Raw genomic sequence first — 288,358 nt, forward strand, 5'->3', positions numbered from 1 at the left:
ATTAGTATCAAAACAATAAAAAATCAAACAACTTGTTGCATTTATTTAAAAAAAATTGAAAACCGCGATAACTGAATGAAAGGTCAACACTTCTTTTCAAAATCGTGTACTATATATCTCTAAAGGATTATTTCGCTACAAAAACTCTAGATTTTGACATTTTGAAAACATCCGAATTTGAATGTTTTCTGAACAATTTTTTTGTTATTAAAAAGAAAACACATACATAAACAAATAAAAATGACATATTAAGCCAAGAAAATAAAAAAATTAAAACCATATGGTATCATAGCCCTACCTTGATATCATTGTACCATGCATAAAAGCTTTTTTGACTGACTTAAGTCATTGGCTGCTTGCTTCTTCGCAAAACAAGAATGGAGCTTAGGGCAAGCAAGCATAGTAGAAGAATACAGGTGGTCGCATCAATTTTGAAATTGGAAATTTTTAATGAAAATTTATTCAAAATTGTAAAAAAAAATTTTAAAATATTATTATACCTTCCGATAAGTGTCGTATAAGAAAACTTATACAAATCTACTTATTTTTGAAAAAAATACAAATTTTGACGCACGTTCCCAACGTTGATACATCTACATATATTCTTCTACCATGGTGCGAAAGTTAACTAAGTTAACCCAAAATGCCTTTGATTAACTACGAAGAAGGCGCTGATGACTTAAATCAGCAACAAAATTCTCTTAAGGTACCTGTACCATGGTAAAATTAAGAAGGTAAAGTCATTTCAAATAAGCATTTCCATCTTTGCATTTTCTGTATCTTTACATTGCTGGTTCCCATCTCTGATTTTTGTATGCACAATATATTTATAAATAAATATTTCGACAATGAGATGTTGTCAAATGAATAATTTTCAAAAAAAAAAAAATTGTAAACATATGATTGCATGACTTTACCTTCTTAATTCTACCATGACTTGTACCTTAAGTCAGTAGTTCTTCACCATTGACATTTCTTAGGAGGAATTGTAAAATGTGAAAAAAGTAAGTCATACGACGACGCCAACCGCTTTATGTATCTCAATTTATAAAGCTAAAAACTAAGCGGCTTGAGCTAAAACAACAGTCACAGGGAAACGAATAGTATCTTCTAATTCGTCTTATCGTATTTGTTGTTTTATCGATAATAAATAACGCGTAAAATTGTTGAACACGTTTAGACCTAGTAAGTATTTTTGGTTACCCATAGCTCAGTAAGAAAGGTTGTTCAACCTCAAAGAAACTAGAAAATGCAACTCTGTGCTGGAGTCTTATAGTGTCAAATAGACTTTTAAATATTTAACAGTTGGTTTTGTTTATTTTTAACAGAATTCTTATGTTGTGGAAAACCCGCGAAACAACAGCGGAATTTTGGGGTTATTCCATAAGATTTAATCTAAAATAGTAGAACAATACAGTTTTATCCTAAAACCCTAAAAAACGTCAAAAATATGCATTTAATTTGCAACCGAATTTGAAATAATTTCGAACTATTCTATTTTTTATTCAAAACAATACACACATACAATGTGTATATGTTTTGACAGAATAAGGGCACCAAAAGAAAAAAATGTATTTGTGGGTAGGTTTGTTCTACCGTCTTTAATTGTGCCATGGTTCTACAATGTCCAGTTCTTAAACAGAGCAAAATTTTTCCGCCTGTAAATTTGTGAGGTTCGGAACGTTTTTAAATGTGTTCGGTGTGCAAAAACAAGCCCAATTTGGCGAAAAACAGAACTACGTATCCCTACTTTCTTGTTGGACTCTTATTTTGTTGTTTTCCTTATTAAACAAAAAAAAATAATTAATAAAAATCAAGCAAAAATACATCAGTAGCAAACAAAGGTCCAAACGTGTATACACAACGACAAAGCAACGATGAACGATAACAACGATTCAACGCTTCCAACATCCTTGCGTGCTACAACAGACACTACAGATAATGTTGCAATGGGAGCCGCTACTACCAATCCTACCAATATGATGATCAACAGTTATGGCAAAGAACAAATGAAAATGACTGCCAGCAGCAATGCACTGAAACAATCATTAAAATTGGAAAATTTAGAAGAATTTGATAAACTACCCTATGAAATACATCGTTATTCGTCGTTTTCCACAAATTATGTGCCAGAGTAAGTAAAAATAGACGTTTTTTTTTTGGGAAACAAATTGGGGGGTCTGGACAAATGCCAGTTTATGTTTTGCCTAAATTTGCATAATATTTTTGAAAATTTCCTTCTGATGTCTTGCTGCTGCTCTCCATCGATCGATTATATTGAGTAAAGAATACTTTTTGTTATGCAGCAGCCTTGATTTGTTTGTTATTATTTCTTCCTATTGTTATTATTGTTCTCCGTTTTATGTATGTTGCTGTTCTTTTGCAAAGCTTCTTCATATCGCGCTGAATTTTTGCAGGTTGTTAACTTTTTTTTGAATTCTTGATAGGTATCTGCGATAATATAAAAGTAAGAATAGCTGCAAATGAAAACCAGAATCAAGATAATAACAACAAAAAAGAAACGGTATTTTTAACATTTTCTTTTATATTATTTACTTGTAGGCATTTTTGTTTCAATTATTTGTTTATGAAACAAACATACAAACAATTGTCGTAAACTGCGCAGTTGGCGGCATTTTTATTACGGTAATCAGTTGTCCGCCTCCATTGTCTGCCTGCGGTTACTACAATGATGACTGGCTGAGTGGTTGTGTGTGTGTAGATTTTATATATTTAAAGGTTGAAATACATTTTGTAGAGAATCTTTAGGTGGTTGGAAATCGGGATGGGAATCATCCATTAATTCAATTTGTATGCCAAATATAATCAATCCACAATTTTCAAAAAAAAAAAAAAAAAAAAATTAATAAAATTTCAAAAGCCTTTTTCGGCCTGATAACCATAGATTTTCCAAAATCAGGATGAGCAAGGAAGTCATGGATTTCGAAAGAATATTCCCAAGTTCATCAATTTAAATATTTCTGAGACCGTCCTAAAATCTACAAAAACTTTCAAGTCCTTTTACACCTATTTGAGATTTTTTTTCTAAAAATTATTGCTCTGTTTTTGATAACTGACAATAATTTTCTTTAATGCGCCTTTAACCATTTTTTTGTTTGCAGAAATATACTTGTTGATTGTCCCAGCGATCAGTCGTCACGTTGGTCGGCTCACAACAATAATCCACCACAATATTTGACTCTGAAACTGCGAAGACCTGCCATTGTTAAGAAGATCAAATTTGGTAAATTTGAAAAGTCGCATGTGTGTAATATTAAAAAATTTCGTATCTATGGTGGTCTGGATGAGGAGCACATGATACTCTTGCTGGAGGGGTAAGTAAATAACGAAGCCCATAAAGAGTTTCTAAAGTGAAAATATTAATTCCAAACTTGTATTTAAAGAGGGCTGCGCAATGACCATATACCCGAAACCTTTAATTTACGTTGTGTTGCCAAGGATGCTACTACAAGTCTGCCAATTTTATATATAAAAATTGTACCTCTCCTGTCGTGGGGACCCACCTTTAACTATAGCATTTGGTATATTGAATTAATGGGTCAAGATGATCCAATGTATACAAGTGGTTGTTTGAAGGACTACAATAAGGTAAGGAGATGAAAAGTACTACAACTATTGAAAATTGTATTGCTCTGTTGCTCTTTTAGTTGCGTGAAGTGGAAATCATACGCTTGTGTTTGAAACATTTCCGCCAGCAAGGTTATGATACAGCTTTTAAAGCATTGCAGGATCAAACTCATGTCCAATTGGAACATCCTTTAATAAGCGAATTACATCAATGTCTCGTTATAAATGGAGATTTTGAAAAGGCTGAAAAATTCATTAGCGATTGCATTGAAGAGGGACTTATGGATGATTATTTAAATCGTCAAGATTATAAGCATGCATGGCGTCTACAACATGTCCAGGGTTTCGCCCAGCCAGGTAAAGTGGGAAAACATTTTTTTTTATCTTTGAAATGTCCTTTTTTCCATGATAATACTCTAATGTAATTACTTTTTCTACTAGGATGTATTGATTATTTGATAAGTTCAACACACAATGATTGGTCTTAACAGCACATTTCAAGATGAGACTTTGGCGATATTGAAAAATTACAATCGTCATTTGAGCAGGCAAATGACGATTCTAGAAAGAATGTTAATTTCCAAAGACTGGGTCATCTAAGAATGAGATTTTTCTATCTATTTCTAACTATTTCTAATATGACATGTGGTCAGAGGGACAACTTTTGGTTGTTGTTTTTGTTCTTGTAGCAGTAGTACATGCAAGTGTTTGCGTTCTGCTACTCTGGTTCCATCTCCAGGTTTGGAAATTCTTCTACTTTGATAGGCTATAGCCAGAGATCTTCTGGAGTGAGTTGGGTAGGTTTGGCTGTGCAATTAAAGAGGTTCACCGTATTGGTCGGCCCTGTATCACACGCCGGGCAGGCGTCACGCACATCTTCATCAAATTTTGGTCATTTGGGGTGGTGAAGTCGGCTAAAAATACGATCTTGTTTACAGGTGACAAATATATATTCTTCTCCGAAGATAATATATTCAGTGCCTGAACGGAAATTTTAGTCGTTGGTAGAGAAAATGAATCACTACATTTCTATAAAAGTGACTCTCAGATATCGTGTGGAGGTTTATTTCTATTAGAAGAAACGCCCACATGTCTATGAAAAAGTCATTTGGCCCTTTTTGAGAAAACGAGGGATGCGAGGATTTCGGATATAAGTGCTCACTAAACCCTCTTATGGGATGATAATCTCTTGGTCTTTTATTGAACGACCTTCTAAACTTCCATCAAAAACTCGCTCAATGATCATACAATGGCGAAATTTTACGACTACGGAATTCATAGACTTTGTGAAGTAAAATCTATATAATTCTTCTGACATCTCCTGATTTTCAAATAGAAGCTTCGTTAAATTCTATTGACCTGTTTCAATATAACATTTTAAAAATGAATGCCAAAGTAAGATATACTATTCGTAGTGCCTTTTTTAATTTATTTTTAATAAAACGATACACAGCAAGGAATGTTTTTTGTTCTATGGTAATCCCTTTCAAATCGTCATATAAAAGCTGGTCCTATGTTTTCTTTTATATGTAGACGCTAATGTGCTCAATCATCTTCTATTGGTAGAACAAATTAGTTTCCCCTAAAAACCACTTGTGAAACATTCGTAGTACTTGACGAATAAACCCCCATTTTGTTTCTTATGAATTCTTATTTTATATTCTATTTTCGTTTCCAGGTAACCGCGGCGGCCATCAACTGGTCATGGATGTGAAAAAACGTTTAATATACCTCTTTGGCGGTTGGGATGGCTTTCAAGATCTTAGCGATTTATGGGTATTCGATATAAAGGATAATTACTGGACACAAATATTTGAGCATTCCGAGCAATTTAATGGTCCGACACCACGTTCATGCCATAAAATGGTATTCGATCCAGTCAGTGAGAACATTTTTATGTTGGGTCGTTATTTGGACAACTCCATACGGACAACCGAATATATTAAAAGCGATTTCTATCTGTATGATACACGTGCCAGAACATGGTTACAAATATGTGATGACACCTGTCAGGTTGGTGGTCCTCAACTGATGTACGACCATCAGATGTGTATCGATGTGGAAAAACGAACAATTTATGTATTCGGTGGTAAGGTGTTGACACCGCGTAGTGTCAATGCTTCGACCACAAGTGAACCCGAGTATTCCGGCCTATTTTCCTATCATATTGCCACGAATACATGGACACAAATTCTGGTCGATTGCCATCATCCGACGGCATCCCAGCCGGATGTATTGTCCATTAAATCCCGTATTACCCACTGTATGGTGTTTCATAATGTAGGTTGAAAAATATTGCAATTTGTTGAATTTTGCTTTAAAAGGGAAAGTATTAATTTATTATTGTTTAGAAAAAACGTAAATTATATATTTATGGTGGCCAGCGTGGCAAGGAGGATATTCATGATTTTATAACATATAAAGTTGATACCCAAACATTGGAGATTTTAAATAGGCATCCCAATTCAAATGACCAAACTGGTTCGACTGGTAATAATAATGGTAATGGCAGCAGTGTGAGCAGTAATAGTGGCTCGTCTGGTTCCAGTAATCCGCCACATTCTTCCGATGGTAAAAATGAACCCTCGCCTGGTTATACTCTGAGAGCCACCATCGACTGTGAACGCAATGAAATCTATGTCTTCTCGGTGAATATTACTTCGCTCTAGGAAGGTTATCATATTTTTTATATAAAATCTTTTTTTCTTACAGAGTCTTAGCAAAATCAAAGATCGTCGCGATATTCATCACGTTGATGCTTCCAATTCATTTTGGGTTTATTCATTAGATACTCATCAATGGTCGCGTATTTATACTAGCCGCTACAATCCATCTTCGCCTGATAGTACAAAATTTGATAATAGCCGTAATAATCTTATGGAACCCTGTCCTCGTTATGCCCATCAATTTGTCTACGATGACATGGCCAAATTACACTATATGTTTGGCGGTAATCCGGGACGTTCAACAACACCACAGCTGAGATTAGATGATTTTTGGATATTAGAATTGGAAAAGTAAGTTGAAAATGGAGGAGTTTCTCATAAAAGAACTTAGGCATTTTCATCATGAATAGGACGAAAGTCTCGACAGTCTTACTCAATTACGCGGACTTCGCAGTTGCTTCATTCGGGGACCTTCACCCCAGTTCATCCCAGGAGGAATAAGTAGTGATGATGGGAAAGATATTATAGCGAAAAAAAAAACAAAAAGGTTGTAGAAATGTATTGCTAGTAGAGTGTTTTTTCAGGAGATGCTTTGAGCCAACATATAAATGATGATGACATCTACATCTATGAAGAACGTTTTCGTTCTATCTCCAACATATGAAATAACCTATGCCTCCTGTTTGATAACATGGTACATGGACATGGTAGGCGTTCAATCGTCTCAATCTTATCTATATCTTCACATAGTCTACAGTAGTCAGGCCAACTGATATCCATTTTTGAGGTCTGATATCTGATACTGGAGTGGCCAGACCGTATGCCTACTACGATTCTTAGATCTGATCTACTAATTCATAAAAGAGAATAGGTCATATTCTGCTATCTTCTTCGATGTGAGACTTTTTGAAGCAGCTGATATAGTAGCTTATCTGTGGATTGACAAGCTCATACATCGGTAGATCAATCGATTGGGAACTACCTCGAGATAATTGCTTAGCCATCTCATTACCCACTTTGTTGTTGTGTCTTGAGACCCAACAAAGAATTCTTGATTTTGTTCTTTTTATGGTATTTTATTTAGGACTTGTTATCACAAATATTTTCGGATGGGATCCTTGGGACATTTCAGGTTTTTTTTTACCCTGAAGTTGAGATCATGAAATACCTGTGTCTAAGTTTCTAGGACAGGTCAACATTATTTTCAATTTCAATTTTTCTCTCTTTGCTCCAGACCTAAACGTGACGAAATTTTAAAACATTGTCGTTATTTGTTGCGTAAATTACACTACGAAGAAATGGCCAAGGCTGATCCATATAAAGCAATGCACTATCTAAGACATCAAATTGCTGAAGTGATTGATCACAGTAATCCGGAACAATTGAGAAACGTAAATATAACTAAATTCATTCACCACGACGCCAATGCTGATATACTTTTTTCTCCAAACAGTTCCATAGATTGGCTTCGTTGCTTTTTAAATGCGATGAAGATACTAAAACAGAAGAAAGGCCTTTAAACACACTGCCATTGGGAGGAGCCACAACATCCATGGCGGCATCGACATCGGCGAATGAAGACAAATCGTTGACAGAAGCCGAATGTAGCTCCGACATGGCCTCAACTACGGATGATGGTAAGAAGTTTGACAAAAAGAAGAGCAAAATATTTTAATTGTATTCTTTCATTTTCTAACCACTAGAAGTTTGTGTCAAATCCGAGGACAATACTCATGCGCCCGACGATCTTTCCATGGAGTCCTGTTCAAGTTCCACTACCTCAGGTATTTCTGATGCGGCTTCGTCATATTCAGCCTACCGTAAATCGGGTGGTAAACGTTCTCGCCACAGTTATATTCAGGAACTACGGGCACGCCGATCGTTCCTTTTCAATAAACTTGTTCAATTGATGCCTTCAAATATGGTACAACCAGAACGTAATCTTAGTGATTTTGTAATAATCTAGTGAAAATAATGTCCTCCAACAACTTTGTGGGGAAGAAAACTTGATGTTGAAATGTATTTTGTAATGCCTTTGCTAATCAACAATTGTAATTTCGTTCGTTTGTTTTGTTTGCTTTGTAGAACACGTAGAAAGAAAAAGACTTAAATTTTGTTAACTTTTAGTTGTAATTCATTCTTTGTTTTTTATGTTGTGTTAAATGTTTAATCTTTCTGTTTTTTTTATTCCTCATGAATTTATGTAAGGGATCCTAAAATGATTTAAAACTATAAGAATATATTGCCATTATTATACATTAGTTACATTTTGTTTATAAATATTACTCCATTATTAGTTTATTTTTATATACTTTTTTTTATTGTCTTCAAACCCAAATTGTTTGGTATTGTGATGATTATTCTAAAAGAAACAAAAACAAACCTGTGAGAAAAGTCATTTTGTTTTTTGTATTATTTACTGTTTTTTGTGTGCGCCCTTTTTTGAAATATTTTTAAGAATATTTTTATTTCTCCTATTTTTGTACTTCCGGCAGCTATAGTGAGTGAGAAAGAAAAATCAAAAACAAAAAGTTTCCAACGAATTTTTGTAAAACTCATAAAAATTATTAAAACTGATGAAAATGTAAAACAATTTAGTCTTAAGTAGAATTTTAAATGAATAAACTACAGTAATTTTTCATACTTTAATATTAAAATTGATGAAGAAACGTTTTCTACTACTTTTGTACTTTCCCAGAGAAAATGCAAATTTGGAGGGAATAATTTGTTGTGGACGACTGACTAAACTACAGGGACGGGCTTCACACTTCACTCGTTTTTAATCAAAAGATTCATGTAGATTCTGCTTTCCACGCCTGATCGGGGCGAGATCTATCCACCTGTAATGATTTGGATAAAAAGGGGAAACCCCTGTAGTTGTGGTAGCAGCTATACCAACTTCAGACTGCTGTCATTCCTTAGCCATTAGTCCGACAGCTGTTAAAATTATAATAGTGACAGCTCATTATATTGTTTACAAGCGTACAAACGCATTTTGGTGAAAATTTTACAGAAAAAATGTTATTCGTGATGGAATTCATGCGTGATAGTGTGATTTACTTATATTTTACTGGAAAACCACAAGTGGCTTTCGTTAGAGCACTCCAGAATAAATATTTTGTGTCTCGTACCATCGCTCGTTATCGTGATACTGGTAGCGTATCCCTACGTCAAGAAAGTGGACGGCAGAAAACAGCAACATCAGCAGAAATGGTTCGAAATGTAAAGAAGCGACTTGATCGAAACCCGCAATATTCCATCCGGCAAATATTAAAAAATGAGCTCGGGGTAAAGCCATTGAAATTACAAAAAGTGCAAAAACTTACACCGCGACAGAAAGAAAATATACTCAAAAGAGCTAAAGAGTTGCTTCGCTTGGCCGAAAGTGGTGAACTGCCGAATTTGGTTTTCTCAGATGAGAAAACATTCCAGTTCCAACAGGACTCAGCACCATCATACCCAGCACGCGCTTCCCAAGAATGGTTACAAAATGAGGTTCCTCCATTCATTTCCAGCGCACAATGGCCACCAAAATCTATGGATATCAATCCGTTATACTATTGTGTCTGGAGTATTTTGGAAAGCAAGTTTGGCACTAAAAAATACCAAAGGTTCCTTAAAGGATTTCACTGTAATGTGTGTTGTGAGGTTCCCCACATAAAGTTGTTGTTGGAAAGGCTTTGTTAAATATCCATTTTCCAGCGACGACCAATACGCAATAATTACGCCTCCATTGTATAGCACCCAAACTAAGGTCAATGACGTTTAAATAACCTGAATATGCTGCTCATAAAGCAGCAAACAATTACCATATTGAGAATTTACTAAGTGTATTATAAATAATTTTTAACGGAATTAATTAAACATCCTAGTCGACTTTAGTCACGATTTCTAGATCCCTATAGAGAAAACAATATGCTATCAATTCGTAGTGAGTGAGAATGCCATATGTGTTGTATTTTACGTTAATTTTTGTTCTTTAAATAAAATCAGTACGGAAATCACATGTCAAAATATTTTATGTAAGAAATGTTGGCGTCATTGAACAATCTTCGCCCTTTCCCTAAAAATTTTAACTCTTAAAATTTTTTTGAATTGTAGATTTATCAACCTCAGAAGTGATATCATTTCGTAGTGATTCCCATTTCACACACTTTTGTTGGATACTTTTAGGAGGAAATAGTAAATTTTCCAAACAGGGCTTTGTTTTATAGATCCCTACGGCAATGTATCCTTGTGTCAGTGTCAAATGGCCCCGGTTCTTACAAGTTGTTGGTTATTAGTGCTTTGCGTGTCCTTTAAAAAGTGAATTAAGTATTTTATGAAATGTTAATCAATACAAACGCAGACTGAATAATATTTAATAAAAAAAAGAACAACAAATTGCTAGTAGAGACGAATTTGTTTATTTTTTGCCACAACAACAAAACGAACGGCACAAAAAATGCTGAAGCGTTGATTTCTGCCACATAAAACCAAGCAGCAAAACAACAAAACAAAGAAAAATTCAGGTAAAAAACTGTGATAAGGGTAAATTTGATATGACAACTACAATCTTGATTGTTGTTTCTATCATTCCAATAGAAAAAGTATTTTAAAGAAGTGAGTCCGTTGGCAAAAAGGACATTAAACCAATGGGCCTGCGCACAAATGCAAAGGAATGCCAAACGCAGTCGGCGGCGTCTGCTTCGGCGTCAGTCAACATGAATGTGCAACACCAGCAAGAAGATTTTGCAAAGAAAAAACAAGAAAGGGAACAAGAAATACAAGCCATACAAGAAATGTTAAATAATATAACAAAATCAAAGTCCGAAGAAAAAACGGATGCAAACGTCCAGAAATTCAAGGAAATGGAAATTAAGACTGAAATGCCATCGAAAGACAACAATATTGTGATCATGCGCAGAAGCAATACCGATCTTCAAATACAAAGGGCAACAACAACAAACAAACCTAATAGCCAAAAGCCAGTAAGTGGCGGCAGACAGTCACGCATAGATTCGGTTAGATCCCAAAGTGGGGGTAGTGCCAATAAAACACGTTCAAAATCATTGCAATTGCCGGCGACTAACAATAAAAATGTCAACTCCCACGTTTCCTCCACCAACAAGAAAACCTATGACCCTGAAGAGGCCAGGCGCTTCATGGAATTGCAAAAGAAAAAACGTAGATCGGAAGCTGCATTGCAACCAGATGCCAAGGCCAATCGGGAAAAAGAGGAAATTAAAAAACGTTTAGAGGAGTTAAAGAAAAACACCCGAAAGTTGGTTAGCAAAAATTTGGATAAAAAGAAACAAAAGAACTGCACTAATCGGTTAGATGGGGAGAAAATCAGCATTGAAAATAAGACCATCAAAAGTGATCGAGTTTCAAAGGAGAGTGTCAGTCTTAAAGGTTTATCCTTGGAACAAAAAACTAAAGGTCAGCAGAGTGCACGACCTGCAGGAGAAAAGCAAGTTACTGCTCAATCGGTTTCCCACAGCTTACCTCTTGCTAGTGCCTTCAAGTCCCATTTGCCGTTGGCTGAAAATCATAAACGTATTGGCCTTTTACGTAAAACTGAAGATGAGAAAGATTATTCATTCAGTGCCCTGAAAAGCATTCGGAATGACAAAGAAAATCGAGGCCTGGAGGAATTAACATCGAAATTAAATACCCAGTTTGAAAGTAAATTACAAAGGGATAAAGAAAATGGAAATGGAAATGAATTGAAACAAACTTCTCTGGAACTGAATATGCTGGATAATGTGTCCGATTTAGAAATACCCAAGAAAACTTTAGAAACAAGTCCAAAGAAGCATGACCTTGGGGCAGGGGAAATTAGCAATAAAGAAGACTGCAGGGGAAATCCTTCAAAATCCCAAGACCTACCCTTCTTGTTGCGGCCCACAGCTGCTCAAGTTTATCCTTACAATTTCATAATGGCTGTACGCCGAAAACTTGAGGCCATTTCCCAACCCACTCCCGTGGTCCCGATAAAACGGGAAAAGATGCTGAAAAATAGTCAGGCTACTTCAACAAATGATTTATTATTGGGAGAACACAAGGAACCGGAAAAGAAAAGAAAACTATTAGATAATTTGATTGAAAATGAAAACAAAAAACGAAAAAGCTTGGAGGGCTCGGATATTGCAGAAAAGAAGACTTTGGAGGGTGCTCCCAAAACCACACTTACCATGTCTCTGGAAAGTTTAAAATCTCCTCAACAAACTTATACCAAGGATTTCCATAAAGATACGGAGAAAATCGCATCGTCCCTAAATAAATCTTTTCATAGTTCTCAGGAAAAGACTTTCGACTCGGAACTAGAGTTGCTGGGGAAAATCAAATCTAAATATAAATCCGTGGAAAGTATTGTTTCCAATTATTCCTCCTCGTCGTTGCCTCTGCCCATATCCAATACTTTAACCGAGGTTTCGTCCCTTCGTACCGAATCCAGACGCACTTTTGCCATGTCTCAGGGAAATTCCAAACAAAGTCAATTGAATACCGAGGATGAGGTAACCTCTATTTCATCACAAATTTTTAGCAGTCCTGAAAAGAAATATTCAAAACAATATCAAAATGACTTTGAATTCGTAAAGCCGAGGCCAGTGAGTCCTTTGTCGCTAGAGAAGGTGGAAAATTTAAAGATTAAAAGTAAATCCAAAAACCAGGAAACACCAGGGGTTGGTGGTTCGAGGGACGAGGATAGGGAATTGCATTTCTCCCAATTGCTGGATGATTTTAATCGCAGCCTGTCCCAGGTGATACAAGTCAATGAACAATTGAAATCGACCTTAGACAAATCTTCACGGATTCTAAGTCCTCGTAGTAATGTTAGCAAAAACTCCCAGAAGGAATCCTCGGATAAGCAACAACAATACTCCTCCGATTTCGAAAATTCCTTATCCACAACTCCAGGAAAAGATAAACTTAAATTATCCCTTGAAAATACAAATGAAAAATTGAAGACACGTAAAAGGCAACTATTTCAAATGGCCAATCAAGTCAAGCCTTTGTTGACATCACCCCCAAGGGAATCTCCTCTGCCCCAATTAGATTTGCAATTGCAAGATAATTCCAACAATAGAAAAACTTCATCATATAGTCAAGATCAAGAAAATGAGGAGGGAGAAGATGAAAACACTTTGGAGGTGGATGAATTTGAACACCATAAAGTGGAAGAAATCGCCACAGAAAGTAAAGAGTACGAAAAACGTCTTGGTATGATTGAAAAACTCAAGGAGAATCTAAAACAAAACATTAAAGAATCGCAAAACAATCGGGCACATAAATCCAATGCCGATAGTTTCACAACATCGGTTCATAACAAAAAATCAAATATGTCTGTCTATACTTCAGAAGATGGCAGAGAAAATCTGCAAGAATTGAAAGCGAAATCATTTCCAAAAGAACCGGTGGAACAACACAGCTCAAGGGACAAACATTCTCAAATTGATTATGAAGATTGTAGAGATAAGGAGGACTTAATATTAAAATACACAAAATCTCTGCAAGAAAAAAATAGCAATGAAGAAACCATTATTCTATACAAACGTAATAAAATTGTTAATCCCAAAAGGAGTTCCAGTTCCAATGAAACCAAAAAAAGGGCCGCGGCCAGTGAAAGTTATGATTCGGTATCAAGTCAATCGAATGTGGAAGAGATAACTTCTTCTAAATACAGTCAACGATCCAACAGTAATTACACAAAAACCGAAACATATTCCATGAACTCCAAGAGTGAGATTATGACAGGAAGAGGTTCCAACAAAAATGAAGCGAAGCGTAACAGTTCAACAAATGAGCATTCCATTAACACCAATTCCTCTATTTTAGAAGATTTACAAAAAATTCAAGAATTTTCCAACAAAGAAAATGAAAATCCTCCACCTGCACCTTCGCTGAGTTGCAAAAATAAAACCAAATCACATTCGAAAACGGCCGCAAACTTTATTAATTGCCACATCAATCGGTCTCGAGGGGATTTTCAGGAACTCAATACCAAAGAGGCAACTTTAAATGAAACACAATTTCATTTGGCCATACGTTCATCACAAACAAGCTGCACTGAATTATCACAAAGTGCTGATGATGAAGTCACCACCACCACAACCACTGCCAGTAGCATTAAATCCATAATGAAGAAGCAATCAAATGACATTTCTTCAAATCCCCCAAGTTACAATGCAGTTTCCAAAAACAATCCAAAGTCACAGTCAAAGGAACACAATCCGAGTATAAGTCTGCTCTCACCTTCCAAGGCATCAAGGCGCATATCAATTGGTACGGAAATTGTAAATTTCTTTCATAAATATGATCATGAACGGTCCTCGGCAGCACTGCACCAAGGTAACGATACCATATCTGAGTCTTCGTTAAATTACTCAAATGTGGGTTTGGTAAGTTGTGAGCATTCTGCAATGTTTTGTTTTAGATTTTAATTGAAATCGTATTTTTAGTACGACAAACTTATTCAAAATGAAATGAACAAAACCCAACACTTAACTGCCCTTTTGAAAATGCGTGAAAAGGCCTTAATGGATCGTACCAAGGGTCAGATTGCTTGGCTAGAGGTTCAAAAGGCCCGTTACAAGGCCAAGGGTTTATTGGGAAACATAGCTGCCATTAAAAAGAAACAACGTGGCATACTATTGAAAATGGAAAAGGAACGGGAAGAGATCAAAAGGTAGGTGAATTGTTTTCAATTTTCTATTTTTTTTAATTTGCGTAAATTTGAACACTCGCTGTGCTGATATAAGAGCAGAAAGTGGTTCTAACCATTCGGACAGTGTAAAGTCAGTCGTTTTTATCGAGCTGAGTCTTTAGCGTAGAGCTAAGTGGAGTTATTGTTGACGAAATAGTCTTTATAGACGAGTTTGGGGGAGTCTTTATACACCAGCTGAACAGGTCTTTATGGACGAGAAGATGCCATCCGAAACCTTATGTCATCCAAAGTGTTGTTTAACTGCTACACTGTCCACTACATGTTCAGATAAATACTTACAACGATGGGCACATAGTTCCGAATAATAACTATCTCAATATTCTAGAGCTCACATTCGACGCCATGTTCAAGACGCCGATGTAAACCATAGCTATCTGCGATAAATTGAAAACTAGAAGCAATGTCCTCAAGGCGCTAGCCGGCAGTACCTGGAATGCGGATAAGTAGGCCTTTTTGATGTCTATGAAGCCTTAGGTCGTCAAGCTTTAAGTCATCCAAAGTGTTGTTTAACGGATACACTGTCCACTACATGTTCAGATAAATACTTACAACGATGGGCACATAGTTCCGATTAATAACTATCTTAAGATTCTAGAGCTCACATTCGACGGCATTTTCAAGTCGCCTGTGTAAATCATAGCTATCTGCGATAAATTGAAAACTATAAACAATGTCCTCAAGGCGCTAGCCGACAGCATCTGGGATGCGGATAAGGATGCCTTTTTGATGTCTTTAGGTCGGTCTGTGGTTGGCTTTGCGACTCAAGTCTGTGAATACCAGATATGGAGGACCATCGTTATAAGTGAGAGGCAGCTCTGAGTGGCATTTATACAGATGCAGTCTCAGATACTATTAACAATTACAGTGAATCTCGTCCTCGAAGTCGATTTTATCCATATGAAGTACTCTCTAAAGGCTATTCTTAAACAATAGTAATAAAAAATCCGAGTTTCTTTCAACTTTTACACAATTGCTTGCATTCTCCGCCCAACATAAAGTCCCTTAAGTCATTAGGGTTAGAACGGTTCGCCACACTCTTTTTGTTTTCATTCAATTCTGATACATTTTAGTGATTGAAAACATTTGCTTGTTTTTCAAATTGGAAATAATCTGCCATACCTTCAGACATCCTGTCATTTCGTCATCATCAACAACATCATCATCATCGCGATGGTCGTCATGCGGTGCATCATGTCGAAAGATGTGTCATTTTGTTTTCACTTGAATTCTTTTGGTTCCTGGCTGCTACTGTCGCTGTTGTTGTTGGTTTTCTGTTTGTTTTTCACCAATGTCTAGGAGTAATCATTAAGGCGCCAATTTGCAATTTGACGCAAATTTCTTTGAGTAAATTGTTTATATACACTACTGCTGCTGTTGTTGTTATTTCGAACTCACGATAAAATTAATGTACAAGACATTATCTTATGGCCAGACATTACCATTATCAAAAAGAAAATCACACAATCTTCCATTGCCATCGTTTCAATGGATTGGAATGAGCCCTACAAAGAGAACACACGACGAAATGTTTTTCAGTTGATTATATATGCTTGGATAGAATGCATTCGCCACCATCCAACCATAAGGATATACAAATTGCATTGGACCCTTCAGCCGCCACTAAGAACTGCTGCTAGAAAGTCACAAGCAAGTAAGCAAGCCATTCAAACAGCATCACCTTTATAATATATCATCAAGCACATTTTATAAGTGTGTGTGTGTGCGTGTCTCTGGGCCGAACTAGCGATACGTCGGGGGCTATACGCTTTACTATATATGATAGCCACAGAAAAAAGTGTCAGTGTAGAAGAAGATTTTCAAAATAATAGCCAAATCAACAGCATTAGTCGCATGGCCTTTTTGTCGTGGATTGTTTTTTTTTTCAGTCGTTTTGTGGGCGCCAACCATTTTTTGTTTTGTTTTGATTTTTTGTTTAGTTTGGGGGTTTTTCTTTTGAAATAAGTTTGATGTATGAACACAGGGGCCAGCACACACATCCGATCCGAAACGATCCGATCCGATCCGTGTGCCTACATATATACATGTGTTTTTTCTTCATTAATTGGCACGGAATCCAACTCATAAATAATGGGAAATAATAAAAAATAACACACACAACAACAACAACAGCAAAAACATCAGGAAAATCATCTAAATTGAAAAACGAACTATCACACAAACACTTAAATGGACACAGACACACAACACATCACAACACTTCGTCATGAGACATCATGAATTGTTGATATGTTTCTTTAATGATGATATTAAAATCATAAAAATAATAATTTTTTTAAATATTAAAATATGAAAAAATAGCAAAAAAAGAATGAATGTTCTTGGAGAGATGAAAACATCGACATGGTATAAAAACATCAAGCCTTTCAACACCTTATATCTATGTACATAAAAATTGACATAAATTGGAAGAGAAAAAACTCACTACAATAACGGCTGTGATAGTTATATATATATATATATATATATATATATATATATATATATATATATATATATATATATATAAAATATATACACTGGCGGCCAAAACTAAAGCAACTAAAATCGCAAAGACAATAAATGTCCTGTAACTTTTACAAAAATAAATAAAACGTAATTATTTTTCAAGTTTTAAATGATGTCTTTAATTCACTTTTAAGAAATTAAAAATAAAAAAATACAAAAATAATTTTGAACGAAAAATAATATATGGAAAACTAAAATGACCCAATTTTTGCTTGGTCAAAACTAAGACAACTTTTTGATTTTTTATTTTAAAATAATTAAATTTTGGCTAGTAGTCGATAGGATCCATTATTTTTGATAGGATCCTGCACGCCTATGAGGCATTGAATCTATAACACGCTCAATTTGATCCTTGGGTAGGCTTTCCCAGGCACCCCGAATTCTTTGGAAAATGTTGTGCTTATTTGTTTCCGAATCTCGATTGATCCTCCTGTCTACGATACTCCAAAGGTTTTCTGTGGGCATTAGATCAGGTGATTGTGCCGGCCATGACAAAACACCGATTTTTGACTCCCGCCACTAATATTTGACAAGTTTTGATGCAAGTTTGGGATCATTGTCATGCTGAAGCACCAAAGTGAGCCCAATATTTTACTCAGCGTAAGGGAACAACGTGATGTCCAACACATCTATGTAAACAAACCAATCCATAACTTCCTTTATTTCATGGATAGGCCCAAGTCCATAGAAAGAAAAACAGCGCCACGCCATTTTTAACCCTCCCTGTACTTTTGCAACACTGCGGCTTGAGTCTTTCATTTTTTGGTCTTCTCACCGTAAAATTTTTCACGTCTGAGCTTTTAATATTAAACGTAGACTCATCCCAGAAATAATGTTTTTCCATTGAACTGGATTCCACTTAATATTATCATTTCCGAAAGCCTTTCTGATTTTTTCAGATATAAATGGCTTTTTTGATGGCTTACGGGCATGCAGACCAGCTACCACTACTAGTCTACGCACTGCTCTCGGGCTTATATCCAATGATTGCTCTCTCACCAATCCAGTTGAACTCTTAAATGGCTGTTTTTTATTTCTCTCACAATTTGTTGATCAGTACGGGCTGAAGTTTTTCACGGCCTTCATCCGTTATAGACTGTTACTACTGATCTAGTTTCATAAAACCGACTTGGTATGCAGAAATATTTTTGAAATCACAGAAATATTTCTCGGAAATCATTTTCTGTGATATGTTGTTTTCATATTCACTGATAATTTGCTGTTTTATTCATGTACTGTATTTGCTTCTAGCCATTTTTAAACTTTTTTGGACAGTACTTAAAAAACGAAAAGAAAAACACATGCTGTTGTAAAAAACTTCTTAAAAAGGATTTTTGACTAGCGAAATTGTCGAAGGAAGCAAAAAGCGATAAATATAACAGTAAAAACAACTAAAAGTTCAGCGGTCATATGAATGTACAACAGAGTTGCTTTTGTTTTGTCCAAGCCAAAATCGGGTTAATTGACTTTACCATACATTATTTTTTATATAATAATGAATTTTGGTTTTTTGTTTTAGGTTTTTAAAAAGTGCATAAAGTACCCAATTTAAAACAAGAAAAACTTTCTCATTTTCTTATTTTGTAAAAAAGTTACAGGGCATTCATTCTTCTTCTAATTTCACTTGCTTTAGTTTTGGCCACAAGTATATATATATATATATATATATACATATATATATATATATATATATATATATATATATATATATATATATATATATATATATATATATATATATATATATATATATATATATATATATATATATATATATATATATATTATACCCTCCACCATACATATATTAAGTTCGTCATTCCGTTCGTAACACATCGAAATAATAATTTTAGAACCAACAAAGTATATATTCTTGATCAGCGTAAAATTCCGATCGTCCGTCTGTTGTAATAACTCTAGAGTAAAAACGAATAAAGTCATGAAGCTAAAGTTTTGCACCGATCTATATAGCCCCCATATAACGGTACCCCCGATATTCGGTATTTTGATGATTTTAAGCTTCCTTCCGAATGGTGGAGGGTATAAAAAGTTCAGCCCGGCCGAGAATTAATGACGTTCCAGGATAGACAATAATAAGGTAGTTATGTGCACTGAAGTAGATGGTCGACAGATGTCATGAGGAGGAGGTTGCTGTCTTAATGGCGGCTTTCTGGCAGGTCAATATACTACATAGCTCTTGTATTCTCAGATCACACTGTGGCCACATAGCTGATGGCATTATAAGAGGTCAGCAAGGTCTCCTTGTTCGTACCCCAAGTTCCAAGCGCTGCCGGCGAGCGCCTTGAGAACCCTGTTCCTACTTTTCAATTTATAGCAAATGTGACTTGTGACTTGCGCAGACGACTTGAAAAGGCTGTCGAATGTTACCCCCAGGATCTTGGGGAGTTCTCGGTCTGATTTAAAAGCCTCACGGGGAATTTCTGGAAGGTAGAGGCTAAACAGTTTCGTCGATATGACCTTCACATATGATTGGCGTTCAAAAATAAAGCTGATTATCCAACGTTTCTAACTTGACCCGGGGAGTAGTACTCTGTACATCCTCAAACAGTGTGCTGTGGTTGACTGTATCAAATACCCATGATAAGTAGAAGACGTAACAGTTGTACTTAACTCTAGGTGTATCCAGGTGTCTTAAAGTTGTATTATTCATAACCCATCATTAACTGTGCTGGTAAATACATCGTGGGAAGATATTTTATACGACGTAGACTCTTCGTTTCGCCCTCGGGATGCTCGACGAATTGCCGATTTAAAGAGGCCAGCACATCTTACTCATATTGGCAACAATTGGCACTTTTTCTCTTATGCTTCTGTATCAATCGATTAACCTCCTCTGACTATGGATCAGTGAAATTGGAACAATGGAGCTCATTCTCTAGTCTCGCTGCTCGGAAATTTGGTCTCATCTAGAATATTTCAGATATATGGCGAACGGCAGCAGCTTTGATGATGTATCGGAAAAAACTTTTCTGATATCCAAACTTCAGAAGGCTGTTGCAGTTCTATGAATCGAAAACTGATGAATTCTCCAGCCAGGGTAATGGAAAGTGCTGCGTTCAGTTGCAATGCAATCGAGCGATCTGCTTATGAAGACAATTATGGGAAATTGGTCTTAACGAAGAAAAAATGACGGGTTGCCAAGTCTCACACAAGCCACACTTGGCTGCTACTCCCATAATTCCATATACGGGTTACTAGATACTAGCTCAGGCATGATATATCTGTATTAAACACAATAATTTTCCAAAGCCTATCACAGTTGTAATTTTTTGGGGACAAATGCCCAAAGTCCATCATGCCAAAAACTGAATATTTTAAGAATATTTCTCCAAGACTATATCACCGATTTTATTTTACAGCTTTTATCGTGGATTTTTAGGAATTATTTTGGAAGCCCACTCACAGCTGTAATTATGACCATTTTTAGAATTGCCCACATTTAAAAAAAATGAAACACCGATTACTATAGACAAAAGCTTATTTTCTTTTGTAGACATATGTACGATGTGTGCGGTTATTGTTTTCATTCTTCGTTACTCTCGTCCGCCGCCGTCCGCATCATTCATTTCATTTGATAGATGAGCAATCAAGCCGGAGACAACGTACCGAAAACATAAATGAAGGGATTTGTAACAAGTCATTTTCAATAAATCTTCATGACTAGTCAGACCCCAGAAGAGATATATGTTTATGTACGTATATATAGTAGGAACATACACATCGTATGTACTTGCCGATACATTGTTGCAAACAAGTCAAAAACACGATGGCCGACCGACCGACCTAACGGCCAAACAAACGATCGTCGAAGAAGGAGAAAATAAACAAATTTTCCATTTTTAAACATTACACCTGTTTCTGTTTATTTTTATGTCAGTCAATTGTGAATTGTCAGTTTCTACATACACATGTGTGCGAGTACATTTACATATGCATATGTGTGTGTGTGTGTTTGCGTATTTTTAGAGGGCAAGCCAAATAAATTTTTCGAGTCCATTTTCCACGGATGTGTTGTTGTCATAAATTGTAATGAAAATAATTAACCAAATGTATTTATCCGCTAAGAAAATATAATTTTACATTTGACAAACATATGAGAAAAAGGAATATTATCTGAAACTGTGGTGATGATGTTTGGTGCTCTCAACAACTGTCAGTAGATCTCTTCTTGTCATACAGTAATTTCTTAGGCTTCAACAATATTCAGCTATAATATCCGATATCGTTCTCTTGTTCGTTGACTCTTGACTTAGAACACAGCCAATATAATACACGCCAGCATCTGGGCTCAGAACAAATTGGCCCCGCGATATGGGGTACGTCAAAACAGGGCCTGTACATATAAAGCATGTCTTTTAGTTTTTGGAACGCTTCCTCTTGCTAGACTCTCCAAATTTTGTATTTGACCCTTCTGCGTCAGTTGGGGCAGGCTGGGACGAAGCGGCTGTAGAACGTGCAGAGACCCAAGAAGCTCCTTATGACTTCATGCTGATTTTGTAAATCTTCGATATGCCTTTACTTCTCGTCAAAAAAAGCTTATCTTATTTGGGTTTAGTTTTAGGCCTGATGATGTCAGCTGCAGGAGAACGTCCCTTAAATTGTTTAGATACTAATCGAACGTTGTTTCCATTACTGTAATTTCGTTCAGGTATATTAGACAAGATTTTCACTACGGCCCTACAATACATGCTCTATCTGCCTCTCGAGGCTAGAAAGAGCGTTGCAGAGTCCGAATGACATTTCATTTGATTACCAGAGACAGCCATTACCATCGGAGATATGCAATTGCCCGCAGCCACTCTGTAAGTCAAGGGTTGTGAATTATGTTGTCCCGCTTGTATTTCAGAGCGGGTAGCTATCTTTTTGATCTCGATGAATTATTTGTAGTCGACACAAAATCGGGTGCTTTCGTCTTTGCCTTTGACCAATGCCACTGGGAAGCACAAGGGACATTGTGACGGTCTTCATCTCTTTTTGCCAGGTTAAAAATTCTTGCGCGTTGTTGAGTTTATTTCATGTTTCACCACCGAAGTTCTTCTTGATGTTCTTTTGTAAATGCAAAGGTAGAACCATGTATCAATACCACAATCTCTGTTCAATGGTACCCATATCCTAGAAAATACCATTAGTCAGTATTATCTCCGGATGATCCGTGATCAGACCTCTAATTGGTGTATTTTCATCGTAACCCATTTCGACGTTAGACCAGATTGCGACCAAAGGCAATTATAACATCTGTACCCATCATGACTTCGTCTTTGATTACCGATTTATTGGCAATAGATATCCTCAGGAGAATCTTTCCATGTATTGGAGCGGGACTTTATTTTTCTGAAGTTTGCCAAATTCATTGCTAATAATGGAGGGTATTCAAAGTTCGACCTGATCGATCTTACAGCTTGTCTAATAATCATCAATTCCGAATATGTATGTCCATTTGCATTTTCATTTCCTATATCATCTCTTGTTCGTGTAATCGAAACGCCCAAGAGAAGGTTCTATGAAGACGACGCTGACGATGATGACGTTGTGCAATTAGCATTGCATAAAATACCGGAAGTTTCAATGTAATTTCTATTTGTAATAAATTGATGTCGTTTAATTAAACGGTCTATGCATATGAATGTATGTATATGTACGACGGTGTATCGCCGCCTGCATTGGGAGCTCTCACTTGCATTATTTAATGCATTTAATTTGTGAAATTCAAGAAGTCATCTGAAGAACAAAACAAATATGCCAAATTCATTGCGCTACCCTATGGGGATTTCATCTGCCAGTGCTTTTCCATTTTTGTTTCTCTCAAAATGGAAATTTTTAACAATAAAATAATTAGCGAAAAGCTCACGAATTTAATTAAAAAATCGAAAAAGAAAAATGTGTTTTTCTTTTTATTTTAGAATTTCGTATTGACGACTTTTTTGCTTCTCCGTTTGTTTACGAGAAAGAAGACATTTCAAAGATGAATGTCGAAAGAAAAAAAAAAAAAAAAAAAACAACAACTAAAGAAAACTAAGAGTAGTTTCTTATGTTGCGTTGTTGATAAAACATAAACATATGGACAAAATCTCCAGCCCCCCCCCCCTACTTCTTGCCTCACCTCGTGGGCATCGTTGGGGAAGAGCTGTAGTCTTCAGGGTTATTTGGAAGTAAATTAACGTAAAGTAAATAATTTATTTGTATAGTAAGAATAATAATAACAGCAGCAGCAACACATGTTGTTGTTTTGATTTGCAAAACACCACATCTTGAGATTAAATTGTTGAATAAGAGCAATTCCATTGAGTTTTCCTTTAAAAAAATGCAAAGGGCAACTAAGATTTTACTGAAAAGGTGTAAACGTTAGTGTTAGTAGATGGTCTATATTTAGGTTGTCTCTTAAAGGAGGCAGAAGACAACTAGTTTTTCTACCCTCCACCTTGAAAACCACCTATTACCTTTGTCATTCCGTTTGTAACATCCCTAAATATTCGTCATAGACCCCATAAAGAATAAATATTCATAATCAGCATAAATCACGATACAGCCCATATTATTTGGCGTATATTGTATGTATAGGTCCATGTTTTTGTATAGCTCTCATAAAGCGGTACTTCCTGATATTCGGTATTTTGATGATTTTTGCCACATTTTCCCACGGATTTGTCTAAAAATTGGTATTTGTAGTTCGTAATAGGTTTTAGATCCGGTGGCGGAACATAGTTTATCCTGTATAAACTTTTGGTATAGCCTCCATATAACGATAGCTTCTAATTATCGGTACGTTGATGATTTTTGCCACATTTTCAAAAATTGGTAATTTTAGTTCGTAATGGGTAAAGAAAAGAGGAAAACCAAAAATTTTGGACTTAAAGAGAATTTTAAATTAAAAAATAATTCAGACCTAGAACTTATCGAAGTAACATCGAAAGTATGCGAGGCCGGGATCCTAAAATCCAAAATATGTGGCAAGACTAGAAAACAAACAAATCAGCAAACTAATCGTGCAAAGAACTCGCAGAAATACGGAAGAATGTATTTAAGTCAAACTAGTGCCAACTGGAAGTGGTGATTCTAAAGCGCTAGAAGTGTATAGACTAGCAAGAAAAAATGTACGCAGAGAAAAACAAAAGAGCAAATAAAAATCATGGAAGGAACTATTTGGAGAAGTTCAAAAATATCCATATCCAAAAATATCCCTCCCGTACAAAATGTTAACGTAAAGGGTGGGAAACTGAAAGGATATTTCTGGAATTAATCCCGAATGGGCTCCCACAATTGTTTGTGCATTATTCCCTAAAAGTACAGAAAGTAGAAAAAATGTGCCTACTGCAACATCAGAACACGTAAAGCTCTTGCTGCAGACGGAATCGAAAATGTTACACAGTAAAAATAAACCACCAGAACAATACCTAATGAGGTCATAACAAACTTTGGAAACCAAATTTAGAAATAACAAAAACTGCAACTGGAAATGCTATTGGTAAAAAGATTTGAAAATATATTATATTAAAAATTGAAATTTATTCAAAATTTTACTTTGTCTTAATTTGAAGTAGTGGAAACAGCAAAAACGTTTTTGTGCTATTATTAAACTTGATATAAAAATTGCGTTAAGCTCAGCAATTTGGAATGTTAGAAGGCAGACTCTAAAACTCTAACATTATTGTTTGAAACTAAACTGGGAACCGAAAAATATGAAATAACATCAGGTGTTAAGAATTTTGTTGTACGACGTTCTTCTCAACTGAAATTTACCCGAATGAATGAAATTAGTTGGATATGCAGATGATGGCACACTCGTTTTTTCCCAACCGACTGTACCTCTAGTCCTGTCAAGTTAAAGTCGAAAAGTTTGTCATTTGTAGCACCTCAAACCGCAGCGATCCTAGTAACTAGTAAACGAAGCTATTGCAGTCCGAAGCTCATGGTGGATGGCCACGATATTTTCTGCAACAAAAGCTTCAAATGTTTAGGAGGAGTACTTTTTAATACATTAACTTTCAACCATAAAACATGTAAAAAAGCTGTAAGTTCGGCCGTGCCGAACTTTGAATAGCCTCCACTTGTCATCTGTCATAGGCTGTAGTTTTCATTGCGAACTACAAACACCAAATTTGAAAAAATTGTTGAATTTTGTCGCTAAAATCATCAAAATACCGAATATCGGGTGGTACCGTTATATGGGGGCTATACGAAGGCGTGGACCTGCACAGACAATTTTCTGTCATGGGATGTAGTATCCATTACGAACTTCAAATGCCAAATTTGAAACATTTCCGTTGAATAATGTTGCTTAAATCACCAAAATACCGAAGATCGGGAGGTGCCGTTATATGGGGGCTATTCGAAGGCGTGGACCTGCACAGACAATTTTCTGTCATGGGCTGTAGTATCCATTACGAACTTCAAATACCAAATTTGAAACATTTCCGTTGAATAATGTTGTTTAAATCACCAAAATACCGAAAATAGGAATGTTTCATTATATGGGTGCTATACTAAAACGTGGACCCACATGGCCCATTTTCAATACCAAAAGTCCTGCAGACATAATATACATTCGAGTAAAATTTTATCAACCTACTTCATTTCGTTCGGAAGCTAGATGCGTGAGAGTGTATTTATAGTGCCAGTTTTGTCCTCAAAATTACTTGAAACCTCACTAATTCCGCTATGGAAATTCTAAATTTTTAACAACCATGGGAGTTTTTCGTTAAAAAAGGATTTCTTAAAAAATAATATCGAAGCTCAGATGGGCCTTGAAAAAGAAATCTTAAAAAAATTTATGAACTCTCAAAAAATGCTGTTTTCCTTTATGATTTCAATATTTTTATGGGCATTAAGAATTCGATATGCCTTCAGACATCATTCATATTTCTCTGCCTATAGTTCTTGTTGTGTGTGTGTGCTTTGAGTTTGTTGTTTTGGCGTCAATACACAACGAACGACGTTTCAAAAGGGGGGCTTTTCGAGATGATTTATAATTATCTCATAAAGGCAACTAAAAATAATAAATTTTCCTGTTCGTCGTTGGATTTTCCAATTTTTTTCTTCTTCTGCTACTTTCAAATCACTAAAATTATGTTTGTTCTTATACAGCACTTAAGAAGAAGCGAGCAAAAAAAAAAAAAACAAAAAAAAAAAAAACATTTCCTCTTGAAGCAATCGCAGAAAAATATGTTGTTTTCTTGCAAACACGGTGAAAGCGATTCGGGAGGAATACTTCCTTGAAACCCCAAAATTTTTGAAGAAAAAAAACAAACGAAACTAAATCTCAAAATTGAATTCAGATTTGATTTTCTTCGGTAAATTGTTTTTCCATAAGTTCCGCAATATTTTATTGGAACATTTAAATATAGAACAGTTCTTTTCTTTTTTTTTTTTTCAAATTTATTACAAACCAAACAACAGACCAGACCCTCTAGTGTATTCGTTTTCATTCAAGCGTTGTAGGGCATTTCGTTTAGAAAATTCACAACAGAAAAGCAACAACAAAAATATAAATAAATGGAAAAAGGCCACAACAACGGACAACGGCATCTTTTAGCCGGCGTCGCTTGGCATCGTCTTCGTTTCGCAAAATTAATAATGACAGACTGAAAATGCAGACAGACCAACAGACAAACGGAGGAAAACAACAACAAACAACAACAAGAAATGATCATCTTACCGTACGTCGCGCATCTTACGGTATAAAATAAACATCATTACGCTGAGAATCAAGTGTTAAAGATTAAAAAGAGCCCAATATATTTCGTCAAGCAAAGACGAACAGTGGTGCCACACCGCAACAGAAAAATTCTCTATGATGTGTAACAAGAAAAGTCAGTTGTTTATCCCTAAAACTCAGTTTTTAAGTTTGGTGCCATTCGAAGTGTCATTGTTTGACATTTGAACAATTGTTATTGTTTGCTAGTAGAAGGAACTAGGTTAATAACAAGTAAAAAAATTGTAAGTTCGTCCGGGTATTTTGTACGATTTTCGAAATTTTCAAAAAAAAAAAATAATAATAATAAATAAATAAAATCCGTTAAAAATTCTGCTAAAATCTTAAAAATGTCGAATGTACCCATTACATTAGGGTCTATACAACGACGTGGACCTGCATATGCAATTTTTGTCATAAGCCATTATAATATTCAAATGCGAAACTTGAAAAAAATCGGTCAATAATGTAGCTTAATCATCAAAATACCAAATATGGAAACGTGGAATCATCAAAATACCAAATATGGAAACTGCACAGACAATTTTTTGTCATAGGCTGCACTATCCATTACGAACTTCAAATACCAAATATGAAACAATTCCGGTTAATAATATCGTTAAAATCATCAAAATACCGAATATCGGAAGGTACCGTTATATGGGGGCTATACGAAGACGTCGACCTGCACAGACAATTTTCTGTCATAGGCTGTACTATCCATTACGAACTTCAAATGACAAATTTTTCGCTATGCCAAATAATGTCGCTAAAATCATCAAAATACCGAATATCGGGAGGTACTGTTATATGAGGGCTATACGAAGACGTGGACCTGCACAGACAATTTTCTGTCATAGGCTGTACAATCCATTTCGAACTTCAAATACCAAATTTGAAACATTTCCGGTGAATAATGTCGCCTAATTCACCGAATATCGGGAAGTGCCGTTATATGAGGTCTATACGAAAACTTGGACCTGTACAGACAATTTTCTGTCATATGCTGTACTATTCATTACGAACTTCAAATACCAAATTTGAGACATTAGCGGTGAATAATATCGCCTAATTCACCAAAATACCGAATATCGGAAGGTATCGTTATATGGGGATCATACGAAGGCGTGGATCTACAGGACAATTTTCTGTCATATCACTAAAATCATCAAAATACCGAATATCGGGAGGTACCATTTAGGGGGGCTATATCAAAACGGCCCATTTTCAATGAGTGAAATTTTATCAACCTACTTCATTTCGTTCGCAAGATAAAGTGATTTTCACAGACGTACAGAAAGATGGACATCACTAAATCGACATAGAATTTTATGCCGATCAGGAAACTTGTGTAGTAAGAAATTAAATTCTACTTTACTTCGCGTCATCCATGTTTGTATGCAAGGCATGAGGTTGTAAGCTGAGCACAGATTTGCTAATTTTCACGAGAGAGCGAAACTTGCTCACGAGCAGGATTGCTCGAAGGGTGGGAGCTTTTTACGGAGTCTACTCATAATTTTCTTTGTTTTGTGTGGCGGCCGTCCCAGAAAACTGTCTGTGCATGTCCACGTCATCGTATAGCCCTCATATAACGGTACCTCCGGATATTCTGTATTTTAATTATTTCAGCGGCATTATGCACCGGAATTGTTTCTAATTTGGTATTTGACGTTCTTAATGAATACTACAGCCTATGACAGAAAATTGTCTGTGCAGGTCCACCATTTGGTATAGCCCCCATATAATGGTACCTCCCAATATTCGGTATTTTGATGATTTAGCTACATTTTTAACCGATTTTTCAAGTTTCGCATTTGAATATTGTAATGGCTTATTTCAAAAGTTGCATATGCAGTTCCACGTCGTCGTATAGACCCTAATATAATGGCTACATTCGGTATTTTTAAAATTTGAACAGGATTTCTGTAGGATTTTATTTATTTTTTTTACTTGTAATTTTATTCAAAACTCTCATTTATATCCAAAATTTTGATTGTGCATATTTCGGAACTCATCTTTGTAGTGTTCTATCGCGATCTACAAATATTCTTTTTACTGACTTTGTCAGCTTCATTTGCAAACGGGACATGAAATGCAGGGGTCTCACATTGCTCCTAGATCGTGTTACCAAGTGATCCCCAGGACGGGTCCGCAGTTTCAAGCGGTCTCTCTATATTTATAAGCGAGGTAAAGGCAGTGAGTCAGTAAGCACGGTCCGTAACATCTCACGCTCCCCGACGGCACATAAATACTCTTGAAGTTGCAGTCTTCGGTGTAAACACATATAATTTGAACAAAGGCCTTTCCACTGTACTGAGATTGCAGTATTCAAGTAATTTCTTTGATATTTTCGTTTTTTTTTTTCTTGTTCTGTCGTCCGAAAGCAATAGCAACGATTTGGAAGAAGAAAAACAAAATTATCTGCAGCCATTATCCGTCAACAACTCCAGTTGCAAAAACAACAACAACATCACTTGAAATGTAAATATTTTCAACACTTTGCCGCTACTCTTTGGTATTTTTGAATGCAGACATAATTGAAAATAATGTGGAAATCCTTATTTGCCACAATATTGGATATTTTAGGATAGTATTTTTTCTTTGTCCTGAATAGCTGAAATACCTTGGGAATAATGCAGAACATCGATATGAATCTCATGTCAAAAATTAAGCACATTTCTTATTTATTTTACATTTTATTAATATATATAGACGCCTTCTAGCAGGTCAAGTATGGAACTGCTGAGGTGAAGCTTACTTGTAAACACCTGATCTGCTCGGTGATCCGGCCGACATTTATCATAGACGAGTCTCGTTAACAACAGGAAGTAAGCCAAATAGTCAATCTCAATTGTACGCACATTAACCTTTATCCCAGTTGTACCAAATTTAGTACCATTTAGTACAGTTATCACAATTAGTGCACCTGATATTAACACTACTTTCCAAACATGATTTTTATACCAAATTTTAAGATTTTAGCTCTATCCGTTCAGTTAATTCCCAATGGTACCAAATTCGGTGGAATGGTTCGAAAAATGATTCAGATTGCCGAGGTATTACTTTAGTATTTGTATCATATTATTGACGTCCCTTTTATGTTGGCGTAATACAAAAAATAATAACAAAAGTCTTTGTCTGGCGCTTAAATACTGTATGTAACATACATACACTGGTGGCCAAAACTAAAGCAACTTAAATCGCAAAGACAATAAATGTCCTGTAACTTTTACAAAAATAAACAAATCGTAATTATTTTTCCAGTTTTAAATGAGGGGTTTAATTCACTTTTAAGAAACTAAAAATAAAAATACAAAAATAATTTTGAACGAAAAATAATATGTGGAAAACTAAAATGGCCCAATTTTTGCTTGGTCAAAACTAAAGCAACTTTTGATTTTTTATTTTAAAATAATTAAATTTTGGCTAGTAGTCGATAGCATAACCATTATTTTTGATAGCAGCTTCACACCTACGAGGCATTGAATCTATAACACGCTCAGTTTGATCCTTGGGTGTGCCTTCCCAGGCACCCCGAATTCTTTAGAAAATGTTGTGCTAATTTATTTCCGAATCTCTCTTGATCTTCCTATCTAGGATACTCCAAAGGTTTTCTAAGGAGTTTAGGTCAGGTGATTGTGCCGGCCATAACAAAACATGAATTTTTGACTCCCGCAACCAATATTTGACAAGTTTTGATACAAGTTTGGGATCATTGTCATGCTGAAACACCAAAATCAGCCGAATATTTTACTCATCGTAAGGGAACAACGTGATGTCCAACACATCTTTGTAAACAAACCGATCCACAACTTCCTTTATTTTATGGATAGGCCCAAGTCCATAAAAAGAAAAACAGCGCCACGCCATTTTTGACCCTCCCTCATGCTTCACTGTACCTTTGCAACACTGCGGCTTGAGTCCTTCATTTTTTGGCCTTCTCACCGTAAAATTTTTCACGTCTGAGCCTTTAATATTAAACGTAGACTCATCCCAGAAATAATGTTTTTTCCATTGAGCTTGATTCCACTTAATATTATCGTTTCGAAAGCCTTTTTGATTTTTTCAGATATAAATGGTTTTTTGATGTCTTACGGGCATGCAGACCAGCTCCCACTACTCGTCTACGCACTGATCTCGAGCTTATATCCAATGATTGCTCTCTCACCAATCCAGTTGAACTCTTAAATAGTTGTTTTTTATTTCTCTCACAATATGTGGATCAATACGGGCTGAAGTTTTTCACGACCTTCATCCGTTATAGACTGTTACTACTGATCCAGTTTCATAAAACCGACTTAGTATACAGAAATAATTATGAAATCACATAAATATTTATGAAATATTTCTCGGAAATCATTTTCTGTGATATGTTGTTTTGATAGTCACTGATAATTTGCTGTTTTATTCAGGTACTGTATTTGCTTTTAGCCATTTTTAAATTTTTTTTTTTGGGCAGTACTTAAAAAACGAAAGGAAAAACACATACTGTTGTAAAAAACTTCTCAAAAAGGATTTATGACAAGCGAAATTGTCGAAGGAAGCAAAAAGCGATAAATATCACAGTAAAAACAACTGAAATTGCAGCGGTTATATGAATGTACAACAGAGTTGCTTTTGTTTTGTCCAAGCCAAAATCGGATTAATTGACTTTACCAAACATTATTTTTTATATAAAAATGAATTTTGGTATTATGTTTTAGGTTTTTTAAAAAGTGAATAAAGTACCTAATTTAAAACAAGAAAAACTTTCTCATTTTCTTAATTTTTGAAAAAGTTACAGGGCATTCATTCTCCTTGTAATTTCAGTTGCTTTAGTTTTGGCCACCAGTGTATATGTACACTTTTGCATACATACAAATCATTGTAATTGCAAATTATTCAATTAATTCTTTTTTTTTTCTTTTATAATTCTTCTCACCTTTCTCACCTTCTTCGGTAGAAAAATTCACCTTAGATTGTCTTGATCCTCAACATCTCCTCTAGTTCCACAACAATTATTAAACTAGAACCAAAATAGTAGCAACAATGCCAACAACAACGTGTAGGAAGAACATCACGATCATCATTATTGGGATTTTCATTCTCATAATTTTATCTTCATCGTTGTGTTGCCATCGTCGTCGTAGTCAACATCGCCATCATCTCAATATAAACATGTTTTGCTATATATATATTTTTGTTGTTCTTATTTTGCTTTTCCCTCTCTGTGGAGTATTTTCGCTAATTATACGCTATCTAACCCCATCATACCTCAGGCGACCAGTAGTGAACACACACCCGTAGCGCAGTCCGTAGTCATTCCATTCATAAAAATTCACAAAATAATCTACGACGAACAAGAAAACAACAGCAACCGCAGCAGCTGTGGCGAGGAAAAATATCATTAAGCGCCGCCGCCTTTGTCGTCGCCGTTACCGCTGTAGTAATCTCAGGCTATTATAGAGAATAAGAACTAGATCGGAGAACCCATGGTTAATGGGGAGAGTGAAACATCATTGCTTGCTAGCCTCTCTCTCTCTCAATCTCTCTTTTCCTTTGGACATTAATGTTTATGTTTACATTTTGTCGGCTATATTTTGGATCACCTCCCGCATCCCCACACCATTTATCCATTTGTTATTGTATTTTGAAGATTACTTTAAGTGTGTATTTATATTATAAACGTTATAACCATCAATGCGTTTTTCTTTTTCACATATTGTGATGTATGTAGACATGTAAATGGATTGTTTCTTTATCGAAGGAGCAAAACCAGAGAACAAATGAGTGTTTTGCCATGAAAAGATGATGCAATGTTGCCATTGTAAGTTACAATTTTCAGGGCAATATTAAATAAAAACAAAGGAGTTTAAGGACCATGTCACACATACAATTTTTAGCACACAAACTCTTTACGATAACCCGATATCTCATCTATAATATTCATTACCCTTTGTACCCCTTTTTAGCATGAATTTTTCGAAACCTCTTTTGTACTCCATTGGTTAACTTAATTAACTTTGTTACTTCGTTTGTAACATCCCTAAATATTCCTTATAGACCCCATAAAGTATATATATTCATAATCAGCATAAAATTCTAAGTCGATTTAACGTTTGTCTGTTGATATCACGGTGCAGCCCACATTATTATACCCTGAGCCATATGGCTACGTATCATGTGATACTGCCAAAACGTGCCTCATCGCAATAACGGTTTTAGACTCTAGGTCTCTTTGGACCAAATCCGTTTCAGGATATTTGGAGTCGATCCAGCGATGTCCGTCCGTCTGGCTGGTGCGCACTCGAAGGGAGTATCCGATTTGATCCAAACTTGGTACATCGTAATATTATTGTCAAACTTAGATCGAGTTCGGAGATGGGCAATATCGGCCCACTGCTTATGGTACCTCCCCCACAAAATGTCAACATTTTCAAAGACATTAATTTACTGCACAAAAGTAGATAGGATTATTCGATTTTGCTCCTACTTTGCTTATCCTAATATTTGCATCAGTGCGGAAATGGACAATATCGGTCCACTCCAACAAGTATCTCCCCCACAAACGGTCAAAATTTAGAATAATTGCAACCTTTATAAAATGTGGTGTAAGCGTCTTCAAATTACATACATCAAATGTTTTTATTAACACAATGTGTGGTGTGAAGATGGAATATATCGGTCCACTCCTTCTGGTACCTCCCCTACAAAGAGTCTAAATTTTGAATATTCATAAAGCTCGTAAGACACTAACTTAATATCCGGTTTTTCCATTCAGACTTAGCACATCTCAATATTTCCATCAACACAAGATCTGTAAAAAAGATGGTAGAGATCGGACCATTCCTTCTGTTACCTCCCCTACAGAGAGTTACAATTTTGAATAACCAAAACAATCATAAAATCCGAAACAATACAATATTTTTATTAACCCAAGGTGTGGTGTGAAGATGGAATATATTGATCTACTCCTTCGGGTACCTCCCCCACAAAAGGGTCAAAATTTTAAATATTCATGAAGCTCATAAAACGCGGAAATAACGTCAGACTTGGCATATCTTAATATTTCCATCAACATAAGATTTGTTATAAAGATGGTAGAGATCGGACCATTCCCTCTGTTACCTCACCCACCTAGGGTTCAAGTTTTTGAAAAACAAAACGTTCAAAGAAAGCGAATTACGCATCCAAATCCATACAAACATTCTTGCTAACACAAGATCTGTTGTGAAGATGATATACATCTGTTTCTTGTACCTCACCCACAAAGGGTCACAATTTTCAATATATATATATCTGTCATAACTTGCGAAACAAGTCGGAGATTCCTTGCAACTTGCTATATCAAAATATTTCTCTTAACCAGAAATCTAATATGAATATGTAATTTATCGGAATTTATGATTTCGCATTAAATTGAATATAAATGTTCGATTTCCTTCAAATTTTGCACATACCAATATTTTGATTTGTATTAGATAAAATATGAAAACGGAACATTTCGGTCCTCTATATCTGTTACCTCACGCATATTTATACATTTTCCAAAAATTTGCACATATGTCATATAAAGTACAGGAAGTAGTCCAAGAGTACATGATATAGTCCAAATCTGTCATGTTGTAATATTCACGATACGAATTGGTCAATATTGGCCAACTGCTTCGGAACCTCCTCCATATATAAAAGCTACACACTCACAGTGATCGTCATAAAATATTATGTTTCCAGCTTTATTTCTACACTCTACCTTATCATACCCTATAAATCACGCGTTTCCAAAACTGTAAATTGTGTAAGCTATAATTAGCTCTATAGCTATATTCATTAGTTCAGCTTAATTTCCACACTTATTTCAAATTTAGTACCATTTAATGCTTTTCGTACATGTAATATTATGGGTCTCCAAATTTACCTCCTTATCTGAACGCAACTCAATCACTGTTACCCCAATACCAGTATTCACAATTATAGCTCTAATCCTACACTCTATGTCAAATTTAGTACTTTTTGTACACGTTATAGTAGGAATTTCTAAATTCGACTCCTTATCTAAACGATTCGCACACTCACAGTGGTATTTATATCAAAATTCATAATTCCAATTCTATTCCTACACTATATTATATATAGTAAAATCAAGTTTAGATAGTATGTTTAATATAAGGAACTCGTTTTCGAGATGTGAACTAAATGTAAGAACTATACTGAATTTGTCACAATTTGGTTTTGAGTGAATAAATAAAGGTGAAATGTTGAAATTTAGTATAAAAAGAGGTCGTCCTACGAACATTACGTGTAAGAAGAGTACTAAATGGTACACTCTTCGTACACCTATTGTTCACATTTTCTGGACCACCTCTTTTTATACTAAATTTCAAAATTTCGCCTTTATATATTCAGCCAAAACCAAATTACAAAGACATAGAAGTATAAAGATGGGACAAGACAGAGTCAAAATATTGTCACCAGGTGTAAATACCTCTGTTGTTACGATATCATAACAACATAATCACCAATGTTAAGTTGTTTCAACAGCAAATGCAATATTCAAACGTCAGTGAAATGCAATTTTTAGTTCAAATTTTTGGTTTACAGAAAATTTTATTCTTAAAATTGCTCTGTAAATATAATTTTATGCTAACATGTCACTGTTGTGAGCAGCGCCTCTATATATTTTTCACATTAACTATTTTTCCATTATGCATTTTGTCCAGTCTTTACCATTTTAGGTCTTTGCAAATTATGACAAATTTATTATAGTTCTTACATTTAGTTCACATTTTGAAAACCAGCTCCCACTTTTCCAATTTATATTTAGCGCATTTTAGTACTTTTGGTTCACTTGTTGTTCGAATTTCCATTTTTAGTAGCATTTAGTACACTTAACTGCATTGAATGACATATGACATTCGAAGTATATAACTACTTTTTTATTTTCCATTTTTATTTAAATCTGGTCACAAACATTCCCTTAAAAACACGGCAACCCTGTCTCCATGCATTGCCTAGTACAGGTTGACAAACCCCAAGGGGAGTCACTGTTTATTTTTCTCATTCAAAATTCATTGAATCTCACGCGCTCCGTCTCTCTCTCTCTCTCTCTCTCTCTCTATCAAGATGAGAGTATAATGTGCCAATCATGCATATGAATGAAATGAAAAAAGGGAGGCCGATGGGCGCATTACTCTTCGCTTGTTGCGTATTCAAAGTTTAGTATTTTCACAAATCGGCAGCGGCGACCATATAACAAATAGCGCGAGTGTTTGTGGTGGATACGTATAACACGTCGGTTAAGCGGGCGCGCGAGTTACGTATAATCATACTACCCCTGATAAAATTGATAAGTTCTTGGAAACAATTAGCCAATAAAACGTGTACAATTATTGCACTGTAAGCATAAGTGAATTTGACATTCTTTAGTTTGACTTTATTTTATTTTTCCAGTTAAAACTGTCTGGAGCTGAGTATACAATTATTTACAAAAGTGTGTTAATCAAATTTCATTTAAAATAAACTTATGCTAACACTGCAATAATTAATTAACAAATAATACCTGTAGAATAAGTAAATTGAAAATGTAAAAGTTAGTCTTAGTTCCATCCTCTTAGTCGCAAGTCGACGAATAAATAAATAAAAGAAAGAAAAAAAAAAAAAAAAAAAAAAACAATTTTTTTTTTTTTTAATAAACATAATTAATCAGGTTATCTAATTGGCGCAGTCGGTAGGATCCTTTAGGAATTAAAAAGGATCCAGTGAAACGTACCTAAATTATAAATAATTAAATAAATTCTGCGAATCCTACGGGACCCTCCAGGATTATAAAATAAACATTAGTGCAGTGAATAATTAAAAAAAAAAAAAAAAAAAAAAAAAAAAAAAAAAAAAAAAAATTAAACACCACTAAAATAAACAATAGTGCAGTGAATAATTCAAAAAATTGAACACCACTAAAATAAACAATAGTGCAGTGAATAATTCAAAAAATTGAACACCACTAAAATAAACAATAGTGCAGTGAACATTTAAGTTAAGTGGACACCACTAGATAAAGGAAGTCAATCCTTTTTTTTTCTTTTAAAAGTGTATTCGCAAAGGCAAAAAGTCTTCGACAAACGAAGAAGAATGGAGGAACAAGCTCACATCGCATCCGTAAATGTGGCAGAAGAACTAGCCAGAAAGGATCAACAATTGGAACGGTTACGCCAAGCATATCTAGAATTGCAACAGCAAACACAAGAACTACAACAACAACAGCGTAACCCGGTGTTATATGATACACAATCAAATAATGCAAAAGACAACATTTTAAAAACGATAAATCATCTACCCATTTTCACCGGCACCGGAGAAGTAACGGTGAACAGCTTTTTTAGTAGCACTGAATACTTGCTGTCAACTATACAAGATGAAAATATTAAGAAGGAGGCCATAAGAACAATATTCTATAAAATAATCCAGGGACAAGCTAAAGACGTCATAATAAACATACCCACACCGGACAACTGGCAACTAATCAAAGAGACTTTAAAACTAAGGTATAGACCGAACGTGGAACCACACAATATATATAGGATGATAGCCAACTTAAAAGTAAATTCGGTAAGTGAATTAATAATAGAGTTGCAGAATCTAAAATATAAGGCAGATGAGTTAATAGTTTATTACCGAAATGACCACTACATTGACTTATCAAACGTGGACAGTCTTTTAGTAAATACAGTTAAGGAAATGACACAAGGTACACTGTTAGACAAAATTTACGAAGAAAGAAACATTAATGATATATTAAAAATATTGACAAGAAGGAGATTTGAAGACACATGCATTAGGCCAGAATATAGGAAGTTTAGGACTAAAGACGACGTAACATTTAGACAAAATCGGTCGCAAAATAGGAATAATTTTAATCCGCAGATTAACAGTAATAACCAGGGATATAATCAACGGAATTGGTTAGGACAAAATAATTTTAGGTCGGATATTAGACAAGAACGAAATAATAATGATAATAATAAAACCTATAATAATAATAATAACGATAACTATAATAGGAATAGAAACTTTAATCATTCAGGACAGTATAGAGTCCAACAAAATAACAGTTATAATAATAACTATAATAATAGGAATCAAAATGGAAATTTTAATCATTCAGGACAGTATAGAGTCCAACAAAGTAACTATAATAATATGTCGGGAAATTTCAGAAGGTTTCAGCAACAGGTAGGAAACCCTAGGCCAAATTTCAGCCAAAATCGCTTGAATCAACCTAGGCAAGACCAGCAGGAACCTATGGAAATAGACAATATAGAAGTAGATAATTATCGAGTAGTAGGAAACTCTGAACCAAATTTACATCAGGATAACGGACAAGACCAAAGACAAAATAATTTTTTTCGGAAACAACCTCCGATTGTTTACCTACCATAACCATTACGATTAATAAAAGGAAATATAAAGCTTTGATTGATACAGGCGCAAACTTAAGCCTGATTGACAGTAAGGTAAAAGATTTTGAACGAGTTTTACTAAAACAACCTATAGAATTTAGCACCATAACTAGGAAGGACATAATTAAATTTGAAGTTATAACTGACGCACCTATGGAATTTAACTTACCAAATTATACAAAAATTAAGTGGAAAATGCAAGAGTTAAAAGGAAGAAAGTACAATTTTATTATAGGAGTTGATTTACTAAACCATTTTAACACGATGATAAATTTAATAGACGGACACATAACATTTAATAACAAGATTACAAAATTTTTAATTAATCCATATAAGGATTTGGAAATATGTTCATTGGAAAAACTGGAAGTTGACTTGGACAGAATTCAGTTGAATCATTTAAATGCAGAGGAGCATTTAGAAGTTACGAGAATTTTAAGAAGATTCGACAAAATATTTTTTAAAGAAGGGGACCAATTGACAAGTACAATGACAATAAAACATGAAATAAGAACGACAACAAATGAACAGATAAATTCCAAATTATACAGATATCCGCCACAACATGAAGAAGAAGTACGACGACAGATCAGGGAAATGGAGGAACAGGGCATAATTAGGAAAAGTTGTTCAAGATATTCAAGCCCATTAATAGTAGTACCCAAGAAAATAGATAATTCTGGAGAGCGTAAATATAGATTAGTGGTAGATTATAGGAAGCTTAATGAAGTGACGATCGATGATAAATATCCACTACCGAACATAGATTCAATTTTAGATAAACTAGGACGAGCACAATATTTTACTACCTTGGATCTAGCCAAGGGATACCATCAAATTCTAATAAGAGAACAGGACAGAGAGAAAACAGCTTTTGTGACACCTCACGGATTATATGAATTCATAAGAATGCCGTTTGGGTTAAAAAATGCCCCAGCGACATTCCAACGATTAATGAATGAAACACTAAGAGATTTCATTAATAAAACATGTGTAGTTTATCTGGACGATATACTTATTTTTAGTACTTCTCTTAAGGAACACGTTAAAGCCATAACGGACATTTTCACGGTATTGGAACGGGCAAATTTAAAAATACAAATCGACAAATGTAATTTCATGAAAAGAGAGACAGAATTTTTGGGGCATATTCTGACAAAGGAAGGACTAAAACCAAACCCCAATAAAATTAAGGTTATTCAAGAATTAGATTTACCTAAAACAGAAAAACAAATCAAAAGTTTCCTGGGATTAACGGGATATTATAGAAAATTTGTGAGAGATTATGCTAAAGTCGCACAGCCAATAACAAAATACTTAAAGAAAGGTGTAAAAATAAATTTAAGGGACCCTACATACATAGAAGCTTTTGAAAAATTAAAATCTTTAATTAGCTCTCATCCAATTTTAAGATACCCAAATTATGAAAGACAATTTACATTAACTACAGATGCGTCGAATTACGCAATCGGTGCTGTCCTGTCACAGGAGGGACATCCAATTTGTTTTGCATCAAGAACGCTTAACAATCACGAAAGAAATTATTCGGCAACGGACAAAGAATTTCTAGCAATATTATGGAGCGTTAATTATTTGAGACCATACCTCTATGGTCGAAAATTTAAGATACTTACGGATCACCAACCCATCAGATTTTTACACACAAAATATAGAGGGAAAGACATGTCACCCAGGCACCAGCGATGGTTTTTGAAATTAGGAGAATACGATTTTAATATAGAATACATAAAAGGCAAGGAAAACAAGGTGGCAGATTTTCTAAGTAGAATTGAGAAAGATAATGAAGATGATACCATTTCAGATAAGGTACAAAATTCGGAGAATAATTCAGAATTGAGAATAATAAATAATATTGAGGATGATGATGATGTATCAATGATTACAATTCATTCAGCTGATGAAAATTTACAAGATCATTTCTTTATAAAAGAAGAAATAGTGAATAAGTACAGGACACAGATTATACTTACAAATGATAAAGTTCAGGAAATAAAACATTTACATAATAAAAGGATAATTTTCATAGCGGAAAGTGATTTTCACGAAATGGGGGAAATATTTAGAAAGTATATTACCAAAGGAAAAATAGGTATATTTTCGGAAGTATCGGAGAGAAGCTATAATACTGTTCAGGAAAAACTAATAGAAATGTACTCTAATGAGAAACAAGTGGAATTTATTAAATGCACTATCAGGGCTCAAGATATAGAAACAGAAGTGGAGGCGGTGAAACAGATATCATTATATCATGTAAAAGAAAGTATGCACTCGGGCATACAGGAAACCTATAACCAAATAAAAAATAAAATTTATTACCCAAGATTAATGGAACTAATTCAATTAGTTATAAATCAATGTGAAGTTTGTCAGGAGATAAAATATGATAGAAATCCAATTAAATTGAAATTCTCATACACCGAAACACCGTCGACGAAAAACGAAATAATACATATTGACACATATGTGATTAAAAGATTTCATTTTTTGACAATAATTGATAAATTTTCTAAATTCGGTGCAGCGTATCCATTGAATGATAGAAATCATTTAACAATAATGGAGCAATTAGATGATCATTTTACAAAGGTAGGGAAGCCAAGGAAAATAATAGCCGATAATGAATTTAACGCCACTAGACTAAAGGAATTCTTAGACAATGAAAATATAGAATTGCATCTGACCAAACCTAATAGTCACACGGGAAACGCCGACATAGAACGATTTCACAACACAATTGCGGAAAAGTTTAGGATAATGTATAAAGCAAATAAGGAAATACCGGTGAAACAATTAATTCAGAGATCAATTAGAAATTACAACGAACGATATCACTCAACTATTAAATGTACTCCTAAAGAGGTTCAACAAGGAAAAATGGATGAAAATAAAGTTAGAAAGTATTTAGAGGACAGTAAAAGAAAAATAATAGATAAAATAAATAACTCTAGAGAAGATTATAAGGAAAATAGAAAAGAAGGGTTTATAAAAAATTATAAGGCCGTCCGACATAAGGAACAACCGAAATATAAAAAGACAAAACTGGAGCGAATACATCCGTGCAATATTAAAAGACCTTTGAAATTTGCAGATTTGGACAATACTGATGATACTAATATGGATACCACAGACTAGAGGGATAATTACTACAAAATTTCTGACAGAACAAAGAGGATATATGGACATTTGCATGGGAAATCAGAAAATTGTTAATGAATCGGACATAATTTTACATATAATCAATCTTCACGAAATTGAAACAATTTTAGATGACATAACAGATAACATTATTCTAATGAAAATCGAAAACAAAGAATTACTTGAGTTAGAACTATTAGATGCCAGAAATAAATTAATGACGTTGATACCCAAACAAAATAGAAAAAGACGTGGACTAATTAACGGTATAGGAAGTATGACCAAATGGTTATTTGGGACGATGGACGATGAAGACAGACGGAACATACAAGAACATCTTCTTAATATTAATGAAATTAAGGAAAATAATAATCAACAGATTGTAATTAATGATTATTTCAATATAACTTTAAGTCATTTAAAGATGGTAATTAAGAATGATAGAAAGAAAATAGAACAAGAATTAAACTCTATAAACAAATTTTTAGAGGAAGAAAATAATAAAAGTTTATACTTAGAACAATTGACTAATATACAATTAATTAAGAATAAGATAGAGCATTTGCAAGACAACGTAATTTCTGCAAAATACGGGATTGTACACCCAAGTATTTTAACAAGTAGAGAAATAAGAAAATATGAAATAGATTATAACAAACTTAAATATATTCAGTTTGGAACAACATTTCTTAACAACTCTTATCTTGTGTTTGGAATAAAAATACCTAAACAATTTATAACAGTAAAATTAAGATTTATTGTACCAATACCAGATAATGAAAATAATGAAATAGAATCTAATATGGAAAGATTTTTTGAATTTCAAAATAAAACTTATAAATTTGAAGAGAATAAACATTTAAAAGATTTAAAGTTAAGTCATCATTGTTTAATAAAGAATAATTGTCAATTGATAAAAAATAAAGACTTTGAAATTATACAGTTAGATATAGACACAATTATAATTAAAAATGCAATAAACACGACTGTAAATCAAACTTGTAACTTTGAAAAAATTTTGTTAAATGGAAATTATTTAATTAATTTTAATAATTGTTCAGTTAGGATAAAAGATTATTATTTTTCAAATATTGCAGAAATTACAAAAGAAAGACAAATAATTGAAAATACAAACAAAACTCAAAATTTTAAACATAAGATATCGTTCGAACAAATTGAAAAAGAACATCAATACAATGTAAGAAATATCGGAAAATTAAAATACCACACTAAAATAACATATGTATGTAATATTTCTATAGTAATTGTAATAATTATTTTAATTTTCATAATCATAACAAAACATAAATATATAACTGTAAAATTAAATAAAAGAATTCAGGAGAATTCTAGTCTAAAGGGGGGAGTAGTTACGTATAATCATACTACCCCTGATAAAATTGATAAGTTCTTGGAAACAATTAGCCAATAAAACGTGTACAATTATTGCACTGTAAGCATAAGTGAATTTGACATTCTTTAGTTTGACTTTATTTTATTTTTCCAGTTAAAACTGTCTGGAGCTGAGTATACAATTATTTACAAAAGTGTGTTAATCAAATTTCATTTAAAATAAACTTATGCTAACACTGCAATAATTAATTAACAAATAATACCTGTAGAATAAGTAAATTGAAAATGTAAAAGTTAGTCTTAGTTCCATCCTCTTAGTCGCAAGTCGACGAATAAATAAATAAAAGAAAGAAAAAAAAAAAAAAAAAAAAAACAATTTTTTTTTTTTTAATAAACATAATTAATCAGGTTATCTAATTCGCGCGTTCGGTCTACAATATTGTTTTGATTACAGAAACAGTTTTCTAGTCGTTGTTTTTGCTTTTTGGACATTCGATAATTTTTATACGTTCATAAAAGTTCTAAAATTGCTTGCCAGCGAAAGAGGGGTAGCAAGCCAAAGTAAACTAAAGCAACAAAATTTTAAATATTAACCCCTAGCCTAGTCAACAACAACAAAGAAATAATTGCAACAACAAAAACAACCAAAATAACATCAATATTTATTAGCGTGTTTATTAATAAATTATTCGATAAATTATTTGAAAGGCAAAAAAATAGAATTAAAAATTCTTAACACGCTCTCCTCGATCTCGAGTGTTCATCGGCCGGTCTTAACATTGGTGACAGCAGTAACAACAACAACCACAACACAGCGGTAATTGATCCATTGTGTTTGCCTTGTTGTTGTTTTTGTCTTTGGTTTTAAGTGAGGTGCGTTAGTTAGTAACAACAACTAAATGTGAATATACCTATCATAATAATGATGATTATACGGCAACGAGAATGACGGTAATGGTGATGATGAGAATGATTTTGAAATTGATGACGACGACGATGATGATGTTGGGGTAGTGGTGGTGGTGTTATTAATTTGTTGTTGGTGCATTCTTCTTTTGCTGCTTTAACTAACTTATTGAATATTTTAACATTCATATTCTAGTCGAATGTTGTTTCCTCATCGGCTCCTCTCCTCCTTGTTATTGTGATTTTAAAGTGAAAAAGAAAATGCAAAAATACCTACCTTAAAAGTAGAATTGAAAAGAATACGAGTAGAAAACGAAGAAGAATGTATTTAATAATTTCTAACTAACTATTGGGAGGCTAAAAAGTATTCTAAAATGTGTGTTTAAATATTAGTTGAAATTAGTGAAATAATATTATAAGCATTTAAAGTGGTTGCCACATCATTTTATGGAGTTATTTTAATTGGAGACTTCCGGTGTGAAAACCAAACAAATATGTAAGCATTTTATTTAAATGAAAATAATACAGATGTATTGATCTTAATTGCAAGTGAATACAATTACACTTATATGTTTTAAAATTTGCATTTATTATAATTGGATGCCCCACCACCAAGTGGGGATAATTTGGTTTTGTCCCAAAAATGTGTGACACACCGAACTTTTTAATTAAGAAGTTAAAAATGATCAGTCGATTGAGCCGATAGATGTATGCCTTCAGCCATTGGTCGAATCTTAAAATATATATTGACATCTGTTATGATTATTCAAATTGTTGACCCTCTTTGACGTAGATCCTAAATAAATGCGATATAAATATAATGATGTGCCAGGTTTGGACTATATTGGTTACTTCCTTCTCTTTATATGAGATATGTGATAATTTTTAGAAAATGTTAAAATGTGCGTGAGGTACCAGGAATAGTCGACCGAAGTATTCAATTTACATACTTCATCTAATACAGATAAAAATATCGGTATGGAAAAAATTAAAAGAAAAATCGAACATTTATATCCAATTAAAAATTCAGATATTGCAAGTTATAAAGTTTCGCTGACTTGTTTTGCATGTTATGACCGATAAAAGAATTGAAAATTGTGACCCTTTGTGGGTGAGTTGCTAGAAGGGGATCGCAGATATATATCATCTTCACAACAGATCTTGTGTTGGCTAAAATGTGTGTATGTGTGAAATTTGGAAGAGAGTTGCATGCTTATTTCGCTTTTTAGCCATATGGCTACAGAGGGTACATATCATTTGATACGGCCAAAACATGCCTTATCGAAATAACGGTTTTAGACCCTAGGTCTCTTTGGACCAAATCAGTTTCAGGACATTTGGAGTCGATCTAGCGATGTCCGTCTGTCTGTCTGTCTGGCTGGTGCGCACGATAACTCTCGAAGGGAGTATCCGTCAAGTTCGGAGATGAAAAATATCGGTCCATTCCTTTTGGTGCCTCCCCTACAAAATGTCAACATTTTCAAAGAAAATAATTTACTGCACAGAAAGAGAAAACATAATACGATTTTACTCCAACTTAGCATATCCTAATATTTACATCAATGCTAGGTCAGGTGCAAAAATGGACAATATCGGTCCACTTCATCAAGTACCTCCCCCACAAACGGTCAAAATTTTGAATAATTACAACTCATATAAAATGTGATTTAAGAGTCCGATTGTCTTCAAATTTCACACATCCCAATATTTTTATCAACCCAAGGTCTGTGTTTAAGATGGAATATATCAGTCCACTCCTTCTGGTAACACCCCCACAAAAAGTCGAAATTTTCAAAAATATATTTTTTGCACAGAAAGAGATAGGATAATCCGTTTTTGCTCCAACTTTGCAAATCCTAATATTTGCGTCAGTGCTACGTCAGGTGCCAAAATGGGCAATATCGGACCACTTCATCAAGTAGGCAGGTACAAACAGTCAAAATCTTGAATAATTACAACTCTTAAAAAGTGTGATGTAAGAGTCCGATTGTCTTCAAATTTCACACATCCCAATATTTATATTAACCCAAGATCTGGTGTTAAGATTGAATATATCGGTCCGCTCTTTCTGGAACCTCCCCCACAAAGGGTCAAAATTTTTAATATCCATGAAGATCATAAAACGAGAAATGAACATCAGATTCCATTCAAACTTAGTACATCGCAATATTTCCATCAACACAACATCTATTATAAAGATGGTACAGATCGGACGATTTCTTTTGGTACTTCCCCCACATAAAGTTCAATATTTTGAAAATGTTACACAATGTTACAAACATTTTTGTTAACAAAAGATCTGTTGTGAAGATGACATGTTTCTGCGAACCTCTGCTGGTGCCTCACCCACAAAGGAGCACAATTTTTAATATTTTTATCTTTACAACTTGCTATGTCTAAATATTGCTTTCAACCAGAAACCTGAGATGAATATGGAATTTATGGATTCGCATAAAATTGGATATAAAGATGCGATTTACTTCTATTTTTTCACTTCGATATATTTATCTGTATTATATGGAGTATGAAATTGAACATTTTAACATTTTCTACAAAATTATCACTATCTGTTCACTCAATACCAAATCGCACCAAATAAAGTACTATTTAGTAATTGTCAAGCACTTTTAGTACACATTTCCAAAACCACCAACAACGACCCCAATACCAACATTTCAAATTATCAGCTGCTTCCGTTCACCCACATTTCATACAAAACCGTCTCCTTACATCAAATTTGTTTCTCGTACCAAATTGCAAGATTTTGCAACTATCCGTTCACATAATTCCAGATGGTACCAAATTATGCATTTTAGTACTTTTGGCAAACTTATTGTTCGAATTGTTACACTAAGTAAATATTTTCCAAAAAAAACACCTACTTATGTCAACACTGCTTCCCAAATTGAATTTTTAGAAGAAATGTCAAGATCTTTACTGTATCCATTACAAAATTCCAAATTGAACGAAACTTAGTGCTTTTTAGTACTTTGAGTATACTTCTTGTCTAAATTTCCAAAAACCCAGCCTTATGTCACCCTTACCCCCAACATTGACCCATATGCAAATCTCAAGATTGTAACTTGAACCATTTTGCCTGGACTTGACGAATCAGTCAGTCAGTTACTCACTCATTATACCCTCAGCCATATATCATTTGATAAGGCCAAAACGTGCCTCATCGAAATAACGGCTTTAGACCCTGGAGTCGATCTAGCGATGCGTTGCTGCGCACGATAACTCTCGAAGGGAATATCCGATTTGGTCCAAACTTGGTACATCGTAATATTATTATCAAACTTAGATCGAGTTCGGAGATGGGCAATATCGGTCCACTCCTCCCACAAAAGGTCAATATTTATTATTTATTGTCTTCAAATTACACACATCACAATATTTTTATTAGCCTAAGGTGTGAAGATGGAATATATCGATCCACTCCTTCTGGTACCTCCCACACAACGGTTCAAAATTTTGAATATTTATGAAGCTCATAAACCGCGAATGCAACATCCGATTCCATTCAGACTTGGTACATCTCAATATTTCCAAGAACGCAAGATCTGTTATAAAGATGGTAGAGATCGGATTACACCTTCTGGTACCTCCCCCACAACGGGTCAAAATTGGGAATAATTATATCTTTCATAAAATGTGAAATAAGAGTCCGATTCTTTTCAAACCTGACATATCTCAATATTTCTACTAACACAAGATATGGTGTGAAGATGATAGATATCGGCGCCTACCCCAAATTATCACATATCTCATATCAAGTGATATAATCTAAATATGGCACATTGTAATATTTACATCAGACATTTATCAGAGAGGAGTTGGATAATATTGGCCAAACACTTCGAAACACCCCCCCCCCCCCCCCCCCCCAAAGAGGCTTAATATGACGAATAATAAATATGGATGCCAAAATATGTTTATCTGAGGGTATACATCCGCCCACAAAACCCGACTGATACTTTTTAACTTTTTTATACTGATTTGGTTAATAATTTCAATGGTATCTTCTGTATGGATTTAAAATTGAAAAAAAATATATATTTTTATATGTTTCTGTTATTGCAATTTTGAGCAAATCTTTAAATATTGTAAAAAAATCAAATCAAAACTTCTGTAGCTTGACTTTTGCTGTTAAATACGTCATCGTCTACAATGCGGACCACAGTGCAAACACAATGACAGCGAAAATGAAGATTTAACAAGACATAGCCTGGATAAAGAGATAAACAAAAACAACGCATTGTTGTCAGAGAACATCTTTGTGTTTACCATTTTTTGTTTTTACGGATGCGTAAATAAATATTTCCAAGAAATCCATAAGACTTTCGAATACAATAAGGGTGACTATAAATTCTTGGAGCTGGACTTTCTATGCATTCACTAAAAATAGTGTGTATGCTGAAAAAGGAATCCCCCGGGATAATACCTTTTTTTAAGAAAGGAAGCATTAACAAATGAACTAACTATATTCTAAACAGAGGAGCAGGAAAAATTTATTTGTGTTTTAAGAGATATCCTGAAAATCGCTCATATTGCTTTAAATTTTTTCAATTTGGCAGCATTTTTACACCTGTGTTGTATACGTTTTGAGGTTCATTATCCGCCACTCATTGTATGAAACTTCAAAAGACATGCAGGAACCTATATGACCGTAAAAAAAAGCAGGAAATATTAGAAAATAAACAATTAAGTTCGGCTGGGACTAACCTTGAATACCCTCCACCATTTGAAAAAAGTCCCATGAAAAATGCCGCTAAAATAAAAAAAATCGGAATACTATGTTGTACAGTTAAATGGGGATATATGCCAGTGTGGCGGGGATACCAAGTTTGAGATAATTATTTTGACAAAGGTAGCTAAAATCAGCACAATACCGAATATTGTGAGGCACCGTACTATGGGCGCAATCCTTTGCCATAGGAAGTAGTACCCATTGCGACAAAATTGTATCAACCTACATAATTTTGTTCGTAAGCCAGAGTGATTTTCACAGACGGACAGATAGGCAGACGGACGGACATGACCAACATAGAATCTTATGCTGATCAAGAATATGTACAGGGTGAAATGAAAAAACTGCAACCAACTTCAGACTGCTGTTATTTCTAAGCCACTCGTCCGACAGCTGTTAAAGTTATTCCAGTGACAGCCCATTATATTGTTTACAAGCGTACAAAAGCATTTTAGTGAGAATTGTCCAGAAAAAAAGTTATTCGTGACGGAATTCAAGTGTCATAGTGGGGTTTCTTTATATTTGGCTGGAACACAACAAGTGGCTATCGTTAGAGCATACCATCATTTAAATATGAATCAATCTTTTGTGTCTCGTGCCATCGCTCGTTACAGTGAAACTGGTAGATAATGAGTTGCTTCGCTTGGCCGAAAGTGGCGCACTGCCGAATTTGGGTTTCTGTGATGAGAAAACATTGGTTGTCCAGAAGTTTGTAAACAAAAAAAAATGATCGTATTTACTTGCCAAAGAGGTCAGCTGAAAATGTGCACCTTCGGTAGGCCACCAGAACTCCAGCGCCGGCTATGGTGATGGTGTGGGCCGTCATAACAGCCGATGGGTTCTCTCCGCTCGTACTAATCGATCTTTTTTTATCTCACCCTGTACATCTCATAAAAAACGTTTCAGTTCCCGAATTCTTTGGAGAAATGAAGATGTCTGTAAACGAAAGAAGTGATATGTGGTGCGTATGACTATCGCCAATTATACGAGTAATCATTGTAATCACTTTAAAAATATTCGATTTCGGTGGATTAAAGATACTTTGCAGTTATTTAGCGGCAGTTATTATAATTGAAGACCACGAAGGCAAGCATGACCAATGGAAACTACCAGTCATACCGACTCTGAGTATTTAATAAAATAATCTGAATTTATGGAAATGGGAATATAAGGGAAGAAGAGATACAGGTGGCGTATGACTAACACCAGCACGTATATGACATAGTGTACGGAGAGGGGGATGAAATATCGATATTTTTTTAATAATCTTCCGATTTTCCAACATTTTCGGTACTAATACCTTCTCTAAAGAATCATACATATATCTCATATTAAACAAATGGAGTACCCGATATAGTAAAGATCTAGTCTGTGGTAATATTTATATCAGACGTAAGGGAGCACATAAATAAATGGTCATAGGCTGTCGGCAATGACGTACACAGAAATGCATTTCGAAATTATTTCGACATGGTTCCAATGGGAAAAAATATATTTTTCTTGTTAAATTTATAAAACAAGTAAAAAAGCTGTAAGTTCGGCCGAGCCGAACTTTGAATACCCTCCACTAATTTGGCAACTTTCAAAAAAAAAAATTAAATCTGTTAAAAATTCTTCTAAAATCTTAAAAATACCGAATGTAGCTGTTATATTAGGGTCTATACGATGACGTGGAACTACATAGGCAACTTTTGTCATAAGCCATTACAACATTCAAATGCGAAACTTGAAAGAAATCGGTGAATAATGTAGCTAAAATCATCAAATTACCGAATATAGGGAGCTACCATTATATGGGGGCTATACCAAATGGTGGACCTGCACAGACAATTTTCTGTCATAGGCTGTAGTTTCTATTACGAACTTCAAATACCAAATTTGAAACAATTCCGGTGAATAATGTCTCTAAAATTATCAAAATACCAAATATCGGGAGATACCGTTATATGGGGGCTATACGAAGACGCAAACCTGTACAGACAATATTCTGTCGTAGGCTGTAGTATCCCTTACGAACTTCAAAAACCAAATTTGAAACAATTCCGGTGAATATACCAAAATGTGGACCTACATGGCCCATTTTGAATACCAAATGTTCTGCAGATAAAAAAAAGGTTGATAAAATTTTACTCAAATGTGTATTATATTTGAGTAAAATTTTATCAACCTACATCATTTTGTTTGGAAGCTAGAGTGATTTCCACGAACGGACAGAGGGACGGACAGAATATATATACTTTGTGGGGTCCAAATTGTATATTTCGAGGTGTTACAAACGGAATGACAAACTTAATATACCCTCTATACTATGGTGGAGGGTATAAAAAGGCAATGTCATGGTAGTCTGTAACGTTCTGTCGGAGTACCATCTGAATCCATCTTTGGAAAATGAAGTAAAAGTGTCTCTTCAAAATTGTAGATCCCCTGTAAAGTTTTTATGTGGGTAAGGTTTGCCTCATAAATAACGTAAAGTTTTACCTCCACAAAATAAGGTTTAAATAATTTTACTTTAATAGAGGCACTCATATTTGTATTATTTTTTTTTAAAGAACAGAAAAAGTAGCCTTGCAAAACAAAAAACTGCATATTTTCATGTTCGTGTTATTTTCTTCCATTGTGGAATGGTTCAGATACTGCCTCCACCATCAGCAGTACACAAATGAAAACAATTGAGTTCATTACGTACGAATGTTACTAGGAAGTCACTCAGGCCAACGGACAGACAGACAGACAAACAGTCAGTGAGTAAGTCAGTCAGACAGATGGTTGTGCTGGCGGTGCAACGTTATGGGGAATAAATTTTTATTTATTTACATTCCATCGATAGTTATTACCGTCATCAACGCCATCGCCACCGCCAGCTGTCCCATGCACATGACTTTTTAAAAAAGATCTGACGTTTGCAAGAGTGTTTGTTGTTATTGTTGCTTTCTGCTTTGAGAATTGTTCTGCAGTTATTTCTGGTCCCAGAAATTGTGTTGGCGTTGATTGGAACACTGGGTTCCAGTGTTCCACCAAAAAGTTGAGCCTGGTAAAATGTTATGGACGGGAGGTGGAGGTGGTCACAATTCCCTGTTCTATATTTCTATTGTTAATAATAATTAAGATATCAATATGTATGGTTTGTGTGTCATTATTACACACCCACACACCCACACTCACCCACACATACATGTGTATCCTGGTTTTGCCGTCATTGTAGTACTATACTTGATGAAAATAAAAATAAATTTCCAAACAATAATAAAAATTATTCCCCATGTGTGTTTGTATGCGTGTCTCTGTGTTTATACATTATTTCCAATTGGAAAAACAACACCCCCTCCCCCCTTTTAAAAACGTTATGGTTGTGTCGTAGTTGTAGTCATCGCCAGCCCTGTGGATCAATGGTCGCGTCCCTCCAACACCCATCCATCCGTCATCACCGCTGTGATTATTGTTGGGGGTTTGGGTTGGCTGGCAAAAAGAAAAACAACAGCAATAACACCAACAACAACAACCACACCAGTTTAGCCGCCATATCGTAAATTCAGTTTTGCAATTCAGCAAATTCTTGTTTTTGTTGTTCTTTCTCTGTATTAGTTTTTTTAATGCGCCTGCCTTACAACCTTGAATAATAAAATTTTATTTTGAATCTTTTTTTTTTCTTACCACACTAACAACAACAAACAGAGTTTTTTTTTTTAATTTATATGAATGTGTTTTGTTTTTAATATTTACATTTCAATATTAAGTTTTTGTTTCTGAAGTCAATTGGAAACCGACAAGATATAAGCAGACAAGATATTGAAATGATCAGAAGAGCTTTTTTAATATGGGCGATCCAAAATAATTATTCAAAATGGTTCAGAAGAGAGACTTGTTAGATTTCTGCCGAAATGGGTACGTAAATATGCAGAATTGTCGATTTTGGAGTGAAGATCAACCAGTAACACTGGAAAAGCTGATTTTATTTTTAGACTTTTTTATAGCTTTAAAAAAATCAACCTATACATGTCTAAACTATCATATGTACGCATTTCCAAAAACTCCGCATTGCCATTGTTCTGTACAACCCCTGTGAACGTTATATCACATGCTTAATTTAGTACTTTTCATACATGTTATACTTCGTTTCTTCAAATATATACCAAAATACCGATTAATTACTTTTCGTACACCATAGATTACCCGTTTCCAAATCGTCTTAAAGCTGCATTCTGGCAGTGGATCAAATACTAGTATTCAGTATACTTCGCGCAAATCCGCCTTCTTAACTCTATGCCGAATGTAGTACCAATTTGTACCAAATGTAGAATTTGGTACAATATTGTTCCGTACACCTTTTTATTATGCCCTCCACCATAGTACCTTGAAATATACATTTTAGACCCCACAAAGTATATGTATTCTTGATCAACATGCAATTCTATGTCGATTTAGCAATGTCGGCCTGTCCGTCTGTGGAAATCACACTAGCTTCCGAACAAAATTAAGTAAGTTGATAAAATTTTACTCAAATGTATATTATGTCTGCACGAATTTTGGTATTGAAAATAGTCCACGTTTTGGTATAGCCTCCATACAACAGTACCTCCGATATCCGGTATTTTACAGATTTTTCCGACTTTATTCACCGGAATTATTACAAAGTTGGTATTTGAAGTTTGTAATGGATACTACCGCCTTCGACAAAAAATTGTCTGTGCAGGTCCACGTCTTCGTATAGCCCCATATAATCGTACCTCCCAATATTCGGAATTTTGATGATTTTAGTGAATTTTAGCAAATTTGGTATTTGAAGTTCGTAATGGATACTACAACCTAAGACAGAAAATTGTCTGTGCAGGTCTACGTCTTTGTATAGCCCCCATATTACGGTGCCTCCCGATATTCGGTAATGATTTAAGTTACATTATTGACCGGAATTGTTGTTGAATTTGGTATTTAAAGTTCGTAATGGATACTACAGCCTGAAAGAAAGAAAATTGTCTCTGCAGGTCCACGACAAAAGTTGTCAATGCAGGTCCACGCCGTCGTATAGACTCTAATATAACGGCTACATTCGGTATTTTTAAAATTTTAACAGAATTTTTAACGGATTTTATTTATTTATTTATTTTATTTTATTTATTTTTTTTTTTTTTTTGAAAATTGTTAAATTCGTTCCAAATGGTGGAGGGCATTCAAAGTTCGTTCCTGACTGAACTTACAGCCTTTATATTTGTTAAAGGCTAAATTACACAAGCAAGGCTAGCCAATCACAAAAGCTTTGTGTATGTTTCACAGACGTTAACATCAAGTAGAGTAACTCTCCCGACATTGCGAATGTTAATTCTATGCAATATTGATAATCATGAAATCGAGCGACAGGACCTCTTCAGAAGCTACTGACTGTTGCAAAGCAAATTTGTTTTTTTGTAAACAAGCGAACAGTTCTGTTGGTGAGTTTTATACACAAAACTATGATTGTGCGCTAGGTGTGTTGAATTTTAAATGTGAGGTGTTTGGGCCAGCCCTGACAGAGAGACTTTTCAACAATTATCTATGGCATTTTTATAGCATAGTTTTAGACTCTCCCCAGAGTTTTAAATCCAAAAAGAAACACTTGACAGTATAAATTAATACAAATATGTACTAATGCATAGTATATATTTTATATAATACTATAATATTAGCGTTACTTTTAAGTTTAAAAATATGCTACAAAATGTAAAATATAAAGTTTGAAAAAGTCACATTACATATGACTCTAACATAATGTGTATATATCGTTTTGGGGCTCTTTTATGTTTTAACATGTTTGGAGTGAACCCATCAGACATTGTTAAACCCTAGAAACCAACATTGACCTCAATATCAAATTTCAGCTCTATCCCTTCGCCCAATTTCAAATTTAGTAACATTTAGTACGCATAACCAAAACAATCTACAGCTCTCCATCCTTGGCACCAATCGTGATCTAAAATTAGTACCATTTAGCACTTTTCGAACAATTATAGTACGTATCTGCAAAATCACCATCAGATACCAACGGAAACCTCAATATCACATTTCGGGATTCCAGCTATATAAAATTTACTATATACCAAATATAGTAACATTTAGTACTTTTCGTAAAAAGCAAAACCGTCCCACATCTCAATCCTAGACACCAACAGTTTTCGCGATATGAAATTCCACGGGTTCAGCTCTACCCCTTCACCTAATACATTTCTACATTTACATTTCTAAAACCACATCCATATCTTAATTCCACATACAAACAGGGGCCTCAATATCAAATCTTAGAGTTCCAGCCCTATTCCTTCATCCAATACCAATTTTAGTAGCACTTAGTACTTTTCAAACAATTATAGTACCCATTTCCAAAACCACCTCCATATATTAACCACAAAACACCAACGGCGACATCTATATCAATATCCAGCTTTATTCCTTGACCCAGTACACAAATTTGGTGTCATTTAGTGCTTTTCGTATATACATAGAACGCATTTCCAAACATCCGCCAAAACTCAGTAATATAATATCAAATTTTAGATTTTTATTTCTATCCCTTCACCCAGTACCAAAAATATATTACCATTCAGTACTTTTCGTACAATACGTCCAGGCTACGTACCATATGTCCAGGCTACAAAAGGAATAGCGTTCCTAATACCAAATTTCACCTAACACCAAATTGTACCAAATGTATTTAGCACTTTTCGTGCACTTGCAGCACACTTCATTATCACAAACCTACAAATAAAATATCAAAATTCCTGCATCATTCGTTCACCCCAAAACCAAACTGTTCGAAATATTAAAGTTCGAAATTCTGACACTCGATTCCTTTTGTCCAATACAGAGTATTCAATTTTTAGGACATTTTAGTGCTTTTTGTAACCTTTTAGTACTAATTTCCAGCCTTATTACACGCCTACACAGCAAGACTGACCCTCGTGCAAGATTCTAGTTTCAGCCCTTTCGTCTGGTCGTTGATTCTCAGCCATTCAGTTATTTCACTACTCTTTTTACAGGGTGAGATGAAAAAACTGCAACCAACTTCAGACAGCTGTCATTTCTAAGCCACTCGTCCGACAGCTGTTAAAATTATTCCAGTGACAGCTCATTATATTGTTTACAAGCGTACAAAACCATTTTGGTGGGAATTTTCCAGAAAAAAAGTTATTCGTAATGGAATTCAAGCGTGATAGTGTGATTTCTTTATATTTGGCTGGAAAACCACAAGTGGCTATCGTTAGAGCACTCCAGCATTTAAATGTGAATAATTCTCTAAAAATTCCAAAAAGTGCAAAAACTTACTCCGCAACAGAAAGAAAATAGACTCAAAAGAGCTTAAGAGTTGAACTGCCGAATTCGGGTTTCTCCGATGAGAAAACATTCGTTGTCCAGCTGTTTGTAAACAAGCAAAATGATTGTGTTTACTTGCCAAAGAGGTCAGCGGAAAATGTGCCCCATCGGTTGGCCACCAGAATTCAAGCGCCGGCCATGGTGATGGTGTGGGTCACATTAACAGCCGATGGTCGCTCTCCGCTCGTATTAATCGACCGTGGCATCAGAATAAATGCCAAATATTATCGAGAAAATATTCTGGAGGCCGTATTAAAGCCTTGGGCACACAAAAATTTTGGCCGCAGACCTCGAACACTCCCAGAGGACTCAGCACCATCGCTCTCAGCACGCGCCACCCAAGAATGGTAACAAAATGAGGTTCCTCGCTTCATTTCCAGCGCACAATGGCCACCAACATCTCCGGATACCATTCTCTTGGACTATTGCGTCTGGAGTATTTTGGAAAGCAATGCAAGGCATTAAAAAATACCAAAGTGTCGATCACCTCATTTTTTGCTTTCATTCAATAAAATTTAAAAAAAAAATAAAATTATGGCGTTTGACTTTGTTGCAGTTTTTTTATCTCACCATGTATATATAGATCGTCAATCTAAAGAAAATGAATTTGGTTTTCTCTTTCCGTTGTCTTATTAAGTTCTCTGAAGGAAAATAAGTTGCCACTTGTTACGGTCAATTGACTGACATCTACATTAGTAGAGTCACCAGTACACGCATTCATACATAGTACATATGCATGTATAAAAGAACACATGTGTGCCGGTGGTGTTGGTATTGTTCTTCCAATATTCATTGGAATGTGGGAATGTTATAACCGCACATGTGTACGTCCGATATTTCTCGCCACGACCAGCCAAGGGAGCCAAGTGAATTCCAACAGTTTCAGATGAATTGCAATGTGAAATGCGAACCACTTGTGTATTTGATGTTGTTTTTGTTAGCATTGAGCCAACTATCATTGATCTCGGCTTGTACACTCCGGCTTCTCTGATCTGATCATTTGTTGTTCCACACAACACAAAATGAGCCACACACAGCTGAGGATCGCTGTAAAAAGTCAAATCTTGAGTGTTTCTTGTTGTATCTCTCTTTAAGTGGAGAGTTCTTATCGATCGTAAAGGCAAAAGTATTTTATTTCGGAATGATGTTGATGTTAATGGTGGTTGGTTGGTTGGTTGGTTTCTCCTCTAGCCATAAGTGGATGGCAAGATATTAACCAATTGCTGTTGGTCAATTAAGAGCAACAATGGCAAATCAAAAAAAAAAAAAAAAAAATATCTTGAAACATATTTCTATCCAAAGTTAAATAAGTTGTAATTAATCGAAAGTGATTTTAATTAGTTGCTGTTGTTGTTGTTTTACAAGTACCCCTTTTGATGTATTGACACTATCAGTGGAGAATCGTTTTTGGTCAATGTTTGTTGAAGTGGTTTTGTAATGAATGTTTGTCATCGATTGAAAACGAAGAGATACGAACGATAGGTTAAATAAGGAGGACCGTACCACCTAATAGAGTAATGTTTTCAATATCCATATAGGAAATACGTAGATTCCAATCAAATATTTTAAAAATGTGGACTAGAAAAATCAAGAATTATTTTCTTTTTCGTAGAATATTTAAGAGCTTAAATATTATCATTACTAAAGTTTTTTTTTCAAGACTTTTTCGACGAAGTTTTTTAAAGGCCAAAAACTAGTATTTACAAACAGCAGAATATTTCTAGGCTCAAGAACATCAATTTTGATGGAAACACGTTGAAAAGTATCAGTCGTTTTTGCCGACACCTCAGCGTCCGTTTATTAAAATATACTTTGACATGTTTTATTTTTATCCAAAATTTTGATCCTCTATAGAAAATATACTAATGGAGTAGAACAATATTGTCCATTTCGTTTACAACCTTAGCCTAATATAATCATTAGAGGTGACAGGTCTGGATAAAGTGTACAGGATGAGATAAAAACTGCATCAAAGTCAAACGCCATAATTTTTAGTTTTTTTTTTTTTAATTTTATTGAATGAAAGCAAAAAATGTCGGAAATAGCATCAAATGTTAGAGAAAGAAATGTTAGAAAAAGTTTAGATTTGTTCGAATTGGTCATCTTTGACACGAATTATGGCCTTCAAACGGCCAATGAAACCGTCACACGCAGCCCGAATGTTGCTCTGCGGTATTTTGGCCCATTTCCGGCGAACCGCTTGCTTGAGGTGATCGACATTTTGGCATTTGTTAGTGCCAACCTTGTTTTCCAAAATACTGCAGACACAATAGTCCAGCGGATTGGTATACGGATATTTTGGTGGCCATGGTGCTGAGTCCTGTTGGAATGTCCAAGGTCTGCGGCCAAAATGTTTGCGTGCCCAAGGCTTTAATACACTCTCCAGAATATTTTCGCGATAATATTCGGCATTTATTCTGATGCCACGGTGGATTAGTACGAGCGGAGAGCGACCATCGGCTGTTATCGTGGCCCATACCATCACCAAGGCCGGCGCTTGGTGGCCAATCGAAGATGCACATTTTCAGCTGACCTCTTTGGCAAGTAAACACGATCATTTTGATTGTATACAAACTGCTGGACAACGAATGTTTTCTCATCGCAGAAAACCAAATTCTGCAGTTAACCACTTTCGGCAAAGCGAAGCAACTCTTTAGCTCTTTTGAGTCTATTTTGCTGCTGTTGCTGTGTAAGTTCTTGCACTTTTTGGAATTTCAAAGGCTTTACACCTAGCTCATTTTTCAATATTTGCCGAATGGGACATTGCGAAATTTTCAGCCTACGAGCCATTTTTCGGCCACTGCGACGCGGGTCTCGATCAAGTCGCTTCTTTACTTTTCGAACCATTTCTGCTGATGTTGCTGTTTTCTTCCGTCCACTTCCTTGACGTCGGGCTACGCTACCTACGCTAGTATCACGGTAACGAGCGATGGTACGAGACACAAAAGATTTATTCACATTTAAATGTTGGAGTGCTCTAACGATAGTCACTTGTGGTTTTCTGGAAAATTCTCACCAAAATGCTTTTGTACGCTTGTAAACAATATAATGAGCTGTCAATGGAATAATTTAAACAGCTGTCGGACAAGTGGCTTAGAAATGAAAGCAGTCTGGAGTTGGTTGAAGTTTTTTCATCTCACCCTGTATATACTTTTTGAAAATGCTCAATTTTTTGTGCGAAGTTACCAGAAAGAGCTGGCCAACATACCACATACATATATATGATTTTTGAAGTTAATCGTTGGTTGGTAAAATATTGTTGTTAAAAATGTTGTAACATACAAGGTTTAAAGAAAATCGTTGACATATTTCGCATGTTACGAGAGTTATAATTATTCAAAAATGTGACGCTTTGTGGGGGAGGTACCAGAAAGAGATGACCGATATATTATATTTTCATAGTAGATCTTGTGTAGTATTAGGTTGTTTCAAGTTGCCTCATGTTTGTTTATTCAAAATATTGATCCGTTGTGGGGGAGCTCGGGGTGTTGTGGGAATTTCGTTTCTCATGCCTGATCTTGTGTTGGTAGAAATATTGAGATTTGAATATAATAAGACTCTTATTTCACGTTTGATAATAGCTATTATTATTCAAAATATTGACCAGTTGTTGCGGAGGTATAAAAATGATTGGGCCATTATATCCCATCTTATTTAAAATGTTCACCTTTGTGAAGGAGGTACCAGAAGGTGTGAGCCGGTATATCCCATTTTCACAACCTATTTTGTAATGGTAAAAATATTGGGATGTGCAAAATTTAAAGAGAGATCTTTATGAGCGTTTTAGATATTCCAAATTTTGACCTATTGTGGGGAAGGTATTCAAAGCAGTGTTCCGATATATCTCATCTTCATATCGGATTTTGTTCGGTTAAAAATATTGGGATGTTAGGAATTTTGAAAAAAAATCGGATCCTTATTACGAATTTTATGAGCGTTTTGGTTATTCAAAACTTTGAAACTCTGTGGGGGAGGTACCAGAAGGTGTGGTCCGATATACTTCATCTTTACTCCACATTTTGCAATGATAAAAATATTGGTATGTGTGAAATTTGAAGAGAATCTGCAGTATATTTCGGATTTTATAAGCGTTTTAGATTTTCCAAATTTAGACCCTTTGTGTGGGAGGAGTATTCCGAACTTGTTCATTCTCGCACCCGATCTTGCGGTAATGTAAATGTCATGATTTGCAAAGTTTGCACAAAATTTGGTTTTTCCGTTCTCTTTCTGTGCAGAAAATTATTTTTTTTTTGTAAATTTTGACTTTTTGGTGGGGGAGGTACCAGAAGGAGAGGGTCGATATTGCCCACCTTCGAACTCGATCAAAGTTTGACAAAAATATTACGATGTACCAAATTTGGACCAAACCGGATACTGCCTTCGAGAGTTATCGTGCGCACCGGACAGCCAGAAAGACAGACGGACGAAATGTCCTATGGTCTAAAACCGTTATTTCGACTAGGAACGTTTGGCCATATCAAATAATATATATACCCATCACGTTTCAATGAAAGAAAGTTTAAATTAAATTTCCACTGAATATTTAAAATCCAAAGTAGGTCCGTGAATTTTTCAAAAAGCATGCCTTAGAGTCATAGATATGATTTATTTATTCTCAGAATATTTTATTGCTCATTTTCGTACTTTTTCTTGTCAGTTAAGGCTTAACAAAAAACGCACTACATCCTATTAAAAAATATTTAAAATATTTTTATAAAGCTCATAACAAAAAAAAAACAAGTGATCAAATATGAAATTCATGATAAGATTAGTCCGCAGAGATAAAGTTGAGTTGAAATCAACATATCAAAATGTTTCTCATTCGAATAGCAAAAAAAAAACAAGATAAAAATAATACGTGTCAACGAAACATTTCAATTTTATTCGTATTCCCTCCTCCCTGGTTAACAGAAGTTCAAGTGTTAATTGATATACAATTCATGTCTGAAATTAAATGTAAATATGCACACACATACTCACACACGTACAAATGCACGCAAAAAGAAAGTAAGAATTTGTTTTATTAAATAAATGAAATAATAACAAGAACATAAACACACACAAACAGTTTGGCGATCATGTTGTACACCGCCACCAGATACCAGATACATTCCAAATGGTGTCTTTAGCGAAAAAAAAAAAACCCAAAAACAACAACGTCAACTTTAACAACGACAACGACAACACTAACTGAATGACTGACTGACTGCCAACGAATGATAATATGAATTTTAAACAGGTGTAGAATATATTATAACAATGAAGTAAAGTGTTCTCAGTGATCTGCTGGGGTGTTATTGTGGTTAATTTTTATATTTTGGGGAACATCGCTGTTCAAGAAACTAGCATTATTTTTTATTGAATGACAATTATCAGATACATTTCTAAAAACCCAGTTAAAAAGTATCTCACGGTTCTGCCGACAGATGTATATCATCAGCCAATGCTCGATTATTTAAAACAAATATTTTGACCTCTGTTATGGTTATTCAAATTATTGACCGTCTTAGGAGTACAGGGTGAGATAAAAAAACTGCAACAAAGTCAAACATTTTTTTAAATTTTGTTGAATGAAAGCAAAAAGTGTCGGAAGTAGATTAAATTTTAGAATAAATTTTGATTTGTTCTAATTGGTCATCTTTGGAACGAATTATGGCCTTCAAACGGCTAATGAAACCGTCACACGCTGCCGGAATGTTGCTCTGCGGTATTTTGGCCCATTCCCGGCGAAGCTCTTGCTTAAGGTGATCGACACTTCGGTATTTTTTAGTGCCAACCTTGCTTTCCCAAATACTCCAGACACAATAGTCCAACGTATTCGTATCCGGAGATTTCGGTGGCCATTGTGCGCTGAAAATGAAGCGAGAAACCTCATTTTATAACCACTCTTGGGTGGCGCGTGCTGAGTGCGGTGGTGCTGAGCCCTATTGGAATGTCCAAGGTCTGCGGCCAAAACGTTTGCGTGTTCAAGGCCGTAATACACCCTCTAGAATATTTTTGCGATAGTATTCGGCATTTATTCTGATGCCTGAGCGGAGAGCGACCATCGGCTGTTACGGCGGCCCACACCATCACCTTGGCCGGCACTTTTTATAAAGTAAACACAATCTTTTTGTTGTCTACAAACTGCTAGACAACGAATGTTTTCTCATCGGAGAAAACCAAGTTCGGCAGTTCACCACTTTCGGCCAAGCGAAGCAACTCTTTAGTTCTTTTGAGTCTATTTTCATTCTGTTGCGGTGTAAGTTCTTGCACTTTTTGAAATTTCAATGGATTTACCCCGAGCTCATTTATCAATATTTTGCGAATGGAATATTGCGATATCTTCAGCTCAGGAGCGGCCACTGCGACGCCGGTTTCTATCGAGTCGCTTCTTTACTTTTCGAACCATTTCTGCTGATGTTGCTGTTTTCTTCCGCCCACTTTCTTGACGTCGGGCTAAGCTACCTACGCTAGTATCACGGTAACGAGCGATGGTACGAGACACAAAAGATTTAGTCACATTTAAATGCTGGCGTGCTCTAACGATAGCCACTTGTGGTTTTCCAGCCAAATATAAAGAAATCGCACTATCACGCTTGAATTCCATCACGAAAAACTTTTTTTTTTTTGGAAAATGCTTTTGTACGCTTGTAAACAATATAATGAGCTGTCACTGGAATAATTTTAACAACTGTCGGACGAGTGGTTTAGAAATGACAGCAGTCTGAAGTTGGTTGCAGTTTTATCACTCACTCTGTAAAGCCGACCGAAGTATTCCATTTTCATACTTCATCTAATACAGATAAAATTATTGATGTGGGCTAAATTAAAAGAAAATCGAACATTTATATCCAATTCCAGATTTACCTCAGGTTTCTGTTTGAGAGAAAAATGTAGATATATCAAGTTATAGAATCGCTGACTTATTTTGCAAGTTCTGACAGATAAAAATAATGAAAATTGTGACACTTTGTGAGTGAGGTACCAGAAATGGCTCGCAGATATATATATATATATATATATATATATATATATATATATATATATATATATATATATATATATATATATATATATATATATATATATATATATATATATATATATATATATATATATATATATATATAAAATCTTGATCCTATGTGGGGGAGGTTCCACAAGGAATTGTCCGATCTCTGCCATGTTATAAAAGATCTTGTGTTGATAGAATTATTGCGATATGGCAAGTCTGAGTGGAATCGAATGATAATTTCGCGTTTTATGAGCTTCATGGATATTCAAAATTTTGACCCTTTGTGGGGGAGGTACCAGAAGGAGTGAACCGATATATGCCATCTTCACATCAGACCATGGGTTAATAAGAATATTGATGTGTGTAATTCAGGGATGGAAAATTCAGTACAATGGTACTTTTTCAGTACAATGGTACAAAAAGTACCTAAGTACTCCCGCGGAAAATTCAGTACTATTTCACTTAAGATGTCTCCATTATAATGCAATTAGTGTAAATTGGCGTTTAAATAAGTAAGCACACCAAAACTGGATGCACTTGTGGAGAATGCCACAAAACATTGCCCTTCAACAGAAGCAGCAAAAAAATTGGAGATCATGATATGTTTATTTGTGGCCGAACATAACTTGCCATTCACCATCTTAAGGCTGATAATTGCTCAGTGATGATGGGGAAATACAAAGGTGTGCAAGTAATATTAAAATTATCAGTTCCAAATCTTTTTGTAACTGGATGCGTTTGACATATATTGAATTTGGGGTCATTCTTTGATACGCTGCAACACGATGGCTTCGAGGAAAGAGGTAGTAAACCGCATTTTAGAACAATGGGAACCTCTCACATACTATTTTAACCTCAAAAACTTTGAAAATGAATATCAAACAGAAAAGTTGGAATTCATTAGCGATGAACTAACTAATCCCATAATGAAAATGTTCTACTTAATTTTGTCTTATGTTTTAAAATTAATTAATAATATTAATCTTGAAATGCAATCAGAAGAAGCGAGAATTCATATTTTACTTCCAAGAATTAAGTTTTTATATATGCAAATTGCAAGAAATTTTATTCTGAAAGATGGACTTAGTGACGATATTTTAGAAATCGACATTAACGAAAATCATATTCCTTTACATAATATTTTTGTGGAACTAATGTTGAAATATTTATACAAAGTAAACATGTTGAAAACACAACAATAATGGAATTCAAGAAATATGTAAATCAGTTTTATATAAAATTTTGCAACACTTTGAAAAAGAAAATATATTTTAATAACGATAGTTTGTATATGATGTTTAATAATTTTTCACCTGAAAATATTATAGATGGAAAGATAAACAGTATAGTTCCACTTTTAATGAAATGGTTTCCCAAGAAAGAACAAAATTTTGAAAATATTAACTCCCAATTTAGAGCTTTATCTGATTATCCTGAACTTAAAAAATGTAAAGATGGTAATATTAGTGATTTTTGGCTTAATGTTAGTGTTATTAAAAACGAATTGGGGGAATTAATGTTCCCAGATATATCAAGAATTGCCTTTGGTATATTGTCAATTCCCCATTCTTCAGAGAATGTTGAACGAATATTTTCAATTCAAAATGCCACTAAGACTAAAGAAAGAAATCGTCTACAGCTAGAAAGTCTTTCTAATCTCATAAGATCGAAAGTCTTCTTAGATCGAATAATTCCTGCTGTTTTGATTACAAAATTCCAGACAATTTCCTTAAGAAATAAGAAATCAATCATAAAAATAACTTTACAAACTTCAGAATATTATATAAGAAAAAATGATCTCAGATTTTATGTTCCTGGAAGCTATATACATACATATGTACCTAAATACATAGGTGAATGAATTTGTTATGTTTGTTTTGTTTACCGAATAAAACGTTTTTTTGTAACTCTAAAAAAAAAATTATAAAAAAGTACCATTTTATTTAAAAAAAGTACCATTTTAGTACCTTTTGAATTTTTTGATTTTCCATCCCTGGTGTAATTTAAAAACAATCGGACTCTTACATCACATTTTATGAGAGTTATAAAATTTTTGAATCTTTGCGGGGGAGGTACTTGATGCAGTGGACTGATATTTTACATTTTCGCACGTGACCTAGCTCTTGAGCGAATATTAGAATTTGCAAAGTTCGAGAAAAATTGGATTATCCATTCTCTTACTGTGCAGTAAAACCTTTTTTTAAATTTCGACCTTTTACCAGAAGGTACCAGAAGGATTGGACCGAATTCGATCTAAGTTTGATAATAATATTACGATGCACCGAATTTGGACCAAATCGGATACTCTCTTCGAGAGTTGTCGTGCGCACCAGACGAGCGGACGGTTGAACGGACATCGCTAGATCGACTCCAAATGTCCTGAAACGGATTTGGTCCAAAATGTACGTTAAAATTTTACTCTATTCGCGAATCCGTTAAGATATTGTTGGGTTAAATAATTGGATTACTTAAAAACCCCTCAAATATCACGGTTCTTTCATTATTTTTCAATGATAAGGAATTACAAACAATATATTGAGATTGACCTATATTTACGCCCTCTGTCGTGCTAATAGGAGTTCAAAACAATATTTGACTATTTAGATTCGTGTATATATTTTCATATATCACCGATATTTCACTATACACGTCAATGATATCTGTGTCAAACGGGAATTTGCCTGGAAGTAATTTTCTGTATTAAAAATATTCGCGGTTGAATTTTTACAAAATAGTAGGCTTCTGCCATGTCCCAAACTCTAACCGACTAAACTATAATTTCTTGTGTGCAACCCGTACCGATACACTCACAGCTAGGTCAATTCACCTCGGCGAAATAGGAAAATCGATACACTACACGGTGGGTCTACTGCCAATATTTCGAGGTGTTACAAACTTTTTGGCCCAATCGAACTTATAAATCCCTCAACACATACTGTTGTAGTGTGTATTAATCGAAAAAGAAGTCCTGTAGGGAACGATTAGAGCTTTAAAACAAGTAGAAAAGCAGCTAAGTTCGTCTGGGCCTAACATTTAATAGCCTTACCATTTCAAAGGAAATTGAAAAATTTCAAAAAAAAAATGAAAACCGTTATATGGGGATTATACGAAGACGTGGACCTGCATACGAAATTTTTTGTGCCCATTACGAACTTCAAATACGAAATTTGTTACAATTACGGTGAATAATGTCGTTAAAACCATGAAAATACCGAATATCGGGAGGTACCGTTATGTGGGAGCTAACCGAAGATCTAAACCTGCATACAAAAATTTTTGCCATAGGCTGTAGTACCCATTGGTATCTTCCAATACAAAATTTGAAACGATGCCGGTGAATAATGTTGCTGAAATCATCAAAATACCGAATATCGGGAGGTATCGTTATATGGGAGCTATACGAAGACTTGGACCGAAATGGCCCATTTACGAACTTAACCTGCCTACTGGTAACCTATGCATGTATGCAGAATTTTAGCCTTCTGTCTTAATTATATCGTTATGAAAACCAACAGACATACGGATAGACGGACATCGCTAGATCGTCTTAGAACTTTACTTTGTAGGGTCTGTTATGAATATTTCGAAGGGCTACAAACGGAATGATAAAGTTAATATACCCTCCATAGAATGGTGGAGGGTATAATACTATGCAAAATACTCTCAGTTAAAACTTAAAATTCCTTCAAAATTTCAATATTAAAAGTAAAAATATACTTTTTGAAAATTACCTTTAAACATCCAAGATTGGCCCTTTAAAAGTATTCAAAATTTTTTCTCTAAATATTCACTAAAAAACTTCTTGAAAATCCGCCATCAAAGCTCTTCAAATGCTCTTAAAATAAAATAAGTGATTAATGCCGTGATTTCCCATTTTCACAGGACCTCAATTTTCTAATAATTTTGGTCATCTTTTCAATTTATGATTTATGATCCTAGAAACATTGAATTATTAAAAATTCTTAAATAACGAACTTTTTCACCTAGAGCCCTTTAAACAGATTCCTTAAACTTTTTGATGTTCCTATTCGCGTAATATCAGGCTATTTTAAAAAGTTAAGGAATTTATTAAAACTTTCACTTTTAAATACATATTTTTATAAATGATATCATGATTAAACGCAAAAATATGCCTTGTTGTTGTTATCTTGAAATATGCTTATCATTTTTGCTATGTTTTCTTTTACCTATACCTCGCTCCCACATTACCACCTTAGAGTTTTGAAAGATAAAAAATTAAGTTAAATTTTCATGACAAGTTTGTGGAGCGACATAATCACTCGTAATTTTGTTTGTTTTCTTGCAGATTGCTCCAATCAACAAGCAGTAGCAATACAAATGTTAAATCTTCAATAGCATCTACTGGAATTGGAACTAGTGCCCGCGTTCAGCAGCAGCATTCACCCACAAAATATAAGAAAGATAAAACGACTAGTCCAGCCCATTTTGCACCCAAAGTACCTTTGGTATCGCCCATTACCAACAGATCTGCCGCGAAGTCCCTAAAATCACCAGCAGCAGCAGCTGCAACTGTGGCAACCATAAAACCCTCACCAAATAAAACAAATCTACCCCAGACAACACCATCCATACTGAAGGCCACATATGAATTGGAATCCTCTGCGGCCTTGGAAGAACTCTTAAAGAAACGCGAAGAAGATTTACGCAAACGTCGTCAACATGTGGAACATTTAATGAAATGGCATCAACGGCTCGACGAGGAAGAAGCTGAAGTTCTACAATTGGAACGTCAACTGTTAAGCTATAATAATGTGCAACAGCATTTCGAAAAGACACCTCAAAGCGACGGCCACAGAAACCAAAAGAAATCCCTGCAACAAATGCCACCATTGGAAGCTTCTTCAGTTGTTGATGAAGAAGAAGAGTTGACCCGAGAGGTTAATTTGGATGATACAAGTCATCATCATATTTATCAGAATCTAGCCAAGGAAACGGAAAAGAAACGCGCCTCTAGAGCGCGTAAAATGGAAAAACGTCTCAAGGACATTGATAAAAGTCTAAAAGAATTATCTCATATATCGGCCACAAACACAACCAACACCACCACAACGACGGCAAGCAATTCCTCGGCCTTTGTAATGGGACATAACAATGACGACATTGAAGTGTCATCAGCCACCCAACAAGAATTGGATTTTGTGCGCACCACTGGCTCCAAGTTGAATAAGTTATGGCGTCGCCTTACCTCCCAAACGGTGGAGAAATTCGAACCTACGCGACGTTATAAGCTGTGTAAGGCCGATCTTGAACGGCTTTATGAAGAAGCCAAAATGGCTGTGCTCAGAGATTTTGCTGCTGATGAGGAGCGGATAGCCCAAGAGTTGTTGGAGAAAAGTTCGGTAACAACAACAGCAAACACCACAGCCATTGAAAGTCCAACAGCACAATCACCGCAGGGACATGTCCTAAATAAAAGCAATTTTGTGGAAGTTCCGGTGTTGAATTTAAATTTCAGTTCTGGTCACTCAGAAGCTGATGAAGATTCTGCTACAAAATTGGCAAAGGTGGCTGCCGTACCGGCGGCGGCAAATCAAGGCATTTACAGTCCCAGTGTTGCGGAGGAGAATTTCAAGGCTCAATTGTTAAATTCTAGTGCCTCATCGTCATCAGCTGGGGAGCAACCGGAAGACATCCTACAAAAGGAACAGGCTGAACAGGCGTTGGAATTGGAAAGGCAACAACAGCAGGAGAAACAAAAACGTATTGAGAATAATGTACAAATATTCTTAGTCCTGACCCAACGTCTGCATTTGGGATCCTCTGTAAATCGCCATCAACCAGCAACAACAGTTCATCAGCAACCACCGGGACTGCAGCGTAGTCTCAGTGATACGGAAATTGCCGATATACCAAAGTTTTCTGCAGCTACAACAACTAGTCATAGAAATGTATCAGCGAACACTAGTCAAAATAAAGCAAACACAGCAACAACAACAACGGCGACAATTCAAAATGTGCATCAAAAGTCCAAATCATGCATTGCAGAAGTTACAAATTACATTCCTTATGAAACAAACAGACATTGTGACAAGTCAGCAACGGCGACAACAGCTTCTTCCACAATTAAAGAACCAACAAGCCGGCCCACAGTTATTACCACAGTTGGGAGAGTTCCACCCATAAACCCGTCTCAGACATCACAGACACCGCAAAAGCTCTCCTTCTCGGGGCAATTTGAATATGATTCGGAAGCTAAAGCCAAAGAAATCTCCTCAAAATTAGATGAAATATCAGCTGCCGTTAATCTACTATCTCAAGCTAATGCCCTGCCCTCATATCCTGCAGCGTTACAATCGAAGAATTCCTCTGCGGCTCAAGAGGGCGAACAAACAAGCATTACGGAAGTAGCGAATCTAAGTACGAACGAAAATTCTTCGTATTCTTTGAATTTTGCCAACATTTCCATAGATAGGCATTCCTCACCTGGTTCACAACAACTGCAATCTCATAACACAACCCAAAACCAACGTAGCAAAACACCCATCTCACCAACCAATAATAGCTCTGAATCATCATCATCTCAAGTAAATACTTTTGTCGTTTCGCCCAATGGCGGCTCATCTTCGAAAACCTTTACCAAAGACAACAGCACAACTTCAAACTGTAGAACTTTTACAAAAGAACAAACCCCAACAACCACCCCGCCAGGTTTATCGAAAACCGTAACTGTGGTAAGTCCAGCGAATTTGGATAAAACCATTAGTGAAGATTACGAACCTGATTTCGAACCAGATACAACGGATGAAACTCATATTGATGATATATCATTGCCGTTGTATGAAACGACGGTGAGCGAAGATGCCACCACAACGATAGAAGAGGGTGATAGTGAAGTGGCTGAAACCTCCCGAGGTAATGGGAGTTTATCGAATAAAACTTATTGTGCTGAAACAAAACAAGATCAGTTGCCGGTTAAAACGCCCACCATAACCATAACTAGTACTAGTCCCGAAAAGGAGCTATTACCACCACCACCTCCATTACCGCCACCACCACCAGCCCTCACAGCAACTGCTAGTTCGTCTTCTGTCATTAGTTTAGCAACAACTACAAGTGGTGCCTCTGGCGCCCAAATCATTGCAACATCGAATGGCAATGCTTTAATGCCGGATATTATAAATGAATTGGAATTGAGACGACATCCATTGATAATAGATAATGAGGTAAGAGATCCAAAAATGTTGTAAAACTAATGCTCTATTCTCGAACCTGCACGAATCTATTATTTCGATATCAGTTATCGCAGGAACCATTTTTATATTATTGCAGTTCTGGAACAGACCATAACTTCGTAAATCGGATAGTTCTTGGACAATTTTTTAACAGTCTACCTTAAAAAATAGAAACAATTCATTGTAATAGCTTAAATGGTCCTTAGATAAGATACAATTTAAATTTAATAATAGCTCACACGATCCTTTCACAAATATCAATTTTAATTCCACATTTATTGCTCATACGGTCCATTAACAAGTCAGATAGTCCTTGAATGTTCTTTAAAATTTTAGAAGTTTCTTAAAAAGTATAATTTTAAAAATCTTTATCCTTTGCTTTTCTTAAAAAATATTTTTGTATAAAAAAATTTGTTTGTGTCTCAATCAATCCATTAAATATATTCATTATTGTATGAGATTATGAAACTAATATCTATTGTCTTATCCTTCAGCATTTAAAACAATTGGAACATGTGGCCGCCTTACCTTACATGTATGTAAGGGAAATTCCCAATAAACCGCCACCACCCTATGTACCGCCAGCGCATGGTAGTCCCATGACCACCATATTCCCCTCGGAAGAACGTATTAAGGATATAACTTTTAGAAGAACGCATGAACTCTATTGTGAACTCTTAAAGACTGGTAAATACTCTCGAAACCCATCTCAAATATGTGAGCTAATTTTGTTTTTTTTTTATTACCTTCTCTTTTGCAGAATATTGCAACGAAAAAGGTGAAAAACTACCCTCAGTTATGGAGGAACAAATCACCAATATCTATGAACGAATTATCCTAGATATTTGCCGTGAATATCTAGAAGAGCATAGCGAAATTTTACGTGAAGGTGATCCGACGAATTTCCACAGCCAGCTGGCATTTTTCAATCCCCCTAATCGCCTGCATTGCATACAAAATGCTATATACAAAGAGGTGCGTCACTGCCTGGCCATGGACAAGACACCACCTAAACGAACACAAATTTATTCGGTCTATGGCCAACGTGCCAAACAGGATCACATTGGAAAAATCATAATACAAGAAATGTATGATGAAGATGATCGCTGGTGTAATTTTCATCGCGAAGAATCGGAAGTACTAATATTAATTGTTGAGGAAATGATTAATAAAAATATACGTGATATTGCCAAAGAGGTAATGTTAGAAGAAGGTATACCCCTGGATGATGGTGATGCTGATGCTGAAGAAGGTATAGAGATTGAAGAGATTGTTGAAGAAACAAGTGAAATGCAAGAGAACTTGGAAAACACTCTTGAGGAGGAGCAAAGAGTAAGGGAAACCATGATATCCTCAGTGGAAGTAACTGAAAAAGACTCCAGCCAACTAGAACGTCTAAACAATACGAAGTCAATTGATGATATTGGAGCACCAGCATCGCCGGTCTCTGCAACGAATCAACAATGCCATGGCAATGGAGTCGTAAATGATACAAGTAACTCCTTCAAAGTATCCACATCGGCATAGTAGAGATTTGCTGGTCCATTTTTGTATGTATATAATCTAGTGTACTGAAGTAAATTTTAGACATAAATGTATAACTTTTTTAGCAAAACATTTCATTTTATGAAATGTTTAATTTTTATTAAATTAATGGCCTGAATGGAATGGAATATACTGAATTTATCGTTGTTACAGAGATGGCTGAGGAGAGCAGTTCTTAATAAAGTTGAACTCTTGCCTTTCCAATTCAGAGTAACCAAAAGGAATAGTAGTTTTTAAAAGTTCTTTTAACGTTCTGTCTTCTTTGCATAAGCAAAATTACTTATTACATACTACAATTGTTGTATTCTTGAGCCATAATTTCATTCGCAAAACATTAGACGGTATTTATACAAGACCCTTTGATGATCCTCTTAGATTAAAAATTAATTAAAAGACATTCTTACTTGTATCTAAAGGCGTTCGAATATGAAGAGCTATTGTTATTTTTCTTTTTTATTAGGAAATCATTATTAAAATACCTAATCGAGATTTTCTATGTTGGAAAATTATAAAATGATCTTCTAAATGAGAAGCATTTTCTAATTCAAAAAAAAAATTCTGATGGTTTTCAAAACTCAATCATGTTTTTTTAATAGCACTGGACCCTCATTTTTTGTTACCTTTTGATTTCCGTCTTCAGCCATTCTTTAGGTGGTCTTCTATTTTTTAACTCTTTCAGACTATCTTCTAATTCAGATGGTTTTCTATTTTAGAATCTATTTCATATTCTTGTTACAAATAAATATGACCGCATCTTCTTTGATTTCATTCATCGGTCCATTTTCTTCTATTTTAAAAGACTTTCAGATTGTTTTCGTTTTATCTAACGATTATCTAATTCAGATAAACGTCTAATTATGTTCTTTGTTAGAAGGCCTTTTAAAGGTTACAAATAGATTCCATTCGATTGCCATCGTCGATCATTCTCCAAATGGTCTTCTATGTTAGAAGAACTTAAGATCGTCTTCAAAATTTGAAGTCAGTCAGACGGTCTTCAACATTAAAAGACATTCTAATGGGTTTCTGTACGAATACACCATATAATGACCATTTTTACATTTGAAGACCTTCTCTTGGCCTGCTAACGGCAATTGATACTAAAAGACATTACGTTCATATTACAAGATCCTTTTAAATTAAAAAGAGTCCTGAAATCTTTCAATATATTAAAGACACTTTAATGACCTTCTGAATAAGAAGATTTCCTGACTGTAATCTTATAATTGTAGGTCTTCTGAGTTGGGAGTTGTCCCCGTCTTGTTGTAAGAAATAGATCCAATTTGATTTCCATCTTCAAAGTTTATAAACCAATTAACCGTGATAACTGACCTATCACAATAAGTTTAACTTATGTTTTCTCAAGTCAAGTTTATTGTGGCTAGACAATTATCACGGTTAGCCCTTTTAGCAATAGAAATTTTGTGTTATTTCTTCTTCTTTCCCGCTAAAATTCTAATTTCTCCTAACATCCATTTTAAATTCTGTATAAGAGTTAATCCAACACAATCTAAATGCTCACATTTTTGAGAATTCTGAATTAAACACTCTTTATTATTAGACCGGAAGCAATCATGGAATTTTTATATTTTTCAAATAAAAAAAAAACCAATAATGCATTAGTTAATATTTTTATTTTTGTATTGAAAATTATAAGTAATATTAGTTTTTCCTTTTTTCCCGGAATGTAGATAATCTCCTTCAGGAGAATACTTACAATTATGTCCAAAAAAATGTTTCTAAAAACTTCCAGCCATACAACGAAAACCGGTAAATTCCATTTCTTTAGGCCAAATATGTTTTTTCCTCAATTTTAATTTGTCTTCGAAAAATTATATGCCATTTTTTATTCTAAATAATAGTCTTCAATATTATATAATGTTTATGTATAAAATCTAGTATCTACTGAAATTAATTTTTAATATGTACTTAAATTACCTGTTATACTTTTATAAAAATAATTTTGTTTTTCGCTAATATGTATGTATGTACTTATACGTATACGAATCAATCACAAACACTAAGAGACACACACACAAAACACAACAATTTTTATAGCATAAGATAGATTTATTTTACTACTATAAATACACCCTGTACCTTCCTCCCTATCGCCCCAAACCACACAGTCCATTCGTCAATCCAATGTTTCGTACAAAATTTGTTCGTAAGTTTTTCTTTTTGTCGTTTTTCGTTGATTCAATTTTCTTTTTTAGTTTTACAATGTAACAAATAAGTTTAGTAGCCGCCATACAATATAACTTATCGTTTAGGATTTAGCATACAAATACTTTGTCTGCTATTATATAGAATTAGATTGTCATTGTATCTAAAAAAATTGCAACTACAACAAAAACTAAAGAAATCTTAATTTGTCTTAGTTTTAAAATGATCTATACATACTACATACAAAAGAAAGAAACAAATTGAAATACAATACAATATAAACAAAATTAGTTGTTTTTATTATAAAAATAATAAGTATAAATTAACGGCGTTACCGACGTTTTTCACCAAACAATTTAAACACATGTATTTAAATGAGAGTTACCCAAATATGTCGGGCGTACGAAACAAATTCAACATTGACAATTGAACTACGTAATAAAAGCAAATGTCGAACCAAATTGCTCCTCTTTTCGAATAAACATCATAGATTCGGAACTAATATTTTCCAAAAACATGTGATCTCTAAAAAATATCGGTATTTGCTTGGCTTAATAAGAAAGGTTGCTCAACTTCAAAGAAACTAGAAAGATACAACTCTGTGTTGGAGTCTTATTGTGTCAAATAATATTTTAAATATGCAACAGTAGGCTTTGGTAATTTTTAATTTTTTTAACAAAATCCTTATATTGGGAAAAATAAGGGCACCTAAAGATAAAAATTGTATTTGGGGGGTAGCTTTGTTCTACAGTCTGTAATTGTGCCATGGGTATTTGAGAAAGCAAATGTTTCTACCATTGTACCATGCTACAATAATATCAAGGTAGGGCTATGATACCATATGATTTTAATTTTTTTTATTGCCTTGGCTTAATATGTCAACTTTATTTGTTTACGTATATGTTTTCTTTTCAATAACAAAAAAATTGTTCAGAAAATATTCAAATTCGAGTGTTTTCAAAATGTTTATTTCAATGTATGCATCGACAGAATCTACAGTTTTTGTAGCGAAATAAACCTTTAGAGATATATAGAACATGATTTTGAAAAGAAATTTTGACCTTTCATTTAGTTTTCGCGGTTTTCAATTATTTATTCAAAACAAATGCAACAAGTTGTTTGATTTTTTATTGTTTTGATACTAATTCCGACAAAGTTAGCCGACCTTCTCTCCATGGTACAATGAAGACTTGTACAATGCAATGGACACTGCTGAATTTATTCAGTTGACCAATGACTGGTTCAATGTACATAATTCATCTCCTGGTACAACTGGTTTGCCCGGAAAGGTAAGGAAATTGCTAAAAAAAAACTAGGGCTTTATCAAATTAATTATTTTTTTACAATAGTTCCTACCATTAGTAGGAACCATTCGGCAATGACCTACAAAAACAAAAAAATGTATTGGAAGACTGACCAAATTAATGTCAACACCTATTATCCTAATAAGAATACATTGGAAGTCTTCCAAAAAGGGAATTCTGGTATCGAACAGCGCCCCAATTATGTTATACGAATACGTACAAAAGTTCAAAATCTAATGTATTTTAACTCGACGACTTAACCAGGATACATTGGAAAACTTTTTTGACGCAATACAAAGTAAAGGTGACCTTAACAACCACCCATAACCACAGGACTTTAAGTTTAAACCACAGGACTCGACGTAAATGAAAATTTCGAATGGATCAGTCTAAATGAATTAATTACTGATAATAATACGAATCCGAAAATGAGGAACGAAACACCCGATTTGGCCGAAATCAACGAAATGAATGCTCATGACATTGGCATTGTTCAAGATGACGCTTTAGAATATACACCTAATTCTGTTTTTACATGGTCTTTTTGTACACGGTTTTGATATAACACGGTTTGAAAATTGAATACTTTTAATTTATTTACACGATTTTATTCCATTTAGCACGATTTGAAATTTTATGTACTTAAAATTTTTTTGTCAAATTTAATTTTTGCGAAGTATGTTCATATCACAAAAAAGTATTTATGAAAGAAAAAAGTCTGAAACCATCGATAGTATCGATAGTTTGCGAACACTAGCTTAAAGATTTAAGTGAATTCCCCTTTAGCGCGTACAAACACTTTTTACTGGTCAAAGCAAATGTGAATAGCACTACGTGCATACAATAAAATTTACTGGTCAGAGCAATTGAAACGTGTTAATATTTTGTGAACTGTTAATGCAATAAGACGTGTTTGGTAAAGAAAAAAAAACTTCTTGTTTTTCACTAATTTTAATAGGTTTTAGAGATTGTTCCTAATCACCCATTTTTGTATAAGATCAATGTCTTTTTTACACGGTTTTTTTTTACACGACTTCTTCTGGAACCAATCTACCGTGTAAAAACAGACTTAGGTGTATATCAGGGTATATGATTCGAAAGTTAAATCTGGAAGAATACCAATGTCAGGAGCAATCATTATGAAACCATCTGAGCAGCAATTAGAAACTATTTATAATAAAATTAATGTTATTACTATATCCCATTCAAAAAAAAAAATAAATAAATAAATAAAGAACGCCTCGTAAAAGAAAGCCTAGAAGTTAATTAGTTAGAAGTTAATTTACCAAATGCCGGATTCATTTCAGAGTTCGGCATTTAAATAAGCGTCTTAAAGTTCAAAAGGCCAAACAAAGAATTATGGGATATAAGAAGCTGTTAAAAATCAATTTATTAGAAGGTAAATGAAAACTGTACATATTCTATAAACAAAAATTGTAATTTTTAAATTCTTCCAAAATAGAACAAAATGAATTATCTTAAAACAAATCATTTTTGATTACAAACACATTTGATACGGCCAAAACGGGTCTCATCCAAACAACGGTTCGAGACCCCAGGTCTATTTGGGTCAAATCCGTTTCAGGACATTTGGAATCGACCTAGAGGGAGCCCCCGATTTGGCTTAGAAAATATAGATCGAGTTCGTAGATGAGCCGTATTGTTCCAATCCTATTGGTACCTACCTCAAAAAAGGTCAATTTCAAAGAAAATAATTTACCAAAAACATATCATCCAATTTTTTAAACTCTGTGCATCCCAATAACCGTATCAGTGCTAGGACGATATCCGTCTACTCCCTCAAGTACCTCCACCACAAAGGGCCAACAATTTGAATTGAAAAAAGAAAAATAGAACAATGCTTGAGAAACATTTATTTTGCACAAACTTTTCTCAAATCTGTCCATTGTTGACCAATTTGTTTTGATTTTTTTTTGTCAGCTAACAATTGTTTTCTCTGGCTAAAAGCAAAATCTTGCAAATTTAGTACCCATTTCAGGTAATGATGAACAATAAATCTGGGAATCTGTGGTATATATTATTTCAATCTCATTTCAGACTGGAGGCATTAAAAAAGTAGCAGGAAACCAATATATGTGTAGTCTTAGTGGAAGAGATGTAGAATCTCAAATAAAGGAGAAGAAAGCGTATCTTGATACCACATGAGGCAGTGATGAAAAGAAAAAAATGCGTAAAATGATTAAAAATTAACAAATAATATTTTACACTACTACAAAAATAAGCTTAATATAATATTAGATTCGTAAGCTTATTCTACAATTACAAGTATAAGCTTATAAATAAGGGTTCAATTTCGATTATTCTATACTTGTTACACAAACCTTTTTCAATGTTTTCTCAAGATTTAGGCTTATGTTAACAAGCTTATTAACACGGACAGACGAATGGAAGGACACACATAGCTAAATCAACTGAGCTCGGCGAGATAAGAAGATCCCTATACAATATTCCATGTCTTAGATCAATATTTCGAGGTGTTATATAATTTTTAGACCAATCAAAGTTATAATACCCCCAACACATAGTATTGTAGGGTATAACTATTTATATAGAGGACACTACCTACGACTTCTGGACGACTTCGTGTCGAAAATCCATTTAATTTTCAATGTTAACTAAAATCTAAATAAAAACCGTAAAAGGGCTACTAAACGGAAATTTTTAATGAATGTTTTCAATGTATGTTTTCTATGATTACAATTACAAAAATTAATAAACTATAAAATTTTATTTTATTTATTTTTTTTTTTTTTTGGTTTGTCGCGTGCTCACAAACGTGACTTCTTTTAAGAAAATATTTTCATCAACCATCAAATATTTTATGATTAATGTTATCTGAAAAGAAGTCACGTTTGTGAGTCAGTAGCATGGTAGAATTAAGAAGGCAAAGTCATGTAATCATATGTTTACAATTGTTTTAGATTTATACATTTGACAACATCTCATTGTCAAAATCTATATTCATAAATCAGAGATGGGAACTGTTTCTTATGCCTTTAAATTTGACAAGGTAAATTACAGAAAAAGCAGATTTGGGAATGCTAATTAGAAATTGAACAATTGTCAATAGCAATCAAACATATATTTTGCAAAGAATATCTTAGAGACTACCAAAAATATTTTTAATTTTTTCCTAATATTTCTTTTTTTCAAGCACTATCGGAGTCCCCTAACATTTTATAATGATTTTTTTCTATTCGATAATCAACAGGAAATTAAAAAGATTTTCCGTATTTATTTCCTAAAACGTTTTTATGTATTTTTTCGAAGAGTATCACAAGGTCCCAAACCTAAATTTGTTATAGAACTTTTTTCAGTAGCTAATAAGTATATTTTTTATTAGTTATTTTTACAATTTTCGACGAATATCAGATATTTTTATTTTTTTATTAATTTTCAATTGTATTTTAATTTTTTTAAATTATTATTAGGTCTTTTTTTCGTAGAACAATTAGCAGCCCCAAAACGTGTTTAAAAAAGAAATATACAAAAAAAATATTTTTAAAAATTTTTTGTTTCCAATTTGATAGATAATATAAGTTATGGGCCCTGTGGGCTTATTTATATTTCTTTGTAAGGTAAATAAATGAAATGAAATGAAATATTTATTTCCGGATATTAAGTAAATTTTAAAAGCAAAATCAACATTCAATGGATTAAAAACGTCGTTTAAATACAATTTCGAGCGCAATTTTTTTTGTGTTCCGAAAATGTAATTGGTGATAATGCTCTTTAATTGAAATTTTATTCTAACATATATCTGTTGTGAGCAGCGCCTCTACGTATTTTTTCACATAAACCACTTTTTGTCCCCTTCTCTATACATTCAAACATGCAACAAATATTCATTCGAAATTTTATATTATAACAGAAAAAGTCCCGAGTCAATTGATGTAATTTTATGTATCTTCCCGCCCAAATCTTATGTCACATCTGGTAACACCTCATACATTTATCTGTCATGCTATACAAAATAGAGAGTGGCAAAACATATGACATGCTATAAACAAACAAAATACAACTAGCACAGCCGAAGTGTTTTATTTCTTTTGCTCCAAAAAAGAAAGAAAATTATTGCACATAGTCTTATAAACATCGTTAAAATAAAATATTTAAATCTAAAGGTATTGTGGAAAGTTGAAAAAATGAAAGTCGAATGTGAAATGCCGAGCAAACAAACCGTGCAACAGACTACTGCAGTGTCTGCCATCAGACCAGGAGGCGGTGGTGGTGTCGTATGGTCACGCGAAAAAGTAAATCAACTGATCGATTTGTACAAAAAGAATGAATGCCTTTGGAATCACTGGCACGAGTCCTATAAGAGCAAGGATAAACGTAATCGGGCCATTGAAGACATTTGTTCGACTTTGAACATTAGTAAATTTGATTTTGGCAAGAAGATTCATAATCTACGCAATCAATTTAATACGGAAATGAAGAAACTGGAACAACGCATGGAAGAGGCTGGAGCTGAGGGTAGAGATGCAAGTATTGGCTGCAAATGGAGTCATTTCGAGGCGTTAATGTTTTTGCGTAATGTAATTGAACCACGGCCAGGTGGCTATCAGAGCAGCTGTAACTATCAGACACCAAAGGTAAGTGAGCAGCTAAGTCATGAAATAGAACCAACTAAATTGAATACATTTGTTTCTGATTATAGAAAATGCGTTTACGATTTGACTACAACAGTGCCGAAGAGGATGTACATGTTACAGTAATACCGCAAAATAATAGTAGTAGCTCCACAACTTCCAATCAATATAGCAATGATGATACGTCCCAGTCCCAGTTACAGTATGAAGACAATCATGGAGAGACATCAACTGAAGATTTTCAAAATTTTGAAAACGAGTTGAACGAAGTTGGAACCAATGGTGAGGGTGGTGCTGCTGTTCAATCGACACTTGTGTCTGAAGAGACAATAGATCAAAAATATTTGCCCACCTTACAACAGCAGCAACAGATGCAAAGGCAACATTTTATCTCAACACCCCGCACATATTTACAACAAAAGCCAAAACAACAACATGCTGCCCCCAGTCATAATTATTCCACATTAACAACAAATAACTCTGCAAATGAAACTAATCATGCCGGCAATGTTATACATCTCAATCATGAAAATGCTGCTTCCATAATTGAATTGAATTCCAGTAATATATCATCTGCAGTGCTCCACAGCAACAGCAACAACAATGTGACAACTTCCTCTCCATCAGCAACAATGGTTAACAATAATCCAGTTATTGCGTCTTCTTCCAATACAAATCATACAACCGTAACCACATCCACACCAGTTGCCCGTGATCAATGGGATGCTTTTGGAGAATTGGTTGCAACGGAGTTTCGTAATTTGAATTCAGATTTATCTCGTAAAAAACTTAAACGTAAAATTATGCAAGCAATGTTGGAGATTGGTGAAGAAGATGACGGTCTATAGTTTATTGGTATTTAAGGTTTAACAAAAGGCATTTGTTTATAAAGTTACGTAGTTTTAAAATAAACAAAAAGCAATATGTAAATTTAATTATAAAACCAGTAAAAAGCAGCTAAATTCGTCCGGACCGAACTTTCAATACCCTCCACCATTAGGAAGGATCTTGAACATTTTCAAATAATTTCGAAAAATAGCCCTTAAATGAAAATTTATATATGGGGGTGGCTATTCGAAGACGTAGACATTCATATACAATTTTCCGTCACTGATTATAGTACCCATAACGAACTGCAAATATTGAAAGAATTCCGCTGAATAAAGTCGCTAAAATCATCAAAATACCGAATATTGGGAGGCACCCTTGTATGGGGGCTATACGAAACCGTTGACCGACAAGGCCCATTACAATAGGTACCATAATTATCATGAAAATACCATAATTGAAGCATACTTTAAGGCGAGAAAAAATACCATGATATATATTTGAGATATTCTCACGTTACAGACATTGCCAATTGGAAAAGGGCAGACAGATGCCAGACAAGCAGTTGATCCTTCTTAGAACATTTACAGAAATATGTACTGAGATTGTAAGAATTTGATTGCAACCAGATTTTTTGCGAGGAGATATGCAACCAAATTATGATTTCAAATAATTTTTTGACCTTTGATTTGTTTTAAGGATGTTCAGTTACACAGGAGTCATCAGTTGATTCACTCGGAGATCTTTGGTCCAATGTGTTCAACTAGGAATTGTACATTGAGATAGAGAAATAATCTAAAGGTAGTAAAGAACTCTTTGTAGAAGTACGTTGGTTTGCCTAGACATGCCTTAAGCATACAAATTATGATAGCACCAGAGTCGGAGAAGAATATGAGAATTTATATTTCCCACCTACCAAATAGCTTTTGTATCATGTTAAATAGCATGGTATTTGCTCAATTGTCACTACCACCTGTTGTCCCATCTTGAGGTCAGATATTTGATCCTGCAGTGAACAGTCCATATGCTTGTGGTGATATGAATTTCTAAATGACAGAAGGGTCAGAAGTCGAAGGACTGGGAACCATCCAAGCTAACCTACTTGCCATTTCATTCTCCATTGTGTTGCTATGGACTGGTACCCAAAAGAGCTCAATGATTTCATGTATTTCAAACAATGGCACTTACCTTGATTTCAAAGGGTCGCATGACTACCGACTAATACAGTCATAAGTCTTGTTATGTTATATCGAGTTATCTGAGCTGATGCTTATAAGAGTTTGTATCTTTGTTTAAAAACTTGCAAAGAAAGTTTCGATCCATTAGGAACACAAACATTTAGATTATAGCAAAATGGTTCACAAACCTGTCACAAGAAATTTTTCCTGTCGGTAAATGGGGTTGCTATCTATAAGGGAAACCTACTATTATTCAAACTAATATTAGATTTATCAACGGTCCTAATTAATAACTAAAACGATTTATTTATTAAATTTTTTAAAAATATCTCAACATAAAAATGTTCCAAATATCATGCTAGAAAAATTACTTATTATAATAAAGCATGTGATACACTGATTTGCAACAATTATTTTTTGCCATTTATATAAAACTGGGTACTGAAAAATTCACGTCAGAACTGAACCGAAAATATTTCGATGTCCACTAATTTTGATTAATTTATCCATCTCCATATATTTGTAAATAAACTGAGACAAGCACTTCTAATCACGAGCCAAAATGCAACCCAATAAAGAACGCCAGGTACCCCAAGCCACATGACACAATACACCGGCAGCTATTATTATTGTTGTTGTTACTTCCATTACAATGTAAACAAGGAACACATATTGCACCCACCATAATTAATAAACACAATCACTGTAATTTCTTTTTTTAAATTATTACAACATTGTTGTTGTATCATTTAATGAAGAATGTTTTTTTTACAAAAAATTCTGCTTACTAAGGTGTTACTTGTTGTTGTTATCATTCACGTTGGAAAAAATCCTGCATTTTAAAAACAAATACAGCTTCCCAGATGAATTTCTTAATATTTATGCACCTCAGTTATTCACACTCCTCCCAGTTCCAATGGACAAACATTGTCTGTCCGTCATCACTTGGCATACACAAAACAACAACTATAGAATAATTTTGCAGGGTGGGGGGTCAAGCATAGCGAATTTACTTGACTTCCTTAACTTGCAAGCCTGGGGGAAGGGATTGCTTGATTTTCTCGGCCTTCTCTTTGTCTTGAACGACCAAGGTGTACAAGAAACGGGAGCAACGAATCTTGAATTTGGTGTTGCTGGGGTTCTTCTTTATTTTGACGGCACGAGCATCGGCACGACGGGCCTTGTTCAGGAAATCCTTAACTTCTTTGATTTCGCGGGGCATCTGTAAATTACCAAGAGGAGAGCAGCACATTAGTCATCGGGGGACATTTTGGTCGGTATTTTAATCCAAAACTTACATTGCAAAATTATTTTTGTAAAAAATTACGAGAAAACCAACCAATATTGATGTTTTCCACGTTTCGAAAGAAAGAGAAAAGGAAACACGAAGTTGGTTGCAGTTGACATTCACGGCATTGCCATATGGAAATTTTAATAATTTCGAACATGCGAGGTTATTTGCAGCGGAACGTAATAACGTGGCATATTACGTGGGCAGAATTTAGTTATTTTTGACAAAAAAATATTTGTTTTAAATTTGATTTAATGTTTATTTTATTATGTATGTAGATATTTATACTCCTCAGTTAGATCCCATATGAGTAAGTTTCGTTGTCCAAACTAGAGTTAAGTAATCTCAATCCCTCAAAATTTAATATGAAAATAAATTTGTCTGTCAAATGTTTTATGGTTCAATTTATATTATATTTATTTATTTATTTTAATATTCTTCTATATTCATAATAATTTGGTTCCAGTAGCCCATAAACCCTTTCTTATAAGATGATAGGAAGATAGATAGATGGAATGGAATAAGTTCAAAATAAAAATATCAATTTAGTAACGTAGATGTGCAGATTATATCAAAGTTTAAATTGTAATTTTCTTATCAAATGAAGGCGCAAATTAAAGGTGTTAATTTAATGTAGTTCAATTTAAAAAAATGTATGCTATTTTTCAGGGACTGTAGATATCCTGCTCATTACACAATTTTTATCAATATAATAGTACGTTTATATATATGAGGGTTAACCCACTGGATTTGGATTTAAATTGTCATATCCATTACTTTTACTTCAAATAAATCCTCTCAAAGTAGGTTAACCCTACAAAAAGTTCTAACGTAAACATGGCATAAGCTTGAAAAGATTTGCAAGTTTTATTGAACGGTATCAAAGGTGTTTTTTTGTGAATTTAACAATGCGTTTAGATAATACCTGTCATGCCATTGTGCAAACATAGAAGGTCGCACTCTTGATACAATACCTACGGTTAATTAAATGTATATAATGATACTCTGAAGCTAGCAAATGCCGGCTTAACTCTAGTTTAGTAAAAACTATTCTATTTTTTCGAAATTTGTTCCAGTTCTTTTACCCTGATTCCGGGAAACTATTTTTTTCTTGGGGGATGGACACGGGACTCCAGATTTTTGAACCGAATGTCCGGGTTCAAGACCCCGACTATTTTTTTATACCTTACAAAAAGTCGAAAAGGGGCCCATTTTGGGGGTCAACCAAATTGAAAAGTTATTAGCACAAATTGTAGCATTTTGGAAAGGTAAGAGTGTCAGCAATAATTTGGCGTCAGTTTGGTTGACCCCATAATGGGCCCTTTTTCGACTTTTTGGGGTTTTTATAAAAAATCCGGGTCTAAAAAATTAATAATTTGACTATAACTTCGGAATCGTTGGATAATCGTTTATATTAATGATTTCTCTGAGTGTTTGAATACAAACTCCTGTGATGCATTCGTATTTGCTGATGATATTTTCTTATTGTTTAGTGCTGATAAGGGATGTGAGACTATTTTAGAAAATAATATAAATGTGTGTCTTAATTCAATACTCCAATGGACAAGCAGCAATTCTTTGACGATAAATCCTTTAAAAACAAAAGCAATTCGATTTACTTCTAATGAGATGGTAATAAATATTTTTATTGGACAAACTATGGTACAATTTTTAGATCACCACAAGTGCTTGGGAGTCATTATTGATAGAAGGCTTAATTTTGGACCTCATATTGACTCTGTTCATGCTAGAGTTTATGGAATTTTGCGTAGACTTTACTCAACTTGTTTCTATTTTCCAAAATGGATTAAGTTCAGAATTGCTTATGCGCTATTAATGCCGTTGGTTTCCTACGCCTTAGAAGTCATATCTGGAACTGTCTATTACAATGTTCTTAAATTGAAATGCATTGTTAACTCTATTATCCGATATGTCTATAATATTCGCCGGCGTGATCATGTTTCCCCATTTGTTAAGCAGTTTCTGGGATTGCCTTTCGAACGATATATTGACCTTCGCAATTTGCTTTTTTTTACAAAATTATTAAAACTGGTATACCCTTGCCTCTGTGCGATATGTTTAAATTTACACGTTCCACTAGAAATACCCAGATTGTTTTACCAAGGATTTTTAACTCTCAATTTGAGAAGTCTTTTATAATTCGCGTTGCAAGATGCTGGAACTTCCTACCTGTTGACCTGCGCATTTTTTCGCATTCTAATAATGTGATTCGTTTAAAGTTATGTAACCATTTAACTACTACTGAATTGTAACTTTGCATAATCTCACCTTTGCCTTACAATTTTCCATTTTTCACTTGTTGTTTCTTCGATTTATTCGCCTATTCTATAATTCTGTATTTAATCTTTAAGTATTTGCGGCTGGGGAGCCAACAAATTTAAACTCTAACTTAAACAAAAAAGATAGAGTAAGATAAAGTATTTTATAGTAATAAATAAAATAAATATTTGTATTTGTATAATTAAGATTTTTTCTATTTGGTAATATTACATTGTATTGCTATTTTTGGCCTAAAAAGGCTTCTGTGTTACGAAATCTTGAATAAATAAATAAAAAAATAAATAAATAGGTATTTTCATAAGCTTTTAAATGATACCTATATTCTCTATATAGGGCAAGTGGATCCGAATCTTTAACCCAGATTTTCGGGTCAAAAATCGGGGGTCCCGGGTCCGTCCCTCAAGAAAAAATAGTTTCCGGGAATCAGGGTAAAATAACTACCTCTGGAAAAAAATTGGGAAAAAATCGAAGAGTTTTTACTAATGATTACTTTTCAGAGTAAGTAGAGGTAAATAAGTGGAACGTCATTGTTGTTTTCACAATATCGTTATCCTAATACGATTACAATTATTTTTCATCACCAAAATCTATAAATATGAATTAGACAATTTTCAAAATTATTTTATTTTTTATTCAAAACAAAACATATAAAACCTGAATACACATTTAACATTACAAGTCTGCAAAAAGAAAAATAGTATTCAGGTGATTGCTATGCCCAGTGTTTTTCAATTATTTTTTAAAAACGTGCGATTCTCTGTTACATAAATTGTCAATTTAATTCGATTGTTTGCACGTTATTAAGTGTGTGTGTAGTTTATATCGCCAAAAACCAAGGGTATTTTGCACTTTCCCTCTCCTGCTCATACAAATTTATCCACATGCAAAATTTTAAATTATTTTTCACATTAAAACACTCAATATAGGTCCCATTAAAAAATTCACATTTAATTTCTAAAACAATATACATATTTACATAACACAAAATGAACTACTTAAATATTCTTAAAATATATACAATAATTCGACCAAAAAAGTCTGTACTTGAACTAAATATAAATTTTATTCTCTTCACATTTGTTTGAGTTTCTTTAAGTTGGAAAGTTTGAACGGCATTGATGTCTTCAGCGTAAAATGGCTGCTCATAAGAAGTTTTTGTATCCGCTGCATCTCCGCTTTGAATTTCTATTTTAGCATCTTTTGCGGCAAATCCACCTTGAAATTGGAATGAAAACGCCGAGATCGTTTGCAACTCTTCAAATTCTATGTGTATGTATTGTGGTGAGCCCTAAATTAGGGGGAAAACAAATGTAAATTAGCAAATGTTACTGTTTTCTGTAAAACGTTAGTTCTAGCTTAAAATTTCAAAAAAAATGTTACATAGACCACCAATATCTTACTTCACTCGAACTCCATGCCGTATCATCTTGTTCATCGTACAGAAATTGTTTGCCATGTTGTTTCGTATCTTTATTCAATACAGAACTGACACTAAAACGAAAGTATACAATTGCATATTAAATTGGTGAAAAAATTGTAGAAATATACCTAATTTACCTGCATTTAAACTTTTGTATTGTTAATAGATTTTCCATGATGTTGATGTCTCAATTCTAACATTCACAAAGAAGAGCATATGAACTAGTTTATTATTGTGTGTCGCTGGGTTAATGGGTTCACACGGTTAGTTGTTTTGTTTTTTACGATAGCATTACCAACATCAAAATATTACAGCTTTTAACCCTTTTGTAAAAATTGATCTAGGCATAGTGGTCATGGAATATTGGTTTTCTCCACAAAATTTAATCCAAGATGCACTACACTCATTCGTAAACAACAGAGTATCCCGAGTCTTTGCGTTCGTTTATTTTTTTATCGAGTATTCCTTTGTGGCCTTCATATTCGTTTCGTTGGGACGTTTTTATTTTTGTTTCCAACGCTCTCATAATTCGCTCTTCATTCAGAGCACGAAGCCGATCGGCTCGCAGTCGGCGCGCAGCCGCCGCCGACTTTTTTATGTGATCTGAGCAGCTCTCATCGGCTCAAATGTCTTTTAATCTTATCGATTAATAAACATATTAAAATGCATATTATTGGACGATAATTTACATTGCGCACTCGTCTTCGAAGAAGAAGCAAATACATGTAGGCTATTTATATTAATTATACCCTACACCAGATAGTGGTAAGGGTATTATGTCTTTGTGGATTTGTTTTTTTATTACAAAACCTTTTGTAACTTACGAATTTTCATGGAGTGGCAACCAGATTGTTTGCCAAAAATTCGTAGTGGTTTTGCTTCTTTAAGGAAAAGAATGCAAAATGTGTCAAAGAAATATAAAAAATTATTTTTCCGCTGACCAAAAGGGTCAAACAGTTTTGACTAAATCAGAATCCGATTTAGACGAATCTGTTGATACTGAAGTCAATATTTCTCTATATGTAGATGTATCTCAATATGAAGATCTTTTTGAAAAGAAAAATGAATTTAAAAGTTTGGAAAAGGTTGTTGTAAATGATGGTGGTATATCAATATGTTGGAAATATTTTGATGATCTCTATTTTAAAAAGAGGCATATACTTCAAAAACATAAATTTTGCAAATTGTGTTTCGATGAAAAGACCGATTTAAAAAGGTAAGAATTTCTAATTTTTTCCATTCGCATGTATGTAATTGTTTATGATTTTAGTTTTGGAAAATCAACATCAACCACAATTTATATGAACCATCTACGGGCTGTACATAACTTGGATGTGAAATCTTTAAATAACCAGAAAAGTTCAAAAATGACACAAAATGCATTGAAATCCTCATCAAGTTGTAACAACAAAATGCTCGCCGGGTCGCCGAAATGTGCTGTTGCGATTTGCAACCGTTTAAAATTGTTGAAAGGCCAGGATTTAAGAAATTGATATCTTTCTTAAACCCAAAGGCTATATTCCCCACAGATAGGACAATAGCTACGACGGCTTTAAACGATGTTTATAACATATATTTGGCCCACGTAAAAACAATCCTTGAAGAGTCGCCCAAAAAATTTTACCCTTGTATTGGATGTGTGGTCAGATAAACATAAGCACTTGTCTTACATAAACATAAAAGTGCGTTTCTGCCAAAATTTTCAAATGAAAATTGTAACGCTCAAGACAGAGATCTTTCCACGATCTCACACTGGAACAGTAGTTGTAGAAAAAATTGAAGAAGCTTTATGTGAATCTAATCTGTTGAAAAAAAAACATATGTGCTGTATCAAATATTCAAAATATGGAGGAACAAAGCGATTTAGTAAAAATATTTACAGAGGTTGAAATAATTTTGGAGAGTTTGGATAGTTGCGAACAATTTCCACATGGAGATGACTATTTTACTGAACAGTTTGAAGCAACTTTAAACGTCAAGCAACACACCTCTTTGGAAAATTCCGTTACAACACGTTGGAACTCTCTGCTTGCAATGATCAAAGCTATACCAATAATATATCCACTATAAATGTAGCATTAGTTAAGGCTAAAAAGAATCTGTTAGTGATTGGGACGATGGAAAAGCAAATTATAACGGAATTTGGCACGTTTTTAAAAATTTTTGAGGACGCCATTTATTTTCAGGAATGCATTATGTCCTTATTGAAGAAAGAAGAAAAAAGGTAAACTTAACTGACGTATATTTTACTTGCAGAAAATATCAGCTACTCGTCAAAGAATGCTGGAATTTATGGGACCATCGCATTCTAATGTACAAAATAACGTAGAGTTAGAAATAAGAAAATATTTGGAAACGAAAGTCGAGGCGGTTGAGCCTCTAGATTGGTGGCGACAGAACAAACAAGTACGTTAAAGATTCACATTTTAAATTTGTTTTAATCATGTTACGTTTTGACCATTTACTTTTTATAGATTTTTCCAAATGTTGCTAGTGTAGCAAAATACGTGCTTTGGAATTCCAGCCACATCAGCATCTTCTGAGCAAGCATTTTCATATGCCGGGAATCGTGTAAATGCAAAGAGAAGCAGCCTGCACCCGGAAACAGTAAAGAAACAATTATTTGTTCACGATAACAAGGCGTTCGTCGAACCATTTTTATCGAATTAAAGTATTTTTATTACAATTTTTGAAGTGCTATAAGCAACAAATGTGCATATAAACTTATATTTTCATTTTTATTTTAAATCAAATGAATTGACAGTTATGAAATCAAACGAAATCTTTTTTCACGTTAAAGTGCTCGGCTGTAGCCGACTTTTAGCTGCCGCCGGCCGTATATTGCTTTAGCCGCTGCTGCCGATTTTCTTTCGACTGCGTTGTGTTGTTGTACAACAATATTAACAACAACCACATACAAACTTGTTTTTGTAAGTAATAAAAGTGTCAGAGTTATATGTCTAAAAATGTAAACAAAATAATTAATTTTCAACAAATTATTTTAATTTCAAAAATATACATTTTTGGAATTTGGATTATTAAATTGACAATGCAGAAGAATACTTCTTAAAATATGTAAAATTAATGCTTTCACATCATTCCCCTGAATGTATAGTTGTTAGCTGTACGTCCAAATCTCTTAACACTTCAAGCAATCGCTAGAAAATCGTGGAAAAGGCAACATCCCTTCCAAGTTGAAACCAAACAGCATACATACATAAAGTATTCTACATTTTGCAATTTTAGAAACATAAAATATACGAATTTATTATCTTACGTGGTCTCGCTGTTCCCCAACCCCCAAAAAGTTTCCGAACCATCACCTTGAGCCTTCTGTTAAGTTCAACGTCGATTTTTTCTTTTATTAGGCAAAAAATATGTTCACATTGTCCTGCAGTGAAATCTCATATCAAAAAAGGGTATACCTATTGTATATCAAGAAATGAAATTAAATCACAAAACATCATATCGAGTTTGACACTATTATTACTATAGAGTCAAATCATCTGGGACTTGCTGTTACCTGTAATAATTATACCATGCGACTGCAGTCGACTTTTAGCCGCCGCCTACTTTTGATGTGCTTAGCCGCCGCCGCCAAGAATTTCACATCGGCTTCGCCCTCTGTCTTCATTGTAGAAAAGTTAAAGTGAATTTTGTTTTTTTCTTGATTAGTTAAGTATAAAACAATTATGATAAAAGCTATTTTAGTTTTTAACAATCATGGCAAACCGCGCCTCTCCAAATTTTATCAATATTTTGTAAGTTTTATCATTGATTTGGCAAACCAATATTTACATTAGATTTTTAACATTGAACATCTCTCTCGCAGAATGAAGATATGCAGCAGCAAATAATCAAGGAAACATTCCAACTGGTATCAAAGCGAGATGATAATGTGTGCAATTTTTTGGAAGGTGGCAGGTTGGTGTCCAATTAGATTGTTGTTATTGTACATCTAATAACTTTACGTTTTGGTTTCTATATTTTCAGCTTAATTGGTGGCTCAGATTATAAGCTGATCTATCGCCATTATGCCACGCTGTACTTCGTGTTTTGTGTTGATTCCTCAGAAAGTGAACTGGGGATATTAGATCTCATTCAGGTGTTTGTTGAAACACTTGACAAATGTTTCGAGAATGTGTGTGAGTTGGACCTAATTTTTCACGCCGATGCCGTACATCATATCCTGGCCGAATTGGTCATGGGCGGTATGGTTCTACAGACAAATATGTCCGACATAATGGCTCGGATTGAGGAACAGAATAAGTTAGTTAAACAGGAGGCTGGCATATCAGCGGCGCCCGCTCGTGCCGTTAGTGCGGTTAAAAGTATGAACATTCCCCAGCAAATCAAAGATATTAAACTGCCCGATTTGCCTCAAGCCATCAAAGACTTAAAATTCTGACCAGGGCAAACCACAAACGTCAATAACAGTTCCACATTTGTTGATAGTTTTGTTTTGCAACGTCTCACTTCACCGACATCCAACATAAACCCAACCACAGCGCTAAGTTCTCTGGCTGCGTATGCGTTAAACCCAAACAATAACAATGGTAACAACAGCAGTACAAATAATAATTCATTAAAGTTTGCCAATAAGAATCTTTATACATCTTCAGTAACGCAATTTCTCAATCAATCCATCTATGAGCCCATTGAAGATGACGACTTCATTAGTTCATTTCCTTCGGCCGACGCAATTGCTTCCGCCTTCAACTATGACTACTATCAATCACAGTTATCCATGGATCCCGAAAATTGCAACGCCTTTGAGTCGAGTAATCGCAGCGGTGCACCCAAAAATTTGGCCGATGTTGCCGAAGCTCATGAGCAAAGTTTGAAATTGTTTCGTGAATCTTTCGATTTGTCTGCTACATCTAGGGAGCAACAAAACATAGGTGAGAGTCATGATCCCAAAAAGAAACATAAGAAATCAAAAAAGGCCAAATAAATAATTCGAATTTTAGTTAGTTTTTTTATATAAATAAAGAAGATTGTGTATTTGGAATTGGAAATTTCCAGTCGGTGAGAGAGAATCTTAGGCAAAAGTATAGTATATGCAACAGCTCGCAGTATACAATATCTGCTTAGCAAAATAACAAGAACGTCACTTCTTTATCATACTTATATATTTTATTCCTCTTGAAAAAAACTATGTATATTTTTATTTAATAATAAAATTAAGTTTATTATGTTAATGGTAGAAGAGTTTCCAACACAATTTATTTTTGTTTGTATAGATTTAAATATTGTTATTTTTTGTGTAAAGGCAAATTTGAGATATTGTTATGTTACGATTTGGAGTTACATTTCGAAAAAGGAAAGGCCCTAAAAACAATCTACAGTTTTTTTTTTTTTTTTTTTTTTGTTAACAGCTTACTGAGAAAGGGTTGCACCTGCAATGGGGTGGAATAAAGGACTTAAATTACATTATTCTGTTCTATCACACTTGAGCTAATCTGCCACACTTTCCCTCGCCAAGGGAAAGTATTTGGTTCAAAGTAGGAGAGTTCACTAAGCTTTTCTTTCAATAGAAGTTCAACCCTTCTGATGTGCTAATAGCTAAAGATTTTTTCTAAGCATTACACAGCTGCAGCCTTTTAATTGAATACCTAACATGCAGTAGAGGCAGCGGAACTAGCAAATGATCGTGGTTAGCTTCAGCTGTCCAACCCTAATGGCACCAAATTCAGAAAATGAACATCAAAGATCAACATTGGATTTCTGGAAAAAGTATAATAAGTCACTGTGAGAAAAACTACACAGTGTCAGGTCTCTTTTGACCGACGAGATACCATAAAATTTTTTGAATCGGAACGTCGGCAACGGACAAATTTCCAAGGGTAATTAAACAAATTACGTGAGTTGAATTCTCAAAGTTCCCAACCTAATTATAGGCAGTCACATTGTTTAGATAAGGCAAATTTTTGCCGTATCGAAAGATATATACAAGGTGAGATAAAAAAAAAAACTGCAACAAAGTCAAACGCCATAATTGTTTTTTAAATTTTATTAAATGTATTAAAAAAACTTGGAAATAGCTTCAAAATTTAGAATTATTTTAGATTTATTCGAATTGGTCACCTTTGGCACGAATTATGACCTTCAAACGGCAACACGCTGCCTGAATGTTGCTCTGCGGTATTTTGGGCCATTCTCGGCGAAGCGCTTGCTTGAGGTGATCGACACTTTGGTATTTTTTAGTACCAACCTTGCTTTCCAAAATACTCCAGACACAATAGTCCAACGGATTGGTATTTGTAGATTTTGGTGGCCATTGTGCGCTAAAAATTTAACTATTCTTGGGTAGCGCGTGCTGAGTCCTGTTGGAATGTCCAAGATCTGCGGCCAAAATGTTTGCGTGCCCAAGGCTTTAATACACCCTCCAGAATATTTTCGCGATAATATTCGGCATTTTTTCTGATGCCACGGTCGATTAATACGAGCGGAGAGCGATCATCGGCTGTTATGGCTGCCCATACCATCACCACGGCCGGCGCTTGAGTTCTGGTGGACAACCGAAGGTGCACACTTTCAGCTGACTATTTTGGCAAGTAAACATTTCATCATTTTGTTTGTTTACAAACTGCTGGACAAGGAACGTATTCTCATCGGAAAAAACTAAATTCGGCAGTTCACCACTTTCGGCCAAAATAAAATCTATGGAATTTCCTTGATTAGTTGGATTCTCCAACTGCCGGCAAAAATCGATAACTTTCAAACGCAAAGTTTTCATAAAAATTGAAAGTAAAGTTTAAAAAAAAAAAACATTTATTCTATTGGCAAGTCAAGTTAGTCGCTATCTTTGTTTTCACCGCTAAATTACCGACAGATTTCGGAGTAGTGAAATTAAAAGCAATTGAAATATTGTTGTATCCGAAATTGTTTTTAATTCTTTAACGACTTTAACTATTTAAAGATCGGCACTACGGACTATATTAACAATTATGTGGTATTCATCTGTTATGCTTAGTCGAAAAACGATAACACCGAATTACCTTCCCATCCCTACTTAAAACATAAGAAGCGCTTTTACTCTAAAATTGTAATATTGAACCACTTTCCATGCCACATTTTAATGTCCACATTGTTCATTTCTTTCCTTTAACATAAAAAGGCAAACCAGTCCAAAGCGGAATAAATTGAAACCAACCACTCCCCATTTAGAGAAGAAGAAAAATAATAAACAGGAAAAAAATCGTTCAACGCCCTAAAAATCCAAAAATACATGCTGATGATGATGAACTAAAGGTACCAGGAAAGGTGTGGCAGGCAGCGCTGCCGGCAGAATTCAAACAAAAACCCACGTTCAGCTAAAATAACACATTTAGCAGTAACTTGTGTTTATGTGTGTGTGTACCCTTCACTGTGGCATACCACCACCACCACCAACACTCCTCACCTTACCTTACATTAGGCTATCGGACTAAAACTCAATACTGTTCGGATCTGTAGCTTTAAACTACTATGTCATGTGAAATGAAATTTGTGTTGTGTGCGTTCAACCGGGCCAACACAGTGAACATTCCGGCAGACGCGCCAAATATCCGTTTATTTTATAAATTACAGCGCCAACAACAACAACAGCAGCAGAGACAGCAAAGAACATGTAGCTGGGATGACGAAAAAAAGGGGGCGTAACATGGCAAACGGCTTTGCTCGTTACACAGTGTAGTGTGGAGTGTTTGCTGCTGGTACATTTTGTAGGCGTTCTATGATTTTTAGTATCGATTCGAAATTCAACTATTTTCATCATTTTTTGAATTTGATTGAGAAGTAGTTATTTACCTACATATACTTGTATAAGTCTATACACGGACCATTCCCACGAACAGGCAATTGGAAATTGGAACTTAAAAAAAGTTTTCAATAAAGTAGAGTCTTATATTACATTTTAAATCAAGATATATTAGGAATTAATAGGATTCTTTACAGATGGTGATCCTTTGAACACATGTTGTACAATATGAAGAGATTTTTTGCACGTCCCGTACAATTCTTGGGCGATTTGTTTAAAATGAAACAACATTTCCAACTTTTCTGTTCAGACACATGTGTACTTAGCAAAACTCTGTTTCAAACAAAATAATCAGTGTTTGTCTTTACTTTCTTGATGCGAAGCAAGGCAAATTTTGCGGAACAAACTTGAGAAAACACTTATATTTTTTATTAAACACCACCCGCATTAATTATCTAATAAAATCCACTGGTAACTCTTGTAGCAAGTATCCTAAAATTCTTATTCCCAAAGGAATATTCAGTGAAAATATCTTCCAACTATCAAAATAATGTACTTTGAAATGGCATACTTAATAAGTGGTCCAAGCCTGTCATATTCTCTACTAAAACAATAAATGGCTCAACGATTTGGAAAAAAAGAATGGACATTGGGACCATACTAGGGAGCAACTTGCACACATGTCTACATAAAGGACAAATATATTGATGCAGGATACTGTCCTGACTCACGATGTTGTTGTGGTAGCAGCTCGTACTGCTGTGTTCGTTTTGACTACTCTCAATCGCCTCTAAGTCCAGTCTACAAAAAGAATGCAACCTGTACGAGTTGGAGACTGGAGTTTTGGTTTGGAGGTTTGGCTGGATAGCGAAATAGGTGCAGCGTGTCATGTGTACTTGTGCCACAAGCTGGGCAGATGTTCTGCACATCGCTGTCCGAGTCCGATAGGAATTGAAGCGGCTGCACCATCTGGATCTTAAGTGTGCCAAAATTACTCCGGTTTGTCGGGGCAGCTATCGCTCTTCAGCTGAGATGGGAGGGGGATATTCTCCTAGTACAGTTTTCACTCTATATTCTTCCATGACTTCTGAGACTGCGATAGAGTGAATACTAGAATACATGTTCGTGTCTGCAATAATTTGTCGGAATGCTTGCTGCAGTCTTGTAACACTACCATTGCGTTTCGTCCCACTAATTTTCTTCATAGCACAGCCTCCGTACCATGCCGGAACTAAACCTAATATTCGTTAAAGCACCCAGGTATTAGCGAAGCTCCGTAAGAGCACTGTTGGTACCCTAACTGCAAACCTGCTACACTCACATAACACACCGGCGTTAAGGAGTCTCTTTACATGCGTATTGGAATTTCGTGCGATTAGAATCACTTTCTTCTTTACCTAAACAAATTGTTTGATTAAAAAAATATTACATTTTTCCATGAAGCGTATAGGAGACGTAGTTGGGCACCCTTAACTTTATTTCCTGTTCGCTTGTCTTTTCTTTAATATTGAATTCATGACAAAAAAAAAGTAAACAAGTGACTTGGTTTACGTGGGGTCTTCTCACCATATTGACTTACGACACATCTCTCTATAGCATTATCAAAGTTCAAGATGTGGGCGTTCCGTCTAAATATAAATCCATGTTTCAATCTTATCTTTCATACCGAAATAAAAAATCAAAGTTTTTAAGTACCATTCCCCAGATATGTATATATTTCCGATGTAATTTTAACCAGAAATAGTTTGGGGGTTCAATTGATCAAAGACTTACTTAACAATGTCGATCTTTTCTCATCCCTTCCTCAGAAACAGGCCCTTAACACCTCAAATAGGCTTTATATATTTCTTTTTTAAACCTCATACATAATAACAAGTGTTTATTATGAACCATTCAAAATAATACTTTACGAGTGCAAATTTACAACTTACATTTAATTGTTTAAATTAATTTAAATACTAAAACAATAAAATACTCTAAAAAAAAATAGCAATTTACGAACCTGCATCGTATATTTTCCAGCATATTATGATTTTTTCTTTTTTTATAAGTTACGTTTAAAGTCCTGACTTGACTCTTACTTTCTAATGAAAGAAAAAACTAAACAATACTATTTTGTACAAACGTGACATTTCGATTATGATGCACTTTCCGATTTGTGTTCTTTCGATAATCATCTTATCCTGGTGTGGGCGTTCATATGTTTTTTCAAGTGATCACTTCGCATGAAACGTTTTTCACATTCATTGCAGGCATACGGTTTCTCACCTGTATGGGTACGTATATGTCGCTTTAGTTCATCGGGCCGTTTGAACTTTTTGGGACATTGATTGCAAGCATGTGGTCTATCATCATCTACATGTGGTGGGGATTCCTTTACAGTTTGTTTAATTTTCGGCAAGTCTAAGTGAGATTTAGATTTTGGTGGCATTGGTATAGGAGTAAATGTTTTAGCGCCGCTGGGCATAGGTATTAATGGTGGCAAATTAGCTTCTGGCATAATTGCATCATCGTCTGGATCTTCATTGATTTTTTCTTCCGATTTAATATTTAATGGCTTTGTCGTACCATAACTAAAAGTATTTTCAGATGATCTTTGCAAATTATAAATATGCCCAACAATATTATCATGTTGTCCAACTAAACCGGGCTGAACGTTTTGAATTCCGTTTCTCTGGGATAATTCCTCAAGTTTGGCGATTAGTATTTTGGGTTTCTCTTCTACTGTTTCAGATTCGATTTTTTCTTCCTTAACTACTACCTCATCGCTTGATTGCATCTGACATTCCGATTCAATATTCTTATTCAAAGTCTGTTGGATTTTTTCTCCAAAATCTTCCTTTATGTCAATTTGCTTATCGAATATAACTTCGCGGGCCATGAGCGCTGGTGTTTTACATAAACCGCCGGTGGGTGCGAGTTTACAATGCTGTTCTCTTACAAATTGCGTTGGGGAGTATGGAATAAGTTTGGGCATTTTAGGTGTCGTCGCTAAAGGCAAAACAGTAGATCCCTCTCCGCCCAACAAACCCAATAGCTGTTTTGTGTGTGTTGCCAAATGTTTTGTCAGATGATCACTTCGGGAGAATTTCTTACCGCACGTAACACATTCGAATGGTTTCTCACCCGTATGTGTGCGTATGTGACGATTAAGTTCGTCCGACCGGGTAAATCCTTTTCCGCAATCTTTACATACAAACGGTTTAATGCCCGTGTGCCATGTCAAGTGTGAACGAAGATGTGAACTCTTGCCATAACTTTTTGTACAATTTTCATATGGACACTCGTAACGTTTCTTGGGATTAGCTGGATTTGGTGTCGGCATTAGCTTGGCGGTGGGCGTCAATCGTATTATTGGAGATGTTCCACTAGGTCTGAGAGGTGTACTGGGCGACAATGACTTATTATCATCGCTGCTGACATTCATGTCATAGAAACCATCGTTTATCTCAATGGCTGGCTCATTTTTTATTTGTACTTTTCTGTGGAAGGAAACCTTGGCGGCATCTGTATTTTTGCAATCAATGGGACTGCTGCCGTTACTCCCAGTTTCGTTGAAGTTTGAATTGCTGTTACTATGGTCCCCATAATTACCACTCCCATATTCAGTGTTTTCATCATCATCCAACGCACCCTGTTCTACTTTAATGGAGACGCTGGGCATTATAGTTGGAGTGGGTGTGGGCGTGTCACTTAAGGCAGCCATTTCAATATCAACTGCAAGCAAAGGCAATAAATTAAATTTCTATATTTACACAAACGCAAACAACGCCAGCCACTTCTACTTATATAGCTGACTGGATGGCTGGACACTTACTTCATTTATATGGGTTTGGATTAATGACTATTCAAAATATATTTTTACGCCTTCGTTTTTGTTTTTAGGTGGGCGTTCCTAGCTCGAACAGCCAAGTATAAACTGCACACAAATACAACAGAACTTTTCTTTCTTGTTTTCCTTTTGGATTTCAAATAGAAATCGTAAAAATAACTATTAATGCTTTCAGTTGTTTGTGATTTAAAAAACTAACTAATACGCGTAAGTTCCTTTTATTTATTATTGTTATTTGTGATGATTAAATATTTTTTGTTTTCACTTCGCACAACAACTGCGGCGCGACGTCTAACACTCTCGGCAGTTTTTCCAATTCTGTTTTTTCTTTTCATCAAATTGCCAGAAGAACCTATTTAAAAAGCGTGTCAACTGTCAAAACAGCGGTAGAACAGCTGACTGCAAAATTAGATGCCGATGAGGTGAAATTTGAAGCCGCCAAAAACAAAATATTTCACATTATGTTCGACTTTTTAATATATTTAGTCGGAGATTCAGATTTGTAACACCTCGAAATATCAATGAAGAGAAGGTAGGCCAAATTTGAAAAAATTGCAAGTATAGAGGGGTACCTGTGTGGCTTGTAATGTCAGAATTAGTATCAAAACAATAAAAAAATCAAACAACTTGTTGCATTTATTTTGAATAAATAATTGAAAACCGCGAAAACTGAATGAGGTCTACCTGCTCTATACTTGCAATTTTTTCAAAATTGACCTACCTTATCTTCATTGTACCATGATTCCAATCAAGTTTTGTGGGTTTTCCCAGTATAATAATTTTGCGAAAAATGTTAAATAAACAAAACCAATTGATGCAGTCTATTTGACATACTAAGATTCTAGAACATAGTTGCATTCATGGTACAATATGGAGGCGGAACGGCTTCGCAAAACTACAGAAATACACAACTGAGGCCATGCCCGCTTCCTGTCAAATTTGCATGCTGCAAGTTTTTTTTCGTTTATCGATATTTTTCTTCATTTTTAAAATTATTTAAATAGCGCGTGTTTTTATTTACCTCACCTTACCTTTTTGTTGTACCATGGTTGCATTTGCCTAGCTTCCTTGAAGTTGAGCAACCTCTTATTGAGCCATGGGTTCACATACATAGGTATAGCCTCTATATAACTAAATCGGAAGATTTAAAAAGTTTTGGCAGTTTGTGATCTCCTTGTCATGATAGAATTAAGAAAGCAAAGTCATGCAAATATATGTTTACATTGTTTTAAATTATTCATTTGACAACAGCTCATTGACAAAATGTGCATTTATACATCCCATGGTAAAATTAAGAAGGTAAAGTCATTTCAAATAAGCATTCCTATCTCTGCATTTTCTGTAATTTACCTTGTCAAATTTCACTGAATAAAAAATAGGTTCCCATCTCTGATTTCTGCGAATGTAATGGATTTATAAATATAAATTTTGCAATATGATGTTGTCAAATGAATAATTTTGGCAAAAAATATAAACATATGATAAAATGACTTTGCCTTCTTAATTCTACCATGGTATATAGCTTTTTTAACTTATATGAAATTATTTTCACATATATTTATTGTTCCAGAACCTGCAGAAATCTATTAATTATCGCTTTTTCGATATATCTATTTTTTCGATCGATTTTTCGTAGTTACATTTTGACATTTTTGTAGGATCTGGCAGCAAATGTAACAAGGCATTTTGTATTGTACAAAATTGCTTGAGCGTCTACCTGATTATTTGTCTCGGAACGAGTTAAATAGATGAACTAGTTTATACAGTTCTGATGGTTCATTTCACTGAATATTTGCTTTGAACTTTTCCGTTCCGGAACGACACAACTCGGGAACTACAAGAATGACGGATTTCCAGTGGCCTTGGGAGTATACCTTTCCGCCCTTTTTCACGTAAGTAAATTTGTTTCATGTTAAAAAATCGTGTAATTTCTACTGTCTCTTCTTAGATTACAACCGCACGAAGAAACGCGGCAACAACAACTAAATGTTTGGTCTGAATTATTTCTTAAATACCTGAAACACTTAAACAAGTTCACTGTAAACATAAACGAAGGATCATTTCCACTGTACTACAATGAATCTCTTAATCGACGACTGTCTCCATCTATGATATTGCAAATTCTTCAAAAATTACAAAGCACAGGACATGCCCAACCCTTGGACAAAAAACGTCAAGAATGGCAAGTATATTGGCATACGCTGGAAGAGTATGGAAATATGATTTACGATTGGATACAAGAGACCGGGCAGACAGGAAGTGTATGTACACTCTATGAAATAGCAAATGGAGAGTCGACGGAAGACAAGGAATTTCATGGTATTGACGAAAATGTTTTGGTGAATGTTTTGCGGCTGCTGGAAGACAAAGGCAGATGTGAGCTCATAGAAATGGATGGCAGTTATGGTGTCAAGTTCTTCTAGTTGATTTTATAAGGAGATTAGTCATTGGTGTAATTAAATGTTGATGCATTTTTGTCATATAGGTACATCATGTCTAAAAATGATCATATATGCTATTACACACACATTTACATTGCCTTGTTATTATTTACTAAAGAAAAATAATATACATAGTTAAACTTTTAAGTTTTTAAACAGCTTCAATTGTCTTGTTATTTGTAAAAGATTTCATAAAACGTTAAAGTGTGGTATGGAAGGCTAGAGAAACACACAGACGAATAAGTATTATTTTAGTTTATGTTCGCCAATTAAAATTAAAGTAATTTTATCTAAACAGTTTAGGGTAGCATTGTTCTACCTTCTGTAATTAAGCCAGGGTTGCAAGTATTTACAAGAAAAAATCTTTCCAGCAAATTTTGCAAACACTCAGAAAAAACTTGTGTGAAAAGAAGACTCCCAGTAACAATTTGCCGCAATTGTTACAAATTTTAGTGTAACCTAGCACACCTAAGGGTTGTTCCACAACCTGCAAGAATCTACTATTTTTGCAATTTTTTTCGATATCATAAAGGGAAAATCGGTTTTCGTAGTAAAAACTTTTATATTCTTGCAGTTATGGAACAGACCCAACTATAAGATTTCCTTTCCAAGCCAGCTGACAAACAAATTTATTGTCAAAATGAAATCGCAGAACAAAAGATAAACAATAAGCCAACAAAGTGTAAACAAATGTTGACATTTCATCTTTAAAATTGGAGCATGGCAGAAGAATACAGGTGGATGCATCAACGCTTGGGAGCATTGATATGTCAAAAAAATTTAAATGTTTTTTCAAATATAAGTAAATTTTTATATGTTTTCTTATACTACGTCATTCGGAGGCTATTATAATTCGCGTTTTCCATCAATTTTTGCAAATTTAAATAATTTTTCATTCAACATTTTCAATTCCAAAATTGGTTTGACAGTTCATTGTCCCAGCAGCTGTTTCGACGCGTCTACCTATATTCTTCTACCATAAATTGGAGGAAAACCTTGTACATAGTAGAATCAAAGAGGTAAAGTCACCTGTTTTTATGTAGTGAAATGTGACAAGGAAAATTACAGAAATGGCAGAGATGTGAATGCTTGTTTGAAATGGCTTTACTTCCTTAATTTTACCATGACCTTGTTATTGCGCCGTGCTTTTTTCATTATATATGTATACGTAAACAATGTAGAACTTCGAAGGTAAAGTCATGCAATCATATATTTACATTTTTTTACGATTAATCGTTTGACACCATCTCATCGACACAGCTGCTGCATATTATAACAACCTCCTATTGGCATATTATAACAACCTCCTATAAAAAACATTCAAAAATCTACTTATTTTTAATAAAACATTTAAAAAATTTTGACATATCAATGTTCTTACGCGTTGATGCATCTACCTATATTCTTCTACCATGAGCTGGCCGGTATGTATGTAGAAACAGGTTCCCATCTCTGATTTATGTGTATACAATGGATTTGTAAATATAAATTTTGGCAATGAGATGTCAAATGAATGATTTTGAAAAACAAATTAATTATTATATGAATGCATGACTTTACCTTCTTAATTCTACCATGCAAAATATAATCAAATAATGAACATCTGTTCGGCGTAAATAAGGTTAAAGTCTCATTTGCAAAATCGATAATAATAACTAATGACACAATAATTTCCAAAAAGTTGCAAGTATAGAGGTCTACCTGTTTGGCTTTTAATGTTAGAATTACTATCAAAACAATTAAAAACCAAACAACTAGTTGCATTGGATTTGAATAAATAATTGAAAACCGCAGAAACTGAATGGAAGGTCAACATCTCTTTTCAAAATCATGTTCTATATATCTCTAAAGATTTATTTCCATACAAAAACTTTAATTTTTGTCGATGCATACCTTGCAGTAAGCGAATATGAATATTTTCTGAACAAATCTTATATTATTGAAAAGAATACACAAACATAAACAAATAAATTTGACACATTAAGCCAAGAAAATAAAAATATTAAAATCATATGGTATCATAGTCCTAACTTCATTGTAGAAGAATATAGGTAGACACATCGACACAGCTGCTGGGACAATGGCCAAATTTGGAATTGAAAATGTTGAATGAAAAATTATTTAAATTTGTAAAAATTGTTAAAAAACGAATATATAATATCTTCCGAATAACGCCGTAAAAGAAAACATATATAAATCTACTTATATTTGAAAATAAATTTAAAATATTTTGACATATCAATGTTCCCAAGACATGAGCACATGCATCTACCTGCATTATTCTACCATGCCTATAAAATGATTTTTTTTAATTTGTATATATTGTTGAAATACGCGAATTATAATAACCTCCGAATGACGTCGTACAAGAAAACATTACAAAATCTACTTATATTTAAAAAAAAACATTTAAATTTTTTTGACATACCAATGCTTCCAAGCTTTTTATTTAAAAATTCAACTTAATACGTTTTCACTAAATGCCACCCTGACCGGCATTTGCTTGACACAACAGCCTTTTTTATCTAATAGAAGTACGCTATACGTTACGTCCTATTAATTCCACTTTACAAAAAAGTGTGTTTAACATTCCTCTAGAAATTATTTTGCAGATAACAGTTACTATTGTTTTCATATATTCGTTGCTTCGTTTTTGTTATTAATCTCCAATTTTTTGTTTAAATAAGTTAACAACATAACGTATAGTTTATAAACTTACGCTGCTATACGTCACGGCCATGTTTAGCTGCCGTGAATGGGAAGATGCATATATTTAACGAAACCCGCCCAGAATAGTGCCGACAGCGAATTGTCAGTCAGAGTGAAAGAATTTTTGTGCATTTTTTTGAAGCGTTTAAAAAGAATTTAAAAAAGGTTGAATAAAATTAACAAAATTTGTTAAAAAAGTTTACATTGCTTCGAAATGTTGAAAAGCTGAAAAGAATAATTGAATAAAACATAAATTAAAGTGGAACATAATTCATTAGTGCGGTGTTATTTCAGTGGTGCTGTTGTGTGTGCATAAGCCCAACTAAAGAGTTTAGTCATCAACATTTCGTGGAGAAAGGCAACAAAGACGAAGTTACTGAGTTATTTGTGTGTTAAATAAAGGAAATTTTACTATTGTTGCCCTTGTTTGGCTGCTGCGGAGTTTTCAAAAGATTTTCTTCATCCAGAAAAATAGATTTTATTTAAAACAAATATTGTTTTTTTTTGCTAAACTATTGGAGAGGAAGAGTATGGATTAAAAAAAGCAAAGCAAGCATATTTTGTTTGCACGCTCATACGATTTTACACGGAGACCGACACTTAACGAAGGTTTTGTGCCGCGGCGACATAAACTCGCAGAGAGACAGGCGGCACAGCAGCAAAAAAAGAAAAACATTAAAAAATACATTTTTTGCATTGATTGTGTCGTTGGTGTTGTTGTTGTTGCTCTTGTGAGTATTGGCCTTGCTCAATTTTTGAACAAAAATACTCTTACTTGTAACGTTTGTGCTCAATCAGTCTTTAAAGTGCAGAGTGACAAGACGGTCGTCGCTCTATTGGATTTACGGATTGTGGATAATATATTTTTATTCGTTTAATTATTATTTTCTTCCAAAAAAAAAAAGAAATAAAGAAAAAAAAAAACAACCTCATTTTTTATTATTTTCAAATGTTTTGTGTTAAAAAGGCAAGCTTGGAAACCAAAAAATATCTCGACGAAGAATAAGAAATATGTGATTAACAAAATTGGAAAAAAGAGTCAAAAAGTCAATTCCAATAAGAAAGTGCAAAATAAAGGAAAAGAATTAATAAAGCTAAAAGCTTTTGGTGGTATTACACATTGTTGTTTTTGGAATTTTGCCGACAATTGACATCTGCAACAAATCAGCAATCCAACAACAACATCATCACCATCGCCGTCGTTGTGAAGAAATGTCAGATGGTTTTTTTCTGGCCGGCCATGCCTTGCCGAGAGGAATCAAAGAGAGCCTTGTTCTCTTCTAGCAGTTAACATTGCTCTCTTCGTTTCCTTGAAGGTCCGGTTCTTTTGGGACACTAATCAGTGAAGTCTGACATTTCGGTGGGGCAAATTGGAATATATTGTTGAAATAACAACAAAGTGACAGTCACACCTTAAAAAAATTAAATAATTTTTTATATTTTTCTTTGTTTGCCTCTTTTTAGAGTTTAGATTAGACAACGAATTTTTTATATAAAATAGTTTTTCTTTTATCTTACAATCAATTAAAAATCAATTTCAAAACGAAAACCAAATTAAGTGTTTTTTAATTGTGTTGTGTGAGCGTCATTGTGTCTTAAATTAAACAACTAAACAAAAAATAAATTCAAAAAAGAATAGAAACCCCCCAAAAAATTACAAATTGTGGTGTTAATAAATTTGCCAAAAAGAAAGCAAATTTCGACAACAAATAATCGACAGTTTAACAAACGAAGAAACCAGAACCAATCTACTGATCACCATGGCTGAAGAAGTTGATCGCAACGATCCCGAATTGAAATATCTTTCGGTGGAACGCAATCAATTCAACGATCCGGCCACACAGGCTGAATGGACACAAAAACGCTTGGTGTGGGTGCCTCATGAAAATCAGGTCAGTAACCAGAAATAACACAAAAAAATAATTATTTAAACAAAATTTGAACAAGTTTTTTATGTTTTTGCCCTCCCTCTTCCACTTCGTTTTTTTCTTTTTGGTGTTTTAAGAATAACATTTACCATGATATTTGTTGTTGTTCTTTTTCTATGCTGTCATATCGCATAGTTGCTTGTTTTTTACCTGGTGGCTCTGTCACTGTGATGAGGTGGCTGGCTGGCTGGCTGCCTACCTTTGCCGACTCGTGAGTGCGTTGCAGCTTTACCTTTCTTCTCCACAGCAGGGCAGAGCAGTGTTGCCTGTTATGTTTAAAATTTAACTTTTTTACGATAACCGGTTATCCATGACTCTCTGAGCTGTGTGGTGGCCGCCCGCCCCAACATCAACGACAACACACACAGAACTCTGTGATGGTGGAGAGCAGGGAGTGTTGGATGATTGGACCCCTTACTTTCTTTGAAATGTCTGTTTTCTGTGAGTTTGGATACCCAGATGTTGTTGAGAGTGTTTTCTTCTCTGGTATGCGTGACTCACTCACTACTCACTATCAACCAAGTCAGCCAACCAACCATCCATCTCTCCACAACTACAACCAAAGTTTTTTTTATCTTGGCCTAACATTACGAATTATTCTTCAACAAAGAAATCTTCTCAGAATTAAAAACCAAGTTATTTGGTTAGGTCTTGTTTTATTTATCCAACAAAATGACTAATCAATGTTATTTTGGGAATTAATAAGTATTTCAACGTTCCCCCTATTCCAGGTGGAAGACGCGGGGGAATAGAATAACTTTAAAGGGGCCGGGGAAGATTGACCTCAATTTTTGAATAGTTGTTTAATATTGATTATATCTTAGAAATGTTCCCACTATGAGTGACCGTTTCTGCTGACGGTTCCAAATCCTGTTCTGGGATAAATCAAGTTTTGGGAGTCTTTTTTGAAAATTTTGGGAAATATTACCACAAGTAGCCCTTGTATATTATTTGTTTATAAAATGTTACTTGCCGATTTCTAAACATCGTGTAATATGAACCTCCAAAGTACATGTTTCCAATGGTTTTAAGTCCGGATTATGACATGCTTTCATTGGATTTGAAATATGTTAAGCGAATCCATAATTTGTTCCCGAAGTAAAGAATGGGAAATATTGTAAGATGGATCTGCCATTGGAGTAAATATTTTCTAAGTAACACTCAAGGGTGTAAATTTGTCAAAGAGGTTTTTTTTACACCGGCCCGTTTCCAAATCCAGACTTTGTTAGGGAAAGTAAAGAAGTTGTTCTTCGTTTGTAAGGGATGTATCCACTGGATGTTGATCTTAAATCCCATACGAAAGCATATAACGAGGGTATACCCTAAAAGCTGCTCTATATCAGAATATTAGACTTTAACTCATTCATTTGGAAAACATTTGTTTTTGTATTTAACGTTTCACTTCCACAAATTGTGACTTGCCGATTTCTTCAATGAAAATACAAAGCTGCGATTGGATTAATGGGTTTTCTGTAAATAAATAATCTCTGATACTCCTATAGATGGAACACCTCCTTTGTCTGGTTCTACTCTGGATGGATTGGAATAAACTGGAAATTCAAGGAATCGGAGCAACGATGCAATTATTCTCTTTTCCATTCCTGTTTTCCATATACAAATGGGTTATTTAATATGTGGCTCCGAGGTACAAATAAGTCCTATCACTTGGCGGGAATCACATTGTAGTGCGCTTCTGAACAAGTTTCTTAGTACCCGCCTTGTCGCTGCCTCGTTCAGCAAAGGTGTTCGAATTAAAAGCTGCTTGAGTAGTTAGCTTAAAGACTCACTGCCTCAAGGGCGAGTTTTTTGCTTAATCCGTAGGGCAGTCTCATAAAATAGGGTATATATCTCGAAGGTGACAGATTTTCATAACGCGTTCACGTTGTTCATATTTTTTTTAAGAATATGTCTTTTTATTCTTAGGAAACATTTTAGGCCGGCGTGCGAATAATTAAAAGTTGGAGGAGCATCTGCTCAAATTTCGATGTTATCTTGGGTGTTTTTTGCTTCTTTTGTAGTGCACACTCTTTATCATAGGGTATATATATCGAAAGGGTCCTTTTTAAGCTTTAACCCATTTTTCCACATCCATCTCGCTTTGGATATCGATGACGGGTACACTTCACGTTGTCTTCGTTTGGGTAGTTTGCTTCTTCGTTATCCTATATTATGGGTGTAAGCTGGCATATTATTTAAGAAGAAGAACCTTATTGGAGATTATAAATGTCTTGTATGAATTGTGGGTTAGTTCTTTATTTTTCAAACATAACCAAATTCTCTTTTCTGTTCAATCGTAACAATTTTTGAATTTAGTATAATTTTCGAGCTCCCATTCTCGTATAATATTGTACCTGTAGGAAATATATTTCACGTCACGTACGTACACATTTTATCAAGCCTACATACATTTTTCTCAACCCTGCCTACATGTCAAGATTTCGCCCAAGCATCTTGGCAACCCTTTTAACATCACTTATTAAAAAGTAAAACTTAAAGTATATGTTATTGACCTCTCATATCTATTCTATCACTCTCCCTACTACATACACTATTGTACCTCCATTTTAAAGTATTGCCAATTTAGCGGTTTTCAAGCTTAAGTATCTTTGTAACCCTTTTCATATTAAAAGCGAAAATCAGAACAAGAACACATTAATCTCTCATTTTTACTCTCGGTATCTCCCTCTTACCCACTATTGTGGTGAAGTATCACACATATTTCTTTGGTGAAGGTGCCCATTTATTTTTAAAATGTTGCCAATTTAGCGGTTTTCAAGTAATTGTTTTCAAAACTGAGATTTTCGGCTAAAGTTTATAAAAATATATATTACAAATTGGGGATAATGCAGTTATATCTTTGAAGTTCAACGCACTAAAAAATATATATTTATACTTTTTTGACTCATTCTATAATTAACCACCTTTTCCGAAGTTTGTCATCCCGTTTCTAACTCAACGAAATTCTGTATTAAGACCCAAATCGGTATAAAACAATTAACCTATTAATGTAAAATGTACAAAAAATGACAGGAATGACCTCGGCATATGTAAAAACTTCAAAAAAAAAAAAATATTTAATTTATATCCAAATTGGTATGAAAAGCTGAATAAATACTTCAAGACATCCCTCTCCACAAAAAAAAACTCCAATATAGAAAATCCAGCACAATTTTGCACTCAACAGAAATCTATTAAAAAAAATCAAAAGACCAAATCACTTCTTAACAAAACATTACGACCAAAAATTGATGATTAATGCCTACCAAACATAGGCCCCAAAATAAACATTGAGTTTAAATGATATGTCAATATTGTGTATGTCAAGCATACAATATATGGCATATGTGTGTGTCATCGATAAAACATATATACTTATATGTGACAGCTTTCGACCATATTTAGATGGTGTGACTTTTACACAGTAGACTTTTGGTTTTTGTTATTCGCAAAAAATATCCACATATGGCAAAAATCATAATCGTAGATAAATCAATAATATTTTGGTGATTTTTTTTCTCATTGAAATGCAGAACAATGTGAAAAAGTCGTGATTACGCGAAAAAAACGGCAGCACATATTGAAACACCTGTTATTTGTTTTTCCATGTTTTTATTTTCATTTTATGCCATATTTGAAGAAAAACTTATTATTTTTGATTTAACAACCATGAAAACTTAATAAGGCAAATCATGTATCACTTTATACTGAAAAAATCGGAAAATTATTTCAAAAGCCAGTGAATATTAGGTTTCTTTGTTCACTTATGATGTGTAGGGGAACATTATTAACGTTTGTTTATCTACTTACCTTGTGTTGAATTTTTTGGCTTCCCCCATTACCACAGAATTTCTCCCCCAAAAACAAGAAAAGTAAACAATAACATCCTAAAATTCCCTCTGCTCATTGGTGGGTAAAAAAAGTGCGCATTCTGCATTCCAAAAATTTCCATTTATGTTATTTTTAAATGAAACATTTCACTGTGACGTTATCGCTTTCCCCAAGGCCTACCAACCCTCCCGCTCTTCTCACTACATACAAACCTGTTTTACAGGATGACACGATGACGAAGATGGTGGTGATCATCATGACGATGAGTAACCCCCACACTTTGGTGTGGTAACAACCAACTAACCATCGGCCAACTATCAACCTTACTAAGAAATGATATTGAATCATTCTTCTTTACCGAAAATGGTTATAAATTATGTTCAAGTATATCTCTGGGTACGTATGTGTATGTATTTGTGCACTGATTCAAGTAGGTACTTGATGTAAAAAAGTGTTTCTTTATCATCAGCATATATTTGTTTTTTTTTTTTTTTTGGTTTTCTGTTTGTATTCAGAAGCAATTCACATATCTAGCAGTACTTACATTGGACTCTTCTGTTGTTGTTTTTTTTTTGTAGAGGTCTATGACAAATATTTCGGTAAATGGAGTGACTCATGTATCTGTAACCAAATTTGGTTAACCATTATTAATGTAAAAATAAACAAATTAGTTGCACCAAATTGAATGCTCAGATACATTTAAAATAGTTTTTGCAAATGTTTTCTATATCTTATTTGGTTTTAATTGGCATCTTTCTTGACATGAAAGTTACCACTTACCCACATTTTATTTTCTACATCCAAACCACAATTAAAAAATAAATAAAAAACCACATATTTTGGAATTTATTAAGCTAACTTGAAAGGGATCAAAATTAACATAATATAGACATATAATCTGAAATCCTCCTCTGAAATCCTGCATTCGTACAGCACAGGCAGTTCTATCCAACATTCCATCCAATTAAATGTTTTTTTTTTTTTTGGGAAACATACTTCCAAGTGGCTTAGAAATCACAGCAGTCTGAAGTTGGTTGCAGTTTTTTCATCTCACCCTGTAAATAAAATCAGACAAAATAAAAATACGGAAAATTGGGTGATACCATTGTGTCGGGAATAAACCTTAACCTGGCTTACCATAGAAAATTTCTTGCAGGAAAGATTGGAAGCTATGTCGAACTTCAAATGCCAATATAAAAAAATATCCAACAAAAAACTGACTAAAATAATCAAAATACCGAATATCGAGCGTTACCGTTGTTGGAGTCTCTACACCAAACCGGATCTATATAGACACTATTCTGGCAGAAGAACTTCACGAATCAAATTTCAGACAATTTCAAATTTCAGACAATCCGTTATCTGCAGGTTATACACAAACGTGGATCTATATATAAAATTTTTTTTCCAGACCTATACAAATTTCCCAACAAGCATCAAGTGGGTGGTTCGGTTAAATTGGGCAATACCAAAAGTGGAACCTCTATAGACAATTTTATACTTCAAGGATTGTCATCTACCAAATCTTCTTAAATGCCAAATTTCAAACAATTTCGTGGGTAAATGTGACAAGGATTATCAATACACCGAGTGTCGGTGGGTATCGTTATATGTGCTCTAAAGGAAACCGTGAACCTAAATTTTCAATGTTCTGCCGCCGGAGGTAGAACCCATTATGAACTACAAATACACATTTTTAGTCAAAACAATGGAAATATGTGCCGAAAATTATTAAAATACGGAATATCCGGAAGTCCCATTTTGTGGGGACTATTCATTACGAACTACAAATACCATTATTTTTTGGACAAATCCGTGGAAAAATGTGCCAAAAATCATCAAAATACCAAAAGGTACCGTTATATGGGGACTATACCAAAGCGTGGACCTATATATAACATGTTCTGCCACCGGAGCTATCTATCTATCTATTACGAACTACAAAAACCAATATTTGGACAAATCCGTGGAAAAATGTGGCAAAAATCATAAAAACACCGACTATCGGGAGGTGTCGTTATATGGGGGCTATTTGAAAACGTGAACCTATACATACTAAGTTCCGCCACAGGAGCTAAACCCTATTATGATCAAAAATACTAATTTTTAGACAAATCCGTGGGCAAATGTGTCGAAAATCATCAAAACTCCGAATATCGGGAGGTACCGTTATATGGTGGCTCTTCCAAAACGTGGACCGATATATCTCATTTTTAATACCAACCATCCTAGACACAATACAAAGCCAATTTCCGCCAATTTTTGAAGCACTACGTTGATATGGGGTGTGTCGTGATTTCAACAGGCAGAATGACGGAGATTTTTAAATCGACTTGGAATTTTATACGGATTATGAATATATATACTTTATGGGGTCTACGATGAATATTTAGGGATGTTACAAACGGAATGAAAAGTTTGGGGTATTTCAAGGTGGAGCGTATTAAAAATGCCAAAAAGTAATGCTTTTGGTTGGGCCTGAGCCTTAGGGTCTCCCTGCATACCTCCCGGACAAGCATTCAAACAGAGTTCTAAAACTTTAAGACCTTTCCTATCGAAGAAGTTTTGTTTTTTGAGCCTCAAACCAAATCGCCCATTAAAATGTCTACCTTCTGATGAATCTATAAATTATCTGATTTGTTTAGAACTTTGTTGTCTTATTTTCTATTGAAAATTAAACTATTATTAACAATTCTATAAAACGTTCTATTGTTTTGTAAATATTCCTAAACGAATTTCAAACTTCATTATGACGATGATGATGGTGATGATGATGGGTATTTATTTTGGTGTTGATGTTGATGATTTCCCCATCTGTCAATGGTTGACTGGCTGATGGGTTGGTGTTGGCGAACAAAAGCTTTTATTGTCATTGTGCTAATTCAACATTATTCGACGAGTTAGGTTTCTGGTGTTCGTCTTCCTTCGTTGACGTCTTTAATACTTTCGTTGGTTGGTTGGTTGGTATTCTTGAGAAGCAGCAAGCTTGTGTTGTGTGCCGAGCGAGCGTTCTTTTCTTTTTTTGTTGTATTACGTTTTTTTTGCCAGTTTCTTTTCTTATTTGGGTTAATGAACTTTTTTGACGATGGTCTGCGCGCTTCTTTACTGGCATTTCATTTCATTTAATTTTTTTCTTGTATGTTATTGTTAATATTTTTTGGGGGGTATTCTTCTGATGTGCCTTTTTGTTATTGTTGCTTATCAAATGAAATGAAAGAATTTGTAATTGGGGATTTGGCAATATATGAAATTATTGGAATACAAATTTTACAGAAATTGGGTTGGGCACTTAAACAAATTTTATTGATTTTTCAGATTTTGAAGAATACAAAATTTGGGTTTGAAAAAAATGTGTATTATGTTGCATGCTTGTGTGTGGTATTTGAAAAAATTCTTTATTTTGTAACCCATTTCCATAAAAAAAGTTTTCAATTAATAAGCCAATAGCAATTGAACCAAACGATCAATCGATCCAATGGCCAGAGGAAAAAATGGTCGGTGCAGCGGGAGGGTAGTCAAGCGGGCAATACAAGTAACAATAAATAAACATAAATTGTTTGACAACAACATTGCCACCAAAACGAAACGCCTTCAGAATTTATAAACACCCCATTGTTGGTTGCTTTATCGATTGAGCGAGTTAGTGGCAGCAGCAGCAGCAGCGTATGACTGTCTACGTTTACTTCGCGCCCATTTCTCATTCTTTGTGACAGATTTTTGCATTCCGTATTAGTTACCATGCCTGGCTGGCTGGCTGTCTGACTAGCTGCCTGCCACCCAGTCCGCTCGCAGTTTCATTTCATATCAATTGATATGGAATACAAAAAAAATATACTTTTATTATTAATTTAAATTTAAGACCATAAAAATATTTTCTTTCTTTCAGACGCTCGTTGTTTTGTGTGTGTGTGTGTAAAAGAATCTTGGGTTTTTTCATCGCATTTCATTAATTACCTAAAATTCCCTCACGCTTCCCCACATCTCCCTTTTCTCCATATTGTCTTGCATTGCGACTGTCAGGCTTAAGAATTCTTCGAGCTTATTTTTTATTTATTTCGTTAAAAAATCGCCATAAAAATGTAGTTAAAAATCAATCAAGATTTTAACACATTGTCGTCGTCGTCGTCATTGCTGTGCCAGCTGAAACCGAACAGCGTAATATTGTGGCCCGCTTCGATAATTCACCACAGCCCATTATGTTGGTAATGAGAGACAAAAAAGGGGAAGGAAGATAGATATATCACTCATAAACTTAACGAGAGATATTTGCAGATACAGTTTAAGAGAGACAAAAATGTAGACGAGCAGTGATGACAATTTTGCGGTTATCTGTGGAAATAATTTCAATGGAATTAAAATTTTGGTAGTCTTTGAGTAACTCCGAAGGTCTTACATATTTTTGGTAATGGGAACTGTAGTCTATGACAGGAAGTTGCCTATGCAGGTGCGTGTCTTCGTATAGGCCCGACCCCCCCATCAGTACCTCCCTATATTCGGTAGTTTGACGATTTTAGGTACAATATTCACTGAAATTGTTTGAAATTTTTGTTATTTAAGTTCCTAATTTGTACAACAGGCTGTGACAGAACATTGTATACGCAGGTCCAGCTCTTCGTATAGCCCCGATATAATTGTGCCTACCTATATTCGGTATTTTGATGTTTTTAGCTACATTATTCAACGGATTTTTATATCCTCCACCATAGTATGGAGGGTATATTAAGTTTGTCATTCCATTTGTAACACCTCGAAATATACATTTAAGACCCCACAAAGTATATATATTCTTGATCAGCATAAAATTCTATGTCGATTTAGCGATGTCCGTCCGTCTGTCCGTCTGTGAAAATCACTCTAGCTTCCGAACGAATTGTAGTAGATTGATAAAATTTTACTCTAATGTATGTTATGTCTGGAGGACTTTCGGTATTTAAAATAGGGCAATGGGCGGTACCTCCTCCCGACATTCGGTATTTTGATGATTGTAGCGACATTATTCACCGGAATTGTTTCCAATTTGGTATTTGAAGTTCGTAATGGATGCTTCAGCCTATGTCAGGAGATTGTCTGTACAACTCCACGTCTTCGTATAGCCCCCATATACAGTACCTCCCGATATTCGGTATTTTGATGATTTTAGCGACAATTTTCACCGGAATTGTTTCAAATTTGGGTTTTGAAGATCGTAATGGATACTACAGCTTAAGGCAGAAAATTGTCTGTGCAGGTCCACGTCTTCGTAGAGCCCCCATATAACGGTAACTCCCGATATTCTGTATTTTGATGATTTTTGCTACATTATTACCGATTTTTTTAAGTTTTGCATTTGAATATTGTAATGGATTATGACAAATGTTACAATGCCGTCGTAGACACTAATATAGCAGCTAAATTCGGTATTTTTAAGATTTTAACAAAATTTTTAACGGATTTTATTGTTTTTAAGAATTGCCAAATTCGTTCCAAATGGTGGAGGGTATACAAGGTTGTCCCGGCCGAACTTACAGCTTTTTTACTTGTTTTTATCAAGTTTCGTATTTGAATATTGTAATGGCTTATGACAAAAGTTGCCTATGGAGGTCCACGTCTTCGTATAGACCCCAATATAACGGCTATATTCGGTTTTTTTTGGTTATAATGGGTTCTAGCTTCGGTCAAGCGGAGCTACTCTTTAGCACTTTTGGTTTTTTTTTGCATTGTAAGTCAATGGTTTTACCCCGAGCTCATTTTTCAATATTTACCGAATGGAATATTGAGATATGTTCAGCTCTGAGCCATTTTTCGGCCAATGTGACGTGGGTTTCGATCAAGTCGCTTGTTTTACTTTTCGAACCATTTCTGCTGATGTTGCTGTTTTCTTCCGTCCACTTCCTTGACGTCGGGCTACTACGCTTCCAGTATCACGGGTAGCGAGCGATGGTACGAGACACCTTTTTCTGGAAAATTCTCACCAAAATGCTGTTGTACGCTTGTAAACAATATAATGAGCTGTCACTAGAATAACTGTAACAGCTGTCGGACGAGTGGCTTAGAAATGACAGCAGTTTGAAGTTGGTTGCAATTTTTCCATATCACCCTGTAAAAGATTAACTAGAACCGGAAAAACGCCGTGTTAACATCACTGAGATTGAAGTTGACCGAAATCTCACACAATTAGGGTTGCCACTTTTATGGTGTTATATTTCATGATATTCTCCCTTTTTTCTGCCTCAATAGTTTTTGATTTTCCAAACCATTTCATTTATTTCGTACCACAAAAACACTGTTCCCTTGTTTTTTTTTTTGTTATAGGGTAAGTGTGCCTAAGTTCGGCATGTCCCAGTAGTCGGCACTTTTTATTTTTAAGCCCAAATAAATGCAACTATTATAACTAAATATATTTTGTTTACTTCAAATATATTGTAAGCTATCTTTGTGCACAATTTCGCTAAGAAAAGATGATTTATTCTAATAAAAATTAAATTTTTGTCTGTAAAGGTACTCAACAATTCATATTCTTAAGAAAAGTACAACAAAGACGTCGAATCAGTTTAACTAAACAAAAATGTTACATTTTAATGAATTAATTTATTGTTATTATTAATTATTCTTACAAAAAAATTGGTATGACGACTGTTGGAAAATGTCATACCGACAATTGGCAAGTGGTGCCGACTACTGGCAAAAAAGCATTGTTTTAATAAAACTACAAATTTTTGAAATTTAATAAAATGTTATTAAAACTTTATTTATTATTGCAAAAACTATACAAAATTTCGAATCTGAATAAATTAACTTTGTAATAATTGAAATGTTCCACTCAGAATGGTGAGCGATTAAAAACGCGAAAATCCTAAAAGTGCCGACTACTGGTACACTTACCCTATCAGCCTACACTTTTTTGTGGTAACTTATTAGTTATTAATGGTCAAACATGTAACAAATGTGTGCTATTGTTCAATATTTGTTGCTGTGAACTTATTCTGGCATATCTCGGCTATGTTTCAGTGTGTGTGTGTGTGATGTTGGCCAAAGATTGACTTCAACAAATGCTGTTGTTGAAAGGGAAGCATAGAGAACGAACATGGAATTTACTATGCTACCAACTAGAAACACAGCAAAATAGTAATGTATGTAAAGCGGTGTGTTGCCCGCGATATGAGTCGGAAATAAATGAACGTACCTTTGGTATGCCTCATAATATAGGAACTCAACTATGATAATAATAATACAAGAGGTAGAGCTGGTGTGGCAAACACACACACATACTTGCATGTATGTTTGGTGGTCGTAGGCATGTGTGTAGTTGGGCATTGAAATCATTGTTGCATAAAATATTTGAGGAACAAAAAATTGTTTGTATGCCTATGACGGGCGATATTATGAGGGTGGTGCTCCAGACTAGTTTTTACAATTTCAGTACAAAATAATACTATTTTTTATGAGAGCTAAGCAGTTTTCTTGGTAAGAAGTTTTATTATGCAAAAGAAAAACGCCAAATCTGCATCACTTTGTGTGAAAATGAGTAGTGTTTAACAAATTTCAATATAAATGATATTTTTTTTAAAGAAATATGGAATGAGGTTTAAATTTTAGGAATTACAACTTTAGGATGCATACACCTGAAGACTAAGACCCAAGCAAAAATACAACACCCAATGTGTTACTAAAAGTAAAGATGTGAAGAAGGGGACAACTTCGTAACATATTATAATTTTTATTAATTATAATTTGCCTGAGCTGAGTTGTTAATATTCAAAGAATGTTATTTTAAAATCAGCAGAAATTAGAAGGTCACACTCTTTGGTATTTTTTTATTGTGGAACTGTATCTTTAATGTCAGGACACCCTAATATTCACTCTGCAACATTAACATATTTTTTCTAAATGCATTCACTTTATGATTTCATATTTTGTTCGTTGCGACTTTAACCTACCGTCTTTGTAAGTGGCGCTTTTAAGCTGTCACATTGCATTTGTCACACACATATGGGTCGAGCGACGTACGAGCAACAACGATGACATACATAAATTTTGATATATACTTTTTGTAATTTTAACTAACCTTTGTACCCTGTAAGTAGAGTAGGGGTATATTTTTAAGTGAAATATAATGGCGACTGACGTCATACTATTAATATTTTCAATGCTGGTTTTATGAAAATCCCTAAAAGATCGTACTGAAACAAAGTCAAACGCCATAATTTTTACATTTTTTTTTTTAAATTTTATTAAATAAAAGCAAAACATGTCGGAAATAGCATTAAATTTTAGAATAAGTTTAGATTTGTTCGATTTGGTCATCTTTGGCACAAATTATGGCCTTTAAACGGCCAGTGAAACCGTCACACGCTGCCCGAAAGTTTCTCTGCGGTATTTTGGCCTATTCCCTCCGAAGCGCTTGCTGGAGGTGATCGACACTTTGGTATTTTTTAGTGCCAACCTTGCTTTCTAAAATACTCCAGGCACAATAGTCCAACAGATTGGTATCCGGAGATTTTGGTGGCCATTGTACCCTGGAAATGAAGCGAGGAACCTCATTTTGTAACCACTCTTGGGGTGGCGCGTGCTGAGTGCGATGGTGCTGAGTCCTTTTGGAATGTCCATGGTCTGCGGCCAAAACGTTTGCGTGCCCAAGGCTGTAGTACATCCTCCAGAATATTTTCGCGATAATATTCGGCATTTATTCTGATGCCAAGGTAGATAAATACGAGCGGAGAGCGACCATCGGCTGTTATGTCGGCCCACACCATCACCATGGCCGGCGCTTTAGTTCTGGTGGCCAACCGAAGGTGCACATTTTCAGCTGACCTCTTTGGCAAGTAAACACGATCATTTTGTTTGCTGTAAGACGAATGTTTTCTCATCGGAGAAACCCACACTCGACAGTTCACCACTTTCGGCCAAGCGTAGCAACTCATTAGCTCTTTTGAGTCCATTTTCTTTTTGTTGCGGTGTAAGTTTTTGCACTGTTTGGAATTTCACCGAGCCCATTTTTCAATATTTGCCGAATAGAATATTGCGATATGTTCAGCTCGCGAGCCATTTTTCGGTACTGCGACGCGGGTTTCGATCAAGTCGCTTCTTTACTTTTCGAACCATTACTGCTGATGTTGCTGCTTCCTTTCGTCCACTTCCTTGATGTCGGGCTATGCTACCAGTATCACGGTAACGAGCGATGATATGAGACACAAAAGATTTATTCACATTTAAATGCTGGAGTGCTCTAAGAATTGCCACTTGTTTTTTTTTTTCCAGCCAGATATAAAGAAATCAAACTATCACGCTTGAATTACATCACGAATAATTTTTTTCTGGAAAATTTTTACCGAAATGCTTTTGCACGCTTGTAAACTGTATAATGAGCTGTCACTGGAATAATTGTAACAGCTATCGGACGAGTGGCATAGAGATGACAGCAGTCTGAAGTTGGTTGCAGTTTTTTTCATCTCACCCTGCACTTACCTTGATAACAAATTCTAAGATTCCAGCTTTAAATTTAATTAACTGTTGATATTAATGTTATTGAATCAATTTAGCGATTTTTTGTACAGTATGGCTAATTTAGCGTTTTTCTTCAATGTTGAAAAATATAAAAAAGGTGTGTACGAAGAAAATTTGAATGCTGTTTTTAAAACTACAAAAAAGCAAAACTATTAAATAAATAATTACGTATTGGAGCCATAGCGACCAATGTTTTCCCCCAACCCAAAAAAAAGCTAAAAATAATTAAACAAAAAAAATCTTTCAACACTTTTTTTCTTCCTCCAAATTTCTCATGCTTTCATTGATCGATCACGTATCGGATCGTGCAAAATGGTCAAAACTTTTTTTCACTTTTTGTGCACTTTTTTTTCGTACGAGAGTGTAGGGAAACAAAAAACGTCAATCAACTTATTTTTTGAGTGATGTTGTTTGTTTTCTTACTTTTTTCTTCTTCATTTGGCATAATTAAGTGATCAAGCCACCAACAAATGACGAAGCGTCAGCGACAATCAAATAACAAACTCTCTTTATTTGTACAAATTTTAAGTGGTACATAAAAATGAGAAGAAAAAAAGGAAAATAAAAATTAAATAAAACAAATGTTTGCATACTTTATTATTATGTATCTACAGATACATGGAGACACATGCACATACATACATATGTGTGTGTTTGTATGTATATGGAGATGTATGTGTGTTGACTCCATTTGACTAAATGTGTACTTCTCCATTATCTTAGATGAAATTTTAAAGTGTTATTTCATTTGGGGTTTGTGTGCTGCCCCCGCCCGACCGCACCATCCAACTCCCCTGGTTCCCACTCGCAATGATGAAGTAAAAGTTAATACCACAAAACCATGCGGCTAGCCCGCAATGTCGTTTGTTTTCTTAACAAACTGAGAGACGGACGGAGGGACGGACTGATCGATCGGTCGATCGTCGTACATATGTACATTACATATGGAGTACACATGTGCCCAACCAATGAATTGGTTTGCCTGCTTGGTTGGTTGGTTGTGTTTGATGTAGTGTGGTTGCGTTATTGGAATATTGATGAGTGGGCTTGGGCAGTGGGTTAAGTATTGAATACTTCAATTTGCTAATATCTTATGTGGAGGAATGAATAACGTTTTTTTTACTCTGTTTCGTTTTGTCATGGTTTTTGTTTGCATATGGGCAAAAATAGCTATACATTACATAAAACTGTCAAGAAGCAGAAAAGAAACCCAATGCTGATATATATGAAGATTGTTTTATCTCTCCAATGGACAGAAGGGCTCCTAGGGGTTTTCGGCAGGTAGAAACTTCCCACAAAGAACTTCTATAGGCCTTTAAGATATAGAACACCCTATGAGTTGAAGGAACAGCGATTTCTCTGAATTGCAGTAGCGAGTTGCACTCTCTGCTTTAATTCGAGTCAATGTTGGAGAAAAACGTAAAATTTTGTTGTTGCAAAATAGTCAGGCTTAATCCCTTTATTGTTGTTTTTATAAAACCATTTTTCACCAACAAAATACTATGGTATCCCGAACAAACAAGCCAATACTGTTCGTAAAAAGTAAAATTCCTTTTCATCAAAAAATAATGGGAATTCCTTTATCAATTCCAAACTACTTTTTGAAACACTGAGCACCATACAAATGAGTAAACCACCCAAAAATCTCTGCAAACCTCTTTTTTCGAATTAGCATATTCTTTTGATATCCATTCTTCTTTACTAATTAAAATTTATGGGAATTTTTCGAACATCAATCTTTTGAAAACTGAAAATTCCTCTTTCTTCTCATCTAGCTCTGTAACTGAAAAAAACCTGTAATATAATCAACCCAAAATTTACTATTGACATGTTTTTAAATATATTATTTCATTCAATATTCACATGAAATATATATTTTTTTAAACAAAAAAAGAAAAAAAAAAACAAAACGGAAATTTAGATTGGTTGCCATTGGACCACAAAATGTTAAGCAGCGATCCAACCACCCACTCAGTTGCCAACTCATCATATTGTCATTTTGCAGTTTGACCATCGCTTTGTTTTTGTTATGCAAAATTTCATTTGAAACAGTAGCAACAGCAGCAGCATCAGTTGCGGTGCGCTGTAATTGAATCCGCTCGAAATCGCTGAACCTTTAATTTTGGACAAGCGCATTGTTGTTGCCATTGCATTGGATGACTTCATGTCTATGCATATTTTGTTTCTGCTTCCTTTTTTTAAATTTATTGTTTTGAATATTGATGGGAACCTTTTTCAGAGACATTTCCTTCTAAGAGGACGCGTAATTAAAAATTCCGAAAATGTTGCATCGCGTTGCCAGTCGAAAAATGAGAAAACATTTTTGAAGTTCTTAAATGGCAAAAAGCATTTTTTCCTTCCAAAAGAAAAATTATTGAACGGTCGTCTGCCTATGTGAATCCTTTAAATTTTTTTTTTGCCTGAAAATGACATTCAAAATATCTGTGGCCTACAAAAGACTTTTAAATGGATATCGATTTGTGTCTAAAAATCTTTTTTCAACGGGCTTCTGTCTATGGGAGTGCTTAAAAATTTCTCTCAATAGATGTCTTCTTTTAAGTCTTCTCTACTCCATAGATGTCCTATTAAAGGAATTCTCTGTAAAGAGGACCCCAAGAAGGGGTAGAAGACCACTCTAAGGTCTTCTCTCTGTGGAAGATCACTCAAAAGTCTATGGGAGTGCTCTAAAAGGTCTCTCAATAGAAATCTTCTTGAAGGTCTTCTCTCCCTTAGAGACTTTTCGGATGTTCCTAGAAGATCGCTCGAAAGAATTCTCTCCATAGATGAACTCTTAAATGACTTCTCTTCACAGAGGACACTTCGAAGCCTTCTCTCTTAAGAAGAAGGTCCCCTTCCCATTGAAGACCTCTCGAAGGTATCCCCTCCATAGATGACCTATTAAAGGAAGTCTCTTCATAGAGGACCCTAAGAAGGTATTCTCTATAAAGAAGATCTCTCGGAGGTCTTCGCTCCATAGAAGACCTCTCTAAGCTCTTATCTCTGTACAAGACCACTCTAAGCTCTTCTTTCTGTAGAAGACCAATCTAAAGTCTTCTCTCTATAGCAGACCTCTTAAAGTCCTTTTCGTCTTCACAGAAGAGGTTATCTATGAAATAAGACATTTGGGAGGTCTACTTTTTCTAGATGACATCCCGAAGGACTTCTCTCCACATCTTTCCACATAAGACCTCTAGATGGACATCTTTCCACAGAAGACCTCTAGAAACATTCGCCTACACAGAGGATCTCTACAAGTATTTCTCTCCACAGAAGACCACTAGAAGGTCTTCCCCCCAAAAAATACCTCGTTACCATTTTAAGACTCTCTGGCCTTTGGCTCTTCTATAAAGACCCGCTATCCGGATGGTCTTTAAGGACCAGCTCTCCAGCTCGTCTATAAATACCCGCTCTCCAACTGGTCCATAAAGTCGACCTTTGGCTCGTCCATAAAGACGACCTCCAGCTAGTCTAAAGACCCGCTCTACAACTGATCTATCAAGACGACGCTCCTGCTGGTCTATAAAGACCCGCTCCCCAGCTCGTCTAAATACCTGATCTCCAACTGATCTATAAAGACGGCTTGTCTATAAAGACGACGTTTCAGCTGGTCTATAAAGGCCCGCTAAAGCTGGTCCTTAAAGAACCTCTCCAGCTGGTCTATAAAGAACTTCTCCAGTTCGCATATAGAACCAACGCTCCAACTCGTCTATAATATAAAGGTCCACTCCAGCTGGTCTATAAAGGTCCACTCCAGCTGGTCTATAAAGGTCCACTCCAGCTGGTCTATAAAGACCCGCTTCAGCTGGTCTATGAAGATCCGCTTCAGCTGGTCTATGAAGACCCGCTTCAGCTGGTCTATGAAGACCCGCTTCAGCTGGTCTATGAAGACCCGCTTCAGCTGGTCTATGAAGACCTGCTCCAGCTGGTCTATAAAGACTCGCTCCAGCTGGTCTATAAAGACTCGCTCCAGCTGGTCTATAAAGATTCGCTCCAGCTGGTCTATAAAGACTCGCTCCAGCTGGTCTATAAAGACTCGCTCCAGCTGGTCAATAAAGACTCGCTCCAGCTGGTCAATAAAGACTCACTGCAGCTGGTCTATAAAGAACCTCTGCACTTGGTCTATAAAGAGCCGCTTCAGTTAGTCTATAAAACCCTCATACGGCTCGTCTATAAAGACGATACTTCAGCCCGCATATAGAGACAACGATCCACCCCGACGCACCTACTCGTCTATTAATATGACGCTCCACATCGTCTATAAAGATCCACTCCAGCTGGTCTAAAAAAACTCCCTCCATATAAAGTCTATATAGTCGGCTCGTCTATAAGGACTTCCGGATCAATCTTTCCTCCTTGTCGTGTCTATAAAAGCTTCCACTAAAAATAATATCATTTTAAAATTTTCCGTTACAATTGTTCGCAGTAATAGACAACATTTTTATTGCCTGATAATTAATATTCAATTCAAATAGCATTGATTTTCTCTATAACAATGTCAAATAACAGTAGTAGTAGGCATATAATAAACAATTATAGAGAAATTAAATAAATTCCATGTGATGACATCTGTATGGAAATCTTAGAAATTGGTACGTGACGTTAGAGAACTCTTCCTATATAGTGCAGATAGTATTGTTATTACTTATTGGGATCGGCGAAGTGGCCACAGGACTTCCAGGAATATTCAACGTCTTTGAAATTTATCGAAGTTCGACTGCGGGCGTTCCTGAGACGAAGCCTCATTTTATTGTCGAAGTTTTTTCTACACCTTTCTCTCTCTCTATCCCTTTCTGCCCCCTCACCCCTCTTGGGCCAAGAAAAAATCACATTGTTTGTTAAACTTCCTTAAACAAATTTCCGCAAACTACAGCAGTCATGCAATTATTCTGTAGTTCTTCATTTATTATAAATCAGTAGTTTCTATTCTTTCACATAAAATTTTGTTCAAATTTGTTCAGGCATCTGTAAACAGTTTCAACGAAGTGGAAGAAAAAGCCGATTGCCCAAAAAAAAAAAATACAACCTAAGGCAACTTTTTTCAATCAAACTATGTTCTTCAACCATTAACGTTGCACAAGCAACAATAAATAAAGCTCTCCAAAAATGCGGAAAAAAACGAAACGAAACAAGAAAGAATAAAGACTAACGAAACTTTTTTAAGTCAAACAAATTTAAACTAACGTGGGCGAGTTAGAATGTCTTATAAATAAAATAACTGAGTCTGTTTTAAATCTGACCATATCTCTCTCTCTCTTATAAGTTGCCGACAAAGGTTCAAATGAAATATTGGGAAAGAACGAAAACTAACAATGTTTGATTTACGACGTGGAATTCAACACATATTCATAAACATGATTTGAAGGAGGGTGTTCTTCAAAGTTCAGTCGTGATTTGAAGAGGTTTTTGAACGAATTTATGGTAAATTTTCAAGGAAGTATCTGTAGACAAACCTTGGGAGCCTTCTTAGACAAGTGAAAGTTGCGAACCCTAAAAATGATCAAAAAACGAACTTGAAGTCTGGACCGATTCTGAAGTTTATATATAAGATCAAAAACCTGGAATTTTTATAGACGAAAGTGGAGAGTATTCGCATAGGGTCGGTTGGCTGGTAGATTTTATGAGCAACCCAAAAGCAGGGTTTTTTGAGAGACAATATTACAGGATAGGACTTTGTACAGAGTGAAATAAAATAAAAACTACAACCAACTTCAGACTGCTGTCATTTCTAAGCCAATCTTTCGACATCTGTTAAAATTATTCCAGTGACAGCTTATTATATCCTTTACAAGCTTACAAACGCATTTTGCTGGGAATTTTCCAGAAAAAAGGCTATTCGTGATGGTATTCAATCGTGATAATGTGGTTTCTATATATTTGGCTGGAAGACCACAAGTGACTATTGTTAGAGCACACCAGCATTTGAATGTGAATAAATCTTTTTTGTCTCGTACCATCGCTCGTTACTGTGATACTGGTAGCGTAGCTCGACGTCAAGGAATTGGACGGAAGAAAATGGCAACATCAGTAGAATGCTTCGAATAGTAAAGAAGCGACTTGATCGATACCCGCGTCGCAGTGCCTGATAAATGGCTCATGAGCTGAACATTTCGCAATATTCCATTCGGCAAATATTGAAAAATGAGCTCGGGGTAAAGCTCTCCGCTCGTATTAATCGACCGTGGCATCAAAATAAATGCCGAATATTATCGCGAAAATATTTTGGAGGGTGTATTAATGCCTTGGGTACACAAACATTTTGACCGCATTTCATTCCAACAGGACTCTGCATCATAGCACTCAGCACGCGCCATCCAAGAATGGTTACAAAATAAGGTTCCTCGCTTCATTTCCATCGCACAATGGCCACCAAAATCTCCGTTGGACTATTGTGTCTTGGGTAAATACCAAAGTGTCGATCACCTCAAGCAAGCGATTAGCCGAGAATGGGCCAAAATGCCACAGAGAAAAATTCAGGCTGCGTGTGACGGTTTCATTGGCCGATTGAAGACCATAATACGTGTCAAAGGTGACAAATTCGAACAAATCTATACTTATTCTAAAATTTATTATTTCCGACATTTTTTGCTTTCATTCAATAAAATTTAAAGAAAAAATGTAAAAATTATGACATTTAACTTTGTTGCAGTTTTTTTTATCTCACCCTGTATACAATAGGATTCTATATAGTCCAATTAAATACTGAAAGATTTTATAGACGAATTGAGGCTAAGGCCCTCTATAGAAAAAGTTAAAACTGGGTGTTTTATTAACGAACTGCACGCTAGACAGTTCTATTCGTGAATTTTTGTAGCGAGTATGAATAGTCAAGACTAGCTGATCCCGTCGCGCTTTGCTACTCCTTTTGATTTTATATGCATTTCAAATGTTATACACAAATTTATATGAAATGCCAAATATATAGGAAATTGCTATCTTTTTAATATGAATCGCATTTTTCCTATCAGTGGAATTCGAGGTAGCAATGCATATGACCTAACTAATCCTGCACCGATTTCAATATAATTTAGAAAAAAATATTTTGTATCAAATCCCGTTACGCATTAGAAATTTTCTTGAAAGGTGAGGTACATAGCGTGGTCTGTGCATCAAATACACAAAATCGGCCGAAAAAATATATGGAAGCTATATCCAAATCTGAATCAATTAAATATAATTTGGTAAATTTATTGCTGTACCAAATTCCGTCAAACATCTCAAATTTGAAGACTATATTTTTAACCAATCAAAACATTTTTGCATACAGTATCTAATTTTTTTGGAGGTACCTCCAATTTTGATGCTATATCTCCAGTTCCCAGTTCAAAATATATATAACCTATTTTACTTTCAGGCGATGCTATATGCCGGCAAAATTTCATGAAAATCAGTTCAGCGGTTTTTGAGCCTATAAATTACAAACAATCAAACGTACAAACATTTTCCTCTTTTATATAGATATAGACTCTGAATGTATAAAATCATAATTTCAGCTCGTCACAATCAGTTAGTAAATCTTAAAAGGTTTTTCAATATCTTAGAGTTGTCTCTCTTAATAATAATTAGTAATAGCTCTTCTTTCCATTACACCTTTCAAAAAAATATATATTCTTTTCAACTATAAAAATAAGACAACTCTGCACAACCAACAATAGAATTTACAATTAATTTGTCTATGAAATTTATATTTATTATAATTATTCCATTAAAAAGTTATGTTGTCTAATTGCTTAGTGCTCCTCTACTTTTCTATGGCCATTGTCTATAATTCCTTTTCTCTCTCTCTCTTCCACTCATATATTAAGAAATGTAATGGTTTTTCTCTTATGTTTCTTATTCACGCTTTTCTCTTTCACTAAATGTCGTCTACCTTACCAACCGGTCGGGCGAGTAAATGAGTGATGAGAGTTGTTGCTTTATCTTACTCCGTACTACAACACCAACAGGAAAAACAACAATAAATGAATTGTTGAATGAATCTGCAGTAGGTGAATGTAATTATTGTGGTATTTTCATTGTTGTTGTTTTTGTTGTTCTTGTTTTTTCTCTGATTATTGTGGCCGGTAAAAGCCGCCGCTGCCGCCACTATTTGTTGTTGTTCTTGTTGCATGCATTGTGTGTTGGTGGAAGTAATTTATTATTACTTTCTTGTTCTTTCTGAACATAACCGCCGCATTTCTAGTAAAACCACTTTCATTCTTTTTTTAATTTTTTTAACTATTTTGTTTGGTTATGATATTCTTAGCAATGGTAGCTAGTCTGCTCGCCTGTCAGACTTGCATTCGCTTGTTGTCATGTCGTTGTGGCTTACTATAATGTGCGGTTTTTATTATTATTATAGAACGTAATGTTGGAGCTTAAAAGTCTGGAATCTGGAAGTCTTAATACACCAGATGCAGAAAGTCTTTAGACCAGCTGGAGCGGGTCCCTATAGATAGCGTCTTTATAGACTAGCTGGAGCGAGTCTTTATAGACCGGGTTTTTATAGAAGGGATCTTTATAGACGGGACTTTATAGACCGGGTATCTATAGACCACTGTATATACGAGCTTGAGATAGGGATCTTAAGGGACGAACCTGAAGATATGGAGTCTTTGTAGATTAGCTGCACATGTATAGTCTTGCTAGACGAGCTGATGGGAGTCTTTAAAGGCTAGCATGAAGGGAGTCTAAAGAGAGTTTAGGGATTCTGAAGGGAATCTATAAGAGACCCTAACGGGGGCTGCTCGGAGTCTCTATCGACGAGGCGTCCGGAGTCTCTATCGACGAGTTGCTCCAATTCTCTATGCTCGGAGACTAGCATGAAGAGAGTCTAAAGAGAGTTTATGGACGAGCTGCTCGGTGTCCCTATCGTCGAGTTGCTCGGTGTCCCTATGGACGAGCTGCTCGGTGTCTCTATCGAGGAGCTGCCAGAGTTATTTTTTGAACCCATCTCGAAATTTTCAGAGAACATTGTTCCGTTTTTGGGATATATTTTTTTCAACCAACTCTCATACACACACCTTCAACATTGAGCACCCCAAATGAATACTGGTAGCTGGCAGGCCTTTAAGAATTTTAATAACGATGTTGTTTTTGTTGCTTGTTTTTGTTTTTATCTCATAACTCTTCTATGGGTGCAGCCAAGCAACTGAAGCAACAAAAATAACAACTTATTATTAATTTGCGTTTGTTGTTGTCGGTGGCAGTGAGCCGCCACATCAAACCGGTAGCAGCGCAACAGTAACAAGAATAAAAAAAAAAAAAAATATTTTGTGAGTGAGTAAAATATGTAACCGTCATAAAAAAGCAGATAAGTATGTGACATACATTTTCTTTAAAACGCTCGTGACTGTGAGTGTACGTTGCTTCTGTGTCAAATTAATGTTTGCTTGAAAAAATACACACACACACACAAAAGTTTGGAATTATCTTTTGACAATTATGAAATTTTTATTTCTTTTATTTTCCTTGACATTTGCACCCCTCCTCAACATAGAGTAATGTTTGATTTGGTTGGAGGAATTTGTAGTTTTCTGGGAGATAATGGTTGGCAGTTTTTTGTGACTCCAAATTTTTAGGTTGACAGAATGATTTTAAGGGAGACGGGGAGGGTAAATGGATAATAATAACACTTAATTTCTATGTATAAATGTATTCCCTTGGGTAGAATACCTAATACAGGACTTCTGCGGGACTTTGGTACATGATAGTCCTGCCACCGATGTAGCCTCTGAAATGATATATTTTTATATACAGGGTGAGATGAAAAAACTGCAACCAACTTCAGACTGCTCATTTCTAAGCCACTCGTGCTATAGCTGTTAAAATTATTCTAGTAACAGTAATATAATGAATATTGTTTACAAGCGCACAAAAGCATTTTTGTGCGAATTGTCCAGAAAAAAAGTTATTTGTTTCATTGTCCATAATTCGTGGCAATGGTGACCAATTCGACCAAATCTAAACTTTTTCTAAAATTTGATGCTATTTCCAACATTTTTTGCTTTCATTCAAAAATATTAAAGAAAAATGTAAAAATTATGGCGTTTGACTTTGTTGCAGTTTTTTTTATCTCACCCTGTATTTTCTGAGAAATCTAATTTTTGGCCGTTAGACCTCTCCTCTAAGGCTCCGGTATGGAGTTGCATTTTTCCTAGTTTCTTTATTGAGCCATGGACCCATCCATCCGAAATGATTGAGAAGGACATTGCAGGATACATCGGTGAGACCTTCAACGGGTCTTCTGGTTATTTCAAAGATAAATACTATGTTATTGATAACCTATATAATTTTTTTTAATCCCCCAAAATAAAAGCATAAAAAACGAACAATAAATTTCATGCCCCAAACAATTGTGCCAAGAATAACATTGATATACAAATACAACAACTGCAAAATTTTGTTTCTCTAGTTTTTTTTTCACGCGCCTATTATTAGAAAATAAACAACAGCATTGAATTGCATTTTTCTTTTTTTTTGCATCTACTGCAGCAGGCACGCAAAATTCCGACACACAAAACAGCCCTGCCTCGCTGCTAATATAAACACATCTTCTCAGATATACCATAAACCCATAAATCGGATGTAATTGAATTTATTTTCAAAATGAGAAGAAGAAGTAGAAGAAGAAACAGAAGATGCTTTATTCTGTAACACAACAACACGTTCAAACAGTTGATTCGATTCACGGATATATTTCATTGGTGTTTATATTTTTCTCTCTTCTCTGAATTTCATCCCATCATCTCGTTGCCTTCTCTTCCTCTTATTGGATTCTGTTGTTGTCTGGTTGGCTCTCTCCACTTCGTTGCAACAACTTTGTGAATTGTGTTGCATTTTTCATTAAGTTTAAACGTCAAGTTGAAGGAATTTCATTTACAGAGCCTTGAACTTGTTTAGTTTGCTGCTGTTGCACTCATCTTCTTCTTCTTTAACAACGCCGTCATTGTGTGTATTTTTTTCTGGGGCTTTGGCAGCCGCCGCCATATCGTGATGCAAAAATTGCATCAAACTTACAAACACATTGAAACGGAGAAAAATAAACAAATACCAATTTGCAGTAATCCCATAAAATCCGGCATAAAGTAAATTACAGTAACAGAGAGCAAGAGATAGAGAGAGTGAGAGGTTAAGGCGAGGGAGGAGAAAAGAGCATTATGAAATTCGCAGTAATGCCGGTATTATGGTGGAGATTGATGCTACATCTCCTCGCTCTCTCGTAGTAACACAAATTACTGCACACATGCATCATATTTAGAAATACACCACACAAAAGATGCCCGAGGAGAATGAAAAAATAGAAAAAATGAGAGTGAGTTACTCAAAGTAATCCAGAGTTGCCTTTGAATTACGGCATACACATGATAACAAAAGGCCTTCCTTCTCATAGCCATAAAGTGGAAATTCCCATTGTCACTCTCTGTGGCTCTCTGCGTGAAGGAATGCATTTGGGTTTTTTTAATAATCATAATTAATTGGTAAAGTAAACAAAAGCTTGAAATAGAAGAAGGGGGATAAATAAGGGAATGAGATGAATAACAACTTCAAATAGGGAGCTTGAAGGTCAATAAAAGTGGACTTTTACAGGTACAGGTAAAAAAACCTTAAGTTCGGCCGGGCCGAAATTTTAATACCTCCCACCATTGAATAAAGGAAACATTTTTGTATATAAGTATCTGAATTTAAACGTGTTCCACATTAAACTACAAATACCAGTTAGAGCGCTTAGATAACAGCAACATTTCAAAAACCATAAAAAGGGCGAGGCCGTTATATGGGGCCACACCAAAACAGGAACCTCTATAGACAATTTTATACTTCAAGGATTGCCATCTACCAAATCTTCTTAACTACCAACTTTGAAACAATTTCGTGGGTAAAAGAGACTAGCACTATCAAAATACTGAATATCGGTGTGCATCGTTATATGTGCCCTATAGGAAAACGTGGACCACTATATAATATGTTTCGCCACCGGAACTAGAACTCATTATGACCTACAAATACAATTTTTTTAGACAAATCCGTAAAAAATATGGCGAAAAACATCAAAATGCAGAATACCGGGAGGTACAAAAACGTGGACCCCTACATACAATGCTTCGCTACCGGAGCTAGAACTCATTTTTAGACCAATCTGTGAAAAAAAAGTGGTGAAAATCGTCAAAATACCGAATATCCGAAGGCAACGTTATGTGGCGGCTATTCCAAAACATGGGCCGATATATCTCATTTCCAATACCAACCATCCTAGATACAATACAAATTATTGTGCCAAATTTTGAATAATGTGGGCTGTATCGCGTGATTTCAACAGACGGACATCGACTTAGAATTTTATGGTGATCATGAATATACAGGGTGAGATTAAAAAACTGCAGCAAAGTCAAACGCCATAATTTTTTTTTTAATTTTTCATCAAATGAAAGCAAAAAATTTCGAAAATAGAATCAAATTTTAGAGTAAGTTTAGATTTGTTCGAATTGGTCAGCTTTGGCACGAATTATGGCCTTCAAACGGCGAATAAACCGTCACGCGCTGCCCGAATATTGCTATGCGATATCTTGGCCCATTCCAGGACAACTGCTGGACAACGAATGTTTTCTCATCGTAGAGAACCAAATTCTCTTTAGCTCTCTTGAGTCTATTTTCTTTCTGTTGCGATGTAAGTTCTTGCATTTTTTGGAATTTCAAAAGCCTTACCCCGAGCTCATTTTTCAATATTTGCCGAATGGAATATTGCGATATGTTCAGCTCACGAGTCATTTTTCGGCCACAGCGACGCGGGTTTCGATCAAGTCGCTTCTTTACAAGCCAAATATAGAGAAATCACACTATCACGCTTGAATTCCATCACGAATAACTTTTTTTTTGTACGGTTGTAAACAATATAATGAGCTATCACTGGAATAATTTTAACAGCTGTCGGACGTGTGGCTTTGAAATGAGAGCAGTCTGAAGTTGGTTGCAGTTCTTTCATCTCACCCTGTACATACTATCCACATTTACGGATAAGTAAATTAACCACATTGTGGATTTGTGGAGAGATAAGTTGTCCACGTTTGCGGATATGTAAATTATCCATAATTCAGATACATTTATTATCCACGTATATGGATAAATAAATTAACCACGTTGGTATTTATAAAGTATCCACATTTGTGGATAAATAAATTATCCACATTTGCGGATAAATCAATTATTCTCATGGATAAAACACATCTGCTTTTGAAAAAATAAATTATTTACATTTGTTTGCGGATAAATAAGTTATCCACATTTGTGGATAAAAAATTATTAAAATTCAAATTTTTGGATAAATGCCTTATTCACGTTTGCGGATAAATGCATTGTCCACATTTATGCATAAATAAAATATCAAAGTTTATGGATAAGTATATTATCCACATGGTTGATACAACGCATTCGTTGATATATAAATTATTTAAATAGTTACAGAAAACGAGTTTTTTCTCAGATATCTCCTTTGTTGAAATAATATAAACCAGATTTCATAATTTTAATTTTTTATTTCTCTCTTGGTTATTTCTTGCAGGGTTTCTGTGCTGCCAGTATTAAACGTGAACATGGCGACGAAGTCGAAGTCGAACTTACCGAAACGGGTAAGCGGGTCATGGTTCTGCGTGACGACATACAAAAAATGAATCCGCCTAAATTCGACAAAGTCGAGGATATGGCCGAACTGACATGTCTCAACGAAGCGTCCGTCTTGCACAACATCAAAGACAGATACTATTCTGGTCTAATTTATGTGAGTACCAAGATTTTCATTTTTATTTTTTTAAATTTTGTAAAAATACCCAAAACGTTGTTGGAAATCAATGCCAATTTCATACATCCGTCAAACGCAAAATGTTGTCAATAAGGTAATGTGCGCGATTTCCGTTCATAGAGCTGTGTCGTCATTAAGCGAAATGACTAAATAAACAATTGTCCATTTTTGAAGAGAATACCCAAATCGAAGAAGAAATTTATGGTCGTTAATAATGTTTACACACTCTCACATGGACATTTGAATATTTGTTTAAAAATATATATGTATCCCAACCATTAGTTTTATCTTCAGATTTTTTTTTGGTTGTTTATATTCCCGACAGCCAAAAAAGTGATATTTTTCCAATATTTATTCAACTAACAACTGCCCGCCCGAAGGGTGTGCTTGCTTGTTTAAATTATTGAATTTTCTGCTGAATTCCTCTAAAGTGGCTGAGCAGTTTATTTCATGGAAGAGTGACTGACTAAATGACTATCCCGATATTGGCAAATATTTATTTTAGAGCAAAACATGTGGTAGAGTTGTATGTCTAAAAAGAAGGGGATTTTGGATTTTTTTTTTTTGAAAATCGGAATCTATCTTTCCACCCACTGTCAAAATAAAACAAAATTTAACAAAAATATATTTTTTAATAAATTGAGCAAAAAAATTTTTTTAAAAAAGAACCTTTTAAAATTTTTTTTTAAAGATAAGAAAATATTTTCAAATTCCACGTTCTTTGTTGAAAAATCGTCCTTCTTCGAAAGGTCAATATCCAGGGTGAGATGAAAAAACTGCAACCAACTTCAGACTGCTGTCATTTCTAAGCCACTCGTCCGACAGCTGTTAAAATTATTACAGTGACAGCTCATTATATTGTTTACAAGCGTACAAAAGCATATTGGTGAGAATTTTCCAGTTGGAATTCAAGTGTGATAGTGTGATTTCTTTATATTTGGCTGGAAAACCACAAGTGGTTATCGTTAGAGCAATGCAGAATTCAAATGTGAATAAATCTTTTGTGTCTTGTCCAATCGCTGGTTACCGTGATACTGGTAGCGTAGCCCGACGTCAAGGAAGTGGACGGAAGAAAACAGCAACATCAGCAGAAATGGTTCGAAAAATAAAGAAGCGACGTGATTGAACCCCGCGTCGCAGTGGCCAAAAAATGGCTCGTGAGCTGAACATATCGCACTTACACCGCAACTGAAAGAAAATAGACTCAAAAGTGCTAAAGAGTTGCTTCGCTTGGCCGAAAGTGGTGAACTGGCGAATTTGGTTTTCTCCGATGAGAAAACATTCGTTGTCCAGCAGTTTGTAAACAAACAAAATGATCGTGTTTACTTCCCAAAAAGGTCAGCTGAAAATGTGCACCTTCGGTTGGCCACTAGAACTCAAGCGCCGGCCTTGGAGATGGTGTGGGACGCCATAACAGCCGATGGTCGCTCTCCGCTCGTATTAATCGACCGTGGCATCAGAATAAATGCCGAATATTATTGCGAAAATATTCTGAAGGGTGTTTTATAGCCTTGAGCACGCAAATATTTTGGCCGCAGACCTTGGACATTCCAACAGGACTCAGCAGCATCGCATTTAGCACGCGCCACCCCAGAATGGTTACAAAATGAGGTTCCTCGCTTCATTTCCAGCGTACAATGGCCACCAAAATCTCCGGATACCAATCCGTTGGACTATTGTGTCTGGAGTATTTTGGAAAGCAAGGTTGACACTAAAAAATACGAAAGTGTCGATCACCTCAAGCAAGCGCTTCGCCGAGAATGGGCAAAAATACGGCAGAGCAACATTCGGGAAGCGTGTGACGGTTTCATTGGCCGTTTGAAGGCCATAATTCGTGCCAAAGGTGACCAAACTTATTCTAAAATTTGATGCTATTTCCGACATTGTTTGCTTTCATTCAATAAAATTAAAAAAAAAATGTAAGAATTATGGCGTTAGACTTTGTTGCAGTTTTTTATCTCACCCTGTAATTCCTGTTTCCAAATTTTTCAAACTTTTTCAGGAATCCAAATAATCTATACAAATTATCCCCTCAAAGACATGTTTTAAAAAATAATAAAAAAAATGCATTTTAAAATCTGATTAGATCTTTTATTTATATGTGTGTCACCTCAGCAAGTAAAATGCCCATGGGCGTTGCCACCTAGTTTCAAACAGACAAAACCATTAATTGGAACTTCAACAAAATGCAAACCCAAATAGAAAAACAAATAAATTGCAATAAAATATTGAGATATCTGTGATAGGTTACAAGCCGTAACACGCCCATCTACTGCTACAATGTCAAACAAAACCAAATCGAAATTAAGAAAAAAAAAAACAACGCTTGACAAAAATCTCTAAAAAATCCAAACAATGTTTTGCGGTTTTGCCACAAAAGCGAAAACGGCCTAACATACTTTTTTCCGAACAGAAAACAAGCCAATAGTAAAACAACAACCACAAATAAAACAAAAAACATATAATTTTAAAGATATTTATCGACTTCTGTTTTAGAATTTTAATTGAGTGTAAAGAACTTTTTGCTCGCAAAAAAAAGCGAAACAAAACAAAAAGCAACAACATTCAAATGAGACAACAAACTGTGAATAACATTTTTTTTATTTCTTTTAACAAAAAAAAAAACAACCGCTGGAAACGGAATTGTGTTGGCGTCATACCACCGTCAGACCTGCCTGAGTCGTGTTATTTTTTCCAAATGTTTTTCTAGTTCGGTCTTTTCTCTCTCTCTCTCTCTATCGTTTTGTGCTTTATTTCTTGTGATAAGTCGCCAGAGCAACTCAAAATCTTAAAACTCTCAAATCCACCTACCTAAAAATTGAATAAAAGCTAAAATGAAATTTATGTTTTTGGTGGACTTCCAACCCCTTTTGCATTCCCTTCCTCTCTTTGTCGACAATTGCCATCGAAAATAGGTTAAAAAATTAAAATTTAAAGCGAAAATCCAAAATCATTTGTTGTGCGGCGGAGTCGTCGCACGTTTGAGCCAGCGGGTCATGTGGACAAGCGTGCCACTCAAACAACCCGCTTGGCGATTTATGTTGGCGTTCATTTTTGCGGATGATTAGATTTCCGTTGTGTGAATCGAACAGAGTTTGAAATTAAGTTTCTTTTGAAGGTCGTTTTACAGAGAAGTTGTATCTTTTGAAATTTTATTAGGAGGAGGAGTATTGGAGATCTTTGTTTCTTAAGTATTAAAGGAGTTGGTCTTTCCGTAGAAATGAGGTCTTCGATATTTAGAAGAGCGATAGATGGTCCTCTATTTGTAGAAGGGAGACAGGAAATCTTCTTTCCTGATCTTCCGTCTCATAAAACTTCCGAATCTATTTGTTCTATAAAAGATCGGAAAGAGGGCTTATATTTGTTAAAAATGTTTCAAAAGTCTACTACCCATAAAAAATCCTTGAGGATTTGTTTTAGTTAGGAGATCTTATTTTCATTTAAGTATCAAAAGAGTTTGTCTTTCCGTAGAAGAGCCAAAGCAGGTCTGCGATATTTAGAAGAGCGACATATGGTCCTCTAATTGTAGAAGGGAGACAGGAAATCTTCTATCCAGATCTTCCGTCTTCATATAAGTTCAACAGGGGATATCCTTTCTGCCGAAAGGTCAAAGCGGAGCGACAAGTGATGTGTCTACCTATGAGATGTCTATGTTAAACCAGCAAGAAGTTTCTATCTAAATATGTCCTTTAGGAGGCATTGTATCCATAGAAGAACCTTAAGAGGACTTGCATGCATAAAATAGCTTTACGAAGTTTTTTTTTCCTTCAGGGGAGTCTAACAAGAGTATAGACAACATTTAGAAGTCTTCTATCAGTTGAAGATCTTCCGAATTTAGTTGATCTATGAAAGACCGAAAGGAGGGCTTATATTTATTAAAAATGTTGTATTTATCTTCCTTATTTTTACAGAAAACCTTTCAAAAGTCTACTACTTATATGGTAGGGTTTGTTCTAATTAGGAAGAGTATTTGGAGATCTTTTTGTTTTCATTTAAGTATCAAAAGATTTTGTCTTTCCGAAGAAGAGCCAAAGGAGGCAGAGCAGATGGTCCTCTATTTATAGAAGGCAGACATGATATCTTTTATCCTAATCTTCCGTCTTCATATAAGTTCAACAAGAGATCTTTTTCTGCCGAAAGGTCAAAGCCGACCTCCAATATGTAGAAGAGCGACAAGTGATTTGTCTACCTATAAGAGGTCTATAGTAAAGCAGCCGGAAGTGTCCTATCTAAATAAGTACTTTACGAGGCCTTGTATCCATAGAAGACCCTTTTACAAAGTTTTTTATCCTTTAGGGGAGTCGGACAAGAGACCATAGATAGGACGACTTCTATCTATACACAACTTTAAGAACGAATTTTATCAGTTGATGACCTTCCGTATCTATTTGATCTATAAAAGACCGAAAGGTGGGCTTCTATTTGTTAAACATGTTATAACTATCTTTCTTCGTTTTACGGAAAATCTTTCAAAAGTCTACTACCTCTTAACAATTCTTGAGGATTTTTTCTTATTATGGAAGACCTTCAGTAGGGTTTCTGTCCATAAAATACCTTTAGGATGTCTTCTATCCACAGAACTTCAGACATTCAGGAGATCTTTTATTCATACAAGACGTTTAGATGGTCTTCCATGGATAGGAAGGGGAAGTCCTCCGTCTAGAGAAAACCTAAGGAGGTTTTCTATAAAAAAAGTCCTTTAGAAGGTATTGTATCCATAGAAAACCCATTCATAAAATACTCTTACGAAGTTTTTTATCCTTCAGGGGCGTCTGACAAGAGTCCATAGACAGGACAACTTCTATCTATAGACAACTTTAAGAACGTATTTTTATCAGTTCATGACCTTCCGCAACTATTTGATCTATAAAAGACCGAAAAGGGGGCTTCTATTTGTTAAATATATTATAGTTATCTTCCTTCTTTTTACAGAAAATCTTTTAAAAGTCTACTAGGCATAAAATCATTGAAGATTTGTTCTAATTATGAAAGACCTTCAGAAGGTTTTTTATCCATAAAATACCTTCAGGATGTCTTCTATCCACAGAACTTCAGACATTCGGGAGGTCTTTACAAGGCCCGTTTAGAAGGTATTCTATGGATATGACCTCGGTATAGAGAAGACCTAAGAAGGTCTTCTATAAATAAAAACGACCTCCAAGGGCCTCCTACACATAAAGTTTTGGGAGATCTTCGATCCATATAATACTTTCAGTAGGTTTTTAATCCAAAGAATTCAGAAAGTATGCTTAGATGACCGTCGGAGGGTATTCTACCCAAAAATAACATTCAGGATGTCTTCCATCAGCATAAGATTTTCCGGAGGTCGTGTATGGGTAAAAGACCGCCAAAGAAATTCCATGGATTGAAAAGATTCAACTGGTTTTCTATTAAAAAAAAATTAAATAGGTGTTTGATAAAACAACGAGGGGCATCTATATTTCATCGATAACTTATCAATATTTCATCCATTGCTCGTCGATAGCGCATCGATAATTTTCAATATTTCATCCATTGCCCGTCATTGGCACATCGATAAATTCATGATAGCTCGATCGATAACTTATCGATAGCTCATCGATAGTTCATCCATTGGCCGTTAATGCTAGCTAGTCAATTAATTGTTGGTAGGCGGATAACTCATCGGTATAGCTATTATATCATCAATGGTCTATCGATAAGTTATCGATATTGATCCATTGTTTTCCATCGATGACTTGCTGACAGCTCGTCTATAAAGTTTCGATATGTTGTCGTTTAGCGCATCGATAACCCCTATCGGTAATTCACCGGTCCATCAGCTATGGCTAGGGTGGTAGCTCATCGATAGTTCATCCACTGCTCATTGACATATTGTGGATAGATTATCAATGACTTTTCAGTAGATTGCCAATAGTTCGTTAGTGGCTCATCGATAGTTCATCAAATATCTCCTTGATAACGTATCAATTACTCATCGATGGATTGGCTCATGGATGGCACATCTGTAGCTTATCGATGTCAAAAACGTATCGATAGCTTGACTATGTGTAGTTGATGGTCAATTGATGGCTCATCAGCCGCTCGTCGATAGTGAATAAATTGTCAGCAGGTCGATAACGTGTCGTTTGCTAATCGATAGTTTGTTTAATTTTTATCGCTATCTTGTCTATATCGATAAATTCTCGATAGCTCTTTTGTGGCTCATCGAAATGACATCGATAATTCGTTAATAGCATCTCGATTCATTGCTTATCGATACTTCGTCGACAGCTCATTGATATTTTATCAATAGTTTAACAATTAGTTATAGATAGATGGCCAATAGCTCGTTGGTTGGGTGTCGATATCGATTACTTATAGTTTTTCTATGGCTGATCGATAGTTCAGCGATATTACTCTTCCAGCTCGTCGGTAGCTCATTAAAAGGTCATCGATAGCTCGTTGATGACTCTCTGATAGATAGTTGATAGCTTTTAATATGCTGGTCGATAACTCATTGTTTGTTAATATACAGCTCGTTGACAGCTTCTGGATTATTTGTTCATTGTTTATCGATAGCTCGTCGACTGTTTATCGACGATAACTCGTTGATAAATTTTCGATAGATAGTCGAAAGTTTGTTGTTGACACCTTGTCGATTATTTGGTCATCGATAATATATATCTAATGATAACGATATTTTCCCCCAGCCCATAGTAAACCCTTACTCTATTCGGACTCTCACTCGCATTTTTCAAACAGAAGTAGCTCTCAAGAGCTCCCAAACAAAAAAAAAAAATAGTAGGGAGCAGAAAGTTTCAGTTGAGAATAAAAACGAGCAAATATGAACTGTGTCGCAGATAGCTCGTCAATAGCTCTGGACATTTGTAAGGTGGGGTTCATTGCTCAAAAATAATTAAAAGAAATGTTTATTGACATTTTGTGGTTAAAATAGAAATTGAATTCTAAAATTTAGGTAACATGTTTGTGGTTACAGGGAGTGGGGGCAAAGGGAATGGGTATCTCCTGTCCCTTTTTTCCCCTGTTCAATGAATGGGAAGCCACTAAAATTTTGTGTGTGTGTGTTGAACGTAGAAGCAGCAGTTAGGTTAATTATGCAATGCCACACTACTAGCCTCCGTCCTAGCATGCAGGGAGATGATAGATAGTCTCGGCCCGGTCTTTAAGTATCAATTGCTAAATAATTTATTTAAACGATATGAGGTGTGTTACACAAATATTTTACAATTTAGTGACAAAAATCTCATCATACTAACGACCATGATCCGCCACTATTCTATTAGATGCTTTTATATCCCTCTCTTTCCCCAAGAATAATAAGCAAATGGTAGGTGACACTTCGTAGCCCCACAGACAGCCACCAGACAAACTAAACTGAAAACTATTTTGCATTTCTTCTTTGTCTGTCTGTCGGTCTGTCATGTATTTACAAACATTTCATTGCATTTGTAATTTATTTGAAATGTTGGGTGGTGGTGGTTGTTGATGGATACTGGGGAACGTTTTTAGTGAGCAGGATGAGAGGGGGTTTCGAGGAGAATTTCATATCTTGCAGTGCACACTGTGTCTCTGCTGGGTGGTGTTGTTTGCTGGGGTCTGTTTGTGGCTGCTGGCAATCAGTCTCTGGCTGAGATTTGATGATTTATTGCCATCACCAAGAATTGGCGCCTACCATCACCGCTCGTCACAGTTGGACATTTTACAACTTGTTTAAATTTACAAGCAACAATAACAACAACAATGACAAATAAAATAAATTATTTTTATTGCAAATTTGTCTCAATTGAAATCATCGGGTCCGAAGAGGTAGAAGAAGGGCTAAGTGGTTTTTAAACGACCTAATTATTATTGGAAAGGAAACACAAACAAAGGGAATACGAGAATATTCAGTTCGGTGATGATTTGAGGGATGGGGACTAGGTTTTTAATAGGAGTTTTAAAAGACCATAGCCACAAATATTTAGATTTACAATCTCAAGGGAATTTTTTTTTAAATACTTTCATCCTTATTTCGATTTGAAATCAACTGCATTGTAATCTTTATTGTTAGTGTCGACAAAAACTCAAAAACAATCATAAATGTTATTATATTTTTTTTTTATTCTACGAAAAAAAAAAATCTAAATGTGTTTTTATAATTAGAAACCTTTTTAAAATAATTGAGATAAGATTTGACCATTTTTGGCGTCTTCAGTTTTGAACGGGGCGGAAAAAATATGAATGAATATGACACACGGCGAAGCCGATCGATGCAGTCATAAAAACATTTTTCTGCTGTTGGCAAATGAAAATGTAAAATAATAATAAAAACTAATAAGTTGATTTTGTTGTTGCAATAAAAATTATTTCTGTTCGAGTTAAATAAATATTCTAATTACGCGAACAAGAGCATACAAAAAAATAATATGTCATGGATTAACTGAAATTTTATCCGGACTTAGCTGTACGAAGTTTGTTCATTCAAAGTAGTAATCACCCTCAATCAGGACAGAGAATCCTGAGGGTCCGGCCCATACCGAAAAGGTTTATTTTCGGGCATTTTTTTATAACATTTCGTGAAAAAGTTATTTTTCAACAAGTTGGTTCCGAAATGGTTTCGAACTGTGTCTCTGGGTATATCAATGCCCCATCAAATAAAGTGTATGACTATATGCCAGAGTTTTTGTAAAATAAACAATTTTTCTGTTCGGCACTTAATTCCAGGCGAAATTAAAGTTTTTTTGTTGGGAGATCCCGGAGAACTTTTATCAACTCCCGAAATTTCTATGAATATAACTCTTTTCAGATTGTCTTTAAAATAGTATCCGTTGTTTTTTCTAGTTGGTCGCCACTCCTTCTCGGTTAATTTTCACGGCTAGTCCAGCTAGTCTAAAAAAAATTCCTGAAATCCAGATTCGGTAGTTGGGAATAACTCCATTTGGGCACCATTTTTTCTCGGGTAATGACAAGATGTTTTATAAAGACTTTCTCGTCTATACAGGGTGAGAGAAAAAACTGAAACAAAGTCAAACGCCATCATTTTTGAATCTTTTTTCAAATTTTATTGAATGAAAGGAAAAAATGTCGAAAAATGAGTTTAGATTTGTTCGAATTATGGCAATGAAACCGTCACACGCTGCCCGAATGTTGCTCTGCGATATTTTGGCCCATTCCCGGTGAAGTGCTTGCTTGAGGTGATCGACACTTTGGTATTTTTTAGTGCCAACCTTGCTTTCCAAAATACTCCAGACACAATAGTCCAACGAATTGGTATCCGGAGATTTTGGTGGCCATAGTGCGCTGGAGATGGAGCGAGTAACCTCATAATGTAACCATTCTTGAGTGCGATGGTGCTGAGTCCTGTTTTCGTGCCCAAGGCTTTAATACACCCTCCAGAATATTTTCGCGATAATATGCGGCATTTATTCTGATGCCACGGCCGATTAATACGAGCGGGGAGCGACCATCGGCTGTTATGGCGGCCCACACCATCACCAAGGCCGACGCTTGAGTTCTGGTGGCCAACCGAAGGTGCACATTTTCCGCTGACCTCATTGGCAAGTAAACACGATCATTTTGTTTGTTTACAAACTGCTGGACAACAAATGTTTTCTCATCGGAGAAGACGAAATTCGTCAGATCAGCATTTTTGGCCAACCGAAGCAACTCTTTAGCTCTTTTGAGTCTATTTTCTTTCTGTTGCGGTGTAAGTTCTTGCACTTCTTGGGATTTCAATGGCTTTACCCCGAGCTCATTTTTCAATATTTGCCGAATGGAATATTGCAATATTATCAGCTCAGAAGCCATTTTCGGTCGCTTCTTTACTTTTCGAAGCATTTCTGCTGATGTTGTTGATGATGTTGTTTTCTTCCGTCCACTTCCTTGACGTCGGGCTACGCTACCAGTATCACGGCAACGAGCGATGGAACGAGACAAAAGAGATTTATTCACATTTAAATGCTGGAGTGCTCTAGCGATTACCACTTGTGGTTTCCCTGCCAAATATGAAGAAATCACACTATCACGCTTGAATTCCATCACGAATAATTTCTTTTCTGGAAAATTCTCACCAAAATGCTTTTGTACGCTTGTAAACAATAAAAATAGCTGTCACTGGAATAATTTTAACACCTGTCGGACGAGTGGCTTAGAAATAACAGCAGTCTGAAGTTGGTTGCAGTTTTTTCATCTCACCCTGTAGTGTCTCTGCTGATCTAAACTCATCACCCTAACTAATTATTTTCCACTCCCAGCTTATTTCTGTTATATTTTTCTATTTTTTAATTAATTAAAAAAATAACTTTCATATCCGCATTATCCAAAAAGAACGAAGGAAATCTCATCTTGAAAATATTTTTTCTTCTCCATGAACATTTAATAAAAACGATTATCACATAAGGCAATCACAGCCACAACACCAACAGCTCGCATCAATTAATCATTTATCCTTGGGTCGTTTTGTTTGGTGCGCAATTGAATTCTAACAAAACAACAACAGCTACAACAACAAGAAAACAATATTTGGCAAAATTCACTTTTCAAAATTGACCCAAATGTTCTTATATGTCGTTTTCGATTATTTATGCACTCAAAACGTTTTCAATTACAAGCCAGCAAAAAAAAAAAAAAAAAAAAAAAGCCAAAGCAGTCAGTCAGCCGGCTGGCCTGTCCGCCGCTAGGCAGCCCCGATAAGCATCCAGTCAGTCAGTCAGTCAGCCAGCAGCTCCACATAGTTTGTTAAATTGTCAACCAAATATGGTATTGAATTAAATTGATTTGGGCAAGACAGCAACAACAACAAAAATAATGATGTTTAAGCGTAAACAAAAAAAAAAAAAGCAGATATGCATATTTCAGCCTCCACCTTTCGTTCGTGCCCCCCCTGATCTCTTCATCCACCTCGGAAAAGACGCAAAATATGATGTACGTCATGATTTATGTCTGTCCCAATGGATTCACACATGTTCGGAATGTATTTATTTCTCTTGAGCTTTGGCAAAGAAAGATTTATCATTTTAAAACGTTTGGATAAGAGATGGAGGACAGGCGGCGGGCGGGGTAATTAAAATAACAATTTTTGTTAATAAAATTGTTGCAATTTTTCCTTTGCTTTTGCAGTCGTGTTTGTCCTGCCACCATCCCTCCCTTGGAACGCCAAAAGAAATTTTATAATTAATTCACCGCAACACATGAAAATATTATGCATCATAAAATGCCACGACAATCGCTGCGTCGTCTCTGATTTTGGTGCCAGTTTTTGTTGCCGGCCGAGGTGCTACCTTAAATGACGCAAGTTATTTAATGGGTTGAGGTGAGGCAAAATATTGCATTGATATATAGACAGATGCGAACAGTAGCTGCAGCAAAAGTACCAGTAGCAGTGATCTAAGCGATCATATCGCGACATTATGACAAATATGAATGAATGACAGTCGATGGAAACTTGACTTTATCTTATGTTAGAAAATTCGCCATTTGGGCGCCATTTTTTACTGGGTAAATGGCAACACTAACATTGTCAATGATTCATAGAGATTTTTTTGTTTTCAGCTGGCCCCCAAAAATACCCTAAGCTAGGCTATAAGACTCCCCTTCCATATACCAAGACATCCAGCTCAACTACAAGATTGTCTATAAAGACTCACGTCAGGTGGTCAATAAGCAACCCTTCAGCTCATCTATAAATAAAGCGTTAAACAGCTCTATTAGATCGCTTTTTAATCCATACGACTTGTCGATGACGACTGTACAGACTTCCTTCAAGTAGACGATAACTATGCGCCACTATAAAGCATTCCTCCGTTCTAAGCGATTATTTTGCGATACTATGACGAATATGAATTAATGGCAGTTGAAAGGCAATTGTCATCAACTCAGTGAAGACATCGCAAATTGGGCGCCACTTTTATTTGGTTATGGCAAATTGGTAATGGTTCGCATAGAAATTTTAGTCACACAAATTATCCCTAATTTCTCACCTTCCATCTATAAAGACCTCTTTTAGTTGGTCTATAGGGGCACACGTAAGCTCATCTATAATTACGGCTTTGAACGAGTCTTTAAAGCACTCTTCAGTTCGTATATATGATCCTTCCTTTATAAAGACTTCCTTCATAAAGTCTTTGCAACAATCATATTAGCAATGGTTTCAGACGTTCTGAACGTCATTATACCCTCCACCATAGTATGGAGGGTATATTAAGTTTGTTTTGATCATAGCGATGTCCGTCCGTCTGTCCGTCTGTGGAAATCACTTTTGCTTCCGATCGAAATGAAGTAGGTTGATAGAATTTTTCTCAAACGTACATATTATGTCTGCAGGACTTTTGGTATTGAAAATGGGCAATGCAGGCCCACGTTTTCGTATAGCCCCATATAATGATGGTACCTCCCTATTTTCGGTATTTTGGTGATTTAAGCGGCGTTATTCACCGGAATTGTTTCAAATTTGGTATTTGAAGTTCGTAATGGATACTTCAGCCTATGAGCGAAAATTGTCTGTGCAGGTCCCCGTCTTCGTATAGCCCCCATACAATGGTACCTCCCTATATTCGGTATTTTGAAGATTTTAGCTACATTATTCGCATATTTTTCTTTCAAGTTTCGCATTTGAATATTGTAAGGCTTATGACAAACGGATAACGGAAACATTCGGTATTTTTAAGATTTTTAACGGATTTTATTGTTTTGAAAATGGCCAAATTCGGTACAAATGGTGGCGAGTATTCAAAGTTCGGCCCGGTCGAACTTACAGCTTTTTTTCCTTGTTTAGTCTAAAAACTCCCCGAATTCCATACTTCCTTCAGGTATTCCGTATATAACAACGCCATTTGGCCGCACTCATGCCCGGACAGGACAACGCTAAAATTTGAAGATATCTACGACGCCATTTGGGCGCCTCTTATACTCGAGTAATAACAAAACTAGAATTAGAAATTAATCACGAAGTCTTTTTGGCTACTACCTCAAGTTGTTCGAAGGAGACTTTGTTCTGCTCGTGTATAAAGTATTCAATAACAATGCAGCTTGGGCGCCAATATCAGAACCTAACTCTCTACCTTATTTCTTTGAGTTTTTTCTCTTATGAATACAATGACCTTTAAGCCTACCATAAAATCTCCCTGCATTCAGTTTATCACTAAATACCGCCTTGGAAACCCTGCCCCCTGGTTATCTCAAAAAATTTCTCTCAGGTTTTCAGAAAGACATCGAATTATTTATCTGTGCAAAAACTCTTGCTCTTTAGGCATCATCTGTCTGTTGGTACCGTCAGGTAGAACAAATAGTTTTCAATCACTTTTGCAACAACGACTGATTGCATTGAGAATGCAGAAGCCGATGTCGTCGTCGTCGTCGTCGCTAGTGACGAAGGTGGCTGAAGGTGGCGATGATGACGAAAATCTATTTTTAGGCCAAAAATTAAATGGGCGGGTGGTCTTTAATCTGAAAATTGATGTTGATGTTTGACGAAGACGACGGGCAAATTTTCTGATTCATTCAAAAGAATTTTAGAATATGTGACGACGGATTAATTGCAAAATTAATTGATTAATTAACTAAAAACATGTAATTATTCATCGCGGGGACAGAGTGTTTCAGAAATGTTTTATACAAAATTTTAGATAATTTTTTTATAATTAAAATTTTTTAAATAGAATTATCAGCGTTATCATGTATGTGGATAAAATAAACCACATTTCTGGAAAACTAGCCCCATTGCTGGATCAAATTATCCACGCTTGTGTATAAAGTTATCTGCCTTGGTGGATAAAGTTATCTGCCTTGGTGGATAAAATAATCTAAGTTTTTTGATAAATAATATCCGAGTTTGTGGATAAAATAATCCACAGCGGCGTTATCCACATATGTGGATAAAATAAGCCACATTTCTAGAAAATTAGCCCCATTGCTGGATCAAGTTATCCACGCTTGTGGATAAAGTTATCTGCCTTGGTGGATAAAATAATCTAAGTTTTTTGGATAAATAATATCCAAATTTTGGATAAATTTATTCATATTTGCCCATATAACTATCCACGTTTGTTTGGATAACATTATCCTAGTTTGATCACCAAATTAACCAGGTTGAATAATAAAAAATTATCCACGTTTATGGATAACTGTTCACTTTGTTCGATAAAATTATCCATATATGTGCATAAAACTTTTCACGTTTGTGGATACAATTATCCGCGCTTGTGGATAAATTTATTTACTGCTGTGGATTAAGTTCTCCCTTTTGCGGATTATCCATATTTGGGAGTATAATTATCCACCTTTCTGGATAAAAAGATCCAAATTTGTGAATAAACATATCCACGTTTGTGAACAGAAATTCCACCTTTCTGAAAAAAATATCCACCATTCCTGATAAAATATCGGCGTTCTCGGGTAGTATTATCCACGGATAAAATTATATACGTTTGTACAGGGGGGGATAAAAAAACTGCAACAAAGACCACCATACTTTTTACATTTTTTAAATTTTATTGAATGAAAGCAAAAAATGTTGGAAATAGCATAACATTTAGAATAAGTTTAGATTTGTCCGAATTGGTCACCTTTGGCACGAATTATGGCCTTCAAACGGCCAATGAAACGTCATACGCGGCCCGAATGTTGCTCTGCGGTATTTCGACCCATTCCCGGTTTTGGTGGCCATTGTGTGCTGGAAATGAAGCGAGGAACCTCATTTTGTTACCATTCTTGGGTGGCGCTTGCTAAGAGTAATGGTGCTGAGTCCTGTTGGAATGTCCAAGGTCTGCGGCTTTAAAGCACCCTCTAGAATATTTTCGCGATAATATTCGTCATTTATTTTGTTGTTATGGCGGCCCACACCATCACAATGGCTGGCGCTTGAGTTCTAGTGGCCAATTGAAGGTGCACATTTTCAGCTGACCTCTTTGGCAAGAAAACACGATCATTTTGTTTGTTTACAAACTGCTGGACAAGGAATGTTTTCTCATCCGAGAAAACCAAATTAGGCAGTTCACCACTTTAGGCCAAGCGAAGCAACTCTTTAGCTCTATTTTCTTTCTGTTGCGGTGTAAGTTCTTGCACATATTGGAATTCCAATGGCTTTGCCCGAGCTCATTTTTCAATATTTGCCGAATGGAATATTGCGATATGTTCAGCTGACGAGCCATTTTTCGGCCACTGCGATGCGGGTTTCGATCAAGTCGCTTCTTTACTTTCAGCTGTCACTGGAATAATTTTAACAGCTGTCGGAAGAGTGGGTTAGAAATGACAGCAGTCTGAAGTTGGTTGCAGTTTTTTTTATCTCACCCTGTAGATTTATTCACGTTTGTAACAAGAGTTATCCTCTTTTGTGGAAAAAATTGTCCGCGTTTTGTCGATTTCACCTCAGAAACTATCAAAATCTCCCGCTGGGTAGTAATTGCCGCCACTTGTTGCTCCCTAATATTCACCAAAGAATAAATCTTAAAAACAACAACATCATCACACTTACAAATTATACACATGTGTGGAATAAATATATCACACATCATCATTCGAAGCAGCAGAAAAAAAAAACAAAAAACGGCGGCAAAATGCCGCTTTAATTGCCCCAGGTTGCATTGACTTAATTCTCCTTAAATGGTAAATAACGTCCAAACCAGATCGGCACTCAGTCACAGTTGCCGTTGCTGTTGCCTGTTCGAATTAGCGTTTTTTTTCTGTTTTTTACTTTTATTTAGCTTTCCAGCAAGCACCGGACTCCTTATTACCTACCTGCTTCTGCTCACCATCGAACGCAAATGCCAAGCTAGGCTGAGATTTGGTTGACTAGTCTAATTCCACTGAGATGTTTTTGAATATAAGAACTTACGGAGCCGTGTTACTTAATGTTAAGCTATTTCGTTTTCTTCAGAATTCTGTCAGAAATATCGGATGAAAATCTGAGAAATGTCTCACATAATTTTTTAAAATTCTTCGGCTTAACTCTAATTTTGTAAAAAAAAACTCTTCAAAACTACTCTACTATAAAAAATTTTCCAGTGGTAGGTATTTTTACTCGGTCCCGGATCCATCCTCCAAGAAAAAAAATAGTTTCCCGGAATCAGGGTAAAAATACCTACCTACAAAGATTTTTATACCCTCCACCATACTATGGAGGGTATATTAATTTTGTCATTCCGTTTGTAACTCCTTGAAATACTCATGTCAGACCCAACAAAGTATATATATTCTTGAGCAGCGTAAAATTCTAAGACGATTTAGCCATGTCCATCTGTCTGTCTGTGTGTCTGTCTGTCTGTCCGTCTGTCTGTTATAATCACGCTATCTTTCGAACAAATAGAGATAGAAGGCTAAAATTTTGCACACATGTATATTTTGCCAGTAGGCAGGTTAAGTTCGTAAATGGGCCATGTAGGTCCAAGAAATCATATAGCCCCCATATAACGGTACCTCCCGATATTCGGTATTTTGATGATTTTAGCGACATTGTTTACCGGAATCCTTTCAAAGTTTGTATTTGAAGTTCGTAATGGATACTACAGCCTAAGACAGAAAATAATCTATGTAGGTCCACGTCTTCGTATAGCCCCTATATAATGGTACCCCCGATATTCGGTATTTTGATGATTTTAGCGACATTATTTAGCGAAATCGTTCCAAATTTGGTATTTGAAGTTCGTAATAGATACTGCAGCATAAAACAGAAAATGGGCCATATAGGTCCAAGTCTTCATATAGCCCCCATATACCGTACCCCCCGATATTTGGTGTGTTGATGATTTTAGCGACATTATTTACCGGGATTGTTTCAAATACGGCATGTGAAGGTCGTAATGGATACTTCAGCCCATGCCAGAAAATTGTCTGTGCAGGTCCACGTCTTCGTATAACCCCCATATAACGGTACCCCCCATATACGGTATTTTAATGATTTTAGCTACATTATAAACAGATTTTTCTTCAAGTTTCGCATTTAAATATTGTAATAACTTATGACAAAAGTTGACTATACAGGCCCACGTCGTCGTATAAGCATTCGGAATTCTTAAGATATTAACAGAATTTTTAACGGATTTTATTTTTTGGAAATTGCCAAATTTGTACCAAATGGTGGAGGGTATTAAAAGTTCGGCCCGACCGAACTTACAGCTTTTTTACTTGTTTTTACTAAACTAGAGTTTTTCCAATTCTTCAAAATGCAAAGCCATTTCTTCTTTTCATTTGGAAGAGTTCAAATCCTCATCTGACCTATATTCCGGAATAATTCGAAGCCTTAACAGAAATTGTGTGATCGAACTCCTGTAAGGTGAAGCTAATTTCTTAAAATATTTTCCTTATAACCTGTTAAGGATGATATCTTTTCCGGGTCCCTCTCTTCCCCCCTTCATATCACCAAATCTCCCTCAAAACCACTCACACACTTCAAAATTGTAATGCTTCGCACGTACTTCGCATGCTAGTTTTTGTTGTTGTTGTTGATCGCGGTGTTGTTGTTATTAGTGAATTTGTTTTATATCTACCGCATGGCATAAATTAACTTTTGGTGTAAATTTAATTGCAAACCATCAACCTTTAGTTTAGACAGGCGTATTTAAAATGATCACAGGTTGGATGGCTGGCAGGCTGACTGGCAAGCAGGCAGTTTATTCGATTTAGTTGACATAAGACAATAACAATACTCGTTATGTGCTACGTATTATTACTTTATTTCGATGTCACTTTAATGTAATTCGATTACAGGCTTTCTAAAGCTAATACGTTTGCTTGCTCAGGGGAACGGCCCACAGTGGTTCTAAAGGGGTTATTGGTGGGAGAAAACATTGTTCAAAAAAAAAGACGCGTTTCGCAAGTTATGACAGATGAAAGGATTGAAAATTTTGACACTTCGTGGGTGAGGTACCAGAAGTGTTTCGCAGATATATAGCATCTTCACAATAGATTTTGCGTTAGCCATAATATTTAAATGTTTAAAATTAAGAGAGTTGGATGCTTATTTCGCTTTCTTTGAGCGTTTTGTTTTTCAAAATCTTGAACCCAATGTGGGGGAGGTACCAGAAGAAATGATCCGATCTTTACAATCTTTATAACAGATGTTTGATTCATGGAAATATTGAGATGTATCAAGTCTGAAAGGAATCGGACTTTAATTTCGCCTTTAATGTGCTTCATACATATTCAAAATTTTGACCCCTTGTGGGGGAGGTACCAGAAGGAGTGGACCTATACATGCCATCTTCACAGCAGATCTTATGTTAGTAGAAATAATGGGATGTGTGAAATATATAGAGAAACGGATGCTTATTTCGGAGTTAATAGTAGTTTTTGTTATTTTAAACTTTGAACTTTTTGGGGGAAGGTACCAGAAGGAATGGTCCTATCCTTACCATCTTTATAACAGATCTTGTGTTGATAAAATTATTGAGCTGTCTGAATGGAAGTCAAGTCTGAATGGAATCGGATGTTAATTTCGCCTTTTGTGTGCTTCATAGATATTCAAAATTTTGAACCCTTGTGGGGGACGTACCAGAAGGAGTGGACCGATACATACCTTCTTCACAGGAGATCTTGTATTAGTAGAAATAATGGGATGTTGGAAATATGAAACGAATCGGATGCTTATTTTTGATTAAATAATTGTTTTTGTAATTCAAAATATTGACCCTTTGTGGGCAAGGTACCAGATGGAATGGTCCGATCTCTACCATCTTTATAGCAGATGTTGCGTTGATGGAAATATTGGGATGTACTAAGTCTGAAAGGAATCGGATGTTAATTTCACCTTTTATGTGCTTCATAGATACTCAAAATTTTGACCCCTTGTGGGGAAGGTACCAGAAGAAGTGTACCGATACATGCCATCTTCACAGCAGATCTTGTGTTAGTAGAAATAATGAGTTGTGTGAAATATGAAGAGAACCAGATGCTTATTTCGGATTAAATAATTGTTTTTTTTTTTTAATTCGAAACTTTGACCTTTTGTGGGCAAGGTACCAGAACGAATTGTCCGATCTCTATCATGGTCCGATCTCCACAGATCTTGTGTTGATAGAAATATTGATATGTGCCAAGTCTGCATGGATTCGGATATTAAGTTCGCGTTTTATGAGCTTCATAGATATTCAAAATGTTTACCTCTGGTGAATTTTTAAGTTTAAAAAACAAAAATTCGATTTATTTATGAGAATTCAAATTAAATTGCTGTTCCTTTTTCAACCACTGTCCCACCTGTTTGGCTCACAACGATCAACACATTTGCATGCTCAAAGGCCGGTCGTCAGTTACGTTATGAACATTCATTTGCTCCATAGAAGAGACGATGTTGTTAAATGATTACATTTACCTGCCATTTGTTGCTTTACTGCAACAGAGGAAGGTTGGAGGGAGATGCCAAAAAGATCTCGTGTAAGCGGTATTTGTTTTTGTTCTGAGAGACTATTCTATTTATTTTATTAAATTGTCTTGTTTATTATTTTTTTAATAAAAAAAAAAAAAAAACATTTAAAATTGAACACGAGATTTAAGTTTTTTTCTTTTATTTGTTCACTCCATGCATTTAGTAGCAGCACACAGTTACCGATGCATTCATTATTGACCATATTTGGTTTTGAAAAAAAAATGTTACATTTTGTTGTCTGTGTGTAACCTTTGGGTTTTGAGTTAGATCATAATAACATGTTTTAAAGCAGTTAATAAATAAAATATTAAAAATCTTCATTAAAAAATAATACAATAAATTATTAATATTAAGAATAGAAAATAAGTAGTAATATATTTAAAAAGATTCGAAATTAGTTTGAAAATCTGCAAAATAAAGAATTCTCCTACATACCCGCAACAGATGTATACGTTTTACATCACATTTTTGAGATGAAAACCAGACGGATTGGACTGCTACAGTCCATCTTCAAATGAGAAAATTTGAATATTTTTTTATACCCTCAGCCATATGTCTAGAGATATGGAGATCATTTGATATGACCAAAACGTGCCCCATCGAAATAGCGGTTTAGATCCTTACGTCTCTTTAGACCAAATCCGTTTCAGGACGTTTGGAGTCGATCTAGCGTTGTCCGTCCGTCTGGCTGATGCGCACGATAACTCTCGAACGGAGTATCCGATTTATTTCACACTTGGTGCTTCGTACTATTATTATCAAACTTAGACCAAGTTGAGAGATGGTCCCCCACAAAAAGTAGAAATTTTCCAACAAAAAAAAAAGAAAAAAAATTTACTGCACAAAAGAGAAAGTATAATTCGATTTTGCTCCAATTTTTTAAAACCTTATATTCACGTCAGTGCTAGGTCAGGTGCGAAAATGGACATTATCGGTCAACTCCATTAAGTACCTACCCCATAAAGGGTCAACATTTCGAATAATTATAACGCTTATAAAAGAGTCTGGCTGTCTTCAAATTACACACATAACAATATTTTTTTTAACTCAAGGTCTGGTGTGAATATGGGATATATCGGTTCACTCCTTCTGGTACCTGTTCCATAAAGGGTCAACATTTTGAATACCCATGAAACTCATAAAACGCGAAATTGGTATCAGATTTCATTCACACTTGGCACATATCAATATTTCAATCAACCCAAGATCTGCTTTAAAGATGGTAGAGATCAGACCATTTCTTCTGGAACCTCCCTCACAAAGGGTCAAATTTTTGAATAACCAAAACGATATAAAATCCGAAATAAGCATCCGATTCGTTTCATATTTCCAACATCCCATTATTTCTACTAACACAAAATCTGCTGTGAAGATGGCATGTATCGGTCCACTCCTTCTGGTACCTCCCCACAAAGGGTAAACATTTTGAATATCAATGAAACTCATAAAACGCAAAATTAACATCCGATTCCATTCAGACTTGGTAAATCTCAATATTTCCATCAACACAAGATTTGCTATAAAGAGGTAGAGATCAGACCATTTTTTCTGGTACCTCCCCTACATAGCGTTTAAGATTTTGAAAAACAAAACGCTCAGAAAGAGAGAGAGAGAGAGAGAGAGAGAAAAATAAGCATCCAACTCTCTTCAAATTTCCCGCATCCAAACATTTTTGCTAACGCAAGATCTGTTGTGAAGATGATATATGTATCTGTCAACCCCTTCTGGTATCTCACAAAGGGTCACAATTTTGAATACTTATATTTGTCATAACTTGCGAAACAAATCAGCGATTCTTTACAACTTGCTATATCTAAAAGTTTCTCTCAACCAGAGACTGAAATGAATATGAAGCTTATCGAAATTTCCGTTTTCGCATAAAATTGGATATAAATGTTCGATTTTCTTGTAATTTTGCCCATACCTGTATTTTTATCTGCATTAGATGAAGTATGAAAATGGAATACTTCGGCGACTATATCACGCAAATTTTAACATTTTACCAAAATTATTACATATCTCATATAAAGTGAAGGAAGTAACCAATATAGTCCAAACCTGTCACGTCGCAATATTTATATCATACCCATTCCTTGGGAACCTACTCCATAGATGGTCAAAAATTTGAATAAACACAACAGAAGTCGAAATATATTTAAATGTGTCATACATTTTAAGTTTGTTCACTTACTTCCATACAAAAATAAAAAAAAAACAAATAAATAAAAAAAAAAATCAATTTGATTTCTACAAAAAACTAATCCTTGCCTGTGAATTTTTAAATATTTGCTTGCTTTTTTATTTCTTTAGGCGTCCCATCATAAACTGTCATCATTCATTTCAATCACAAAAAACGAAATGAAGTCATCATTCCACGAAAAAAAGAACAAAACAGCAAAACTCATTTTACGTGATATCAGACCCATTTCTTCAAACTTCTGTAGTTTAACTGTGAAAATATTTCGTTGTTATCGCATTCTCAAAGAAGGGTAGCCCCCCCAATACATATATACCATGGATGTATGTATGCATGCATATATGTATATATGGTAAATATACTTTGTGTACAGATATACCGACTCGAATGATATCATTCAATTTGAAGTTATTGGGTTTTCAACAACGAAACTTTGATATACTGACAACGATCAGTTGGAGTTTGAATGGGGGTGGGGTTGAATAAATTATAGAAAATAGTTGTAGTTGTTTTTAAAAAAAATAGTTTACAAAGTCAATCGAATCCTTTGGCAAAAAAGAGCTCTTGTTTTCAATGAACATTTAAGACGAATCACGTTCAAAATTCTATACAACTAACTGTAGGACAAAAGCGATCCAAGGAATAGGCATAAATCAATATAAACCAGTAAAGGAAGATGGAATGTCAAAAAAGTTTTTTTTTTATGTAGACTGTCCAAAGCGACTATAAGTCGATCCTGTACCTATTTTGCGGTTTAAGGAAGACTTATTATAACCTACACCACAAGGTGGTCAGGGTATTATGTCTTTGTGCATTTGTTTGTAAAAGGCAAAAGGAAACGTGTTAGACCCACAGTTCATTTTGATGATCTGCATAGAATGACATTTTGAGTCGATTTATTCATGTCCGTCTGTCTGTCCATGTATTTTTGTAAACAAAGTACAAAGTAAAGTACAGGACTCATTTATTGCCCGATCCAGATCAAATTTTGCACTAGTCATTTATTTGACTCAAGGACGAACCCTATTGAAATTGGAGATGATCGATCAGAATTGAGATATAGTTCCCATATATACCTTCGTCCGAATTATCTTTTATTGTGCACCAAACGTGTAATATTAGCCCAAATAGTATGGAATTTTGCTTGTACGACCAAATTAAGCCTGGAAATAAATATGCCAAATTTAATCGAAATCGGTTCAAATATAGCTATAGCTCCCATATATATATTTTTCATCCGATTTGATATTTTTGTCCTTCCAAGCCGTAATATGCACTCCGAAAGAACGAGATTTGGAAAAATATATCGAATACCGCACAGAAATACCTTTCCCAAATTTTATCGAGATCGGTTCAAGTTTGGATATAGCTTCTCTATATATCTCCGTCCGATTTGCCCTTTATTGTACACCAAACGTATGCACGGAATGTGGCACTTACCACCAAATTGAGCATGAAAGCAAATATGTCAAATTAGGTGAAAATCGGTTCAGATATAGATATAGCTCCCATATATATTGTTCATCCGATTTGATATTTTTGTCCTCCGAAGCCGTAATATGCACTCTGTAACAAAGATATTTGGGGAAATATATCGAATACCGCACAGAAATACCTTTCCCAAATTTTATCGAGATCGGTTCAAGTTTGGATATAGATCTTCTATATATATTGGCCGATTTGGCCTTTATTGTGCACCAAACGAGTAATATTAGCCCGTCCTCGCCCCACTTTACTGGTTTTTCATTCAAATTCAAATGGTGCAAGTTACAATTGCCAGCTAATCCATTGTTAATTTCAAGACTGAAGATGCTATATTGACCCCTAAATCAAAATTACAAAAATATTTGTCTTCTTTTTCAGAAGATGACCTATATGTTATATAAAAACTCCCTCAAAGCTGGTGTGCTGGGGAATGCCTATAGATTTTTTATGAAAAGGATATTTTGCGATCTTTCTTTTTCCCGAAAAAAATTAGAATACCAACTGATTTTGGATGTAAAAGTATGGGTCGTATATGAGTATAAGATTTGTCCTTCTTGGAGAGTTCTCTCTCTCTCTTCTCTCTAGAGGTAGAAGGCTTTAAATATTTCATCTCTAAGAGGAAACTCAATGATCATCATTAAAAAGCAGAAAGAGGATTTTCACGATATCGTATATCCTCCATATAACTGTACCTCCCGATATTCGGTATTTTGATGATTTTAGCCACATTTTTTAATGCAATTGTCTGAAATTCTACACAAGATGTTTTCTGTGAGTACTTTACTCCCTGATCCACGATGTCGTATATCCCCCATACAATGGTGCCCCCTCCGATATTTAGTATTTTGATGATTTTAGCTACATTTTTCATTGGAATTAGCTTAAAATCCCCGCAAGGAGTTCTCTGTGAGTACTTAACACAACCCCCCCCCCCCCCCCCCCCTCCCATCCAAAACATAATTGTATATATATGTGCGCGTTATCGTGTATCCCCATATTAATGTACCCTCCGTCATTCGGTATTTTGATGATTTTAGTTACATTTTTAATGGCATTGTCTGAAATTCTACACAAGAAGTTCTCTGTGAGTACATTACCCCCTGAAAGAGAATTTTCTATATAGGTCCACAATATCGTATAGCCCTCATACAATGGTGCCCCCGATATTTGGTATTTTCAGAATTTTCGTATTTGAGATTCGTAATACTACAGCCTATGACAAAAAATTATTTATCCAGCACCACGTCTCCGTATATATCCGTATATATATATATATATATATATATATATATATATATATATATATATATATATATATATATATATATATATATATATATATATATATATATATATATATATATATATTATTTATCCAGCACCACGTCTCCGTATAGCCCCAATATAAAGGTTGTAATTTGAGCGGTATTTTTCGATGGATTGTTTTTAATTTTCCCCCGAATGTTGGAGTTCGGGTCGGCCGAACTTAGTTGTTTTTTTACTTGTTATTAGTACTTTTTGGATTTTCTAACAAAAAATTGTTTTCAAATATTTTGGGCAATTCAAATTTCAAACCAAATGGCCAAACACATTGAAATAGTGAAACTTTCTTGTCATTCCGATTGCCTACAAATTGTTATTTTATACCTCTTGAAAATGTAGTGGTTCTTTGTATTTTTAAAACTATTCACTTGAATGATTACATGCTCCAATTCTTTATGAGCGATCCGAAGGCTGTCTATATAGGCGGTATGAAGGCCAAGATCTTCAAATCTTCAAGCGCCGTCTTTATAGACAATCTGAGTATGTTTTATATGTGACCTGTTTTATAGGCGATCTGAAATGCGCCTTTATATGGATTTTTAATGGGGGTCTATACAGACGAACCTAGGAACCAGGGACTTCTGTAGCTGTAGCTGTAATATTGAAACCCTTGAAAAGGGTCTTGAAAAACCATTATTTTGCAAAGCTGAAGCAGATCATATTGATTTTTTTAATGTATATTTTTTTATCTTCCCTTACATACATTTTTAGAGCGTATTATTATGATATTAAAATTTGTTTAAATAACCATTACATATTCATAATTTTAGGGTTATTAAACTTTATTATTTCTGTATACATAACAGACAGACACATATATACACACATACATATGTACGAATATATGGAAATAAACATTTGCAAAAGCATTGATGCATAAATATTTAATACTTCCACCAACAACGTCGCTTCGCTTTTGTTATCATTATTTTCTTGTTACTGTTTTTTATTTATAATTTTTTTAATGTTTTCTTCTGCTTCCTTTTTTTTTTTCTTACATTTTTCTCTTGTAATAAAATATTAATCATGCTCATTTTTGTTGTTGTATTTTTTCAGACATATTCCGGTCTTTTCTGCGTCGTTGTTAATCCCTATAAGAAATTACCAATTTACACGGAAAAAATTATGGAACGGTATAAGGGCATCAAAAGACATGAAGTGCCACCACATGTCTTTGCCATAACAGATACCGCCTACAGATCGATGTTGCAAGGTAAGTTGGCAAAGAATTTGTCAAAAAAATTCTTTATAAAAAAAAAAGAAAATTGAAAAAAAAAAACCATTATTTTTTTGACATGGCGAAAATTAGCCACAAATGTCTCACACTATTTCACCGTATTTGCTAAGTAAATGGTATTTACATTTTCATTCCAAGTAAGGCTACCATATAACAAATACTAGTTGGCATTTATTATTCTTATCAGAAAATCCTTTATTCGGAAATATGCTATACAGAGAGTTTCAAAAGACGTAGCGGAGATGCAAACAAAAAAAAAAAAATAAAATTCTTAAATGGAAACCCAACCCAATCGACATAGAGAAGACATGCAAAATGTTTTAACTCCAAAGAAAATTTTCCAAAGGATTTCTTTGAAAATTACTTCATAATGTCTCCTTTCTTAGAAGATCTTTAGAAGATAGTTAAAAATGTCCATTTAGCTATATCTATACAGGGTGAGATTAAAAATTGCACCAAAGTCAAACGCCACAATTCTTACATTTTTTTCAATTTTATTGAATGAAAGCTCAAAATGTTGGAAATAGCATCAAATTTTAGAATAAGTTTAGATTTTTTCGAATTGGTCACCTTTGGCACGAATTATGGCCTTCAAACGGCCAATGAAACCGTCACACACTGTCCGAATGTTGCTCTGCGGTATTTTGGCCCATTACCGGCGAAATGCTTGCTTGAGGTGATCGAAACGTTGCTATTTTTTAGTGCCAACCTTGCTTTTCAAAATGCTCCAGTCACAATTGTCCAACGGATTGGTATCCGGAGATTTTGGTGGCCATTTTGCGCTGGAAATGAAGCGAGGAACATCATTTTCTAACCATTCTTGAGTTCTGGTGGCCAATCGAAGGTGCACATTTTCAGCTGACCTCTTTGGCAAGTAAACACGATCATTTTGTTTGTTTACAAACTGCTGGACAACGAATGTTTTCTCATCGGAGAAAACCAAATTCGGCAGTTCACCACATTCGGCCAAGCGAGGCGAGCGGTGTAAGATCTTGCACTTTTTGGAATTTCAATGGCTTTACCCCGAGCTCATTTTTCAAAATTTGCCCAATGGAATATTGCGATATGTTCGGCTCTCGAGACATTTTTAGGCCACTGCGACGCGGGTTTCGATCAAGTCGCTTCTTTACTTTTCGAGCCATTTCTGATGATGTTGCTGTTTTCTTCCGTCCACAAAAGATTTATTCACATTTAAATGTTGGAGTGCTCTAACGATAGAAGATAGAGAAATCACACTATCACTGGTACAATTTTAGCAGCTGTGGGTCGAGTGGATTAGAAATGGCAGCAGTCTGAAGTTGGTTGCAGTTTTTTTTTTTATCTCAACCTGTATATGGGTAAGAGTAAAATGCCGTACTATAATTGTTCGAAAACTACCAAATTCTACTTAATTTGGTATTGGGTGATTGTAGATGAAAGTATTTCGAGACTTGCAACTATTTCAAGTTTTGACTCCCTGTAGGGGAGGTGCCAGGGAAGTGGTCCGCCATATCCCATCTTCACACCAGATTCTGTGTTGATACTGGGATGTGCGAAATTTGAGAAAATGGGACTCTTATTTTAAATTTTTTTAGATTTATCATTATTCAAAATTTTGACCGTTTGTGGGAGAGGTACCACATGGAAAGGGTCGTACCACCTGACCTATCACTGATGCAATTGTTTTCCAAAATTTGAACAAAATCGGATAATCTATTCTTGTTTTATGAAGTAAATTATTTTCTGCGAAAATTTAAAATTTTTGTGGTAAAGATACCGGAAGTAGTAGACCGATATTGCCCATCTTTGAACTCGAGAATACTACGTATTACGATGTGTCAAATTTGGACGAAACCGAAAACTACGCTCGAGGGTTATTGTGCGCACAAGCCAGACAAACAGGCAGATTAACTTCAAATGTCCTGAAATAGATTTCATCCAAAGGGGCCTAGGTTATAAAGCTGTTATTTCGATGAGATTCGTTTTGGTCGTATCAAATGATGTATACCCTCTACAGCCATGTGGATGATCGTATAAAAATTCACAATTTTTTAAACATTTTAAAGTTTTTTCTACTGGACCCTCTAAAACTTCCATCTGAAAACCACGATTATGTCTACAGTTGGTTCTTCAAGAAATCTCTTTAAAAATCAAAGATTGCTAGTCAGTCAGACCTTAAAATATTACTCTTAAAAAATTCACGGCTATTGGTCTTTAAAATTTGAAAAGATCACCTCCCACCCCTAAATGGCTACTCTTCTGGCGTTTTTGTATATTATAAAAGGAAAAGTTCAATTTTTCTGATCTCTTTAGTGTCTAAGCCTGGATGGATGTTTGTTGGAAAAAATCCTTTATTAAGTACACATGTAATTATTTGTGTGTCTGTGTGTGCGAAATTCATCTCAACCAATTTCAATAACTATCGATTAGCAGTGCAACTTTACTATTTAACACCTTTGATTCCGGGAAATAACATATTTGTCGGTCCTACGCCCTATTTGGCTTCAAGACAAAAAAAGGCTTTTGACTACGTCAACATGTCAATTTATGATTCATTCGCACATTTTTTAATTTTCAATTTACAACAACAATAAAGCCAAGACTATTGTTGTAAAGTCACAATGTGACGAATATTTACATACCAATCAACCCACTCACGACGACAAAGCTTGGCTTTCTTACGTTTTCTATGATTTAATTTAAATATTTGCGCTTTTTTTGTGGTTAAACCTGGCCAAAAAGAAGAGAAGAAGAGATAGAGAGAGAGAGGAAGTTCATAAACGAGATGATGGTTTTAATGAAAGATAGGTAGGCATTTAATGCCAGCCAGCCAAACAATCATCAATTTGTCAATTGATGACAACGATGAGTGGTGGTGAGTGATTTTAAATTGCATTTTCGTGTTTTGAGAGTTTAGAGCAGCGTCGTAACTCTGGTGGATTTCACTGGATTTGCATGCAAAGAAAGAGATTGGCAAAAAATTAAATTATACATTCATGGTGGGGGTGTTTTGAACATGAAAGCCGACCAAATTAATATTCAAGTCGTATTTTGAGAGTTTTTTTTAATGGGATACACTTTTATGATCGCCAACGAAAGAGGAAGACACAGAATTATATAAATCATCAGTTTTTTGTGTTTTTATAACATATATACAAAAGAAGACAAACATCTATATTTATTAAAATATATATATATATCTTTTAAGACCCTCATAGTTATGGTTGCGGATTTTTTATACAATTTTTTTGGACTATGATTTTCGAAAGATTATTAAAATATGAAATGACTTTTCAAGATCTCTAACGAATATTTTTTGGGACCACCTGAATATAAGGCCTTCCTGCTGTGACTTGTGAACATTTCAGATGCTCCTAAAAAAGAAGACACCATTATGTCAATTGCGAATTATTACGAAATTTAAAATTTGGTGCCATTTCGGCCTAATACTTTAACCAAAAATACCAAAGTGTTGCCAATTCGGCTTAAACTAAAAGTTAAAAGTTTCAAAATCTATAGCACCAGAGGGTACCATTTAAAGGGGCTATTTTAAACTGCTGACCTCAATTAAAAATTTATTGCGGAGTGGAGCGTATAAAAATGACCAAGTCAATTCAAACAATTCAAGCCATAGAATTCAATTCAATTTATTCAATTCATACAATTCATTGCAACCAAGGCATTTCAAACAATTCAATTCCAAAAATTCAAACAATTCGAATTAAAAATATTTCTTTTTCAAGCTTAACTGGCTAACTATATAACGACTTTGAAATATAGTATAGCTCCCATATATATCTTCATTCTATATCAGGTTTGTTGTTTGTTGGCAATTACGAATGAATTCATCCTAGAAATAAGTACTTCAAATTTGGAGAAAATCGGTTTATATAGATATAGCTCCAATATATATGTTTTATCCGATTTGGTGTTAAAGTTCCTCACATGCGTAATATGCACTCCACAACAATGATATTAGATTTCGGGCATCAGATACTGCTTAAAAAATTCCTCTGCCATATTTTATCGAGATCGGTTAAGATTTTTATGTAGCTTTGATATATATCTTTATCCGATTTTACGGCTATTGTCCACCATATATGTAATATCAGCCCGAATTAAAAAGATTTTTTCATATTCAACCGAATACAAAATGCGCATAGTGGTGTAGGGTATCATATAGTCGGCCTGCCGACTTTTGACCTTTCCTTACTGGTTTTTATTACATTTGTAACGAATTGGAGTGAAACCTTTTCTTTGAAAATGAAGTTTCTATATATCAAAAGAATTTCAAATAACTTAGCAAACAGTCATTGTTTGACAAATTCCTAATGAAATATGAATGAAAATTGACACTAAACATTTATCTAATCCATTTAAATTAAAGCTTGTCACACAACATGTGATGACAACCGGCAAAGCGACAATATTAATAATCAGAGAGACATAGAGAAAGGCAGCCAGCCAATCTAAGTTTCATTTTTATCTTTTTTTACGCTTCCGAATTGAATTCAATTTTGCAAATAATGTTAACAATTGGTTTAATTGTTTATTATTTAGTTTGACACGCACATTCATTTTTGACTGATTAAACAATCTAATAATGCGAAAAGATAAATTTACGAAACTAACATTTTCATTAGAGCAAGAAATGTAAGAGACATTAATCCCAGCAAACATTCATCCCTGGAGAGATGAAGATTGTTTTGGATATGTGTAATAAATGTTACTAGATTTTGATGTTGGTTAAAGGAATAGAGCGGAAATTCTGAAACTTGATATTGAGGTCACTGTTAATTTCTAAGGTTTACATATGGAGACGTTGAAATAGTTTTGGATAGAAAAATTTGATGTGGGTCCATTGTGAAATTGTTTTGCTAATATTTTCCTCGGTAAACTTCAACATCAAAGATTTTGAAAAAATTTTCGTGCAAAAGGTAAACATTTTCCTATTATTCTTTCCGAATAAGGAAAAACTTGAATAATATATAAAACATTGAAAATCTAAATATGTAATACAATGTACGAAGTTTTGATTAAAAATGCTTGCTTCAGTTTGTATACTAACAAATAAAAAAGCTGTAAGTTCGGTCGGGCCGAACTTTGAATACCCTCCCCCCCACACACACACACGATTTTAAATGAATTTGCCAACGGTATTTTCTGCATTTTGGTGATTTAAGCGACATTATTTGACGGAATTGTTTCAAATTTGGTATTTGAAGTTCGTAATAGATACTACAGCCTATGACAGAAAGTTGTCTGTGCAGGTCCACGTCTTCGTGTATCCTCCATTTAACGGTACCTCCCGATATTCAGTATTTCGTGATTTTAGCGACATTGTCCACCGGAAATGTTTCAAGTTTGGTATTTGAAGTTCGTTACGGATACTACAGCCTACGACAGAAAATTGTCTGTAAAGGTCCACGTCTTCGTGTATCCTCCATTTAACGGTACCTCCCGATATTCAGTATTTTCATGATTTTAGCGACGTTATCCACCGGAAATGTTTCAAATTTGATATTTGAAGTTCGTTACGGATACTGCAGCCTATGACCCCCCATATAACGGTACCTCCCGATATTCGGTATTTTGTGATTTTAGCGGCATTATTCATCAGAATTGTTTCAAATTTCGTATTCGAATTTCGTTACGGATACAGCAGCCTATGACAGAAAATTGTCTGTGCAGGTCCACGTCTTCATAAAGTCCCCATATAACGGTACCTCCCGATATTCGGTACTTTCATGTTTTTAGCGACATTATTCACTGGAATTGTTTCAAATTCGGTATTTGAAGTTCGTAATGGGTACTTCAGCCTATGACAGTAAATTGCCAAATTCGTTGCAAATTGTGGAAGGTATTCAAAGTTCGACCCAGACGAGCTTTACTTGTTTCAATTCAGTTATTTAAATTGTTTTTTTTATCATTAGGGCATTCGTCGGTTGAATAAATGCAAAAAATATTTTTCTTCAATTGAATTGTCTGGCTTGATATGTCGGACTGTAATTGTCTGACTTTAATTCTTTGTACTGAATTATCTTGTATAACTCTCTAATTGAACATGGCATGGATGGGGCAACATAATTTGTTTTATTCTTTTTTTCATGTTCATCAAAGTTCATCACAAAAATATCTTTGCTTTGGTAAAGTCACTCAAGATCGTAAAAAACTTTTGAATAGTTGGTATTGAATTGTATTGTATTACATTTTATTTAAGCAATGACATGATTCCGACAGAAAAACTTAATTTGCCCCCTGTTTTCAATATATTTTTTCCACATTTCTTTTTTTCGACTTTAGACAAAAATATTTCGATTTCTTTTGTTTCAACTGATCTGCTTGAATTGTGCTGTTTACATTGATTTGTTTGAATTGAATTGTTTGGCTTGAATTGAATTGTTCGACATGTCCTTTTTTACTTTCGAATCGAAGATGACATGTGCGGGATAACGAGACGGTATTTCTTTTAACATCCGTTCCCTTAAGGCAAAAACATATATATTTTCCATAATGATTCATGGCAAGAATTAACTTTTAACCATTATTGCTTGCTACTGTATATTTCACACGTTCGTAAAAAATTACGTTCAACTATAACTATCAGTTAAGGCGTATTAGCCAATGTAAATTCCCAACTATAGATAAAAATTACATTTGATTGAACATTTATGTACACACATGTACACACATATTTTTGACGAACGTAAATTAGTTTGTTTACCCCTCAACTTAATCCCTTACCTGGAAGAGAGAGAGAGAGAATCTCATATTAAGTTATTATATAACCAAGTTCCTACAACGTTATCTTATCACTGGACAAGTTGTCCGTCCACATCATTACAAATAAATACCTTAGGCTTTTGGTCATTAGGAAACGCAAATACAATTATTTTTCCATGGACGAAAACAAACCTACTGAAGGTTTGTGCTATATGTTATTAGATGTGACAAGAAGACTGAGAGAGCGGAAGAGATAGAGAGAGAGACCGAATAATATTTGCGTTATTACATTTTTTGTCCAAATCCACGGTGAGAGTCTTTTTTAGGCGTAATAGATTTAAAAATAAATTATTTCTAAAGCTTACGTTCATAGATAATATTTTCGGTTGGTTTTAGATAAAAATCCAAATAAAATAACAAGATAACACCAAAAAATATATACAGAGGGTGACAAAAATGTAGTATAGTTTTTTTGGAGGGCTTTTATGTGGTGTTCTTTTTCAAATAAATATTTTAATTGTTTGAGTTTTTATAAAAATATATATTAAATTATGTGTGTGTGTTTTTAATTATTTCGAGGACCTTATAAAATATAGATTTTGAAAATTTGTTGAAAGTCCGATTACTGGAATTCCATCATAATATTGGAGTTTTCAACATGTATTTCTTAATTTCTAAAAATTTATAGGAAACTATATAAATCTTTTGAGGAACTCTAGCAAAATTTTATTTTCAAAGGACTAAATGTTGAAAATACAGGGTAAGATAAAAAATTGCAACAAAGTCAATGAAAGCAAAAAATGTCGGAAATAGCATCAAATTTTGGAATAAGTTTAGATTTGTTCGAATTCGTCACCTTTGGCACGAATTATGGCATTCAAGCGACCAATGAAATCATCACACGCTGCCCAAATGTTGCAATGCGGAATTTTGGCTCATTCCCGGGGAAGCGCTTGCTAAAGGTGATCGACACTTTGGTAGTTTTTAGTGCCAATCTTAATTTCCATAATATTCCAGACACAATAGCCCAACGGATTGGTATCTGGAGATTTTGGTGGCCATTGTGCGCTGGAAATAAAGCGAGGAACCTCATTTTGTAACCATTCTTGGGTGGCGCGTGCTGAATACGATGATGCTGAGTTCTGTTGGAATGTGCAAGGCCTACGGCCAAAACGTTTGTGTGCCCAAGGCTTTAATACGCCCTCCAGAATATTTTCACGATAATATTCGGCATTTATTCTGATGCCACGGCCGATTAATACGAGCGGAGAGCGATCATCGTTTGTTGTGGCGGCCCACACCATCAGAATGGCCGGCGCTTGAGTTCTGGTGTCCAAACGAAGGTGCACATTTTCAAATGACCTCTTTGGCAAGTAAATAGATAATTTTGTTTGTTTACAAAGGCTGTACAATGAAAGTTTTCTCATCGGAAAAACCGAATTCGGCAGTTCACCACTTTCGGAAAAGAGAAGCAACTCTTTAGCTCTTTTGGGTCTATTTTCTTTCTGTTGCGATCTAAGTTCTTGCACTTTTTGGAATTTTAATGGCTTTACCCCGAGCTCATTTTTCAATATTTGCCGAATGGAATATTGCGATATGTTCAGCTCACGAGCCATTTTTCGGCCACAGCGAAGCGGGTTTCGATCAAGTCGCTTCTGTACTTTTCAAACCATTTCTGCTGATGTTGCTATTTTCATTCGTCCACTTTCTTGACGTCGGGCTACGCTAACAGTATCACGGTAACGAGCGATGGTACGAGACACAAAAGATTTATTCACATTTAAATGCTGGAGTGCTCTAACTATAGCCACTGATGGTTTTCCAGTCAAATATAAAGAAACCACGCTTAAATTCCATCACGAATAACTTTTTTTCTGGAAAATTCTCACCAAAATGGTTTTGCACGCTTGTAGACAATATTATGAGCTATCACTGGAATAATTTTAACACCTGTCGGATGAGTGGCTTTGAAATGACAGAAGTCTGAAATTGGTTGCAGTTTTTTCATCTCACCCTGTATATACAGGTCGCAATTATCCGCATGTAATTTTGCATGGGGTAGGGTTAGGGTCAGAATTAAAGCCTATTGTTTTGGACGATGTTCAAATAGTCCAAAAACCATTAAAATTTTCCGGATTTTGCAGTCGCTCTACAGGCCATAATTGAAAACCAATCGACACGCAATTTTGTATGAGAAGAGAGTTAAGGACAGGGAAGAAGTCAAGCATTTTCAGATGACCATTGGATTATATTTAGCTGTAAAATGAACAACATCTTTCGTGTGAAATTGTTTTGATCACCTAACAACACGACGGAATGCGTAAATATTGGACACATGCCCCCGGGCAAAAACCAAAGGGTAACATCTGGGCAGGGCTCTATGACATCATCTCAAAAACGAAATCTTCCAATATGGATTTGGATATAAGGGGGCTTCCAACAGATTGTAATTTTGTAGGATATCATATGGTCGGCACTGTAGACTATAGCCTTTGCTTACATTTTTTAATTGCATTTAATTTTTTTTTCGAAGAACCTTAAAACTACGCCAATAGTTATATTTCTTCGACAATATGCATTTTCATATCCCCGCAGCTTATAAAGTGACACTCTATAAAAACGAGTGATAAGTGTAGCATTTCACAATAGTGGATTCCGATTTGCATAAAATGACTCATCCATCTCAGACGTATGCAGCGAGAGAAATTTGCTGATATTAGCATATCGCAGACAAATGAAATAATGACCAACCAACTGGACAGTCAAGTTATAAACGCAAAGCGCTTCAACGTGCCATTCACACATGAAAAGGGATTGGTTGGGGCGATGGGTGGGTGAGGGTTGGAGGGGGACAGGTTTGATAGAAAAAGTTGCGTTGCTATCAACGATTTCTCGTTCATTACTTCCTTTTCAAAACTGCAATATGTTGTGGAGACCGTGACGATGATGAGTCATGCATACATATCTTCCCGCTGCCCTGTATGACAGTATATTACATTATCCAAATGAACGATGAAAACTGGAACAGGGAAACAGGAGTGACCCACCGCACACAATTATGTTGGGGATTTGACAAGGGTGGCACCCACAAAAATTAGTAGCAACATTTATGGAATTTAACCTAGTTTTTGTGAGCTTTACAACGTTTCTATCCTGAACATAAAACAAAACTTTAAAAATAGAAGTCTTTAAGTTGTTGCCTTCTGATTTTGGCATGCCATCAAAAAAAATGTATCCAATGAAAAAAGCAGTTGATGAAATTGATAACCAGAAAATTAAGCTCCCTTGGAGTAGTGCTATTGACCGCTGGACTTGTTTACGAACAAGGCTACATTTCTTAATTACTTTTCCATTCAATGTTGCTGGGTGACCACCAACCAGCCACTCAGTCAGTTCGTATCTGCACAGAAAATATCTGGCACTGAGATATGCCAATGCCAACAATAACAACAATCACTCGCAAAGGCATAAGAAGAGATTATGAAGATATTTCGATATTGAATTTGAAATTGAATACCAGACACACCCTAGCCAACTATGGGTAGTGGCAATAACAGACGGGGTAATACCTAAAGCCCAGCAGTAAGAAGAAAAAATAAAACAACGTAAATAAGTTGAAAGAGAAATGATTTTCCATGGCGGTTTTCGCGCCACTAAGAGCGCCTCCTAAATAACTTTTAAGGGACTCAAAACGGAAATTCTAAGGAGCACTAAAAGGAAACAATATCACTGCGCGACAAAATTCTAATTTTAAATAATTACGTGAGGAATCCAGACGATTTTGAAAGTAGAACAAAAAAAGGACAAGCTTTTTGAAAGTTCACATCGCAAAGTAACCTAAGTGTGGGGAGGAAGTTCCCCTAACACCCACACTTTTGGAAATTATCGTATTAAGATTCCTTGGAAACCGTGCATTTTAGGTATATAGTGCCTTCAGAAATTTTGCAAATAAGATTACAAGGAATATTTCAATCGGAAGTTTTAATCCTCAAACAAGACAACAAAGAGGTCGTTTTGGTTCTTTTTTATACCTTTAGCCATACAGGGTGAAAAAAAAACAGCAATAAAGTCAAACGCTATAGTTTTTACATTTTTTTAAATTCATTGAATTAAAGCAAAAAATGTCGAAAATAGCATACAATTTTAGAAGAGGTTTAGATTTGTTCTATTTGGTCATCTTTGGCACCAATTATGGCATTTAAACGGCCAATGAAACTGTCACACGCTGCCCGAATGTTGCTCTGCGGTATTTTGGTCCATTCCCGGCGAAGCGCTTGCTTGAGGTGATCGACACGTTGGTATTTCTTGGTGCAAACCTTGCTTTTCAAAATACTCCAGACACAATAGTCTAACAGATTGGTATCCGGAGATTTTGGTGGCCATTGTGCGCGGGAAATAAAGCGAGGAACCTCATTTTGCAACCATTCTTGAGTGGAGGAGTGCGATGGTGCTGAGTCCTGTTGGAATGTCCAAGGTCTGCGGTCAAAATGTTTGCGCGTCCAAGGCTTAATATACCCTCCAGAATATTTTCGCAATAATATTCGGCATTTATTCTGATGCGGAGAGCGATCATCGGCTGTTATGGCGGCCCACACCATCACCAAGGCCGGCGTTTGAGTTCTGGTGTCCAAACGAAGGTGCACATTTTCAACAGACCTCTTTGGCCAGGAAACACGATAATTTTGTTTGTTTACAACGAAAGTTTTCTCATCGGAGAAAACCCAATTTGGCAGTTCACCACTTTTGAGATACATTTCGCTTTTCATTTAAGATAGAGCTTTGAAATTTGATAGAGATATTTGCTTTACATCTTGAATAATTGGAATCGAAAATGGATCATATCGGTCCACTTTTTGAAATAGCTTCTATGGAAGAACAATTCCGATTTCAATTATTTTTTAGATTTTTTTCATGTTTCCATGTACTAATAATCATTATAATGTTTTTTTTTTTTTTTTTTTTTTTTTTTTGTATTTCTTTTTACAGATCGCGAAGATCAATCCATATTGTGTACCGGAGAATCAGGTGCTGGTAAAACCGAAAATACGAAAAAAGTTATTCAGTATTTAGCTTATGTGGCTGCCTCTAAACCCAAAGGTTCTGGTGCGGTAAGTATTCATTGGCCCCTTGAAACATTCTCCCAAATACAAAATTAATCGCCAATTTCACGGCGAGTGTGATAAATCACTTAATACTTCTATTTATTTTCAACATAATTATAACGCCCCCACCCCTTCTTCAGCCAAGGCACAACCTGAAACGGGGTCTTAGAAAATTCCAAACAACAAAGAAAATCTATTAAAGGAATTCTCACGATATAAATATGAATATCATTTTTTTGTAATATATTTTTTTATTTTCCTTATAAAGTTATTTTTCTTAAATCGTGATTTGTTCGTTCGTAGTTGTCTCTCTTTCTGTCTTCTATGCGGTTCTTTAAATGTTAACAATTTATAATTGCTTTATTTTTATTGCCTGACAAAACAAAAAAAAAGCGAGTTCTCGAGTTAATGAAAATAATAGTAATTAAATATTTCATTAATGATTTTGAGTTTGGTTCAAACTTTTGCCATAGGTTTTGTTGTTGCTGCTATTTGTTGGCGATGGATATTTTTTTTTGTTTCGCAACACCCACAATACCAGTTTTTGGTTTGAGAAATGTTTTTTAAATTCGTTTTTTTTTGTTTTATTAGGAAATTTATCAAGTTGTCTTAAGCGAAGTTCGAGAGAATAAGCGGGGTATATTAATGAACATTTTAAGAAGGATCCAAATGAAATCGAAAGGCAATTAAGCACGGATTGTTATACTCTACACCATATAGTGGTAAGGGTATTATGTCTTTGTACACTTGTTTGTAACATGGAGAAGGAAACGAGATAGGCCCATAGTTACTTTTGAGAATCTTCATAGAATCACTTTCTGACTCGATTTATTCATGTCAGTCCATCTGCCCATCTGTCCATCCATGTATTTTTGTGAACAAACAACATTTGTTTGGCTCAAGGACGAACCCTATTGAAGTTGGTGATGATCGCATCAGATTTAGATATAGTTTTCAAATATCTTCAACCTATTTCGGGTTATTTGTGCACCAAATGGCCAATATCAGCCCAACAGTCCTGAATTATGGCACATCCAACCGAATTCAGTCTAGATGAAAGTACATAAAATTTACTGGAAATCGGTTCAGATATAGCTCCCATATATATGCTTCATCCGATTTGGTGTTTAGATCCTTCACATGCGTAATATGCATCCAACAAGAATGATATTTGGTACCAGATATTTTATAGAGCTTGAAAGTACCTTTGCCAAATTTTATCGGTTCAGATTTGGATATAGCTCCCGTATATATCCTTAATCCGATCTCAGAAAATAATGGCTAACATCAGCCTAAATGGACCGACTTTTTACTCTTCCGGTGGATCTAGGCCTAAAGGCAAGTGTTTCAAATTTTGATTGAAATCGGTTCAGATATAGTTATAGCCTATATATACAGGGTGAGATAATAAAACTGCAACAAAGTCAAACGCCATAATTTTTACATTTTTTTTTTTATTTTAATGAATAAAAGAAAAAAAGATCGAAATAAGTTTAGATCGAATTGGTCACCTTTGGCACGAATTATGTCCTTCAAACGGCCAATGAAACCGTCACACGCTGCTCGAAGGTTGCTGCGGTATTTTGGACCATTCCCGGCGAAGCACTTGCTTGAGGTGATCGACACTTTGGTATTTTTTAGTACCAACTTTGGTTTCCAAAATACTCCAGACCCAATAGTCCAACGGATTGGTATCCGGAGATTTTGGAAATGAAGCGAGGAACCTCATTTTGTAACCATTCTTGGGTGGCGCGTGCTGAGTGCGATGGTGCTGAGTCCTGTTGGAATGCCCAAGGTCTGCGGCCAAAATGTTTGCGTGCCCAAGGCTTAATACACCCTCCAGAATATTTTCGCGATAATATTCGGCATTTATTCTGATAGCACGGTCGATTAATACGAGCGGAGAGCTCGTTAGTTACACTTTTATAATCTGCTAAAATTTCCCTGTAATTATTTTTGTGGTTCAGTGTAATTTTTTAATTATCTGTAAACAGAGGACGTTATAGAGGTTTTTTTAAGTGAAATGACAACTTTTTAGCAGTCTTCCATAGATTTAAGGTCTTGTAAAGTCCAAATGTGAAAAGAAGACCTTTTAAAAGGTTGTATATGGAAAATAACATTTAGAGGTCATCTATGGAAAAGAACTTTTAGAGGTCTTCTATTAGAAGAGATGATTTTTTTCGCATAAAAAAGGTCTTCTGGAGATCTTCAATACCAAAAAACGCCTTTTTGGGGTCTTGTATAAAATATAGTGCCTTCTACAAAACAGGAAGCCGTCGCGTAGTTTTCTATAATGCCCTCTAGACTAGAAGCGGCCTCAAATTTTGGGACTCTACAAAAATTATTCTCACCAATTATATCTCAACAGTTTTCATTATATGGCATTGTCTAATAGTGCCTCAATAATATTCTCACCTCCCAAAAAAATCAAAACTTAATTAATTTGCCCATAAATGGTTAACAATTTACACGTATTTCAAACGAAAAAAAACCCATAAAATATTCTGAATTACAAAAAAAGCAACAAACTAACAAAAACTTAAACTAAACATTATTGCCATAAGCGATTATGAGCGGAGGAGATTATTATTACAGCTCGCACAAAAATATTGCAACTTTATTAGCAATTATTGCAGCTAATTGAGGTAAACGAACAGCAACAACAAATAGCAAAGAGAAAAAAAAAAACACACAAACTAGGACCTTGTCATATAAGGAAACCTGTTGTTGCTGTGGTCGACGGTCCAGTGGGTCACACGGTTTTGAGAGTAACTACTCGGTCTAGATATATGGGAAACTAGACAAAATGACTTGTTCGTAAAAATCCATTCATTGTCAAGTTTTGACAAAAAAAACTGCGGTTAATATTTTTTGGTTTGCAAAAAAAAAAAAATGGCAACAAATTTGGTAAAGACTTCTTTTGTTAAAAGAGAAACGAAGAAGAGGGTGTGTGTTCGTTTTTTTTTTTTTTTTTTTTTTTGTCTTGTTTACACCAAACTTCTTGGCTGTCAAATGTCCGATTTATTGACATTTGACGTGCACGCATGCGCCTTGCGTCATTTAATGTTTTTCAAAAGGCCTTATGTGTTGGATGTTGTCATTATTTTGTTGTAAAACTGCGTTAGCAATGAACTTGTTTTTGTAATTTTTTTTTTTTAGAAAAAAAGTAATTCTTAATTTGAAAAGCTTAAATCAAACAAACGTGTGAACTTGAATGGTCAAATTAACACAGAGCTTTTCTTAGAACAAAATTTGAAAAAAAAAAAAAAAAACAAACAAAATCATTGCAAATTGTCTGCCATTGACCAAATGCGGTAAAACGCTGAACAAATATGTTTCACATGTTTGCTGTGTTCAAGTAATTAAACGCTTTAATTGAGATGAGATAACAAATATGTCTCTTCGATCAATCTATAGCTCTTCAATTTGAGAACATTGACGGGCCTGATGAAATGAAAACAACATCGTTAGCATTTTTTTTTTTCTTGCGAACGTGTTCGTTCTTCTAATAAACGAAGGTGAAAATATTTTCAAGAGCCATATGTGGACAGTCAATTGAAGAGGTCGGCATGTTGTCAAAAGAAAACCTCATAGTAGAAAAATAATAAAAAAAGGAAGGACAATTTACTAGCTTCAATATTCGTGAACAGGGGCATAGAGAATCGACGTTTTCCTCCAATATAGTTCGACAACTGAGGGCAACGCCATAATGACTGCAAAACGCATAATAAGGGTTCTGAAAACAACTCTGCCTCACCTAACCTTAAAGACACGTACAGAGCTCGCACTGGATTGAAAACAGCTATTTTTGGAAAATTGATGCCCTGAATTAGGCTGATAAAATTTTACTCAAATGTATGTTTCGGCTGCAGGACTTTTGGTATTGAAAATGCGCTATAAAGGTCCACTTTTAGTTATAGCTTCATATAACTGAACCTCTTTATATCCGGTATTTTTATGACATTAGCGACATTATTTACCGGAATTATTTCAAATTTCGTATTTGTAGTTCCTAATAGGTACTACAACATATGACAGACAATTGCATATGCAGGTCCAGGTCTTTGTATAACCCCCATATACCGTTCATCCCAATATTTCATCGGAATTATTTCAAATTTCGTATTTGCACTTCGTAATGTGTACTAAAGCTTCGTATAGCCCTCATTTAACTGTACTCCATATATTCCGTATTTTGATAATTTTAGCGGCATTATTCACCGGAATTATTTCAAATTTCGCATTTTAAGTTCGAAATGGATACTACAGACTAAGACAGAAAATTGTATGTGCAGGTACAGGTCTTCGCATAGCCTCTATATATCGGTACCTCCATGATTATGGTTCCGTATTCGAAATTAGTAATGGGTCCTACAACCTATGACTGAAAACTGCATATGCAGGTCCAGGTCTTTGTATAGCCCCCATATAAACGTATTCACTGGAATTGTTTCAAATTTCGTATTTGCACTTCGTAATGGGTACTACAGCCTGTGACAGAAAATTGCTTTGAAAATTTCCAAGTTCGTTCCAAAAGGTGGAGGGTATGCAAAGTTCGGCCCTGGCGATCTTATTGCTTTTTTACATGTAAATACTTAAAATGCACAATTTGTTCAGTTTGACAATAGACCCACATCCAACTTTCCGATTTCAACACCTCCATATGTTAACCATAGAAACCACCAGTGACCTGAAAATCAAATTTCAGCACTTTAGCTATATTCCTTCACCCAATTCCAAATTTAGTAACATTTTAGCATATCCAAAACTATCTACATCTCTCCGTCTTAGACACCAACATTGATCCAAAATTATTACCATTTAGTACTTTTCGAACAGTAATAGTACGTATTTGTTTAAATACCACCTTCAAATACCAACAGAGGTCCAAGTATAACATTTCAGGATTTCAGCTCTTTAAAGTATAAAGTAGCATTCAGTACGCTTATCGTACGCATAATCAAAACCATATCCTTCTCTCAACTACCACCAACAATGACTTCTAATTTCAGGATTTCCTACAATTACAGTACACATTTTCGAATTTAGTACTTTCGTAAAATTACAGTACACATTTCCGGAACCACCTAGATATCTCAATTCCAGATTCCAACAAAGACCTCAATATCAAATTTGAAGATTCCAGTCCTATCCCTTCACCCAACACGAAATTTAACACCTTTCTAACACAAATGGGACACATTTCCAAACAACCGCCAAATCTCAACACACATATACCATCAGTAATCAAATTTCAGAATTGTATATCTATCCCTTCGCCTAATAAAAATTTAAAGTCTACAATTTATGTCACCTTTTAATATATTTTCAAGTTTTCTTTCTTTAAAATTAAAAAAAAAAATAAATAAAAATTATATTTAAATATTTTGAGCTTAAGCAGAAAAACTATCTTATCTTGGCAAATTACCAAGAAATGAATGAACATCTGAAGTAGAATTTAATTGAGAGGTGCGGGCGGGTCAGGGAATATTGCAAATATTCAGCTCACAGAAGCAGCAATAACAACAAAAGAAAAAAAGAGTTTTCATTTATTTACTCATTTGTTGTTTGCACAAGAAATTCCAGCCCAAAAACAGACAACCAAATCGACTGAGCGATATAAAACAGCAAAACAGAACAAAATGTAATAATAAAAAAAACACCACCAACAACAACGACAATAATAAAAAACACAACTTTAGGAATTTTTCAAACATGAATCATTTTCAAATTGAGACCAACCATCCAACCAACCCGAAAGGTGTCTGGCTGGCGTATCGTCTTCAAATGTCTTGTCATTTTCAAAAGGCGGAATTAACGAACGAATGTCTCCAAGCAGTGGCAAAACAACCACCATATAAGGCAATACATTATTTTTCTTTATTAAAATGAAAACACCCGTATGAAAAACAACAAAAAATAAGATATTTAAAAATCTAAATCCCATGCGGCAATTAGTCAAAAATAAAATTTAATTTCTTAAAAATATTTACTTTAGTTAATTTTAAAACAAACAATTCACCCCAGCTGCCAGAAGAGAAGTCAAGTGCATCAACCCAGAAAAAAGAGAGAGAGAGACAAATTTATTTTATTCAAATCAATTTTGTGGCGCCCAACACCATTGGGGTTGAGATTTAATACCACAGCGTCGCTCAGCAACCACCATCAACATCACTAGGGATCGAATTTTTAATTCAATAAAATTTTAAAAACCGAAAAAAGAACAACAACAAACGGAGGGAATTTTATCTCTAAAATGACCATGTTGATGGTCTGGCCCGATTAGATGATTTTATTTTATGGCCTGGTGATGGGCACTGATCCCCCTGTGCTTTCCACGAGATGGTGGCGGCTGCATTACATCGTCGTCGATTATGTGGTGATGCTGATGATCACTTGGCATCAGGCCGCCACCGCCACTGCCAACCGGTTGACTAATTGAAAATAATTTAATCTCTTTTTTTTCTTGGGGGGTGAGAGACGAGTGTTGAGTGAGTGCAGGCGGCCTGCTCTTTAAAAGAGTACAACTGAAACATCAATGAATGGTTTTTGTGTGTGCGTTAGACAAAAGGGCAAAGTGCAGCATTGAAAAGAGTCAAGCTTCACTTTCAAGTGCATGAATAGTGATTTCCGTCAATTTGGAGAGTCCAAGGGAAGATGACTAGGTTTTTAGATATTATAAATCAATTATCACTTCCTTTGGAAAGTCTTTCCAAAAACATTCAACATTTGAAAGTATTTTCAAATATTCAATTAAAAAAAAAAAAAAAAAACAAAAAAAAAAAATGATATACATTTATAAAGGGGTATGTCTCAAAGCATTAACTTCACTACAACATTTTAAAGTATATTTTCCATGCCCTTCACCTTGGAAATTAAATTTGTCATTCCCTTGTAACACCAATAAATATTCGTCGTAGACCCACATGGCGCATTTCTAAACCACAATAAAATTGCAGAATTTTCTTTCTATCCCTTTAACCAAGACCAGTTTTGTTACCATTTAGTACTTTCCGTACAGTTACAGGAAAATTTCAAGATTTTAGCTTCAGCTGTTTCGTCTGGAAGTTGATTCTCAGTCAGTCGATTATTTCACTACTATTCTATATAAATAGGGTGAGATGAAAAAACTGCAACCAACTTCAGACTGCTGTCATTTCTAAGTCACTCGTCCGACAGCTGTTAAAATTATTCCAGTGACAGATCATTATATTGTTATTATTTTTTTGTTGAGAATTTTGCAAAAAAAAGTTACTCGTAATGGAATTCAAGCGTGATAGTGTGATTTCTTAATATTTGGCTGGAAAACCACAAGTGGCTATTGTTAGAGCACTCCAACATTTAAATGTGAATAAATCTTTTGTGTCTCGTACCATCGATCGTTATCGTGATGCTGGTAACGTAGCCCGACGTCAAGAAGGTGGACGGAAGAAAATGGCAACATCAGCAGAAATGGTTCGACAAGTGAAGAAGCGACTTGATCGAACCCCGCGTCGCAGTGGCCGAAAAGTAGCTCGTGACCTGAACATATCGCAATGTTCCATTCGGCATATACTGACAAATGAGCTCGGGGTAAAGCCATTGAAATTCCAAAAAGTGCAAGAACTTATACCGTAACAGAAAGAAAATATAATCAAAAGACCTAAAGAGTTTGCTCGCTTGGCCGAATGTGGTGAACTGCCGAATTCGGTTTTCTCCGATGAGAGAACATTTGTTGTCCAGCAGTTTGTAAACAAACAAAATGATCGTATTTACTTGCCAAAGAGGTCAGCTGAAAATGTACAACTTCGGTTGGCCACCAGACCTCAAGCGCCGACCATGGTGATGGTGGCCCATAACAGCCAATGGTCGCTTTCCAGCCGTGGCCTCAGAACAAATGCCGAATATTGTCGCGAAAATATTCTGAAGGGTGTATTAAAGCATTGGGCACGCAAACATTTTGTCCGCAGACCTTGGCCTTTCCAACAAGACTCAGTACCATCGCACTCAGCACGCGCCACCCAAGAATGGTTACAAAATGAGGTTCCTCGCCTCATTTACAGCGCATAATGGCCACCAAAATCTCCGGATACCAATCCGTTGGCCTATTGTGTCTGGAGTATTTTGGAAAGCAAGGTTGGCACTAAAAAATACCAAAGTGTGATCACCTCAAGCAAGCGCTTCGCTGTGATTGGGCCAAAGTACCGCAGAGCAACATTCGGGCAGCGTGTGACGTTTAAAGGCCGTAATTCGTGCCAAAGGTGACCAATTCGAATAAAACTAAACTTATTTTAAAATGTGATGCTAGTTCCGACATTTTTTGCCTTCATGCAATAAAATTTAAAGACAAAATGTAAAAATTATAACGTTTGGCTTTGTTGCAGTTTTTTTTATCTCACCCTGTAAATGAAATGAGAAAGATTTTTGTGATTAAATTGAAATTCTCCATTTGTGAAGTTTGAAAATTTAAAGGATCTTCTTTCTTTTATTTAAAAAGCAATAAAAAATCTCTATTTTGAAAAAGTTTTGAGCCAAGATAATGCTTTTAATGCTTGTTAATTTTTTATTCATGCCCACAACCCACATCTTTTAATTTTTAATACCTTCAAAATGATTTGTGTGTTTAACAAAAAGTTATTTACATTTTTCTTTTGTTTATTGTGCAAAAAAATGGACATTGCCTTGCTGTCGTAACTTGAAAATATCCTCAATGCATTTTATTTTTTTATTTATGTTTTTGACCAAGTGACTCCTTGTTTTTTTTTTTTTTTTTCAAAATAAATCACCATAAAGAAGTACGTGTGAGGGACTTTTTTTATTATTCGCCATCAATGTATAAAAATAAACATTACAAAATTTAAAGGTAAACAATTCAATCGGACGTGTTTGTCGTTCTCCCCAATAAATTATCAGTCCAAATAATGATTCATAGATCAATTAACACTATTTTAATGACGGTCAATAAATACTGGGAGGAGGAGGAGAGGGATAGTAACAAAGGGGAAAACAAAAGAGAATTACAATCAATTAGTTATTATTATATGTGTGTCATGAGAAATGGAAGGGAATCGATAAGACAACTGATAAATTTCCCAAAAGCGAATGAACCTTGTCTTCATCGGCAAGCTTTCGAGAAAATTAACTAATCTTATCAAAGAGACCAAAACAAAACAAAAAACGTACAATCTTCTTTCTTGCAAGTAAATAAAATAAACATTAATTTTGTTAATTTCATTAGAAAGTGGTCATTGAATAATGTTGCTATTTTAAGAGATTTTCTTTGTTTGTGAATTTTGTACTTTTATATATACATATATAGAAAATAATCGAAGCACTTAAATTCTATGATTGTATTAAATATATCTCTACACCAATTTGTTTTTTGAAGACCACCAGAAAGGCTCTTCTGTTTATAGGAGAAATCTCCAAACGATCTTCTTATATGAAGGTCTTGAAAACGCTCTTATTTTAAGGAGGGATTAAAAAAAATCTGCTACCTATAGAAAACCTCTTAAAAGGTCTTCTCTATATAGAGGATCTCCTCCCTAGGGTGAGATAAAAAAACTGCAACAAAGTCAAACGCCATAGTTTTTACATTTTTTTTAATTTTATTTAATGAAATTTTAGCACGAATTATGTCCTTCAAACGGCCAATGAAACCGCCACACGCTGCCCGAATGTTGCTCTGCGGTATTTTGGCCCATTTCCGGCGAAGTGCCTGTTTGAGGTGTTCGGCACTTTGATATTTTTTAGTGCCAACCTTGCTTTCCAAAATACCCCAGACACAATAGTCTAACGGATTGGTATCCGGAGATTTTGGTGTTATGGCGGCCCACACCATCACCATGTCCGGCGCTTGAGTTCTGGTGGCCAACCGAAGGTACAGATTTTCTGCTGACCTTTTTCGGCCAAGCGAAGCAAATCCCTAACTCTTTTGAGTCCTCTTGGCAAGTAAACACGATCATTTTGTTTATTTACAAACAGCTGGACAACGAATGTTTTCTCATCGGAGAAACCTAAACTTGGCAGTTTACCACTTTCGGCCAAGCGAAGCAACTCTTTAGCTCTTTTGAGTTTAGTTTCTTTCTGTTGCCATGTACGTTCTCGCACTTTTTGGAATTTCAATGGCTTTACTCCGAGCTCATTTTTCAATATTTGTTGAATGGAATACTGGGATATGTTCAGCTCACGAGCCACTTTTCGGCCACTGCGACGCGGGTTTTGATCAAGTCGCTTCTTCACTTGTCGAACCATTTCTGCTGATGTTGCTGTTTTCTTCCGTCCACTACCTTGACTTCGGGCTACGCTACCAGTATTACGGTAACGAGCGATGGTACGAGACACAAAAGATTTATTCACATTTGAATGCTGGAGTACTCTAACGGTAGCCACTTGTGGTTTTCCAGTCAAATATAAAGAAATCACGGACGAGTGGCTTTGAAATGACAGCAGTCAGAAGTTGGTTACAGTTTCTTCATCTCACCCTGTATATTGAAGACCTCTTACTTATTTGAAGATTTCGAAAATCTAAAAGTCTTCTCTTTATAGAATACCTTTTAAATGACCTCTATGTACCATAAATTCTTTTGGCAAAAATTACCTCCAAAAAATCTTTGTATATAGAAAAATCCCTTAAAGGTCGTTTGGGCAGAGAAGACCTGTAAAATATCTTCTGTTTGGTTGGAGCGTATTCAAGTGATTTTAAATTGGTGTAGGGTAATCCTGTATATTTTTATTCTCATTATTGTTAATATTTTTATGAATTTAAAAAAATCAAATTTCTTGTAAATTTCAAATAAAAGCAAATATCTAGGTCTATTTTATATATCTATCTCACCATTGAAAAAAATGCAATAAAATTAATTTTTCAAAATATTTTTCTTTATTATTTTATTTTCATGTAAACTTCTGCAAAACAAAACACAATCCCAAACACAAATCAAAACACACATTCCCCATTGTTGTTAACTATAAATTTTTGCGTTTCCAAAATATGGTTGTTGTTGTTGTGCTATATTTCTTTTAATTATATATTTTGTAAATATATAAAATATGTTTATGTACATTGATCCTGCTGCCGTTTGCCGCTGCTGATGTTTGTTTTTGGGGAACGAAAAAACGTTTTATGATCTACCACACCACCACCACCACTGCATAAATTCACCACCTTTTTTGGCACCTCAAATCAACCTCTACATTTTTGAAAAAAAAAAAACAACCATTCATGTTCCGGGCATAAATATTTGGAATTTCTCCCCACCCATCTCCACCCACAACGAATTGTTTTTTTGTGTTATGTTTTGGGTTCTTCTTGTTTTTATTTTCAACCAAAAATGAAATCAACCAACCAACAACAACCCATCATCACCAACAACAACATCACCACCACCAACCAATCAACCACCTCTATTGAAACTACAATTCTTCAACAAAAACCAAAAAAATCTTCAACTCTTTTAAAAAATCCACCAAATTAAATCACCAAAAGGGACCACATCCGGCTTTAATTATTGTAAGTATTTTCCTGGTTTTATTTTTTTTTATTTATTCGCATATTTATTTTTTTCTATTTTCTTAATTTATTATTTTGTTATTTAATTTTATCTACTTTTACTTAATTTTGGTTAATTGGGTCATTTTATAAGGGCTTAGAGTGATTTGATTGCAGATAGATATTTTTATATATAAATCAATGTACAACAAATGGTATTAATAATAACAAATATTATAATAATAAAAAATTATAACAATAAATAAAAAAATTAAATTATAATAATAGAAACAATAATAATTAAATTAAATAATGATTTGAAAGCTATGCATGTAAAAATTTAATGAAACACTTGTAAAATAAATAATTAAAAATAAATAAATAGATATTAAAAAATAAGTAAAATAATAATAAATAAAAAATAAATAACCAAAAATAAATCAATTCGTAATAAAAAATAAGTAAATAAATTAATAATTATAGTAATAATAACAATAGTAATAATAATATTAATAATTATAATAAGAATAAATTAATATCGCAGTAATTTTAAACGCCCAAGTGAATCATCAAAGGGGACTTTTTGATCCTTCCTTGATGAAAACATTTCCTATTTTTTTTCTTTTTTTATCAAATTTTCCTCAGACTTTTTTCGATTTGACGCAAAAGGGAACTGTTCCACGCAAGGAATTTTTCTACACAAAATGTCTCTATAAATCTCAAAAGAAATTCTATTTCTAATTACAACAGTTTTCCAGAAAATGGCATTTGAAATTTATGTATTACAAGTCAAAATTATGTACTTGTGTTTATACCCTACACCACACTGTGGTCAGGGTATTATGTCTTTGTGCATTTGTTTGCAATATAGAGAAAGAAGCGGGTTAGACCCATAGTTGCTTTTGATGATCTGCTTGTAATTACATTATGAGTCGATTTATTCATGTCCGTCCGTTCGTCTGTCCATGTATTTTTGCAAAACAAAGTACAGATCGCATTTATTGCCCGATCAGAATGAAACTTTGCTCAAAACATTTCTTTGGTCCAAGGATGGCCCCTATCGAAATTGGTGATAATTGGTCAAAATTTAGATATAGCTTCCATATATATCTTCGCCAAATTTGTCTTTTATTGTGCACTAAATGTGTAATATTAGCCCAAATAGGAAGAAATTTGGCACATATAACGAAATTGAACCTTTGAAACAAGTATGTCAAATTTGGAGGAAATCAGTTCAGATATAACAATAGCACCCACATATTTTCCTCATCCGATTTGTTAAATTTCTTCCGCACATCGGTAATATATACTCCGTAACAACGGTATTCGGGGAAATATATCAAATACAGCTCGAAATAATTTTGCCAAATTTTATAGAGATCGGTTCAGATTTGGATATACCTACCATATATATGTTCACACGATTTCAAGTTTATTGTGCTCCAAATGGTTAATATTAGCCCGAATTTAAAGGATTTTACGAACGAATACCTCATGGGAGAAAGTGCATCAAATTTGACGAAAATCGGTTAAGGTATAGCTATAGATCCCAAATATATTTTTAATCCAATTTTGTATTTTACTCACTCACATCCGTTAAATACTCTCCACAAAAAAATTGGTGCCAACTCTCAGTTACAAAATAGAAATACCTCTGCTAAGTTTTATAGAGATCGGTTCAGATTTGGATATATCTTCATCCGATTTCACGTTTTGTGCCTAAAAATCTAATATCAGCTTAAATAGGATGAATTTTGATGAATATCGGTTCAGACAAATTTAGTTGAATACAATAGAAGCCTGTCGAATATTGGTTCCGACTTTGGCTTTTCTTTACTGGTTTACTGTTAACTCAATGCGTATCCAATCCGGGTCAAAATCTCTTCTTATACTCCATTTTTGGAGGAAAGTATCAATGTAAATCAAATCTAAATCTAAATCAAATTTTATAATGACTCTCTGAACCAATAAAAGCTGTATATTCAATATGTACCATGAAAAAATATCATACATTTTTGGAAAAAAAATGTTTTTATCTCTATGTGGGATATAAAATGTGAACCAATTTTCAACACATTTTGCAGGACGAATTTTCATTTAATGAAAATCCAAAATGCCAAATTATGGTCAATTCTTTTAAGAATTGGAGTTTGAATATTCGAAATATAAAATATTAGGAGGTATGGAGGCTTTACCAACTAATGTGCCTAATCTTTGCGTTTTCCACAGAAGCTTTTTATAGCATCTAAGAACCTAACTCGTTAAATTGTCTTGAATTAGTATTAGTATTCAGAAGTGAAAATGCTTCTATTGGATATTTTCCGCGGAAGCTTTTTATATCATCAAAGAACATGAAATGTCAAATTATGACGCCTTAAAATCCGAGGATCCCATTAAGGATAGAACCAGGGACGTACACTTAAATAAATACGGAAAACGATTTCCGGCGGCCCAACCTGCAAAAATTTGTATTTTTCGTGTACAGTGTACTAGAAATGTCAGAAAAATAAGCATTGTTTGGGACCCGGGTCCCAAGCCTCATCTTTATGATACATTGGACATTTTCGAAGATTTTACATCCTGACTGATTTGTTTGAAAATTTTGCCTAAAAAACTGAAATTTGTTTGAAAATGTTCTGGATCATAATTGAAATCATCGAAAATCCGGGAGTCCATTTGTAATAACAATCTTTCCGAATACATATTTTTTTTTGCCAAAATTCAATCTTATATTTTTAAGCTGACCAAAAAAAATATCTTTCTACGTAGTTTCAGATAAATATTTCGAGAGATTCCAAAGGAAATGGAAAGGTGGAGGGTATAATAATAAATTTATAATCTGCAATTAAATCACTTGTGCCCTCTGGCTGTTTATGTTTTGTATGTTTCCTACTTTTTTCCTCGTTATAATTTTGGTTGTTGTTTATTTAATATATACACATATATATTTCTATTTTTGTTATAATTATTTTTTATTGTTGTATATATGAACCAAAGAAATGTGTATTTTTTTCCCTTAATTTACTCTTGTTTGTTTGTTATTGAGTGTTGTTGTTATTGTTAATTTAATTGTTTTTGTTCCAATCAAACCCAGCAACACCCACTACTCTCCAAACATTTATATATATTTGTGACGAAAAAAATAAATCTAACCCGGTTTTGTATTTCACTATTTTCTCTTTCTCCATTTTTTTTCTCATCCTCCCCCCATATATTTCATGTTGTCTATATTTGTCTAAAATAATCGCTATTTAACCCGAATATCATGTTTGGTGTGTGTGCGTGCGTGTGTGTAAAAACAAATTTGACGCCATTAATCTTTTTTCGACCAAACAAATCGTCATCATCCATCATCTTTGTTCGTCATTATCATCATCCTCATCATCATGATCGTTATGATTTTAACTGATCTTGTATTTCAATATCTCACAAAATACGCACCACCCCATACATGACTGTCAACGACATCTATTGGCATCAATCTGTAAATGCTAATCATGCTCATCATCATTATGGCCAAACACACACAAAATGAACTCCCCCAATTTGTATTTGCTTGCCTTCTTTTGCTGGTGATATTGTGTAACAATAAATCAATTCAAATCCACAACTCTGCCGACCAATCATCCAACCATCATCCATCGAATACATCAACCTACCAACCAACCAACCATCCATCCACCACATCACCAACATCTTGGGGTATCTCTTCGTCATACCACTGTTGCTTACTGCCCTGCCTGTCATACAACGTCCTACAATTTGTAACAAAATTTCGTAATCTTCAAACCTCCAACACCGCTATTCAACCTTTTAATGTCTCCATGGCGGCGGCCGCGACTGCCATTCAACGCCTTTAAAATTAAATAAAAAAATGTGTGTTCTTTTCTGTTGCTGCTGCTGCTGCTGTCTTGGCCCCCATTGTAAACGATCACCGATCGATCGATCAATTGAACCACCACCATCATACTCAACAATTTCTGTGTCATCTCTACCACATTTGTTTTATTTTTTTTCGTCTTATTCTTCTGCTCGCTCACAATATTTTTTTGTATTTTTGCTTGAAATAACAAAAAAAAAAATGAATTGAACAACGAACAAAAACCAAATCTAGAGTAGTAGTACTGCAGGGACACTTGCGGTAAAGTATTGTATTTTCAGTTTCCAATATTGAGCTCATTACATTCAACCAGCTAGCCTAGTCCCCCCGATTCCTACCCCTTGTATCCCAGCAAGCCATTTATTTAGTTCTTTTTTTCTTAACTTTTGTTGGCCGATTTTTGAGCTTCTTTTTTGTCTTGCTCCTCCTCTACTGCCATTTTGTCACTTGTTTGAGCTTTGATTTCATTGCTGGCTGTTTTTTTTTTTTTTTTGGTTGGGCTGTTTTTTTCTTCTCTTTTTTGTGTGGTTTCTTTGTGATGACTTGCTTGAATCATTTTTTGTTGTTGTAGTTTTCTATTTCTATATTTTAGAAGACATTTATTACATTAGAAATATTCGTATATCCACTTTTGAGAGCTGTAGAAAAAAATACAGATATATGCGAAGATTTACAGATCTTTTATAAGAAGATGGACAGATCTTCTATGAGAATATCAGTCAGAAGATATTCTATGGAAAGATCGACGCACCTTCTGGGAGAAGATCGACAGACTTTCTTTGAGTAGATCTACAGATATTTTTGAGATCTACAGATTTCAGTGAGAAGGCCTACAGATCGACAGACCTTCTATGAGAAGATCGACATATCTCATAGGAGAATATCTGTGAGTAGATCTACAGATATTCTATGAGAAGATCGACAGACCTATGAGTACCCAGATTTTCTTCGGGAAGACCCAGAGGTCTTCATTGAAAAGAATATCTTCATTGAGAAGAATATAGGAGAATATCCGTAACAGGTTCGACAGACCTCCTAGGAGAATATCTGTGCCAAGATCGACAGATATTCTATCAGAAGATCGACAGACCTATGAAAATGTCTACAGATCTTCTTCGGGAAGACCTACAGATATTTATTGAGTAGATCGATCTTCTTCGGAAAAACCTAGAGACCTTCTTTGACAAGGTCGACAAACCTTCTAGGAGATGTACAGATTTTACAACTGTGAAAAGATCTACAGATCCTCTATGAGAAGATCTACAGATCCACTATGAGAAGATATAGAAGTAGATCTACAGGTTTTCTAATAGAAGACTTATTTTATCTGAGATAGGGCCATTATCTCCGAGAAAATTATGCCTGGGAGCCAATGTCTCAGAGATGATTAGCCCTCAGACCCATTAGCTCAGAGGTAATAATCCGCAGATCTATTATCTTTGGTGCACTCATCCTCCAGAAGCTTTATTTATGAGAAAGTTATATATCAGGTCCATTGTCTTTGAGGATCATAATCCCAAAGATAATAATTCGCTTGTACCATTATATTTCAGAAAATGATTCGTTCGAACCATAATCTTGGATGTTAATATACATCAGGACTATTGTCCTTGGACGTATGGGCCATTATCTCCAAAATAGTAATCCATCATGAGCATTGTGATCAACCCAGACCCTTATCTCGCAGACGGCGTGGTTTAGTTTAATAATGGTGCGGTTTAGTTTAAGAATGCGCAGCCACACGAATTCGACGACTGCTTCACTCGGAGACCATTGTGTTCGTCCTAGGATGAAATGAGAAATTTACAGATAGGAGATAGAAGCGAGAAGGAGAATAAGAGATTTATAGAGAGAATTATAGTTAGGGTGGATCTATGTCTAAGAACAACGTTAGAGTTTCCATTTCCCACCTGCCAAATACCCTATGTCTTCTGTTGGATAAAATGGGCCATGTGCAAAGTAGATGTTCAATCGTCTCTATCTATTCTTCATCTTCACATAGTCTACAGAAGTCAGGAATATTGTTGCCCCATCTTGAGTTAAAATATCCGATACTGCAGTGACCAGTTAGTATTCCCACCACTATTCTTAGAACAACTAAGTGATAGAGGGGAGTTTGTTCTTCTCCTCGAGATTACCGGCCATATGACCTTAGATGCCCTGCAATCGGTTTTCGCTGAAAAACATCATGATGTACTATGCCCACGAAACCACTAATGTGTGCACATCGAACTCGGGCGTCCGACACACTCCTCTTCGTTGTTTACATTTGCTCTCTTCCATTGCACAACCAATGACCATTTCTTTTTTCAGGGAATAGCTTCACAATATGTCACTTAATTTTCAAAATTTGCGACGCTCTGGAAACAAATCTTTCTTTTTCTTCGTGGTTTGCATTTTCTACATATGATTTCGTTGGTTTTTTTTTCAAAGTGGTAACGTAAAAAATCGAATACACCGTCGGACAAAATTTTCAAAATTCGTGGTTCTTTTAGCAACAAACATCTGTCCTTCATTTCGCCTATTTTTCTCTCTATCTGGATTTCTTACTTCTACTCCTTTAAACACTAACACCATTTGGACAAAATCGCCTTCTTCCCTTCAAAAATATTCATTCCCCATGCTTTCAGAATTTACAAGTTAATGTTAAGAAAAATGTCAAAATTCAATGCAATGTCCATGGTAATGGTGGCAGCGGTAACCTCACCACCAGTGGTGGTGACCACGAATGCTTAACAAATAATTGTCAAGATATAGAAAATGCAAAATTAACAGAAAATGCCGGAAATCGTTATGTATTTTACAAGGTATTCAAAAACTTAACAAAGAAAACAAAACTCTTTAAACCTAACCTTGAACTAAATTTTTCAAAATTAACCAAAAAAAAAAAAAAGAAACGAAGACATTGTCTCTTTTCTTTGACTCATTTAATGATAACTTCATTGTATTTTGTTTTTAATAATATTGTAAAAATGTAAATAATTATATTCCATTTAACACTATTAGCTTTGTATGTTCTTTAATTGTAGAATTGAATGTTTGTTTTTGCTCTAGTTTTGTTCATTATTTTATAGATCTGCTTTGTTTGTTTTTTTTTTTTCGCAGAAATCTATTGTTCTTTTTGTAGTTGTTGTTGTAGCTGTCTTCCAATAAAAGTATATATAAATATATATTAGTATGCCATACAAAAATATATTCTCTTGATTTGAATCGAATACTAATTTATTGATTTTCTTTTCTTTATTAATTTTCAAAATACCCTCTAGGGTGAGTTGGAGCAACAACTTTTACAAGCCAATCCAATTCTGGAAGCCTTTGGAAATGCCAAGACTGTGAAGAACGATAACTCATCACGTTTTGTAAGTATTCACTATATATTTCTAATTTTTTTTGGAACTGCACAATAGAATTTAAAATGATACTCTCATGAAACTGGGTCCGGGAAATTAGTTTTGGATATGAAATTTGTTTTGGTTAGTATATTAAGAATCCCAAAGAACAGATTCGATTTTTTAGAACTTTTGGATAACGAAAAATCTTTTCGTGTGGTACTTATCTTCCGGCTTAAGAAGTAAAGGTAAAAAATATGCCAAGTTCATAATGTGCTTTATGTTCCCATGCAAAAAATATGACACAGAAGTTCGACTAATGGTAAATTTTTTCTTCGGGGTTTTCAATATACTCACCAAGGACTTTCATCTTCAATTGGAATTTATCACCAAGCTAATTTTTACGGTTTTCAAGGAACTTTTCATAATTGTTTCAACTCATTGTTTAATCCCCTTCTAATTTTTATTTCTTCTTTCTCTCCCCTTTCCCATTTCAGGGTAAATTCATACGCATCAATTTCGATGCGTCCGGCTATATATCGGGTGCCAATATCGAAACGTATCTACTCGAAAAATCTCGTGCCATTCGTCAAGCCAAAGACGAGCGAACATTCCATATTTTCTATCAACTACTTGCCGGCGCCTCGCCCGAACAGCGGGAAAAGTTCATCCTGGATGACATCAAAACATATCCATTCCTCTCCAATGGCAATTTGCCGGTGCCCGGTGTCGATGATTTCGCCGAATATCAGGCGACCGTCAAGTCGATGAACATTATGGGCATGACGGCGGAAGATTTCAATTCGATATTCCGTATTGTGAGTGCGGTGCTATTGTTTGGCTGTATGAAATTCCGTCAGGAGCGCAACAACGATCAGGCCACGCTGCCCGACAATACGGTGGCCCAGAAAATTGCCCATTTGTTGGGTTTGAGTGTCACCGATATGACGCGGGCATTCTTGACGCCACGCATTAAGGTGGGTCGTGACTTCGTCACCAAGGCCCAGACCAAGGAACAGGTCGAGTTCGCTGTTGAGGCCATTTCCAAGGCCTGCTACGAACGCATGTTCAAATGGTTGGTGAATCGCATCAACCGCTCCCTGGATCGTACCAAACGTCAGGGTGCCTCCTTCATTGGCATTCTCGATATGGCCGGTTTCGAAATCTTCGAGCTGAACTCGTTCGAACAGCTGTGCATCAATTACACCAACGAAAAACTGCAGCAGCTCTTCAATCACACCATGTTCATACTCGAACAGGAGGAGTACCAGCGCGAGGGCATCGAATGGAAGTTCATTGACTTCGGTTTGGATCTGCAGCCCACCATCGATCTGATCGACAAGCCAGGCGGCATTATGGCTCTCTTGGATGAAGAATGCTGGTTCCCCAAGGCGACAGATAAGACCTTCGTTGAGAAATTAGTGTCAGCACATTCAATGCATCCGAAATTCATGAAGACTGATTTCCGTGGTGTGGCCGACTTTGCCATTGTCCATTATGCGGGCAAGGTTGACTACTCCGCTGCCAAATGGTTGATGAAGAATATGGATCCCTTGAATGAGAACATTGTCTCGCTGTTGCAGAACTCGCAAGATCCGTTCGTGGTGAACATCTGGAAGGATGCCGAAATTGTGGGCATGGCCCACCAGGCGCTTACCGACACCCAGTTCGGAGCTCGTACCCGCAAGGGTATGTTCCGGACTGTGTCGCATCTGTACAAGGAACAGCTGGCCAAGCTGATGGACACTCTGCGCAACACGAATCCGAACTTTGTACGCTGTATCATCCCCAATCACGAGAAACGCGCCGGCAAAATCGATGCTCCTCTGGTCTTAGATCAATTGCGTTGCAATGGTGTGCTCGAAGGTATTCGTATTTGTCGCCAGGGCTTCCCCAATCGTATTCCATTCCAAGAGTTCCGTCAACGCTACGAATTGCTCACACCCAATGTCATTCCCAAGGGTTTCATGGACGGCAAGAAGGCGTGCGAGAAAATGATCCAGGCTCTGGAACTCGACTCGAATCTCTACCGTGTCGGTCAGTCGAAGATCTTCTTCCGCGCTGGTGTCTTGGCTCATCTCGAGGAAGAGCGTGACTACAAGATCACGGATCTGATTGTCAACTTCCAGGCGTTCTGCCGCGGTTTCTTGGCCCGGCGCAACTATCAGAAACGCCTGCAACAGTTGAATGCCATACGCATTATCCAGCGCAACTGTGCGGCCTATCTGAAGTTGCGCAACTGGCAGTGGTGGCGCCTGTACACCAAGGTGAAGCCACTGCTGGAGGTCACCAAACAGGAGGAGAAGCTGGTGCAAAAGGAAGATGAGCTCAAGCAGGTGCGTGAGAAATTGGAGACACTCGCCAAGAGTACCCAAGAGTATGAGCGCAAATACCAACAAGCGTTGGAGGAGAAGACCTCATTGGCCGAACAGTTGCAAGCCGAAATCGAACTTTGCGCTGAAGCGGAGGAGTCGCGTTCCAGGCTGATGGCTCGCAAACAGGAACTCGAAGATATGATGCAGGAACTTGAAACACGTATCGAAGAAGAAGAGGAACGTGTTTTGGCCTTGGGTGTAGAAAAGAAGAAGCTTGAACTCAACATACAAGATCTCGAGGAACAATTGGAAGAGGAGGAAGCGGCCCGACAAAAACTCCAATTGGAAAAGGTGCAACTCGACGGCAAAATTAAGAAGTACGAAGAAGAATTGGCCCTCACCGAAGATCAAAATCAAAAGTTGCTAAAAGAAAAGAAAATATTGGAAGAGCGAGCAAACGATTTGTCGCAGACCTTGGCCGAGGAGGAGGAGAAAGCCAAGCATTTGGCCAAGCTGAAGACGAAGCATGAGGCCACCATCGCCGAACTGGAAGAGCGCATGCACAAAGATCAGCAGCAAAGACAGGAGACTGATCGTTCCAAACGTAAGATTGAAACCGAGATGGCCGATCTCAAGGAACAGCTCAACGAGCGCAGAATCCAAGTGGAAGAGTTGCAGGTACAGTTGGGTAAACGTGAAGAGGAACTTACCCAAACGCTGATGCGCATCGATGAAGAATCAGCCGCCAAAGCAGCTGCTCAAAAGGCTCAGCGTGAAATCGAATCCCAATTGGCCGAGTTGCAAGAAGATTTGGAAGCTGAAAAGGCTGCCCGTGCCAAGGCCGAGAAAATACGTCGTGATTTGGGCGAAGAGTTGGAGGCATTGAAAAATGAGCTATTGGATTCATTGGACACCACAGCGGGTAAGATGAGATGATTTTAAGTGTGGGTGAAGAATTTCCACTAATTGCTTGTTTTATGGATTTGTATTTTTAGCGCAACAAGAATTGCGTTCGAAGCGTGAACAAGAATTGGCCTCTCTCAAAAAGTCCCTCGAAGAAGAGACCGTCAACCATGAGGCCTCCATTGCTGAGATGAGGCATAAACATGTTCAAGAATTGAACGGCATTAATGAGCAATTGGAAAATCTGCGTAAAGCTAAGGCAGTACTGGAAAAAGCCAAATCCACATTGGAAGCAGAAAATGCAGATTTGGCCACCGAATTGCGCAGTGTAAATAGCTCCCGCCAAGAAAACGATCGTCGTCGTAAACAAGCTGAATCTCAGATAGCTGAATTGCAGGTAAATTTTAAAACTTTGTTGGGAAAAGAACATGACAGTGATGTGGATCAAATTCCACCAAACAAACCAAAATTTAAAAACCACAGAATCTCCTTCAATATTGAACACAGACTGAGTAAGAACAGCAGACCGACCAATCGATCTGTAGATCGACCAGTAACTGACTGATAGAATCACTTGTATGTGACCATGTAGTTGTCAACCATTTAAAAGGGGCTTTGTGGTTTTTGTTTACTGCCACAACAACAAGAACATCTGTCACTCATGCCCTACCATCTTGGGTAGTGCATTCCGCTCAGCCGTATAATGTGGTCTGGCGGCGGTGGAACAGCCATGTCAAGCATTTGTATTGAAATTGAAATCGAAATTGAAACTGAAGATCATCGTTTATTTTTCCAGGTGAAATTGGCCGAAGTGGAACGTGCTCGTTCGGAATTGCAAGAGAAATGCACAAAACTGCAACAGGAATCCGAGTACATAACAAATCAATTGGAGGAGGCCGAATTGAAAGCATCTGCCGCTGTTAAATCTGCCGGAAATATGGAATCGCAACTTGCCGAAACACAACAACTGCTCGAAGAAGAAACCCGCCAGAAGCTCTCGCTGTCGTCGAAATTACGTCAGCTGGAGTCGGAAAAAGAGGCGCTACAAGAACAGCTCGAGGAAGATGAGGAAACGAAAAAGAACTATGAACGCAAACTGGCTGAGTTGTCGGCTACCATGCAAGAGATTAAAAAGAAGGCCGAGGAAGATGCCGATGCTGTCAAGGAATTGGAAGAGGGCAAGAAACGCCTGAACAAGAGCATTGAAGATCTGGAACGACAAGTCAAGGAGTTAACAGCTCAAAACGACCGTTTGGATAAAAGCAAAAAGAAGATTCAATCTGAATTGGAGGATGCCACCATTGAATTGGAAGCACAACGCACAAAGGTAAGTGACCGACACATTCTCCTCTATTGTTCTTAAGATTTGACTGTTAATGATGATTTCCCCTTTGTCCACAGGTGCTCGAGTTGGAAAAGAAACAAAAGAATTTCGACAAAATCTTAGCCGAAGAAAAAGCCATTTCCGAGCAATACGCCCAGGAACGTGATACTGCCGAAAGAGAAGCCCGCGAAAAAGAAACCAAGGTTCTTTCCCTTAGCCGTGAACTGGATGAGGCCTACGATAAAATCGACGACATGGAGAACAAACGTAAAGCCCTCCAAAACGAACTCGACGATCTGGTGAATACCCAGGGTACAGCCGATAAGAATGTCCACGAATTGGAAAAAGCTAAACGTGCCTTGGAATCCCAATTGGCGGAATTGAAAGCACAAAATGAGGAACTTGAAGACGACCTGCAACTGACTGAAGATGCCAAACTTCGTCTGGAGGTGAACATGCAGGCCCTGCGCTCTCAATTTGAACGTGATCTACAGGCCAAGGAGGAACAGGCCGAAGAGAAACGCCGTGGTTTGGTCAAACAATTGCGTGATCTTGAGGCCGAGTTGGATGAAGAGCGTAAACAGCGGACCGCAGCTGTGGCAGCCAAAAAGAAATTGGAAGGAGATCTCAAAGAAATGGAAACCACCATGGAAATGCACAACAAGGTGAAAGAAGATGCCCTCAAACATGCCAAGAAATTGCAGGTTCAGGTCAAGGATGCCTTGCGTGAAGCCGAGGAGGCCAAGGCGGCCAAGGAAGAACTGCAAGCGGCCAGTAAAGAAGCCGAACGTAAGGTCAAGGCCTTGGAGGCAGAGGTAATGCAACTTACCGAAGATTTGGCCAGTTCGGAAAGGGCACGTCGTGCAGCCGAAACGGAACGCGATGAGTTGGCCGAAGAAATGGCTGCAAATGCCAGCAAGGGAACCCTTATGATTGACGAGAAGCGTCGTCTGGAAGCCCGCATTGCCGCCCTCGAAGAGGAACTCGAGGAGGAACAATCCAATTCCGAAGTATTATTAGATCGCAGCCGCAAAGCTCAGCTTCTGAACGAACAGCTGTCCACAGAATTGGCCACCGAAAAGTCCAATTCACAAAAGAACGAAAATGCCCGAGCCTTGTTGGAACGTCAGAACAAGGAGCTGAAAGCCAAGCTGGCCGAAATCGAAACAGCTCAAAGAACAAAAATCAAAGCCACCATCGCCACATTGGAAGCCAAGATTGCCAACCTCGAAGAACAGCTCGACAACGAGGGTAAAGAACGATTGCTACAGCAAAAGGCCAATCGCAAGATGGAGAAGAAGATCAAGGAGTTGGGCCTGAACATTGAGGACGAACGAAGACATGCCGATCAATACAAAGAGCAAATCGATAAAGTAAGACAATGGAACAATTTGCCAAGAAACTGAAAGAATATCAATATTTTTTACGATTCTTTTCTTTGCCACAGCTTAACAGTCGCATGAAATTGTTGAAACGCAATTTGGATGAAACCGAAGAGGAACTGCAAAAGGAGAAGACACAAAAACGCAAATATCAACGTGAATGTGAGGACATGATTGAAAGTCAAGAAGCCATGAATCGTGAAATTAACTCACTGAAAACCAAATTAAGGTAGGTTTGCCCTGACAGCATTCTTATAAGCTAATATTTATTTTGTGCGAAAATTTTTGAAATTAATTTCCACATTAGATCTATACAAGTGGCTGAGACTGAAAAAGCAAAAGCCTATTCACCCAAAAAGGATCCAACTCTTATTATGAATTGTGAGGGTATACAATAGAATAGAACAAATAATAATTATGTCTTAACGTCATCGTCCAGCGGTTTCCCTTTTTGTGAAGTTTTCCTTAAATCACCCAAAAAATAATTTTTGTTTTCCATCGTCTTATATTTGTCTTCAGTGTGTTTATGTTGCGTTTTCCGTGTAAGTTTTAATTATTGTTTTTAATTTGCATACAAATGCAAAGAGTTTATTTTCCAAAGTCCCCTTTATTGTTTAGTTTCTGGAATGTTTCCTTCCCCCCCAAACACACACACACACACGACCCAAACGATTACACAACTCTTCATGCACGTTGAACAGAACCCTTTGAGAAATCAAAAGGATTTTAGATTATTTTGTTAAATTGTAATTTTGTTTGATTCGTTTCTACTCCCAGCTCCCCATTGAATTTTTCCCCTGTTGCACGTTGTTTGATTTATTTTTTGATTATATAATTTATTTATTTACATATTTTTAATATAATTTTATTTTTATTAGCTTGTCATAATCATCAAAGTAAACAGGGTAGCCCTCCTTTACCGAGGGAAATACAAATTTTGTATTAAACGTATAGTTTCAACTTTTGAAAAGGTTGGTGTAATTTTCATGTGGCGTGATTGTCTCATGTGGCGTTTTGCAATTAGTAAGAGAACAAAGGATGCGTGGTTTGTCAATTTCACAAATCTTTTATATGTAGACCGATTATATTTATTGTTAGTTGGTTAATCTAACACAATACTGCATCATTCGAAAATGTTAAAGTATTAGGTTTTGTTTAAAGGGTCAGAAAAATGCCAAGGAGGTCTTCAAAAAATAGTAAGATTGCCATCGTTTATATCAAGGGTGCACCTATTTTAGACTCTTGAAGGATGAGCTGAAGAATGCGTTTGGAATTTGTCATAACGAAGGAGGAGATTGTTTATATTTCTCTCCTATTAGTCTTAGTTTTACTTATAAGCATTGGGCTATGACATATAAATTGGGCAATTGTTTCCATTTTATCTTCGCTGAACCTCTAATATTCATTATCAATACATTCCCATTTGTATGTCATGTCTGTTATGTTGCAGTAGCGTGCTATAACGTCCAACATAGGGAAGTAGTTTACGACTTTTAAGTGTTAGACACAATTCCGTGAGCATCGTTAAGTGATCCTTGACTTGAACTATCGATGAAATTTTATGTAGCGCAATTCTATGTAGTGTTTGGTTATCAGAAAGAATCTCTGCCCAAATGTCACTCGCCATTTTGAAGTGCTTGCCTAGGATTATATCAAGTTTTTTGAAGTTCATCTGGCGTAATATGACTGGTTTAGTAATCTCTTGGTCACTGGTTTAAAATCCACGTTCCATAGAATCATTTATATGTAGAGCTGGACCCACGAACTTGGTTCTGTGATGCTCAAGCCACATGCTTGTTCCTTTACAAATAAATCTCATGGTATAGTACGGCTTTCTGGTCGTCTTGTGGGTTGATTTTAATAGATAAACGTGAAGCTTTAGTCGGTGAAAATCGAATATCTACATAATTTCGACTGAGAACCAGCTACTACTAACTAACTTGCGCTACTACTAGTTAAGGCTTTGCAGAAATTATCCCCAGACTTTTGCCCTGAACCCAAACAGACAGCTGTACTAGAACACATTGTATTATAACTAAAATAGTTGGAAGAAATCTACAACCTATCGACACTACTACGTCGATGAAGTCGATAGACGAATACCTTTATTCTTACTTGGTCGTGATTCACTAGTATTTTACTGATCTTCAGTAGCCAAAACAGGGGTAATAGAATCCTCCCTGTGGTGCAGCAGAACTTAAACTGAATTCAATTGGGATAGAGGAATTACCAGAGACTTAACGAGTGTTATGGATCGGCTCCAGCATCACATTGTTGAAATCCCACTGTAGATCGAGGAAAACTGCCGCTAGGTTTCGTGGCTTTTGGAATATATGTCAGTTTTACCTCTTACCAAAGACTGAGTGCAAAGATAAATTTGAGACAGGCCTTAAAGTTTCCCTGCAAGATAGACAACATCGACTCGGATGCCTTTGCCGGTATTATACCATCAGAACCAGAAGAGACTTAAACGGCTGAACGGAGATGATCGTCCATGAAAGCTTGAGATAGATTGCAATCCTTTATATTAGCCTTTCATCTTCCACAGTGTGACGTAGGAAAGATATTATTGATTGCTTACTTCCACCTACATCCTTACAACCAGGGAAGAGGTTGCCTCATAGAAGTTCCAGATTCTTTAGACCAGAGTTGGCCTATGTTTCATCATCATTATACTTCTCCCTATAGACTCACAGGAGCAGATTCAAGGTTTACGTTGGGCTGTCTTGAACCCACTTTTCTTCTTACTTGATGAAGTCAGACTTATATGCGATTAGTTTAACTGGATCTCTGTTATATGACCTCCTTGCTGTTCTCCGAAAAATGGCAGGGTCCATAGTTCTCCAAACCGGTTGGTATTTTCTCCAAGTGTAGTTAATTGGACAAAAATTAAGAACACTTATTACAAGTTTATTGGATTTTATTCAAAAAATAATTTTTATAATTTTATTTCAATGAAATACTTGTTAGTTCTTAGTTCCACCATCTTCGTTAAAACCTACAAATTTTATAGTTATGTTTTATTCAGAAAAATATTGAAAGTGGCTGTATTTTTTGAAGCGTTGCCCAAATGTCCTTTTTTCTCCTACACCCTAGGGTGTATGTTTTCCATCTCTGAATTTATTTTAGTGTGAAAACTGTATGTTTTTAACACCATAAACTTTGTCAACACTTACAAGTATATGCAGTCATGTTTTCCTTATACAAAAAACGGCATGAATTTAATGGTTACGTTTCCCTCATATTTTGTATCAATATTTCCTTTCACATCGTACTAATTGTATATTTTTGTTTTCTTTTTCATTTTACAGGCGCACCGGCGGCATGGGTCTAAGTTCGAGTCGTCTCACCGGCACACCATCCTCCAAACGTGGTGGTGGCGGCGGCGGTGATGACAGCTCAGTACAGGATGAATCTTTGGATGGTGAAGATTCGGGCAATTAAATTTATAAATGGAAGGAAACCAACAAAGCTAAACCTGGAAAAAATCTATAATTATTTTTTAAAGTTTATTAATTTCTGTTAATTTTTTTTATAAAATTTTACTTATTTTTTATTGATATCCATCCTTTTCCCCCATACACACAGTTAAGATAAAAACACAATCCAATTAAAACAAACAAACAAAAAAAAAACAAAGCTTAAACTAATTTCTTTGTATAAAAAAACAAACAGAAAATAATAAAAAAAAAAAAAAAACAAAAGAAAAAATGTTAAACGAAGTAAGAAGGAAAACAAAATCAAGTTTGTTTCTTACTACTATTACTACTAGAGTCCTCAAGCCTCCCAACATATTGTGTCCCTCTTTAATCCATACATATAACATGTCTTGTTCCTTTTGCCTGTGTCCCCAAACTTCTTAGACTCATTCCCTTGAAAAAGAATATTTTCACTTACCACACACCCACACATTCACACACACACACACTCCCACACACAAAACAATCCAATTAAAAAAACGAAATAATAAGTAAAAAAGTACATCTAATTAAAATAATAATAATAATTAACTACTTAAAGTTATTAATTAATAATATATACATATATAAAAATTATAAAAATTTTTATAAAAAAAGAAGAAAAAATTTATATTAAAAATCAAATAAAAAAGTATTGGAAAAAATGCATTTATATATAAACAAAATTAAACAAAAAAAAACTCTTCTTTTATTTACGCCTTTGGTTCTTCATCATTTTTTTTTTTTCATTATTTTAATATCTGTATGTAAAAAACATACCACAAAGTCTTCCAAAATGTAGACTCGAAAGTAATATAATATTTTTTTAAAAGATTAGGTCTTATTCAGTAAAACACTGAGATATTACATTTTGACTTTGCTAATTGTTGTTACATATAGGATCTCGTCGAAAAAAGACACTTGATATTCTTTTTAGCAGAAAATCGATGGTTCCAAAGCGAGACATTTCCGTTCGAACTTTCTCAGGCATAAGATTCCTGGAAATCTAAACAGGGCAGACTGTGGTAATTTATTGATCTTCGAAGCCTTGTGTCTATGGTGGCTTTTCACAACAGACGGCTAGCTAGGTCAATACCCCCTCTTGCAGTCTGTGTGATATGTCCTGGGAGAAGGATGTCTCTTTAAAATTAATATAGCTGCGATTCAAACTTGTTTCCTTATCAATCTATCTCGGATGCCAATCGGAATGCTTTCTGAGCGATTAGACACATAATTTGTATTCGCCGCACGTTAATCCCTGTGCATTTCCGCCATATATTCAATGTAGATTTGACTTAATAATCGTGAAACTTTTTTGGCAACAATTTTTAATGGGTGTTCTTAAACAAAATTTGCTACAAAAAATCCAAAATTTCCTGGGCCTCCTCAAACACAATTTGACCCACATCATGGGTTACTTCAGATATTTTTTTAGTGAAAAAAAAACGTGGATTTTGGAAACAATTTGTCCCAAAAATTATTAATCTAATAGTGGGCAGGCAGTCTTCTCATATAAAAATATTTGAAAAAATTTTTGTACCAATAATTTGGTCCAAAACTTGAGGGTCTTCTGTTACACAATTTGGCTAACGAAGGAGGACATTTGGTATTCGATAGTATTTTTTAGAGGAAACTTGGCCTTATATAACAAGGACTTCAACGACACAAAAAAACTATTGATTTGCTTAGGGAAATTTTGACCCCACACTCGTAGGTTTTCTTATACCAACATTTCGACCTATAAAAATGTGGTAAAATAATGTAAAAACTATAAATAGGAGATTATCTTACATTAAGAGTTGACTGAACAGCTGTGGCATTCTTATAGTAAGTGTTAAAAAATTGAAACAATCGTAGAAATTTTGGTCCATCCGTAGATATATATAAAATTCCCCCGGAAACAGGTATTGGATGCGTAACTGGCTGTTTACTATTGTCACTTCACTGTACGAAGCACAACCCAAGATCAGCCTTAAAAATCCCCTCCTGCATAGTTAACACCAACTCAGATTTAAAGGATTGAAAGGTGTGATTGCTCTACGTTGTGTGATGTAGAAAGTGTTAATGTTTGTTCACTGCCAACTACCCTCATAGAGATCAAGAGTCAATGGACTAGAATTTGTCCAAGATCTACGTTTGGCCATCTTTAACTATCTCTTGTACTTATTGATGTCCGCCTTATTTTAATCAGTACTATGTTTAGTTTTGCTGACTGTGTTATATGTTGTAATATATTGCTGTTTTCCGAAGAATAGCAAGGTCCTTAGTTTAGCAAACCGGTTGGGATTTACTTGGAGGATGGCCTATAGGATGATCATAGTTTCAACGTTTGGTTGTTTTGTTTTTGTTTTTTTTTTTATATTTGCATACTTCCAAGAAGGTTGCCGAAATAGGGGAGCCGATACCATTGCTACGGTAAGGATTCGGTGACTAAGCTTGTATTCCTGACGTTGGGCCGGTAATCTTAAGGCTAGGTGCTTAAACCAGTGTGACTGACATCGGGTATTTCCTTCAAAACCATGCGGATATAATTTAAACCATTTTAATTCGAAACTGCAAATAATACCATCTGTAATTCTTTGAAATCGACTTAGAATTCAAACAATATCCATCTGATGAAATCACAATACAGCCCGCATTATTTGACGTAGAGCTTCAATATTTGGCAGAACAATTTGTATTGTGTCTAGGATGGTTGGTGTTGAAAATGATATATCGGTCTGCGTTTTGGTATGGCCCCCATATAACGGTACCTCCCTATATTCGGTATCTTGATTGTTTTCGCAATATTTTTCCATGAATTTGTCTAAAAATTGGTAATTGTAGTTTATAATGGCTTCTAGCTCAAATGGCGAACCTTTGTATGTATAGGCCCACGTTTTCCTATAGCGCACATATAACGATACCCACCGATATTCAATATTTTGATAATCCTTTGTTTGAATTCACATACTTTTATAAAAAATTGTTTTCTTCACCCAACAGTGGAGGGTATAAAATCAATTATCAATTTTAAATTGGAATTATTTAATTTGTAATTACAAAAAAATCCCCGAAAGCAGCTATTTAATATATTAGTATTGGTTCTGGTTGGATCAGATATGCTCCCAGAAGGCAGGACATTTTTATTGAAATTAGGTACACAAATCGTGATTTTATTATTCTTTTAAATTGGACCCACCATAGATTTCATGGATAAAATTTTGCCGGACAATATTGAGTTTTTGAAGTCAGAATTGAAACCTACCATTGTGGGTTTTGTAGGCCAAACCCGCAGTTGCCCAAAAATGTGAGATATATTTTTCTTTAAACACCGGCTAAAAGAAAAAAAATGATTTTCATTATTTTTCCATGCATGGATAGACACCGATACCCAAATTTAATCTAATCAGAGACATCATATATTTATGTCCTCGATAATTTGATCCCTAAAACGCAAGAGAAATTCACATTTTTCATCTTTAAAAGTCATTTTAATATATATTTTGGATAAATTATTTTTTTCTTTTTTGACTTTATCATATATTATTTTTTTTATTAAAATTTTTTTTATTAAAAATAACGAACTCGCAATTGTATTTTTACAAAATAGAAATAATAATTGAGCTACACTATGGACTAATTTGCTTCGTAGATATACATGGTCTATAAAATAACAAAAAAATGAAAACGAACTCCATAAAACTGATCTGATATTCCTTAAAAGTAAATAACAACAAATCAGCAAAATAAACAATTAATGTATAATTTTTATTGAATATATAATTATGTAAAAAAAAACACTTTTAAAAAATTCTTTAAAAATACGAAAAAAAAATAAATAATATGTATGTATTTATATAATTATTATGATTACTACTACAACTACTGTGAGTTATTGCAACATTTAAATCATCTTCATGGTTTTCTTTACAAACGAATTTATTGCCATCAATCATTCAATTAAATAGAGGATACGAAAATCATCCATAGATAACATCATGATAAATTTCCACATACACACCCGCATACATCATTAGACGACAAAAAATAGCAACTCAACTTCTTCATATGCATATAAACACAAGACACTCATTTCTAGAAGATACAATAAAAAATGAAAAATAATTAAAAACTAAAAAAAAAACAAAAACAAAAAAACACACGCATAAAACCCTAAGGAAATCATAAATTTTGTTATACTCAATAAAACAGAAAATATATAATTGTATGGAATTTCTATTCGATGCTATGAGGTACTCGCCGAAGCTTGTTAACATATTTCAGCGTATTGCCAAAATACGCAGGTCCATATCGTAATATCTATCAACTAAAAATGTAGTAAAAATGGTTCATTTTTAACTTTCATCCAATTATTGTATTTTCCAATTACAAACATTCACATTTTTTGTATTATTCACTTATATTTTCAAAACGCAAAAAAAGAAATTGTTCAACTTTGAAATTTTGTACGTCCGACGTATTTGGGTAACATGCATAAAAATATATTTTTACTACTTGGGTGGGAGCATAGTCGACTTAATACGTCGAATTTTGGGTAACGCTGTTTAGTTTGAATTTTTGAATTTGCTTAATATATGTGTGTGGCGCCCAACGTAGGTCACATGCATTAGTTATACATCGCTTGAGAGTATGGTATGATAATCGGCTCAATTACGGTTGTCGTTTCTATAGTCGTCGACGTTATGTGGTATTACGGTAAGGCATGGAAGCGACATCGACAATTTAAAAAAAAGTTGGCAACACTCCCTTGTTGTTGACAAAAAAGATTGAAAAATTGTTTTTATTTTTTAATCTTAGTTTCTTCTCTTTCGGAAAAAAAAATAAAAAATATATTGAAAATGAATATAATCTTAATTTCAATTGAGGATAAAGAGGAGAATGGATTAGTAGAGCATTAGTATTAGTAGTGCTAAGACAGCAAACAAACATATTTGCATTGCTTGACTCCAAGTAAGTACATATTTTAATTAATTTAATAAAAAAACATGTACTTAATGTTTCTCTTAGACTTATAAATTACTTCAGGATTGATAAGGACTGCTTTCAGCATGTTCTAAAGTTGCAAAGTGAGCACCGGTCATTGGCTATTAGGCCCGAAATCAGATTCGACAGATCATTGAGGTTTTTAGCGCTAGGATCTTATCAGAATAGTGTCGGAATGTCTTCAATACCTTCAAATTGTTTTGCTGTTGTTATTTTCATGGTCAAATACAAAATGGGTTCAATATCAACGTCGACTTAAAAATACAATGTCGCCACAATTTTTTACGGCGACAGATGTTTTCAAAAATCTACTTTACGTCGACTGTTGTATCGAAAATGATAATAGCAATCATTCATCGCTATCGACAAAAAACGACAACCCTAATACCGTTAATGTCGTTTTGACTTCATTTTGCGACGACGACGTCGACAACGGTAATAGGGCCGAGTATTTTGTAGTCCATCCAAGATTGTATATTCTTTGAATATACATATTGACAAATAAGAGATTGTCAAAGGCATAATTTTGAAAGAATAAAATGTAAACATATACTCGCACATGGCAAACTTGATAATTCCGCCATGAGAACCTATTAAGGTTTTTTGCAATGGTGTCAAAGGCATGCTTCATGATAGAATGATGAAAGTAATGTTATTTCAAATAAGCATATCCATCTCTGCATTTTCTGTAATTTAACCTGTGAACTTACACAGTGTAGAAAAAAGGTTCCAATCATGGTACAAAAAAAAATCAAGGTAAAGCTATGATACCATATGATTTTAATTTTTTTATTTTCTTGGCTTAATACGTCATCTTTATTTGCTTATGTTGTATTCTTTTCAATAATATAATTTTTTTCAGAAAATATTCAAATTCCGTTGTTTTCAAAATGCTTATTGCAACGTATGCATCAACAAAATCTACAGTTTTTAGCGAAATAAACCTTTAGAGATATTGAGAACATGATTTTAAAAAGAAATGTTGAATTTTCATTCAGTTTTAGCGGTTTTCAATTATTTATTCAAAACCAATGCAACAAATTGTTTGCATTGGTTTTGAATAAATGATAGTACGTATGACATTAATGGCCAAATAGGTAGACCTCTAACATGCATTTTTTTTTAAAGTTAAGGTGGGAATACATAAAGCTTCGGAAATGAAAAGAGTATGACTTTACCTTCTTAATTGGGTACCAACCTTGGGTATGCCTTTAATAAAATATAAATTTTAAACATGTATTGTTTAATAATAATTTATCTGCGCATTTTAAGCATGAAACAAAAAAAACTCGTAAGCCCTGGTCATCAGCCTAAGAGGAGATTCTACTTGAACTTTGGGAAAAAAATATGGGTATGTTTCGAGTAGCCAGAAAAAATACCATATATGTACATGAAAATATCAGAACAGACAGACATTTTGGTTATATATATATTTTTGGTCGTTTTATATATTGTTCAGCATATTTTGCTGACTTTCCTGCCGATAGCAACATTGGAAATAAAATGGAGTTAAAATACAATTTTTCAAAATTTTTAACGGACCCGGGACCCTGGATTTTTCACCCGAAAGTCCGGATTCAAGCGCCGGGTCGAGTTATCTGATATAGACAATATAAGTATCATTCGACCTATCCAACAAGTGGCCACATGATGAGGTAATTTTAAAGCGGTTCGGAAGTTATAGTCAAATTATTGATTTTTTGGACCTGAATTTTTTATAAAAACCTCAAAAATTTCGAAAAGTTGCCAATTTGTGCTAATACCTTTTTCTGGTCCAGAGATATAGTCTTCCTGGTACGTTCAGCCGGTTACGCGAACTAAAGTTTATTTTTAAATATAACAGTTATTGTAAGACCTTCGGCCGTGGCTTTAGATTTTCTCCCCTAGGTATGTCCCACACAGGCTAACGCGCACCCAATTTTCTTAATTTTACACTTTTATAATTTCAATGACGGCTACGCGATATAAACCTTCTTTTTACTGAAAACATAATTTTAATGAACTGGTTAAAATCGGGTTATGTGGGTAGGAAGACCCATTTCAAATTGTACCATTTTGGAAAGGTAAGAGTGTCAGCAATAATTTGGCATCATTTGGGTTGACCCCCATAATAGGCCCCTTTTTGATATTTTGGGGGTTTTATAAAAAATCTGGGTCCAAAAAATCGATAATTTGATTATAACTTCCAAACCGGTTAAAAAGTGTGACCAATTGTTGGATAGGTATTTTCATAAGCTTTCCAATGATACCTAAATTGTCTATATCAGGTAACTGGATCCGGGTCTAGTCGGGGTCTTGAGCCCGGGGGTAGGACTTTGAAATTTTCGATAGTGGAGTAGAATTTTGTTTTCCATAATATTTAAAAGCATTTATTCCAAAAGACGATTTTCTTTTTGTTTAATAAATCTAAATTTTTGCGATTTCACAAAAAATTTGTATTTAAGAGACAGATTTACTTTACTGCTTGTTATTGTACGTAAAACGTAATTCGTTATTTCTTGAACAAACAGCTGTTGCGGCGTGTGGCCTCTTCCACTTGCATACAGAGCATGGTAGAAAAATACAGGTAGATGCATCAACGCTTGGGAACATTGATATGTCAAAATTATTTTAGTTTCTTTTCAAATGTAAGTAGATTTTTATATGTTTTCTAATACAACGTCGTTTGGAGGTTATTATAATGCGTGCTTTTCAACGATTTTTACAAATTTAAATAACTTTTCATTCAACATTTTCAATTCCAAAATTGGTTTGACAGTTCATTGTCCCAGCAGCTGCGTCGATGCGTCTACCTATATTCTTCTACCATGATACAGAGTACACAGAAAGCACAAAGCCGTTTACACCGGATAAGCCGCCGCCAAAAATTTGTCTTGCTTTGTTGTCTGGCTGTAAGCCAACCCCCAAGAAGAAGAAGCATTTGTTTTGGTTGGGAACGTCTTGTTTGATTCGTGTTGTAATGTTTGTGGCCCCAGAATTTTATTTCGTTAAGGAGAGAACAACTTGGATTGCACAATAACAAATATAATTAGCCAAAGCTACATACAGAGACAGAGAAACGAGTTGCAAACTTGTTACAGTAAACATCATAATCCATTGGACTAGCCAGTCAAGTTTCAGTGAATTTCTTGGTGACAGTGTAAATACACTTTCTTTTGTTTGACTGAATGCCTTAATTGAATTAAAAACAAGAATGCGAAACCGCACTGACAACAACGGTGGTTACAGTTCAGAATTCAGCAGCAGCGATGAAGATACCCAGCTGAAAAAAGTCCACGCCCGTATGTGTGGCGTTGGCCATCAAAGGAACACAGATATTGTACCGAGGTAAGGATAAGTGAAAGTGTTTTCAATTTGAACTTTGATATTTAAGGTGAATAGATGTATAGGTTTTTGGCATGTCCTACGTGTCTCAATTCTATAAGCCCCAAGAAAGCGCAAAACATGAACAATCGAAATGTATTTCCTGGCAAAATTAGCTGTCTATTGATAAGCTGATGAGGTAGCAATGGTGACGAATCATAAATTCGACACAAAGTTCACACAGGCGGTTTTTTGGAATTTTAAAATAGCCCACATACGTAATGTGACAATTAATTGTACGATAAGGGCCATTGGCGAGATATGATTATGATCGTTGGTAACAGAGAATATTTAAAAAATGTACTCTAAGTTTATAAGAACTTTTAAATGGTCTCTGTACTCTTCTATGAAAGTTCTTATGAATGTATTTCTTGCTTAAAAGTGCATATATTAAATTAAACTCCCTTCTGTGGACTTTTCTGTAAAATATAATTTTACTGCCCAGATTTTCGTTAGAATATCTTGTGTTCTGGAAGTTCTAAAGGAAATCGATATATTTCATGGAAGAACTTTGTTAAATCTAGAATATCTTCTATAAAATACACTCTGAAGACACTCTTTGTCTTCTATAGAAGATTTTAAGAGGTCTATTATTGAAGGCCTTATATAGAAAGCTCTTAAAAGAAAGTTGTCTAATGAAGACCTTTAGAGGGACTCTATTATAATGAAGACTTATGAATATATTTCATTGAACATCTTCTGACGATCTTCTTCTACTGACGACTTTTACAAGTACTTCCCTTTATAAGGTCTTCTGTTAAAGACCTTTATGACTACATAGGGTATATCGCCAAAATGGTATTAGTTCCGCTGTTTCCGTTTGTCTGTATGTGCCCACGATAAATCACGAAGGGAATATCCGATTTGCCCAAACATTATACCTTGTAATATTTTTTTTTTTAATTTTAAACATTTAGTATATTAATATTTTTTAATATACACCCACTCCTTTTGCTGCCTTCCTCTCAGAAGGTCAAAATTTTGCAAAACAAAAAGTTTAAAAAATCAAAACTACTAAAGTATAACTAAAACATTTGTTCTTTTTTAGACCCGGTGCCTCTCCTGGATATTGGTTAAGCTGCCTTCTGCCCCTGTCCCTAGTTGCAACATATTGGACAAATTTACACGAAGAACCACATAGATGCTCCGACATACCACAACAATATAAATTAGTCACGCTAACAGCTCTAACAATTTGTATACAGAATATAAGTTTTTTTATGTACCTGGCACTGCAGGCCAAACTTTACAAATGGCTAATCGTATTCATACCCTTTGTGTGTGGAACGTGTATTTTTAAGTTTGGTCTCGGTATGAATTGGTGGTTGGCATTCGTTTGGACCTTATTCATCGATGTAATCTTTCAGAGATGTTACATACAAGTAATGCGCGATTTACCAAAAAGTTTTACCTATGGCGAAGCATCAATATTGACGCAGGGCATATTCCTATTTGTTATGAATACCCTGATTATGGGTTATCATTTAATAGTGACAGAGCCGGCCAAGGAAAATGCAAATGAAATGCAAACATTGTCCACAATTATGATGGTAAGGCAGGGTTAAAAAAATATTCTAAGATATTTTATTTAATTTTTTTTTATTTGTTATAGTTTGCATTACTTTGGCTTTTATTGGTGTGTACCTCCCTATTGGCTTGCCAATTTCTGCGTAAACCATTTATCTTTTATCCTATTATGATGACATTTGTTGCAGCTGCGACTTTGGCGCCGGTCACAAAACCACTACCAGTTATAGCTGTATTTGAATTCATTTTCCAAGATCGAATGAGGGTAAGTTTCAAAGTTTATAAGTTTCAAATGTTTATATTCCACACTACGAATTCCCATAAAGTTACAAGTATTGTCGTAAGTTCTCCTGGGTGTGAGATACTGGAATGTTGATTTAATTGAAGTCGAATGTGTTAACCATGACTCTACTATTTTATTGACAAATGCAAAAAGTTCTGTAACAATGATGACGGATTATATTGCACAGACCTCTTGATGACTACGAGAATAGATCGGAAACTTCGGCAGTCGTTGTATATTCCAGTATCTTATTTTTGTTGCAAAGTAGTCAGTCTTTTTCCCATTTTTGCTGTTACTTAAAAAAACAACAGAACATTATATGCATTTTTGTTCGTGATACCGTAGTTATTTTATTGTTGCAAAAAAGTTAGGCTTAATCCTGAACACCACGTTTATTTATCGGTGGAGAAAAATTGTAATGTATTTTTAATTGCCATAAAATATATCAAATTAATCTGACAGTTTGTTTTAAACGTACAAAAAATAGATAGTTAAATTCTAGGCATACACATTCATATTTTTTCACGAATAATCTACACTACACGAAAAATATGCACTTTTCTGATTCTTCTAGCTCTACATAATATTATTTTATGTGGCGCTGGTTATAGCCACCGTAGCCGTAGTTTGCTGGCAACTTCGTAATGCTCAACATGCAACGACTAGTGTACGAAAACTCTTCCACATTTTTATGGTTTTGGTCTATATACCCGGCCTGCTGTATGAATGTGCTTTTCTGTACATTGCTTCGGGTGTGGCCATGGCATTAATAACAATATTTGATTTATTGCGAATACTGAAAATGCCACCCCTGGGTGAGATATTGGAAAAGGCTTTTCATTCGTTTGCCGATGAAAAAGATGCCGGCATTATAGCATTTACACCGATGTGCTTGTTAATCGGTTGTTCCCTGCCCATTTGGATTATGCCCTGTCCGTGTGCGATAAATGAACATGGACTGAATGTGAAACTGTTACCTTTGCTTTCCGGTGTGCTGACAATCGGATTTGGTGATACAGCAGCCAGTGTGATTGGTTCGAAATATGGTCGCAACAAATGGAAAAGTAAGATAAAGATTTTAATGTTTAAAGTTACTCTGTATTTCAAATCTGTTTCGCTTTATTTTTGTTTCTTTTCTAGATAGTTCCCGCTCCGTCGAGGGTTCAGTGGCATTTGTCCTGTATGTCTTGTTGCCCATTCTTATTTTAAATTTAATGGAATTTGTGCAATTGAATGTAGTGCAATGGTCTGTTACCGTTGTGGCCACACTTATATCGGCTCTTGTAGAAGCCCGTACTGATCAAATAGATAATTTAGTATTACCATTAATTTTTTATATAATTATAAGTCTGTGTTAGTGTTTCTTTTCATTTTTGTCTCAGAGAAAAATGAAATGGTAACATTCCTTCCAAGAGGCGACCAGTTGCTAGACGTAGATATAAGTTATTTTTAAGCACTGATTTTATTGGCACTACTAAGATACATACTGTTTATATGTAATATAAAAATATAATTGTTATAAAACAATGAGATTAAATATATATTTTCTTAAATATATATTTTCTTTTAATTTTTCTTAAAAAAACAATCGTGGAGGTAATATGAAAATACAAAACTTTCTTTAGATTAGGCGGGATTCCGACATTTGTCAAACATTTGCATTGCTTGTAGAGTTAAGCGCCCACTACATCGACAAAAATTCATGTGTAATGTGATTACTTGCTTATTTCATCTCATAGATTTATATACATTATAAAGACACTCTGAAGTTTGTTGATTATATTCCACGAATCTCGCCGACCTTAGATTTATTTGTACAGACATGCACAATATGCTTAAATGAACTCATATTTTTAAAAACATTTTTTTTAAATAAACGACTTGCTATAAAGCAATGTGGCAATGCCATAATGACAAATTTCCCCAACAGAGGGCGCTAAAACAATTTCAATGTGACCAAGTTAACTTTATAAAACAGAATTGCCAGTATCAAATTATGGATCGTTAAATTCAAAACAAAAAAACAATGTAGAAAATGGGTCGGATCGAAAAGGTCATTCGGGTAGTTTCAACGGTTCGAAGGCTATACAACGCAAATTACAAAAAAAATAATTGCATAAATCCTAATGACGACAACATTGTATGAAATTTGATATGGACAATCGAACTCCGCCACCACAATTGGTTTTGCCATTAACATTGAGGGCGAAGACTTGTTGGATTATCTCAACGATTGATGTGCGAAATACGTGACGTGATGGCTTTGTAGACATGGATGATTACCTGTTAATGATACTGGTCACAATACGTTCTCGATAAGAATTATACCCCAACAGGAGTTGTGATAAAATAGAACCAGCCCCTATATTCTGTAACTTTTCAACAACTTTACTCATTGTTTTTTTACCAAAAATAATTTTGCTTGTTTTGTTTTTGGTACAACAACAAAAGAAATTTTAACAATAACAAGAGTAGCTAAAAGTTAAGAAGTTGAAATGATATGCTTCCGAGATTTCTGCTGATGTGCTATTTTCATAACGACGAAGGATGGTCGATATCCGATTACTGTGTGATAGCTGGGGTGATACGTCAGCATCTTGCCTGACTGACAGAATCCTGGTCATCTCATGGAGAACACATCCTATTGCAACACGGAGTGCATTGTTCTGCGATATTTGCAAAATTGCTCCACTGAGTGTCACTAATAAATTGGGCTCAGACCGCAACAGCAACCAAGCTGATTTTGTGACTTTTAACCACAAATTCAAAAGTTAACAACGGCAGCAAAGACTTCCAGGTAGACATTCTGGCCTCAAAAAGTCTATATATATAGATAAACGACTGTAGTCAGGCGGCCCTAAAAGTACTATGAAATTATAAAATTATAGATTATTTTCTTTGTATAATTTTTAATTTGAGATTTGTCGCCTTTATTCATTTTCATTTCAGATTTTGTAGAACAAGAATTGAGCATTTATGCTTTTGCAAAATAACCAAGCTTTAGACCGTTGTTATTTTTATGTCAGTTTTCAATATTTGCCGAATGGAATATTGCGATATGTTCAGCTCAGTAGCCATGTTTCGGCCACAGAATCACGTTAACGAGCGTTGGTACGAGACACAAAAGATTTATTCACATTTAAATACTGGAGTGCTCTAACGATAGCCACTTATGGGTTTCAGACAAACATAAAGAATTCCATCACAAATAATTTTTTTTCTGGAAAATGCTCACCAAAATGCTTTTGTAGGCTTGTAGACAATATAATGAACTGTCACTGGAATAATTTTAACAGCTGTCGGACGAGTGGCTTACAAATGACAGCAGTCTGAAGTTGGTTGGTTGGTTTGTTTTTTCATCTCACCCTGTAACCATATGCTTTCGTTGCAGTACCTGCTTGTTATCGTGGGAGTCATCCAAACCATCATATGGTAGGTAAAACACTCCCGCTCAGGAAAGACAAACATTGTTTTAGAGAGGGAGGTCCAACGCTACAAGAAAGAGCCTCTAGATGGAGAAACCTATTAGGCAGGTCTGAGAGGCATTCATACCAACGCTACAAGAAAGAGCCTCTAGATGGAGAAACCTATTAGGCAGGTCTGAGAGGCATTCATACTGAAGTAGTCAGAGATGCCATTTAACAATTATATCATGAACCATAAGTCCACACATCATCCATTGCAGCTGAACCAGGTAGTTTTGGCGCAATTGCGTTCAGGATGGTGCAGTTGTCTCAATTCATTTTGGTTGCGAATTGTCGAAGATGTGCGCAGCGTCAGTCCGGCGTATTATACAGGCCCGCCCAATACGCTGCACCTTTTCAATTACCCGGCCAAACCTACCTCACTCAGTTCAGAAGACTTCTGTTTACAGACGACCAAAGTATTCGTATTTTGAACCTGGAGTTAGAACCAGATTACCAGAACACAAACACACCGTGTATAACTTTTACAACAACGAAAAAATATGATAACGATAATAGTTAATCAAAATGTAGTTTAAGATGGTCTGATGTTTTTGGTCAAAATTGAGACTGAAAAAGTGTTGAAATACAACGTATTAAAAATGCAATTGATTTAACACAAATCACCGGCGTAACCAGAAATACTTTTAGAAACAATTTTTTGGGGAACAACAGACACAAATGGCCTTTCTCGAGCATTACAGAGGGGCTCCAAGGTTGCCCCTCTTTACAACGTCGTTGACCCCAACATGATAAATTAAAACAAGGCAATAAATATGAATTTTGCAAATGTATTTTATTTTATGTTGTTTTAATATTACTTATACATATGTATATTTTTAATTTTAAATGCAGCGAGTTTATATGAAATTGTATAAGTAAACAAATGCCTTTTATTTGTGTGTATGTGTGTTTACACGTGTAACACATATGAAAATATACATATATAAAAATGCTATGATATATATCTTTTTGCATATATAACTTAAAACGAAATATAATAAATGTTTGTGTACATGTTTTACAACTACAATGAGGAGGAGAGGGGGAGGGGGGGGGTTGATTTTGGGGAAGAATGAACATTTATAAACAATTTATTCAATAAATATACATAAGTTGGGACAATACAATGAATGACGATGTCGCTGCATAGTAATTATACATATAAATATTTATTTTTGTTTTTTGTTTGTATTGAATTTACGTACATATTTAGGTACTGTATAGAAAAAAAAAAACACTGAGGATTGATTTTTTAAACAACTTGGCATTAGGAAAATCTTAGTATTTAAGACCTGTTTATGTATGTCGAATGAAAATGGGTTTCAACTTTTTGTAATTTTTTTAATATTTAAATACAATTTGAAAAATTGAACAATTTACATAGGGTTGGTATTTTTCTTTCGCATTAATTTTCTTTAGACATGCACAAACAGACCGTAAATATTATTTATGTTTTTGACAAAGTTTGAGGTATGCTCGGGTAGTGTAGTTATTAAAAAATATATTTTTTAGTGGATTGATTTTTTAAATAACTTGGCATAAGGAAAATCTTAGTATTTAAAGCCTGTTTATGTATGTCGAACGAAAATGGGTTTCAATTTTTTTTCAACTTTTTGAATTTTTTTTTTTAAATATTTAAATACAATTTCTTTCGCATTAATTTTCTTTAGACATACATAAACAGACATTTAATATTATTTATGTTATTGACAAAGTTTGAGGTATGCTCGGGCAGTGTAGTTATTAAAAAAATATATTTTTTAGTGGATTGATTTTTTAAATAACTTGGTATAAGGAAAATCTTAGTATTTAAAGCCTGTTTATGTATGTCGAACGAAAATGGGTTTCAATTTTTTTCAACTTCTTGAATTTTTTTTTAAATATTTAAATACAATTTCTTTCGCATTAATTTTCTTTAGACATACATAAACAGACCGTTAATATTATTTATGTTATTGACAAAGTTTGAGGTATGCTCGGGCAGTGTAGTTATTAAAAAAATATATTTTTTAGTGGATTGATTTTTTAAATAACTTGGTATAAGGAAAATCTTAGTATTTAAAGCCTGTTTATGTATGTCGAACGAAAATGGGTTTACATTTTTTTTTTTCAAGTTTTGTAATTTTTTAATATTTAAATACAATTTAAAAAATTGAACAATTTATATAGAATTGGTATTTTTCTTTCGCATTAATTTTCTTTAGACATATATAAACAGAAAGTTAATATTATTTATGTTTTTGACAAAGTTTGAGGTATGCTCGGGCAGTGTAGTTATTAAAAAAAATATATATATATATATCTTTTAGTGGATTGATTTAAATAACTTGGCATAAGGAAAATCTTAGTATTTCAGACCTGTTTATGAATGTAGAACGAAAATGGGTTTCAACTTTTGTAATTTTTTTAATATTTAAATAGAATTTGAAAAATTGAACAATTTACATAGAATTGGTATTTTTCTTTCGCATTAATTTTCTTTAGACGTACGTAAACAGACCGTAAATATTATTTATGTTATTGAAAAAGTTTGAGGTATGCTCGGGCAGTGTAGTTATTAAAAAAATATATTTTTTAGTGGATTGATTTTTTAAATAACATGGCATAAGGAAAATATTAGTATTTAAGACCTGTTTATGTATGTCGAATGAAAATGGGGTTCAACTTTTTGTAAGTTTTTTAATATTTAAATACAATTTGAAAAATTGAACAATTTACATAGAATTGGTATTATTCTTTCGCATTACTTTTCTTTTGACATACATAAACAGACCGTTAATGTTATTTATGTTTTTGACAAAGTTTGAGGTATGCTAGGGCAGTGTAGTTAGCAAAAAAAATATATATATTATTTTTTACTATTATTGTAGTCAACGGTTTCGTTGAGTATGGTTTTCTTGATATTAACTTCAACTCATTTTGAAACCAACTCCAAACACTGTATTTTTTCTTGAAAGAAATTTTAGTTTATGAATAAAAGTGGAGAAAGAAAAGAATTCATCATTCTTATTTCCCTCCAAAAAAAATTCTTTCAAGAAAATGTTTGGTATCCGGCTCAGGTATCAATAAAAACTATTTTGACTACACAAACGATTTATCTTAATTCTAATAGCTATATATAAATTAACGAAAAATATGCATAAATACGTACAAAAATATATGATATAGAATATATAAAAGAATAATGAACACTTTTTGTTGTTGTTGCTTTTGTTTTGTTATATATAACAACTTTTGAAATGCATTAAGGAATTGTATTTGTTGAACGCTAGTGTCTCGGCTATTGTTTTATCATTGTTTTTGTTGTTATGTTTTTTTACTCTAAGGTAACACATTTCTAAAACTACTATTTCTTAAATAATATTTGAACTTATTTAACACGGATCATAAACAAACAAAAAAAAAATAATAAATAAATATTTAACTTTTACAACGGCTCTTGTTGAAAGTATTCATGATCTAGACAGGCCAATGCTGAGGGTCGTAAACGTAAATCATACGACAGCATTTGCTGCAAAAAATATAGAAAAACATGATTACAGATTAGCAAAGGTTTTAAATATATACGTTCATATGAATTTTAAAATATTTAATTTTATTACAAAGCTCTTGTTGCATACATTACAAACATTAGATGAGATTTAAAGACGACGCCGGAAGGCTGACAAAGTTCTTTAAAAGATGGCTGCCAAACTACGCTGTGCGACAAAATTCAACTGTTTCCTAAATGACAGGAAAAACTATAACATGAGCTCTAAATATAAGACAATCGTTTTGAAACCGTGCATCGGAAATTAAAAAAAAATGGGGCGGGAAAATTCGAGTTAAGATGAAAATAGTCAAGTTAAGATTCCTTAGAACCTATGCATTTTATGTACATTGAGTTTTTAACAATATTACAGGCAATGAAATCAAATTAATCCTCAAAGGAGTCGGTTGGGCATTAGATCAAAATATTCTACAGAATTGTCCGTCATAAAATTCGACAAAATATTTTTGAATAAACCAAAACCAGCCTAAAAATGTTTAATGTAAATATTTCAGTCAAAATTCGAAGCAACTCTATCTATTATGGGTCACGGGAGTCAGAAGCGTAATAAAAATCACTGCCGTCGTTTTGACAATGGTTATTTTAGGTTAAAGGATGCACAGTTGTTTTAAGACAACTGCTCTACTTGAAGATCTGCTGGTCCATTATGTATATCCTAATTTGAAACGAAACAGAAGAGAGAAGTAGAGAAATTACAAGTAAAAATATTAAGTTCTGCGCGTGACGTACTTTTAATACTCTTCATCATTGACTAAAGAAAACATTTCAATCTGAGTGCAAACGTTTTCCACTTTAAACTACAAATACCAGTAAGACCGTTGGATAATGCCGTTTAAATGAAAAATAGGAAACATCCATCCATTAAAACATCCATTGCAATGTTTAAGATAAATATACTAAAAACCAAAAAATAATAAAATATAGATACAGTCGTGGGAATTATAAACATATGCATAGACTTGACTAAAATAAAACCGAGGGGCACTTCAATTGCATATATTGTAGAGAATTGACAGAATTACAGATGCAATTTCTAACTTTAAATCTTCTTATTATACGCCATTTAGTGGCTGCGCCATCTTAAATATTGAACTTGTATTTGGATTTCAATTTTTTTATATTATATTGTATTCTGTTTTTTGAGCCCTTTCATTTGATACCCATATTGATGGGATTGATAAAACCTACGTTATCCGCCATTTTGTAGCGGCCGCCATCTTGGATTTATAATGATAATGAATAAACATAATTGTATTGTATTGTATATATATATATATATATATATATATATATATATATATATATATATATATATATATATATATATATTATTGTTAATGAAATTCTAATGCTAAAACGTGAACTTAGGGTTCTGGGTTCGAGCTGACACTCTTACCTTCCCAAAATGCTAGAATATGTGGTAGTACCTTTTTCGGGTTAAGAGATATGGGTCTTTCCACCAGCATAACCCGATTCTAACCAGTTCATTAATATATCGGGTAAGTGGATCCGGATCTCCATAATATGGAGAGGTACCGTTATGGGGGGGAGGCTATACAAAAGCGTGGACCTATACATACAATATTTCGCTAGCGAAGGTAAAACCCATTATGACTTAAAAATAGCAATTTTTAGACAAATCCGTGAAAAATATGGCGAAAATAACCGAATATTGGGAGGTACCGTTATATGGCGGCCATCGAATGTGACCCCTACTACTTTTGGGAATTTAGAACACGTTATGAATAGTTTGGAATTATTAGCGGATGTTTTAATATGCCTAATAATGTAGAAAGCGTTTAGATCGACTAAGAGGCGGTTCGACCGATCATAAATTTTGTCAATGGTTCCGTAAGTCATGAACGAACAATCAAAATGTTTAAAGCCCTCCTTGAACTACTTGAATTCATTAAGCTATCGGAGAATTGATGGCTGATGAATTAACTTGAGGAGGATCCCAGACGATTAGACTGTCAAACCACCGACAACCTATTATGTCAGTTATTTCAAAAAGTTTCTCATTGATAATGATGGTAGAAGATGGCAATTGGAAACCGGTTGCAAGGTAGAAGTGCCAATTACCTTCTATTAATTAGCAGGACTGAGCAAAGAATTGCGGAAGACTGGTCACAGTAGTTTATGATATCTATCCTCAAAGTGGGATAACAGTGGTCTTGACTACTGTAGACTATGTGAAGATGAAAAAGAGGTAGAGACAATTGAACAGGTGCTATGCAACGTCCCATGCGTTCAAACAGGAGACATGGGATATTTGCTAGGGTGGAGATATAAACCAGAACGTTCATCTCAGGCATAAATCCCATCATCATCTAAGAGTAAGGTAAATGAATCCCCTGGCTAGGTAAGTCACCCTCTTTGGGGAACTCCCTGTCTCACTTTACGGATATGCGACTTCTTCTGTTTGAATTCCATGTACGACTAGCGTCCACACATGAAGTTGACGGCCCACCGTTTTAAACATGGCCGAAGGGTAGTAGTATGCTCAACGTCCTAAACAGTATACGTGGTTGACGTTATTAAAAGCTTTTCATAAATCAAGAGCCAACATAAATGTTCTATCGCACTACCTATTCTTGGTCAGTGAGTCAATATGTGTTGAAATGTCGTGAAAAAGAGTAAGAGTGCTGTCTTGCTTATATAAGCTGGGGCTTGGTTGCCGTAAAGCTCTCTCTGCTCCTGGAGAGGGGTATTGCCTCAACCATATCCGCTTCTGGCGGAAACGCTGAAATTAGCCCTAGCCAAGTAAGTCCAATCTACCAATCTTTAAGATAGATTACTTCCAACTTTGCATAGTTCTTCCGACTGAAAAAAATGTTCGCTCCAAAAATCCTAATATTTTCGCAGTCAACAAATTTGCGAAAGAACGAAAACTACTATAGTACTATAGTTCCAAACTATTCACTACTGTTGAACAAATACTTACTGCCAGTAGATCATTTGCATATTCGCACAGGTTTGGACATAAATCCCTTGGTTGTTTGGGATGCCGCGCGGGAAAATGTTCTCGTGATAAGGAGATGGTTCTTGGCCACTGTTGAGCTGTTGGCCGGCCAGTTAATCTGGAAACAAACGATAGAAAATTTTTTAAAATACATGAATTAAATATCGATTACATATTTATTCAAATTTAAATGTTTTGTGCAAACTATACTATGGTTTTTAAATTTACAATCTAAATAGTCACAGCTTTAATAATTAATATAAATATTTATAATTAAGATGGACCTCTCTTCATTGCGGCTATCTTAAGAAATATATTAAACTGTAGTTTGTACAATAAGTAAATAACAAAATACTACACCCGATATACACAGATGTATTTACTCACTCAAATATCCGATCCAGTTGATTTGCTTCTGATGTGCCGGGGAACAGAGCTTTACGTGAGAACATTTCCGCAATGATACATGCCGAACTCCAGATATCAACGGAACTATTATATGTTTGGGCCAACAGGACTTCGGGAGCACGATACCACAGTGTAACGACCACCGATGTTAGTTTCATTTCAAAATCATAGGTTTTGGCCAAACCGAAATCGGCAATTTTCAAATGTCCCTGGGAGGAAATTAAAAGATTTTGTGGTTTCAAATCACGATGTATGATACGATGTGAGTGAAGGAAATCAACACCGGTTAGCAGTTCACGCGAAAGACGCTGAAATGGCAAAAGAGGGGAAGATATTAAAAGAGATAATGATAATTGATAATGAGAGCTACTTACTTGTATTGTGGTGGGTGGCATTCCAGATTTGGGTAGACGCTCTATTAAATCCGAGAGATCTTGTTCTAAATGTTCAAATACCAGCAGAACCATTAACTGGCCTTCACGTTCCAGGAACTGGCATACCTCGAAGAGTCTAAAAATAAGAATTTTCAGATTGATTGTTTAATATCATGAATTATTATCAAATATTATTGTTATTGAAATCCTAATGCTAAAACGTGAACTTAGATCCGCTTCCGAAAGTCTGGGTTCGAGCTGACACTCTTACCTTTCCAAAATGCTACAATATGTGGCATTCGGTTTGACAGATATGGGTCTTTTCAACAGCATAACCCGATTCTAACCAGTTAATTAATATATCGGGTAAGTGGATCCCGGTCTAGTCGGGGCCTTGAACCGGGACTTTCGGGTAAAAAATCTGGGGTCCCGGGTCCGTCCCCCAAGAAAAAAATAGATTCCCGGGATCAGGGTGAAAAAAATTGGAAAAAATCGAAGATTTTTTACTAAACTAGAGATAAGCCGAGACCTAGTGTCTAAAACCAATATTTCGACTATGCACGTTTTGACCGTATCAAATGATATATAACCTCTCTAGCCATATGGCTAAGGGTATAGTTACTACTTTCAAGAGTTTAATTCTTATTTCTTTTATTTACCACTTGCCTTTTAACAAATGAAAAGATGGTGCCCAATTTACAATTGCTGCTGGCTTTCAGCAGCCACTCTTAAGAAGCGTTGACTCCCAACATTAAATCCGATAAGAGAAACCGACATTTGAGTGAAAATAAAATAAATACACACACGTTGATCAATTGAGCCAAGTTGAAGAGAGAATAACAAATAGTGAGCGAACGAGTTGAAACACACACCAAAAAGAAGAGCAATGCAAAAAAGAGGGGCAAACTTGTTTACTCTCAAGAGTATTTGATCTCCAAGTGAGGAAAAGAGACAAATAATTACCAATTGTGGCCTTCATAATGAAATGGGGGCAATAAGAAGAACAAGACAATGTGTGTAGCTGTGTTAGTGTGCAAATTCTCCCCTTTGATTTTTCTTCGAAAATAATATAAATAAACAATGAACGGCATTGTGTTGTGTATGTGGTTGGCTGGCTGGCCAATTGTTTTGCTTCGTTGTCGTCGTTAACGACAGAAAGAGGGGCAGCGGCAAGTGTTGGAGACGAGTAAACAATAAATTAATAACCCATACATGGACAAACAGCTGATTGTTCATATGATTCCATAACGAAGGCAAGCGGCCGGCCGGCCGGCAGGCAGGAAAAGCAGACAGATATTTTATTATTGCTGCTACGATTGTTGCTTTTGCTGCTGTCATTGAATGAGTATGGGCATGCTGTTGGTATGCTGCTATGCAAAATGTAGAGAACAGACTGATTATTGTCTTGACTTTTGTTATTAAATAAATAAATAAACAACAATGTTGCGGATTTTTTTTACAACCAGGTACAATGTAGGTATTATTTGCAAACAATTTCTTGCTGATAACATCAAATTGTTGAATATTTTGGATGGGGAAGGTATTATGGGGTAATAATACCCGAAGAAGGGGTAATTTGTTTTTGTTTCCGGGAAATTGATTGTATACTAAGTAAAATGGCAATTCTTTAGATGTCTTCCTGCCTGGTAATGGAACTAAATTAATTTCAATTACTAAGAAACGTCTAATTATTTTTAATTTTTGTCCTAGGTCATCTGAGTAAACAATTGTACGGCACTTTAGTTTCTTGAGTAATTTATCTTTCACCTACCATCCCATCTAACCACCACCACACACTCGCTTGCTTGTTACTTAAAAAAGTGTTGAGTATCGCACTGGTGGCTGTGGTGCCTAGAAATCAATTTTTGTTTTTCTTTGATTAGAGAACACCACCTATACTTGTGTTTCTTGTACTCGCCCATAATATACACCACACCAAATTTGGACAATTCTCCTACCGAAAATTCAAAAAACATTGTTTTACGCTAATCCACACATACACTCACTCAATGAATACATTAAGCAATACTCTTCTTCAAAAAGTAAGAAACAACACGACAATAAAAAAAAAACATTCAAGAAAACCCCAAAATGAGGAGCGTCTAATTGCAAAATAACTCTCAGCAAGTGGGTTTTTGGCTTTGCAAATTCTATTGCCGCCATTCCCTCCGCGCCAAACCACACTCGGCTGTTGCAGACGACGTTCACAAAAAGTACCGAGAGGAAAGGCTCCAATTGTATTGTACGGCTGCTTTTGCACAAACAATCTAGCAGTATGTGAAGTAAGACGAAAAAGCAATCGCTGCAGCGTGACTTATCAGCATTTACGGCGCCGTTGTGCCGTCTATATTGGATTTGTAGTCACAAGGGTTAGAAACAATAACAACAAACAGCATACGTTTAGCAAGAACAGTTACTTGGAAACCAAGAAACTGCACTTTGGTGTTGTCTATGTTGGAGCCAGTAGCAATTTAACAGCTCCGCCGGCTAGATGTGCCATCTTAGCCATAAATAACAGCGAATATGCAGACAACAAATTAATTCTTTTTAGAATTTTAAAGGGAAAGAGACGAAGCCCAAGAAATCTCCCTCTCTCTCTCTCTCTCTTTCTTCCTACCACTACATTCGTAACGGTTATTGTTGGATGACGCATGGAGTTACTGCGTCATCAACAGCCGTTAAAATAAAAAGTAGCTACTTCAAGTAAAAATGTTCATCGTCATCCTCAAACTTACCTTCAACAACAACTACATATCCATTGTAATGCAAGTGGCCTGGCAAGTATTGTTGTACTGTCTCCCCGTTCTGAATGAAGAATCAACTGGCAAAAGAATCTCAGAAGGTATTGCTTTGCAAACTTTCTTAGAATTTCATAATTACCCAAGTCTCTCTCTATTTCCCTAACACTTGTTCTCGTCTCTCGTCTGCCCTTCAAACTTGTTGTTTACATTCTCATGAGTTATATGTGCATGAGTGTCAGTAATGCATGCGGTTAAATAGCCCCAACACTTACACAACAGCCGTTGCATAAATGTTTCCGTTTGGAAGTTGCGCATGCGTTTTTCATATTCATTCAAACTTGATACGTCAATTATCATTAATTTTAATTACAGACTAGATGGGTACAAGAACAAGATGTGTTCTTCTTCTGAAAAAAAGAGAAAGTGTTTTTTCCACAGAGTATAATGACTCATAGCACAATTTTCGTGGAAAGAAAAAACAATGGGCTTCTTCAAATACAAAAATATGGTAAAATAAGCAAAAAGGTTTCGGAGGGCACAAGGAAATCGGCAATTTTATTTGATAACAAGGGCAAATCAATTGGGAAAATAAAAACACTTCTTCAAATACAAAATATATACATAAGTGCAAAATTGCATCCCATTTAGGCTAATATTATTTAGTGCACAATAAAAGGCTTTGATATATTTCCCCAAAAATCTTTGTTACAGAGTGCATATTACTGCTGTGGAGGACAAAAATAACAAATCGGATAAACAACATATATATGGGAGCCACAGCTATATTTGAATCGATTTCGATCAAATTTAGCTTAATTTCAGGCTTAATTTGGTCATATGTGCAAAATTCCATTCCGATTTTCTCCAATTTCAATAGGGTTCCTCCTTGGATCAAACAAATGATTTGTGCAAAATGTCATCTTTATCGGGCAATAAATGCGTACTTTATATAATATAAATTCTGTACTTTGTTTACACAAATATATAGACAGAGGGACATGCATAAATCGACTCAGAATGTGATTCTATGCAGATCATCAAAAGGAACTATGGGTCTATCTGGTTTCCTTTTGCCTGTTACAAACAAATGCATAAAGACATAACACCCTGACCACCTTCTGGTGTAGGAGGAAAGGCAGCAAGGTGATGGAATCAAAGAGTCCGAATCATTTCGTATGACGTTAGTCCAATATACAGCACAACGTATACTGTGTCCCGATTTGAATATAAAAACATATTTCAAAACACAATGTTGCCATAGGCACAAAAAACATATCTCATACATGGGTGTTTAACAAGACAACGATCCAAAATTAACCTCCCTGTATGTAAAAGTTTGATCACTGGAAAATAAACTAAACGCTCAAAGAAAGCAAAATAAGCATCCAACTCACACATACAAATACTTTTTCTAATACAAAATCTGTTGTAAAGATGATATATATCTGCAAAGGCCTTCTTTTATCTCACCTACAAAGGGTTAAAATTTTCTATACATTTATCTGTCATACTTTGTGAAACAAGTCAGCAATTCTTTACAAATAAATATTTCTCTCAACCAGAAACCTGGGATGAATATGGAATTTATGATTTCGCATAAAAGTGGATATGAATGTTTGTTTTTCTTGTAATTTTGTTTACTTTTATACTTTAAAATTTTTAAAACATAAATTTGAATCTTAAAAGAGCCATTTTACAAACTACTATACTTTATATATACACTGGTGGCCAAAACTAAAGCAACTGAAATTACAAGGGGAATGAATGCCCTCTAACTTTTTTAAAAAACAAGAAAATTAGAAAGTTTTTCTAGTTTTAAATTAGACACTTTTTAAAAACTTAAAACGAAAAACCAAAATTAATTTTTATATAAAAATTATTGTATGGTAAAGAAAATTAACCCGATTTTGGCTTGGACAAAACTAAAGCAACTCTGTTTATTTTCATATGATCGCTGCAATTTCAGCTGTTTTTACTGTTATATATATCGCTTTTTGCTTCCTTCAAAAATTTCGCTTGTCATAAATAATTTTTGGAGAAGTTTTTTTTTACAACAGTACGTGTTTCTTTTCGTTTTTAAGTACCTTCCAAAAAGTTAAAAAATGACTAGAAGCAAATACATACATTACAAATACATCAAGCTATCGCAGAAAATTATTTCCGAGAAATATTTCATAAATATTTCTGCGATTTCTCGTATACTATGTCGGTTTTATGAAACTGGGTCAGTAGTAACAGTCTATAACGGATGAAGGCCGTGGAAAACTTCAGTCCGTACTGATCAACACATTGTGAGAGAAATAAAAAACAATCATTTAAGAGTTCAACTGATGAGGTGAGAGAGCTATATAAGCTGGAGATCAGTGCGTAGGCGAGTAGTGGCAGCTGGTCTGCATGCCCGTAAGCCATCAAAAAAGCCATTTATATCTGAAAATATCGGAAAGCCATGATGACTTTCGGAAACGATAATATTAATTGTAATCCAGCTTAATGGAAAAACATTTTATCCTGGGATGAGTCTACGTTTAATATTAAAGGTTCAGACATGAAAAATTTTACGGTGAGAAGACCAAAAAATGAAAGACACAAGCCGCAGTATTGCAAGGGTACAGTTAAGCATGAGGGAGGGTCAAAAATGGCGTGGCGCTGTTTTTCTTTCTATGGACTTGGGTCTTTCCATGCAATAAAGAAAGTTATGAATCGGTTTGCTTACCAAAATGTGTTGGACATCATGTTGTTCCCATTCGCTGAGGAAAATATTCGGCTTCTTTGGGTGTTTCAGCATGACAATGACCCCAAGCATGCATCAAAAATTGTCAAAGATTAGTTGCGGGAGTCAAATATTGGTGTTTTGTCATGGCCGGCACAATCAGCTGACCTAAACCCCATGGAAAACCTTTGGAGTATTGTAGACAGGAAGATCAAGCGAGATTCGGTAACAAATAAACACAACATTTTCCAAAGAATTCAGGGTGTCTGGGAAAGCATACCCAAGGATCAAATTGAGCGTGTTATAGATTCAATGCCTCGTAGGTGTGCAGCTGCTATCAAAAATAATGGTTATGCCATCGATTACTAGCCAAAATTTAATTATTTTAAAATAAAAACTAAAAAGTTGCTTTAGTTTTGACCAAGCAATAATTGGATCATTTCAGTTTCCCATATATTATTCTTCATTCAAAATTATTTTTGTTTTTTTTTTTATTTTTAGTTTTTTTAAAAGTGAATAAAATACCTGATTTAAAACTGGAAAAAAATCCGAATTGTTTATTTTTGTAAAAGTTACAGGGCAATTATTGTCTTTGCGTTGCTAGTTGCTTTAGTTTTGGCCACCAGTGTATACTTTTTTTTGCTATTAAAATACTTTTATATTATAGATATATAAATTTAAAACCTATTATAAAGTTATATTTTTGTAAATGCCTATAAATATGCTATAAAAATTTTAAATATAAAATGTAAAACTCACTAAACATTTGTCTCTAATATGATATGTAATCATCGTTTAAACAGCAATGTCCACAAATTACTTCCAAAAGTGGATATCATCCCACGTGTAACATTTAGTCAATATTTGTGTGTATTTGGCCTTCAAAGAGCTCAGAATTATTTTAATAAGACTATACTCTCGAAAAATGGTATGGACATTGAAAGCACGAAATTCGAAATTCAAATCTGTGAAGTCTGTATAAAATTCAAACGATGAAGCACTACCTTGGTCGTTGTTCCGTTCTTCGAGAGGTCTGACAAAAAATATCCATTTTTGGTATTTTTTTTTTTTTTTTTGACAGACCTCGTTTTGAACATTATGGGCTTACTTAACACGGTAGACTGTAAACGTATTAAAGTCATTAAAATACACATGGCAAGATGACATGTTGCTCAAACAATGCATCCCAGAGTTTGTATCAAAAATCGAAGTTAAATATTTAAAACCTGTGCAGCTGAAAGAGGCGATATGAAGAATCTATAAATAAACCTTGATTCTTAAAATCACTCATTCACATTCATTACAATCGGAAATTCTAATGAATGAATTGATGAAGGGGCTGTCAAAACATGCAAATAGCAGTCATTCAAGAAATCAAAAATTTGTCAAGTCAGCAGAAAAAAACGGCAACAGCAACAACATATTGTGTTACTATGAAAGATTGCAATAAATGACCGTTGAAAATCATGAATAGTTTCATAAGCAAATTATCAGCATCATTCTGCGTTCGCCTGTCATTAATGTTTAACATTATGTCTATGGTAGAATAAAGGAGGTAACCTCTTGAAATTATATGTTTACAATGTTTTTCTCTTCCAAATTACCTTTGACAACATCTAATTGTATGTTTACAAATCATAGACTAGAAAATTAGTTAAATTATGATGCGTTCTACAAAGATTGCTTATTTAATTGACATATAACATACAGGGTGAGATGAAAAAACTGCAATCAATTTCAGACTGCTGTCATTACTAAGCCACTCGTCCGACGGTTGTTAAAATTACTCCAGTAACAGCTCATTATATTGTTAACAAGCGTACAAAAGCATTTTGGTGAGAACTCTCAAGAAAAAAGTTATTCGTGATGGAATTCAAGCGTAATAGTGTGATTTATTTATATTTGGCTGGAAACCCACAAGTGGTTATCGTTAGAGCGCTCCAGCATTTAAATGTGGATAAATCTTTTGTGTCCCGTGCCATCGCTCGTTACCGTGTTACTGGTAACGGTACCGTGACGTGAAGGAAGTAGATGGAAGAAAACAGCAACATCAGCACACATGGTTCGAAAAGTAAAGAAGCGACTTGATCGAAACCCGCGCCGCAGTGGCAAATATTAAAAAATTAGCTCGGGGTAAAGCCATTGAAATTCCAAAAAGTGCAAGCACTTACATCGCAAAGAGCTAAAGAGTTTCTTCGCTTGGCCGAAAGTGGTGAACTGCCGAATTTGGTTTTCTCCGATGAGAAAACATTCGTTGTCCAGCAGTTTGTAAACAAATAAAATGAACGTGGATCGTGGATGTTAAAGAGGTCAGCTGAAAATGTGCACCTTCGGTTGGCCACCAAAAATCAAGCGTTGGAACAAATATAAAATTTTAAGGAGGACTTTTCGCTGACGAAGTAGCAGGCACATGCTAGTACTATATAAATACTTATGTGCTGCACCAAAAGACAATTTATGTGAAGCGCCTGAAAGTATGCTGTAAAAATGTCACTACAATTCAATTCAATTCAAATTTTTATTGAGTCTTTTTTTTTTTTTTTAACACGAAAATTTACAATTTTGAAGTGAAGAAAGAAATACTTAAAACTATAATGTTTTGTTTTAATGACTAAAGCGTATTTTCAGCGTCTGGCTTTACAAAAATTGATAATTAGTGTTTACTAAACTAAGAGTGTATATCGTGCTTGCTCCCGGCACTACAATGTTTGAGAGCATGTCTCATTTTATTTACCTTAAAACTAACTTAACCTAAACCTAACCTACACTTAAACAACAGAGATGATCAAACGAAAGTTTGTTCATCTAAGTTGTTAACTAGCCCCTGTGAATTCCACGAGAGGTGCTAATGTAAAATTCTGGACACTGAATATCTTCCAGAGACATGTATAAGTCAATACCTAACGGTGAGACGTAATTAGTATTTTGCCACGTGAAATTAGATTCCTTATTAACACATTCCTGAATAAGCAAGTTTGAATGCATAAAAGCCCTGTTAGCGTAGTTTTTAATTAAACGCATAGCATATACTGAGATTGGGGTAACTTTCGATGCTTCGTATATATACCGATTTGAGAAACGCTTATTATGGTACTTAAAATTTTTTCCAACACAGAGACGAAGTATTTTTCTTTCGAATATCTCAAACTCTTTCATTACCGTTGGAGAGATTGGGAACCATATAGGTAGTGCGTACACCAGTACAGGCCTAATGCTTGTTTTTCACTACATAAAACTCTAATATGATGTGTAGACTAGCTTTTAGTAACCTCAAATAAATCTTTGTCGAGAATACCATACTCAAAATTAACTATTTCTCATATCCTAGTCCTTTATATTATGGTACCGCTCGATTTTATGTATTGTTTTAGTACATCAAACTATGCACATAAAATATTGGGCTGTCCACACATTTTGGCAAATAACTATGCTTGATATTTTCAATATTTGGAATCAATTTCCAACCAAATAAGATGTAATTTGAGATTAAGTGTTCTCGGTTGTTAGTTAACTTTTCGACGTCGTTTGTGAAATACCCACTTTATTTTCTTTACTTTGATATTTTTGGTTTTCAACCAAATCAGTTGTTATGTGATATGTTTGGTTATTTGGGGATATAAAAATTCCTTTTAAAAAAGTATTATAAATTAAATGATAACCGGCCATAAGTCAAGTTTTTACATGACAGAGGGTATAAAAACAAGGGCCCGCTCCAAACGTAACTTATTTTTTAATTGTTTGCTCTTAAATTGCCCCCATGTTTACTAGGATAGAAGACGACTGATGTTATTCGACGCGATTCTTTTGATTCAGAGGGATTGAAAGGGGAATCCAAAGGTAAAGTGAGCCACAAGTTTTTAAAGCTGATCTCTGATCATACTGATACAGTCACAGTAAAAGTTTCCATTACCAAATAATGAGTTTTCGTGAAGAAATTATTGACAATCCTAACTACTTACAAATCAACCTATTAACCCATTATTTTTACAAAGGTTAGTCCACACAATTATCATTATAAAATAATGAGTTTATTAGGAAGGTTAAGGCACCAGAATCTGCTTCAAAAACAGTGTCCTAACTCATTATATAAGCATAGACATGTCAGAACAAGTAAAGACTTACCGAACTGCCTCCAATAACCAGGAAAAAGGTTCTATTTTTAGAAAATTTGACTTACATTAAATTTTTATACCCTCCACCATACTATCGAGGGTATATTAATTTTGTCATTCCGTTTGCAATTCCTCGTAATACACATGTCAGACCCAACAAATTATATATATATTCTTGATCAGCGTAAAATTCTAAGTCGATTTAGCGATGTCCGTATGTCTGTCTGTCTGTTGTAATCACGCTATCTTTCGAACGAATTAAGATAGAATGCTAAAATTTTGCACACATGTTTATTTTGCCAGTAGACAGGTTCGTAAGTTCGTAAATGGGCCATGTAGGTCCACGTTTTCATATAGCCCACACATAACGGTACCTCCCGATATTCGGTATTTCGATGATTTTAGCAACATTATTCGGTGGAATTGTTTCAAATATGATATTTGAAGTTCGAAATGGATACTACAGCCTATGTCAGAAACATTTCTGTGCAGGTCTACGTCTTCGTATAGCCCTCATATAACGGTACCTCTCAATATTCCCTATTTTTTAGCGTCACTATTTACCGGAGCAGTTTCAAATTATGTATTTAGAGTTCGTAATGGGAACTACAGTCTGTGACAGAAAATTGTATATGTAGGTCCAGGTCTTCGTATAGGCCCTTATATATAAGTACCTCGCTACTTTCGGTATTTTGACGATTTCATCTACAATACTAATCAAAATTATTTGAGATGTCGTGACAGAATGTGACAGAAATTTGTCTATCCAGGTCTTCGTATAGCTCCGATATAACGGTACCTCCACATATACGGTATTTTGATGATTTTAGCTACATTATTCACCGTTTATTCGGCATTTTTAAGATTTCAACAGATTTTATTTTTTTAAAAATTTCCAAATTCGTTGCAAATGGTGGAAGGTATTAAAAGTTCGGCCCGGTCGAACTTACTGCTTTTTAACTTGTTTATTTTTTTTCGCTTAATAAAATGGTGGAGCTGCCGATTTTAGTAACAATGGCTGAGTGCATGATCTTTACAGCTACCAATCAGAAGATCGCCATCGCAATAAAAGTGCGATGGTTTGTTTCAACTTATGTAATGGCTTTTGGTGGCAGTTTGGTAAGTACTTACTTCCTACGTTTAATGTCTATGTTAAGAAGGGGCTGGGATATAATTATTTGGTAACACTTGGTAATGAGGAATGTAAGGTGTTTTGTTTTATAAGTTTTTTTTAGAAATAAATTATCATTTTATTCTGCTGATACAGCTCCCAAAGTTTCTTGTGTACATCAAAACACCGAGCTGTATCTTTTTAAAGTTTATCACTTAGAGTCCGCTCAAGGTATACACTGAAATAATTTATATTTATTTTTTGTGATTCATGAAACTCGTGTTGTATTCATCACCACTTATCACTTAAAATATCAGATTATCATTGCTAGAAAGTTCAGTCCTCCATCGTATGAATGTCAATATTTCGTGGATTTCCAGAAACACACAAGTCAGGTAGGGTGATTTGGAATAAATCTCTGATTACTTACTTGACAATATTCGGATGATCCGAGGCATTCAATTGTTTTAGCAGAGCAATTTCACGCAACGTTGACATTGGCACTCCATTATCTGTCAGTGGTATTCGGACTTTTTTGATAGCCACAATGCGGCCAGTGAGATTATCTCGCGCTCTATAAACGGTGCCATAGGCGCCTGGTTGTGGGGGGTACATTTTGATTGGTTGATCGATTTGTTTGGTGCCCGGGTGTGTGTGTGTCGATAATTAACAGGTGGTATTGAGTCAAGGCGGCAGGTAAGTTGAAATTGACATTGTTATGGTTATGGAATCCCATCATCATCAGCACCATCAGCCGCAATTTATAAACAAATAGTCGTAATGTAAACAATCCAAAGCGAAGAGTGTGGGGGAGCCGGATGATAGCCGCCACATAGTATTGAGGTATGCCAATAATTAATAGCGCAAGCCGACCGAAGATCAATGAATTATCATGGCCATTGACCGATCCAATGAGGAAGATCCAAAACAAATACATGAAAGTAAATAAAATAAAATACAACAAAAATTAACAACTTGCAAAACATAAATATAAAAAGAAAACCAAAATACAATGGCAATAGCAACAAAAAAGAGGTCAATGTCACAAACAATTATTGCAAACAAACATAATATTTTAAAAGTAAAATAAAAAAGCTGACAATATAACGTCAGCAGAGCAGAGGCAGCAATAGCTTTTCGATAACGACAACATCGACTGCAGGAGATGGAAAGAGAGAGCGGAGAGAGTGAGTGATTATGTTGACGGTGCAGTATTTTCTTTTCTGTAAAGACAAAACTAAATAGAACGGAGTAGTAAAATAAAATAAAAACAAATACTGCCGATAAAAAAGTGGAAAAAGAAACAACATTTCCATACGAATTAGGAGCATCCAGATGTCAGAGCTTTGACTACTTATTTCGGGTGACATGCACTTGTGGGAGTATTGTTAGCAACTCTGATTGCTGACGATTGTAAAATATAGGTATGTTGAGCTTGAGGCTCTGTCAGTCTTTAATGTCATTCTCACTCCATCTGGATCTTGAAGGCCCTTCTTGTCACTCCTGGGTGGAGGTTTTCTTGAATAACTTCAATAATCCCATAGCCAAAACAAAAAAAAGCATATTACTTATTTTTTGAGAGGAGCTAATCTACACAGAACGTAAGAAAAACATAAAATATCAAATTACAAGGTGATATAAAAAAACTGAAACAAAGTCAAACGCCATAATATTTACATTTTTTATTTTTTATTGAATGAAAGCAAAAAATGTCGAAAACATCAGATTTTAGAATAAATTTAGATTTGATTTTGATATGAAATTTAGATTTTAGATCGACACTTTGGTATTTTTTAGTGTTAACCTTGCTTTCCAAAATACTCCAGACACAGTAGCCCAACAGATTGGTATACGCAGATTTTGGTCGCCATTGTGTGCTGGGAATGAAGCGAGGAACCTCATTTTGTAAGCATTCTTTTGTGGCGCATGCTGGGTGCGATGGTGCTGAGTCCTGTTGGAATGTCCAAGGTCTGCGGCCAAAATCTTTGCGTGAATGTTGCGGTGTAAGTTCTTGCACTTTTTGGAATTTTAATGGCTTTACCTTGACCTCATTTTTCAATATTTGCTGAATGGAATATTGCGATATGTGTCATTTTACGGCCAATGTGACACGGGTTTTGATCAAGTCGTTTCTTTACTTTTTGAACCAGTTCCTTCTTCCGTCCACTTCCTTGACGTCGGGTTACGTTACCAGTATCACGGTAACGAGCGATGGTTCGAGACACAATAGAATTATTTACATTTAAATGCTAGAGTGCTATAACGATAGTCACTTGTGTTTTTCCAGCCAAATATGGCTTGGGGTAAAAGCCATTGAAATTCCAAAAGGTGCAAAAACTTACACCGCAACAGAAAAAATAGACTCAAAATAGCTAAAGAATTGCTTCGCTTGTCCGAAAGTGGTGAACTGCGGAATATGTTTTTTCCGATGAGAAAACATTCGTTGTCCAGAGGTCTGCTGAAAATGTGCACCTTCGGTTGGCCACCAGAACTCAAGCGCCGGCCATGGTGATGGTGTGGGTCGCCATAACAACCGATGGTCGCTCTCCGCTCGTATTAATCGACCGTGGCATCAGAATAAATGCCGAATATTATCGCGAAAATATTCTGGAGGAGCACGCAAACATATTGGCCGAAGACCTTGGACATTACAACAGGACTCAGCAGCACAAAATGAGGTTCATCGCTTCATTTCCAGCGCACAATGGCTACCAAAATCTCCGGATACTAATCCGTTGGACTATTGTGTCTGGAGTATTTTGGAAAGCAAGGTTGGCACTAAAAAATGCTAAAGTGTCGATCTCCTCAAGCAAGCGTTTCGCAGGGAATGGACCAAAATACCGCAGAGCAACATTCGGGCAGTGTGTGACGGTTTTATTTGCTGTTTGATGGCCATAATTCGTGCCATAGGTGACCAATTCGAACAAATCTAAACTTATTCTAAAATTTGATGCTATTTCTGACATTTTTTGCTTTCATTCAATAAAATTTAAATAAAATATATCAAAGTTATGGCGTTTGACTTTGTTGCAGTTTTTTTTATCTTACCCTGTATATCAATGTCGGTGATTTTTGTGGCTTGTATAATGTAATATTGTGCTCCTGTCTCAGTAGTTTTCTCCTAGTTCACCATATTTTGCGGAAATTATTAAAGATTAAGTGGCTCACTATGTAAGAGTTCACCCGTGTCGCTATAGTTCAGATGGCTCACTTGTTACACTTTTTTACCTCATTCACCCTTCATCAGTTACCTGACCCCAATAAATAACCTAAATTGCTTTTTATCAGAGTTTGGCCGGATGGACAACCTGATTCAATAAAGTTTAACTGGCTCATAATATCAAGAGAACTGTTATCGCCATGTTTACAAAAAAGTGGAACAAGTAGCCAAAATCTATGTATTGCCTACTGGTTGAATTTTTGCCTCCTCTAAACTATCTGTTTTACCATATTCCCAGATCACCATATTTCACCTAGGCGTTTAAGCTTTAAACATTTGAGTGTAACTTATTTACATCAGTTCAACTGGTTCTCAATATTTCACTTGATTCACAATAGTTCGAATTGCCGACTGTAGCTCCTATGATCTATTTTTCAAGTTGTATCAAAAAATATCTGTTTTTTGAGGATTGTTCCACAAAACTATGCCAGCTAGCCGACACATCGTCAAGTACATTTCAACTATCCAAGATAAATTTACAAAAAAAAAAAAAAAATAATATTTTTTTAAAAAAAAATCTAATGTATGCCCAAAAATTGAAACACTTGATGATCACAGGGTTGGCTACGCATCTAAATATGGAGATTCGTTTTTCGATAAACATTTACATTTCAATTCATGAATGAATGAGCGGTGAGCGAGAGTGGTCCAGCAGCAGCAAAGACAAAATGTCATAACGGCAACAATCGTCACAGAGTGGGGATCAGATCATTGAATTGCTGTAGAATAATAAATAAGTGAGATGCGCTCTGACGACTATGCTAACGTTTTGCTAATTAATATTCAAGAAAACAAAAAATACAAACAGAACAACAACAAATCAACACCGGAAGAACGACAGATCCAGACTAACTGAGTCACTACATAACAGGGCGAGAGACAGCGATTTGCTGTGCGTCTATTGGGATAGGTCAAGGGGATGTCAAAAATAACAAAAAAAAAAACACATAATCAGTATATAATGTTAATGTCCAAAGTGCGGCAGTAATAGCACAAGTTTAGTAAGGCTGTTGCGCAGGTTCAGAAGATCGTAAAAGTCAACAATTTTTATAACTGAAAACAGAGTATTTTCAATTTTAATTATATAATTATTGAGAGGTTCGCATGTGTGTAGTCTCATGAGTGGACTTACTGGAGTGTCTGTAGGAAATATGCAAATTGAAATACAATTAGATAACATTCGAATAATTGTGTTTATACAAGTAATACTGGATGGTTTAAATCTTTTTGTATATAGCCTATAAAAGACTAAAAATTGGCTTGTTAGAATCCTGAATAGAACAAGCATTCATATTCATGGTCTCTATAGTTCACTTGGCTGACGATAGTTCTCCAGGCTCTTTATATGTCACCAGGATCTCTATAGTTCACCTGGCTCACTATAGTTCACCTGACTCACTATAGCTCAACTGGCTCACTATATCATAACGGGCTTAATGTAGTCTCCCTGACTCACTATAGTTCCATGACACACTACTATTCACCTGGCTCTCCATAGTTCACATGGCTCACTATAGTTCACATGGCTCACTATAGTTCACATGGCTCACTATAGTTCACATGGCTCACTATAGTTCACATGGCTCACTATAGTTCACATGGCTCACTATAGTTCACATGGCTCACTTTAGTTCACATGGCTCACTATAGTTCACGTGGCTCACTATAGTTCATCTGGCTCAACATAGTTCACCTGACTTACTATGGTTCACCTGGCTCACTATTGTTCACCTGACTCACTATTGTTCACCTGACTCACCATAGTTCACCTGGCACATTATAGTCCACCTGGCTCAATATAGCTCCCCTGGCTCACTATAGTTCACATGACACACTGCAGCTCAACTGGCTCACCTATACACACACTATAGTTGACCTGGCTCACAAAAGTTGACCTGGTTCACCATAGATCACTTGGCTCACAAAAGTTGACCTGTCTCACAATAGTTCACCTGGTGCACTATATGTAACCTTAATCACTACGATTAGTACAGCTACAGATTACAAGACTCACCAAAGTTCACAATAGTGAGTCAGTATAGTTCACCTGGCTCACCTCAGTTCACCTGGCCCACTTTAGTTTACCCGGCTCGGTATAGCTCTCCTTGATCTCTTTAGTTTACTACATTAGTTCACCTCACTGACTCACTTTAGATCACCTGATCCACTTTAGTTCACCTGGCTCACTCACTGTTCACTAAAATAACCCTAGTCTATCCATAGTACATTTGGATCGCAATGATTCAATATATTCGGCAGGTGTTTTATATTTGCTTAACTTTTTTTTTAATTTTTATTTCTTAATTTTGTATCTTTTAAATCTGTGTGTCTGGTTTTTACTTTCATTCAATTGACGGCACATCCACTTTTTTCAACGTTGTTATGGCTTAGCCAAATCGACGTGGGAATTTTTAACGAAAAAAAAAAAAATAGCAAGAAAGTAAAAATGATGTCAGCTTTTAAGTATTTATATGAATTTTGATTGTGAAGCTAACGAGCAAGAAGACGGTTGAGAAGAATCAAAAGACATTACGGGCTTTCTATACAAAACCCTAACCTGAGAAACTCCAAAAGGTCTTCCATTTTTTTCGTCTTCACACCATCCTTCGAAACCCTTAAAGATCCAAAGGGCTTAGAGACCTTCACTACAAAGCCCTGAATCTTCTTGAAGAAGCTCATAAAGATCTTCTCTAGGAAGCCCCTCAAGGACTTCTCTAGGAAGCCCTTAACTAAATTTTCTACGAAGCGCCTATTGTCTTCTATAAGATGCCCTTAAACCCGTTCTTTATTAATACCTATAAGGCCATTTATACGAAAAATGTGAAGGAATTCTCCACAAAGAACTTGTAGACGAAGAAGGTCTTCTATAGCAAGACCTGAAAAGCCTTCTAAAGGAACACTTAAAGGTATTTGTATAGAAGGCCCTATAGTCTTCTATACAAAGTCATTACAGGCCTTCTAGGAACACCTTAAAGACCTGTTATAGAAATACATTAAAAATCTTCTTAACGAAGACCACAAAGACCTTCTATAGGAACCCTTTCCTATAGGAAGAGTATAAATGCATTCTATGTGAAGACTTTAAGGCCATAAATACGAAGCCTTTAAATAGGAAGGTCTATACGAAAGCCTGTAAGGCCTTCAATGGGGAGAACGTAAAGACCTTCCATTGAAAGACCATAAGATCTTCTATGGGAAGATATTTAAGGCTATATACAAAGTGGCGCAAAATTAACCCTCATGTCAGAAAATGTTATACATTTTACGATTGGCCCTTAATATCTTAATTACAGCAAAAAAAACCTTAAAGGCTTTTTAAGAATATCTGAAAAGACCTTTATAGGAATTGAGGTCTTCCTTTCAGTCTTCTCTCCGAAAGCAATTTTATGGGAAATCTTAATGAAATACCCTAAACACCTTTTTTGAAAAAAAAAACTTTTTTTATTAGAACACGATCTTCTATAAAGCAGAAAAACATCCAAACTTAGGAAAACATACAATATATGTACATGTGTATTTCTGACATTTGCCTCTGTGGTCAGACTCAAAAAGAAATTGTGACACTTTAAAATTTGGTCCAGCATTACTCACCTGTTCCGATGACATTGAGCTCTTCGTAATTGAATGGGTCACCATCGTTAAATGTCTGCTGCTGTGTTGCTGATTGATGTTGCGGCTGATGGGCCTTTATGTGATGGTGTTTGGAGGTCATCTTTTTTATTTCAATTTCCGTTCGGCACCGATGAATGGCGGATTATAAAGTGCTTCGTTTTGTGGAGAATTTGTCAATGGAATTTTATTGGGGTGTGATGAATTGTTTTTCTTCTTCTTCTCTTCACCTGAGATTTTGAGTCAGCTACTACTCATTGACGATTTCACTCTCTGTGCATTTCTTTTCAAACGACACGACATGTATGAGGAGTAAATATCACTTGGACGACATGGGAATTGAAACACGCAGTTTACAACACCGAGAGAATTTTTAGAGAATGTTATCTTTTTTGGTTTTATTTTTTATTATTTTCTTATTTCACAATATTTTCCCTGGTCGTTAAGTATTTTGTAATTCTTAAGTGCTGTTTTTCTATAACAAAAACATAAATCGTACAATTATTATTGTTATTCGTTAATCACTTTCTGGCGACGTCAATGTGTGTATGAGGAATGCCGAATGGTAGGAGGAAACAAAACAACCAAAATCATAAAACTAAATCACAATAAAAACAAAAACAAATTTCCAACATTTTGCTTTCTGCCTTAGTTTTGTTTGGTTTTTCTTGCTTTGCTTCCCATTTCCCATTTGCTCTACTAATGCTTTCATGCTTTAAGGCTGCCAATAATAGTTTAACTAGATAAACGTTATGAAGAAAAAAGTGTTAGAGAACTTGCAAAAGAGGTGGCTAAAACTGGTGGTTTAAAGAAGAGGTAAAAAAAAGCCAAGCTAAACGATGGGAAAGGCTAAATTTTTGTTTCCTTCAAAAAAAAAGTAAAAACAAACATTAAGTTCGGCCGGACCGAACTCTTAACTTTGAATAAAGAAGACATTTTTATATAAAAGTATCTGAATTCACACCTGATCCACTTTAAACTAAAAATACCTGTAAGACCGTTTTGATAAGGCTGTTAGACTTAAAAAAAAACCATAAAGTGGGTGAGTCCGTTGCATGGGAGACAAAGCGGGAACCTCCTCCACATCTTAAAGTTAAATTTTCAAAGTTTTGCCGTAGGAGCTGGAACCCATTAGGAATCACAAATACCATTTTTTGGCCAAATCCGTGGAAAAATTTTGGCAAAAATCATAAAAACTCCGACTATCGGGAGGTACCGTTATATATGGGCTATACCAAACCGTGGACCTATACATAACATGTTTCGCCACCGGAGCTAGAACCCATTTCGAACTACAAATACCAATTTTTAGAAAAATCCGTGGAAAAAAGCGACAAAAATCGTCAAAATATTGGAAGGTACCGTTATATGGGGGCTAACAAAAAAGTGGACCTACACATACAATGTTTCGCCACCAAAGCTAGAACTAATTATGGCCTAGAAATACCAATTTTTAAACAAATCCATGAAAAACTCATCAAAATGCAGAATATCAGGAGGTACCGTTATATGGTGGTTATATAAAAATGTGGACCTATACATACAATGTTTCGCTACCGGAGCTAGAACCCATTATGACCAAATACAAATACCAATTTTTAGACAAATCAGTGGAAATATGTGGCAAAAATCGTCAAAATACCGAATATCGGGAGGTACCGTTATATAGGGGCTATATAAAGACGTGAACCTGCACAGACAATCTCCTGCTATAGGGTGTGGTATCCATTACGAAATTCAAATACCAAATTTGAAACAATTCCGGTGAATAATGTCGCTAAAATCAGCAAAGTACCGAATATCGGGAGGTACCGTAATATGGGGGTTATATGAAGACGTGTACCTGCACAGACAATTTTCGGTCTTAGGCTGTAGTATCTACTACGAACTCCAAATACCAAATTTGAAACAATCCCGGCGAATAATGTGGCTAAAATCATCAAAATACAGAATATCGGGAGGTACCGTTATACGGGGACCTATATTGCCCAACACTACATGGCCTGCAGACACAATATACATTTGAGTAAAATTTTATCAATCTACTTCATTTTCTTCGGAAGCTAGAATAATTTCCACAGACGGACGGACGTCGCTAAATCGACATTGCATTTTATGCTGGTCAAGAATATATATACTTTGTGGGGTCTAAAATGTTTATTTCGAGGTGTTATAAACGGAATGATAAACTTAATATACCCTACAAAAAGACCACTCATTCGAGGGTTTACATTTTCATCCTGTACATATTGAAACTATATATAGCCGAAAATTTCAAAATATTTGGAAGAGGGGTGGTGGGACTTAAAAATTATTTTTTGGTGTGGCGAAGTGTTATTAATTTCTTTAATTATATGTTAAATAAGTTTCGTGCATACTATCGTCCAGCAGCTTCTCGCAAATATTCTGCATTCCCATATTTTGGTTATTTAAAATACTAAAACTATTTATGAAAAACGGTATCTAAGTTCAGGTTTTGGAATAGATATACGTGACCTGACCTTGGATTAATCAACTTTGACAATAAAAATTCGACTTTTTAAAATCGCCAATGCCAGCCAAAAAGTATGCAACGCATTTTAAATAAACTCAAAATCGGCCTTATGGTACTTTTTCAGCGTACTAAAAAGTTCCAATGTAAACATATATTAGTTGAATTTTGGGTTAGAAAAATCATTTTTAGCGGATTGGAGAAAATGTTAAATTTTTGAAGTAAATTCAAAAGTTCAAGAATCTACTTTTTCTCTTCACAACAATATCGTTAGTATGGAACATAGCACAATCCCCATACCACCACAGTCATCTCATGAAAGGGAATCTCGTTTGACTGCTTCAAAACAATTGAGATTTTTTAAGGCGTCAAGTCCAATTTTCTGTTTATTATAATTATTTGTAAATACTATGTTTGGTATAATTCCATTGAAAAATTTAGCAAAAATTATCAAAATATCGAATATGGGGTGATATCGTAACATCGAAAAGTGGATCTATACAGGATATGTTCAGTCATAGAAAGTGGTACCATTACGAAACTCCAAATACCAAGTTTGAAACAAATCCGTCGAAATATATGGCATAAATCTTCCAAATGCCGAATACCCTATAAAGATAATATTCTATCAAAGAAGATAGTAGCTAGTGTCAACACGAAATACCAAATTTACAACAATTCTTGTGAAAAATGTGGCTAAAATTGTGAAAAATCCGATTATCGGTAGATACAATTATAAACTATTTAAGCAATTTTTGGTCATAGAAGGCAGTAGACATCAGTAGTGGGACTGTCTAATAAAGGGCTGCAAATGCGACATATTTCTCTATTTATGCCATGGAGAGAAAACGCTCGTCATATTGTGCCCTGTTTTATCAAACGCATACCAGTACGTGACATCCAACCAAATGCTCGATGTCTCGTCATGTCGGTCAGACTCAAACCTATCGTCATAACATGCATTGACCAATAAATGAGGATCTTGAATAGTGTGTCATACAAATGTGTTCTTTCAAAAAATAGCAACAAAATGATACACTTATCAATGAAAACAGGCAATCACATACATAATGAGGAGGGAAGCCAACACTACCGGCTTTTACGATTGCGCTATGAATTCTTAGAAAAAATAATAATGTTCTGACACATTTCCTTACTAAAAGCCAGTAAGGAAAGGTCAAGACGGGCGGGGCCGACTATATGATACCCTACACCACTATGCACATTTAGTAGAGCTCCCGTAACAAAATAATTTATTAGAAGAAGATCATAATTTAGGAATTTTTGACAGATATTGGCCATTAGGAGCACAATTGACCCGAAATCGGTTGAAGATATATATGGGAGCTATATCCAAATCTGAACTAATATTGATAAAATTTGGCAGAGGATTTCCGAGCTCTATAAGATATCTGGTACAAAATATCAGTCGAATGCATATTACGAATGTGAGGGACTGAAACACAAATTGGATGAAACATATATATGGGAGCTATAGCTATATCTGAACAGAATTTCACAAGATTTAATGTACTTGCTTCTAGGACGAATTCAGTCGTAACTATCAAAACTGAGTCCATTTGGACTCATTTTAGCCATTTGGTCCACAATAAATCTGATATCGGATAAAAATATATAGCTAGATCCTAATCTGAACCGATCTCGATGAAAATTGATAGAGGTATTTTCGAGCAGTATCTGATGTCCGGTACCAAATATCATTCTTGTGGAGTGCATATAACGAATGTGAGGGACTCAAAACTCCAAATTGGATGAAACATATATATGGGAGCTATAGCTATATCAGAACCGATTTTCACCAAATTTTGATGTATTTGCTCCTAGACTAAATTCGGTCGGATGTGCCAAAATTCTGAACTGATATTGGTCATTAGGTGCACAATTAACCTGAAATCGATTGAAGATATATATGGGAGCTATATCTAAATTTGAACCGATTCTGACCAATTTCAATTGAGTTGGTCCTTGGGCTAAACAAATATTGTTTGGAAAATTTCATCTTAATGTGATAATAAATGCGACCTGCATTTTGTTCACAAAAATCCATGTATTTTTGTATCAGACGGACGGACATGAGACTTCCAACGTTTTCTTCGTGGCAATAACATAAATACAGAATGTCACATATTGATTTACACTCTAAAAAGTTCATATTTTTCAAATTGTTTTTTAAGATTTTACGGTTTATGGCATAAAATTCTCTACGTTAGTCTAATTCTCGACATTGTTTGCCAAAAAATTTAATGAGGATAAATTTCAAATTGACATAAATTAGGCACAAAATTACAACAGAAATAAAAACTTCTACAATTTTCAGGTGTCACCGGATAAGCATCGGTTAAGCATAACCCCAAAAAATGTTGTTGTTTCAATCAGTTTTAAACACAAGCCCCAACCTTCCATTCCAAATGCTTGTGTGACAAAATTCCCCTGGGAATGACAAGGTATCATAAGGTATGGCAACACCATTGCAATTTCGGGTTGCCGGGTATATTGTCATTCCATTTCTAAGAACATAGAAAATGGGTCAACATGGAACCATATGTTAAGATGTTAATAGTGTCTAAGATTTGACTTTTAGAGCATATTTCCGGTTTTCATGTACATATACATACTACAGTCTCTTGCGCCAGTAAGCAAACATTCAAGTTCATTAATATGTAAGAGAGAGAGAGAGAGAGAGAGAGGGAGAGCGAGAGAGAACACAACTAACAACCAAACAAAGGTTAATGATCTCTTTATGAATGATTATGATGTTGATGATCATTATCATTATTTGTTTGGTCATCTTTAAAAATATTTTATTATCTAAAATAGTTTAGTTTACTTTTGGTTCTTCTTATTCCGTGTGAAATTGTTATAAAATGTTGGTTTATTTTTGTTGTTGTTGTTATCAAATTAAATAATAAGAAAATGATAAATTCGACTATGGCCACTAACCACACGATAGGGGGTTGAATCAGTAGTGTGGACAGGAGGAAATCATGCATCAAATTTAAAGTTTTGTTTTTGCATAAAACGTTGGCTGCAACGGCAGCAGCGACATGAATGCTTTTGGTCTGCTGCTATGTTTATTTATAAACGTCACGGTGCGCCGCCATTGTGTGTCTATTTGCTGCATGCAGCATTTGACATTTGCTGTGCAAAACAAAACACACACACAACACTGTTGCTGTTCTTCGTGAACATGGGTTTTTGCACAGCCACAAACACATGTTGACAAACCAACCAAACTAGTAAGGGGGGACCCAAAGAGCATTAAATGTGTTAAAAGAGCTGCTAAAACAACTGAGAAGGAGAAGAGAATATGAGAGTAGGAGAAACAACGTAAAACTGATAACCGGCTGTTCTCTGTGTGTGGTGTAAGAATGAAACACGTTTTACCGTTTTTTTTTTTGTTATTTTTTGGTTGTTTCGTTCTTGCAAATGCTAGAGTTTTTGTTTATTTGCTGGATGACGGTCGTTGGGTTGATTGTCATGACAATCAGAAGCACATTGATGGGGAATAAAGCATTGGAACTGCTGACATGCCCTGGCACTATTGGGACAGAAAGCAACATGCGGCAGCGGTGTAGACATATAAATAACTAGATGATACTGTTTATTTTGAATTTTGATTCCAGAATGAAGCAAGATCAGGAACAACCTGTTGCTGTCAAGGTGTTGTGCTGGGTTGTTTTCCTGAGGCTCATGCCAGGTCAATTGATTTGGTTTTTTATGTAAAGTTAAACAAATATGCTTGTTTAGTGTTCTACCACTTCACCAACTCACACACACATTAAAGATTAAAAAAATGTAGACGACGCCAGCTGAAGTTACAACAATAATAAAAAAATATACCTATTCCACTAAATAAATGTATTCAATATGAGCTAAAAAAATAACAAAATTCCAATAACAATAGCACTTTTTAGTATATTTTATTTTTTTCTGCTTCTTGCTGTTGTTCGCTGGCCTGTTCTCAACGATTATGTGTTCCACATTATTTTTTATTTTGTATCATTTTGAGGCCACCGCCGACCACACCACGCACCAAAATTCACAATTTTTGTCAATTTCTTTTTTCGTTTGCTTGCTATCATTAGCACACACACACGCACACGCACGCACTCACACTCTAGTCTTATTGCTATTATTTTCTTCTTTATTTATTGAATTATATTTCTTCTATCAAAAAATATGAAAAGAAATTTGTGTTCAGAAAATAACTAAACAGTCAGTAAATGACGATTGATAGAGCTCGAGGCCCGAATAAGACACTGAAAGGAAATGCCAGATGCCAGAAATAACTCAACTGTCACAAAAACAAACAGCAACAAACAAACTACCTTAAAACCAGCAAGCTCACTCACACATTGTTGTGACGGCGGCGACGGCCGTCCGACTCTCTCGCAGTTGGTGTGTGTTTCACTCAGACAAAACAAACAAAAACACAACAGCTCACTTTGCAAAGACAGGCAGACCTGTGTCTGCACAGCACACACAAAAACAATACAACACATAGGGACATAAACACACACACACACATGCATGACAAGATCCTCCTTCAAACAAAGGAAAAAACAATCAAATGAACATCAGACAAAACCAAACTATGTAACATTAGTATGGCTGGGCATTAACAATTCGCTTGTGGTTTGACCTGGAAGGGGAACTAGCCACCTTACAGATGGAAGAGAAAAATCCCAACTCTCATCCTCACCACACATAGATGAGTTTGTTATAACCCAACAAATTGAGGGGCAACTCATGTTATAAACACACCACACCACTGGTTTGTGTGTCTGGAAATAAAATACCAAGGAAAAAGAGGAGAGTATACGGGAAAATATTAAACCCAAACTCACCAAATCAGTTAACAACACCACCCCAGCCACCAAAGGTGCGGATCTATGCTAAAACATGGGGATTTATGTATAAAATACCCAAAATTACCCAAGAAATGGGGCGAAAAATAATTCCCCAAGTTTTTGCATGGACAAAAAATACCCAAAGGTGTATTTTCCTTTTTACTTTCCAAGGTTTATAACCCAACTTAAATCATTGAAAAGAACCTACACCATGTTTAGGAATTAACCAAAAATCCCAATCATTCACCCATTCCCCTCATCGAACCAATGGAAGTTTTTGTTTTAATCATTGTGGGATTTTTTTTCCACCATTGTGGCTTTGCTAAGCTATCAGAGGAATTTCCTTCACAGCAAAATAATAGGTTATAAACTTAACTAAAACTGTTAGGAAATAACGTTCCCACTGATAAGGAAATTGCGAAATAATATTTTCCCATTATTAATTGTGTCCATCAACGATCATCCGCAGTGCAGGGTTGCATTTCCCACTATTGATAAAGTAAATATCCATCATATAGTCCCCACTGACAAGGAAATTTGAATTATTATTTTTTGCTTCCATCAACGAATATCCGCAGTGCAGGGTTGCATTTCCCCCATTGATAACGTAAATATCCATCATATGGTCGTTTGTTTGACTAATAATAGAAGAAAGACCAGAGAATGAGGGAACCTCAGAAAACAAATCCGTTGGTTTCAAACGAAATAATGTCCCCTCTGACATGGAAGTTGGAAAATAATATTCTCCCATTATTTATTGCGTCCATCAAGGAGTATCCGGTGTGCAGGGTTGCATTTTCCTCATTTGATAACGTAAATATCCATCATATGGTCGATTGTTTCACAAGCAATCGAAGAAAGACCAGAGAATGAGGGAACCTCAGACAACAAATCCGTTAGTTTCAAATAAGATTTGTGGGTAAAAAGTAATAAATAAAATGTGTGCAATCCCAATGACAACGATTTTTGAACATTGTTACTGGATGTCGTAAAATTTCTAAAACAGAGAGAGTTTTTGACAATTTTCTACACTCTCGACCATAGCATGGAGGGTATATTAAATTTGTCATTCCGTTTGTAACACCACGAAATTTTATTGAATGAAAGCAATAATTGTCGGAAATAGCATCAAATTTTATAATACCTTTAGATTTGTTCGAATTGGTCACCTTTGGCACGAATTATGGCCAATGAAACCGTCACACGCTGCCCGAATGTTGCTCTGCGGTTGCTTGCTTGAGGTGATCGACACTTTGTTATTTTTTGTGCCAACCTTGCTTTCCAAAATACTCCAGACACAACGGATTGGTATCCGGGGTTTTTGGTGGCCATTGTGCGCTGGAAATGAAGCGAGGAACCTCATTTTGTAACCATTGTTTGTTTACAAACTGCTGAAATGTTTTCTCATCGGAGAAAACCAAATTCTTTTGGGTCTTTTTTATTTTTGGTGCGGTGTAACGCCTTCGTATAGCCCCCATATAATGGCACCTCCTGATATTCGGTTTCTGATGATACCGCCATTATTCACCGGCATTGTTTCAAATGTGGTTTTTGAAGTTCCTAATAGATATTAAAGCTTATGACACAAAATTGCCTTTGCAGGTCCAGGTCTTCGTATAACCTCCATACAATGGTACCTCCCAACATTCGGTATTTTGATGTTATATAGGCCCCATATATCAGTACTTCCCTATATTTGGTATTTTGACCATTTTGTGTTTGAAGTTCCTAATAGGTACCTCAGACTGTGACAGAAAATTGTCTGTGCAGGTTCACGTCTTCCTATAGCCACCATATAACTGTACCTCCCGATATTTGGTATTTTGTTGATTTTAGCGACATTATTCATCAGAATTTTGGTACTTGATGTTCGTAGTGGATACTTCAGCCTATGACAGAAAATTGTCTGTGCAGGTCCACGTCTTCGTATAGCCCCCATATAACTGTACCTCCCGATATTCGGTATTTTGATGATTTTAGCTACATTATTCACCGATTTTTTTAAGTTTCGCATTTGAAATATGACAAAAGTTACCTAGCAAATACATGTTCGTCTATTTTTCTGATGTCAGAGCAACATTACCTGAAATGTTTGCTTCGTATTCTCTTGGTCCGAGCCGGGATCGAGATCATATCCGGCTTAAACCGGATACAGGAGTTCAGCGATAGGGACTACATTGCTTCCTGTTGCGCCAATGTAGACGCCAGTGAGTCTTCATCTTCGCCGTCCACATCGTCGGCAGCGGTCAAGTGTGGAACCGCCGAGGTAGAGGTGCTTAACGTGTACATTCCGCCCCCACGTTATATGCCCAATGTCAGTAGGCAATAACCGTCTGGTGCTAGGGGATTTCAATGTCCATCATGAATTATGGCATTCCGTCCTTGGTAATGACCAGAGAGGCATGGCGCCGGCTGAGCAAATCGATTGCTAAACGTTTTGCACAGTGAATGAGGACGCGCCCACCGTCGCACTTTCCTTCGCCATGGGAAAGCCAATTGGCAAGAATTCAAAGAATATACCAATCGCCGCTTCAGGAAACTGCCCTGATGTTCTGGTAGCAGATATGTGTTTCCAGGATATTATCAGAGCGGCAGCCGCTCGCTATACACATGCTTGGCGAATACCTGAAATAAGGCCAAATTTTCCAGCAGGAGAAGCGGGATTAGCAAATGAGGGAGTTGAGTTTTTCCGTACAAATGCTAATAATCCCCGAGTCAGGAATCTTACTCTGGAGGGAAAGAGGTTAGTCGGTGAGCATAAGCGGAAAACGAGCTAGAACTTCTGAAGCATGCAGCATCAATACCGAATCGAGTAAGTTGTGGGCAAGTGTTAAGCCGCTCTCGAACCCTGGGAAAAGGATGATCGGATATCTGTCTCATTTAACGGCGTAGAAGTGACAGATCCGAAATTACAGATCACCCCGAGAGTGATAGTACTAAGAGGAGGATCCTACGCCATGTATGACCTGTTCCAGCCGAGGAGGTACCACCACAATTTACGTTGGATGATGTTGCACATGTCATCAGAAGCGCAAAGTCATCCAAAGCGTAGTCCTGACGGAATCTTTATGGTGATGTTGAAGCAACCAGATGAATCAAGAGTTGAGTATCTTACCAAATCCCTCAAGCTGTCGTTAGCTACCCTTATAGTTCCCGATGCCTGGCCGATATCACTTTTGTCACCAGTAGCAAAGACGCTTGAGGCTTTAAGAGAGGTTTCCCAGTAGCTTATCATCAACACGGATTCCGAAAATTGCATAGCACAACGACAGTTGAACATGTCATTTCCACACATGTCAGCCGCACACTTTTCACCACATGGACTGCGGAGATGAGGCTATCTTTGAATGTACAGGTCGATGGTGTTGTAATTCCGACCACTAACTACTCCAAGATCTTAGAAGTCATTACTACTCATTATGCGCCTCTGGTGCGGTCAGTGAACGTTAGTGCTACGCAGTGGCACAGCCTGCCCAGCTTGTGACACAGGTCCACATGACACGCTGCACCTATTACCCTGCCCAGACAAACCTTCTTAACAAACTCCGATTTCCGTTGTGGACCCAACCCGTACAGGCTGTATCCTTTTTGAGACTGGACTTAGAAGCAGAACCCGATTGAGAGGAGACAGAACGAACACAGCAGTATAAGCTGCTACAACAACGACAACAAGAAAAAAAATAATAACTAAACCAAAAAGCCCTTTTATCCTTAAGAATATGTAACACTCGTTTATGAGATCTTTGGATATTCTTATTCTTTGGTGCTTGATATCGAACATTTATTTCCTCTTTAAACAAATATTTTACAAAATATGGTCAGCGACAAACTTTTCCGTAAGGTTGCTTGGGTTTCTGCTGAAGAATACAGCCCGTATTCAGGTACCTTTGATCAAGTTCCGCTATTAGTTTCTTCTTTTCATCTTTCTCTTTGGCACAATGTTCCATGTACAATTTATACCATTCGTTATTGCGAACCTTGAAAAAAAATATAATTTTATATGAATTTAAAACAAAGATTTTGATTTTCAATACCTTTTGTCTATGAGATTCATCCAATTCTTGACAGATTTGCTGATCTTCTCGAGTTCGAAAAATGAAATCCTCTTCGAAGTTGTTCTGCTCTTGGGCAGTGTTACGTAGCTGATTGTTTGTGATTTGAGACTAAAAGAAAAGTAGAGAGAGAGAGAGAAATAATTGTTACTCTTTGCAACACCTGTCATTTGATGTCAAAATGGGCTTCAAAATGTCTCAGAGATAAGTGATTGACCCAGAAAATCTTGAAAGGAAAAAAAAACAAATAGGGTAAGTGCGCCTAAGTTCGGCATATCCCAGTAGTCGGCAGTTTTGAAATTTAAACTTAAATAACTAAAAACGGAATTGACCAAATAATGAAATAATTGCAAAAAAAACGTCAACAGTGTTCTTTGCTCTCTTTCTGTAAAAAACAATGAGCTCCTATCATTTATTACGAGAGAATAACGGTTTTCGTCAGTGAGTGCCTTACAACGCGTGCGATAGTGCTTGTTTGTAAAGAAGAAATTAGTGGTGGCGTCAACTTAATAATCGATTTAAGTAAATTAAATTTAATACTTTTGGAATCAGAAATATTTTATAATAGTAAATAACAGTCTAAAGATCATTTTATAACTTAAAAAACATACATAATCAATCATTTTTCTCTTATATTATTTAATGCCGACATTTGGAACAGAAAAAAAGAGATTTGCCAGTAGTCGGCAGGGGGTGCCAATTACTAGAAAAATATCATTTTTGACCTATTTCACCAAAACTTGAGAAAAGTATTAAAAAATAATCCAAAAACTACTAAAATAAAAAAAAATATTTTTGAGTCGGCAGTTGCTTTTATTTGTGCTTTTTGACTAATTTTTCTAAATTAAGTAGGTTTTATTTTGAAATCAGCTATTTGACGTTTTAGATAGCGGTGGCATTTAAAAAAAATCTTGGTTATCTAAAGGAAAAAGATCAATTCACAAATTCCAAATGTAAGAAAGGTACTTTTTTGTTTAATCTAATTTTATTTTAATTGATAATCCATACTATTCTTGATTTTCTACCTATATTTGGTTTATAATGATAATTAAATAAAACACTATTTAAAAACGAAATTAGTTAAATAAACTGTGAATTAGTATTACAGCATTGTTTTATACTATTTGAAATATACAAAATAATATTTTTTTTAATGAAATAGCATATGCCGACTACTGGCAAATATACATGCCGAGCATTGGAAAATGGTGCCGACTACTGGCAAAAAACTACTTTTTTGGTAAAATTGCAAATTTTGTCAATTTAATAAAAACAAATTCAATTGTTGTTTATTATTTCGAAACCTAAACAAAATATGGAATCTGAACAACTTTATTTTTCTTGAAAAGCCTAAAAGTGCCGACTACTGGTACACTTACCCTATGTGCAAAATTTGTCACAATTCAACAGAATTAAAGGTTCAATTAGACGTGACATACAATATTGCCGTAGCCTCTAACCAACGCTATAATCGTGCCAAAATTTAATATTTTCGATTAGCGTTGGCATTACCATAAACAACTATTATTTTCATATTTAGACAAAAATATTCCAATAAATGTACATAAATGGAAGAGCGAGAGTAAAGCAGGCCATCAACAGGTGAATTTGTTCGACGAACATGTGTTGTTTACATCGTTGGTGTTAGTGAATTTTTTGTTGGTGTTAGTGAATTTTGTGTACGTCGTTTTGTTCGCCAAAAATTAAAACGTTTCAATCTTTTCTGTGTTCGCACGAACATTTGACATAGTGGGTGGCAGTGTTCGCCGAACATCATTTTGCTTTGCATACCATTCTTTCATCCATATGCTGTGTTTTCTTTTTTTTAACTACCTCCTTATTTTTTTTCTTCCAAACAAACATGTATTGCCATCAAGGCAATGACTGTGTCGCGGTCGCTGTCTGATGACATGTTTACTCGATAAAAATTGTTTTTAAATGATGTTCGCGAGCATGTTCGCACTCGTTGGTGGGCAAATGAAATTTGAACAGTTCGTCGAACAGATTCGCCTGTGGATGGCCTGCTTAATGATAGAATTAGCATTAGCATGTATGGTCACAAATAGTTTCAAGAATTCAAAATTTTTACACCCCTCTCTCCCATTTTAATTAATCACTTTCTCATTTAACTTCACTATCCTTATCACACTCACCTTGTTTTGTTGTTATGTTAAAATATTTAAAATAACTGTTATTTTCCAATTTATATATTTCTATTCTCAATTGTAAGCTCTTCATATTTTCGTTTTATAGTTTAGTCTTAAGTTAATATTTGAATAAAAGAACAATAGAAAAATAACAAATAAATAATTAAAGAACTGTAAACCCGGATCAGTTATTTCTATAGACACCACGTCTATCTTTGATGAGCATTTGTAAGACACAAAATTTATTTAATAAAAATTTATTTTTTTAAGAATTACTTATGATAATATGACTTATCCGAACTTAGCACTAAGTGTAAATGAGAGAGAGATAGATACCAACTGTACACATGCCTATAGACCATACCACCATATATCTGAGGAGGACGTCATATGGAAAGCAAACATGATGCACCATAACACATGCAGCAATTGAAAAATCTAAATTATTTATTTCTAATTCGAAGGTCTGCTCACCACATTTTCTTAACTTATTTAATGTTGACTGTATTAAGAAGATCCCTCCCAGCTAGTATTTGGAAGATTGTTTTTGAAAAAATCACTTTGGTGAGTCTTCTTGAGTCCTTTTGGTAATCGAAAAATGATTAACTCAATTATGTGATCGAAAAGCGATTCGAAAATGACTCTAATGAGTAAAAAGAGATTTATTTAATATACAACAACAAAATGTAGGGGAATCGAAAATCAAAAAAATGCGAGAGTAAATCGTTGTACTCAGACAAACTATTCAACGCGTCAGTTTATTTAAGAAATCTCGCACTATCCCTAAAAGCTAATTTATCGCAAATTTCCCAGTGTTGTGTAATATACTGACGTAAATATCAAAAAAAATAAAAAATGGACAGACAACGGAAACAAACCACTGTTGAAGTGAGAAATTTAGTAATTAAACATTACAAAAACCATAAATAGCTAAGTGAGATATCTGAGATTGTTAATAGAAGCCGATCTACAGTTCAGTATATCATAAAACGGTTCAAAACAGATGAATGTGTAGAAAATAAGTTAAAAACGGCAAATTATAAAATATTTACCTTGAGTGATGAGAAGTATACTTTACAGCAGATCAAAAAGAATATTGCGAAAATGGCTGAAAAGAATTTGGGGAAATTATGTTGCCCTCAAACAATAAGAACTATACTGCATAAGTCGAATTACAATGGAAATAAAGAAGAAAGATTTCGATTTACCAAGGACCACATATCAAAATATCTCTCATTTTGGAAGAATGTGCTGTTCACGGACGAGAGCAAATTCAACCTTTTTGGTTTAGATAGCAGACCTTATGTATGGAGAAAGGCAAATGAAATGCTCCTTGGCAAAAATATGAAGCCTGCAGTGAAGCACGGTGGTGGGTCAGTGATGGTGTGGGATTAATTTTCAGCCTCTGGACCTGGTGTATTGCATTTTATTGCAATATTTGAAAAGACAATTTGCCACGAAAAGCTTGGCTTTGGCGGAGATTATTATTTTAATCATGACAATGATTCGAAACACAAGGCTTATAAAGTGCGTTCATGGCTGTTATATAATTGTCCCCACGTGATGGATACACCAGGCCAGAGTCCAGACATAAACTCCATAGAGAATTTATGGAGCTCTCTCGGTGGCCTTTGGCACGAATTATGGCCTTCAAACGGCCAATGAAACCTTCACACGCTGTCTGAATGTAGTTTTGCGGTATTTTGGCCCATTCCCGGCGAAGCGCTTGCTTGAGGTGATTGACACTTTTGGTATTTTGGGTGCCAACCTTGCTTTCCAAAATACTCCAGGCACAATAGTCGAACGGAGCTTTTGGTGGCCATTGTGCTCAGGAAATGAAGCGAGGAACCTTATTTTGTAACCATTCTTGAGTGGCGCGTGCTGAGTGCCATTGTGCTGAGTCCTGTTGGAATGTCCAAGGTCTGTGGCTAAAAATATTTTCGCGATAATATTCGCCATTTATTCTGATGCCACGGTCGATTAATACGAGCGGAGAGCGACCATCGGCTGTTATGGCGGCTCACACCATGGCCGGTGCTTGAGTTCTGGTAGCCAACCGAAGGTGCACACTTTCAGCTGACCTCTTTGGCAAGTAAACACGATCATTTTGTTTGTCTACAAACTGCTGGACAACGAATGTTCTCTCATCGGAGAAAACCAAATTCTGCAGTTCACCACTTTCGGCAAAGCGAAGCAACTCTTAAGCTCTTTTGGGTCTATTTATACCCTACAACACTATGTGTTGGGGGTATTATAAGTTTGATTGGGCCAGAATTTATGTAACACCTCGAAATATTGATTTCCCATATAGGAAAGTATATATGGATCTTCCTAGCTCGCCGAGCTGAGTCGATCTAGCTATGTATGTCCGTCCGTCCGTCCGTCCGTCTGCCCGTCTGTCCGTCTGTCCATGTTAATTTGTAATCACTCTACAGGTCGCAATTATGGTCCGATCTTTACGAAATTTAAAATGTAGGAGGGGTTAATGTCAGAATAGAACCCTATTTCTTTTGGAGATGATCGCCAAATGTTTAGGGGTTGAAATGGACCAAATACTGAAAAAATGTCGGATTTTGCAGTAGCTATACAGGTCGCAATTATAGACCAATCGACGAATTTCGCATGTAGCTAGAGTTTAGGGCGGGGAAGAAGCCAATTTGGGTGGTCATCGGATTATATTTAGCGAGTAAAATAGACCATATCTTTTGTATTGAAAAAAATCGAAATTTTTCATTAAACCGCGAATATTTTAAATCCCGGCTAAATCACAAAGCCATGACAGGGTTACTTCTGATCTTTACATTGATGTTAACATCCAACAAATCGGATATATAGCAAAATATGTGCGACATATTTGTCTATCAAAGAAGATATGCTTGAAAGATCTCTTTTATGGCGAGAACGGCTGAACTGATTTCGACAGTTCTCATTAATTCAGAATGGCCTCTTGGCAGAAAAGAAAAAACGTCTAAAAAATCGCATAAAAATATCTCTCTAAAGATGAAAATATTGATTTTGTAAATTTTCTCATATTTTTTCAATTTTGTCATATTTTTGGCATATTTTAATTTTGAATTATTTTGAATTAAACATTTGGTAATATTCCTACAGCTAACAAAACTAAGTAGTTAGGATATCAGGATATCATATACGGATCGCATTTATGGCCCGATCCTTACGAAATTTTGCATGGAGATAAGATTAGGGTCAGAATAGATGCCTACTCTTTTTGGAGATGATCGCCATATATTTAGAGGTTGAAATGGACCAAAAAACTGCAAAATTGTCAGCAGGTCGTAATTATCGACCGATCCTCACGCACTTTTGAATGGGGGTTACCGTACATTGCAAAAGCCAAGCAGTTTTGGATGGCCACCCAAAAATATTCAATGTGTAAAGGAGTTTGCCAACTTTTGTAGACAAAATACGAAAATGTCCATTCCAGTGACTTTTTGGAGAATTCACTAATACAGGAAAGACGCACTTCTGACTATTTCGTTAACGCTGATTTAGTTGAAGAATATAGTCAAATGGGTGTATCTCATATAGATGCGTTTCAGTCAAAAACCAATAATAAATGTTAATCTTTTGCCACTTCTGAGAGATTATGGGTCTTTGGGAAATATTGGTTCCAGATCTAGGAAGACCATTTACGTGCAACATCAACCAATAAATTGGAAATGAGCAAATTAGTTTAAGTTGCTATTATTCGAAATTTAGAGAACGAAACCTTATGGTTTTCTTTTATTATTTGTCTACCGTCCACTTCCTTGACGTCGGGCTACGCTACCAGTATCACGGCAACGAGCGATGGTACTAGACACAAAATATTTATTCACATTTAAATGCTGGAGTGCTCTAACGATAACAACTTTGAATTCCATTACGAATTTTTTTTTTCTCACCAAAATGTTTTTGTAGGCTTGTAAATAATATAACGAGCTGTCACTGGAATATTTTAAACAGCTCTCGGACGAGTGGCTTAAAAATGGCAGCAGTCTGAAGTTGGTTGGTTTTTATACCCTCCACCATACTATGGAGGGTATATTAACTTTGTCATTCCGTTTGAAATACTCATGTCAGACCCAACAAAGTATATATATTCTTGATCAGCGTAAAAATATAAGTTCATTTAGCCATGTCCGTCTGTCTGTCTGTCTGTCCGTCTGTCTATTGTAATCACGCTATCTTTCGAACGAATTGAGATAGAAGGCTAAAATTTTGCACACATGTTTATTTTTCCAGTAAGCAGGTTAAGTTCGTAAAAGGGCCATGTTGGTCCACGTTTTCATATAGCCCCCATATAACGGTACCTCCCGATATTCGGTATTTTGATGATTTTAGCGACATTATTAACCGGAATTGTTTACAATTTGGTATTTGAACTTCGTAATGGATACTACAGCCTAAGACAGAAAATTATCTGTGTAGGTCCACGTCTTCGTATAGTCCCCATATAACGGTACCTTCCCATATTCAGTATTTTGATGATTGTAGAGTCATTATTCACATTATTCAAATTACGTATTTAGAGTTAGGAATGGGAACTACAGTCTGTGACAGAAAATTGTGTTCGTGTAAGTCCCACATACCAGTACCTCCCTATATTCGGTATTTTGACGAGTTTAGGTACAATATTCACCGAAATTGTTTGAGACGTGTATTTGAAGTTCGTAATGAATGCTACAGCCTATGGCAGAATGATTATGATGATTTTTGCTACATTATTCACCATTTAATTCAAGTTTCGAATTTGAAAATCGTAATGACAAGTTGTTTAAGGATTGTATCTCCAAATTCGTTCCAAATTCGTGGAGGGCATTCAAAGTTCGGCCCGGCCGAATTTACTGCTTTTTAACTTGTTTAAATTTTGATTTTTGGAAGTTATAGGAAAAATATTTTTTTTCTTTAGCTGTACGAGTTTCGCTTGGATCTACCGTATGTCACAAAATATGCCATGCGAAGACTTCAATCTGCTTTTGTCGTCTCACCTTAACAAATAAGTTTGCTGTTAAAATACATTATGTATGAAATATAAAGAGAGTCAAATTGCAATAGTGTACACACTGCTTAGTTTATTGTAAAATTGTTGTCAAAAGTAGTCTTCTTGTCCGAACTAATGTGGGACTTAGAAATAGGCATTCATCCCCCCAAACTTGTCTAGCAAAAATATGTTAAAGAGAACTCTATTTAAGTTTTGCCTGTTTTGAGACGTCTCTTTACAACATCCCAACTTACCTTTAACCATTGATGTTGTTGCATTTTTTTGTACATCTCTTCGAGTTTTTGTTGTGTCTTACTTTTCTCGTCCAAGGTAAGGGCTCGCATATCGCTGGAAAATCAAGATACATAAATTAATTCCATTTCTTCAAATCGTATTTTCGGATCGCCCCCCATTTACTCACTCCTCAGCATAGAATTTCTTTAAAGTTTCACTTTCATTCTGTGCCATTTTCTTCTTAGCTTCCAAGAGAGCAACATTCTTTTGTTGATTTAATCCCTCAATTACTTTGCGTAATTTCTTCTCGTAAGCCTCTTGAAATTCCCTCTCTTGGCGTACATTTTCCATAACCTGCAACCAGTTCTGTTCGATTTGTCTCTCTCGCGACATGAGGGCTTTCTTTTCGGCAATTTGTTCTAGCTGCGCCTGCTTAGTTTCAACAAGGATTTGTTGACTCTGGCAAAGACGATATTCCTCACAGTTTTCTCTTAGGGAGGGAGAAATTTAATGAATTTTTTTTAAATTTGAATCGAATCTGAAACTTACAATTCCCGTTGTCGGTTCTTAAGTTTCAAAAGTTCTTCCTCAGCTTGTTGTCTCTCTATACATTTTGTATTGATCCAATCCAATCGTTGTTGTTTTGCTGACTCCACACGTTCTTTGGCCAGGAACAGGAGTTCTTCGTTTTGTTGTAATGATTCAAAATTCAGAATGTTTCGAAGCCTTGATGGGAAAATTTTTACAATCTTAATCTTTATTTAAGAAAGGCGAATAACAACTTAAGCTTTTCTACGAAGAAGACCTCTTCTATAAAGAAGACCTTAAGCTCTTCTAAGAAGAAGACCTTAAGCTCTTCCAAGAAGAAGACCTTAAGCTCTTCCAAGAAGAAGACGTTAAGCTCTTCCAAGAAGAAGACGTTAAGCTCTTCTACGAAGAAGACCTTAAGCTCTTCTACGAAGAAGGCCTTAAGCTCTTCTACGAAGAAGGCCTTAAGCTCTTCTACGAAGAAGGCCTTAAGCTCTTCTACGAAGAAGACCATAAGCTCTTCTACGAAGAAGACCTTAAGCTCTTCTACGAAGAAGACCTTAAGCTCTTCTACGAAGAAGACCTTAAGCTCTTCTACGAAGAAGACCTTAAGCTCTTCTACGAAGAAGACCTTAAGCTCTTCTACGAAGAAGACCATAAGCACTTCTATGAAGAAGACCTTAAGTTTATCCAAGAAGAAGACCTTAAGCTCTTCCAAGAAGAAGACCTTAAGCTCTTCCAAGAAGAAGACCTTAAGCTCTTCCAAGAAGAGGACCTAAAGCTCTTCTATGAAGAAGACCTTAGTCCCATCTAAGAAGAACTCTTATGCTCTTCTATGAAGAAGACCTTAAGCTCTTCCAAGAAAAATAACATAAGCTCTTCTAAGAAGAAGACGTTAAGCACTTCTGGCAATATCTTAAGATCTGAGAATTATTCTTCATAATCCAAATTAAAATTCCTGTGGGTGCTATACTTTCTCTTACCTTACTTGCCGCTCCTGTAAATCCAATTTATAGTCCTGGAGCTTTTGTTTCACCTTAAAAAAGGAATTTTTTCAATTGGATTTTTATCAAATAGTTTGATTATTAAAAATACCTTAAATCCAATGAAATTATGCAGATTTTTGTAATCCGTTTTCTGTAAAAACTCAATAACTTCCATTTTGAACTAACTTGTTGACACTTCTTGGTGAAACTTAAAGGCATAAAGTAATATTGTTTGTGCCTGCTCCATAGTTTCATGTGGCCGTTGCTGGGCTGCAGCTGGTAACAGGTGGTCATGACAACAGAAGTTTCCCACATCGAATATGGAAATGTGTGGCACTTTCAAAAAAATTGGATTCCCTTTGGTGGCCAAATTTATTTTCCATTTCGATTAGATTACTTGAATCCTCCTTTTTAAACCATGAGATAAAATGTTAGTGCAAAACAGACAAAAGACTTATGACACAAAATTGTTAACAAAAATAAATTTCCCCTCCAACACCCATTTCTATGTTGCCATGCCTTCAGAGATGGCGTTGCCTTCTGGTCAAACAAATTAATATTAATTTAGTTCTTGTTCGGTTGCCACCATCACCACTACCAGCTGGCGCATATCTACCAACCAACCGGCCAACCCACCTCATCTTTTACTCATCGATTCGAGCCGGAATCCTTCTCTTGGCCTGTGCATTGGTAATTTGCATAAAACATGATTCGACTGTGTTTCGGTTGACACGAAAGACAAGTTAACAAATTACATTTAGCCCGAAGGTCTAAATATGAATATCGATGTTGTGGCTGTTGTTAGTCGGTCTGTCTGTTTGGCATATGTTTTGTCACCTAGAGAGCTAATGGAAATCTGTAGCCAAGAACATGGGGATCGTTAAAAAGTTGTAATTCACTGGTTTTGTACTGGAGCGAAATTAGTGTAGACATATTGAAAATTATGAATTTATGTTGACAACGGGGTGTGGCAGAGCTATTGCAAACAGACTAGAAAAAATCAAAGCAGCAGAGATATAAATCATGTACGAAATTGTTACTTGATAGTAGGAAAAAAAAACTTGGCATAGAGAAATTAACAATGATAGAACGTTTGGTCCTTTAAATAGTAGTATAAAAACCAAAGTTTTTGTGTTCAGTTTATACCTTAAAAAATATATAAAAAATCACCGTTTATTGGTCGTTTGGTTCTTTAAATTTAAAAAAAAAACACGTTTTTGGGTCGTTTGGTCCTTTAAATACATTCGTTAAAAAATTCCCGTTTATTGGCCTTTGATCCTTTAAAAAATATTCTTTAAAAAATCCACGTTTATTGACCACGTTAATTGGTCGTTTGGTCATTTAAAAATATTCTTTAAGGATCCAAGTTTATTGGTAGTTTGGTCCTTTAAAAATATTCTTTAAAAAAATCCACGTTTATGGGTGGTTTGGTCCCTTAAAGATATTCTTGAAAAAATCCGTCCTTTAAAAGAATTCCTTAAGGGCCGTTTGGTCCCTTAAAAATATTATTTAAGGATTTAAGTTTATTGATCGTTTGATCCTTTAAAAATATTCTTCAATGGTCCCTTAAAGATATTCTTTAAAAAATCCAGGTTTATTGGTCGTTTGGTTCTTTTAAAAAATAATTTAAAAAATTCACGTTTATTGATCGACTTTCAAAAATATGTAACTTAAAAAATATTTTTTTAAAAATCCAAGTTTACTGGTTGTTAGGTCCTTTAAAAAATATTCTTATATTTTTTATTGGTCGATTGGTTCCTAAAAAATATTCTTTAGAAAATCCACGTTTATTTGTCGATTGGCTCCTTAAAGATATTCTTTAGAAAATCCACGTTTATTTGTCGATTGGCTCCATAAAGATATTCTTTAGAAAATCCACGTTTATTGGTCGTTTGGTCCTTTAAAAACTATTTTTTAAAAAATCCCCGTTAATTTGTCGTTTGGTCCTTTAAAAATATTCTTTAAAAAATCCACGTTTATTGATCGATTGGTCCTTTAAAAAAATATTCTTTAAGGACACAAGTTTATTGGTCGTTTGGTCCTTTGAAAAATATTCTTTAAGAAATCCAGTTTTATTGGTCGATTTGTCCTTTAAAAAATATTCTTTTAAAAATCTTTGTTCATTGATCGTCTGGTCTTTAAAAAAAAATTTAATAAATCCCCAATTATTGGTCGTTTGGTCCCTTAAACAATATTCATTAAAAAATCCCAATTTATTGGTAGTTTGGCCCTATAAAAAATATTCATCCAAAAATCGATTGGTCTTTTAAAGATATTCTTTAAAAATCCACGTTTATTGGTCGTTTTGGTCCTTTAAAAATATCCTTAAATATAGAACCGTTAATTGGTCGTTTGGTCCTTTAAAAATTCCTGTTTATTGGTCGTTTGGTCCTTTAAATAATCCTGCTTATTAGTCGATTGGTTCCTTAAAAAATCCTCGTTTGGTCCTTTAAAAAAATCCACGTTTATTGATCGATTGGTCCTTTAAAAAATATTCTTTAAGTATACAAGTTTATTGATCCTTTAAAAAATATTCTTTAAAAAATCCACGTTTATTGATCGATTGGTCCTTTAAAAAATATTCTTTTAAAAATATCTGTTCATTGATCGTCTGGTGTTTTAAAAATTCCCCATTTATTGGTCGTTTTGTCCCTTAAAAAGTCTCAATTTATTGGTCGATTGGTCTTTTAAAAATAATCCTTAAAAATCCAGGTTAATTGGTCAATTGGTCCTTTAAAAAATCTCTGTTCCTTGATCCTCTGGTCATTTAAAAAATATTCCTTTAAAAATCCCCATTTATTAGTCGTTTGGTCCTTTAAAAAATTATATTAAAAAATCCCGATTTATTGTTTTTTTTTTTGGGCCTTTAAAAATATTCTTTGAAAAATCAAGGTTTATTGGCCGATTGGCCCTTTAAAAAAATTCCCGTTTATTGGTCGTTTGGTTCTTCAAAAAATATTGTTTAAAAAATCCACGTTTATAGATCGATTGGTCCTTTGAAAATATATAACTTAAAAAAAATTCTTTAAAAGATCAAGGTTTATTTGGCAAGTGGCCCTTAAAAAATTCTTTAATATTCTTAAACAATACCAGATTATTAGTCTTTATTCCTTTAAAAAATATTCTTTTAGGATTCCCGTTTATGATCGTTTGGTGCTTTCAACCCCGTTTATTGGTAATTTGTCCCTTCAAAAAATATTCTTAAAAAATTCACTTTTATTAGTTGTTTGGTTCTTTAAAAAGTATTCGCTAACAATCCAAGTCGTTTGGTCCTTTTAAAAATATTCTTCTAGGATCTACGGGTTTTGGACTTTTTATCCTTTAAAAAATATTCTTCAAGGTTCCACATTTTTGGACGTTTGGTCCTTTTAAAAATATTCTTCTAGGATCTACGGGTTTTGGACTTTTTATCCTTTAAAAAATATTCTTCAAGGTTCCACATTTTTGGACGTTTGGTCCTTTTAAAAATATTCTTCTAGGATCTACGGGTTTTGGACTTTTTATCCTTTAAAAAATATTCTTCAAGGTTCCACATTTTTGGACGTTTTTGGTCCTTTAAAAAATATTCTTAAAAACCACGTTCATTCCACTCTTTCTAGAACCCCTTTCAGTAAGCGCCTCTAATCTCTTGGTATTCCGTCCAAAAATAACTCTCAATCGTTTTCAAGTTTTTCAACATTCTAACATAGTCGACATCAAACTTCCAATCCAAATCGAGATAATTCATACATTTGTATTACCAGGAAATAAATGTAATGCTCAGCCATAAACTAAAACTACTTTAATTAAATGCACGCCGCTAAACGGACAGAGTCTCAACCCAAAACACGCCATTACTCAGAGGAACGTACACACACACACACCGGGTACACACGAGACAGGCGATTTGTAGCAAAGACATGGCTTGGCTAACTGGACTAGATTTAGGTCTGAATACGCATTACCACTATTCGTGTTCGCAGATGGAATTGCAACTTTGGCTAGCAGCTAGCTACCTGTACGACAGAAAACACATCCCAGAGTCCACTAGCTAGTGGCTGTTAGTTGTTTTTGCTTTCGTTTTGGATTCCAACATTTTATATCCTAGCTGTCCGTAATTAATATGAATTGAACATAAATATTTCTTTAAATTTATCGAAAAGTGATAATCTTTAGTGGAATTTATGTTCGGAGTTGCTGGGTAATCATTGAAAGTGGTAGAGTGGTGGTGGTTTGCAGTGGCCAGAGCTTATCCCCTCAGAAGATGCTGGGACTTGATTTAGTTTGAATGTCCAACAACGTGTTTGTGTCTTAAGTCTTTTGTTTTTTCTTTTGACTTCCACTTGTTTTTTCGCAGCAGCCAAGTTTTCTTTGATTGTCAGTTGTTGAAAACAACATTGACTACTGTTTTGCAACAACATTCATCGCCTGCCCGATTCGCTTTCATTATTAAGTCATTCGCATGATGTAGTCTCGAAGTTGGGAATTGGTTAATAATATTTGTCGTTTTTTTTTTTTTTTTTTTTGATGTTGCAGACTTTTAAAATTGAAAATTTATTATTGGAAATGATTATTATCACTGAAAATGAAGTAAAAACGGAAAAATAATAACAATAATGTAAGGGATAATGGGCGCTAGACGTGGGAATTTAAGAGTATATATAAAATATATTTTTGTAAGGTTCTACAGAACTTTTACCGTATGTATTTTAAGAATTTTGTTTTCAGTCGGGTTTGCCGACAGATCTATGCGCTCAGCCAATGTCTGATTACATTTTGACTTCTGTTGTTGCAAAGCGGTCAGGCTTAATCCCTTTATTGTCGTTTTTATACCCTCTACCATAGTATGGAGGGTATATAAAGTTTGTCATTCCGTTTGTAACATCTCGAAATATACATTTTAGAGCCCACAAAGTATATATATTCTTGATCAGCATAAAGTTTTATGTCGATTTAGTAATGTCCGTCCGTCTGTCCGTCTAACCATCCGTCTGTGGAAATCACTCTAGCTTCCGAACGAAATAAAGAAAGTTGATAAAAATTTACTCAAATGTGTGCCATGTCTGCAGGACTTTTGGTATGGGCAATGTAGGTCCACGTTTTCGTATAGCCCCCATATAACGGTACCTTCCGATATTCGGTATTTTTATGATTTTTGCGACATTATTTACATGAATTGTTTTAAATTTGGTATTTGAAGCTCGAAATAAATACTACAGCATAAGAAAGAAAATGGGTCATGTAGGTCCACGTCTTCGTTTAGCCCCCATATAACGGTACCCCCCGATATTGGGTATTTTGATAATTTTAGCGACATTATTTACGGGAACTATTTCAAATTTGGTATTTGAAGTTCGTAAAATTGACAGAAAATTGTCTGTGCAGGTCCACGTCTTCGTATAGCCCCCATATAAAGATACCCCCGATATTCGGTATTTTAATGATTTTAGCTACATTATTTACCGGAACTATTTCAAATTTTGTATTAGAAGTGCGTAATGAATACTACAGCCTGTGACAGAAAATTGTCTGTGCAGGTCCACGTCGTCGTATAGACCTTAATATACGGCTACATGTTGTATTTTCAAGGTTTTAACAGGATTTTATTTTTTTATATTGACAAACTTGTGGAAAATTATGGAGGGTATACAAAGTTCGGCCCGGCCGAACTTACAGCTTGTTATAAATCAAATTTAATTTTTTATAAATATCATGATTTTTGTTTCGATTATTCGAATGTTTGATCCTCTATGGAGTAGGTTCCGAAGGAATGGGTCAATATTATTAAATTCATATCGGAACTAATCTTTATATGAGACTAGCTGGCCCGGTCCGCGTTGCTGGCCCGTAGTTTTTGTCTTTAATGCAAATTTTGCATAGCATAATATTTCACAAATCTAGCTCATAAAGGTGAACACATTTTAATATAAATATTGATTCGACTAAATAGAAATAATAACTATGGAAGGAGGACAAAATAATTTCTGAATAGTCAAAGTTAATTACGCTTTTACACCCATTATCATAGTACCTCAAATTGCCCAGTCCCCAAAAAGTCTATGTTCTTGTTCATAGTAAAATTCAATGACGATTAAACAATACCCGCGTTGTTGTCTGTCAATCGGTAAACATCACTATAGATCGGCGGGCCTGGGGACTATATGGGGACTATACCAAAATATTTACGTATGTTGACATTTTTCTGTAAGATGGTTCTCTACTCACAAAGTAGCCTAAATACAGCAAATAATGGCCAAATCAGTTGAAAAACGTGGCCAAGACCACGGTCACAGCTGAAATCAGGGATACATTTATATAAGGGTTATACCAAAACGTGGCCCAACTAATATTCTCTTGGGGGTTACAAATTCAATAGAAAACAAAATTTTCTTTTCCGACCACCAATTAGATGTGAAAGTGGACTTGGGGATACTCCAATGTGGGGACATTACTTAAATAAATTCCTATGTGCAATTATCTGTATGATGGTTCCCTACCCCAGGGTAGCAAAAATACAATTTTTAGCCAAATCAATTAATGAATGTGGTCAAGACCAAAATGGGCCCTACTCTGAAAATTTCAAACTTTATGCGAAGAGGTTCTCTACCTCCTTAGAAACAAAGATGCCAAATAATGGCCAAAATATTAAAAAAGTGACCAAGACACCAAAAATAACTTAAATCATACGATGGTTATATAAATATGAAATCGGGTTGTACCCTTATCCGTGAGTTATGATGGATATCATGACCTGCAAAAGCGATTTAAGGTATCTTGAATGTTTGGGAAGAATTTCTGGAAGGATAGAAATCATTTTCTTACTAAGAGTCCCATTCGTTCTACTATTTTCCACCCTTTATATTTGGTATTTTTCTGAATGTACATTGGACGGATTATTGTGACAGGAAAGAAGTAGTTCCACGCTTTGAAATGAGCCCCATAATGCTTTTTCGGTATTTTTTGTTTGTTCAAATGTGTTCGCATCTTCCAGCTGAACCACAATCTTGGCCCTGGAGTTGAAAGGTAGATGTCAGTTAACATCGTATTTCCCACTTATTTCATTTTTTCGTGAAAATTTGTATATAGTGAAAAATTATTCTTTATTTTGTTCACAAAAAATTTACCGAATTCAATTAGATAAAACAAATTGAAAAAAAATTGACAAAAGAAGAATAACACATTGAAAAAATCTTTAACTTGTTCGCTGATTTTTTACAGCAAATGTTTAAAGATCCTTATATAGTTTGTCAATACAATGTACTTCTATTTTAAAATTCGATTCCATTAAATTATTTCGACATCATCTATTCCGTTTCGCCACCACATAATTCGGTACTACACTTCCATGTAACTCGCCATCAATTTCATTTCTCAAGAAATCAAGTTAATTAAATAAATTGGTATTAATATTCAAATTCAAAAATCTATATCTATAAAAGAGGAAAATGTTTGTATGTTTGTTTGTTTGTTTGTTTGTTTGTTTGTTTGTAATTTATGGACTCGAAAACCGCTGAATAGATTTTCCTTAAAAATTTCCATATATACTGCAACATCACCTGAAAGTAACATAGGCTATATACATTTTTGAATTTCCACTTGGAACTGGAGATATAGCATCAGAACCGGAGGTACCTCCCAAAAATTTAGATTTTATATGCACATATCTATTGATTGGTTGAAGATACAGTCTCCAAATTTGGAATACGTAACGGAATTTGGAACAAAAATAAGTTTGCCAAATTATATTGAAATCGGTTCAGATTTGGATATAGCTCCCATATATATTTTCGGCCGATTTCAAGCATTTGATGCACCAAACACGCTATGTATCCCCAATTTCAATGAAATTTGAAACGTGTGATAGATTTTATCTAAAAAATTGATTTTCCAAATTATATTGAAATCGGTTCAGATTTGGATATAGCTCCCATATACATTTTCGGCCGATTTCATGTATTTGGTGGACCAAACACGACATGTATTTCCAATTGTAATGAAATTTAAAATAAGTAACGGAATTGGGAGCCAAAATAAATTTGTCAAATTAAATTGAAATCGGTTCAGATTTGGATATAGCTCCCATATATATTTTCGACCGATTTCATGTATTTGATGCACCAAACACGCTATGAATCTCTAATTTCAATGAAATTTGGAATGTGTAGCGGAAATTAAAACAAATATACATTTGTCAAATTATATTAAAATCGATTCAGATTTGGATATAGCTCTCATATATATTTTCGACCGATTTCATGTATTTTATGCACCATACACGATATGTATGTTCGATTCCAAAGAAATTTGGAATATGTAACGGGATTTTGATTAGAAAATAAATTAGTCAAATTATATTAAAATCGGTTCAGATTTGAATATAGCTCCCATATATATATTTTTCCGCCGATTTCACATATTTGATGCACCCAAAGCGAGAGAGACAAAATCTGGCACCAGCAAAAATTGCCAAATTATATTGAAATCAGTTGAGGTTTGAATATAGCTAACATATATATTTCGGCCGATTTCATACATATTATGCACCAAACACGATATATATGACCGATTCCAATGAAATTCAGAATGTGTGGCGGAATTTGGTTATAATAATAAATGTGATAAATTAATTGGAAATTAGTTAGGTTTGGATATAGCTCCCATATATATATTCTCGGTCGATTTCACATATTTGACGCACCAATTTCAATGAAATATGAAAGGTGTGGCGGAGTTTGGTGTAAAAGTAATTTTTTTAAAATTATATTTAAATCGGATCAGATTGGGATATGATTTTAATAAGAACCATTGACCCAAAACGCCTTAGGCTAACACTAAAAAACAACACAACAATTTATTTGAAATACGCTTATTACGGCGAAGTATGTTGCTATCTCGAATTCACTAACTGCAATAGAAATGCCACTCTACTTAAAAAAAATGCAGTTTCCTGCACGCTTGGTATTTGCTATGAAATAAATAAATCCAAAGGACAAATAAATCCAAAGGACAAATGTATGCATGTCATGTTACTGCTTTTGTAGTGATTTTGTTTATTAACGCATTAAATTAGTGCAATATTTTTTTTTTAATTTTTAAATTTGTTTTCTTTATCCAACATATATTCGTAAATAAAATTTTGAATGCATATAAAATCAAAAGGGGTAGCGAAGCGCACCGGGTTCAGCTAGTAAAATATAAAAAACACTACAAATGTACATTAGAAAAAAGTAAGTCAAAATGGAAAAAAATCATGCAAAATAAAACATGACTATTGTACATTTCAAAAGTCAAAATGAAAATGTTAATATATCACATTTTTACGCGATTTTTTTGGATATTATCCTTTTCGGAGAGGAGACAATTCCGAATTTGTATGAATCGTTAAAATTAGTCCAGCGGTTCTTAAGTTATAAGCGTAGTAACTAACACAAATTTCTTTTATATATATAAGATAGATATAGATTAAAAAGTACTGACAACGACAGTTCCTCAGCCCCAAATAAATACTTAGAGGGGGGTGGAAAGTCAATAGCATCTCGTGGAACAATTTTCAAACAGATATCTCCTCTATATTGGGAAATATAAGGATTTTAGATAAATCAAAATTGTGGGCTCAAAAGTGGGCGTGGTCTATATTTTTTTCTTTAAAAACCTAACTCGGGGTATGACGAAAGTTTTTACAAAAAATTATGCAAATCGGTCCAACCGTTTTCAACTGATTCCGTTACCAACAAACAACAATTGATTTTTATATATATAGATATGTATGTATATATATATATATATATATATATATATATATATATATATATATATATATATATATATATATATATATATATATATCCAATTTTATGCGGAATCATGAATTCCATATTCATCTCATGTTTCTAGTTCAAGTTGTAAAGAATCGCTGAATTGTTTCGCACATTATGACAGGGTGAGGTACCAGAAAGGGTTCCGATCTCTATCATCTTTTTAACAGATCTTGTGTTAATGGAAATATTGAGATGCACCAAGTTTGAATGAAATCGATTGTTAATTCCGTCTTTTGTGAGCTACATGGTCACCCTTTGTAAGGGGAGATAGCAGAAGGAATGGACCGATATATTCCATCGTCACAGCAGATCTTGTGTTAGTAGAAATAATGGGATGTACTTCACATTTTATAAGAGTTATAATTATTCGAAATGTTGTCCCTTTGCGGCGAAGGTACTTGATGGTGTGAACCGATATTGTCCACTTTCGCACCTGACCTAGCACGGATGGAAATACTAGGATTTGCAAAGCTGGAGCACAATCGGATTATCCTTTCTCTTTCTGTGCAGTAAAATATTTTTTTTGAAAATTTCGACGTTTTGTGGGGGAGTTACCAGAAGGAGTGGACTGATATTGACCATTTCCGAACTTGATCTAAGTTTGATAATAATATTACGATGTTCCGAGTTTGAACCAAATCGGATACTCTCTTCGGGAGTTATCGTGTACAGCTGCCAATCAGCCAGCCAAACAGACGGATGGTCATCGCTAGATCGACTGCAAATGTCCTTAAACGGAAATGGTCCAAAGAGACCTAGGGTCTAAAACGTTATTTCGATGAGGCACGAGGATCAAATGATATATACGCTCGCTAAATAAATAAAATTGTTAATTTTTTGAGTTTTGTCTTTCTAACGTTTTTATTTCTCCGTCGATCATATTGCCAACACATTCTCTCGCGAAACATGCCAATAAATTGTCACCAAATTGAAAACAAATTCTCATTGATTTGTAAAGCATACGATGATAATTAAGCATTTGCTCGCTCCACGCTGAGCAGTTGTCACAACAATGTTGCACTACTGCTGTGCCCGCAGCAATTTCGATATCTCACAGAGCTAAATTGCACGGACTGTGGCCAACGCTGTTAGCATTTCAAATGGCCTCTGATGAATTGTCAAATCATTTTATGAATATGATGATTATGATTTTATGATTGATGTCAAACGGCAATATTGTTGTAATGAGAATGCTACATATTCAGCAAAAATACTCATTACAAATGTGGTTACCAACCCATTACTTAAACAAGGCAATGTCACATGAAATTAGTAGTTATTAGCCAGGATATAGTCTTGGCATCCAAAACTAAATCAGGAAAGTACATTCACTTGGTGGACTATGAGATATGTTGATTGTGGGGCAGGTATTTAGTCTCTAACAAATGTTGAATTTCCGTCTAGTGGTTTAGCCTCCCATGGGATGGTCCAGCCAGATTTACATTCAGTCCGGTGAGACAGGTCATATTTCTGCTGCAAATCGAATGCCTGGTTGTTGTTGTTGTAGCAGTAGTACATGCAAGTGTTTGCGTTCTGCTAATCTGGTTCGAGCTCCAGGCTTAGAAATACGGCTACTTTAATGAGCTGTAGCCAGAGATCTTCTGGAGTGAGTTGGGTAGGTTTGGCTGTGCAATTAAAGAGGTGCAGCGTATTGCGCACGCCGGGCAGGCGTCACCCACATCTTCATCAATTCGTGCCCAATACGAATTGAGAATGGTGTAGTCCATCCTGAACTTAATTGCGCCAAAACTACCCTGGTTTGTCTAGGCAGCTGACGTTTTTCAGCTGTAATGGATGGGGGGTGGACTCTGAGGACGGCATTCATTTTATAATTGCTAGTAACATCTGCGATTGCGTTGGTATGAATGCCGCTCAGACCTGTCTGATAGGCTTCGTGATCTAGAGGTTGACCTCTTGTAGCGCTGGATCCGGATATTTTCATATTCCTCGCGTGGAAGTATGCGGCAAGCTCCGCGAGATAGGGGTTCAGCCTTTCACACATGTCATCGACCACTGGGCCCGACGCCATGATCGTACAATCATCCGCATACGTTACGATCTCTATGCCGTCTGGAGGGCGAGGAATTCCAGAAAGATAGAGGTTAAACAGTTCCGGAGATATCACTCCACCTTGGGGAACTCCCTGCTCTACGGGCTTTGGACTTCTTGTTCCGGAGTTCCACGTACGACTGGCGTCCACACATATAGTTGTTTATCCAACGTTTACAACTTGTCCGGAGGGTAGTTCTCTGCACGTCCTCAAACAATATGGCATGATTGACCGTATGAAATGCCTTTGATAGGTCAAGAGCTACCAACACTGTTCTGGTTCAGTGCTCTACTAATATGTGTGGAAATGGCGTGTAATGCTGTTGTGGTACTATGTTGTGGGCAGAATCCGTGCTGGTGGTTGGCAACTGTATAACTGAGTCTTGGCTACTGACAACAAAAGCGAAATCGGCCTTACGATTCGCTTTTACTGGCATCCTTGATGGCTTCAGTAGCGGGACCATTTTCCAGGTTTCGGGCACTGTGTGGGTGGCTAGCGACAAATTGAGAACTTTCGTTAAGTACTCGACTCCCGGCGTTTTAACATTACCATTGAGATTTCGTCTGGGTCCAACGCTTTGGATGACTTAGCGTTACGGATGACATTTGCAAAATCACCCATCGTAAATTGTGATGGTTCCTCCTCGGCGGGAAGTGGCACCGCCCTGTCGCTCTGGGGGTGCTCGACAAATTGTCGGTTAAAATACTCTGCGCAACACTTCGGATCAGTCACCGTTACACTTCAGATGGTCTAGTCACTCCTGTACCAACCGGTTGACTTCCACTGACAAATCACTGATTCTGGGATCCGTAGGGTTGGTACGACGGAGATCATCACGCTCCTTTGCTAGTCCCGCTTTCCTGTTGGGAAATTTGGTCTTATCTCGGGTATTCGACCAGCAGGTAGCTTTGATGATGTTTCGGAAAATCCTTTCTGCTACCCGAACATCAGAAGGGTAGGGCTGTTCTCTGAAGCGGCGGTTGGTGAATTCTCTCAACTCTGGCTAGCGAACTTTCCCATGGATAAGGAAATTGTGGCGTTCAGAGGTTGTAAAATCGGATGACCTGCTTATGGAGACGATTATCGGGACATGGTCTGAGTCAAGAGAAATGATGGGTTGCCAAGTCACATCATTTACCAGACCGGGTGACACTATGGCTAAATCTGGCGAACTGTGACACTCTCCTCTTATTCGGGTGGGGGCATCTGCGTTAACCGTGCAGAATGTGGAGCAGTCAATTTGCTCTACCAGGGATGATCCCCTCTGGTCATTACCTAGGACGGAATACCACAACTCATGGTGGGCATTAAAATCCCCTAGTACCAGGCGGTTATTGCCTACCAACAATGGGCTAATATCAGGCAAATAACGCGGTTCACAGCTATTAATCGGCGGGATATCGAATGTCTGGTGTATGCGTTTCTCTAAGTAATGGGGTGTTTTGCGTTGAGACTCAGCTCGTTTTAGCAGTTTAGCAGATGGTACCCCTTCTTGTATCTCACCCACAAAGGGTCACAATTTTCAATACTTTTATCTGTCCTAACTTGCAAAAAAAGTCAGCGATTCCTTACAACTTGCTATATCTAAATATTTCTCTCAACCAGAAACCTGAGATGAGTAAGGAATTTATGATTTTTCATAGAACCAATCTTATGTTTACAGTTATCATTTTATTTCACGAAGCTTTATCTCTCACTCACTCGTATTTATAAAAACTGCCCCTTTGTTGTTTACATGCATTGACTATTTTGTATTTGTGTGAATGTTCATTAACGAGTTCGTGTGGTTGTCATTTATTTGTAATGTTGTAGAACAACCGGGATTGCGATTTCCGAAAATTTCATGGTTCATAGATGAGGATCTATAAATACGAGCGAGTAAGAGGCCCGTCAGTCCGTTGTGAATCTGATTGCGAAGTATTAAAATTTAAGTAATATTAAAAATGTTGTTGCGAAATTGTTGTATTCTTGTTTTAATAAAAACAACGTTTGTTTATAAGTAGAGAACGATTTTATATAGAATATTAGATAAAATATTTTATGTGGAATATTACATTAAATCTATATCTATCTATATCTATATATATAAAAATCAATTGTTGTTTGTTGGTAACGGAATCAGTTGAAAACGGTTGGACCGATTTGCATAATTTTTTGTAAAAACTTTCGTCATACCCCGAGTTAGGTTTTTAAAGAAAAAAATATAGACCACGCCCACTTTTGCGCCCACAATTTTGATTTATCTAAAATCCTTATATTTCCCAATATAGAGGAGATATCTGTTTGAAAATTGTTCCACGAGATACTATTGACTTTCCACCCCCTCTAAGTATTTATTTGGGGCTGAGGAACTGTCGTTGTCAGTACTTTTTAATCTATATCTATCTTATATATATAAAAGAAATTTGTGTTAGTTACTACGCTTATAACTTAAGAACCGCTGGACTAATTTTAACGATTCATACAAATTCGGAATTGTCTCCTCTCCGAAAAGGATAATATCCAAAAAAATCGCGTAAAAATGTGATATATTAACATTTTCATTTTGATTTTTGAAATGTACAATAGTCATGTTTTATTTTGCATGATTTTTTTCCATTTTGACTTACTTTTTTCTAATGTACATTTGTAGTGTTTTTTATATTTTATTTTTGAATTTGAATATTAATACCAATTTATTTAATTAACTTGATTTCTTGAGAAATGAAATTGATGGCGAGTTACATGGAAGTGTAGTACCGAATTATGTGGTGGCGAAACGGAATAGATGATGTCGAAATAATTTAATGGAATCGAATTTTAAAATAGAAGTACATTGTATTGACAAACTATATAAGGATCTTTAAACATTTGCTGTAAAAAATCAGCGAACAAGTTAAAGATTTTTTCAATGTGTTATTCTTCTTTTGTCAATTTTTTTTCAATTTGTTTTATCTAATTGAATTCGGTAAATTTTTTGTGAACAAAATAAAGAATAATTTTTCACTATATACAAATTTTCACGAAAAAATGAAATAAGTGGGAAATACGATGTTAACTGACATCTACCTTTCAACTCCAGGGCCAAGATTGTGGTTCAGCTGGAAGATGCGAACACATTTGAACAAACAAAAAATACCGAAAAAGCATTATGGGGCTCATTTCAAAGCGTGGAACTACTTCTTTCCTGTCACAATAATCCGTCCAATGTACATTCAGAAAAATACCAAATATAAAGGGTGGAAAATAGTAGAACGAATGGGACTCTTAGTAAGAAAATGATTTCTATCCTTCCAGAAATTCTTCCCAAACATTCAAGATACCTTAAATCGCTTTTGCAGGTCATGATATCCATCATAACTCACGGATAAGGGTACAACCCGATTTCATATTTATATAACCATCGTATGATTTAAGTTATTTTTGGTGTCTTGGTCACTTTTTTAATATTTTGGCCATTATTTGGCATCTTTGTTTCTAAGGAGGTAGAGAACCTCTTCGCATAAAGTTTGAAATTTTCAGAGTAGGGCCCATTTTGGTCTTGACCACATTCATTAATTGATTTGGCTAAAAATTGTATTTTTGCTACCCTGGGGTAGGGAACCATCATACAGATAATTGCACATAGGAATTTATTTAAGTAATGTCCCCACATTGGAGTATCCCCAAGTCCACTTTCACATCTAATTGGTGGTCGGAAAAGAAAATTTTGTTTTCTATTGAATTTGTAACCCCCAAGAGAATATTAGTTGGGCCACGTTTTGGTATAACCCTTATATAAATGTATCCCTGATTTCAGCTGTGACCGTGGTCTTGGCCACGTTTTTCAACTGATTTGGCCATTATTTGCTGTATTTAGGCTACTTTGTGAGTAGAGAACCATCTTACAGAAAAATGTCAACATACGTAAATATTTTGGTATAGTCCCCATATAGTCCCCAGGCCCGCCGATCTATAGTGATGTTTACCGATTGACAGACAACAACGCGGGTATTGTTTAATCGTCATTGAATTTTACTATGAACAAGAACATAGACTTTTTGGGGACTGGGCAATTTGAGGTACTATGATAATGGGTGTAAAAGCGTAATTAACTTTGACTATTCAGAAATTATTTTGTCCTCCTTCCATAGTTATTATTTCTATTTAGTCGAATCAATATTTATATTAAAATGTGTTCACCTTTATGAGCTAGATTTGTGAAATATTATGCTATGCAAAATTTGCATTAAAGACAAAAACTACGGGCCAGCAACGCGGACCGGGCCAGCTAGTATATATATAAAAATCAATTGTTGTTTGTTGGTAACGGAATCAGTTGAAAACGGCTGGACCGATTTGCATAATTTTTTGTACAAACGTTCGTCATACCCCGAGTTAGGTTTATAAAGAAGAAAATATTGACCACGCCTCCTTTTACGCCCACTATTACGATTTATCTAAAATTTTTATATTTGCCAAAATAGTGAAGATATCGGTTTGAGAATTATTACACGAGATGCTGTTTGCTTTCCATCCAACCCTAAGTACTTATTTAGGGGCTGAGGAACGCGCCTATTTTTAAATCTATCTCTCTATATGTAAAAGAAAGTTGTGTTAGTTACTACTCTCATAACATAAAGACCGCCGGTCGGATTTTAACAATTTAGACAAATTCGGAATTGCCTTTTGGCAGAAAAGAATAAAATCCAAAAAATCGCGTAAAAATGTGAAATTTGAACAGTTTCATTTTGACTTTTAAAATGTACAATAGTAATGTTTTATATTGCATATTTTTTTCCATTTTGACTTACTATTTTCGAATGTACATTTGTAATGTTTCTTTTTTTTGGAATTCTAATATGATGTGTAGGTTTTTTTGTGTAGTATAAAGCCACAACGGATAAAACTGTTATTTATAGATTTTATGTATTTATTCATATTACCCAGTAAATATATAAAATCTATAAATAACAGTTTTATCCGATGTCGCTTTATATGAAAATTCTAAAATCGGAATCGAATTTCAAAATATTAGTACATTCTACCGACAAACTTCGTAAGGACCTTTAAAAATTTTCCGCAAAAAAATCAGCGGACCAGTTGAAGATTCTTTTTCTTTTTTCTACATTGAAGTGTACATTTTTTATTGTTTTGAATTCCGAATGAATAATATTAAAAATGAAATGAGGGCGCAATACGATGTTAAATGCTTTCTACTCCAGGACCTACATCGTGCTTCAGCTGGAAGATGCGAACACATTTAAACAAACAAAATGACCGAAAAAGCGTTATGGGGTTCATTTCAAAAACTGGACCTGCTTCTTTCATATGACAATAAATTGTCAAATGAAAACACAGAATGCAAAATACATTGGGACTGCAATCAGTCAAATACCGACTATAAAAGACGCAAAATAGAAATTCTTCCTAAACATTCAAGATACCTTTAATCGCTTTGGCAGCTCATGATATGGGTCGTAACCCCGATAACGGAACAACTCGATTTCAAGTATATTCTACATTTTAACCATATTTTTCGTACTAATTTTAGCTTATGTTGATAATTTAAGAAGAAACCATCTTTGCAAAAAATGATGACGTTTTGGTATCACTATCATATGATTTAAGGTATTTTCGGGGTCTTGGCAACTTTTTTCATTTTTTTGGCCCTTATTTGACATCTTTGTTTCTAAGGGGGAAGAAAACCTCTTCTTATAAAATTTTTATTTTTCGGAAAAGTGCGCATCTTAGTCTTGAGGCTACGTGGGGTAAAAAACCCCAAAATCAATTGTGGTTCGTTGGTAATGGAATCAGTTGAAAACGGCTGGACCGATTTGCAAAATTTTTTGTACAGACGTTCGTCATACCCCGAGTTAGCTTTTAGAGAAAAAAATATTGACCACGCCTCATTTTACGCCCACTATTTCGATTTATCTAAAATCCTTATATTTCCCAAAATAAGGAAGATATTGGTTTAAAAATTATTACACGAGATACTGTTGACTTTCCCTCCAATCTTAAGTATTTGTTTGGGGGCTGAGGAACTGACCATGCCTACTTTTTAATCTATCTATACATCTATATATATAAAAGAAAGTTGCGTTAGTTACTACGCTTATAACTCAAGAACCGCCGAACCGACTTTAACGATTAAGACAAATTCGTGTTTTTTTTAATAATAATAATAATAATAATAATAATAATAATAATAATAATAATAATAATAATAATAATAATAATATATAATAATAATAATAATAATAATAATAATAATAATAATAATAATAATAATAATAATAATAATAATATAATAATAATAATAATAATAATAATAATAATAATAATAATAATAATAATAATAATAATAATATAATAATAATAATAATAATAATATAATAATAATAATAATAATAATAATAATAATAATAATAATAATAATAATAATAATAATAATAATAATAATAATAATAATAATAATAATAATAATAATAATAATAATAATAATAATAATAATAATATAATAATAATAATAATAATAATAATAATAATAATAATAATAATAATAATAATAATAATAATAATAATAATAATAATAATAATAATAATAATAATAATAATAATAATAATAATCAGTTGAAAACGGCTGGACCGATTTGCAAAATTTTTTGTACAGACGTTCGTCATACCCCGAGTTAGCTTTTTAGAGAAAAAAATATTGACCACGCCTCATTTTACGCCCACTATTTCGATTTATCTAAAATCCTTATATTTCCCAAAATAAGGAAGATATTGGTTTAAAAATTATTACACGAGATACTGTTGACTTTCCCTCCAATCTTAAGTATTTGTTTGGGGCTGAGGAACTGACCATGCCTACTTTTTAATCTATCTATACATCCTATATATATAAAAGAAAGTGCGTTAGTTACTACGCTTATAACTCAAGAACCGCCGAACCGACTTTAACGATTAAGACAAATTCGTGTTTTTTTTAATAATAATAATAATAATAATAATAATAATAATAATAATAATAATAATATAATAATAATAATAATAATAATAATAATAATATAATAATAATAATAATAATAATAATAATAATAATAATAATAATAATAATAATAATAATAATAATATAATAATAATAATAATAATAATAATAATAATAATAATAATAATAATAATAATAATAATAATAATAATATAATAATAATAATATAATAATAATAATAATAATAATAATAATAATAATAATAATAATAATAATAATAATAATAATAATAATAATAATAATAATAATAATAATAATAATAATAATAATAATAATAATAATAATAATAATAATAATAATAATAATAATAATAATAATAATAATAATAATAATAATAATAATACTAATAATAATAATAATAATAATAATAATAATAATAATAATAATAATAATAATAATAATAATAATAATAATAATAATAATAATAATAATAAAATAATAATAATAATAATAATAATAATAATAATAATAATAATAATAATAATAATAATAATAATAATAATAATAATAATAATAATAATAATAATAATAATAATAATAATAATAATAATAATAATAATAATAATAATAATATAATAATAATAATAATAATAATAATAATAATAATAATAATAATAATAATAATAATAATAATAATAATAATAATAATAATAATAATAATAATAATAATAATAATAATAATAATAATAATAATAATAATAATAATAATAATAATAATAATAATAATAATTCCCATGAAAATTTGCCAATAAAAATGTGAATGTCGATAGCTCATTTCTAAAAGTGGAATTTAGCTTTCAATTGCAGGACCTACATCGTGCTTCAGCTGGAAGATGCGAACATATTTTAACAAACAAAATTGGCCGACAAAGCGTTATGGGACTCATTTCTAAACATGGACCTACTTCTTTCACATGACAATAATCCGTCCAATTAGAAATCACAATGCAAAATTCAACAATCAGTGAAATACGGAATATAAAAGATGCAAAATAGCAGAGTGGATTGGACATTTAGTCTTTCAAGATAGCTTAAATCGCTTTTGCAGTTCATCATATGGGTCATAACCCCCGGATAAGGGTACAACGGAATTTCAAGTATATATTTTTTATACTAATTTCGGCAAATTTTGGTAATTTGAGAAGAAACCATCCTTGCAAAATATTATTAGGTAAGTCATGAAGGTAAAGTCATGCAAACATATGTGAAGTGAAATTTGACAAGGTAAATTACAGAAAATGCAGAGATGGGTATGCTCATTTTAAATGACTTTACCTTCTTCATTTTACCATTATGGTCTTGATCATATTCATCAATTGATTTGGCTAAAAATTATATTTAGGCTACTCTGGGGTAGAGAACCATCTTACAGATAATTGCCCACCTAGGTATTATCAACCCAATGTGTGGTCAGTATAGAAAATCTTGTATTCTATTAAATTTGTAACACCAAAAAAAATATTGGATGGAAATGTAGATTTGGACTTTATGGGGTCTCCAACACACAATTTAAAAATATTTCCCATCTTACGGGTGTAAAAGAGTAATTATCTTTGACTATTCTAAAATCATTCTGCCCTCAATTACGAGGTAGACAGCGCGAAATACAAAGTCCAAATTACAGCACATTTGAATGGAAAATGTTTATAAGCTCTTTATAATACAAAAAAATTGAGCTGGGATTTCACGTGGGGATATTATAGATGTTCTATATTATATAGGTTTTTAACAGTCAAATCAAAGCTTATAGCTGAAAAATAAGATCAGGCAATTCAAAATATCTGACACCAACGGTAGGCGAACATCTATTATAATTTTTGCCATGAATATTTATTTCTAGTTAGAAATTACTATGGATTCATTAATCATTATATAAAAAAATATGCATTAAAAACTAAAAGTACGGGCCAGCAACGCGGACCGGGCCAGCTAGTTTCATATAAAATATTATATTCACTTTTAAATATTTAAAACTATAATTGTAACACTAGTTCCCATTTAGATTTCTCATCCAGATTTTTAAGCAAAAGCAAACGAAAAATTTTCAAGAACCGTCATTTTTTTATTTATAATAATTTATAATTATAAATTATTTATAATAATTTATTATTATTTTATTCGTATTAAATATCTCACTCCCTGGGACTTCATTTTAAACGCACTGTCATTTCAGCAAATTTCAAAGACGTTTGATTACCTCTGAAAGCATGCCATTGTACAATTTGACCAAGTTCGATGTCGGGAACTCTGCCCTTTTTGAAGGGCCCATTTAAATTGCTGGAAAATTGAAAGAGAACAGATAAATCAAAATTAGAACTGATAACAAGAAAACAATATCTAGACATAAGAGATATAGGGCGAGACAGACCAAGAAAGCTCCTGCTTCCACAGTAGGCAAAGAAAATGTCTTTTTTTTGTTGAAAGCTCATACGATGTACATATGGAAAAAAGGCCTAAACAAAATCTTTTGATTAAAGAAGACGTATGGAAGGTCTTAAACGTATGTATAATCTCTTATAAAAGGTCTACCATTTAGAAGGTCTATAGGAACTTATATAAAAAGCCTTTATGAAGGGGTTTTTATGTTAACAAGGCCATGGTAGGTCTTTTTTATATGGAGGATCAATTGAAGGCCTTCTTTGTATCAAAAGGTCTTCTACTCTATATAGAGGTCTAGTTAAAGGTCTTGTACGAGGCGTACAAAAGGTATATGTTCTATAAAGAAGACCTATAGAAGGGCTTATATGTATATCGAAGGCGTAGGGATGATCTTCTACAGGGTGAGATCAAAAAACTGCAACAAAGTTAAACGCCATAATATTTAATTATACCCTACAACACTATGTGTTGGGGGTATTATAAGTTTGATTGGGCCAAAAATTATGTAACACCACGAAATATTGATTTCCCATATAGGAAAGTATATATGGATCTTCCTATCTCGCGGAGCTGAGTCGATCTAGCTATATATGTCCGTCCGTCCGTCTGTCCATGTTAATTTGTAATCACTCTACAGGTCGCAATTATGGTCCGATCCTCACGAAATTGAAAATGGAGGTGGGGTTAGTGTCAGAATAGAACCCTATTTCTTTTGGCTCTTTTGAGTCTATTTTCTTTTTGTTGCGGTGAAAGTTCTTGCACTTTTTGGAATTTCAATGGCAAATGGCCCCGAGCCACGCGGCGACCCGGGTTTCGATCAAGTCGCTTCTTTACTTTTCATCCACTTCCTTGACGTCGGGCTACTCTACTAGTATCACGGTAACGAGATTATTTTCATGTAAATCGATCGATTATCGATTTATTAACATGTAAATGCTGTAGTGCTCTAACTATAGCCGCTTGTGGTTTCCCAGCCAAATATAAAGAAATCACACTATCACGCTCGAATTCACCAAAATGATTTTGTAGGCTTGTAAACAATATAATGAGCTGTCTGAGCCGCAGTCTGAAGTTGGTTGCAGTTTTTTCATCTCACCCGGTATGTATGGGCCGTCCATATTATAGTTCAAATTCTTCCAAATATATAGTATACCCATAAAAGTTTTTCTTTACATCGAAAGTCCACAAAATGTTACCTATATAGAAGGCCTATTAAAGGATTTACATGTGTATTAGGTCTTCTGTATGGAAGTCATGTAGAACGTCCATATATGAAAGTCATTTGGGAAGCCTTTCGAAGATCCATAGCAGGAAGTCCCATAGAAGATATTACACATTGAAGGCCTTCCGTATAGAGAGACCATGAAAGGTCTTCTATATAGAAGGTCCAAGGAGGAACGTCTCTATATAGAAGGACTCTCTTATTTGTATGAAAACTATTCTATATATACTGGGCCTGCAGAAAGTCTTCTTGATAACTAATTCCCCCACACCCTCTCCCTTTACTCACCATTTATAACAAGCGGTGTGCCACCATGCACCGCGATAACGTACCGCACAATTTGCATTTGACAGCAAATCATTGTCCAGATCCCTGGTGGTGAATTTCTGACCCACATTATAGGAGAAATCATCACCGGCGGTGCCACTGTATTGTCCCAAACTGTGAAGTTTGTAGTATTCTCGTTCACTGCCCACCACAAAATTGTTATACTTCGCATACCGACGTTCATTGTCCCAGGCTTCAAGAACGATCAGCAATTCGCATGGACCACTATTCGTCAACTTGTGTATGTTGTCGAGACCAAGGAAAAACTCTCCAGATGCATTGCCAAAACCCTGCTTGAATTCTTGCCAGGTGCGATCAAAATCCACGGAACCATCCTGGCGGCGTAGTATAACAGTTTCCGAAACTTTTGTTAAATTTTCAAGTTGTTGAAGTTTTTGCAGCAGCTTGTTTTGTTGTTGCATTTGTTGTTGTTCTGCTTTGAGCTGTCGCTCTTCGAGAATTTGGAGTTTTTCAAGGAACTCCAAATGGCTGGTCATCAAGTGTCGGAAATTCTCGTTCAGTTCATTGAGGCTTTGTGTTAGGTTGGCACTAGCGGTGGGGCACTGTTGTATTTGTATGTGTGTCAATGGCAAGGATGTTATCTGTTGGTTAGGGAATTTTAGAAATTATGGGAATTTTGAATTATAAATTTGAAATATTTACTCACTTCTTCCATTGAAATGTGATTGAAAATGTTGAAAATAAGCCAAAGAATCGGACACACCTTAATATTGTCTTTTAAATGCCACATTTCGTTTCTCTGGCTTGTGTGAATCGAACGCCTTGAAATGGAATAGGTCTTTAATCACATTCACGCGAATACTTTGTATTTATAGAAATTTATGATGGAGGGTGGTATGAAAATTGCGGTTTATACGTAAATATTAAATGTTAAATAAAATAATATAGGCAGGGCTTTTGGTGTTGAAAATGGACTATGTAGGCACACATTTATTTGTAGCCCCCATATACCTGTACCTCCTGTATTTTGATGATTTTAGCGACATTGTTCACCGGAATTGTTTATTTGTTGTTGTCGTATTTGAAGTTCGTAATGGGCACTACAGCCCAAGACAGAAATTTGTATATGCAGGTCCGTGTCTTCATATAGCCCCAAATATATATGGGTACCTCCCTATAACTTTGAGGTGATCGACACCTGCTGGACAACGAATATTTTCTCATCGGAGAAAACAAAATTCGACAGTTCACCACTTTCGACCAAGCGAAGATACTCTTTAGCTCTTCTGAGTCTATTTTCTTCCTGTTGCGGTGTAAGTTCTTGCACTTTTTGGAATTTCAATGGCTTTACCCCGAGCTCATTTTTCAATATTTGCCGAATGAAATATTGCGATGTGTTCAACTAACGTGCCATTTTTCGGCCACTGCGACGCGAGTTTCGATTAAGTCGCTTCTGCTGATGTTGCTGTTTTCTTTCGTCCACGGTAACGAGCGATGGTACGAGACACAAAAGAATTATTCACATTTAAATGCTGGAGTGCTCTAACGACAGCCACTTGTGGTTTTCCAGCCAAATATTGAATTCCATCAGGAATAACTTTTTTTTTCTGGAAAATTCTCATCGAAATTTAACAGCTGTCGGACGAGTGGCTTAGAAATGACAGCAGTCGAAGCAGGTTGCAGTTTTTTTCATATAGATGTCACTCTTTGTGTCTGTGGGTGAGAGAAGGGTCTGATTTTGATTCTGCGTACTATAATTGTACTAAATTTGGTAAAGGGGAAAAAATAAATAAGTTGAAATCTTAAAGTTTGATATTGAGGTCACGGTTGGTATCTGAGGTTGAGACATGGAGAGTGTTTTAAAATGCGGACTATAATTGTACAAAAAGTACTAATTGGTACTGTCTTTGGTATTGGGTGAAGGAATGAAGTTGAAATCCTAAAATTTGATGTAGATTTCGCTGTTGGTGTTTGTAGTTAAGGCATAAAGGTGGTTTGGAAATGAGTCCCATATTTGTAAAAAAAGTACTAAATGTGTTATTGGGTGAAGGGATAAGGCTGGAATCCTCAAATTTAATATTGAGGTCGCCATTGGTATCTGGAATTGGAATATGGAGGTGGTTTAGGAATTGGGTACTTTAATTGTACGAAAAGTACTAAATGGTTCTAAATTTGGTATTGGATGAAGGAATAGACTGAAGAGATGGAGCTGGTTTTGAATGATGCATGAAGTTTTGATAAAAAAAAATCTGTCAAACTGAACAAATTGTACATTTTTAGTAATAAAAGGGCCTAAAATCTAGGGGAGGACATTTCGTTGACGAATTAGCGGGTATCTGCTAGTAGTCTTACATTTGCAAAAAAGACTTACAGAAAACCTTCTATTTAGAAAAAAAATCTTTTGAATATCTCCCTTTACGAATTCTCTCGTAAAGCCTGTCTATTAAAAAAATGCTTATCTATAAAAATAATTCAATTCGAACACCAAAATTTTCATACAACCCCCTTATGTAGGGGGATTTTTTGTTTTATTCTTATTTTTTTAATAAATTTCTTGATAAGAATATTTGTTTTGGTATATAAATGAATAACAATAAAATACAGTTTTATTTAAAGAGAGTCATTTGGAATCTTGACATCGCATCTGTACTGGGGAGAATAAGACAAGAAATTAAAAAAAATGAAATCAATTATTTTTATGCTGCTGATTATTGTGAGTCCCCTAAAATTTAAACACAGGCAGTTTAAGGTAAATGAATTTTAAAAATTTAAAATGAATTATGTTTCAAATTGTTGTTTTTTTTTTTTCAATTTTCTGAAGATTGCTAGTGCCACTGAAATCTGTATAAATGAATTGTCTTCGAAAATCACTCGATTGGAGAATCAAATTGAACAGCTGGACAAGACAATACAAAGGCGTCTCCAAACTTTGAATGAAAACCCCTCTGATCGTGGTAATATTGTGATACAACGGCGCAAGGATGGTTCGGTGAATTTCTTTCGTCCTTGGTCCGACTATAAAGAGGGCTTTGGCGATAGATCAGGAGAGTTCTTCATTGGCCTGGATCGGTTAAATAATCTCACAAATTCTCGTCCCTATGAACTGCTAATCGTTATGGAAGACTGGGAGGGTGATCGACGCTATGCCAAATACGATGCCTTCATTGTGGGCAGTGAAAAGGAGAAGTATATCCTCAAAAGTTTAGGTAGCTACAGTGGTTCCGCCGGTGATGCATTGTCAATACATTTAGGTCAAAAGTTTTCTACCTATGATCAGGACAATGATTCGTATGGGAAGGCTTGTGCCAATGAATACACCGGTGCCTGGTGGTATAATGCATGTCATCATAGGTAGGTTGCGCGGGCGATTCCGATATTTATTTTGGATGCTAAATTGAAGTATGTGTTTGTTTTTTTTTTTTGTAGTAACTTAAATGGAAGATATTTGAGGGCCACCACTAAGGAGTATGCCCAAGGTATTAACTGGTATGAGTTTAGAGGCCACAATTATTCCTTGAAATTTGTCGAAATGATAATAAGACCCCGTTAAATGAAATAAAGTTAAGAAAAAACAATTTTATACTTAATACATATCTATATGGGATCAATAGGGATATAATAAATGTGGAGATTTTAAAGAATCTTTTTTTGGGAATTAACGGACACATTATCTTTAATATTTCTATCAGTGCAAAAATCTTAGATTTTTATGAATATTTAAAAGGACCGTGCCGAACTTTGAATACGCTCCACTATTTGGAAAGAATTTGAAAATTTTCAACAAAAATTAAATCCGTTAAAAATTCTGTGAAAATCTAAAACTACCGAATATAGCGGTTATTTTGGCGCCTATACGGAGACGTGGACCTGCACAGGCCACTTTTGTAATAAGCCAATACAATATTCAAATACGAAACTTGGAAAAAGAAAAAACTGCAACCAACTTCAGACTGCTGTCATTTCTAAGCCACTCGTCGGACAGCTGTTAAAATTATTCCAGTGACAGCTCATTATATTGTTAACAAGCGTATAAAAGCATTTTGGTGAGAATTTTCCAGAAAAAAAGTTATTCGTGATGGTGATGATGATGATTCAAGCGTGATAGTGTGATTTCTTTATATTTGGCTGGAGAACAACAAGTGGCTATCGTTACAGGAATCCAGCATTTAAATGTGAATAAACCTTTTGTGTCTCGTAGCCCGACGTCAAAGAAGTGGACGGAAGAAAACAGCAACATCAGCAGATATGGTTCGACAATTAAAGAAGCGACTTGATCGAAACCCGCGTCGCATTGGCTGAAAAATGGCTCGTGAGCTGAACATATCGCAATATTCCATTCGGAAAATATTGAAAAAATGAGCTCGGGGTAAAGCCACTGAAGTTCCAAAAAGTGCAAGAACTTACACTGCAACAGAAAAAAAAATAGACTCAAAAGAGGTAAGGTGAGACTTTCGCTTGTCCGAAAGTGGTGAACTGCCGAATTTGGTTTTCTTCGATGAGAAAGCATTCCTTGTCCAGCAATTTGTAAACAAACAAAATGATCGTGTTTACTTGCCAAAGAGGTCAGCTGAAAATGTGCACCTTCGGTTAGCCACCAGAACTCAAGCGCCGGCCATGGTGATGGTGTGGGCCGACAAAACAGCCGATGGTAACTCTCCGCTCATATTAATCGAAATGTTGCATCAGAATAAATGCCGAATATTATCGCGAAAATATTCTGGAGGGTGTACTAAAGCCTTTGGCACGCAAACATTTTGGCCGCAGACCTTGTACATTCCAACAGGACTCAGCACCCAAGAATGGTTACAAAATGAGGTTCCTCGCTTCATTTTCAGCGCACAATGGCCACCAAAATCTCTGGATAACAATCCGTTGAACTATTGTGTCTGGAGTATTTTGGAAAGCAAGGTTGGCACTAACAAATACCAAAATGTCGATCACCTCAAGCAAGCGCTTCGCCGGGAATGAGGCAAAATACCGCAGAGCAACATTCGTGCAGCATGTGACAGTTTCATTGGCCGTTTGAAGGCTATAATTCGTGGCAAAGATGATCAATTCGAACAAATCTAAACTTATTGTGAAATGTGATGCTATTTCCGACATTTTTTCCTTTCATTCAATAAAGTTAAAAAAATGTAAAAATTATGACGTTTGATTTTGTTGCAGTTTTTTTTTATCTCACCCGGCAATACGATTACCTGGACCTGCATAGACAATTTTCTGTCATAGTCTGTAGTTCCCGTTACGAACTCTAAAACCGAAATTTGTATTTGAATAATGTAATCTTTAGTTCTCTTCGTACAATTACAGTTTATATTTCCAAAACCACCTCCATATACTATAACCACTGAGGATTCCAGGCCAATCGAATACCACCTCCATATCTAAATTTCAGATGCAAACGGAGACCTCAATATCAAATTTTAGGTTTCCAGCTTTATCCCTTCACCCAATGAATACAAAACAAAATTTTATTGTCATTTAGTACTTTTAATGCAAATATAGAACGCATTTCCGAACCACCTCCAAATCTCAAACGTAGATACAATCAGTAATCTAAATATCTAATTTTAAAATTGAATGTCTATCCATTCACCCAATATCAAATATTGTATCATTCAGTACTTTTCGTAAAATTGTAGCAGGCATTTCCTACAAACATAGAACGCATTTCCAGACTACCGCCAAATCTTAATTCCAGATACCAACAGAGACTTCAATATCAAATTTGTGGATTCCAGCTCTATCCCATCACCCAATACCAAATTTAGTACCATTTAGTGCTTTTCGTACAATTATAGTACACATCTCCGTATGTCCACATACACATGTACAGCGACTCTATTTCGATTTCAAATCCTATCTATTCATCCAATACCAAATATAGTTCTGTTTAGTACTTTTTGTGCCCTTGTAATGCACATTTCCAAAAAACACCTCTTTATCACAAAACTTCCACCAAAAGGGACCTCAATACCAATATTTAAAATTAGTACAAAATTTGGTACCATTTAGTACGGTTTTTACACATAGTACATATTTCCAAATTCACTTTCTTACATCAACCCCAAGAATTGTTTTTCACACCAAATTTCAAGATTTCACCACTATCAATTCCCATAATTCAAAATGGTAGGAAAGTTTGTGGATTTTAGTACTCCTGTCACACGTATTGTTAGAATTTCGCAAAGCCATTTAAACCCTTCATAGACTCTCATCTCAAATTTCATACTTCCAGTTCTTTTTATTCCCGAAAGTTAATCCTATTTAGTACTTTTTAGTACGTATTTCCAAATCCCCCGACAAGTATCAACTAAACCACACAAAAAGTAATCCCACTGCCAAATTGTATACTTCAAATTCAATCCCTTACCTAATACCATATCTAGTACCATTTAGTAGTTTTTAGTACGTAATTCCAACACCTCCACCTCCAAATGTCAACCTTACACACTAACAGTGATCCTAATGCCAAATTTCAGATCTCAAGTAGTATCCGTTCAGTCAATACCAAATTTAGTACCATTCAGTACCTTTTGTATACATAAGTACGAAGTTCCAAAACTTCCTGTATGCCTCAATTCTACGCTCTAACAGTATTCTTAGTTCCAAATTTCAAGATTCCTTTCCTATCGGTTCAAACAAATTCAAATTGTACCAAATTTAGTACATTTAAGTAAACATGAGTACAAATTTCCAAAACTACATCTATATCCCAATCCAGCACTCTGACAGTAATCTTAGTTCTAAATTTCAGGATTCCAACTCTATCGGTTCAACCAAATCCAAATTGTAGCAAATTCAGTACACAAAAGTACAAATTTCAATAACTTTACAACTGTGTCAAACAATTCAATAGAAAACTTATTACCAAACTTCTGGATTGCAACTCAGCAGGTTCTCTTAAAATATAAATTGTACCAAATCTATTACAATTTAGTACACATAAGTACGAATTTCCAAAACTGCCTACATACCCCAATTCTACAATGCAAGAGTAATCTAATTTCCAAATTTCAGGACTCCAACTCTAACGGCTCTCCCAAAATTGAAATTATACCAAAAAGTACAATTTAGTACACATAGGTAGGAATTTCCAAAACTGCCTAAATACCTCAGTCATACAACGTAATAGTAATTTTATTTCCAAATTCATTCCAGCTTTATCGGTCCACCCAAATCGAAATGGTACCGTTTAGTACTTTTCGTTCACATAAGTACAAATAACTAAGTACAAAAAACTAGCACCATATCCCAATTTTACAGTCCGTCAGTAACGTTAATTTCAGGATTCCACCTCTATTCAATAGCTTTTGCGTGCAGCCTTACATTTGTAATTGTCACACATAATTTGTGTGGACACTCGTCCACCCCCACATATGCAAATGAAGGACAGGCGACATCATTCAATGCTGGCAACGAACCCCAGCCGTGACAGGTTGTGTGTGAGCGACTTAAGAAAAAATAACAAATGAAAAATAAATAAATAACAACTGTCTCATAACACTGTGCAACATTAACAATTAAATGTGTCAAATAAACAAATGCGTTTGCAGCACTCGTATTACTTAGCACAGCTACAACTTCCAATCCCACCCGTCCCTCTGTATGACTGCCTCTTGGAGATTTTACAACTATTTAGCAGTCATAGACTATAAGGCAGCCCAAAAACACTTTGTAGTTTTATTCCTTGTATCATTTTTATTATTTGACATGTGAAACGCCCACTACCACATCGATCGGTCGGGGATGCCTTTAGACGGAGTGGTAAAATTATTGCAACGGCAGCCTAAAGTTGACAAAATTGAAGGCGTTACACAAAACAAATCACAAAAATAATTAAAATTTGTTTTTATGTGCGGTGACAATCAATAAAGTGTCATGAATAATTTCGAGTTGAGGGCAGTGGCTAGATAATGGCTTTAGGCGGTCACAACGGAGGAAGAGGAGATTTCAAAGGAGAATCGATAGGCGATTCTTGAGTGTATATTCTCCCAAGAACTTGTTTAGAAGATCTCTTGGTGTTTTCTAATAGTAATTTAACAGATTTAACATTGCAACTCCCATGTTTCCTAAAAGTATGCTTTAAAAATTAACAGTTTTGTTCTTTAAATAATTCACCATTGTAGATCTTATATGCATATACTTTAGCCATAATTTTTCACACCTTCAATGGTGATTGATGACAATTCATTAGTTGTATTTTTCGTTTTTGTTTCCCAAATTTGGAATCCCCCACCAAAATTTATTAGCCATCAATGAAATGTTGATTTATTTCAACACCTCTCGTTGTAATCGTTCATAATCAGAGTGTGAAGTCACTCCTTGTTTTCAATGCTCGTGTCATGACAATTTAGCGGTAATGTCAAATGAGGTATTGTTTTTGCTAATAACTTTATTGTTGTTGTTGCTGTTTTGTTGGATTGGTAAAGGGTCAAAAGTGTTAACAAAAAACATTTGAACGGTTATCCAAAAAGGGGGTGGGCGTGAGGGGATTGGTTTTAACAAAATGTCAAATTAACAGATTATCCAAAAAATTAATAATACAACTTGCTTGTTTGGCTTGGTATTGAAAGATTTTTTTATACCCTCCACCTTGGAAAGGAGGGTATATTAACTTTGTCATTCCGTTTGTAACATCCTTAAATATTCGTCGTAGACCCCATAAACTATATATATTCATAATCAGCATAAATTTCTAAGTCGATTTAACGATGTCCGTCTGCTGTCTGTCTGTTGAAATCACGATACAGCCCACATTATTTG

General features: G+C 35.1%; 14 protein-coding genes across 24 annotated transcripts; 8 read left to right on the forward strand and 6 right to left on the reverse strand.

Moving 5' to 3' along the window:
- Positions 1-1,730: 1,730 nt before the first annotated feature.
- On the forward strand, positions 1,731-8,911 carry LOC131800378 (muskelin-like). 3 transcript variants are annotated; one of them, XM_059120475.1, is made up of 10 exons: positions 1,731-2,134; positions 3,123-3,335; positions 3,405-3,609; positions 3,669-3,945; positions 5,267-5,868; positions 5,940-6,236; positions 6,301-6,605; positions 7,489-7,645; positions 7,708-7,891; positions 7,961-8,911. In XM_059120475.1, the coding sequence occupies exons 1-10, from the start codon at positions 1,878-1,880 to the stop codon at positions 8,218-8,220; spliced, it is 2,757 nt and encodes a 918-aa protein (XP_058976458.1). In that variant the 5' UTR covers positions 1,731-1,877; the 3' UTR covers positions 8,221-8,911. The 3 variants fall into 3 exon arrangements, with proteins under 3 accessions (XP_058976458.1, XP_058976457.1, XP_058976459.1); XM_059120474.1 differs by having other exon boundaries at positions 1,734-2,134; positions 7,958-8,911; XM_059120476.1 differs by lacking the exon at positions 1,731-2,134 and adding an exon at positions 2,469-2,524 and having other exon boundaries at positions 7,958-8,911.
- Positions 8,912-10,420: 1,509 nt separating this feature from the next.
- LOC101894919 (centrosome-associated protein 350) lies at positions 10,421-72,001 on the forward strand. The gene is made up of 6 exons (XM_011294155.3): positions 10,421-10,765; positions 10,839-14,638; positions 14,699-14,925; positions 67,441-70,318; positions 70,822-71,014; positions 71,088-72,001. The coding sequence occupies exons 2-6, from the start codon at positions 10,889-10,891 to the stop codon at positions 71,852-71,854; spliced, it is 7,815 nt and encodes a 2,604-aa protein (XP_011292457.2). The 5' UTR covers positions 10,421-10,765; positions 10,839-10,888; the 3' UTR covers positions 71,855-72,001.
- Positions 72,002-79,380: 7,379 nt separating this feature from the next.
- On the forward strand, positions 79,381-80,870 carry LOC131801697 (serum factor response D-like). Its single transcript, XM_059120625.1, has 2 exons — positions 79,381-79,955; positions 80,021-80,870. Exons 1-2 carry the CDS (start codon positions 79,506-79,508, stop codon positions 80,798-80,800), a joined length of 1,230 nt encoding a protein of 409 aa, XP_058976608.1. The 5' UTR covers positions 79,381-79,505; the 3' UTR covers positions 80,801-80,870.
- Positions 80,871-82,667: 1,797 nt separating this feature from the next.
- Positions 82,668-83,381, reverse strand: LOC131801698 (large ribosomal subunit protein eL38). The gene is made up of 2 exons (XM_059120626.1): positions 83,257-83,381; positions 82,668-83,180 (listed from the first exon to the last, which is right to left on the reverse strand). The coding sequence occupies exon 2, from the start codon at positions 83,178-83,180 to the stop codon at positions 82,968-82,970; it is 213 nt and encodes a 70-aa protein (XP_058976609.1). The 5' UTR covers positions 83,257-83,381; the 3' UTR covers positions 82,668-82,967.
- A 3,096-nt stretch (positions 83,382-86,477) lies between these two features.
- On the reverse strand, positions 86,478-87,249 carry LOC131801699 (nuclear receptor 2C2-associated protein-like). Its single transcript, XM_059120627.1, has 3 exons — positions 87,108-87,249; positions 86,951-87,041; positions 86,478-86,838 (listed from the first exon to the last, which is right to left on the reverse strand). The coding sequence occupies exons 1-3, from the start codon at positions 87,143-87,145 to the stop codon at positions 86,542-86,544; spliced, it is 426 nt and encodes a 141-aa protein (XP_058976610.1). The 5' UTR covers positions 87,146-87,249; the 3' UTR covers positions 86,478-86,541.
- Positions 87,250-90,568: 3,319 nt separating this feature from the next.
- On the forward strand, positions 90,569-92,179 carry LOC131801629 (AP-3 complex subunit sigma-1-like). Of its 2 annotated transcripts, XR_009341882.1 has the most exons (4): positions 90,569-90,731; positions 90,803-90,894; positions 90,964-91,526; positions 91,593-92,179. XR_009341882.1 is itself a non-coding variant. In XM_059120477.1 (3 exons), the coding sequence occupies exons 1-3, from the start codon at positions 90,663-90,665 to the stop codon at positions 91,376-91,378; spliced, it is 576 nt and encodes a 191-aa protein (XP_058976460.1). In that variant the 5' UTR covers positions 90,569-90,662; the 3' UTR covers positions 91,379-92,179. The 2 variants fall into 2 exon arrangements, 1 of the variants encoding a protein (XP_058976460.1); XM_059120477.1 differs by having other exon boundaries at positions 90,964-92,179.
- A 4,445-nt stretch (positions 92,180-96,624) lies between these two features.
- LOC101893422 (zinc finger protein 236) lies at positions 96,625-98,881 on the reverse strand. Its single transcript, XM_005183331.4, has 2 exons — positions 98,529-98,881; positions 96,625-98,428 (listed from the first exon to the last, which is right to left on the reverse strand). Exon 2 carries the CDS (start codon positions 98,415-98,417, stop codon positions 96,885-96,887), a length of 1,533 nt encoding a protein of 510 aa, XP_005183388.2. The 5' UTR covers positions 98,418-98,428; positions 98,529-98,881; the 3' UTR covers positions 96,625-96,884.
- A 1,399-nt stretch (positions 98,882-100,280) lies between these two features.
- On the forward strand, positions 100,281-101,149 carry LOC101893255 (vacuolar protein-sorting-associated protein 25). Its single transcript, XM_005183330.4, has 2 exons — positions 100,281-100,435; positions 100,492-101,149. The coding sequence occupies exons 1-2, from the start codon at positions 100,386-100,388 to the stop codon at positions 100,964-100,966; spliced, it is 525 nt and encodes a 174-aa protein (XP_005183387.1). The 5' UTR covers positions 100,281-100,385; the 3' UTR covers positions 100,967-101,149.
- A 2,620-nt stretch (positions 101,150-103,769) lies between these two features.
- On the forward strand, positions 103,770-202,265 carry LOC101892851 (myosin heavy chain, non-muscle). Of its 4 annotated transcripts, XM_059120479.1 has the most exons (14): positions 103,770-103,858; positions 105,158-105,585; positions 132,467-132,682; positions 158,080-158,236; positions 169,949-170,070; positions 181,532-181,555; positions 188,681-188,773; positions 189,241-191,980; positions 192,054-192,358; positions 192,758-193,288; positions 193,363-194,658; positions 194,733-194,896; positions 194,975-195,048; positions 195,546-195,628. In XM_059120479.1, the coding sequence occupies exons 2-14, from the start codon at positions 105,454-105,456 to the stop codon at positions 195,611-195,613; spliced, it is 5,922 nt and encodes a 1,973-aa protein (XP_058976462.1). In that variant the 5' UTR covers positions 103,770-103,858; positions 105,158-105,453; the 3' UTR covers positions 195,614-195,628. The 4 variants fall into 4 exon arrangements, with proteins under 4 accessions (XP_058976462.1, XP_058976463.1, XP_058976464.1 ...); XM_059120480.1 differs by lacking the exons at positions 103,770-103,858; positions 194,975-195,048; positions 195,546-195,628 and adding an exon at positions 197,979-202,265; XM_059120481.1 differs by lacking the exons at positions 103,770-103,858; positions 181,532-181,555.
- Positions 202,266-206,009: 3,744 nt separating this feature from the next.
- Positions 206,010-209,839, forward strand: LOC131801630 (dolichol kinase). 2 transcript variants are annotated; one of them, XM_059120483.1, is made up of 5 exons: positions 206,010-206,438; positions 207,523-208,024; positions 208,087-208,266; positions 208,859-209,348; positions 209,425-209,839. In XM_059120483.1, exons 1-5 carry the CDS (start codon positions 206,305-206,307, stop codon positions 209,640-209,642), a joined length of 1,524 nt encoding a protein of 507 aa, XP_058976466.1. In that variant the 5' UTR covers positions 206,010-206,304; the 3' UTR covers positions 209,643-209,839. The 2 variants fall into 2 exon arrangements, with proteins under 2 accessions (XP_058976466.1, XP_058976467.1); XM_059120484.1 differs by lacking the exon at positions 206,010-206,438 and having other exon boundaries at positions 207,657-207,785; positions 207,842-208,024.
- Positions 209,840-214,731: 4,892 nt separating this feature from the next.
- Positions 214,732-243,326, reverse strand: LOC131801631 (cyclin-dependent kinase 4-like). Of its 4 annotated transcripts, none has more exons than XM_059120488.1 (7): positions 243,094-243,326; positions 236,531-237,023; positions 230,150-230,315; positions 219,046-219,181; positions 218,651-218,979; positions 218,246-218,381; positions 214,732-215,262 (listed from the first exon to the last, which is right to left on the reverse strand). In XM_059120488.1, exons 2-7 carry the CDS (start codon positions 236,649-236,651, stop codon positions 215,179-215,181), a joined length of 972 nt encoding a protein of 323 aa, XP_058976471.1. In that variant the 5' UTR covers positions 236,652-237,023; positions 243,094-243,326; the 3' UTR covers positions 214,732-215,178. The 4 variants fall into 4 exon arrangements, with proteins under 4 accessions (XP_058976471.1, XP_058976470.1, XP_058976468.1 ...); XM_059120487.1 differs by having other exon boundaries at positions 242,968-243,326; XM_059120485.1 differs by having other exon boundaries at positions 242,901-243,326.
- Positions 243,327-247,678: 4,352 nt separating this feature from the next.
- On the reverse strand, positions 247,679-257,209 carry LOC101894432 (mRNA export factor GLE1). The gene is made up of 7 exons (XM_020036681.2): positions 256,951-257,209; positions 256,839-256,891; positions 255,877-256,053; positions 255,515-255,817; positions 255,348-255,441; positions 247,945-248,073; positions 247,679-247,887 (listed from the first exon to the last, which is right to left on the reverse strand). The coding sequence occupies exons 1-7, from the start codon at positions 257,014-257,016 to the stop codon at positions 247,729-247,731; spliced, it is 981 nt and encodes a 326-aa protein (XP_019892240.2). The 5' UTR covers positions 257,017-257,209; the 3' UTR covers positions 247,679-247,728.
- A 20,533-nt stretch (positions 257,210-277,742) lies between these two features.
- Positions 277,743-280,449, reverse strand: LOC131801700 (angiopoietin-related protein 2-like). The gene is made up of 3 exons (XM_059120629.1): positions 280,299-280,449; positions 279,593-280,233; positions 277,743-277,980 (listed from the first exon to the last, which is right to left on the reverse strand). The coding sequence occupies exons 1-3, from the start codon at positions 280,380-280,382 to the stop codon at positions 277,851-277,853; spliced, it is 855 nt and encodes a 284-aa protein (XP_058976612.1). The 5' UTR covers positions 280,383-280,449; the 3' UTR covers positions 277,743-277,850.
- Positions 280,450-282,203: 1,754 nt separating this feature from the next.
- On the forward strand, positions 282,204-283,187 carry LOC131801701 (ficolin-1-like). The gene is made up of 3 exons (XM_059120630.1): positions 282,204-282,341; positions 282,414-282,943; positions 283,019-283,187. Exons 1-3 carry the CDS (start codon positions 282,273-282,275, stop codon positions 283,140-283,142), a joined length of 723 nt encoding a protein of 240 aa, XP_058976613.1. The 5' UTR covers positions 282,204-282,272; the 3' UTR covers positions 283,143-283,187.
- The last annotated feature ends 5,171 nt before the right edge of the window (positions 283,188-288,358 follow it).

The sequence above is a fragment of the Musca domestica genome, unplaced genomic scaffold (assembly GCF_030504385.1).
Source record: "Musca domestica strain aabys unplaced genomic scaffold, Musca_domestica.polishedcontigs.V.1.1 17, whole genome shotgun sequence".
Lineage (NCBI taxonomy): Eukaryota > Metazoa > Arthropoda > Insecta > Diptera > Muscidae > Musca > Musca domestica.

Coding starts and splice junctions, on each gene's coding strand:
- LOC131801629 (XM_059120477.1), top strand. CDS start 90,663: ATGATAAAAGCTATTTTAGTTTTTAACAATCATGGCAAACCGCGCCTC. Junction 90,732..90,802: donor CCAAATTTTATCAATATTTT/GTAAGTTTTATC, acceptor TCTCTCTCGCAG/AATGAAGATATGCAGCAGCA. Junction 90,895..90,963: donor AATTTTTTGGAAGGTGGCAG/GTTGGTGTCCAA, acceptor CTATATTTTCAG/CTTAATTGGTGGCTCAGATT.
- LOC131800378 (XM_059120474.1), top strand. CDS start 1,878: ATGAACGATAACAACGATTCAACGCTTCCAACATCCTTGCGTGCTACA. Junction 2,135..3,122: donor TCCACAAATTATGTGCCAGA/GTAAGTAAAAAT, acceptor TTTTGTTTGCAG/AAATATACTTGTTGATTGTC. Junction 7,892..7,957: donor GGCCTCAACTACGGATGATG/GTAAGAAGTTTG, acceptor TCTAACCACTAG/AAGTTTGTGTCAAATCCGAG.
- LOC131801701 (XM_059120630.1), top strand. CDS start 282,273: ATGAAATCAATTATTTTTATGCTGCTGATTATTGTGAGTCCCCTAAAA. Junction 282,342..282,413: donor TTAAACACAGGCAGTTTAAG/GTAAATGAATTT, acceptor AATTTTCTGAAG/ATTGCTAGTGCCACTGAAAT. Junction 282,944..283,018: donor TATAATGCATGTCATCATAG/GTAGGTTGCGCG, acceptor TTTTTTTTGTAG/TAACTTAAATGGAAGATATT.
- LOC101893255 (XM_005183330.4), top strand. CDS start 100,386: ATGACGGATTTCCAGTGGCCTTGGGAGTATACCTTTCCGCCCTTTTTC. Junction 100,436..100,491: donor ACCTTTCCGCCCTTTTTCAC/GTAAGTAAATTT, acceptor GTCTCTTCTTAG/ATTACAACCGCACGAAGAAA.
- LOC131801630 (XM_059120483.1), top strand. CDS start 206,305: ATGCGAAACCGCACTGACAACAACGGTGGTTACAGTTCAGAATTCAGC. Junction 208,025..208,086: donor CATTGTCCACAATTATGATG/GTAAGGCAGGGT, acceptor TATTTGTTATAG/TTTGCATTACTTTGGCTTTT. Junction 208,267..208,858: donor TTTTCCAAGATCGAATGAGG/GTAAGTTTCAAA, acceptor TGATTCTTCTAG/CTCTACATAATATTATTTTA.
- LOC131801697 (XM_059120625.1), top strand. CDS start 79,506: ATGAAAGTCGAATGTGAAATGCCGAGCAAACAAACCGTGCAACAGACT. Junction 79,956..80,020: donor GTAACTATCAGACACCAAAG/GTAAGTGAGCAG, acceptor TTCTGATTATAG/AAAATGCGTTTACGATTTGA.
- LOC131801699 (XM_059120627.1), bottom strand. CDS start 87,145: ATGGAAAATCTATTAACAATACAAAAGTTTAAATGCAG. Junction 87,042..87,107: donor ATACAAAAGTTTAAATGCAG/GTAAATTAGGTA, acceptor CTTTCGTTTTAG/TGTCAGTTCTGTATTGAATA. Junction 86,839..86,950: donor CGGCATGGAGTTCGAGTGAA/GTAAGATATTGG, acceptor CCCCTAATTTAG/GGCTCACCACAATACATACA.
- LOC101894919 (XM_011294155.3), top strand. CDS start 10,889: ATGGGCCTGCGCACAAATGCAAAGGAATGCCAAACGCAGTCGGCGGCG. Junction 14,639..14,698: donor ATTACTCAAATGTGGGTTTG/GTAAGTTGTGAG, acceptor TCGTATTTTTAG/TACGACAAACTTATTCAAAA. Junction 71,015..71,087: donor TTGTGAACTCTTAAAGACTG/GTAAATACTCTC, acceptor TCTCTTTTGCAG/AATATTGCAACGAAAAAGGT.
- LOC131801698 (XM_059120626.1), bottom strand. CDS start 83,180: ATGCCCCGCGAAATCAAAGAAGTTAAGGATTTCCTGAACAAGGCCCGT.
- LOC101893422 (XM_005183331.4), bottom strand. CDS start 98,417: ATGGCTGCCTTAAGTGACACGCCCACACCCACTCCAACTATAATGCCC.
- LOC131801631 (XM_059120488.1), bottom strand. CDS start 236,651: ATGACCTCCAAACACCATCACATAAAGGCCCATCAGCCGCAACATCAA. Junction 230,316..236,530: donor GCTCAATGTCATCGGAACAG/GTGAGTAATGCT, acceptor CCCCACAACCAG/GCGCCTATGGCACCGTTTAT. Junction 218,382..218,650: donor CAACTGGATCGGATATTTGA/GTGAGTAAATAC, acceptor GTTTGTTTCCAG/ATTAACTGGCCGGCCAACAG.
- LOC131801700 (XM_059120629.1), bottom strand. CDS start 280,382: ATGTGGCATTTAAAAGACAATATTAAGGTGTGTCCGATTCTTTGGCTT. Junction 280,234..280,298: donor ATCACATTTCAATGGAAGAA/GTGAGTAAATAT, acceptor CCTAACCAACAG/ATAACATCCTTGCCATTGAC. Junction 277,981..279,592: donor CACACCGCTTGTTATAAATG/GTGAGTAAAGGG, acceptor TCAATTTTCCAG/CAATTTAAATGGGCCCTTCA.
- LOC101892851 (XM_059120479.1), top strand. CDS start 105,454: ATGGCTGAAGAAGTTGATCGCAACGATCCCGAATTGAAATATCTTTCG. Junction 188,774..189,240: donor ACGATAACTCATCACGTTTT/GTAAGTATTCAC, acceptor TTCCCATTTCAG/GGTAAATTCATACGCATCAA. Junction 191,981..192,053: donor TTCATTGGACACCACAGCGG/GTAAGATGAGAT, acceptor TTGTATTTTTAG/CGCAACAAGAATTGCGTTCG.
- LOC101894432 (XM_020036681.2), bottom strand. CDS start 257,016: ATGGAAGTTATTGAGTTTTTACAGAAAACGGATTACAAAAATCTGCAT. Junction 256,054..256,838: donor TTACAGGAGCGGCAAGTAAG/GTAAGAGAAAGT, acceptor TTTCCCATCAAG/GCTTCGAAACATTCTGAATT. Junction 247,888..247,944: donor ATGAATCTCATAGACAAAAG/GTATTGAAAATC, acceptor TTTTTTTTCAAG/GTTCGCAATAACGAATGGTA.